This window comes from Drosophila serrata, unplaced genomic scaffold (assembly GCF_035046125.1).
Source record: "Drosophila serrata isolate PLE 108 unplaced genomic scaffold, ASM3504612v1 contig_245, whole genome shotgun sequence".
Classification (NCBI taxonomy): domain Eukaryota; kingdom Metazoa; phylum Arthropoda; class Insecta; order Diptera; family Drosophilidae; genus Drosophila; species Drosophila serrata.
The window spans coordinates 2,307,083-2,595,440 of record NW_028257143.1 but is presented as its reverse complement, the minus strand read 5'-3'; the positions used below and the strand labels follow the sequence as shown (position 1 = coordinate 2,595,440).

The window sequence follows — 288,358 nt, the reverse complement described above, 5'->3', positions numbered from 1 at the left end:
AACCCATCTCGGTGCCCGGCCTGCTCAAGCGGACGGTGAACAACTACGGCGACTATCCCGCCCTGCGGACCAAGAACGGCAAAAATGGCTACACCACGGTCACGTACAAGTGAGTAGCGCTAATCGAATCTCTGGCCAATTTGCCAAAGTCACTTATCACCAAAACCGATTATCTAATATCTAACCCATTCCCTCCCCTCGACCGCAGGCAGTACGAGGAGAAGGTGCATCAGGTGGCCAAGGCCTTCATCAAACTGGGCCTGGAGGAACACCACTCGGTGGGTGTGCTGGCCTTCAACTGTGCCGAGTGGTTCTACTCGGCCATGGGAGCCATCCATGCTCGTGGAATTATCGCCGGCATTTACACCACCAACTCAGCGGATGCAGTTTTCCACGTCCTGGAGAGCTCCCACGCCCAAATTGTGATCGTGGATGATGCCAAGCAGATGGACAAGATCCACTCCATCAGGGATAAGCTGCCCAAGCTTAAGGCAGCCATTCAGATCCAGGAACCATATGCTCCGTACCTCAAGAAGGAAGATGGTTACTACCGGGTGAGTTTAATATTTATTGTTAATCAATACCAGTTCTAACCTCATCCCGATTTGCAGTGGTCGGAGATCGAGTCCATGAATGTGAGCGACATGGAGGACCAGTTCAAGACCCGCCTGGAGAACATCGCCATCAATGAGTGCTGCTGCCTGGTGTACACCTCCGGCACAGTGGGCATGCCCAAGGGCGTGATGCTGTCCCATGACAATATAACCTTCGATGTGCGCGGCATTGTCAAGGCCATGGACCGGGTGGTGGCAGGGTCGGAGTCGATTGTCTCCTATCTGCCACTGTCTCACGTGGCCGCCCAAACGGTGGACATTTACACCTGCGCCTATGTGGCCGGTTGCATTTGGTTCGCCGACAAGGATGCCTTGAAGGGAACCCTGGTCAAGTCGCTGCAGGATGCTCGGCCCACACGCTTCATGGGCGTTCCTCGCGTCTATGAGAAGTTCCAGGAACGCATGGTGGCCGTGGCCAGCTCCAGCGGAAGCCTGAAGAAGATGCTTGCCAGCTGGGCCAAGGGCATCACGCTGAAGCACTACATGGTGAGTCAAGGGTAAGTATTCCCCCGATGGGCCCAACTTCACATACTTGAACTCCACCTCAATATATATGCGCATACATTATGCAAAAGGGATGCACGGTTAAAGTGGCTGCAATGACAGAACTCCGTTTTCTACTCTCCTCCGGCCTGCATTTTTCATGGCTCAGCCTGCCTTTGGGCCAGGAAACTAGCTCCCTGGGAAGCTTTAAGCCGTACACGGTTAAAAATGAAAGTTAAGAACTTACTCAAGTCTGTGTAACCATTAGTATGTCCAGGTAATCTTTTAAAGACTCTAAGACTAGGTAACTACAAGCCCCCAAAATCAAATATCCATTATAATATGAACTAATAGGTTTGTTAATATATTTCATTTTGTCTCTGTGTATTTTGCCTGCCGTGTTTTCGGTTCCCGCTAAATTATGCAAGCCAGGCAGGGCCTGCAGCGCTTCGTTGCTCTGGTTTAAGCGAAAATCAGTGACAACAACATTACTCATACGTCACGTGAAACATGCAGGCAGCCAGCTCTCGCAGCTCCTGCTGGTATTTACCAGCAAATACGAAGGACTCTGGCAGCCGGAGCAGAACCACGGACCAGGACTAAGGACGTGCCAAGCGAGAAGTCTTCTCAAGTAGGAGCTAAAGGCAGAGCGCAAGAAGAAGGACTTTTCATGTTAAACCGCTTGAGCAGTGATTGAAGCCCAGGCAAATCCATCAGACTCATCAAACTCGTTACAATTTAACAGGAAACTTTAAGTAAACCCGAAGAAAGTTTTCTATAAATTTAATTTAAAATGTAATCTAAGACGTTTACAGACTTTACAGTAGGTAATGAATCTGCCATGCATTTCAAGGACCTTAATTAATTTATAAACACTACACAGTTTTAGGATTTTGATAGTGCATTTTGGCCCAAAGTCATCCATATTTATTGAGGTGCAGCCAGAGCAACCTTCAACAAAACTCATCAGTCAACAAAGCTAATTAAACTTTTCACCTTTAACTTTTTTGCAGCAAGAGTTCGGGGGGATTCCGCTACAAGATAGCCAAGTCCCTCATCATGTCGAAGGTGAAGCAGGCCCTGGGCTTCGACCGGGTGCTGACCCTGGCCAGTGCCGCTGCTCCCATGTCGCCGGAGACGAAGAAGTACTTCCTCAGCCTGGACCTGAAGATAGTGGATGCCTTTGGCATGTCGGAGACAGCCGGATGCCACACCATCTGCCTGCCCGACTCGGTGGCCCTCAATTCCATTGGCAAGACCCTCCCCGGCTGCGAATCCAAGTTCATCAACAAGGATAGCAACGGTCATGGGGAGCTGTGCATCCGTGGACGCCATGTGTTCATGGGCTACATTGATAACAAGGAGAAGACCGAGGAGTCGCTGGACGACGACTGCTGGCTGCATTCCGGCGATCTGGGTTTCGTCGATGACAAAGGGTACGTCTCACTGACCGGGCGCTCCAAGGAGATCATCATTACCGCCGGCGGTGAGAATATTCCACCCGTTCACATTGAGAACATGATCAAGAAGGAGCTGGATGCCATCTCCAATGCCTTCCTGGTGGGTGAGCAGCGCAAGTATCTCACTGTGCTGATTACAATTAAGGTGAGTCAAAGATATATATAAATGTATTTGAATCAGATTTAAAAGCAAAGTATTCTTGACAGACCGAAATGGACAAAGACACTGGCGAACCCCTCGATGAGCTCAGTCACGAATCCTCGGTGTGGGTAAAGTCACTGGGAGTGGAGCACAAAACCATCTCCGAGATCCTTGCCGCCGGACCCTGCCCCAAGGTGTTTAAGTCCATCGAGGACGCCATCAAGCGCGCCAACAAGCACTCCATATCCAATGCCCAGAAGGTGCAAAAGTTCACCATCCTGCCGCACGACTTTTCCATTCCCACCGGCGAGCTGGGACCTACTCTGAAGGTCAAGCGTAATGTGGTTTCCAAGATGTATGCCGACGAGATCGAGAAGCTATATGCCTAGAGTGCTCCTCGACAGCAGAGAGTGACACCCGGAAGCGGAACTTGAGCTTTAATGTGAATTTTTTGAATTTAACGGACTTTCAAGCCAATTGAGTGGCCCTTTATATAGGTTATAGGCGGATGTTAACTGTTGGATATTATATTTAGAACCAAGGCCCCGCATCTTAGGACAATTGTGCCCATATGCCCATTTAGACCTTAACTTGCCCCGATCAGATCCAGAGATCTGTCGAAAGTAGTACCTAAGCCGTAATTCGTAAATAGTAATTGGTTGTACCAACTGAAACAAGAGAACCTTTTTTATTGTCTGAAGAGCAACAATAAACTGAAACATATAGACTTTTATCGATTGATGTGATCATTAAAGAGGAGAGAGTGCTTTTGATTCTTTAAAAGAAAACAAATATCTCTGACAAAAGAGTGAATAGAATTTAAATATGAAAACATATCAATTATTATAATTAGTGTAAATAATAACCTTGCTTTATTTGAGAGTTCGAATACAATGGTGATGATTCAGATTGGATTGGAAGCTGCCTAATCTGTCGCCTTATCGGTTTCCGCCTCGGGTGTCGCTTCCGCTTCCGGCTTGAGGCCCTTGGCCAGACGCTCGGCAACGCGCTGCATCAGCTCCTCCATGCTCATCTCGATCTGGACGCACGAGCGACGCCCGGGATCAAAGCGCTGCTCGTGGCCGCACTGCACCCGCTCGCAGCGCAATCCAAGGCTGAACCAGCTGCTGGCGTCCTTGAAACCGGGCCGGCACTCGCACTCGTTGTGGGCCACGCAGAGGCTGTGCTCCGGGCAGCCTCCCTGGCAGATCGGCCGGCAGGTGAGTCGATGGCTGTTGCTGTGCAGGTGCGAGGCCTCGTAGCCGCGCTGGCAGTGACAGCGGTCCGGCTCCGCGCAGAAGCTGTGCGCCGGACACGGCTCCTGGCAGACGGGCTCACAGAAGCCAAAGAGAATGGTGCGGTAGCCGGGGCAGCACACCTGGATGTTGTCCCAGCGCACGAGCTCCTCAAAGGCCATGTAGCTGGAGTTGCCCGAGTTGCCTGGAGATCTGGTCACCGGCACCTGGTACTTCACACTGATGTTCTTCTGGCAGTGTCCCGTGGTGATGGCCAGGCCGCTCACCTGTTGTGGCACTGCCGCCGCCGCCAAGATGAGGACGAGTCCCGCAACCGGAGGCACCACTTGGAGCAGCATCTTTAATGTTCTTTGATGCACGCTGAGCTGGATATCGTGTTTAAGTCGCCGCGAGTGCACTAAACGCAGACGCAGCCACAGATTAAAGTGAAAGCCGATCAGCTTCTTTTGCTTACTCTTCACTCAGAACAAAATCGAAGTTGTAATTCAAGTGCAAATGCACTTGGGAATTGCTTTAGCTTGGCAAATGTCCTGCTCAGTCTTCATTTCTTGCATGCTCAATACGATTTTTAACATAAATTGTAAATAAAGTTGTTGCATAGAGTTCACTAGTAATTCCCAAGTCGGAATTCTGCGACAAATCAAGTTAAAATGGTAGCTGATTTTACTGATGTCCTTTTGAGGAGTAATTTGAAACAGATTGTACAAAAAAAACTTACTTTACTTGTCTTCTACAAAAACAGATAAAACCAAAATATTTGAAAAACATCTTTATACTCTTAAAAATAACAATATGCTCTTAAAAGTTCAAATACAGCAAATTAAGCTCATTTCTAGATTAAGATTTTGGCTTTTAAATCCGATAATAGTTTCTATGAGATATTTACAATAAACTTCATTTTCTTTCAGTGCATATTATCTTACATACGCTTGGGAGCGTTTGCAGCTTCAATCGTCCGATAAGTGAGTCTGTCGGACTGTTATTATTATTTTTTATTTTGCATCGGCTGCTGTTCTTATCAACAGCATTGGAAATGTACCGAGACGAACTTTTGGAGAGCATCGAGTGCGGTTCGAACAAGTTTGGAGCAAAGAGGGATTGTCGTATCGTATTTAGGTTGCAGCCTTACAGTGTCGGCCGGAATCACTAGATCGCTTGCAACATGTTCGAAGAGCAACTGTTGAAGACTTTAAATACTTAGGTTTTTATTTTAAGTGTTTTAATTTAATTGTGGCCTTATAATTTGTTCTTGAAAAGAATATGTAAAGGTCATTAAAGGAAATTAAGTAATTTCAATTGTACTAACATGAAATTAATTTTTTAGTTTGATTCAATTTCCCAAGCTGCCTAAAAGCATGCTTTACAAAGCAGATAAAAAATGTTTAATGTGAAATTAATTGCATATTCTTAGACCAGAGCATATATTTACTAAAAACTATTTAGTTTTTAATAAATTTAAGTTATATTTAAGGTAATAATCATAAAAAGAATTCCTGAATTTTATTCTATTTGAACGTACTACAATAACAATCTATTACTATATACAGATATAGAAGTAAATATTGTAATACAATGAGAACTTGCAAATATGGTTGTATTTTACGTACTATAATAACAAGTTTAATAATAATTTTACTATAAAAAGTACTTTAAAAATTTAATTACTAACTAGAGCCGAACCTAATTAATCATTTTAAAGCATCGGAATTGGACAACCACTATAATTTTCTCAGCAATTCTTTTCCCATTACCTTTAAAATATATTTATATTTATCTATATTCTTATATAATAATAATATATATATTTGTAATTACTTATTGTCTCATTACTTGACATGAAGACATAGTCAGATATGTAAAATAATAGTTATGGTTATGTAGCTCATGTCAGTCTCAAATATATGTATACGTATACGTAATTTTTCCAAGTGGACGCCAGCATAGTATCACTCGACCCCAGCAGACACGTGCTATATCCAAGCTCTGACGGATGCGGATGCTTTGCTCTCCGGCGGGAGTGCGGGAGCACGGGAGTACGGAATACTGTTATACGGATGTTTTAGCCTCAATGGTAGCGTTGTATGTGCCTGGTGGGTTTTGCATATGAGCTTCGTGCGCCTGTGTTGCTCGATATATACAAATAAACATAAGCAGCCAGCAGGCGAGCAGAAATGATTAGCAGGCCGAAAGACCAGCAGAGGAGCGTGTGTGCTCTGTGTGTGGTGTGTGTGCAATGCTCCGATGTTGTGTTGTTTTTGCTGCGAGAGTATTGTGTAGACGGGTCTGTGCCGTGTGTGGTGAGCGGGGGGGCGGTTAATGTTACCCCATGAAAGCTAAAACGGTAACGGGCGACGTTCTCGCAAATTCGTAGGTATGTAATGTACACATGTTTACATACCCGTCCGTCTATCTAAAGCGCGTGCGAGTGTGTGTAATGAGCAACAGCAGGGCGGCAGCGCGAAAGCCGAAACCAGAAATGAAATGAAACTGAAATGTAATAGGTGGTGTCGAGGGGGGAGGTAGGGTATTCAAATATGCGGAGCAGCTGCAGACAGAGAAAACTGGACTAACCCCAATAGCAGGCATAAAAGGTATTAGAAAGATATTACAAAAATATATTAATTTATATGGTAAAAAAAATAAGTACACCTCGATAATTATAACAAGAATAACTATGTTAAGCTAAACTAATCTTAAGGTATTTGTTATCTGTATTGGAGATATTAATAATTAGTTAAAAGCTTTCAAATTCGCATTTGTTTTCTCTTCGTGTATGACCACTTGTTTGTGTATGTAGCATACATATGTACATATGTAACCATATATAAGCAGTGCGACCTGTTCACATCCCCAATCAGCTTTTTTGTTGTTGCATGCTGACAGCGATGACGTAGCAGCACCCATGGAAATTGCTCGACGGCACGCCAGCCTTCCCAGTGAGCATCGCAGCCAGCGTTGACGTCGCTGCCGAGCCACGACGGAGCAGCAGCAACTCAATTTGTTGTGATTATCGGCGGCAGCGGCTGTTAGTTAATCGGACACAGACGCTGCCAGAAATGCGGGACATGTCGGGCACAGACGTTGTCGGAAATGAAGGACGCATAACTGGAAAACTTTTTGACGAAATAAATACTTGCAAGAAGTTAAGAATTTCTTCAGCAAATCTTAAAAACTATGTTATATTTAAGGCAATTTATATATGTAGTTAGTGGTGCGATACTCCACTATATACACAGTATTTTGCAGGCGGGTTCCAATACGACTAATCTCCTTGAATTAGTACCTATTTAATAATACAGACTCGGGTTATTGTGCTCACAGAAACCTGGTTAAAGCCGGAGATTCTGAGCTCCGAAGTTTTTCCAGCTGTGTTCACGGTATATCGGCTAGATCGCCCTATCAGACGCGGGGGTGGAGTTCTTATAGCGGTGGACTCCTCACTCACATCAGAATTATTAACCTTCGAGGAATGCAACGATGTTGAATTCCTCTGTGTGAAGCTATCTATCAAAGGTAGCTCAATTTTTATTACCTGTTCCTACATACCTCCACTGTCGGAACTTCCTATTTATTGGAATCACCTTTCCGCTATTCAGATGGTTTCCAGTAGACTTTTGGATAGAGACCAGTTGGTAGTTCTAGGAGATTTTAATATCCCTGGTGCTATTTGGTGCTCGAATAATTCCACCAATACTCTCAATACACCTACACAACATGACTTTATCGCTGGCTTGTTTGACATTTCGCTGTCTCAAGTCAACCATGTTCGAAATTCCTTACAGCGCTTGCTCGATCTTTGCTTCGTCTCTGATCCTGCGAGAGTCAGTTTAGCAAGGGTGGCGCCTCTGACGCAACCCGAAGATCCTTATCATCCAACTTTCGATGTGACTCTTGATATTGGGTGTGACGTACAGCATATTTCTGACCGTCCAGCCAATAAAGTCCTATGTTTTCGCAAAACGGACTTTGAACGGCTGAATAATTTTATAAACGAGTTCAATTGGTCCGATCTATACATGTGCACTGACATGGCAGTTGCCGTTGATATTTTTTACAGTGCCATGAATTCATTTTTTACTGAATGTGTTCCGTTATATTATCCGCCAAACTCGAATAAACCGCCGTGGTTTACTAAAGAGTTGAGCCGACTTAAAAATAAAAAATCTAGACTGTATGCTAAATTTAAAATCACCGGTTCTCAATCTGCCCTTTCATCTTATTTATCAGCTCGGTCAAACTTTACCGTGCTGAACGCGCAGTGTTATAAAAACTATTTAACTCGTTGCAGGGCCCAGTTCTCACAGGACCCAAAACGTAAACCTAAAACAAATCCTTCCTCGCTTTCATTTGAAAATACTACCGCAAATAATGATCAGGCAATAGCCGATCTATTTTCGCAGTTTTTTCAAACAACCTATTCTAGCTCTTCGTATATATACCAGACTTATTCCTACGACATACCCAAATCGAACTTAATTTTCTGTCCTAGCCTAAACGAAAGCTCTCTCCTTTTAGATCTTCATCGTGTCAAGCCAGTTTATTCGCCAGGTCCCGACGGAATTCCTGGCTGTGTGCTCAGGTATTGTGCCGACGCCCTGTGCTATCCCCTTCTGAAATTGTTTACCTTGTCCTTAGCAACCTCCCACTTTCCCATTATTTGGAAGGAATCGTTTATTATTCCTCTCCACAAAAAAGGTAGCAAATTGGATGCCAGCAATTATAGAGGAATCTCTAAGTTGTCGGCCATCCCAAAATTATTTGAAAATATTATCACCCCTCATTTACAGCACTTTTGTAGATCGGTTATTTCTCCATGTCAACATGGTTTTATTAAGCGAAGATCAACAACAACAAATCTTTTGGAGCTCTCTTCCTATATTATAAAGGGCTTCCATAATAATTGTCAGACAGATGTAATCTATACTGATTTCAGTAAAGCATTTGACTCTGTTAATCATTCTCTCCTCGTTAGAAAACTCGATTCAATGGGTTTTCCAAGTGATCTTCTTAATTGGATCTCTAGTTATTTGAATGGCAGGACGCAAAAGGTCCTCTTTAAGAATAATTTATCCAATATTCTAAGGGTTACATCTGGTGTCCCGCAAGGAAGCCATTTGGGACCCTTATTGTTTACATTGTTCATAAATGACCTGCCCAAAGTCTTGACTAACTCCAGAGTACTTATGTACGCGGATGACGTCAAGCTTTGCGTGCAATACAATGACGTTGCCTGCCAGTCGGATTTACAAACAGATCTTAATAATTTTCAAACTTGGTGCCGTGTAAACTTATTAAACTTAAATGGCTCGAAATGCAAGCTAATGACATTCTCTCGTGTCGCTCCTAAGCTTGCTACTTACACGCTGAACGGCTGCTCTTTGGAAAGAATTAATACAGTTGACGATTTGGGCGTCCGCTTGGACCCAAAACTTGACTTTATTGATCATATTTCGTCTATGGTGAATAGGGCCAGGGGTGTGCTTGGATTTATTAAACGGTGGTCGAAGGAATTCAATGACCCCTATGTTACTAAATCCTTATATACTTCCTTAGTTCGTCCTATCCTAGAATATGGATGCTGCGTTTGGAGCCCTCAGTACGGCGTCCATAGTAAACGCATTGAGTCGGTTCAAAAGAACTTTTTACTTTTCGCTCTACGCGGTTTAAATTGGGATGCAAACCAAAGATTACCTTCCTACTCTAGTAGACTCCTATTAATAAACTTGCCGTCCTTAGCCAATCGTAGAACGATGCTAGGGATAACCTTTATTTTTAACCTTATCCATGGTGATGTGGAAAGTGCTGACTTGTTGGGTCAGCTTAATTTCCATGTACCATGTAGAACCACTAGATCCTATATCCCATTAGTGTTGCGCCACTGTAGGACCTCCTTTGAACTGCATGAACCTTTTAGAGTGTTATGTGCAAATTATAATGATTTGTACACACTAATCTCTAACGTAGATTCCCTTCCAAAATTAAAATCTTTGATATTAACATACTTAGTAAGCATGCAAGCTAACAATCTGGCAGCACGCCGGTAGTCAATTTTCCTCGTATTCTGTCCTATATTTTCCATCGCGCCTACTAACACCTAACCCAAACAGGCACGTGCCTGGTGTCATACGGGCCACTTGTATGTACTGACCTTAGTGCATCAACGTCCAAGAAAATTTCTGTACACGACATCCTTCCGACGAACCAAACAATACAAAATAAGAGGTCGATAAACTTTTTGAAAAGTGTTTGTTTTCCTAAAAATTTTAATATATACCTTGTTTTTTTGTATTAAACAAAAGATAACAAAGTCCTTTACAATACCTATTTCTTAATAGGTCAATGTTACTGTTAACAACACGACCAAGATAACCTCTTACCCGTAATTTCTGGCTTAATTCGGAAAATACATAAATATAAATACATTCTCAAGAATTACAATTGGTACACCGGCTTATGATCTGAAGGTATGTATATATTTTAAATTACTTTATTTTATTTTTAAATATTTATTAAAACTTGATTTTTGAAACAACAAACCATTAAATCTCCTTATATTCTTTTGATAAGACAAAATCAAATATACACACTGAGCATTTTTCGGGCATTTGCATTAAAACTGAGATTATTAAATATAATTAATATTATGCTTTGTAGTAATAATTCTTTACACCTTAAGCAATTTCTCTTCATGAATTTCCCACATTTCAATTAAGCTTGCTTCTCGACTTAAATTGACACTTTTTCTGGTATTGCTCAATATATTATATTAAGCTTTTCACTTTTGTATGGCAAAATGAAGTTCCGCTTCATTTGGGGAAATTGTAGCAGTCATTGGTCACTTGCAATGACCAAGCACATTTCGTGGTCTATCGCCATCCATACTGAGTAATACGACTTCAGAATTTTCCACTGATCAACAATGACGACAGAAAATCGAAGCATCATCGAGAACAACGCCTTGAAAATAGAGATAGACAGATTGTGTGAAAGGGAGGGAGGGTGTGACTCCAAATCGGTGCATCCACTGCTATCTCCGATGATAGTGACAGTGATGATGATTAGTCTATTATGGGGGCTGCTCAGATGCAATAACCGACCCGGTCGAGCTGATTAGCCCCGATGAGCTTATCAGGCAGAATGCACTTAAAATGAACTCGTGGCTCTGCTCTGACGACAGAAGCGAAAATAGGGCATTCGGTATAATTTTCTTTTAAGATTTAAGTGACTTCTGTCCTAGCTATCTTCATGAGTTCGATAAAGGGATTAGAGATAAATGAATTGTACGGGCAGTATGGTCAATGGGTTCCACTGTGCGTGGTTGAAATGAAAATGAATACACTGGAAGACTCTCTGACTAGGTTTCATATATTTTTGAATACGGGAAATTCTAGTATGCGATAGAGATGAATACATGAAATATCGCATAACTGCAAAACGTTAGTTTCTATAGAGTCAAGATGTTGTGGCTTGGTTCTTAACTAACTTTTGTTTTAAATACCGGTTACTATTACTATTTGTGTATGTATGTGCAAGTGTGACCAACTGGTCAGAGAGGCGGTCAAGAAAGAGAGGGGAGAGGGCTTGGGACTTGGATACCCCCCCCCCCTTTTCGAACACGACTGATATGTTTGTGTAGAAATGAGTTTGAATGACTTGCAAGACGTTGGTGGGGAGCAGGTTGGGATAGAGGGGTACTGCATACTTACGTATGTACATACATTCAACCGTACATCGCCCTAATGTACGTACATATGCACGGTTCGTACTGGTTCGTATGGTATGTACATATGTACGGTTGTCGCTCGGTCCGCTCGCTTGTTTGTCAATATGTACACATGTTATTTGATTTTCGTTTCGCTTTTTATGTCTGCGATGTGTTGTTGGTACATGAATATAAATGCTGTTTATCTCCACCCAACCCCCTCACCCACCGCCTCTTTCTAGTAGTTTCTTTTGTACTTGTGTGTGGGTTTCGCTCTTGTACGTATCTATGTACGTACATATGCCCGAGTGTGTTTCCTTATTGTTGTGTGTACTTGTTTGTTTGCCGCTAGTTGTTATTGTTGCTTTCGCTGCTGGCTGCTCTGCTCGCATGAACTTTTTGCTTTTGCTTTGCTTTGGCTCTGGCTTCGGCTTCGCCTCTTTCACGCCTGCTAATCAATGCTGTGCGCCGGGTGTTTTCGCTATATCTATATGTACACAAACAAATCTACAAAAGTCGCAGACATGCGGCCGGCCACCCCAAGTCCTCAGCCCCCTACCCCATCCCCCAGTCCATAGCCCATAGTACACACAGCCCGCACATTAGGTCACTCGATGTGCGTGTAAATATGTACTAAACACATCGTTACACATGCAGGGCCGCTAGATGGATGAATGGATGAATGGTTGGATGAGTATATGCACATATGGATAAGGGTCAGCAGCATGTCAGCATATCACGCTTCAGTCGCGGCATATCGGACTGCGGATCGATTGTCATTGCCAAGCAATAATGGGAATTGCTATCGAGTGAACCTCTTGGATTTAGCTTAAGTAAGCTGTACAGAGACAAAAACATCTCGAATAATAAATATGATAATGATCAATTTAAATATATAAAAACATTTATAAAATATATACAAATAATATTAAGAAATATATAAGAATAACAACTAAATATATAATAATAATAAATAAATTAATAATAGTATTAATTGATGGGGAGCTTTCAGCTTTTCAATATTTATAGTCTTAAGACTCCATCAAATTCGAAGGAATATATAATATGTATCTGTGAGCTGTTATAAGAACGTTGCCCATTGTAATATTAATGCTCGTTATAAGTTTCTTTAATTCTAAATTTGTAATATTATTATAAAACTATATTGTTGATATATTATATGGTATTAATTTGTATTGCTGTACAAAATCGCAATGTTAAAAAATGCCATGTGTGTAAATAGAAAACAAGAAATAAATCATAGAACCTTATGTATATAGTATTAACTATGAATATTTAACAAATCTTGTCCCGTTGCAGTATTCAAACTGTTATTTAATGTTCATCATGCTTAGTTATACCAAGTATTATTAAATTCAATGTCCCACTTTACTACTTGACATCAGTTGCTCATGTCGGATGGACTCTCCTATGTATCTTTGTAGGGTATACTGAATGTCAGCCCCGATTACAGCCATTATATCTTATTCTTTAACGATTATAAAAACTTGTTTTTAGCAATGTAATTCGTTGAATGGGTATACAAGTTAAATCAATTACAATGCCGTACAAACTATAAACAAAGAGGTCTAAATTCCTCTAAAAAAAAGAGTTCAATTTAACATTTTATTTATTCGATATACTAATAGGAGGACTTCTTTTTCTGCACCACCCTGTTTTATTTGATTGTTAGCTTTATTGCTAGGTCGCATTTGAGGTGAGCTTTCCCCCTGCCGCCTGACGACTGCCTTATGCCGCATTGTGGTTGCCCCAGGCCCCGGTCCTGGTCCCGTACATGCGATTACATCTGCTCGGGCAAGCCCCCCCCCTGAGCCCCTGCCCGCATATATATTCCGATTTTTATATTTTCTTGCACTAGTCGATACAAATCCCATGTACCGTCATAGCACATACCCCCTCACACTCGAAAATACATATAAATTTATATAGTTGCGAGTAGAGGAAAAAGAAACAAACAGGGAAAACAGAATATTGCAACTATTTGTGTTGTAGTTTTGATGCAATAACACCCCTGGCCACACCGCCCCTTGCCTTCGCAGACAATGGCCACACTTGTTGGCATTCATGAGCTGCTGTTCATTGGTAAATAATTTCATAATAATGTTGTTCTTGCCAGCATAACGGCAGATAAGCTTTGAATTGCAACAATTGCAATTGGGTTAATAATATATCCCTTGCCCAGTCACCACATGTGGCGTTCAGTGTATGTAAATCGCTCCACGCAGCGCAAATGCTGGCCACATTCGCTGCGAGGTGCTTCCGACATTTAGCAATAAAATAAATTAAACAATAAATTATAAATTTGTACAAAAAATGACTGTTGCTCGAACAGGCGCCCAGAAATCCCAGCACAGTGGAAAACCAACAACAGCACCAGCAGCAGCGTAGACGTCGACTTCAGCGGTGACTGCGACTGTGACGGAGACAGCGACAGCGACAATTGTTCTTGTTGTTGTTTTGCTGTCAGCTGGCCTGCTGCGAGAAAGTTTTTTTTCTCTCTCTCTTTACGTGACGAAGTGCGTGTGTACCCCCGTGTATGTGTGTGCGTGTGTTATGGCACTCTTCTAAGTGCCCGAGTGACCAAATGGCAGCACGGGTTCAGGGGAAATTTCACCGGGGACACCCTGTGAAACCCCCGCAAAAATTTCACTTTCCGAAGTACCTGGAATGGGTTCATTTAGTCCGTTAAAAATTCCCAAATATTCATCATACATAAGGATGGACCTGGGAGTCACTTGCTCTACCTGGACTCGATCACATTACTAGACTTTGTCTATAATGAGACAGTTGTAAATTAAATTTGCAATTCATAATAATTATATGATGTCTAGAGCAAATTAAAATTAAAATCATAAGTACATTGAAAAAAAAAACTAAATTAAGACATTTCAAAGGTTTGAAGTTAAGATAAAATCTATTGCCTTATATAAAAAGAATATTTATAGAAGCTAATGAATTATAGAGCAACTAATTTATCTCGTTCGTTTTAGTTTTAAATATTTGACCAATAGATTAATTTATTTTAAATTAAATGAATCATTTATTTTAAATTAAATGCATCTAATTCAGTCTTTTCCTTAAGCTTAATAGAAAATACCCATCTTAAATAAATACAACGCTTAAAGAAAATTGTTTAAAGTACTCCGAAAATTATAACTTAATTACTGTTTAATTAAATTTCATTTATTCACTTCAATAATATATATCTTCTTTTGAAATATTTTGTAGTAAGTAAAGGTTGAGTTTCTTTTTACTTTACTTATTTTATGGGAAGAAAAATAACTAATACACATGAAAAATAGATTAAAGAAATAAATACTAATATTAAACAGACATTTTTGGGAGTATCCATTGAATTCTTCTTTTAAAGTTTTATTTTGGGTATCTTTGCAATAAGCTGTGGGCTACCGTATGGGGATTGTTACAAAATAATTACAGTTTCAATTATCTTACTTAAATAGTACGAATATATGTAGGTCAGATTAATTGTAGTCGGAGACAGATAACTTTTATTTAGCCTAAACAAAACTATTTATTATAGTATATTATTTTTATATAGTATTTTATTGCTTCGGTGACACAGAATTCCCAAAAAGACTCAATTAATTAATTTCCATACTATAATATATAATCTCGTGGTACCACTGATCATTGATCCCATGAAATAAATATCACTTTTATTTAAATGTTTTAGCATTCGGAATCCTGTTACTATCGCACAACGACCGCCACAAAATTTGTGAGTTCACGACCCTTGGATTATCTTTAAAGGCATCCGTCTCAGGGGCTCCCTAGCAGGGAGAATTGAGAGGGAAGAGGCATGGCCTAACTTATGATTATGAAATATTATCAGTCAAAGCCCGAAAAAACACCGATGAACATAGCCGCACGTGCGTAAAGATCAGCAAATGTATTCCTAACGACAAACAAGAAGTCTTGACTAATCGGGGTCCGACCTGCGATTAATTGTCAAAGATCCAGGCACTGTGGATTTTATATTTTTTAACGGCACTTATGTCTCAAAAAGAATATTTCTTATAAAATAGGCTTAAATATTTATAATTTATTATATAATGTAAATCATTGTCTAAGAAATCAGTATTATTATATTATTATTATTCAAGCCTTTCGTGTTTTTTACCATACTTCTACGTCTCACAATTTTTAATGTTTTCAGAATTACAATTTTAATTTTATGAAAGGTATAAAAACCCCATTTTCACATATATAAAGTGCTTAGTCATTCGGTTTGATCTTTGTCATGCTGCTTACATTGGATAAAGTAATTTAAATATGTATTAAAAAGATCTGTATATATATATACACCTCCCGTCTACCTAATTCCATCGAATACTTCCGAGCATACTACAGATTCCCCTGGTCTAGGTCCAAAGGTTCCTTAGATTTGTGTGACTAGAGACGTGGCTGTGCCACAGTGCGTATCATGCATCAGACTCAACATCCCAGCCTGCTACATATTCCCACTTTGGTCTTATCAGCGTCTGGTGGCGATGGCATAAATACCCGTGCTCCGGACCTTGCCGGGTTTATTCGTCGCGATCGCCTTCAGAATGAACGAGCTCAAGCCAGCCACGCGCTACACCAGCACCTCTCTTCACGAGGCCGTCAAATTGCGCCTGGACGAGCCAGGATCCTTCTCGCAGGGCATCGTTCCACAGACCATTCCGCAATTCTTCGCGGAAGTGTGTGAAAAGCATCCTGACCTTCCTGCCTTGGTGTGGGAAACCCCAGGAGCCGGAGTCGATGGATGGACCACTTTGACATACCGCAAGTATCAGGAGCGAGTGGAGCAGGCAGCTCTGATGCTCCTCAGTGTTGGCCTCGAGGAGCGGAGTTCCGTGGGCATCCTGGCCTTCAATTGTCCAGAGTGGTTCTTTGCCGAGTTCGCAGCCTTGAGAGCTGGTGCAGTTGTGGCAGGAATCTATCCTAGCAACTCGGCAGAGGCCGTTTATCACGTCCTGGCCACCGGAGAGTCCACCGTGTGTATCGTGGATGATGCCCAGCAGATGGCCAAGCTGAGAGCGATCAAGGACCGCCTTCCTCGTCTACAGGCTGTGATCCAGCTGCACGGACCTTTCGAGAACTTTGTGGATCAGGAGCCCGGCTACTTTAGTTGGCAGAAGTTGCAGGAGAGAAACTATTCCAACGATCTCAAGGAGGAGCTGAAGGACCGCGAGAGTCGAGTCTATGCCAACGAGTGTGCCATGCTCATATTCACTTCGGGCACAGTGGGTCTGCCCAAGGCTGTGATGCTTACCCATGACAACATTATCTTTGACACCAAGTCCGCAGCGGCTTGTCTAAAGGATGTTCAACTCGGAAAAGAGAGTTTTGTCAGCTATCTGCCGTTGAGCCATGTAGCAGCCCAGATCTTTGATATTTTTTTGGGACTATCCCATGCCGGATGCGTGACATTTGCAGATAAGGACGCCCTTAAGGGCACCTTGATAAAGACCTTTCGTAAGGCGAGACCAACGAAGATGTTCGGAGTGCCACGAGTCTTCGAGAAGTTGCAGGAGCGACTGGTGGCCGCGGAGGCTAAGGCAAAGCCATTCTCCAGACTGCTCTTGGCCCAGGCTCGGGCTGCGGTGGCGGAACAGCAGACCACATTAATTGAGGGGTAAGTTGATAGAACCCAAAAAAGTGAAATGAGAAACAAGATTACACGATTATTTAGCTGTGATTTTTAAAGTTAGAACTATAAATCACAGTTGGGAATTACTGTACCTACGATTAAAAGTTTAACACTTTTACCCAGGACGGAATTTAAAAATCAGTATCATCACTGAAAAATCCAAAAACTAAAACTTACTAAGATAGAATTTGAGTATCAAACATTAGAAACAAGTCTTTCTTTACATTTAAACTTGAAGCCACTTCAAGAACGTGAATTAATTCGTACGTGATTTATAGAACCTTTAGAGTTCTTTTGTTATAATAGTTTCAAGAGCCCTTTTACTTATGAAATTATTATTTTTATTTGACCAAGACTATATAATTTTGATTTAAACATTTACATTTTTAAGATATTTCCCTTTTAAGTAATATCGATAGATTTGATATGAAATAGAAAATTAAAGAAAAACTAACTAATATATTTTATTTTCATTTTCAGCAAAAAACCTTCGATTTACGGAAGCACAAAATATTGGTTGGCCTCTCGTATTATAAAGCCCATTCGCGAGATGATTGGTCTGGACAATTGCCGTATTTTCTTGACTGGGGGAGCTCCCACCTCAGACGAGATGAAGCAGTTCTTCCTGGGCCTGGACATTGCTCTGGGCGAGTGCTATGGGATGTCGGAGAGCGGCGGTGCAATCACTCTGAACGTCAATATCACCAACTTGTACAGCTCGGGCACCTCGATCGAGGGACTGACTTTGAAGATCCATGAACCGGATAGCAATGGCCAAGGGGAGATTTTGATGCGGGGCCGTAGCATATTCATGGGTTACCTGGGACTGCAGGAGAAGACCGAAGAAGCAATCAAGGAGGATGGTTGGTTGCATTCTGGTGACTTGGGGTACATGGATCCCAAAGGAAATCTCGTAATCTCTGGTAGACTCAAGGAGCTCATCATTACCGCAGGAGGGGAAAATATCCCTCCGGTGCATATCGAGGAGTTGATAAAGAAGGAGCTGCCCTGCGTGAGCAATGTCCTTCTGATCGGTGACCATCGCAAGTATCTGACAGTGTTGTTATCCTTGAAGACAAAGTCTGATGCCAAGACGGGAACTCCTCTGGATGCACTGCGTGAAGAAACGGTAGAGTGGCTTCGAGATCTGGACATTCACGAGACCCGTCTCTCCAGTCTTCTCAATATTCCGGCTGACTTACAACTCACCAACGATTCTGCAGTTGTGTCGGCTGCCTTGGACATAACCGCCGAACCCAAACTCCTAGAAGCTCTCGAGGAAGGTATTAAGAGAGCTAACAAACATGCCATCTCCAATGCACAACGAGTGCAGAAGTTCGCCCTGATTCCCCACGAATTCTCCCTGGCCACCGGAGAATTGGGTCCCACGCTCAAAATCAGGAGGAATATTGTTCATACCAAATATGCCAAAGTCATAGATCGGCTTTACAGGTAAATCATCGATGAAATACCCCGCTTACACCGATAGTTCTTCGACTTGATTAGACTTACCTTGTAATCATCATTAGAATTTTAAGAAATTGTGACTCTAATATATTTTTGTATAAAATCATACATGGTTTATAATTATTTAGTTGGGGAATTCTATTAAATATATCTCATTAATATATTAACTTGAGGGTGCAATAAGAACTTTTAGTAGGAGTGAATAATATTTTCAGAAAATTTTTTAGGAAGGTAGGAAATCAATTTGCTTTATTAAAAGTGAATTCTTTGATTCTCTTTTTAAAACGGAATTTTTTCAGACACTTTGGCAGTCGGTCCTTCGAGGGTTTAAACTGAAACTCTGGGCCTAATTTATTTAAAAAGTTTTAAATTATCACATCGCAAATCACATTTTGAGACGCACGTTATATAACTCTGACTTTTTGTATCGCTAACACGCTGATCACCTAAAATCATTTTAAATTTGTAATGTTTATAATAAATTTATCTTAGCATTAGTTACAAAATTGTTAAACTACAATAAATTTAGATTTAGGTTAAAGAGTTGAAGTTGAAGTTTTTTTCAATCACGATCCCGAAGAAATGAAAGACTAAAGTCAAATACTATCTGATAGAATAACTACTCGATTTGATTCTCAGACAGCGACTGCAAAACATTGGCACATTGGACAGCCTATTAAAACAGTAGCATAAAAACTAAAAGTGTTCCCAACCTTTGCCACCTTGCCTTAAAATTGGGTATTATAGGAAAAAATTAAAAGTTGGGACGCCGAAGATTGTATACTCTTCGAGTTTGCAGTTGAAAAACAACAGAAAGTATACCATGAAAGGAAGCAACTAAACAAAATTGGTCATATCTCGAAAAATTCTTCGATCGTTTCTATTGCATTTACATAATATCTCTGGCTGGCTATCTGTAAAGATTTATTCAAACAGCTCGAAACTGAGACACAAATTTCAGAAAGACTAAAAGACAGGCTACTATGCTCTTGACATTGATAAAGTATATGTATGTAAGCCCTATAGGAAAGAAATTAGAATTACAAATTACAGGTGAGAATACTTTTCCGTGATAGTACCCGGTAAGAAGTTAATGGTTTTTATATTTGAAATTCATTTGCGCAGACTTACTCTGAAAATGTATATTAAACTTGAAGATAAAAACGAGAGTTATTATACAATAAAGCTCCTCGATCTCGTTCACCTTATAAAACTATAGTTATACGAGTTTCGAATAAGTACTTCTGTTTTGGACCTTGCCGGGTTTATTCGTCGCGATCGCCTTCAGAATGAACGAGCTCAAGCCAGCCACGCGCTACACCAGCACCTCTCTTCACGAGGCCGTCAAATTGCGCCTGGATGAGCAAGGATCCTTCTCGCAGGGAATCGTCCCGCAAACCATTCCTCAACTCTTCGCGGAAGTGTGTGAAAAACATCCGGGTCTGCCTGCATTGGTGTGGGAAACCCCAGGAGCCGGAGTCGATGGATGGACCACTTTGACATACCGCGAGTATCAGGAGCGAGTGGAGCAGGCAGCTCTGATGCTCCTAAGTGTTGGCCTCGAGGAGCGGAGTTCCGTCGGCATCCTGGCCTTTAATTGTCCAGAGTGGTTCTTTGCCGAGTTCGCAGCCTTGAGAGCTGGTGCAGTTGTGGCAGGAATCTATCCTAGCAACTCCGCAGAGGCCGTTTATCATGTTCTGGCCACTGCTGACTCCACCGTGTGTATCGTGGATGATGCCCAACAAATGGCCAAGTTGAGAGCGATCAAGGACCGCCTTCCACGTCTGAAGGCTGTGATCCAGTTGCACGGACCTTCCGAGAACTTTGTGGATCAGGAACCCGGCTACTTCAGTTGGCAGAAGTTGCAGGAGAGAAACTATTCCAACGATCTCAAGGGGGAGCTGAAGGACCGGGAGAGTCGAGTTTATCCCAATGAATGCGCCATGCTGATATTCACTTCGGGCACTGTGGGTCTTCCCAAGGCTGTGATGCTCAGTCACGACAACCTTATCTACGAAATAAAATCCACAACAGCTTTCCTGGGCAACTTTAACGTCGGTTCGGAGCGTTTTGTGTGCTATTTACCTCTAAGCCATGTGGCTGCTCAGATTCTTGATTTGTTTTCCGGTCTAATTTCCGCCGGATGCGTGACATTCGCTGATAAAAACGCTCTCAAGGGAACCTTGATCAAAACCTTCCGAAGGACGAGGCCAACAACGATGTTTGGAGTTCCACGAGTCTTCGAGAAGATCCAGGAGCAACTGGTGGTTGCGGAGGCGAAAGCTAACCCTGTCTCCAGGATGCTTTTGGTCCATGCTCGAGCTTCGGTAGCTGAATATAGGAACACATTGTTTAAGGGGTGAGTTGAGCGAAACGTAAATTTGAGCTAACAATTGTTTTTAAAATGTTCAAAAATATGATAGTGTAGTTTTTAGATACTTTTCCTCCTAACTTGTAATTGGAAATGTTTGGTCACTTACAAAGGACTAAGACTAGGCAATAGTGCTTAATAAGTTTTTGTTTATAATGTTCATAATGATATGTGTTAGTTTGTTTATGGCCTAATTTGTGACCCACTGTTCTTTGGTCTAAAATTATTTCAAATTTGTTGTTTCATGGTCAATCTGTACGTAATTTTTAAGTCATTGGAAAGGTTATTTTTTACAAATTTAATTACCTAAAGTTTCTTTTACTTAAGTTTTTCCTTATCCTTAGTTTTTAAGTGCTTAAGTTTGCTGAAACATTTCCTACTTTATATTGTGACTTTAACTTATTGACCTTATTATTTTTAGCAAAACCCCGTCTCTTGGTCAGAGTGTTAAATACTGGCTGGCGTCTCGACTGGTAAAACGCATTCGAGAGATAATTGGCTTGGACAAGAGTCGCTTTTTCCTGACAGGCGGAGCTCCCATCTCTGCCGAGATGAAGCAGTTCTTTCTGGGCCTGGATATGCCTCTGGGCGAGTGCTATGGGATGTCGGAGAGCGGCGGTATTATCACTTTGAATGTCAGTAATCGAATAACTAACTTATACAGTGCGGGTCCTCCCGTCAAGGGAATGGGAGTGATGATCCATGAACCGGATAGCAATGGCCAAGGGGAGATTTTGATGCGAGGTCGTAGTATATTTATGGGTTACCTAGGACTGCAGGAGAAGACCGAAGAAGCAATCAAGGAGGATGGTTGGTTGCATTCTGGTGACTTGGGGTACATGGATCCCAAAGGAAATCTCGTAATCTCTGGTAGACTCAAGGAGCTCATCATTACCGCAGGAGGGGAAAATATCCCTCCGGTGCATATCGAGGAGTTGATAAAGAAGGAGCTGCCCTGCGTGAGCAATGTCCTTCTGATCGGTGACCATCGCAAGTATCTGACAGTGTTGTTATCCTTGAAGACAAAGTCTGATGCCAAGACGGGAACTCCTCTGGATGCACTGCGTGAAGAAACGGTAGAGTGGCTTCGAGATCTGGACATTCACGAGACCCGTCTCTCCAGTCTTCTCAATATTCCGGCTGACTTGCAGCTCAACAACGATGCTGCAGTTGTATCGGCTGCCTTGGACATCACCGCCGAACCCAAACTCCTAGAAGCTCTCGAGGAAGGTATTAAGAGAGCTAACAAACATGCCATCTCCAATGCACAACGAGTGCAGAAGTTCGCCCTGATTCCCCACGAATTCTCCCTGGCCACCGGCGAACTGGGTCCGACGCTCAAGATCAGGAGAAATATTGTTCATACCAAATATGCCAAAGTCATAGAACGGCTTTACAGGTAACAATCTCATATGTAAACTGTTCGTTTTGGCTTGTATTCCGAGTTTTTTAATCTTTACACTTTTTATACCCTTGCAGGGTATTATAATTTCAGTCAGAAGTTTGCAACGCAGTGAAGGAGGCACCTCCGACTATATAAAGTATATATATTCTTGATCAGGATCAACAGCCGAGTCGATCTAGCCATGTCCGTCTGTCCGTCTGTCCGTCTGTCCGTCTGTCCTTCTGTCCGTCTGTCCGTCTGTCCGTTTCTACGCAAACTAGTCTCTCAGTTTTGAAGCTATCTGAATGAAACTTTGTAGTTAGCCTTCTATTTACTCTCACTCGTATATATGTCGGAACGGGCCGGATCGGACGACTATATCATATAGCTGCCATAGGAATGATCGGAAAATTTTTACAAAAAAATTTTTAACTTTTTCAGTTTTCAATAGAATTGGATCAAATTTGAGATACAGCCATTTTACTATACTCTACAATTTTGCATAAAATTTAATGAAAATCGGACTACTATATCATATAGCTCCCATAGGAACGATCGAGAAATTAATACAATTAAATTTATAACCTTTTCAGTTTTCAACTGATTTTCATCAAATTTTAGGTATAGGCATTTAATTTAAGTCTTAAATTTTGTGGTAAATTTCATTAAAATCGGACGACTATATCATATAGGTGCCATACAAACGATCGTTTGATGTGGAGGAAAAAGGCAAATCAGTGAATGTAAAACTGCAAATATAATATGTATAGGTGAATGAAATGAAAGCAGGTATTACTTGATTGTTTTTTAACATAAAGATATATAATTTGTATTGTATGGTTTTTTATTCATAGAAGTTCTATCTGCAAGGGTATATAAACTTCGGCGTGCCGAAGTTAGCTTCCTTTCTTGTTATTATTTAAAATTAATCACCAAAATATAATATAAATATATTCATAAAATATATATTGATATATTGTCGCATTTTTATGAGTTTTTTATGGGCTGCCATTCAACTTTGTAGATGTACTGAAATAAACAATTCACTTCTTGATAACGAATTAAGCCAAGCTATGTAATTATATAAAATATTTATATATTTTGTTTACTGTGTAATTTGTTTTAGTAGTTTTAATTCTTAATCTAAAAATATTTGTTTAAATATTAACTTCATAATATCGTTGGAGATTTTACTATATACTTTACTATACACTTTAAAAAGCATTTATAATCTGTTTGTGTGTAAAATCTTTTAGTATATTTGATTGAATATTTATAAATATTGAAGATAATTAGTTAGTTATATTATTTTGTATATAGTAAAAGTATTATATTTTTATTTTTCGGTTTCGAACAGCTCTGTAAACTCAATGACATATCGAGTGTCTTAGTTTTGTCTCACTGAAGTACATTTTGACTACCAAAGAAAGGTGTCAGGACTTGACCTGAAAAGTGCACAAATATTTAAATCCTTAAAAAACCATATTATTCAGCGCCTTCATCCCTCCTTTCCTGCTTTCATTTCGATCGACAAAACGTCGCAACCAACGAAGTCCTGCAAAAGCCAAGGCAATGGCCACCAACATCCAAATGATCACCGATCGTGAATCAAATCGATCCGTGGGTATCTTTGGCCAGGTAAGAGGAGGCGGCGAAGGATTCGTCTCGTCATAAGTTTGCTACAACCGAAATCCTATGAATTACCTATAATTTCTAAGCTTTTTGGCGATACTTACTTCGCATTCACATTTGCTGGTCTTGTACAGAGAAACCTCAGAGGCATTCAGTAATATAATCGAACGATTGGTTTCTCCTTCAGCGCAGTCCACTCCCTTGATGTTGTTAAAGTCATCCCTCCAACCATTCAGCACGGACCAAGGACGAGCAAAGTTCACGGAGCTGGGCAGCTCCCTCACCAAGTTTTCGATCAACCAGGCACAATTGAAGCTATTGTCCGCCAAATTCAAATATTTCAGCTGACGCAGAACTGGTCAGATCAATCGATCTCAGGCGATTTGAACTAAGATCCACATAGAGAGAGAGGCGGTTCAAGGATGCAGGCAGCCGTTGCAGGAAGACTGCATCATGAAGTGCATTTCCGGTAAACTGAATGTACCGCAAGTGACTTTGCCGGGCTAAGACGAGTGACGACAGATGTCCGATTAGGTTGTTACCAAACATAATCTCCTCCAGCTGAGTGTTGGCATTGAACAATGTCTCTGGGAGCGTTGTCAGTTGATTAAAGCTCACGTCTATTTGCAGAAGACTGACGAGCGCCTCCAGACTGTCTGTATCCACAACTTCTATAGAATTGTGGCTGATGTTAAGACGCTGTTACTCTAGTAACATACGAAAAAGAAAGTTTAGTTAAATAGGAAAAGGTATAAATTATATCATTTATTTATATATATATATATTATATCAAGCATATATATATTATTATATTATATCAGTTGGGAATGGTCTTTATAATACTTATAAGATAGATTGACAAGTATGCAAAGAAGATCTTTACAAGGTATAAGGAATATATATAAGCTTTTAAGTATAAAGCAAAGTATTGCAAGTAAGATTAAGCTATTGTAAAGTATTTGTAATTGGCGAATCTCACCTCCAATGAGTCCAGGCCCGATAAGGCTTCCTTTGTAAGATTTATCAATTGATTGTAGCTCAAGTCCAGGCTCTGGAGTTCAAAGTTCTTTGAAAATCCCTGTGGTTCCAAGCTCTTCACTTGGTTATTCGACAGATTCAGGTGAACGAGACGTGCCAGACCTCGCTGGCTGAGAAATAGAAGGCTTGTGAGAAGATTTTCATCCAGACGAAGGCTTCGCAGGTGTGTATTGGTCTCGAATGCGTCCATTTCTATGCTCTCTATTAGATTACGCTGAAGGGACAGACTTGCAAGGCGGTGTAGACCCAAAAAGAAGCTGCTGTCGATGGTCTGCAGTAGATTTCCATTCAAGTGCAGATGCTTCAAGTGGGATAAACCTTGAAAGGTCTCCTCATCTATCTGAGAGATCTCATTGGAGCCCAGGTCAAGGAGCTGCAGTTGGGGAAATAGCTCGAAACTTTGGGACCTTAGTCGCCTGAAAGCATTGTAACTCAGATCCAGAGAGGTAAGAGCCCCCAAGGGTTCACTAGACCAGGACCTTAGGGCGCTCAGATTGTTGTGGCTCAGAGAGAGGGACTGCAATCTGGCCAGTCCATTCAAAGAAAAGTCTCCCAGATCACTCAGTCCGCTATACTGCAACTCCAGCTTAAGAAGATGACCGAAACGCACAAAGAAGGCATTCTCCAGGTGCGAGAGGGTGCAGTTCCTCAGCGAAAGTGTGGTCAAGAGCTCCGTGTCCCGGAGCAGGGTCACCTCGGTGTGGTTGCAGTAGCTCATCTCCAGGCACTCGACCCTGAACAGCAGCAGGAGACTAACTAGCAGCCGATACATCGCGCGAAACACTTTGGCGTAGACTAACCCAACAGATCTGGGGTTTCTGTAACCAAAAGCCCTTATCTTATTGCAGCAGCTTGTAGTTCCAGCCGACAGCCCGTCAAGATAGGTAATCTCTTGATCAACTGGTCGCCGTTTATCCACCGACAATATTTGCTCACCTTTTAGTCCACGGCAAAGAAAAAGCTCGGCTACTGTTTCCCGAACTCGCAAAATGCATCGGTTAAAAACATTGGGAAAAACACTTTGGACTGCGACTAAATCTATATTGAGATTTGTATTATTTTTATTTTATTCTTTATTATTATTTTATTTAGATAATCTAAGCTGTTACCACTTGGTAGCTTATAGCTAAGTTGCAAGTTTATAATGTTTTCGCTCCCAAACCGGAGCAAAGACCTTTTAACAACTAGATCAGTTACGCCATGCTATTTTTTGTATTCAACATAGTTTTCAAATGGAGAGAAGAAAGTTTTCTTTATTAACCGAAAAGTTTCTTGGTTATTTAAAGTCTATTGTCGTTATGCATCTTGTTATTAAAGAATCCGTGTCAGAGTTAAACCACTATATTAGCTTCTTTCTTTTGCGCAAAACTATTTTATTATTATTTAAACTTGGAATATTCGGTTGAAATGTTCAGCAAAGCTTTGCGGTCTTAATTAAGATATTTAACAAATAACAAAGGCAGAATTAAAACAGCTAAAACATGTATAAAATATATTCCCAGTATTAATTTGTACTTCATTTATTTTTATAGTTAAACCAACCTGCACTTGTCGGATGTCAGATTTTACTGCAGTGACACTCTTACTTGTGAATTCATAGCAACGCATAATATGCTAAATCTATAAGAGAAATGTAAATATTACTAATGAATGCAAGCACAGCTGGAATGGAAATGGCGCAAAATCCTGTGCAACAAAAAGCACGGAAAAAAATATTTTCAAATTTAATTAAACACAATTAATGTCTGAACTGTTTAAGTAGATTATTTTTAGACCGAGTTGGTATATTCCAACATGTAATATATTATAATTCATATAATTAAACAATTTATTAAGGACAAAAAGTGATATTGAAATGTGATATTCTTGTTGTGTATTTTCATTTTATATTGATATTATTTCGGTTGGCTGCAACTATGAATATTTTAATTGAAATGTGCAATTCACACAATTGAAATATCTTTGCTTGGGCAACGCCCAGTTTGCTTATTTATGTATTTGGTTTTCGCCTGCATTTTAACCTTTGCATTATCCTGTTTGCAGGACTCGACATGTCGAAGGAAACTCGCCTGGCATGTGGAAGGAAGGAGTCTCGAAATAGAGAGAGATAACCAGAACACAATAGCCGCAATTGCAATACAAATTAAACCATGTAACACCATTATGACCATACAATTTGCTCCCATCCGCAATTGTTGCCGCATTTACTTATCAATTCGGAGGTGGTTGCCGTTGCAGTTCTCTTAGTCGGATCGCAAATTGATTTTGATATGTTTAAAGGTCCTGGGCTGGCGGATGTAAGAAGCTTAACACCTGTGCGAGAGTGCACTTCCGAAACAATGCCATCACATATTTGATTTGCGGCTGACCTGGTCGACCGGGGTAGTGAGTAAATCGATTGGATTTAAATGAAGTGGTAATGGGATAATTGAGAGAATTGAATTGTAAGGCAAAAATGAAATCTTGAAAGTTTTATAAAGTTTTTAAGTTCGTTTATTTCAAGTAAAGTTAAGAATTTGCCAAAGGAAGTACTGCAGTCCCACTATTGCTAAGAAATAAAATACATAGTTATAGAGAAATTATTCTATAATTATATTTGAGTTGCCAAAGAGCTGTTTAGAACTATTACGTATAATATATTGTATATTTAACTATCTCTAAGTACCATACACTAACAGTGATTGTTCTTAAGCTTTAAATATTTAAATGCGGGTCTTTATAAATAATTTGTTTGACAGAAAATCAAATAGTTCCCATTCTAACAATATTGCTTATGAACATTTAAAAAGTGCAACGATTAAAGTTTCCTCTGCTTTTCTTAAATGCTTTCTTCAACTTTCTTAAAAGCAATTTAAATTGATTTCCCAGCCGAAATGTGGTTTTAAATTTGCACTAGAACAACAATTCCATGAGACGGACGAACTTTGACTTGTAGGTCTTTGTAGATAAAAAAGGCGGTCCTTGCGCTAAAATGACAAATTTAATATGTACTCCTTGTCTGCCGCTTGTTTGTTTGCCTTTCCGACGCTTTAGCTGCATTTTCCTTTTCTTTTTTTTTTTTGGGCAATGCAATAAAAAGGAAGAAGAAATGACCAAGCCTTGGCCCAATGCCAGCCAAGGCACGCAGGACGAGGCTGAAAGGACGGCCAACACATTTGCCAGAAGCATTGCAGATGGTTGGGAGCAGGAGCAGGAGCAGGAGCAGGACGAAGAGCAGGAGCAGGGATATCTGCACACTTACCAACTTGTTTTTATTCGCAGGCAAGTATGGGATTCCCGGCTCTATTGCAAGGACTCTGAAACGCTCTGAGTGTATGTGTGTATTTCTGTGGTATTAAAATATTTTCGTACATATTTCAGCTGCCAAAATTATTTCAATTTAGTTCCGCAGAATAAATTGGTTTCCATTTTTGCTAGCTCTTGGCTTTCTGTGATTTCTTTTTTCGTTTCCTTAAAATGTTTCTCGAGTAATGAACATAAAAGTGCCAAATTATTTACTTACATGAATGATACTTATGTCAAATGAAGTCTCCGGATGAGATGCGGCTCAAGTTGCTTGGCAAAATAAATTTAATATTTAAGCTAGGGATAATCTAGCCAAAAGATGAATAACACAAAATGCTCTTTGGGTCAGTGAGGTTTATTTCAAGGTTAAATTAGGCAGTCAAGTCAAATTTGAAGAGAAAATTGTTAATAAAGAAATTGTTGGTACGAATGGTTGGTTGAAATAACTAACCATCTACTCAACAGATTTTGAGCTAAAAACGAGAGATTTATCTTCAGACTAAGCCATTGTTACATTTTCAGTGCCCAAGCGACTATTCAAACTTCACATTAATTTCCCTGGAAATCAAATCATTTCAAAGACCTCGGCACGCTTACTCTTTTCTATAAATATTTCAATAAGCGCATTGTCCTCTGAACACGAATAAGTCTTTCTTTTCTTTTTTGGCAAAACTCCCTCACAAAACTCATCCGGAATGCATATCCCTTCCTCTGCAACCTCACTGTTTCCTCAGCGTAACCCTTGGTTCATTGTAATTGTAATTCTGACCGTTGGCAAAGTCATAACACGGAGTGGAAAAAGTGTAGCTTAGCTCACTGAAAGGTTTATTAGCTGAATGCCTGCCATTTCACGTTTAAAAGAATTTTTTCTCATTTACTTGGAAGGAAAATGCAAGGAAACAGAAGACGAATTTCGTTAGCATTTTCATAGTTTCCTTAAGTCAATCATTGAGTTTTAAACGGGTATATTATATATGTCATTGTTTGTCAAGCTTTGATGGTAATAGAAATAATATAAAAAGATCTGTTGTGGGCCCTTTAAGGACTACTTCACTTTATTTAGCATAAAGTATTTAATTTAAATGACTTTAGAGATAACGAATTAAATTACTTTATTACAATGATTTTGTTGCGATCACTTCTTTGTATTACATATGCGTTTTGAAAACTTAGATCGATTATAGATGGCTTAATGAGGCTATATAAAGGTTATTTGGAAATAAATGAAATGTACTTTAGATGTTTAACAATTTAAGCTTACTTATTAATAGCTAATCCCTTATTGTCCCAATTAAAAGGATATAATTTCTTCGATGCCCTTAAATTTTGTACTCTTTTGTTACCCTTTGGCAGGCCCAACAAAAACATAGAGAAAAGTTCTAAAGTTTTCATTACCGGAAGCACATGACTGCATTTAGTTTGTGTTTCCTTGCTGCCTTTGCAGTTGCAACAATTTCCACTGGCAGTGCGAGGCTGTGTTTATTTATTTGGTGTGCTATTAAAATTTCGGCATGCCAACAATGAACGAATGAGAGCGAATTCGAGCCGGGACACGTATGGGCACACGGATAAGGACGGGGCTCTGAAGCTGACTGACTTGCAGGACTTTTCTGGCCGCATGTTATGTATTTTTACTTTTTCACTTCATTTCCTGCAGTCCCAGTACGAATCGCATCCATCCCAATTCCAATCCCAGTGCTGGACTTGTAAAAAAATTCCATTTGCGGTCTGGCCAACCAGTCCTGGCTCGAAACTGTTTTCGTTTTTCGCTTTCCTCGTTTTTGTTTCCCGCTGTGGAAAACTCCCAGTGTTTTCAATGAATTTTTTAGTGCACAGGAGTTGGAAAAACGTGATGTAGGCGGTGTTGTTTTAATTGCTGCTGACAACGAAAGTTTAAGCAAATCAGAGCCTGAGTCCATTCAATGTGTAATTGCTGGAATAAAAATTCCAGAATGAAAAATGATTGAATAATCGGTGTTCCTTTTATTTTGAGTGGTTTTTGTGGTTGTATTTAGACATAAACCAGAATAGGAGATAAGCATGTTAAATTTTAACTTTGATTAACATACTTTCAGGCAGTTGTTAAAATCGTAAGAAACTAAAGAAGGGAAGAGGGTTATAGTATTTGGCGTACTAAAAGATATACTAGACCGATTAGCTAGATTTTTTCACCATATCTTGGTTTTAGCTTATCCCTATTTACCATTCGATTCTTTTATACATATATCTATCCATCTTCCATCTATCTACGTATCTATCTATCTATCTATCTATCTATCTATCTATCATCTATCTATCTATCTATCTATCTATATATCTATCTATCAATCTATCAATATATCCATCTATCTATCTATCTATCTATCTATCTATCTATCTATCTATCTATCTATCTATTTATCTCTCTATTCTATTCTATATATTCTGTATAGTTTCGTTTATAACAAGATGAGTAACGCTATACAATTTTGGATAAAGATAGAGACCTTTCTGCACCTTATCACTCTCCAGCTTACATTTTAGATCTGTACGTACAAAAAAGCACCGTTTAGATCTATAGTTGATCTCACACATGAAAGTGCATTGTTTTCTTCAATTTTTAAGTTTTTAAAATTTAAAATTATGCTTTATAACGTTCCTTTTGTAGAGTCTTCATCTTCATTTAATTTTCAACGACTGCATCTCTCTCTCCCTCTTTCTCTGGGTGGATTTTCAGATGGATGCAGATGCAAATTTGTTGACAGTCGTGTGCAAAAGGCGAGCTGAGTGATATCTCAGCTTACCCGTCGGCAAGAGCCGTAATAAAGCTGCCCTTCCGCATCCGCCCCCGCGACGCCATCTTCGCATCAAAATGGCTGACTGCACACACATTTCCGGGGAAGGACGCCGTGTTGCATGCCAATAAATCATATGGCTCCGAGTGCGGACTGCACATGTATGTATGTATGTGTGTATGCACGTGACGCGGCAAAACGGAGAGGGATCCGCGGGAGGTGGGGCCGGTGCAATCGGCCATGTTATTATTGTTGCTCTTATTATTATTATTGCTCGCCATCGGCACGATTGAGTTCGTTTCGGTTGGTCCTTACGTTGTTGCCGATAACTGGCTGCTTGCCGTTGGATGGCTTGGCCAAGTTGACTTGTCATAAAAATTGAAATTGTTATCAACTCGTTCGTGCGTCCGACATTCAAGGATTATTGCATTATGGCAACCAGAACGCGACTGAGAGTACAAAGCGAGACGGAGAGTGGACGAGTAAGCCAATTATTTTTGGTGAAATGGGTCCTTCGATACCCTTACTGTTCAACGGCGCAAAAGGAAGCAATAAACAAAGATGCCAGAGAGATAAGTTAAGCTCATTGTTTCTTTTTTGTTTTAGTTTAATGGTATAACTGAGACACTACATTTACTTGCATATTTATATAACCAAATACTCACTCTATTCCTTTTTATTTTGAGAGTGAGGGCAGGGTATCCTTGGAAAAGGTATTAAGTGGAAAATGGTGGGGGGGGGATTGAAAAACTTAATGGAATACTCGCGTACAGGTGCCATGCCTCGAAAGTAGCTGCAGTCGGTTGAACATCCTGCTGCCTCAAAGGCCTTCATACGGATTAAAATTCCGATAGAGTCCTTTTCCCTGTTTGGTTTATTTTCCGCTGTTCATCTTTGCCGATAAGCCGCTCTGCAATGAAAATTCACCAGCAGCACCGGCCATCGAAGTGGCAATAAATTTCCCTCCTTTCGCATATCATTTATCATATTTGACTTGATTCGAAATGAGGAATGTGCAGCCAGCAAACGAATCGAAATGCCAAATGATTGTCGAACGTCAAGAGGCAAAGCAATTAAGGCAGTCGAGTTCTTTAATCTCAATAATGATAAGAATAAGGGAATATAAGATGAGCAACGGACCTAAAAGGAATCGAAAATGAAACGTTTACTGAAAGATTACGTTATCTTAAGCTATGTTCATATTTATAAGCGAGTAATTAAGGAAACAAATGCATTATTTAAAATGTTTTAACATTTAACTAGAACTAAAACAATACCAATTTTAAATTCAATTTAAATCTGAAATCCATTCGACGGTTAAGGATATTAAAAAATCCTGAACCCCAAGGCTAACACCTTTTAATCCATTTTAAATTCCAATGTCCTCGACACAGTTTTCGGCAAAGGAGCTAAAAGCGGAGTGGGGAAGTTGAACTCGGAGTCAATTCATTTGACAGCCACAAAATCAATCGGAAAAGTGAGAAGCGAAATCAGGCTGCATAAATTATAGAGAAATCGGGAAAGCAAATTGAAACAATTGAGCGTCACGGAGAGCTCTCAGGAACTGTCAATTTGGGCGAGCCTCAAAATGCAGTTGCCGTGTGGCTCTATCCAAGAGCCGTGAACGTGAAATTGCCGCGCTTGCTTTTCGCGGTTGTTGGGCAAGAAATGCATCCAATTTTCACTTGGAGTCTGGCCAGGAGCTCCTGAAACCAACAAGATGTTTAACCTTAAATAGGAAATGCTAGACAGGTTTAAACTTTACAAAAATAAATATTCTCTAATAGTGTCTGGGATAATAAAGTTTGTCTCTTCGCTTTCGCTGTTTTTGCTGGCTGAAATTCACTCCATTTGTGGCTTGTAGATTTATTACACAATTCGGTTTACAAGTCTGCTTAAATTTCATTACACAAACCCAAAACGAGAGGGAAGAACTGGGCCAAGGGAAAAGAGGTTTGCGGGAGTGAGCCGCAGCAATGGATTGAAAATGAATGCCAAAACCTTGATATGAATTAATATTTGAGCAGGGCTGCCAAGTGGAGCAGACATCTAAAGGGACTGGAGGGGCAAAAGGACATGGAATGGACATTGGTTAAATGGGTCAATTCGGAGCGATTGATTGGCACGTTGGCTCTGTGCAAATATTAAACTTTTTCCTTAGCGGGAAAATGTATTTAAGAAACTTTTCCATACCTATTTGCCCATTCGTGTTGGCGCAATTGTGATATCTTCATTATTCACCTCGAATCACTTTTAAAGTGTAATAATATTCCGAAAGAAATTGTTCAGCCAAGGCGGTGGCAAAGGTTAAGACAACTGGAAATCAGCAATCCACAAAGGCAACAAACAATAAACTGAGTGGGGGGAGGGGAGGGGAAAAGCCCAAAACGCCAGCGAAAACACGAAGCATGAAAAATCAAAACAAATAAGCAAACAGGCAGGCAAACAAAGTGCCAAGCAAATTAAATAAAATCCGCACAAACAAAGAACTGTGGACTGGCCCCGAAAAGAGGAAGCGGCAAGGAGATACGTACAAGGATACACATGCACAAGGATACTGGCGCAGGCCACTTAGATGCGGTTGACACAGCCACAGGATGCGAGAGTGTGTGTGTGTCTCTCTGTTTTTGTTTGTGATAAAAATGAAGCAATTGAAAGAGCCGCGACAAATGCCAACAACAATGGGTGAAAGCAACCGACGAGGGGGACGGGGCGAAATGAGACCAGAATAGAGAGCGGGAAAATTAATTAGACTTCCTCTTGGCTTCAACTCTTGTGGGCCCCTTTCATTCAATTAAAGTGTGCAAACTAATAATAGAAACAGTCAGTTGGCTCAGTCCCATATTATCTTTGCAGAAAGGTTTAAGCCCCAAGTTCACTTCAAATCAGTTTTCGTTTAAATATATTAAAGATGGATTTTGAATGGCAAAAAAGAACTCCATTTACAAATAAAATTAATAATTATATATTTGTTATAATACATTAACTTTACTCCCCCCGATAAATATAAATCAAAAGTGCGCCCAACACTACGTATACGTAATTAAAGACGACTGACTTCTTTCTTCTTCCTGAGTAACCAATGATTATAATTCATGATGAAATTTTTCTCTGCAACAAGATCCCTGCCCCCTGGCCATTTGGGCGGGGCTGTTGTGGAAATTCAGGATATGCATGTCCTTCAGCGCTACCAGCCTGGGCAGTCTGCACTGCGCTGCATGCCAGGTGCGAATACTGGCAATATCGGCAGGATTCATTCATGGATACCAACCGATGGCAACGGCAGAGAAAAAAAGGTGAACGGGAAAAGCCGAGCAGGACTCCGACCTGCTCCGTGTTGTGTCCTTCGTTCACTTTGTCGTCGGGTGCGGGAGCCCGACGAGGTTTGGGAGCCACTGGAAGGACCCACAGGAATAGCTGCAATGGAAGGCTCCAAAGAGCTTAAAGCCCAGCAAAGTGAGAGCACCAGCGAGAGGTCCTTAAGAGACGGCGGCCCACAAGTGTCCAGGACCAAAGAGAGCTCAACTTTTGCAGCTTCCTTCTCCAGCTGTCTCTCTGCGGGCGCCCTGTAGTTTTGAGTTTGTGAAAGCCATTTTTCATTCATACGAACTTACTTTAAATTAATTTTTTTGTGGGGTCATAAATCATTTTTGGCTCTGGACCTACGCATGCTGCTTTTGTGTATGTAAGCTCGTCGTTATGTGTGTCGTGTGTCCGTGTATCCTTCCGCCCAAGTGAGGGTGTAAGCTTTTGTATCGTGAATTTGACCCTTTATGTATGAATGAATGTTTTCCAAAATATCTTCCAATCGAATTGGTCTTTGATACATTGAAGTTTTTCAGTTTTCTTTTAAAATAATAAAGTAATTCGTAATTTGTAAAGATATTTAACAACATCCTTTAGTAAATATTTTTAGGGTTTAAAGTACGAAGAGGTTTTATTTGAAGTAAATATACAATACTTTCTTTAATTGATTGCAAATTATTTATATTAATTATTTTAATTAATGTGATACCATTATATTTATCACACTTTCCATCACTAACAAGAGCCACAAATGTTGACAGGAACTTATAATCAATTTTAAAAGTCCATACACATTATGTATTAACTTTAAAATTAATATAAGTATGAATATATACACTTAACTTATGGCAATCAGTGGAATAAATTCCAAGTCTGATCATGCTCAGGGGTCCATGCTACTACGACAGGACCTCTCTGACTGTACACCCTGTATTTCCGGCACTGTCAAAGCTTCGGAAAGAGAAGCTGCGCACATTTTGGCGCTCTCTTACAGCCTCCGAGTTCGAGTCCGAGTCCGTGGCCGAGGCGAGCTTTCCGGGAAGGACTTTAAAGCTGCCTCCTAAGCCACACAGACAGACACACGTGCCACACGGCCTTCCAGGCGCTTTGGAGTCGCGGCGAGCGCGAGTCCTGACGACTGGCAAGGACTCGTGGCCCATCTTCCAGCCTGGGGGCTGTGGCATCGCAGGATGTCGGATGTCGTGTCTGCACAAGGATGTGTCGTGGGATGCTCGGGTGCGCTCGGGTACGCTCGTGCCTCGGCTCCTCCAGCGGACTCTGCAGTCACTTCCAGCGGCGCCTGGCTGCCAATGCTGCACAGGCATCGGGCTCAGTTGGTGTTCCGGTTTCGGGTTGTGCTGTCAGCTGCCTTTTGCCTCCAAGCACGGCCGAGAGATTGAGCGACTGAACTGAGCGATTGAACGATTGAGAGTGTGCCAAGCAGCAGAGCCGGAGAGTCGCGTCGCGTTGCTTGCGTTGCGTTGCGTTGTGTTGCGTTGCCGTTGCCCGTGGTCTGCGTCCGCATCCGCATCCTCCGAATCCTTGCCCGCCTTTGCCATCGCCTTCGCCTTCGCCTCCGTCTCCGCCACCGTGTCCGTGTCCGTGTCCGTGTGCTCCTCTCCTCTCCTCGCCTCGCTCCGTTTTGTGTGCGTGTGTGTGCCTGTTGTCTGTCGCTAACGGTGCGCGCGCGTATAGCTGTGTGAGTGTGCGAGTCAGTGCGTGGCCATGCCTGTGTGTGTGCCCAACAATTCTACATATACGTATATGTATATATACTAATACTAGTGTGCCCACACTCACACACACACACCGCGTGTACGCAAAAAAAGACTGCAAATAAAAAATAGAAATATGTACAACAATTCCAGCAGGTAAATTCATTGAACAAATCGAAAGAATCGGTAAAAATCAAGGGTGCCACAGAAATTGCTGTTTAAAATGTGCCCAAAAGTATGCAGTGATCCGCAAAAGTATTGCTAATTTGCTATTTTCATTGAGTGTAGCATACTTCTAGGCACCATATGAAACAAACTCCTTGTGGCACCCGTGAATATACATATATGTTAAATTCAGATATATCTGTGCGTGGAAATTAATATTCCTATTGCTATTCCTAAGAAGATGTTAAGAAAGAAAAGAAACGTTTTGCCTTCTCCCTCTGGCCCAGGGACTCGTGTGTGCGTGTGCTTCTCCGTGTGTGTGTGTGTGTGTGTGTACTTGTGCCTGTGAAAATTCCATCAGCATCATCATCATCATCGTTGGTTTTATCGTTACCATTTTTGCTCGTCCTTGCCTTATTGCTGTACACATATTTTCGCACATCCTTCCTGCATCTATTCCACACAGCTCTTCCACGGATATTTTGTTTCGATTTTTATTATTTTCGAATTCATCCCCTGGCAAATTGCTAATTGACCATCAAAGCAATCAAGATTCAAAATAGAAAGTATCCTTTTGATACATGTCAAGTGCAACTCTCTCTCTCTCTCTCATGTTCGCTCTCTGTCTCTGTGTGTGTCTGTGTGTGTACTCGTGTGTGTGTGTGTCTGTATAACAGGTGCCAAAAAATAAATGGCAATGGTTACTTTTATGTTCACATTGTGTGGGCGACTTTGGCAAAAAGGATATTCAGTGACATTGTCAACAAGTGAGAAATTCACAATGATTGCATATTGAATAATTTGTGATTAATTCAAATGTTTTATTATTTTCGCCTTTTGCAGCATCGACTCGCATGACACAAAAACAATGGATGTAAAAACTAAAACCAAATAAACCACTAAAAGTTTATATACAAAATTTAATGCTAAGCAATATCTAATTTTATTGAGTGAGAATCGGAAGCATAAAGCATAAAACTAAATTAGAAGTTCTTAATGTTCGGGAAACAACAAGCGCCAAGTAAAACTAAAATAATAATAAATAAAATCAATACATGAAATCGTGAAACTTTTAAAATCTAACTGTATAGATAACTTTTCAAAGCGAAATCCATTACCAAAACAATTTTGTAATTAAATCGAGCAATTGCTTACGAGAATAAAATTAACCATCAATTCCTTTTAATAATGTTGGAAAATGAAAACAAGGAGAATACTAATATAATACTAATAGCTACATAATAACATTTAAAAATATACCATAATGCAAAAAAAAAACCAGCGATGGCAAAACATTTTTAATATCTTTAACAAAAAAATAAACCAATAAAGAAGCTCAACGTGGAAAAGTCTCCTTAATTGGAAACTTATCTCGCCAAACTATTTTGAAATGCAGTAAAAGAAGAACTTCAAGTTCTGAACGAGAAACTGGAATACGCACAAGATTTATAAATATTATTAATAACAATAAGTTATAACTTAAGAACCAGCTAACGAAACCACAGTTCAATTGCAACCCCGTTAGGATCGGATATTCCATAAAAACACTTTGGATAAGCTGAAATTAAATGTTTCAAGTCGACTCGATACATTCATACGCATATATCAATATTCGCATCTAACTAAATAATAATCATTACCGAACTTAAATTAATTGCATTGACTTCACTACTTATCAGACAACACAAATTTTTGGAGACCGATTTGATAAAGAATTTGATATAATTATAATACTACGGAACAAGCCGAAAACAAGTTCAACACGCAATACAATAAATTAAATATTTATAAACTAAAACGAACGCTCAACCAGATCATCTGAACCCTAATATACTGATCAAATAGTCTTTTTGATTCTGAACCAATTGGGAAGGAATTCGAAGGTGAGTACGAAATTCAGAAGGATTTATCTGAATAAAGTCAAATAAATATATCATAACAATAAGAGTATATTTTAGAAATCTGTAAAAGAGTTTAAAGATATTCATAAGCTATTCTTGGGAGTATAGTTTGAGTATTAGTCTGACATCTCGTTTTAATTTTATAAATTGATTAATGGTCTTGAGAAATCAATAGAACTCGTTCTAAAATTATGGAATATAAGTGTTTAGGTACCAAACACAAGTCAAATTTATTTATTTTAAATTTTTAATACTTTTTATCATAATTTGTGACACATTTTAAAGGCGTCTAAACACCCTAGTGGGTTCTGTAGCTCTTCAGATATTCATATTCCGAATATGGATGTGCTTAATAAAATAAATTTAATATAATTATAATAAAATGAAAGAAAACAAGTGTTTCATAATAAAGCAACAAATTTGAAGCAGTGAAACTGATAGGTCTACGGGTTTTATATTATATTTTATATTTGTTCTTTTCACTGTTTTAAAACATATTCCTGTTGATATACGCCCTTAAAACTTGCAATAATCACAGAAAATGTGAAGGAACCCTCGCACAACAAGGTTCCATAACCGCAGGCATTATTTTCGTTTTTCCCTCAACCCACGAGGCTTCAGTGGACGTCCCTGTGAACATTGCTGGACTTGATTTCATTTTTTTGTTTTATTTCTCGGGCAAGCATTTTAAAATTGTTTCATTGACCTTTCGACGACCACACCGACACATTCAAATACACAGCTGGCGAGTGAGTGAGTGGGTGGCAGGTGGGTGGGATGAGGTGGACTGGTGGGTGGTGGGTGGTGGGTGGTCTGCCGGGAGGCTGGGGGCAAAAGTAATGCCCAAAAGCAAACAAGGCAGCACCCACTCGGAGGACAATAAAGGCAGCGCACAATTGCCAAATAAATAACTTGACGCTCGCTCTGTCGTCCTTATACATATATTTGCTCCAGTGCCGCGGCTACGGTTTCAGGCTTGGACTTGATTTTCATTTTCATTTTCATTTTCATTTTTGGGAAAACACTCACACACACACACACTCGGCCGCAGTAAAGTCTGTTGCATAGAGAAAGGACTGCGGCATCCTGTTTTGTTTTCATCATTTTGCACTCGCTGCTCATTTGGCCCGGGCTCTTTTTCATTAATAATATGACACAGTTCACGCTGCATTGTCCTGAGCCCGAGAGCTCCTTCGGCCCGCCACCTCCGTACGCTCCTTACGCTCATTATGCCCATTCGAGGCTTTGTCTTCCGTGACACAGCTCAGACCAAGAAGGAGCTCCCACCCTGAGCATCCTCAGCCATTTCTTTTCATCATTCATTCATGCAGACTTCAGCACAGACACACACACACACATCCGTGCTCATCAGCAAATACAAACGCAAACATCAAGCCAGCGAGGTGGCTAAAACAAGTGCAGCTGAGAGTGTGGTGTATCAAAAGGATATATCCTCTAAGAAAGACTAAAGACGGTTTCTGTTGATTTTAAACTGAAACATGGGATACTAGGTTTAATATCAACTTAAAGAATCAAACTGTAACTCGAATTATAAACTCCCTTTTAAGTCAGTTGTGTTCAGAACAATCAACTGACATAGGCATCCTGCAGGACCACGAATAGAGAGAGAGTATCGCCAAAAGTAATTCACTTCGCGGCGGTCTCATTGTTGCCTTCGCTTTGGCCGGCGATGTCCTTAATTATGTCCCAGCAGCCATGACTGACTGCCACACTGCCTCACTGCCACAGCTCAAAGGACACGCACACTGGCGAACAGCCTCCCGGCCTCCGCCCACCCATCCGCCGCCCACTCACCCAGTGGCATAGGCGTTGCCAGGATCTCGGCAACTGTTACGCGGCGCTCGTGTATGATGACGATGTGTCATGTTGGACTCCGAGTCTCGGGTTTCAGAGTCCTTGTTGCGCTTGTTTTTATCGCCCTTGTTTGGCCCGTTGTTGATGAGTGTCCTGGCTGCCGTTGCCGTTGCCGTTGCTGTTTGTTGCTGGCCATTTTTGGAGTATGCTCTTCTAGTGGGTGTCATGTCCGCTTAGTTGTTGCCGTTGCCAGAGCCTCAGCCTGTGCCTGTGCCTTTTGCCTCTGCAGTTCGCCGACGTACTTTGAGGCGACGCCGCTTTGCCTACTGCTTATTTATGTATGAAGGACCTTAAACTTTGCAGCAGAATGAAAATGGCCGCAGCCGAGAACTGAGGAGCCCCTGAACCAAATTATATACGTACTACAGTGGCATATATATGTGTGTGTATCTACAGCAAATAGCGTCGCTGCTTTTTAATCACAGCCGGCGACGCAGTTTTTTAGCTTTCAGTTTCACTTTTCCATTTGCAAAGTTTCTCACGTGTGTCCCCCGTCCTGCCCCGTCCTCCTCCTTGGTGTCCTTTTTTTATTTATTTTGTTGCTTTTTTTATTTTTGTTCTTAAGGTTTTTATTTTGTTGTAGTTGAGACAACTGGCAGCTGGCAGTCTAAAGCACAAAAGCTGAAACACAATGCTTAATTTTAGTTGGACGTTTCCCCTTAGATGGCTGCAGCTTATTCTATTAACCTTCGCGTCGCGAATGAAAAAGAGATTTAAGGTTAACTATTTTCAGTTTCAGTTTCAGTTTCTGCTTTTTTTCGTCGTTGGCGTCTTAATTTGCTTGAAACTAGGCCAGGCCTTGAGGTGGTAATAGATATACATTGAAACAAATACTTAAGAACTTGAAATCTTTTTTTTTCCACCTAATGTTTGATAAATTATAGGTTTTTTTTAAGAATTTCTTATATTATATCCTGATACATGAGAACTTCTATGCAACAGCCTTAAAGTCAAGCACATTTGATTATAGCTTACTTCCTTGATTTTTTCAATGCTTTTTATAGTGAGTTTTTCTTTCTATTTATTTCTGTATTATTTTAAATATTATTTAATAATTTCAATGGAAAAAAAGCTATACTATTTTTATTTATAACATTTAAAATGTCAATGATTAAGTCTTACCAACTTAATAGATACAATCGGCGATATAGACTTCATATAATATAAGAGTTACTTGCACAGAAAATACCTTCTTTTGCTTCCATAATTTAAGGAATTTTAGTGCTTATTTGAGGATTTGTCTGCTAATCTATAATTAAAATTATTGTCGTATCATTTGGGAGCAGCAAAGTTTCGTGCGACCAAAACTTTGACTCCTCTGGAGAGTCGCAGGAGGAGGAGGAGATGGACACTCTCAGGTGAGGAGAGAGGCTTAGCCATGAAATACCTTAACATGCTGCCAGTTAAACTGTCTGGGGCAGGGGCAGGAGGCAGAGTGCAGAGGAGAGTCCCGGTCCCATCAAGCCACCTTGGCTTAACCCGGACCCAAGCTGATTCCAGAGGCAGCTACGTGCCTGTGCATTTGAGCAGCAGATGTCACATGGGCAGGGGCCAAAGTTTTTTGGGGCCGCCGGCAGCAACTTAGATAAGTTAACAGTTGAACGAGAAAAGGGGAGCTTCAGGACGAAACAGGATGGGGGTTGGGGGCCAGGACTCGCTTGAATGCCTTGGCGGAGGTTTACCTACGTGAGATAATGCAAATTTATGGCCGGCAATTAGCGAGTCGCGAATCGCAGCCGAAGTCGGGGCAATAACTCAGGGCCCAGAACTTTGACTAGTCCCTGAGCCTAATTGCAGTTGCCGACGTGAGAAATCTCGGCCAGAAGCGAAAGGGGCTAGAACCACCTTGCAGACAATACCAACAACCGAAATCCAGTTAGATAAGCCCATCCAACCATTAATTATCTTATGCGGTGCTTCCCATATGTATTGTTAGCAACTGTTACACCTTAAGAAAAACGATACTACAGATATATAAACAGCCTTAAATCAGGAGATTGAAAAAGGATATATTTTTGTTGCTTTAAATATTGCACCTTGACACGAAAAGATAATAATATAATCTGATTTACGTAAAACCTTAAAAAGGTGTTTTTTTACGAGTGTATAGATACATATTTACGCCGCCGGCAGATACAGATACGAGCCGATACACAGATACGGGCCGACTGCCAGTGACACATGCCGGCGACGACAAGTTTGCCGTTTATCTGTTATCCAACAGTTACACTTTACACACACCCAGGACATTCAGCACACAATCGCAAGGACCCGCTCCGCCAAGTCGTGCCGTGCTTTGCCGTGCCGTATCTGTATCTGTATCTGTGAGATACACACAGGCAAAGCCAGGCATCAGTTGCAATCTGACTTCAATTCAATTATTTTAGATTAGAATGTGACTGTGTCACACACACTTTTGTCTCTATGTCAGCTGTCATTCATCCGTTCATATGTTCCATAAAGGCGGCCCTGCCGTCCCAGGAAGGGACGCCGGGGAGGGGCATCCTGCGGCCCAGGATACGTGCCCTATACGTCGCCTGTTCCTGCTCCTGCATTGACAGTTGCGTTGCCCACATACATACGAGCGGGTGCTCCTTTTTGGGTTCGCTGGGAATGTGAATGTGAATGTGAGTGCGAATGTGAATGTGAGTGTCAATGTGCCCAACAAAACGGCATCCCAGAGATCCCGACTTGAAACGAGCGTGACAAAAGTAACAAATGTGTAACTGTTCCAGCTCCGATGACGTCAGGGCATCCTGCGGGCTAGAATATATTCAAGTGGCTGAATCATTTATGTGTTTCATCCTACTAAATTGAATTGCGCCTACAAAGGCACAGACAGTCTGCTAATAAATGACCATATTTGGGGATTTGTGTTTCAATGAAGTTAATGGTTTAACGGAACAAGAAGGCAATCCAAATTAAGAACTTTACTTTTTAAAGTAGAAAATACTTCCAACGCAATATTAAAATTAGTTTGAAGTATTTGTTAAATTAAATATAGATATATTAAATGAGTTTAGATAGTTTAGATACAGATATGTAATATTTCACTTATATATATTTTATATACAAATTTATAATGGATGAATCATTCGTACAAGTATTTAATACGCATAAATGCTTATAATATTCCGAAATGTAGAAACCGTAGAAATTAAAGAAACTAATAAATTTGTCAGATATATCGAGATCAAAAAAGTGTCTAAGGTCAAGACGACCTGCCTCGCAGAGATCTAGGTTTTTACTTTCGGTAAGAATAAATTTAAGATTTGAAAAACAGGCAGGTAAAATTCCAAATGAGCAGGTAGCAAAGGCAAAACTCAGTTAAGAAAGTAAAAATATTTGAGGACCAACCTTAAAGATAACTAGTATTTAGTGGGAAATATATTTCCAATCATACGAACCGATAGATAGAGTTTACGAACTGATATATTAAACATAATTCGTTATTAGCATTAAATAAACATTATGAAGCAAAAATGCATACACTGCATGGCATTTGGTTCCGCTTTTTGTGAGTCATATCGAGACCGATTCTCAATGGAAAACAATTGCATCTTTATGTTGTTTCCGACCTTATCAGTGTCTTTATGCGGGCAACTTATAAAAGCGGGTATTTAGATAGTGGCATAGAGGGCACTGCGATAAACCGAGGGACCAAGCCGACATTGTCTCCTCAATCCGAGGGTGACCTTTGGCAGCAACACAGATATGGTAAAACTGTGAGATAAAATCACTGAGAAAATGCTGATGTATTAAAGAACGTTTAGCTTAAATTACATTTAATCTGTTTTGGAATATATAAGTTATGATAACATGCAACACAAAGTTGACTTATACTATGACTTCAGTCCCATAAATAGCCTGCATTTTCTCCCAGTGTACCGCGTAGCAGTGTTTATCTAGCGGATGTTGTTGTGACCTATCTGCCGCCTGCCTGCCTGCCTGCCTGCACTCTCCCCTCGAATCGTTCTCGGGTAGCTCTCAAGCCAGCTCTCTCTGCTGCCTGCATTCAGTCCTGTGTCGACATTGGTTGCGTTCACACAAGTCAAGATGAAAATAATTTGGACCCTTTTTCTCCTGCTGAGTCCAGTCCTGGCGGCTGGCCTGCGGGATAATTACTGTGAAAGGAACGAGACCGTACGCACCACTGTGCCCGTGACCAAGCAGCGGACCATTGTGAAGCCCCAATCCAAGTGGAGGATCTGGAAGAAGGCTGAGAAAACCACGGAGATCTACGATTCGGAGGAGGTTCAGGTCACCCACCGGCTGGTCAGGGAATGCTGCCCCGGCTATCAACAGGTGGAGTCTGGCCTTTGTGAGCCAATCTGCAGTCGTGCCTGCCCCGCCCATGCCAGCTGTGCCGCTCCCGATCGCTGCGAGTGCATCAATGGCTACGTCTCGGCCAGAAATCACCAGGACGGAGGACACTACTGTGAGCCCATCTGTCAGGATCCCTGTCACCCGGGTGCCCAGTGCGTGGCCCCCAACACCTGTGCCTGCCGGGAAGGTTACACCCAGCTTCAACCAACCGGGGATGGGGTGAGCGGCGACTGTGTGCCCACCTGCCAGGTGGGAGGAGGTTGTGCGAACGGCAAGTGCATCGGCGTGGAGCGCTGCTCATGCAACGCAGGATACCGCTGGGATAAAACAGAGGCGCGCTGTGCAGAGATAAGTGAGGAATCCCTCTCGGAAGAGGACTCGGAGGAGAGCACAGAGGTCCCGAGCACCAGTTCCACGGCGGCTTTCACTGCCCAAGAGTGCCCCGAAGGTTTCGTCCTGTTCCAAGGCGACTGTCGGGAGAAGCAGTTCGAGAGCAATGAGGGGTCCTGCACGAAGACCGGCTGCGGTCCACATCAGATCTGCTTGGAGTCCGGCATTTGCAACTGCTCCAGAGGATATGTTCCGGACGAGACCAGCGTGGAGGGTGGATATCTCAGCTGCCAGCGCACCTTGTTCGACCAAATACTGGGCTTGAACCAGGCCACCGATGACGAGGACGAGCTGAATCCCTGGACCATTCCCATCATCGGAGTGGCCAGTGGTTCCCTCTTTGTGCTCCTGATAGTGGGCTTCATCGGCGGAAAGCGGTACCGACGGGAACGGACAGCGGCTGCCAACAAGGAGATGGAGTGCCAGTATTCCCAGAAAACCGTCGATGTGGACGAGTGGGTGCCATAAGGTGGCTCCCAGGAGGTGGTTCCCTCTACCTATGGGCTGTGTTAGATCATCTTGGATTGTTAGTCTTAAGGTCTATGTATGTTTGAGTTTGAATAAATAATATAAACTTAAAAGGTGTCTTCTTAATATAATTCGGAAATCTATTTTTGTATTATATCGTAACATTCATCTGTAAGGTTAATATTATACTAAATTCGCTGAGAAATTTTAACAGTTTATGACACATTTCACTCCATTAGGTCGCGCTTTTGGCTTGGCGGTCCCTCAGCAGTAATATGCACTCATACCCCGATTACTCTCATTCATATATAATGAAAAATTCATTAAGTATCATTCGGGCGGGAACTCGGAGCCACAGAAAATGAGATAAATTTGAAATGCTTATGAAATGCCACACAATATAAGGTTTTATAAAGTATAAAGAGGAAAGTGAAACTTAAATGTTAATAATAATCATAAGAATATAATATGGTATATGATTCTATCCATGTATTCTCAAAATAAACCATATCTAAAGATGGATTAAAAGTAAACCCATGTTTATTGAGACTTGGTAAAATACCCAAATGTTAATCTATTTATTTATTCAGTTTGAATAAATGTTTGATGACCGACTAAGCAGATGAATTCAGCTCAAAGTAAAAGAAGGAACTATTGGAGGCTAATCTTTGATCCCATTGCAAAGAAGGACTGAAACCTTAAATTCGTATGTTGTCGGTGACTTTATTTTAAATAGACAAACGCCCTTTGTGTGTGTGTGTGTGTCTGTATCCTGTATCTGTGTTTGTTACTTTCCTGTGCGAGGTGTATCCCGAAGCGGACTATGGATCCGTTGGCCATAATCGCTGCACATTAATACGGGACTCGCACACAGGACTCCGGACACAGGACATCGAGCAGAGCTTTAAGGCAAACACTGAGAGCAGAGCCGGGAACTGAGACGTGAGAGCTAAGGACTCAGGAGTGCTCAGAGCTGGGAAATTTCAACACAGAGAAAGTGCGAGAGATGCGAAAGAGAGAGAGAACAAGAATGAGAAAGAGAGAGACAGAGAGAGCAGAGAAAGTGCGTGAGAGCGAATAATGGAGCGTTCCAATTTTATGGATAAAGGACGAGATGTGGCAAGCAGAAGAAGAAGCAGAGCGGCCAAACCAATAACCATTTTCCCTCTGCAACAGCAACAATAACAACACCAACACAAACACCAACACAAACACCAACAATAACAACAGAGGGAATACTTAAAGCTTCTTTAATTTTTATGTTGTTTTCTCCTCTCTCTCTCACTCTCTTCTTGAGTGTGTGTCTGTATCCCTCTATCTATGTGTTTGCCTCAGCCATTCTCTTTGATTGCTTTCGCGCATACTGTGTGTGTGTGTGCGTGTGCGTGTGCGATGGGGTAACCTTTGCTGGGCAACATCCTTGCGTGGGAAGTTGCCCAAGGACATGGCCTGGCTCAACTCAACTTGACTCAACTCGCCGGACTAGCCAGCAGCCTCCCGCTTTTCCTTCAGCCTTGTTTTCCGCTCCTCCCCCGTTCTCCACATTTTATTTCATTTTTCGCATAGTTGCTCTTTTGCTGCTAAGTTATTTATTTATTATTTGTTGCTTTGCTAAAGTTGTTTTAGCTCTGAAAATACAAAGCGCCTGCCAACAGTTGGGCCGCAAACCTTGATAAACTAGTTGGTGTAGAAGGAAAACTACCCGAAAAACTATAATAAATGAATTTTTAAAAATAGCTACCTCAAGTACTTCTCGCTGATGGCTTTTCCCATAGTTTTTAGTCAACCATTTCATGGGTCGTTCGCTGCCAGGATTAAAAGGCTGTGACACAATAACGCGACTGAAGGCGGGGGATCGGAAGTCGGAACTCAAGCCACTGGAGATGCTTTTTGTTTAATTTTGCCGAAACTGAGCTTGGGAAATGTGCATGTAGTAAACCATAACAGTCCTAATTTCAAGAATCTGGACATATAGTCTTATAAACCCTCTAAAAATCAGCAAGAAGTTTTCTTGTGCCTTAAGATTTTTATCTAAAATGTGTTGCTTTTACATATATTTTCTTTGGTTTAAAATGGTCTGAATAACTCTTCTTGATCAGCATTACAAGATGCGAGATCTAGTCTTAGATCTTGAGATACATGCATGCATATAAAGTTTTATCGTACAATTTAAGTTAAAAGTAACAAAAGTTAAGTAAGATCGGATAATAATCATAGGAGTTATTAGACAATAAATATGAACTTCTACAACTAAATTTGTTTTGACAGCATCATTGGGTGTTGCTCAACATGTTCCTAGCAACATTTTTGTTTCGTTAAATGTTGCGAATCATCTTCCTAGCAACATTTATCTTCCTTTGTTAGCATTCTGTTCTGCCTTTCGCCCTGTTTAATTGAACTTATTCATACATTTACAAATACTTAGGCAAAGTAAATTAGCCATGTTAATTTTAATTTCATTCACTATGTTTGGGTGTAATTTAATTGTAGGTTTAGTAAGTGTTTTAGCGTTATTAACTCGTGAACCTTTGACAATAAATACATATTAATTATCTTTGAGGTAGAAAACATTTAAATTAAATAAAGGATGTAAGGTTTCTAAAGGAGTAAGACAAATTAAGTGATATTTACATTAATGATCATTCTGAAATTATATTTAACGTTTAAAAAACAGTTTTAGGCCATACATTATTATTATTTATTAAAATAATTCCAGCTTTCTATAGTTTTTTAAAAGGAGGCACAGAAATGTGTATATTTTTTGTAATACTTCAACTGACGGGGACAACAAGGATTACTTCCTTATTCGATTTTCTTCATCTTTTTTCCCTGCGATATCGTTATATTTAAAATTATTTTCTTACTTTATTTCCTTGGCCCTTTTGTGATTTCACTTAAACCAGTTAAGATACTGCAGAGTGCAACATTTGGATCTGCTTGGGATGGAACACTAAGAATCGGTTTTATGTTTGCCACTTTCGATTTTTTTTATGGACAGTGGCACGCAGAAATAAAGTAGATTCAACAAGCCGGAGGAGCCCTCACTCTGCTCCCAGCTCCCAGCTCCTCCTAGCGGGCGGTCTGCAAATTATTCAGTGTGTACTTGTTGATGCAGCTCTCGAATAGCACTTTGCCCCCAAAATCCCAGCCCCTTGTCGCTCTGCAGCTTCTGCAATAATGCATTGTCGGAAAGTAGGTCGCTGCAGGTTAGCTCGGATGCAGTTGTTGCAGTGCCAGTGCCCGTGCACCGTGCATCGTGCCTCTGCCTCTGCTGCACGGGAAAAACGCAGGCAGCTGCCATCAAATATTAACCACTAGTTGATCCTGTGCAATTTATGTGTACAGATGTATGCCACGCCCACCTAATTGGGCGGGGGGGAGCGAGTGAAAAGTGTGCGAAGCTCGGCTGAATTTTAGGACTACACGTAGCAACCTTATGCTGAAAGGGTCCTTGGGGGAGTGGGGGGACTGGGAAGGACTTCCGAGGGAGCTCCGAGCGATGCGGGACGTGGGCGTGGCGAATGCAACTCCAGCTCGCCACTTTTGCCGTCACGCCCAGTTTAACGGCAGCAACAACACTGCTGACCTATTTTTCTCAATGGAACGCAGACTTTGAAATTATTTACAGCCCCAAAGAGCTAGAGAGAGAGAGAGAGAGAGAGAGGGAAAGAGAGGGACAGCCAGTGCGGTGCAGAGAAAGAGAGGGTGTTAAAGCCGCCGAAAGAGAGGGATGTATGTTAGCAGTGCGTGCCATATGTGCAATAATCACGAAACGCAGCTTTTCAGCTGCCTCGTCATTTTGCAAGCCCTGCTCCCAGCCCAGCTTAATTGTCGAATAGATATGGCAATCCATTCGGTGACACAATCAATACCAATATCTATAGTTGTCAAATTGTACGAAAATCTATTGTTTGTTATAGTGCAATGTTTATGCGAAGATGAATTTAGTTCCTAAACAGTTCATGTTATAGCCAACACAATGAAGTTGAATATTATCGTGTTTATGTGAGGTTTAATTGTGAGCTACAACTTCAAACGGAAGTTGATTATTACTGTTTGTATCATGTGAGATTTAATTGAGGAATAAAGATGGAAATTCATCTTTAGTGGTAAAACTTTACGAAAATCTATACTTTTATGTACGTCTTTGGCAGAGTTCATGAATTTACTTCACGAACTTGGAAAATAATATGTGTGCATAAATAGATTTCATGTAATCGCTAATACATTTCTTGTTTCAATTTTGAAAACAGATGTTAATTCATACGGCGATACAGTCAGTAGTGTCTGTACGAAGCATAACTCATAAATTGAGCTCTCAAATTGGTCAGAAAGTAAAGGCATAAACAGTAATTTTTGCAAGGTTTAATTTCTAAACAGAAATTGCATTTCGTTTCCAAACAGCATAAAAACTATAAATAGTTGTCCAATGATACTTAATTCTTTAGTGACATATAACATATCATAAATATGAGAAGCCTAATTCATGAATTTACTTCAGGATTTGAGAAAATATAAACACAATTATATGTATTCGAGAACCTATGGAAAATGTCTATTACTGCATTTAAGATTGGTTTAATTGACGGAAAGAGATGGCAATTCATTTGGAGTCACAGTTAATACTATGGCTACTTGTCAAAATATACGAAAATCTATAACCACATATACTATGTTTATACGAAGCATACTTCATGAATTTATTTCATAAATTGGAACCCATACCTAGGATCTAACAAGCATTTTGTAAATTGGCAAACATACAAAAGTGAAGACAATACATAAAATTGTTATTTTTACCAATTTTTCTCTGCTTAAATAAATAATTTAACTAATTTGGAAAGCCATAGATACTTATATGCAACGAAATAATACGGCTCTTACCTTATAATCTTCAAATTCTTTGAAATTCCTATCAATATAAATGCTTGGAGCTCAATTTTCTGCCATTTTGATATCACGTATTCAAGAACTCACGAAACTCATGGAAGGCATTGTCAAGTTGCGGCAAGGCCTCATTTCTTGTGGATGCCGCAATTAGAGGAAGCAGCAGCGGCACTCGCTCCTCTAATGCACATCCTGAAGTACGTTAATAAGTCGCGCATTGCCGAGCTGCGAACTTGTAAAGGAAATTCTCATAAACTGAACTGCACCATATATTTGCGAGCGGAGGAGCGTCGTCTGACTTTCATGAACTGAAGCCCCACACCTACATAAATTTTGTATTTGTTTGTGCACTCGTACTTTATGCTAAAATATTTCTGCGCTCGTGGCTGACCTAAAAAATCGTTAAATGTTTGAAAAAGCGGTTTTTACCCAGCTCCGCTGCTTCTCCTTGCCGCACTCCGCAATTTTCCTTCGCCTTCTCTGTATTTTATTTTAGTTTTGCCTTTCAGAAAGCAAAGTGCCCAGTCCGCAAAGCATTTAAGTTAATGCACATGGAATCACTTACACCGCGAGCCTGTGTGTGTGCTATATAGAGTTTAGATGCGTGCGACTACATATACTATATACACTATATATTAAGATATATACAGAAAGTCGGTGTGTATTCTGGTACTCTGGAAAATGCGGTTGATAGTTGCAAAAAGAGAGGGAGAGGTTGGTGGGGTCCAAAAAGGGGAGCGAACAAAGTAGTGGCATGACTCGAGTTCCCAAAACTTTTTGGCTAGCTTTAACTTTATAGAGCATTAAATATCATGAAATATTTAATTTAATAAAAACTTGCAACTACAATGAGATTCTGAACGGGAGACTCAATTATTGTCAACTAAATTAATTTAATAACATTATTATACAATATATGTCACTTGAATTAGTTTCTTTATTATATGTTAATAATGTCAAAGGGGATTACGTGAGCTATGAACTATTCTCCTCTCCTTTTATTACATATATTTCACATGATTTTACAGCAATTTCATAAGTTTTAAAAACATAATTTTGAATATTACTTCCATTAGCCATTATCTTCATACCGAGTTTATTGAATTTTGTAGCGTTTCCACCCTAATACAACTATTTGTTAATGGGCTGGTTAACACCTGACATAAAACTTGAAGGAAGCCCAGGTGTTACATGTAAACGGTGTTTCCCCTCGGCGGCTTCGTTTTTGACACTCTGCCTTCAACTATATAGTCATAACAAGATAAATATCCCAGCTGCTGAAAAGAAGGTTAACGAGTTGCCATATATAAAGTTCCACAGCCATATTTTGTGGCGTACATCCCAGTCCCAGGACCGAGGCCTGAGGCCCGAAGACTTGGCCAACAAGCCAGCGCCTTCTGGCCGGAATGGGCCGACTTGGCCAACAGCTGCGCTGCGAATAACTCAACTGCGGTGCGTCCGCAGCGAAGTTTCTGATTCAGTTTCTGGGGCCATGTAAATGCGCTTCCTGCGAAGCGGGTGCCAGATCCCTCGTAGCCTGGCTGCTTATTGGGGCAAAAATTAATTGAAAATGTTGGTCAATTACCTCGCGGCCAGCGATGGGCGACAGCACGCAATCTGCCTCGGTCCGCCCATCCTGCAAAGGATAATCATCAGCAAGGAGCAGCACCGCAGGTATTAGTATCACTTACTTTCTGCCTCCTGCAGCCAACACAGCTGCATCTCTTTAAGCACTGCATTACTAATCAGTGTTAATGGCTTATTAGGCTGATGGAAAGTAAGGGAATATTATGGAATACTAGACATGAATGGAGAACAAAATTTAAAATGCTCTTAAGCAAGTGCAATCATGGTTTGGTCCGAGTTCCGGATATGAATTCCATCTTATATTTATAGGGTTGAATGCAATATCAGGTGCGGAACAGGAAATCCTTGCTGTTTATACTTAAGCGAAGCTTAAAAAATAATAATTACCTACACAGAAAAGGATTACAAATCAAGATACATGTACCTAAGATAATTATGTATTTCATGAAAGTTACAGCTGTACTTCATTATCCATCTTAACGTAACTAACTTTAGACAACAACTTTTCAATTTCAATAAATATTAACATATATGTATTCAGGTTTAATAATAAGGAATATTCTAATTAATTCCTTTTAAAAGATCTGTTTTGTTTCTTACCATTTTTGTCTGAGAGTCCTAATAAAATTCAAATAAACCCGTACTAAGGAAAATTGTTTCTATATAAGGTTGTTCATGGTTTGATTTGGTAGTATCTTTATGGTTAAGGCATTCCAAAAGAATTGTATTGTAGAATTTAATGAGAATTTAACATTGAGTGTAAGCAAAATTTACCTTAATTTGAGGACAAATAAATCAATAAGAGAAATGTTCTAAATTCTGTTGAGAAGTTTACAATTATTCAAAACTACAAATAGTTACAAAAATCCTAAAATTTTAAATGTATTTACTTTCATTAAATTATAATTATCTTTGTGTATTTTTGAGAAATCAACATATTCTAAAAATGGCTATAACTGCTATTGTTACAACACAATACAATTTTGACAAATAATGTACGTTTTTTTTACCCTTTCAGGGTATTATAATTTTAGTCAGATGCTTATATGGATAAGTCATTTCCAACCCAAAAATAATTAATAAAAAAATAATAAAATAATAATATAATAAAATAATATATAATATATTAATATGTAACTATTTCAAATAGAGTAAACCGAGTTGTCCACCTAATCAAAATTCACATAGCAAAGCTTAATGAATTAAAATAAATATGTTTTTTGCCAGGTATATCGATCAATAAATATCGAATATTTGAAGCTTGCGATTTTCTCAATTCTCAACTCAATCTAATAATTCAATTTCAAACTCCTAGGGTATTTAAAACTCGGCGTGGCGGGTTTATCTTGCTTTCTTGATTTTAATGTTGAATTCGGGTTAGTTAAATATATAATATTTACCGTTTAACTAAACTATTCTTTTATTAAAAAACCCTTTATTTTTAAGGATCTATTTCTGCGTTAAATAATCAGCAGCAAAGGCGTATTAAAATCCTGCGGCAGCCAATCAACAAAGTGTAATTACAATTGCCACAAATTAAAGTTGGCTTGGATGTCCTGCTCCTGCTCTTCTTCCTCCTTCTCTTTCGCCTCCTCCTTGGATTTTTCCGCATTCTGAATGGCGACAGGCAGACATTATTGCATTACCAGCATTAATAACATGCAATATTCAGTGGCGGTATCTCTGGCATTCTATCTTAATGCATTTTGCGGGGACACAACTGCCACAGCAGTGGAAATCGTAACGAAATTGCGTGCAGTTGTGCTCCGGCTTTCACTGCCTCCTTGGGTTCCCTGCACACCCCCCGCCCACTCCATGGCATTGTATATGTAGGTACATATATATGTATATATCTGTCGATTTTTCCTATTTTTCTGCCAGCACGGGTCTGACATTAAAATGTCTATGCGTGCCTAAAAGACGGCAACAACATTTGGGAGGGCCCCAAGAAGGTGGAACTTCCAGCAGCATCCAGGGCTAAAATTTTAGCAAAAACGAGCTTTCACGCACGCACTTTCTCCACTCTTCACTCTTCACTCTCCACTCCCAGAGAGAGAGAGAGAGCCAGGCTGAAGAGAGAGCGAGGCTCTCTTCGCAGGGTGGGCGTGGGGCGTGGGGTTCCATGGAGCAGAATAGAACAGCAACGGTTAATTTGATTTTGCAACCGAGGCACCCTGTATACGCTCTTTAAGTGTTTGTTTATGCGTGGAAAAGTGGGACAGGGGCACGAGGGGGGGTGGCTGGAGGCTAGAAGGCACCGGCGGTGCTTGGAAAGTGGTGAAGAAGGGAGGAAAGCCAGCTCATCTGCCTAATAAAATTCATTTAAAAAAGCCAAGGCAACGCTGGGGCTCCAATGTTGCCATTGCCGTTGCCGTTGCCGTTGCCATTGCCGTTCCTGTTCTGTTGTGACATTAATTTTTACTTAATTTATTTTTGCGCCGTCGCAAAGCAGCATCTTTGCCCTCCCCCTGCCCCCTACCAAACTCACTCAGCCACCGCCACTGCCCGCAGTTCGGTTTTCGCTTTTGCGTTCGTTTTTCGTTACCAACATACCTCCGTGTACATACAGATTTATATAGATTTATGTGTACATATATATGTATATATATATATTTATTTAGCAGCATTCACCACCAACACTCCCCCTCTAACACCACCACCCCACCCTTGCCACCAGCTTCCAGCTCATTTGCCGCTTCGACGACAAAATTTCAGTTTTCAGTACGCTAATGTGCAGTGGGATAGGAACCGTTGGCCCTTTGGTCTGCAGGGGAATGGGGGGAGGGAGTTATTGGTTGTGGCTGGAAGGGGGGTCATCCGGTGTATGTGTGAGTGTGTGTGCTTCGAGTGGCGGTGAGCGTGTGTTGGTGGAGCGGTGCCAGCTCAATGGAAATATGGGTCAAGTTGCTGCCGTCTACGCTAAAAATTAAGTTGGCATGCCACAGCTGCAGTCGGCGTCGCAGTCGGCGTCATCCGCTTGGCAATAATTGCCATAGCACATTTAGGGTTAATCCCATATATACAAACATACATATATTGGATTGGCCGGGAGCCCCTGCCCCCGCCATCCTGCCCCCGAATGCTCCACAGCCACCATGCTTACCAAGTTAATCGCCCCGAAAACGATTCTTATTTATTGATGCAGCTCACTGGAATTTATCCTGAACGATGTGTAATAATGTGTATATGGGGGGGGGGAGAGTGTGTGTGTGTGTGCTTATTTATTGTAATTTAAGTTCATTGTTAATTTTGTTTGGTTGGACAATGTCGGATATACATATATTGGTAATAAATTAATATTCTCAGTTGAAAACTAGTTCGAGAGTTAAAGAAAATAAATTAAATTTTCTATATTCGTAAACTAAAAATATATGCTGCAATGGTTGTTCAGCTATTTAAGAAGAGAGAAAGCTAAGTTCGGTACGCCAAAGTTTGTATACCCTTGCAGATTGCAATTCGATCATTAAAAATAAATATAATATACAATAAAAATGTATTTATGTTAAAAATCAATGAAGTAATGCCCACTTTCATTACATTCACATATCACTATTTTATTTACAAATTATGTTCTGCGTTTTCGCCTACATTTATGGATCAATATAGTTTCCCGATTTTCATAAAAAGAAAACCGAAATTCTAAACAAATACAAAAAGGGGCCATTTCTTTCGGAAGAAGAAAAGACAACGAAGTTATTGTTTGTATTGTATTAATTAATGAGAGTAAATAGAATTGCAAAATTTTAATTCAGACAGCTTTTAAACTGAGATTCTAGTTTAATGAAAGACGGACGGACAAACGGACATGGTTAGATTGGCTCGTCTGGTGATGCTGAGCAAGAATACATTTTCAGTATATGATCGCAAATACCTTTTCACTTGCAAGGGTATTTAAATTTAAACTTAAAGCAAAACCTAAATAAGAGGTAATCAAACTTTTTTTCGATAAGTGTAGTATACATTACAGGGTGCGTTAATATGGCTTGTGGAAGCTACAAAGGAATAATAGTAAGATTTAAATTCATCAAATAAATATTAACTAGTTCTTTATTACCAACAAGCATATATTCACATCCGTAAGAAAGGGCCATCTCTACCGAAATCAGAGCTTACTTCCCCTAAACAAACGTATAAAAAGGAGGGAAATCCTTCTGTTGTTATACAACTGCCATTGTATCGACTATTAAGTATTGTTTTAGTCATATTTTATGTGATTTTGGTTTCGGCCAAACCCCATTCGGGCCTGCAGCAACACTAATTTGGTAAATCACGTTCTGGCCAAGTGTTGGCCCCGTACGAAAAAGGGGATGGAAAAATGGCGTTCATGAGCCCAGTGTGTATCTACGAAAATCGGACTGTTGGCCATAATGGGCATGTAATTTATTTTTGGTCCTGGACATTCTATATTTGGTCTTATGGGCCATGTTAAATGCCAAGCTGTGCCGTTGTTAACGCATCTCCTCCCATCCACCCCATTGGAACGGGCGTAGCCGCACCTTTTGCTGCTCTCTTCTTTTATTTTATTGTTAAAAAATCGCTTACTTTATGATATTTCGTTGGCCTTTCCATGCTCTCCGATTCCCATGGCTCAGAGGCCTCCGTGTGTGTGTGTGTGTTGGTCAGCAAAGTTTGGTTTTTATGATTTTTAGTTTCGGCCGAGATGCGTTGGTGCGTTGAAAGGGTTCGTAATGCCTGTGGTGTCTTTGGGGTCGGGTTCATATGGTCTGGCCCATTAAATTAGCCATATTTTTTGCTCATAAGCAGACGCTGAAATTGCATAGTTTATGTTTCGTTCTTGGATACCAAGGAGGGCGGGTTGCTGTGAGAAACCAAAAAGATTTGCTCAATGGGTTGTAAGCATATGGGTTTCAGCATGGGCTTTCCTTTCGGTGTTATCTATTTGATGGAAACCGAACCGAAACATAAGATAAAACTCTTTGGTTCGTGGGAATGCAAACTATACTATACTAAGACATCAGAGATAGTTTAACTTGTGCTCGAGGAGAGTTCTCTAAAGGATATTTAAGTCCTTGCCTGCATCTTCCTGCGCTTCCAATTCCGTTTCAATTTCCCCCTAAACGATGGAAAACTTAAAGTGATGAATTGCACTTGCATCCTTACTGGCCCAAGTCCGAGTCTATTGAACTTTGGCTTCGGTGAATGGTGTGTTTTCCAGATACTATGATAATGGCATCTCCGGTCCACAGCCCTTCTTCGACTCGGAGTGTAACCAGTAAGTGCATATAAATTATTTTCTGAACGGCAGAGGCAGAGGAAATATTTTACACTCGGGGCCGACAGTCCTGGTGCTGGGCGTGGCTGGGGTCCTTTACATATGCCCCGTTGTATCTCCCCAACAAGCTCGTGAATATTTCTGGTCTCCGATGCCGATGTCGATGGGCTGCTTGTCTGGGCCCTGTTTGTTTGTTTGTTGCCTGCTTGCTTGTTTGTTGGCCATGTTCGTGGCACTGCCGCCGCTTTTACGGCCATTGTTGTTTGCATATTTGTATTTAAAAACGGGCAAACACTTTTAACCAAACACATGTAGAGCGGTGTCTTTCTGTCGCTTTCAATGTGTCGCCTGTCGACAAATATAACCGAACATAAATCATCCGTAGCAGTCGCATAAATAATAAATACACACACACACACTGGTGTATGTGGCTGTGTGTTGGCTTTAATGGGTGTGTGCAAGTCGCATGTAGAGTCTAAATTTATTTTGATTTTCATCATTTAAGGCTTATAAATGTGATGGCAATGGCTTTTATTTTTAGAATTTAAATGTATTGAGACACTTTTGAGTGAGTAATGATAATAATAAGATGAGTAACGCCATTTCAAATGTATAGGCACTTTTCTCTGAAAGTGTTTAAAAACATAAAGCCTTAACGTCTTAAATCTTCTTAAATACAATACTAAAATAAACTACAATTCCTCTCGCCTCGCGAAAATTCTGAACCAAAGAATAAATACGAAAACTTGGCAATCGCCCGACTCCTTGGGTGAAATGGACACTAAATTCCCGTCACATGCAAAAGAAACAACTTGAGAACTCTCCTTCCTCATCCCTCCCAGAAATTCGCGCAGTTTGTCATCAACTTTTCGCGGTTTGCTGGCAGCTCAAAAAAAAAGGAAAAACAGATAAATACAGCTGGAAATCCACTTGAACAAATATTAATTTTCCAGCAGTGCGAAAACTGTCGTCAGAGCTCGCCGGCTCTAAAACAACAAGGCCGGGCATTGGCCAGAAGGGGGGAAGAAGGGAGAGTCTGGCTGGAACATGGCTAAGAACATTTCGGCACATAATTCTTTTCCCAGCCGCAAAATAAAAACTGGCCGGAGAAAAAAACAATTTCTCTGGCGAAGCGAATTCATAATTCATTGAGCCAGAGGGGCGAGTGGCAAGTGGCAAGTGGCAAGTGGTGGCGGACCGCACCAAGGGTTGGCTATCATTTACACCATGCATTTCGCCCATTTCCATCTCTAGCGGTCTCGGCCAGGCCCATGCAAAACCCATTTTTTTGTGCTCTGTGCGCTGAAAATTAATTTGCTCACGCGCCAAACGGAAAAACTGCCCGGAAAAGTCTCTCGAGTCCGAAAAAATGGTTTCATCTGCAATGCGACGCAAACAGTTGCCATTTTGCCCCATCCATTCCACAACCCCGCTCCGATCCGCTCCGCCGCCATTTGCCAGGACTCGTGTCCTGAGCTGGTCGTTCATTTTATGCGACGGCCATCGCATAAATTGTACAAAATTTCATACATCAATATGGCCGGGTGAGTGCGAGAAAATGGCGTTGTGCCACTTCGGCTGATTAGGCGGACCGCAAAGACCGCACGAATCCGCGAATATTTCACAGAGCTTGCAATAAAAGCGATACCTATGCAGTTTGGCCACGCGGCGTATGCGCAATATTTGCCACTGGGCAGGTGGCCAAGAAATAAAGTGCCTCGCGTTTTCCGAGCCACCAACTAAATATTTGAGTGGCGTCGTTGTTGTCGCGCCCGAGCCAAGTGACCCATAAAATGTCACCTCTGTTTGCCGCCGCCAACTGTTGCAAGGCAGATCCTTGCCCCGCGCCGCCGCCCGAACGTCATCGCTTTATGGACACCATTTGGTCGTCGTCCTTCCTTCCGCCGGAAAAGACAGGTTCAATTGCAGCTCAAATTCAGTATTTTCAGTGCCCCGTGGAATATTTTTGAAAGGAGATTTTATGCAGCGCTCACTTTTGGTTTGCCAGCTATTTTTCCTGGTCTCTGTGGCGGGTATTTTACTTTATTTAGCCAATTGAAGAAGCTAGTATGGCTTTATGTGGCTGATATTATGAAGTTCTTGTTTTGGAAGGAAGAAAATTCTTTCCACTGCACTTCAGAGTGGAAAATTGCTTGGCAGTACTTCCATTTCTCTCAATTCAAATTTTTTCAATTCCTCTGACAACTTCGAATGAGTGAGAGAGGCAAAAACAAGCTGCGACAGAGCCAGGATAAGAGGATGCAGGACTCTTTGTTGACGTTTCTATTCTATGCATTTATTGTTTGCCCCCTTGGGCAGCCAAGAGATTCGAATGCTGTCAAAAAAAGATGAGAAAAAAAAGAAAAGCCGTCACCATTTGAAGGGAAAAAATCCAATTGACATTCCGGGCTCCGTTCAGACCATTTGTGCCCGAGGTCTCTGGCCAGAGTAATTGCGTGCTCCCAGTTTGATTGTCTTTTCCTTATGCAAAACTTTCGGATGCAAACGGTTCAGAGTGCAACAACTTGCGACATAAATATGCATAAGCCCCATGCCGGGCTCTGGCGAATCCAGCTCTGATCTGCCCGAGTCCTGCCTAACAGGACATCCCGCAAATGCACCGCACACGTCCATCAAAGTCAATAGTAGGACCTACTGCTAAGGGATCCCGATGCGGCATTTGCGTATTGCATCCTGCAGCTGCTTCAATTCCTGCTCGGCCACTTGCCCGGATCCTTGTGCTTATCGTTTTGCATACGCATTATTTATTAAGGTGGTCCCTGCGGTTCGCCAGGAGTCCAGCGGGGGCAATGGAATCACTGCGGCCCAGGACTCTTCGTTGGGATTAAGTAGGCCTCTCGACCGTTCTAAAGCAGGAGCTGGAGTTAGAGTTTGAATTTGAGTTTGAGGAGTTGCAGCCACATCCTGGTTAGGCCGGCAGCTGCACAAATTCTGAAGAGTGATTAGCATGCAGTGGACTCTGTGTCTATTGTTTAAGCAAAACTAATTAGTTTGAGTAATTGAAACTCAAACTGGGGCCACTGCTCGGGGGACTGCCCTCGCTTCCATTGAATTTCCTGCCAGTTCACATATCCCAGTTGCCTTTGTGGTCAACTGCAGTTTCGTAAACGTCGAATTAAATTCCTTCTGATGACTGCCTGGGGCCTAATGGAAAATGAAAGGGGTCTGAGGGAGCGATGTCTCTGGATGCAGATAAATTGAAATGGCAAATGCCTCAGGGTTAATTACAAACGAAAGGTCAAAATCAAACGATAATGTCACTTGAGATTGCACTGCTAATGAAGATTAAGATTGGCCTTTCAACCGAACAATGTACTCAAATGATTCTTTGTTCTGTTTATCAATAATAGATGTAAGATATAAACACCTAAGTACCCAAGATTGTAGCTAATTAGACCTTCTATCTTCTTCTCTTTGCAGCCTACTCTTTTGAGCACAGCACATTAGAAGGCGACGAGTACATCAATAGATACATAATGCTACCAAGCACTGCCATATACAACTGCAATTGATTGCATAGTGAGATCTAACATTTGAATAGCTCCGCATTTTTACAAATCCATTCGAAGATATAGAATAATAATTGAAAGGGAGAACTTTACAAAACATCGGAGACCAAGAACAAAACTCGAGAAGGAGAAAAGCAACACAGGAACTGTAAAGCAAATTAAGAATTTGTATTTAGAGAGCATACAATAGAGTAGCAAAAGCTGCCGCCGGTTTTGCCAAAAGAAATTCATGAAAGAAGCACAAAATCGAGGAACGGAAGCTGAAGTGTAAACTTTTATTGTAAGAAATCGCAAAAACAGAATAGAAACACGCTCTTCGGGTTGTAAAGAAAACAAGAAGACAAAAGAAAAGCATAATAATGTTGCAAACAATAAAACATATACTTGCCATATTAATATAAAACGAAAACGTTGAAAGGCGGCGAAAATTTCATAAGATTAGGGAGTATTAAGGGCATCCCAGGTGGACACAACAAAAGGGAATTACACCCCATCCCCAGGAGGACAATGTAAACTGCAGCTGCTGGATAAGGCCGAAGAACCGAAGAACCGAAGAACCGACGAACCGCAGACCGAACCCAAACCCTAAGCGAACATAAATTATTATAATCTAGTAGAAGGCAGAGAACATATCCGCTGGCAACAACAGACACCGAAATAGACTATGAAAAATGCACAACTGAAACTGACTGAAGTTGACGATGATGAGCTGTGGCTGCCAGTAAGATTAGCTCACGGTAGCAGCAGCACCTGCAGCAGGAGCAACAGCGACAGCAAGGACAACAGCGACAGTAGGAGGAGCCACAACCAGCCACTTAGACAACTGAAACCAAGGAGCTTAAGTACAAAACACCAGGACAACAGAGCACACCAGGCACAGGGGCCGCCAGCGACTGACCAGCATGTAGCCTGCCACACGCGCAGCAATGACCAGCGGCAGCAGCAACAGCATCAGCTAGATAGCAGCAGCAGCAGCAACATGTTGTCCCCGCAGACAGCAGCATCAGTTGCAGTTGCAGCAACTCAAAAACCAACAAACATAAGACTGTGTGCACGCAAGCGAAACAGATTGCGACGACGACGCAAAAGAAAACCAGCCACACCAAGCGAGGCAGCCACATCGGCAACCACTAGCAATAGCAGCAGCAGCAGGAACAGCAGCAACACTAATCTGCATCCCACAGCCACCTACATGCAATGTCGCACCAGCGATGACAGCACCAGCAATCTGAGATCGAAGCACGACCCCTCGCCTGGCCTGCTGCAGGTGTTGCAGGTATTTCACGTGTTGCAGGTTGCCCTGCTGGCCCTGCGGCGACTCAGAGGGAGCGTTTTGAGCACCACCGCCTTCATTTGCCACTTGGGCCGGAGGAGTAGAGGAGGAGCTCAAAGCAGCGGCAGCAGCAGCACGAGGAGCGGCAGCACGCAAATAATTAACGGACTTAGTAAACACTCATGGATATTTTTATTGATATATTTGAATTTATCTGCTAAAGGTGAGTGCCATCAAAGTGAACTCCTTGTCCCCTCTCAGTTTATCTCGAGTGGCGACCCTTGAGTGCCGTCGCAACGACACTTGCAAGCAACAGTTGCCGCATCGCAGCTACCCCATAATGCACACCGGCAAGCCACTCGGCAATGGGAAACATTGCGGGCCCATTCTGATGTCATTGTTGTTTGTTAGTTGTGACGTTTACGACAGCAAAGTGAGGCAGCCTCAGTCTCAGTTCATACCAGGCCTTGCCACTTGAAGGCGTCTGCGCCTAAGGTTATTTTCTTTCTTTCTTTTTCCAGCGCCCCCACTTCACGAGTCCTTAGTCCTTGTTCGTGGCTAAGGCAGTGGAGGTGCTTCAAAGGTCGTAAGGGCATAAACGTCGTTGGATCAGAGATCAAGCTGAGTGGGAGCGTGGTGAATGACAGGCCCTTTAATTAACATTGCTCAGAACAAAATCGGGTTTTCCAATATGCAATGCATCTTCATATTACCGGAGACGCCTCCTGGCCAAAAGCACTGGTTAATTTAATCAAATTCCCAGCCCTTGTTGACCCAAATTTGCCAGCACAAAAACTATTTCCCAAAAACTAAGCAAAGTCATGTCGAACAATGTGTGGCTGTTGCTGCTGGGAAAAGTTGCAATGCCATAAATACTTTCACAAGCATTTGCTGCACAACAATTTCCCATCTCTTGTTGCTGCCTCCATGCAAGTGGTTGTGGCAAAGCCCTTTGGCTTGGAAAATCTTTTTAATGGTATTTTTTTGCTGTCCTCCCGCCTCCCACCTCTGCTGTTGTGCTGCACTAAAAGCTTAAAAATTCTTTGTCACGGCAACAATATTTTCAACCAGACAAGGACCAAGTTTGGCCAGCAGCTCAAATGCCAGCCATTCTATTAGCAGTCAGAAAAAGCCACCTGAAGACGCCGTGCGGGGAGATGGCTCTTCTGCCACTTACACATATTGGGGTTATTAATGGCTGCCCATATGAGGCAGAACAAGAAGCCCAGAATTCAAAGTGTTGCCAATGTTTCAGGTTCTCGCAGGCCAAGTCGCGTGTCGCTGTTAGCGTGCCAAGCTACGGAAGCGTAAATAAGTACACACTTTGAACAGTGGGGCCAATACATGGAGTACATTTATAAATTAAATCTATTAGTTTGAATTATTACTCTATATTGTCATTACCCTCTCTTAGTTCCCTCTGACATAATGCTTTGGGGGGAATGCTTTAAAAGTTCAACTAATATTGGTTTGATATATAATCTGATAGTCAAGATAGATAGCATTGGTTTGGTTGCAAGAAGATAAAGATATCATTAATTAAGACTTGACTATATAGAAAATCATCCTCAAATTATTCTTAGACTGGCATATTACAAAGTTTACACAAGTAGCTTAAATATTTGAATGTAAATAACACAAACTATTCAATGGATATCTACATTAAAGAAAGTTTTCAAAGTTAGCATTATAGCAATATTTAAAGACAAACCACTTCCAAGCCACTGTTCTTACGTGATCATAAATTCGAGCGTTGGCATACGCTGGGCCAATGTCTTTGTGTTTGCAGTCGAAGTCGTTCACTTGCCCCTCCTGCCTCGGATGTCTGTCGGCTTGGCTTTGGGTTCATGTTTCATGCAACACCGACAGCAGCAGCAGCAGTTTCGACAACAATTGCCGCCTGTCCACATGCGTGTGCATGTTTATGATTTTATGGCAGCACTTCCGTTTCCGCCGTGGCCATATTGTACGGCTGCCCGTCGCTCCTCCCCCCGCCCAGTGCGCCCAGCTGCCATCACTAATCAGATTTAAACTTTGCACTACGTTGCCAGCGTTGCTTACATCGGATGCGACTCTGGGTCTGTGTGTTACTGTTACAGCGCTTCAGTGTTGCCAAAAGTGGGGTTAAAAAGCAGGAAAAGATATACAAATATAATACATATATTTAATTATATCAAAATATGATATAGTTATCACTATTGCTTTAGAGATGAGTTTTATTTATTGGTAATTATTTGAATATTTTCAAAAGTATAAGAGTTTTATATCAGAGCTAAACAAATTTTGGCAAGCGATTTACTTGTAATTCCTTTGAAAAAATACAAATATATTATAAGACACTTGATTCTGCCTAACATTAAACAAAGGAAGATGAATATGTTTAGAAACAAGACCGAATGGCAACACTGCTGGTAATGCCACATACTTCATCGTTGTGCCGAGTCTGCGCTTGCCCTATGACATCGTTCATACGCCCCGTTGGCCAGCCAAGTGCCCGTTCCACTTGTCCGTAGTCATCTTCTCTAAGTATGACATTTATTGCCACGGAAAGGCTTTTGGCAGGCATCAAGACTTTAAGAATTCCCGTTCTTGAAAGAAAAGCCTTTTAACAGCACTTCATATTTTATTTACCTTCAAAAATGTTGTTACCATTTTTAAATTACTTGACAGTCAAGTTTTCAATGAAAGCTTTAAGATTTTATAACATTCTTAATTCAAATGGAATGTTACCCTAAGAAGTTCTTCTAGGAAAAATCTATAGATAAATATAGTATTAAACTATACCAATCCTATATTGGCCTATCCCACAGTATCATTTATTATTCCACCATTTTTTTTTTGGAAATGTCAACTCCTCTGGGCTCTCCACACTTGCATACACAAGACTGTCGGGTGAAATTCGATAAATGTCAAAGGAATCCTTCCATCATTAGCTAAAGGCTTCTACAAGAAAGGAAAACACAATGTCATCCCTGCCATTTGCATTATGAAACTCATCCGAACCCAGATGCTCGCACACATGGGTCTGAGACAGATGATGGGCCCATCAGCCAAATACAAATAATCCACGTCCCATCACCACTCCCGAGGAGTGTTTTACAAAGGATCTGACCTGCTGGAGTAGCTGACGAGTACTGGGGGCTCTGAAATGTGGGCTGGGCTGAAATCAATCATCAAATGTGATGGCATTCATAATTTTCAATAGTGGACACAAGGCATTTTGATTGATCGCCTTGTCAGAGTATTCTCCGAAATGACAGAATCCTAAGCACTGGGAATAATTTTGTACTAGCTTCTAACTAGACATTAACTAATTAAAAAGGAGAGTATTATTTATTTCATTTATATATAATATAAAATTTTAAATATATTGACCAAGTAAGTGCTGTCCTCGTTTCGAAGGTACTACCTTTGCTTTTCAAGTGCTTCCTTCCCTTCTATTCCCAGTTTATCTTTGTCGATAGCTGTCTATCGATTTGTTTCCATTTTTAAGCCTGCCTCTGTCTCAGGTTACACCAGCCTCCCCTTTTTGTGACCGAAAAGGGAAAACGGAAACAAGAAGTCATAAGCAATTAAATGTTTGCCCAGCCCCAAGCCCCATCCAATTAGAGGAAACTCAATGTGTGGGATGGAAGAGGAGCCTCGGAGCGGAGCCTTAGCGTTGGAATTTTTATTGCATAAATTAAGCTTTGAATGGTTAAGCGTCACCTTGGCGCTATTAAAATGCCTGCTTCTGGGTGCTCTTGTATCCTTATTTTTCCCTTTGCTCCATCGTTTCTCTGTGCTATCCGTGTTCTCTGTTGGGTAGCCCAGGACCCGCGGTTCCTAGCAGACACCCATTAAGATTCATCACTTTGGTCCCTTTCGCGAAGCGCCCTCTCCCCTTTCTGTATTGGTTGTGTGAGCCTAAGTGGTTTAGTCCTGCGACAGTTTTCCAGTTTTTACTAGTCGAAATATTTTTACTCTCTTCTGAGGATGTTCCACTCAAAGAATGTAACGGAGTACTACTTAATTGCTTTTAAATCACTTTCAACTTCGCTGAAGATTCATTTTAAAAATTTAAAATTCAGACGAAAAGCTATTCTCTTTTTTTTATAAACATTTTCGAAAACCAAATATTTATTTAAATCTCTGCAGTATAAATATTTCTTTTAAATATTCTTGTAAAGTGATCCGATTACTAAAAGTGATTATTGCTGGCTCTAAGTTCATAAAGGACATTCATTTGGCCCGAAAACCGATTTAAAGAGACCTTCTATATATATACTTTTTCGGCCATATTTCGGTTGCCCCTCGAGAGAGCGTTGGCCAATTTGCTCTCGTTATTATTGCTGTTGTTGTGGCGTGTGTTTTTGGTAGGCAGCTGCATTTTCTAACCAATTTTGCTTGCTTTTTTATTTTGCACATTAAATTGGCTCGCTCTACTGCGGTTCCCCGCAGCCCCTCTGTGGCGCCTCCGCCGCTCCTGAATGCCAACCCATCGCCAGCTGTTGCCGCCTGCCGCCTTGCGCGGCAACTCCCCTCTCTGTCTGGCTTGGCTTTGTGAAATAGCAATTACTTTTTCATGCTCCACTGCAATAAAATTGCAATTTTATGCGGCCTGCCGAAGGACAATAACAGCAACAACGTCAGCAGCTACAACAGGACAACAAAAACAGGGAAATAACGAAACGGAAGTGCAGCCATTGAAAAGGCATTTCGAAATGGCCGCAGCCTGTGTAAGGAAGAGGAAAGGATGGAAAGGGGAGAACTCGGCTAAAGTTGAAAGATGAGTCGACTATCCGAAAAGTTGGAAAAAAAAGTCACGAAAACCGAAAGCTAATGACTTTTGATGTACATATATATGTGCCAGTCGTTAGGAAACTCTTCAAGAGAGAATTTCATTAAACTCATTTATTTAGTAATAAATGGTTCTTAAGTTTTTCTAGATATTTCAATTATGAATTTCACTTCTTCTACTGTAATTTTGAGGACTAAATAGAGTAACAAAGAGTTTAGTTAGGAGCTATGTTCCTAAAGGAGTTACAATCTTAAAGGAGTAACAAAACATTTAATATTTCTTACAAATTTTAACACTCATTGTAGTAAATTCCTATGAATAAACTCAATTTTTGTATTTATTCAAAACACTGCAAGTTGCATTATTTAAAGCAATAATGATTTTGATTTTCTTCATAATATTTATGGCAATAAGAAGACATTCAGTATAGATCTAGTAATAAATCCTTTTGTGCTATAAACTTGTGTCACTGTTGAGTTAATTTAAGTTTCATGCGGAACATTTCTGGCCACATGGATCCTTTTTCTCGATTCTGTTGCATTTTTTGTAGTACTTACACTCTTTGTTTACGATGGTTAGACAACAAGAGTAAAATAGAAACAAAAGTCCCGTCTCAGGATGGCGTAGTCAAAAGTCGGCAAAAGTCGCCTTTGTGTCCAGTTACAATGGCCGCCCCGATACTCAGGATCTCTGGCAGGCTCTCATATTTGTTTTATTATCACATTCATTTTGACACTTCATCAGACGTTGGCCTCTTTTTTTACCCTGCTGTTTTTGTCCTTTTCCGAGACTCTGTGTTGCTTTGTCCTCACAGTCAGTCCTCGCTGGTGTCAATGCTTTGCCTTAAAGGCCTAACTAGTTGCCATGCCCACCCACAGCCACAGCAAGGATCTCCATCCCCATACCCATCCGCAGGACCAAGCCCCCCCAGCACTCGCACTCATTGTTGGCCTGTGCTCGTTAGCTGCAGTTTTTCTTCATCTGCTGTCGCCCTTTTGCATAGCCTGCAGGCTCGTCATTTTGTTTTAATATTAAATGAACAAGGAAGAGAGGGCCACGTGAAAAGCGAATGAAATGTGCAAAAACGGGGCTCCTTGGCGGTGAAAGTTGCGGAGAGAACTGGCCAGCGGAGGACTGAAGACAAATTAAAACTAAAAAATTCATGTGCATAATTTCTAAACGCTGTTCATTTCGTATGCAAATCTTTTGGCCTGGGCCGGCTAAGCTCCTAGAAAGTGAAAAGTTTTCTATGCAAAGCAGAATCTCACCATTCTGTGGCACAAAAAGAGATGCATAGCTTAATTTTTGAGTCTAAAAATACAATGCAATTCGCACTTCCCTTCAGGATCCTGTATTTATTCTATATTTGGATTTGCAATATCTGTTTTTCCATTATAAATTACAAACCGTATATTTTGCTGATTGTTGCAGTGGGTGAAAAATGGAAGGAAATATCTTAAGAAATTATCAAATTGAGAGGCAAAGAGCAGGAAGCAAGGAAGTTTGCCTGCTCCACAGAATCAAGCAACTTCATCTAGTTTCTTTTGTAGTTTCATCTGCTGCCCACATTCATGCATAAATAATTCCACGATAACGATGCGAATATGTCCGTCCGTGCATGTGTGTGTGGGGGCAATCTATTATCGCCGGGGAAAAACGTAACAAGAAAATTTGTATGTGAAAAACTTTTGCTCAATAAAAGTTTCCCTTTGTTATTCGCCTGCCGAAGAACAATAGTCGCTCTCACACAGCCAGCAAAGACATATGTGTGCTGGGAAGGGCGATGAGCAAAAAGGGCAAAAAGGATGCAAACTTTCTGCCACCATTCTTTCGAAGAACTCCTTCTTTCTGTTGCCTTTCCGAGCCAACGCTGCCCCAGTCCAAGGAGCGAGGCAAGCAGAGCTGCAGGAAGCCAGGACTCGTAAACTTTTGCATATCAATAAATTTTAGTTGCTCGCCTTTCTTCCCCTGCAAAACCAAAACCCATTTGCCGAATTATTGATGTTGATTTGCGGCGCTCCTGTGAAAGGGCAAACAATTACTGCAGTCCTTTTGCAACATTCCCACTGCCTCAGTCCCTGCCCCATTCGCAACTAAGTTGTGTCTACTAATGCGAATTTTATTTACTTGCAGTTTGCCTAGCAGGATATCATGAAAAGAGACTGTTACATGATCTTTTGGATCCTTATAATACACTAGAACGTCCCGTTCTCAACGAATCGGACCCGTTACAATTAAGCTTTGGTTTAACTTTAATGCAAATTATCGATGTGGTAAGTACTTAATGTTAAATAATACATTATTACGTCTTTAAGTGTTTATATTCCTAAGATAATAATATAAATTTTCTAATTGTTGGTAATTGTGTTTTGTAGAAACCAAATATGCAAAAGTATTATAAATAAAATCAAGTATAAAACTATTATTGATTATTCGATGTAAATGAAACAGATTTCTAATAGTTATAGAATCGACATAGTTCGAAGCCATTTAGACAAATAGAAGAAGTTTATTATTTTATTTATACCCAGTATGTATCCAAATTATCAGAGTACACCCGCACAAATGTATTTAATATATATTACTTTACTATTTTCAAATTAATAAAATTTTTACTGAGTTCAGCTGGACAAAATCATCATTCCAGCACTTAGCTCATCATATTCCAACACAACACAGATAGTTTCCTTCTGATTAAAACCCAAATAGACTGGATTTAAGAACATCCCTTTAATATCCAGCTTAATACAGCGACAGTTCTGTGCCTGCAAAAAGCACTTTCAGTTTCACACTTTTACTGTCCCCCTTTTTGAAGGCACCTTTAAGTTTGCAGCTGGAAAAAAGAATCCCTGATGACACAATTTGGTCCCTCACAAAAGTGAATTGCCAAGAAAGTGAAATTTTAATTATTTGCCGGAGAGGCATACACACACACTGGGACGGTGTGGGTCCTGTCTGCTGCCTGTTCCTTGAATGGCAGGATACCCGTCCTGCCGCTTCCATGGCCTATTTGCAGACAGGACACACGAATACACATTACACATTACACATTACACAGCCCCGTCCTGACTGGCAGTGTCGAGCAAATTACATGCAACGTCATGTGGCATGTGCGGCGGTTGGCTCATTTTCACCTTTCGTGTGGGCGAACTGCATTCATCAGTTGGAAAAACTTTTCTCTAACTCACAATTGCGTAGAGGGCAAGGCGGAAGCACAGAGGGGGAAGGAGGGAGTTAGGGAACCCGGAGCAAGGACTGGTGAACGAATAAGGTGCAGAACTGTCGGAAAAGTCGACGCGAGGCGTTTGCCTTTGTTAGTGAGACAACCTCGATTCATATTAGATTTGCATTGCATTTGTCCGTGAGTGTGGCTTGTTTGTTTGCCTATCCCGCACAAAGTTGGGATCCAGCAAAATGGAGCGCACAAACAAAAGGCACTCACACACGAGGCATGAAAGGCAGCGGCAGCGGCAACGGCAACGCAACGGCAACACAGCAGCGCCCGAAAGTTGCTGTTGGCATATAGGACATACATACAAGCGTGTTGCAGAGTCAGGAAGGAGCTGGGGAGCAGCAGAACAGTTGGTGGCAGGAATAAAAACGAAAACGATTCCAGACGCTAGAAAACTGCGCATTCAGTGACGCGCTAAAAGTCACACATACGCAAACAAATACACTTGAACCAACTGCAAACAGCAAAAAGCAATAAGAAATACACAGAGAGAATATTCAAGACCCAGCTGCATGAACCTCCTTTTTTTTGTAAGAAGTAAGGAAGTTATTGTTCAGTTATTATTAAATTCTCTCCTTTAAATATCATAAAACCACAGCCCAAGTTACGCCATACTTTTATATTATACTCGAATTTTCGGTGCTGAATCTACTTTATTAATCAGACTGTAATGATATTTTGTTTAAAACCTATAGAGAAACAGCAATATAGAGACAGTCGGTCTTTTCTACGCATTCTAGATCTATGCGCCCACAAACGCACTATCTTGATTACTCTCATAACTTGAAGCGAGCTAAGACAGTTTAAATATCCCTGCCAGCTGACATGAATTGTCGTTATGCATCTTATTATTAAAGAATCTCTACTTCAACCCTATCACGAGATGCACAATAATTGCACAAAAATGTCTAATAGATTCGTTAACCGATTGTTTTGGATTGCTATATAACCCTAAAATTCATTTAGCTTGCAACAGCACCTGAAGTCTACTAGGATCGCTTGGATTTATTTAATTGAATAATCGATTTAGACTATTATTTAAACATCCAGTTTTCCCTAAGATATATCAAGATTTCGGTCAGTGCATTTATAATAAAACACATACGTACACACTTGGCATGCAAATAAAATGAATAAATAAAATTTGCACATGTGCTTTTCACACCTTGTGCCAAAACATATAAACCCGAGGGCTCGCGGTGCTTCCAGGTGCTCCGTGAGGGAAAAGCAATGAAGTGCGAGTTGCTGATGTTGCTGCTGTTGCTGCTGCAAAATGAAGTTGAAAGAACGAAGCGAAACGAATGGGCACAATGCGCAGTGGCAGTCGTTGTTTGGTGGCAGTAAAAACTGCAGCACGCACACTCGAAACGCAGCCCAGCAATTACAGGTAGCTGGATACCTGAGTACAGGGTACAGGGAACTGGGAACATAAAAACCAAAATCGGGTCATTTCTTTAACATGAGGGGCGGGGAAACTGGGGATGCCAAACTAGGGTTTATGAGCCCTGCGGCGTACTCAGACTTTTATGGCCCACTGTAACTGGCCCGCTTAGATGTCACGGCAATCAAAAGTTGTTAATGACTGACGGGGAATCGTAATCGTAAGGAAATTAGTTGCATATGGTGCGATAATAAAGGATATTGCTCTCTTGCCGCCCCCTCCATCTTGGCTGGCATTTTCTTTTATTTTTGCCCCTATAAAGGAAACGATTTTCCGAGCATTGCAGGTCACCGATGCCATTAGTTGGCCATTGGGATTGGGAGTACCCAAGCGCTTAACACTGGTCATATTTTTGTAAGTTAAGAGCGAGTCCCTGCTGCATTTGCATGCAAGCACCGAGTTCAGGGAGTGTAATGAAAAAATTGATACATTGAAAGTAATGTCCACAGCTTCTTTGTACCTTGGATACATTTATTTGGAATTAATTTAAGACCCTTGTGTTAATCGGTATCACAATCATAATATCTGTACCATATGGTCCTCATCTGATCACATGAAAAATAAATTTAAGACCGCTTTCTGTTGCTGTTCTTTCCCACTTCCCTTGTGCCTTGATTTGGTTAAGTTTCCTGACTGGTTTTCCATTAGAGATCATTGATCACTATTCAAGATTCAGATAATAGATACTTCTGATGAAATAATCAAATAAAACTACTTCAGGACCTTTGGGTTAACTTAAACCTCAACCAAATAAACCTTGAGAAAGAGAGAAAAGCGGGGTCAAGTTAGATTAGCAAATATACTTTTAGGGGAAATCGTTTTCTTTAGCCAAATTAGCGACAATCAAGATGCAGTGGGAATTACCGAAAACTAAGCTGAAAAAAAATTAAGCCAAGCAAGAAAGGGAAAATAGGGAAATGGAAGTGGAAAAGCTCGCAGAAAGACAAGTCTTTCCCTTGGAGGAGACCAGGCGGGTCGAGGAGCGAATCCTTGGAAGCAAGGATGGCAATGGGGGGGAGATGAGAGTACGAATAAACAACTCCCAGGCGCATTAATTAAAAAGGAGCAGACAAAGCGAGGCGCAGATTAATTGCCATCAATGCGAGAAAGGCGGCAGGCAGAAGGAGGGCTCAGATAAAGGCCAAGACGCAAGGAGCCGCGCAAGGCTGTTGTGGAGGAAGTGATTAAGGAGGAGCGGCAGGACGACGGATTCCGGCGGTGGATATCAACGGATATCAGCGGAAAATGAGTAATGAAGAGATGGGGCAGGCCATTTTTTATGCATACAGGACAATGTGAAACTAGGCCTGGGCCTGTGTGCGATTGCGATTTGTGAGTGTGAGTGTGAGTGTGCGTGGAAATGAGCGCCGCGTTTTATGCTACAGTTTCAGTCTGCTCCCGAGTTGGCTTCCTTTTTGTTTAAATTCTACGAACGTTGTTGTTGGCTTGCCATGTCAATGAACTGGCCCCTCTGGTGTAGGTGTAGGTGTGTGTGTGCCCAGCGAAAATATGCTTTTTCGCCACACACACGTATGCAAATTCCCGCACTCGAACCCAAAAAACTTGTCTTTGGCTTCGGGAAAAAAAGAACGAGAGCGGCGAAATAAAAACTCCTGGGCTGTAATAATTTTGCCGTTTGCTTTTTCTGCTCATTTAAAATTCAACAACCGCCGCTCGCAGTCGCCTTTTATTTATATATATGCCTCCTTCGGCAGACACACTCACATAAGCGCAAATACATTCATACATACGAGCACTATTTGAATGCGAATAAGCCTCATTTAAACATGGCCTGTTCCTAGAATGTTTTTCAGCCGCAGTTGCACTAAGAAAAACAGTCAAAAAGCAGGTGGATCTTTTTAAGTAACAGTACGTGATAAAATAGTCTGGAAATGTTTAATAACATTAAAATTCTGTTTTATAAGACTAAACCTCTTTGTATGGTAGCAAACAATCAAATAACTTGAGTGTAAAAGCACTTGAATTAAAGCACTACCTCGGTTTTATATTTGTATTCCTTCTACCACATTTAACCTCTCCATCATTTTGCAATTAAATTTAATTATTTTTGCTCACAAGTTTCATGTTTATTTTTTGTGGTTGTTAGTTTCATAATTGTGTGTATTTCTTTTAATTTAAATAAACATGCAAGCTCAAAATTTCAATGGAATAGAGAACTGGAGGTGCAAAATAAAATAACATGCAGACGGGCAACGTTCTGTCAAAAGCTGGCAGTTGATTGTGAGGCGAGAGATTTATCAAATTAAAATTAAAGAGGATTTAAACAGGGTGGAAAATGCTTTAAATAAAACTTTCCGCGAACGTTCTGGTTGCTCTGTGGTGAACCCATCTGGCCTAACGAATTATGCGCACCAAAAACACACTTAATCCGTAGAACGCCCAAATTAGTGAGCGTCAACAAAAACTCAATTTGGAAAACGGATTTTATTAGGTCGCTCTCGACACTATTTCCGCCCAGGACTCTCCCCTCCCCGCATCGCGATGGCTGGATAAAATCCTGGCATACTTTTCACCGTCAACCATTTGTTTGTCTGCTGTGGTCGCCATTGCAAAGTGCACCGCAAAACATAAGTGTGTGTCCTGTGTGTATCCTGTGTGCTGGAGTGGGAGAACGAGAGGTACGGAATGGACTCCGCTGCAGTCAAGTGCAATAATGTAATGGCTATATTTAGCCAGGACACGTTCCATGTTTGCCTTTGCACTGCGATATGACCGCAATATTGCCGAGTCCTGCCACGTCGCTCCTTTGCAGCGTTATATTTGCCGCATGTTTCGATTTTGTTAGCGAACTCCCCGTAGATGGTACATTGAAGGGAGGTCCTCAATGATGTCTATCGCCTGCGGGCTCCATTTCACTTCCCGTGCATTCTTACCGAATATTTCGGGCCCATTTTGTGATTGCACTCGCACACTGACTAACGGAAATTGTTTGGTCAAAATATTTGTGCAATGCGAAGCCAGAGCTCATCCCGAATCCTTCGCTCCCGCTCCATTCCAATACTCCGTGCTCCTGGCTCCCTTTGTTAGTTAAGCGCCTGAGATTTGCTTTTTGGTATTCTTTTTTCAATTTTCCAAAGCGAGTTTTGTTTTTCCCATTTCATTCCTGCTCTTGTATGTTCACCGAGTGAGCCATGAATATTTAAGGCATTTAATTGTAAATTACACATACGTCCTGTGGGCCGCTGTTTAATTTTTTAAGCGCAACTCTCTGGTTTCACTTTGGTTATTGGCCTGCCTCCCCGGGCGAATCGGTTAGGCTGAATATCAAAAATTTAACTCACTTTAAAATTGGTCCTAAAAAATCCTAAAAAGAAGCTTATTCAAAGTTCTTGTATCGTAGACTTTAACAGAAACCAATAATATTATATAAATACATAAAGTAATAAAGCTATAAAAATACTTTTTTGTTTTATATTTACTTGTAATCCAATTTTAAAGAACTCTTTTTTTTTCAATTACAATGCTTGCTGGATGTGAGCCAACAAATTCCCCAGAAGCTGGCATCCGCTGCGGCAGGATATACTTTATAAAAAAAAACTCGTAACCAGCGCGAAATTTACAGTCAAACTTATATAAATATATATTGTGCTTTTTTATGCATGTTAATTATTAAAACCACGGAATGTGGATGTGTGTAATTAACTTCCTGTTGGACTTCCATTTGTTCTTTCCGCCGCAGGACGAGAAAAATCAATTGCTAGTCACGAATGTGTGGTTGAAACTGGAGTGGAACGACATGAATCTGCGCTGGAACACCTCCGACTACGGCGGAGTGAAGGATCTGCGCATACCGCCGCACCGCATCTGGAAGCCGGATGTCCTGATGTACAACAGTGCCGACGAGGGGTTCGATGGAACCTACCAGACGAACGTGGTGGTGCGGAACAACGGATCCTGCCTGTACGTGCCGCCGGGGATCTTCAAGTCGACGTGCAAGATCGACATCACGTGGTTCCCCTTCGACGACCAGCGCTGCGAGATGAAGTTCGGCAGCTGGACCTACGACGGATTCCAGGTTTGGTTCAGTCTCCCACCCAAGCAAGGCAACCAGGAAGTACTTACTTACCGAAAAGAACTCGTAGTTGTTATGCTTGACCGATTTATTCGAGTGTATTTTTACGACTTATGATTTCCTCGGTTTACTTTTTGCATTGATTCGATGCGAGTGAGATATTTACATTATTCTACCCCTCTCCCCGATACCGTATAAAAAGCTGGATTTACAATTACAAGATGAAACTGGCGGTGATATCAGCAGTTACGTGCTCAACGGCGAGTGGGAACTACTGGGTGAGTAAGCCAACGTCGTCCTGGGGCGACAGCCTTCCTCTACATACTTCGACATCCAAACCCAGACTCTGAGCAGGCGGTCTCCCGCTCTTCAGACAGATAAAAAATTGAGAAATTACCTCCCGCCTGGGTGTGTGTGTGTGGAAGTGGAAGTAGAAATGGAAATGGAAATGGAAATGTAAATGCAAATGCTAAAGCGAGGTAGAGCCAACACTGCTTCGCTCTTTTGGCGAAGAGACAATAAAGACTCGCTGCTCCTCCTTCGCGGAGTTTGCCGGCCTTGCGGCTGATTTATAGCATACTTTTGTGGGCCCACAGAGGGACACACGCACACACAGATATAAACATCTTCTCTCTATCACTTTCTCTCTCTCGCTCTATCTCTTACTTACTCTCTGTCACTCTCGAGCAGGGTTCAAGCTGCGAACTAAAGTTCCGAACTCGTTCCGTTCGAAACTCCGACTGTTTGCCCATCGATATGTGATTGAAATCAGGGTTGGCGGTCGGCCAACATTTCAATCATCTAGAGATGGAAGAGTTACGTCACTGCTATTTGATACTGTTCTCTATATACTATATGTACTCTCAATTTCATTCAATTTTCGAGGTCAATGAATACGGAATTAAGTAAGGCACTCAATGAACCCTGTTGTAATCCCACCCAATTACTCAAATACTTTCCTACTCCACCCGAAAATCACACGCTTATCCAGTGTTCTCCCACTCACTCAACTTTCAAAACAAGACAACCAAATCAAACGCAAAACTCCCTTGGGCGCTTTAACTTCTAAAGTCCGAAATAGCCGCGTAAACATAACGTTTACTCTCAGTAAGAGTCCTGCTTGGTGGAGCATACTGCCAAGTATGCTGCTCCAACCGCAGGCACCACTAAGTTATTATTTAAACCGATCAAGAGGTAAGGCCCGGCCCCATGTATGCAACTATTTTAGACTATTTTTCCGGTAACTTCGAACCGTTTTCCTAATCGAAGCTAAGGCATGTGGCTAGCAAGTAACATAAGTGAAAAGTGAATGCTCAATAGAAAATGCTTAAATGCTTAACCCGTATATAAAACATATCTCGGGATATATGTACAATATATAGAGATATTTTTTGCCTTTTGTCTATCTATCTATCTGTTTGTAAACAGTTTAAGGGAAGACTTAGCCTGATGTGTAATGTTAATTAAACTTGTCATGTTTTTGTTACCTTTTCTTGTTTTCTAATTGAGATATAGTTAGTAAATGAAACGATCAGGAAAATGTATGTATATAAGCTTAGGGAAAACACATTCGTAATTGTCTAAATTGCAGACTCCTCAAAGAAACTATACAACCGCAGAGAGTGCGTGCTGACTGAACAGAACGGGGAAAAATTAAATAGTTTTATCCTTTCAACGGACTTGGAAGCATGCAGCAAAACCAATTAAGAAATTAAAAGACAAATAGTACTTGCGCATCCCCACATCTAGTATAAATTAGAGCCCATGCAGACATAGAAAGTTTTCAACTCAACACTGGCCACAAAAGTGCAAAAGAAAAATTTGTTTTAGTTTCATTTGCGCAACTCCCTTAATTTTCCTCTTTCTGGTATTTTTTGTTTTTAGTTCTCTTCCTCTCCTATGTCTGGGCGTAGTTTTTAGTAAAACTTTCAAAGTTCCTCGCCGGATTTTTGTTTTCCTCATATATCCCTTGTGTTCTTTTTTTCAATGCGCATTTGCGGCTTCCCTTTCTCTGCCAGATTATGCAAATTATTTTGAGTTGGAAAGTGCTCCTTGAACGAGTAACTGCTTGTGGAAATTCGGGAGGTGTCCTTAAATGTAGCTGGGTCATTTTTAAATACGCAGCCAAGGCATTCTGCTCGCACTCTCCGCCTCTAGTAATTCGCCTGGTAATCCGGGAGTAAGTTGAGCAAATAATTTAGCTAGAAGTTTCGTTGTCCGCCAATCTCCGGGCCATGCTTTTTGCGCAAAAGTTTTTATTGCGAATATGTTCGCGAGGCAGTCGAGAAGGGACGAAAGGACGAGGGGAAGGGCAATTAGGAGGCTCCCGGCTAAGAGGACTCCATGTCCTTTGAAAGGATGCACTTTTAAATTGAAGATGACGCAGCTTAACAGGGACTCGAGAAAAGCTTTTATTGTTTGTTCTTCCCAAGATTTTAGTTAGTAAAAGTTTTTGTATGAGTAATTTAGGCGAACTAATATTTAATTTTGCCAAGATTCTAGCTAAGGACTATGCAATGAGTAAAATACTTAAGGCTTATGATCGAATCGTGATGGCTGTAGCACAGGTGACTTGAGATGTACAGCCCTGAGGCCCTGCTTACACCACTCCACCCTAAAACTACTCAACTTACCCTGATTTTTGTATATGTATATGCATACTTGAACAAACCGCAAGGAAATTTCTTATCTCTAAATAACTTTTCTACTACGTACTTACATTTGGAAGGCGAAGTGCATAAAAACTTCTCCGTAGTAAATTGCTCGGCTTGACTCTACTACTCTGCTCTGCTCTGCTCTTACTTAACTTTACTTACAATTAGTTGCCTAGACAAATAAAACTCTTTCCGAACTAAGTTTACACTCAACTAAACATTACCCAGGCATGCACACCCACACTGCACACCCTACACACACCTCCCCACATGCATACGGGCATTTCCCGCTCCCCAAAAAACCAATCCTTATTGGGAACTGTAAATGGCAATAATGCTTCAATTACACTCACAGCCACTCTAGTCTTGATCTGCTCTGCTCTGTTACTCTGAAACACGCTTTAACCAATCTATCTACCCCCTTACTTAATCTAACTCTTGTAATACGCTCTGACTCTGAAAAAGATGCCAAGTAACATACTAAGTAAAGACTGCCAGAGATACCATACATATCTATATATCTCACCGAAACAAAAATAATACCGACCTCGAGACTAACCCCATCCAGAATATCGCATAACCCCTCTCTGTGTTCAATTAAACCATCGCAGGTGTGCCTGGCAAGCGGAACGAGATCTATTACAACTGCTGCCCGGAACCCTATATAGACATCACCTTCGCCATCATCATCCGCCGCCGGACGCTGTACTATTTCTTCAACCTGATCATACCCTGTGTACTGATTGCCTCGATGGCCCTCCTCGGATTCACCCTGCCGCCGGATTCGGGTGAAAAATTATCGCTGGGTAAGTGAACGGGGCGATAGTGCCATGGGGATGTGGCTTCGAGTGAGCTACATTAATTTGAAACCACTTATGCAACACAAATACTCGTGCTCAAGGATCCAAAGGGATGGCGAGGGGCGCCCACACATGCCAACAGCTTAAGAGGCGCTTCGGAAAGTATTTTCCAAGTACTTTTTAAATAATGACAGGCTTCGTCGGCGTCGCTAACAGCGCATTTCACATTAGATGCCTTTCATAATAGTGTTGATGAGAATAAGCCCTTTGGGCTTTGAGTAGGAGCTCCTTGTCCGATCGACAGACATCACACATTCCCCCTAAGTGGCATCGTGAGCCCGATGCCTGATGCGTTCTGATGACGCTAGTAAACAAACTATTGAACTTTTAATGCCACCATGGCTGAGTAGTAAAAAGTATTTCCGACGATGCCTTTGGCATTTGCAAGGACTGGGCTCACATTACCGAAATATGTAGAAATAAATTACTAGCAAGTGGGTGCTGCAAAGTGCAAGGCTCCGACTTCTGATAGAGAGCTTAAAAGATATTAAGAGGAGTTTTATTGGTTTCAAATATGGCAAAGTCATTGTGTTGAACGCTACATATTAGAACTACGAAATTTGGATTTTCCATTGTTGTTGATCACGGTAGATCCAATGACACTATAAGGAAGAAGATGAGTAACTCGCATTCCTTTGATTGAGAGCATTCCTATTCTAAGGAGTTACGCATCTAGAAAAGTCGTTGTCTTTTGTAGGTTGTTGATTCGGGATTTGCTGCTGGAATCTATAAATGATAAGTCTCGTAACCGTATTATCTCCTTTCTTAATGGAGTCTTCCCATCTGATATCTAGGTGTTACCATCTTGCTCTCTCTGACCGTGTTCCTCAATATGGTTGCCGAGACAATGCCGGCCACATCCGATGCAGTGCCACTGTTGGGTAAGATCATTTTGTTTACCAGTAGTATTCGATGGTAGAGTTTGTTGTAACCGTGTTCCTATTCCTATTATATCATGTATTCGCTGTGTATACTTAATGCCCTTGAGTTCACGTTTTCACTTTAGTTGACGCATTCCATTAAATAATCATTTATCCTGTGGTACTCTCATACATACATATATCTATGTACTCGTTTATAAATATTTCTAACGTTGCAGTTGCAAATCCATTTAATATACCCATGCATTTCTAAAATGATTTTAAATCGAAATAAAATCCGATGATTTTATAATATTAAAACCTTGACACACAACTAAAAAACTCGAAAAACGAAATCAAATTGATTTAAGCAGCATTGGCGTTTAATACAATATTTCTTTGGCAGCAAAGTCAAATGTTGTTCAATAATATTTGGCTATGAAGCTTTAAGAGAAATACCAGCTGATGCAACAAAACTAATAAAAACCAAAATCCAATATTACGTAGAGAGTGATTAATAATAATTAATCATAACTAGAAGGGCATATAAATGTTGATATTAAATATATGATAAAAATATGATAAATATTCCTCTTATATATATGTGAACATAATCAGCGAAAAGTGCTCAATATTTATGTAAATTTAACACACGAGTTGGTTTGAAAAATGCACACTTATTTGACAACGAGTTTCTTGCACGTTATAAATATTCTTTATTTCGGTTGTCAAGATATGATACAATTTTATACTTATGGTAGGGCTGTTTTTGATGCATATATACATATAAAAAAAATAAATACATGCATAAATTACTTGCAAATACCAGAAACTTTCGAACTATTTACAAGTTAAGATAAAGTTTAAACTATGCAGGACAGATTTCAATTAATGATTTTTCCCTAAATTTTGTATGATAACATTTATATTTCTTTTTCTAACTCTTGTCGTTTAATTATGCTGCTAATAATCTAAAATAAAACTTTATTTATACTAATAATTATTAAGTTAAAAAAATTCTGATAAAACAGCAGAAGGAAACAGCTCCACCATAGAATCATATGATAATACGAATAATTGCGACAATCGATCAAAACGAATTTTTCAATCTCTGAATTGGTAATTTCTTTCTCAAAAAAGCGCTTACAAAATTAATAAATAATCTTGTTAAACTTATTACGTTCTTGGCGTACACTTTTCGGTGTTTAATTTCTATGTATATCTATCCTTTTTCTGAAACATACAAGTTAACGTTAAATTCGTGTGTGTGTGTGCTTTAAGAACGAAAATAAATCTATATGTTTTTTTTCCACTCGAAAATAACATTTGCTATGCCATTTTAAAACGAAAAATAACAACCTAACCGAAAAAAATCTCGCATTTAATGAACTAACTAAAATATTTTGTACATATTTCTTGCCTTTTTCTTTCTTTCAAACAAACTATGTACCTACCGCAATAATGATATGTGCTCTCAAAATGCATATAACTCAAAACCAAACCAAAACCGTACACTATGAATGAATTCCGAACTTTGAAATATGCGTAAACCCGAACGAACTAACACAACATCAAATACCAAATACCAAATACCAAATACCAATCCAACAATATGAAATGAAACAATAACCCGATCCACACGCACCACTTAACAAATACAATTTATTCACACACTCAACTTAATATATATACCTTCTATATATATATTGACAACACGCCCAACCAACCAACAGGTACATATTTCAATTGCATAATGTTTATGGTAGCTTCATCCGTTGTGTCAACGATTTTAATATTAAATTATCATCATCGAAATGCTGATACGCACGAAATGTCCGAATGGGTAAGTTGCAAATAGGTCAACCCAACAACCATCTCAAACAACTACAGCAACCAACAAAACTCTCTCTCTCCAACCAACCAACCAACCCAATATCAAAATATGAAACAACTGCAAAAGCGACCATCACTCATCCTTTATAGATTCAGCTAGTGCCCAGTGGTCGCAGGACTGCAGCTCCAGAGGAGCGTCCTGTTGTCCTTGCCCCGAAAGTTGGGTGGAAATCCATCCCAATCCATCTTTCCATCTCCATCTCCATTTCCCTCTGCTGCTGCACGTTTTGTGGCCATTGTCGCATTGAATTAGCATTTTTCATCCGATTTATCTCCGCAAGGAGAGAGTAAAATTCCAAAAAACTTTACCCGAGAATCATGCAAATATAACTTATGTGTTAGCTAGCGAAATGTTTTTGTGTCAGCTTTTTTCACATGGTTTAGTTACTTGTTGTAATTTGTGTTGTATTTGTTTATTGTAAAAAAAAGGATACTTAAAAACATGGAAAATAAATAATTACTTGTGATTATGCTATTAAAATGATGTTTTAGCCTAAAAACAAAAATAATAAACCAAATGGAACTTTGGAAGACCAAAGTGTGTATACCCTTGCAGTACAAAATTTACAAAAATTTATCGATTTTGTAATTATTGTTTTAATATCCAAATTGGTGGTGCATAGGACATTAATCATTATTAGAAATCATATTAAAGTTTTGAATTTTACTAGTCGTAGAACATCTACTAAGTGCTCTTTGCCATTTTGAGAGATAAACTTAGAGTAAACATTTTTCTATCGATAAAAATTGAAAAAAGGATCAATATACATTCAATATTAATCATTCAATTCAGAATGCATATTTTAAGACACATTTATAAAATGGCATGTGTTTTTTAATGCATTCTAGTAGTCGATAATGAGTCAAAATTACAAAAATTGTAATACCTTCTGCAAGGGAATAGCACAATAAATTGGCCTAATATCATAATTTTTTGAGATGAGCTTTAAACTTAAATATAATATTATTTCATAACCAATAAAGTTTCGATATATATATATTTGTCTGCTTCCCTAAATAATTACAAATTAGGCAGGATCAAATAGAATTTCTGCAACAACGTGATCATAAACAATCTATTCTATTCAAGTTTTCAAAGTCCGTTGATTAGAAATTAAGGTTTTTTCCTTTTCAAACATTAGTTTCCAATCAAATGGAAAATACAATCATATCGAATCAATAAACTCACCATTAGGCGTTCTTTATCATAACTTGCACCGTCAACGCGCCTATAAAACTCCATGAAACTATAAAAAACATTATTTAAAAACAACTGAAAATCGCATTGCAAATAGTTGCACAAATAAATGTTGTTTGTTATCCTTTCAATTGTTATTATTGTTGATGTTGTCGTGCATTTCTGTTTCATACACCAAAAACAACCGATTTATGTTGTCCGGTTTCCAATTGGTTTTGTATTAGTTGGCGATGCCTACTTAGAGGCACTTATGCAAGCTGCAATTTTATGTTTCCCCTTTGATTTCGTTAGAATGCATAACTGTATCTGCAATTTAGCTGAAAACCAAAAGCAAAGCCAAAAAGAGTAACTAAAAAATGAATTGCCAGTTGAGTTGAGTTCTACGTATTCCCCTGTGTGTGTGACCCCGAATCGTAAATCCAAATAACCAAAGAACGTAATGAAGCAAAGGCAAATGCGAAAGTGAAAGGAGGGGAATGCTGACCCGAAATGTGACTGACGGATGTACAGAGTACAAAATGAATGTTGTAACCACCAACATGTCTAGCTACTATACGTGTCTACTATAAAATAATTTATGTAATGAAAAATATCGTAATGTTGATGTTGGGCCCATAATTTGAACTTATGTGTATGCAAGCCACAACCTCGATCCCAGCAAGAATCACCCCACCCGAGGCCACCTCAACCACCCAACTACCCAGCAATCCACCCACCAGATCCCATCCCCTTTTTGCTCGTAGCTTTCTAACCAGTTGCACACACGCCTTTGAATTTGCATCCAATGTGGAAAGTCTTGAATAAGACCGAAGCAGGCAACATCAAGGGAGTTAGTTGTCTCCCACAATGTATTACGTAATATCAAATGCTGGTGATCTGTAAATGGTACTTCCGTGTCTATTTTCCTTGTCAGTCATTCTTTTCTCTTTAAGTAATAGTATTTTAAATCATTTAACTCTGTACATAGTCTCTATATTTGTGTGAAAATCTGCTATTGGATGTTGTATGTGTGTCTGATTGCAATTTGGTATTAAGTTTTAAGGGTATGAAGGGGACTTTTGAAGAGAATTATCTTGAGCTTAGGTGGAAGGTAAATGAATATGTATTTTTAGATCAAGCTAAAATTAATATTAAGAAGTTGATAGCGATAGTGTAAACCCTTCATGACAAGTTCACTTCGCGACTGTCAAGTGGAAAGCAATTTCTCAAAAGTATTGCAATCGCCTGCAAAAGTGCATAATGAAAAGTTTCACCAACAATATAGAGGAAAAATCAAGAATAAGGGCAGCCGAGTCAAAGTCGATTGGCTTTTAAGGAGCCGCCGCTCGCTTGGGAAGTTTCATATGGTTTTGTCGTAAGAATGTGAAGGCGCCACCCCAAAGGACCCTCCATATACTCGTACAATTGAATTTGGATCACGCGGTGTGGGAAAAGCCTGCAAAGAAATCGAGTACACACAAAGTAACCGGAAAGTTGGGGCCTCGACAGCTGCCCCAGTTCTGAGTTGTCCTGACACGGCCCCGAAAATTGAGCCAATTGGAGGGTGCAGGTGCATTAGAAATGTGCTTGCCCAAGAATACGGCATTCGAAGGAGTGGCTGCCACCGCTGAAAACTTAACCCGCCCACCCTGTGTGATAACAACACAATCAATTTGCACGAAATTTGCACAGAGAGGGAGGGCGCAGACCCATTGATATGGATAAGGCAAATGCCAGTTGCTCGATTGCAATGGTTAACTTTGCATTTGGCTTGCACACCACGTTCTGAAGCGCATTTCCATGTAAGCTTCTCGGTTGTTGACAAAAGGAATAGGAAAAAACCGCCAGCAGAGGAGGACAGCAGGACGAGGACAAGGACGAACGACAGGACTACATTTTCAGGCAAACTGCAAGCGTGGTTGTCAACTAAGAGCGTCGGTTTTTCAGCTCCGCAACTGCATCTATGCCGAGTCCTGGATAAGCAGCAGTAAGGGGAGCGGGACATGTCCTGACTATCGATTGGAGTGGTTTTTGGTGGAACATTTTTCGTGGCAAAGCTTGAATTCCGCTCGAGCAGACGACCAGTTAGCCAGTTAAATCACAGGAAAATGCAGAGCTGGAAATTAGATTGTTTTTAATTAAAACTGAGACGGGTAATGAAAATATTTTGAAAGGCCAATTAACAGCTTTTAAAAGTAAAAAAGAGAGAGATCAAAGGCGTAGGCTTAGGAATGTCCTTGCAATGATTTAAAACTTTCTGTCAAAGCTTCAGGATAGGCTTTTAGGCGACCCTGTTATTGCGGTTTTTTCTGTAGACTATTATTCAGGATGTAAATAACAGAATAAAGCAACCACAATAATTAGAGAGTTAAGGTTTTGGGAGATCTAAACTAGATACCATTATCTCGGCGATATTTGTTATTGTTATTTCTAGCGATATGTCTGTGTGTCTTGTGTTCGTTCTCTATATGTGCATTATGTGTTGTGTACCGTATTTGTATTGTAGATCATAAATTTTGCATGCACCGTAGCTATAAATAAGCAGGTCCTTGGCGAAATGCGAAACCCACTCCACCCACCACTGGCACACGATGCCAAAGATATCCTTACACCCACATAGCACACCCGTATACGTATACACATTATTATGGCCAAGTGTAATAACAAATCACCCAGCATACACTGACAACAAACACTCTGCGGAGGAGCACACCAACGTGTTGCTCCCTCTCCGGGACGCGGTCCGCACAGTGTTGCTTTAGTTGTAATCAAAATCGAATATAAATCATACTCGCGGCCATCTGTCTGTGTGCGGGGTCCGTTCATGCAAAATAGCCATAAATCGTGGGCGCCCAGCGAGATTTCCACAAGTTTGCGGTCTCCCACACCCAGACAGAGAGGCCCGACCTGAGATCATCAGCAACCAACACGAACTAGTAACACACGCAATTGGGGCATATATGTTATACATCAAATTTGATTTCTGATGGCTCGTTCTCCACTAAACGTTTCAATTTTGCCACCTGCCGTTAGATTCGCATCGTGTTTTTGTGCTGGCTGCCATGGATCCTGCGAATGAGTCGACCGGGGCGACCGTTGATCCTGGAATTTCCGACCACGCCCTGCTCGGATACGTCCTCCGAGCGGAAGCATCAGATCCTATCCGATGTTGAGCTGAAAGAGCGGTATTTAACAATCGATAAAAAATAAAATGTTAATATTTTTAAGGGGGAATTTTTACTTCTTTTTGGGTTAATCACATTAAAAGTTTAAATACTTTTGTCAAAAACAAGAGCAGTTTTCCAACATTACATTAGATATACATACATTCATAATTATTGAATAGCCCATTCGCTGTGTAACTGAAAAATAAAAAGTAGTTACTTTTATTGTGGTTTTCCCGTTTAAGAATTAAGAATTTAAAATAGATTTCTACATAACTATAAATATATTTTATTAGTCATTAATTTAGAAGTGATTTTTAAAAAGCTTTTGGGTAGACCATTCAATTTTTATATCTGAGAATACCAGCACTTAATAGTTATTAGAAAGGACTTCCAATAAAAATTTTCATTTGGAAAAATTAACTATTATTATTAATTAACTATTAATTAACTATGAAATTAAAATTTAAGGAAAGATCATAAAATTTCAACAAAATGGTAAATATTTTCGATTGCTCATCGATTATTGTATTGATTTATCGATAAAAAATACGATTTTATATATTTGAAAACAGTTGCACCTAACGGTGATGCTTAAAAAGATAAAAATAATTATAGGCTTTTAGTGTGATTTCCTCACAATCAATAATTTAAATTAGGGAACAGTATATTTCCGATTATTTATCGAATAGCTCAATTTTGTTGTTCTGCCCAAGTTATTTATGTTCTGGCTTTCTTTGAGTGTGAAAGCGAGAGCGGGAACTGTGAAAATTACCCGAAACGTATTCCGTATTGGTCCTGAGTGCACTAAAGCTGCTTTTTTCCTCCCCCTAAATCGAAGCTCGTCGAAATCACTGCTGGCAAATGTCCTGGACATCGACGATGACTTCCGTCACAACTGCCGCCCCATGACGCCCGGCGGAACACTGCCACACAATCCGGCTTTCTATCGCACGGTTTACGGGTAACGAATCGCAAATGGCCCCCGGGCCCCGTTGGGTTAACTGAATCTAGCCACTGACGAGCCTCTTTTTCCCCGCTTACGGCCCATTTGGCCAACTTACAGACAAGGCGACGATGGCAGCATTGGGCCAATTGGCAGCACCCGGATGCCGGATGCGGTCACTCATCACACGTGCATCAAATCGTCAACAGAATATGAACTAGGTTTAATCTTAAAGGAGATCCGCTTTATAACTGATCAGGTGAGTTGGTGGCACAAACAGTCTTTTCCTTTCAACAGTTAACGCTCGGAGGAAAGCCATGGTGTGTGTGTTACCTTTGTTCATTTATATTAACCATTATCTCGATAGATATTATATTGAATTCTATGAAGAGACATTCATCATCGTTCACATTGCATGCCCCATTAGCACTTAAAATCTAGTTAGCCACAAAATTTACTTAATTACTCCATCTTCTTCTCCCTCCCCCTATATAACTTACTCTGTATATCTGAATAATCGAATAAAAAATACTAAACAGCTACGTAAAGATGACGAGTGCAATGACATTGCCAATGATTGGAAATTTGCAGCTATGGTCGTTGACAGACTGTGCCTTATCATATTCACAATGTTCACAATATTAGCCACAATAGCTGTACTACTATCAGCACCACATATTATTGTCTCGTAGCCATATGGGCGAGGTGGTTATTGTTATTGGTTTTATTATAAAATCAATTTGTTAATTATTAAATTAATAACGAAACTTTTTAAGTAACTTAAACCAAAAGAAACATAAAAAATACAAAAAAATAGGAAAAAATACATGATTAAAAACCATTTACTAAATAATAAACAAAACAAAAACTCAAACTAAACCACAAAAAAAAAAACAAAAACAAAAACAAATAAATAAAAATCAACATTTGTCTCTAAACACACAATAATTTAAATAAAATCTCGTTTAAAAAGTCTTTCATTGAACTAACACTGAAAGAGACTAAAGAAAACATCATATACTAAAGCGTTAAAAACTAACTAATTCCAATTTTCCTAATTCTATACTAAAACAAAAATCTAAAAATGGTAAATCGAAAGACCCTTCCTTCTTCCCCGCAAGCCCCCCACAACCCCTTATCTATGTTTCTTCCATTAAATATATAGATATATATATATATATATTATATATATATACATATATGTTTGACAAGCAAGCAAAACGGGTATATTTTCTTTTAGATCTTATATTTTATAGAATAAGCGATACATTTTCATAAAAATAGTCACAAAGGTTTTTGAAACTTTTTATTTTTGTTTTTTGACCGACAGACTTCTAGAATACGTCAGTATTTCAAAGACAAAATCCGAAACCCGAATACCCAAGACCTTTTTGGAAGACTTCAATTTGAGAGCTTTATAGTAAAAATTGTAGAGAACAGCTTTTCAACATGCAAGTGAAATGAGAACCCAACGTTTTTGGATCAACAGAAGGAAAGCAAAATTTATAATCTTCTTCGACACTGAAGTCAGTCCAGCGGTTTGTTCCAAGCAACTTTTTGCTACCAATTAGTACCTAGGGCAGTTAAGACAAACACACAATTTCCCTTTTTAGATGAAACTGCATCTCCAAACCAGAACCAAACAACCCTACATATCTACACAGCTCCCTCTTCCAGTTCTGATTATCCCTTCGTAGCACCACGATAAATCCAAAACCCGAAACCAAATGCAAACACTAAAACTAAAAACTTCCCGACCCCTTAAACTTACCAAAACCAATAGAATAACCAATCTAAATTGGAATTACGAAAATTCGCTGGAATATAACAGAGTAAATGGAAATAATGAGAATGCAAGCGAAAGTAAATATATATAAATACGAACGGAACGGCAATAGAGAATGAGCCCAGATCGCGATCAGCAAGTGAAATGCATCCCACGGATTGCATTTCATATTTACTGACGCTGCGCGCGGATATGAACTTATCAAATTTGAATGGTTGCGAGCAATAATATCTGCGTGTTGATGAATTGCATGATGATTTTGGTGATGCAAATGATGATCGATCGAACTATTGCGCAACGTCCACGACAGAGGGCAAGAGTTCGCTCCTTCAGCACATTGAGAACAGCGAGCTATTAGCAGTTTAACTTTCGGTATTGATTTCACGCATCATTATCCCTTATTTATGCAAATACTAAAAGTTAAGAACACTGTACGACACCAGAAGGCAATTCACAATACACACCACAAACCGAACAAATTGGAAAGAAAGAATAATTAATAGAAAAGAAAAGAAAGACAAACGAAGATACAGTACTCGAGACATTCCAATAACAATGAAAATCACAGGACCCCAGAACACATAACATGCCGGTGCATGGCAATTGTGTGCTGGTTAGATATACTGCGCACAAGACATACTTGATCCCAAGTCACGACAACCGAAACATACATATAACCAAAGAGCTTTATACAGATTAATATGGATGGGGTCAATCTGGCCGCACTTTTCATATATTTGTACCACACAACATACACAGAACCCTCACTCACCACACAAGATTGTTCACTGACTCTCCTGTCCCAAGAGTTGAAGGTTCACAGTATGTTTCTGTCCGCTGACTGGCCAAGCACACAATTTCTATAGCGAAACAAGAAATACAAGAATCAAAATCTTAAAAATTAACACGGCCTGGGAGTTCAATGTGAATTAGAAGATGGAGGAACTTTTATATCCTGAGATCCTGAGGAGAGATCTCCCTAGAACACCCAGAGGCAGAGAGCCGACCCAGAGACTCCATTACTTGGTTCACTGAAAAGACACCCATGGCCAAGGATCGATGAAAAAGCAAACTGAAAACACTGACTTTTCTTTCCACACAAAAGCAAAGAAAACGTTCGAAATGGAATAAGCTTTTTAATTTTTAAGTTACAGTTATTCTGCTTCTAATTGTAAATCTTGTGCAATGTAAACAATCAGAATTTTTCTTTGAATATAAACAAAGTGAACACAGAAAAAGCAAAAGTAAACCATTATATACATACTTACATACATACATATATAGGTCACAGTAAAAAAAATGCAACAAAATTTCAAAACTAAATAAATAAAGTACGATTAGCAACTAAACGATGTCATTCAACTTAGACTAGGCACAAAAGGGAAATACTTACCGCATTAAGATTCTATCCAAAGAGCTAGGAAAATGTGAACTCAACAAATCTTGTTAGCAATAGATTTACACACAAGCAATTAATTGATTGCGCAGAACGAATAAATAGAGGAGAAAGCATAAACATTTATATGGAAACAATAGTTTTGTATGATTTCAAGCAAAATGTTTATACTGAGATTTTGTAAGCCAATCTATACAATCTTCCGATTAGGCGTACTTGATTTTGTTCGTTTTGATGGTTTTGGCTCCAATAAGTAAGAATAAGGTCTAGCTTTTGATAAACGATTCAAATTGTAAAATAATATGAGAACTTGTTATATTTTAATAAAAGGTGAAATTCTAATTATATTTCGTTGCCCACACGAGTAGCTCAAAAACCAATGAAATAGGGAAGGATCGGATTGTGGGTACTTTTCTTAATCCTTTTGATAAGAATATTTTTTTAATTTGTATGCTTTTCCAACGCGAATGTCAGTGAGAACAATTAACGATAGATTTCAAGGCTAACGTTTAAGAATATTAACAAATTATAATAGAGAACATAGCAACAAGCTGCCAGCATGAAAAATAAAAACAATAACTAATTTTAAATATTTTATACATTTCCATCAATTGTGCTTATTTGAAACACAACAAAAAACGAGAAGAAAAAATCAACAATGGAAACCCAACTGAAATAGCTGATGGCAGTTTTCAAATAGCAACCAATAACTGGATTATGTTCAACATTCAATTAGCTGAAGTTGAACCAAGTTTTCATATAAGCAATTTTTAATGAGAAATGTCACCAAGGTAAATAAATAAATATATAGCAAATAGAGAGGCTCTAAGGGCTGGATTAACTTAATGGACAACATTAGTCACAGCCACGATTGAGATTAATAATACAAGCAACGTTCTAGTGCATAATAAGACAGTATGAGAAATAGTTTTTCGTAATCCATCGCGAACACAATGTATGCATATATTTGTATATTTACGTGAATATATATGTGCATATATACATATACTTCTTTTACATGAGCAAGCAAGTATATATATATAAATATATATATTATGGGATGTAATAAATAAAACAAAATATTTGATGAAAATGACGAAACTTTTTCCTACAACTAGTTGCATTTAAATGAATTTTAAAAAATATACATAAAAAGTATATATTTCTTAAAAAAGAAAGAAAACAAAATGAAACCAAATCCTTTCTCTATTAAAAAACAAAACCAAAAACAAATGAAACACACAAAACTTTAAATTAATATTTAATTAGTCATTTAACAAGGGTTCAAAGAAAACCAAAATCAAGCGAAATGATTGCGTAACCTAGTAAATATTTAAATAAATTAATTTTAAAAATGTGGAAAAAGAAAAACAAACAAAAAAAGAAAAACAAAAACAAAAAACAGAGAAAATAAATGAAAGCGCTGATTTTTTATGTCGTTATTAGTATTTAAATTTAAATAATTGCATATAAAGAAACATACAGAATTATATAAAAATGAACACAAAGTATATGACATAAAAAATTAGAAGAAAATTTAAATTGGCCATTTTGACCAAAAATAGTAAATTATAGAAAACAGAATTAAAATAAAAATTGAAAGGAAACAATGAAAAAGGAGATGGAAGCCCAAGTAAAGGGATTGTAAAATTTTAATTATTATTCAATAATAAAAATACAAAAAGAAATGATTTGACAGAAATACCAAAAAAAAAAAAAAAAAAAAACAAATTAGGTTTTATTCTCATCAACGAATCCCACGTGAAAAATGGCTTCGATGGGGACGCTGCAGACGGAGACGAATCCAATATCCATATCAACATATATGGAAAGGTAAATTAAATAGCTTTACTTATAGAAGTAAAACGTTAGATGGGCGTATGGTATTATAATGGGAACCTATTTAAATTGTATATATTTTATATCAACGTACTCATACTCATTGCAAAAAACAACACCTCAAACACTGTAAAAATCAAATCTTAGATTATGTAGTAATGGCTGTCGGAGTCATTAGCCCAATGAATGAATATGCATCGTTTAATATTTATATTCAAAGTGGTAAAATTTCACATCTGATTTCCCAGAAATATAAACTTTTGCAAATTTTACTAAAAGAAAATTCTGATCCCTCGCGCAGTTTGTCAACAACCAGCTGAAATCCAAATTAAAATCCTCTCCCTTCTTTATAATATTCATATAACAGATAAAACGAATAAATCGAATAAATAATACATTCAGCTAGCCAATCATGAGATTTTAGCTACATAAAGCTAAAGGAATGCTGCGTGTATGTATGAAAAGTTATTGTATTTATTGGTCCCTTTTCGAAAATTTTCAAGTCAAAAAAATATACTCTCTATAATACTTCGGCATGATATCTTTAAATCCTTCTATTGATTTCTAATGTCCACTTAAAAAGCTTAATTTCTTACAAACGATTCATATATTTATATATTTAATATTCAAGATCTGCTTCTCTAGTATTTTTGCACACTTATTAAACATTTGCTTATGCATGCTGTACATTTCATATTAAAAATGATAAACTTTTCGACTAAAAAGTATTATTTTCTCTAACCATTTTCATAACTACGAGGAATATTGGGAGTGGCATTCAGTGAGTTATTTGAATACATCATTATAACAACATTTAATTGACAACTTTTTCTCTTCAGGCATAAAAGGACATCGGATAACAGGAAATAGACATCTTTCTTTTTCGTTTTCTTGATTGTTGTAAAACTTTAGTTCTTTTAATTATATTTAATGAATAATAAAGTTTATAATGTACCGTGAATTGAATGTGTTTTTTGAGTAAACAATAGTACGCATAAGAAATTCTTAAAAAAAATATAGTTTAAATTTATCCAACATCGGGATAGTCTGACCAGATGACTGTCTTGCAAGTTCTTGGCATTGTAATAGTTGGTTATTTTAATCAAATCTTTATACGGGATTAAACATAATATAATAATAATGTGGTTAATTTTTCAATATTTTTAAGCATAACACATTATATGATGATTCAAAACATTGATATGGAGCTTATGAAATTTGATTAATTGTGATTTATATTAGAAATCTTGTCAAACAAGTAAATTTAAGAGCTAGCATTGGTAGCATTCACCAGAACAACATTATTGCAGATCACTTGTTATGCTCCCTTAAAAACCTCCGGGGCTTTTGGGCTCTGTCATCAGGTCATGGATCCCTAAACCCTTAACACATCATATTCAAATTACAAAAATTAGATCGTGAATAAAAGATTTTTAAAAAGTTTAAACAAGCTACCGCTTTCCATTTTTGAGATTCACTTTGAAATTAACGTTAATGTATCGGCGCCAACAGCATAAGTAAGATTACTCCTTTCGGCGGAGGGATGAGCCTGTCACCGTTTCCCAGGACCTTAAGGAATTAGAGTAAAGTTGGCGAATCGTGGACTAAAAATATACTTATAAAATAGATACAAATTTTTATATACTCGGTGGTTAAATATATTATTAATCAGCATAGTTATTAGTCAGTTCACATTTGAAATGTAAACAAAGCCATTCACATGTCGCCGTATGTTATAAGAATCTCACAGTCGATATGTGACAATATGTTTCAATGAAATAACATTCGATTACTGTAACGCCATTTTATACAAAGATGTTCGTCAAATAAGTGTAGGTGAGTTAAAAAATTAAACACGAGGTTTTTTTTTTATTTCGTAAATAAACAACTAAGAAGTAGGTTAGGTTTTTTATCAAATTCCGTTCTGAAGAAAACCCCCGTTTTTCCATAGTTTTATTATGTCCGTCTGTTTGTACTTTTTACCCGAAATATTCCCAATACCTTCTAGAAACATCATTCTTTAATGAATTATAAGGATTTACAATATTCATTCAATAATCAAAAATCAAAAGTAACATAACACCGTGACAACTGATAAGAGAGATTTTTGCCTTGTATGAAAATGTTTTATTTTTCCTATTATTTTTCAACCATTAATTCATTATGCAGTTCGTGATCGATATTAGGCAACATTTGTTGCAAAGAAGCTTCCAAATCTGGCCAAGTATGCCTTTTCTGTACAAGTCCATTAAGAAGCTTAGAAATCATAAAATTGCATCTTTTTGTGTAACATACCCATCGAAATTCCATAAATCATATATAATTGAATGACTACTCTTGTTTAAAAACAGAACACCCAGAGAATAGCAGTAGATGTGCAAAACAGTTCCCACCTCAGATTCGTTTTAAAGGCGAAAATTTATTAAAAATACAACGCAGGTAATCTGGTGCCTTATGCTAAAGTCTTATGAGCACCCAAACCGACTGGAGCAGAGGTTACTGACCCGCAAGAGACATTTGCCCTTGGGAAAAAATCAAATAGATTTTGTGAACCGCTATTTGTAAAATCATTTTCCTGAATTGAATACACTCTGTAGCATAAGTTCCTGGAATTGCTAACAGAAAGCTACACAAGTAATACAATTTTTTCATATCATAAAAAAATCACTTTTTCTTGAATTAAATATCTACAAAAAATACCTGCGCATTAAATTATTATTTACCACAGCGGTTAGACCCCTGGGGCATCCAACACCCATTCATTGCATATTCATACAAGCCAAATAAAGCTACTTGTAACTAAATGTTTGGAAGAATCTAATCCTGCCGGCGCACTTAAATCCAATCCGAACTTTTAACCAAGCGTGTACAAATTTTTATTTATAACTAGCTGACCCGGCAGACTTCGTACTGCCTCATCGATAAATAAAAGACCTAATCTTTTGTATAAAATGATTTTAAAACAAACAAATCGAATCCGTATTTAATAAAAAAGCATTTATTGTATAAAGCATGAATTATTATATTATATTATTTTCGATACATCATGTTGCTTACTTACAAAACAGAGTTTTCCTGAAATACTGGCTATTTATAAGGTTTAAATTTGATATTCACAGACACACACTGTTAAAATACAGTCTGTTAATTAATTTAAAGCTTTCTCATAAACTATATTTTTTGTTTTGTTTTGTGGTGCGTAAATAAACAAAGAAGACGGTTTTCCGACGCGCGAACACGCGACGTATAATTGTCCATGCGCGAAACAGGGAAACTCCAAGTTGATTCCACAAACTTCTAACGACTGTCCTTGCGATTTATTTATGGTCATCGCAAAGGCCAGACGCACTGGAAATTGTAACCGTTTAAAATCGAATGGTAAGTCCGTTGGAATCATCGGTATCCGCGGGATCAAGACATCCTCTCCTTTGTATTTTCCTTTTATGATTGTCGCCTCAATGACGTTATTCATCAGTCTTTTCACATCCAGTCTTGTTCCATTGCATAGTCGAGGTTGATTAATGTTACGCAGCATGATGACAACTGATCCCACTTTTAACTGCAAATTGTGAGGTGGTAATCCAGGCAATTCCAGTGAATTTAAAAACTCAGTGGGATAGTTGACTACGTCATCCTGGTTCATTACGGTGTCGACTGATTTGAAGGAAACCAACTGTCCTGGAAGAAAATTCTGAATGGTCGCATTAAGATCCTCGACATCTTTATTTTTCGCTGCTAATATTGCTCGTTCACCCAGCCAATTATGGTTATTGAACTTTTGCGCTATATCTGGGAAAACTCGCTGAATAAGCTCCACTTTTGAGTCTGTGATGTGACAGAAATCTGTAGGTAATGTGATGAATCCGGTCGAGGTGTCCACTGCAACTTTATTATTTCCAATGTCTAACAACTGCTTCGCAAACACATTTGCAGTTTCATCTTGTTGCAAAAATACTCGCATGTTAGTTGTTAAGTGGAGTGTCTTTACGTACTGCCACAAATTTGATGATTTTAGGCATGCATTTAGTTCATCAGCAACAGTTGATCGGGGAATAACTGGAAGAGTCTGACGAAAATCACCTGACAACAGAATCATGGCCCCACCAAAAATATTTTGGTTGTCACGAAGATCTTTCAACGTTCTGTCCAGTGCCTCCAGTGACCTCTTATGGGCCATTGTGCATTCATCCCAAACAATCAATTTGCATACCTGTAGGATCTTGGCCATTGCGCTATTTTTGGCGATGTTGCAAATTGGTGTTTCGGTGATTTGCATGTTTAGTGGTAATTTCAAGGCAGAATGTGCAGTCCGCCCGCCTTCTAGCAGAGTTGCAGCTATTCCAGATGAAGCCAACGCTAGAGCAACATCATTTCGCGATCTGATCCTCGCCAAAAGCAATGAAATTAAAAACGTTTTTCCGGTTCCTCCGGGAGCATCAAGGAAATAAATTCCACCAGATCCACTGTTCACAGCTTCTATCAAAGTGTCGTACGCAATTCTTTGTTGTTGATTTAATTGTGGAACATTTGTACGAACTGTTTCGGCCAATGCTTCAATGTCGTACTGATGTTCTCTTTGCAACTCGTGGTTTAATGCATCGTGCATATGACGATTGGATGCTGTCATTCCCAAACACGACAATACTTTATTTGCCATCAATAAACACATATCTTCTATCATGATCAATGTGTCATTGTAAATTTCTTCAGTCATTTGTAGTGTATGATTCAAAGTTTGACGGCGCACACGATGCAAAACATCCTCAGACATGTCATCTCTATACTTAACCCACAAATCTTTTGGATTCGAGGGGAAACATGATATGATAATCGCAAACAATGTACGAATTTGATGCGGCGATGAAGATATTACGGAATCCTTGAGCGTATCATCCCAGTGCGAATCATTCTCAAGTAAATGTAATAGTTGACATGCCTCACGGTAAGTCGCACACAGCTGTCCATTAACTGTTCTCAGTTGTTGAAACGATGTCGGACCACGAACATTCACCAACAACAACCGCAAATAATAACATTCATCGTTATTTGGATGTACTGTGTAGATGCGACCCAGAGCATCTGAAGCAAATACATTTGGATGTCCATCAACTGGTGTTCCTTGTTTTCGACGCTGAAACGATTTCGATGATGCGTTCCATGTGTAATAGCGTGGCATGTCAGCATACAGCAAAGTGCGAGCAAAATCATCAGTTTGACAGACTGTGAAGAAACTTGTTAATGTTGTCGACGGTGGATGTGCCGCCCTGTCTGCCGCGTTAGATGCATTAAAATAAACTCGTTGACCATTTTCTAAATGGACTGCCAAATGGACTACTGTAGGGTGTCTTTCATGGATCGCAAATGAAAAGATTCGCCAAATAGCTTCATTGCTACTTACATAGCGACCCATCTGGTACTGTGATATTTCATCATTTGCATTGGTTACACCGAAGACAGCCATATCACTACCTTTATTAACATATTTACATATGTACTTTATCGACTTCACAGAATTACAATATTCCACATTGATGTGAGTCTCAAAAGCTTTGGACAATATTGGCGAGTATGGCACAATCCAACGATTGTCTACATCAACATTTTGTCCTCTTACCTTCACAACTACCGATCGCCCACTGTCCGCAACTGATCGCCGACGATACAATGGGTATCCATCATTTCCCGTTATGGTTTCAGCAAGCAGGTCTCTTGGGTATCGCTTGGAACACCTACCGTCGACCATACAGTGTGAATTGTAGTTGAAATGTCCGCAAGGTCCATGTATCATGTGTTTGGTAACTACTGCATGCAATTTTGGGTCAACTATTTCATCTGGAATTTCAGCTGAAATTATGGAATCAATCTCATCTGGCCTTATTTTGTTCACTAACCAGACTAAAATGTGCGCATGTGGCAATCCACGCTTTTGCCATTCTACAGAGTACATCCAACAACGGACTCGGCCATACACACAATGCTTTATTAAAAAATTCATGAGAGATTTTAATTTTTGTTTAAAAACTCTGGCGGTTATGTCATGTCTATCAACTGGTGTTTGGCTATGTAGCAATTCCTTCTTGATTTCGGACCATTTTGGGTTACATGTGAATGTAACAAATAAGTCTGGGCGGCCATAATGCCTAACATATGACATAGCATCCTGAGCATATTCATGCATGTGGCGTGGGCTTCCTATATAAGTAGCTTGCAAAATTCACATTGCCATCAGCATTTATAGCATCGCGGAGATGAATGTATTCCTCTGACCGTAGCCGTCATTGGTTCAAACGGATGTATGTCAATCGTTCAGTCTCAATTTTGACATACATATCAACTGCAAACTGATGAAAAAGTCGTTGACACATCAAAATATGATTTACTTCACCTTGACGGATCATGAGTCTGTATGAATAGAAATTCATAGCACTAACTTTTTTGTTGGTTTCAGCACCTGCAATCAAAAATGATAAATGTTTAAATTGTTACTTCGATGAATTGAATTTAAAAATATTATTTAATCTTGTTCAATTCATTTACCTGTTACTTGATTTACCATTTTGATATTAAAATGGTATCCATCTTCCCCCTGCCAGAAGATCAAAGGATATTGTAGTGCATCATAACTCCTGTGTGTTTCAGATACACGTTTTAAATCACTATTCCGACGATGAAGCACAATATCTCTAGATTGTAAATTTTCTCCCACAATGACAACAGCCACTTCATCAATGGTAGGTGAATTGAACCTCCTTGTGTGTTCACCGGCAGGTGTTTTGTCAGCTCGAATAATAATGTTATGGCTATCAGATGGCATCCGATCCAATGCTATTTTGAACATGTTTACTAAATTGTTATTCTGATGAAGAAACATTTGTAATTGTTGGACAATGGTTCTCTTCACTGTTGGATTGTGAGCACAACGATTATTAATTTCCGCATCTGAATTGCCCATAAAATAAATTTGTAAAAATTGATGATCTGCATCAGGTAGTGGTAACAGAGTTCCCAGTAAGTGATAAATTTGTCCTTGTATCTGTAATTTTTAAAAATTTGTCCATTAATTATTTCCGATATATATTTATTTTAGTACAAACTTGAATAATATAAAAAAATATTCTTATATAATACCTTGAAAGTGGGCATGAAATTGTCTTGTATAATATGTTTAGCACCAAATGATGTCATCTGGAAACAGTTGTTATATTTCTGAATGTTGGTCAAAAAGTGCTTAGAATCATTTCCAATCCCAGAAACTAAAGAGCGTAAAGGATCTGGTGGTGGGACCAATTGTGGCAATTTTACTTTGCCTTCAGCACAACATAATCCAGTAGATTCACCAGTGTATTTTAACGCCTTACAATATTTACAAATTGTTTTCATTTCCCCCAATTGTTACTGATTTGTCGGCACAATAATCAATTGCCGGATCATAGTGGAATGCAGCTCGTTCAAGAATCACAGGAGCACTGCGTCTGCGGATTCGCTCAATTTCATTATGTCTAGCTTGCTGTTGTTGTGTTTGATGTGCACGAACTCGTTGCATTCTAAGCCTATCTCCTACATTGTCACTCACTAAAGAACGCAATTCTGACATAGCAATACGACTATTTTCTTGATCTCTCGTGAGGTAGCTCTTCGCACATTTGATTGACTACGACGACCTACGTTAGGTCGTCTTCTCCTCGGCATCGTAAATTGTAATTGAGAAAATTTCCCGCTTATTTAGCAGTAAAGTGTCACTATCACAAAAAAGAGCACATTACTTGGAATGTCACTATCACAAAGGATCACCAAAGTAAAGAAAGTTCTCGCGCACGTAGCCACAAAGATAGAAGGATGCACTCATAGATATCGTAACTCGTAACACAATATAATATCGTAATACTTTTTTCCGTGCTCTGACTGAAAAGCGACAGACAGGATGGATTGACATATTAGTTGGTTGTCAAATCTAATATCAAATATTATGATTGCGTTCAGAAATTTAACTTAAGATTTATAATTTAACGTTTGTGACAAAACTTAAGATTTATCTTTCGATTTCTATATAGTCTTATTAAAAAAATAATCTGACAGATTAACAACTGAAGTTAGCTAAAATTAATTTTCTCGAAGCTATATGAAGCTGTGAGACTATGCAATTTTGTCGCGTTCGCGATTCACTTTCACTTTTTTTGAGTTTCGGAACGCGATATTAGATCCTCCAACGCGCATGCGAATTTGAACTTTATACAGCGGTAATAAATTACAAATTGACTCTCCATTTTATTTAGAAAACGTTTGTATGGGAAATAGAAAAATACTGTTTTGAGGATTTTCCCGGCAATTAATCGAATTTTTCTCACCTTTTAAACCTTCCCTAGACCTCCACGAATAATTCAAGACCAAGATAAGATAAATCCGTTCAGCCATTCTCGAGTTTTAGCGAGACTAACGAACAGCAATTCATTTTTATATATATAGAAGATATATAAAATAATATAAAATTAATAAAAAATTTCTCGGAGAATCGGTTCCAAGGCGCTCTCAACAAGCGGCCCGATTTCCTGATCCCCGGGAGACCGTCTATGTGGCACGAACTTCGTAGATGCGTCTTATGGTTCGCTTTCCTGTTCCGGGGATCACCCTGCGGGGCGAATATTCAAAGCAGAATTTAAAGAGCGTACGAAGAAAATATGCACAACAAAAATATTTTTAGAATTTTTTTTCCGGATTGAAAAATTTTTAATTTTGATTGACCATTTAAGTGTTGTGATAAAATAAGTAAGTTTCTGTTTTTTTTTAATTGTGTGTGTCTGGCTAGGAACTCCATTCGCATTTCACACACATTCGACACACACACTCTTCTACAGAGACTGTGACATTGCCAAGTCCGATTAAGATAAAAATCAAATATTGTCAGAGATTTAAACAAAAATTATTAAAATTTAATTATGGTTCCAATTTTCAGTTGCAAAACCAAATGAATTCGCAGTATTTTTTCATATTTGCATATGCTCAAGTCTAAGTGTTAATTCTTAGAAGAGGTAAATCAAAATTATATAATGTTCGAACCCCTGGGTGAAAATACACTGCTTTTCTTCATGCAGCACATACAGTTTGTTTGAAATTACTAGGGTTGTTCCGCCAAATACCAAAGTTGATTTGCCATGTCGGCTCCCCGGAGCATGTTCGCAAAAGTTATTTCTTTATCAGCGTACCGGCACCTCTCGAAATAGTTTATCTATTGACAGTTTGAAAACAACAATTTTGAAACAGTTAATGCCGGGGACCACTCCGCATCTTAAAGTGGAAGTTCCTTAAAAAACAAAACTAGATAGAATGTCCAGTCCCATCTGACGTTTCTCTCATAAATATGTCCACTTTACGTCCGAATAAAGAAGATATTGGAGTAATACTTTAGAAAAAGTTATGGGAAAAACTTGGTACGCAGTATGTCCATGCAAAAATGCCCAGTTATAGCTATATTACAGTGATAAATTAGAGTTCTGAATAGAGTTTCTTCTAGAACATAATCAGATGGAATGTTCTGCCCTCATAGCAAACAAAGACGAAAACTTAATAAAATCAAACTTTCATTAGGCTTAAAGAATGCGTCGGACATTTTCCGCATAATTGACTTTTTAGAAAAAGCACTTTTGAAACAGTTAATGCCGGGGACCACTCCGTACATTCTACAGGAAGTTAATTATAAAACAAAACTTGTTAAAGTGTCCCGCCTCATCAGGCGTATCTCTTATAAATATTTCCACTTTACGCCGGAATAAACAAAATATTGAAGAGATACTTTAGAAGTTAAGGCAGGGAAACACTTGGTGCTAAATACACCCTGGCGTATGTCTGCATGCAGCTGCAGCTATATTACAGTGATAAATTAGAGAATGGAATATTCCGCCTTCATAACAAACACAAAACCAAGTAACAAAAAAACTTTCATTTGGCTTCAGTCGCAAATCACGACACTAGGCATAAGGTGCAGGTTTCTCCGAGAAAGCGCCGCTCTTTTGTGTTTCCTTCCTGTCCTTTTCCTGGTCGCAATCCTCCATAACCCATATATATAATTGATAGTTTAGAACAAACACTTTTGAAACAGTTAATGCCGAGGACCACTCCGTATATTTTAGAGGAACTTCGTACTAAAACACATCCATGTTCCGCCTCATCTGGCGTATCTCTCATAAATATTTCCCCTTTACGCCGGAATAAACATAATATTGGAGTAATACTTTAGAAGAAGTTAAGGCAGGGAAACACTTGGTGCTAAATACACCCTGGCGTATGTCTGTATCCAGCTGCAGCTATATTACAGTGATAAATTAGAGAATGGAATGTTCTGCCCTCATAACGAACAAAAACAAAAACTAGTAAAAATCAAACTTGCATTAGGCTTAAAGAATGCGTTGGGCTTGTATGTGTTCTGCATCTCCGCTATGTTTAGGAGTCCAGCGGATTTTCCACATACATAATTGAATTTTCAGAAACAACACTTTTGAAACAGTTAATGCCGGGGACCACTCTGTATAGTTCGCTGCAGCTATATTACAGTGATAAATTAGAGTTCTGAATAGAGCTCATTCAAGAACAGAATCAGATGGAATGTTCTGCCCTCATAACGAACAAAGACGAAAACTTAATAAAATCAAACTTGCATTATGTTAGAGGTCCAGCGGATTTTTCGCATAATTGACTTTTTAGAAAAAGCACTTTTGAAACAGTTAATGCCGGGGACCACTTCGTATATTCTACAGGAAGTTAATTATAAAACAAAACCTGTTAAAATGTCCCGCCTCATCAGGCGTATCTCTTATAAATATTTCCACTTTACGCCAGAATAAACAAAACATTGAAGTGATACTTTAGAATAAGTTAAGGCAGGGAAACACTTAGTGCTAAATACACCCTGGCGTATGTCTGTATCCAGCTGCAGCTATATTACAGTGATAAATTAGAGAATGGAATGTCCTGCCCTCATAACGAACAAAAACAAAAACTAGTAAAAGTCAAACTTGCATTAGGCTTAAAGAATGCGTTGGACTTGTATGTGTTCTGCATCTCCGCTATGTTTAGGAGTCCAGCGGATTTTCCACATACATAATTGAATTTTCAGAAACAACACTTTTGAAACAGTTAATGCCGGGGACCACTCTGTATAGTTCGCTGCAGCTATATTACAGTGATAAATTAGAGAATGGAATGTCCCGCCCTCATAACAAACAAACACAAAACCAAGTAACAGGAAAACTTTCATTTGGCCTCAGTCGCAAATCACGAACAGGCATAAGACGCAGGTTTAATCAAAGAAACGCTGCTTTTTGTGTTTCCTTCCTGTCTTTTCCTGGTTGCAATCCCCCATAACCCTTATATAATTGACAGTTTAGAACAAACACTTTTGAAACAGTTAATGCCGAGGACCACTCCGTATATTCTAGAGGAACTTCGTACTAAAACAGATCCATGTCCCGCCTCATCTGGCGTATATCTCATAAATATTTCCACTTTACGCCGGAATAAACAAAACATTGAAGTGATACTTTAGAATAAGTTAAGGCAGGGAAACACTTAGTGCTAAATAAACCCTGGCGTATGTCTGCATGCAGCTGCAGCTATATTACAGTGATAAATTATAGTTCTGGATAGAGTTCATTCTAGAACAGAATTAAGTGGAATGTTCCTCCCTCATAACGAACAAAACCTAAATCTAGTAACAAAAAAACTAGCATTTGGCTTCAGTCGCAACTCTACCCTCAAGACATAAGATGCAATTTTGTGCAGGAACGAGTCGGGCTTTTGTGTTTCCTTAATTTTTCTTTTGTTGGTCTCCAGCGGATTATTTTGGTCGCAATTGCACAAAATCGATATACAGAAGTGACAGTTTAGAAACAATACTTTTGAAACAGTTAATGCGGGGAACCACTCTGTATATCACACCGCTCAATAAGTTCCCGGCCTAACAAGGAAAAACACTTTTTTTTTTGAAATTTTTGTTTTATTCATCAATATAGTTTCCATCTACGGCTATACACTCAGTCCAGCGCTTCTCCAACCTTTCTATGCCATTTTTGTAGAAAGATGAACTTTTACCCTCAAAATAGGTCTCAGTAGCGACAATCACCTCCTCATTGGATCGAAATCTCTTGCCTTGGAGGTGCTTTTTGAGATCTGAAAAAAGCCAGTAGTCACTGGGGTCCATATCTGGAGAATAAGGTGGGTGCGGCAGAAGTTCGAACCTCAATTCACTCAATTTCACCATTGTTGCCATAGACTTGTGGCAGGTATACGGAAACAGTGGTGTCTTCTTGGCCATATGTGGACGTTTTTCCTTGATAACGCGATCCAATCGATCCAGCAGTTTTATATAATATTCGCTGGTAGTCTATAAATAAAATCCCATGTGCATCCCAAAATACAGAAGCCATAACCTTACCCGCCGATATTTGTGTTTTGGGATGCTTCGGACGGCTTTCACCGGCTACCACCCACTCAGAAGACTGACGACTGGATTCTGGAGTGTAGTGGTTTATTAAGGCTTCATCCATGGTTACGTAACGGCGAAAAAAATCGGTCCTATTGCGCTTCAACATGCTTAAACACGTCTCGGAAGCATCGATGCGCTGTTGCTTTTGGTCCGGTGTTAGCAATCGCGGCACCCACTTCGAGCAGATCTTTCTCATGTCCAAATGTTCATGTAATATCGTAAACACACTGCCTTCCGATATCTTTGAGGCATCAGCTATCTCCTTTAATTTCAGTTTGCGATCGGCCAATACCATTTTTCGGATTTTTGCCACATTTTCTGGCGTAACTGTTTTTGGGCGACCACTGCGTTCAGCGTCTTTGGTGTCCACATGACCACGTTTAAATTCATTGTACCAATCTTTGATGGTTGATTTTCCCGGAGAAGAATCTGGGTAATGTTTATCAAGCCAAGCTTTTGCTTCTACTGTATTTTTTCCTATCAAAAAACAGTGCTTAATCAGGACACGAAACTCCTTTTTTTCCATATTGTAGAAAAACCCAAAGGTTGTATTACTTAAAAATTTTTAACTTAAAAGCACGTGGTCACAGAGTTGTGTAATTTTTACACAGAGAGATAATCGACACTTTCGATAAAAAATATCTATTTTTGCTTACTACTGCTCCTTATATGTCGGGCCGAACTAATTGACTAATTGAGCGATGTGATAGTTAGCTGTAGCTATATTACAGTGATGAATTAGAGTTCTGGATGGAGATTATTCTAGAAGAGAATTAAATGGAATGTTCCCCCTTCATAACGAAAACAAAACAATAAAAAAACTAGTAACAAAAAAACTTTTATTTGGCTTCAGTGGCAACTAGACATACGATGCAGGTATGTTTATTTATTTATAAAAATAAATATCAATATATTTGCAAGTATGTTACATATTATATATTATTCAAGTATACCCTTACCCTCTACACGACAAAAGGGAGTGTTTCTCTAGGAACGTGCCGGGCTTTTGGGGTTCCTCGCCCAAACCCTATATACATAGTTGAATCTTAAATCGTAAATAAACATTTTAAATTTTTTAATTGGAAAAAAAAATTGTAAAAACTTTTGTTAATTCTTAATTATAATATCTTAAAAATTCTTTTTATTATTTTTTTTATTCCCGGGACAAGATAGCGAACTAAAAGACGCCTCTCCAAAGTTTGTTCAACACAGGCGTTAGGCATAAGGACTCTTTGGGTGCTACGTGGATTGTTCCTTCAGAGGGAGACCGATGCATTATGATAGGTGCAGTCTTTTTGGGATTTGTCCATTAAATTTGTTGATCGAGTTCACATCCTGGTTACAGCTGCCCGTCAAATATGTATAAATTGGAAAATGTTGTAAATGAATAATACAATAAATACTATGTATTATTTACATAAAATGCAAGACTCGACTCAATAGCCATTCATTACAGGCATATCCTCTATGAAGGCAGTCGGGAAATGGGAAGAAGTCTTCAAACATTGCGTCATGTTCATCGTGCAGAGAATCGAAAAAATTGGATGCCAATCTCCGAATACATCTAGGAAATTTATGTATGTGGCAAGGATACAACTAGCTTGAAGACACTGCTAAAAAGTGGGCACCTATGACATGTAGGGGACTCCCTATAAATAACTGCTCCCATACCAACTTATACGATATTTTCACTCGTTTAGACGAATCCGTTGAAATCATCGACTGAATTCTCGAAAATTCAATGTGGCACAGCATCACTTTTGCCCATGTAAACAATTTCAAAACTATTGTAATTAACAGAAATACGACTTATTGTCAGAAAAATTTAACATTATAATGTAATATTTACAGAATATTGTTGGTCTGAGCGTTTGCAATTGAAAATGTCATAAAATACAGAATTCGGTATATTCGAAACAGAGCATAAATAAATTATTAAATATTAAATTAACTCATCCAAACCGTTTTCCAGTTTGTAAATAGATTCATCTTGGAACACGCATTGAGCTTTAATTTAATATAATTCATAAAAATATTTTCTTACATTACATGTAAAAAAAAGGAGCTCGGACATGCAATTAGTTATTAATAGCTCTAATATCTTAGTTTTCTTGCTTTTTTGTGTAATTTTCCGCAATAGTTTACATTTTCAAAAGGTTTATTCTTTTTAATTAAGTTGTTTTTTGTTTAGTTCGTTTACTATCCGGCTGAATATATCGGCTAAGTATCGCGATTCATCGCCAATGTTTTCAATCATTTAGTCGTTTTTTTTTTAAAAATGCTTTATTTAGTGAGCTGAATTTTATTATTGTACAATTACTGTAGTATAGCAACTTTTTTACAATAGTGAGGGGAGAAGTTCAATGGAAAATGGAAGGAAGGTCCGGGGGTGACCATGCTACTTACTACCGGGACTCGAACCCGGACCGGTAGTGCTACGGGTTCCAGTGTTTGTCGTCTCAACCCTTTGAGCTACCACCGGCGGCATCATTTAGTCGTAAAGGGAGTCCCCGAATGGTTTGTGTATCGGATTATGGTTTCCACAAAGCTGGAATGTTTTTCTGTAAAAATTATGGCATTAAGCCAAAACTGGTGCCAGAACTGGATAAATGTCGGTGGTTGCTTTGAGAGAAGCGTCCACGTCCTTCATCTGACATTGAAAAGTTTACTTCCGAGAATTTGCTGAATTTTTCGTGCGACTTATCAGTCGTTTCCCAGCCAGCGGACAAACGAGAGTGAAAGTGAGCCAAGCGGAAGTAAGCATGTCGAAGATTGGAATCAACGGATTTGGCCGCATCGGCCGCCTGGTGCTGCGCGCCGCCGTCGACAAGGGTGCCACCGTCGTGGCCGTCAACGATCCCTTCATCGATGTGAGCTACATGGTCTACCTGTTCAAGTTCGACTCCACCCACGGCCGCTTCAAGGGCACCGTGTCGGCGGAGGGCGGCTTCCTGGTGGTCAACGGCCAGAAGATCACCGTGTTCAGCGAGCGGGACCCGGCCAACATCAACTGGGCCAGCGCCGGCGCCGAGTACGTGGTGGAGTCCACTGGAGTGTTCACCACGACGGAGAAGGCCTCCGCTCACTTGAAGGGCGGTGCCAAGAAGGTGGTCATCTCGGCCCCCTCGGCCGATGCCCCTATGTTCGTGTGCGGCGTCAACCTGGAGGCCTACAGCCCCGACATGAAGGTGGTGTCCAATGCCTCGTGCACAACCAACTGCCTGGCCCCCCTGGCCAAGGTCATTGATGACAACTTCGAGATCGTGGAGGGCCTGATGACCACCGTTCATGCCACCACTGCCACACAGAAGACCGTCGATGGCCCCTCCGGCAAGCTGTGGCGCGACGGCCGTGGCGCCGCCCAGAACATCATTCCGGCCTCCACCGGCGCCGCCAAGGCCGTCGGCAAGGTCATCCCGGCCCTCAACGGCAAGCTGACCGGCATGGCCTTCCGCGTGCCCACCGCCAACGTGTCCGTCGTCGATTTGACCGTGCGCCTGGGCAAGGGCGCCACCTACGACGAGATCAAGGCCAAGGTCCAGGAGGCTGCCAATGGCCCCCTGCAGGGAATCCTCGGCTACACCGACGAGGAGGTCGTCTCCACCGACTTCCTCAGCGACACCCACTCGTCGGTGTTCGACGCCAAGGCTGGCATTTCGCTGAACGACAAGTTCGTCAAGCTGATCTCCTGGTACGACAACGAGTTCGGCTACTCCAACCGCGTCATCGACCTGATCAAGTACATGCAGAGCAAGGACTAAGCGCCGCAGCCGCAGGACCTGAGCCACATCGCCCAAGGCGGGGGGACACACACCACGCACAGTAGAGGTCACCGTTACGTAACTGAAAAGGCTCCTCCCCCGCCCGGGCGCAATATTTTTTTTTTTTTTTGTGTTTCCAAAAGCTACCAGCAACGTTGGGACAATATAAATGCATATTTCCATACATGTTTATTGTTGTTAAATGAAAAGCTTCTCACGTCGTTTGTATGTAGTTGAGCAAAAAGCCGAATTGTCTATCAATAAACCAAATGTTACTGCAAAATAAATATGGATTTTTTTAGGGGCATCGATTTTTTTATAGCTTGAAGAAATCTTTGATTTTTACATCATATAAGCATTTGAACATTGAATATTTAAAAGGCTAATAAAAGGTTAAGGTTGAGATTTTAGGACCTATTGAATTAAATTGAATAAATTTTTAAATTTTTACTAAAATATATGATTTTGTATGTATTAGTATTTATACAGAAGTAATCTTCCAAAAGCTTTCAAAGTATTTTAAGCGATATGCCGGGGGCGTGACAAATCTATATATAATGTTAACATAAATTCACAACCTTAGTATTACATGTTTAGTTTCATGTATTATTTTTAATTCAAGTTTTTCTTTCTTTAAAATATATATTTTTATTGCATAAAACCATATTATTTTAAAGTTGAATTGTATACCTAATTAGTTTTTAGTATTTTCTAGCTAATAAGTAAGAAATAAATAATAAATAGTGTGACCTGTTTAGCTTTATTATAGTTTTAAGTCGATGCTGCAACCTTTTGTCAGCAGTTTTCCATAAATCCTGCCATAAACTCTTGATCCTGCTGGTATTATACACAACAGATGGCGATAGAATAGTTTAGCAATTTCGTCCAGGTGGCGCTGTTGGATTTAGAAAAATAAAACTGAACTTTAATGACAAATCTTTAAAGGTTAACAAGAATATAAAAGAAATGTGAAGAATAAATAAACTCACAAAACTAAGTAAAGTAATTTTTATCCTTTTCCTAATCAAGTGTTGATAAACTGAAGAATTCCCATCCAGTGTTGACCAGTGACTGCGGAACGAAACGGAAATTCAAATTCAATTGCCCGCCTTAACTGCTATTTTGAAAAGAGTTTAGTTTTATTAAAACTAAGGAAAATTTGTAGTGTGAATGCTTGGGAATCCTGGTCTGAATCGAGTTAGCGGTTCATTACGAGCCACTGAGTGGCAGCATATGGGACTACTGCTCTTTGAAATATGTATCGAATATTTGTTTGCTTAAAGCCATTTGTTTCTCTTGCTGTATTTTTTCTGCCCTCGCAAATCAAACAAGTTCGTTTGAATGGATATATGTATAGATGTGTATATAAATATATGTGAGCATGCGGCAGTGCGAATTACCAAAGGCAACAACGAGCTCCTTTGTGGTTGTTGTCGCTGTTGAGCTGCTGTTGTGGCATGTTGCGCGGTGCAAAAAAATGCACGGTAAATACCCAGACCCCCCTCTTTGCCATATCATCATATTGACAGGGGTAGCTGCAACACCCCCGCAAATCAAACCCTTCTATGCCTATGGTAGCTGCATGTACAGCGAGGGGGGCTTCTTTTTTCTCGCGATATTACACACATTTTTGTGCGTGAAAAAAATAATTAAAATATACTCTTTTTTTCCACACTCGCTGTTAAACAAAGCGGTTTAAAAGCTTGTATATACAACTATGAAATATGTGTATATAGGTGGCTGTCGCTCTGTACATAGAGCGGGTGTCCACCTATTTACCCGCACACAATTTAACACTGCAGCAACAACAACAACAACAACAACACAGCAGCGACAATGCACTTTTGTTGTACATTAAAATTGCCGCCTGTATCTGTGTGAGGTGCTGGTGCGTGTGTGGTGGTGTCGTGTAAAGTATATAATTAACGGCCCAGCACATACATATGTATGTATGTATGTGCGAATGTGCGTGCATCGCTTTCGCGTACATAAGCCCCGTCAGCCCCCCTGCATTCCTCACTTACCTCATTACATGCGAAGAATACATAAAGTAAATGTCAAAAGCGACACACGATACTCGCACACGCACACATCAGCACGTACTTCGCGATGCTGGATGCAGCCGCTCCTGCTGTTGTTGTTGCCGCTGATTGAGTTTGAGTTGATGATGAGTGCAAGTTGCGACCCCTGGCCCCTCCGCCCTCCCTCCCCGCCGAATCCCCACCCCCTCCCCGCGACATCGGCGACCAATGCATCGGCCTACCTCAATATTAGCACAAACACACACAGAGATCGTACGCTGCATCGTCTTTACAGAGAGACAACAGAAAAGAAATTCGAAGAGAACTTGGGGTATACCTCAGGCTATGAATCTAAATTTATTATAGTGCTGTCTTAAGATTTAATTGATAATTTTCTTGTCCCATGTATTTCGCAAAACAAAATAAAAGTAATGTTGAGCTCTCATAGAGATCTCTATGTATTATTAATATATACTTATTTATTAAGAATACTTATTTAACATTGTTAAATGTTTTATAATTTTTTATTTAATTATTGTTCGATCGTTTTCAGGATTATAATGCAAGAGAGTTTGTACTTCTTATTTTAAAGGATTTCATCTAGCTAAAATTTTCAAAATTATTATTGTAATTAAATCCGAAATAATCGTATTTCGATTTCTTAATGAGCATATATTCAAGTAAATACTTTAAAATTATCAAGTCAATTTGAAGTTCGTTTGTAAGTAGCAATTAAACCTTTATCTTTGTTGTTTTTTACAACTGAAAGTCTCGTTTTTGGTATTAGTTTCGGATAAAGCAGCTTCAAGTACACCCTTTTTAAACATACTTTAAAATTACCATAATAAATATATCAATGCTTAAAATAATAAAATGAACTGCTTTCTAAGGAAAATTGTTTAAAAACTTTTGGACTGCTAACTAAATGTAATCTTTTAATTCTATTTCGATATACCGATCAATATATCTAATAATATAATAAGATAATTGTTAATTATTGTTCTTATATTTATTGTTAAAATTTGCAAAACTGAATTCAGGAAAAGTAAAATCTAATTGCAGTTTTACTTCTGCATTCTTAGCGAATAGATTTTAAATTGCGAATGATGATAGTAAGTCTAATTCTAGATGCTGATAGGTCATTTAGTTCATATTCATGTGCTGAAAATATTACTAGCATATTTGTGAGCTTTGTTAAAATACAAGAACGGAAAGATTATGAGTTTTTAAATAGTTATTTTTTTTTTTTACCAATATTTACTATATCCTTCACATATTTCAATGATTCATTTCTATGTATTTTTTCTAAGCTTTCTAAAATCTCCCCTTCGGTATAGATTGTTTATGAGAAATATATTTTCCGTGTACGAATACATGCTTAGGGGTGCAACGGCCACCGCTGACCGGTTCTTTTGTGACTTCGTGTGCATCTTGGCACAGTCTCCAGTCTCCAGTCTCAAGAGGACAGCACCCATTAACCCCACCGCTCTCCTGCCTGTCTTGGCCAACGGACTGCACAATAAGCACAAATTACGAGTACGCATTTCACCCAAGCGGGGGGAGGGAACAAGGAGGTGGGAATAGGAGGTTGTGGGCGGAAGTGCCGGTTACTTAGAAGTTTCAGGGGTTGTCATGGGGTCAGAGCCGTCGTTGTCCTTCTTGGGTGTCGTTTCTTATGGCAAAATTTATGTGCGATTTTAATTTATGCATTTGCCGTCACATTCTGGACACTGTGTGCTGAATTTAACGAGGTTTAAGATGAGTACCGCACAGGGGGTGGTGGTACTTGGTGCACGTGTGGCGTGTGACTGAGAGCAACGAGGGGGAAATGTCCTGTGACTTGCACTCCAATGCCGCATTTTGGGGCAGTTTCTTATGCATGTGCATCTCTGTTTCCGCACACAGGAGAATTGATTCTTATGATTCGAGAAAGGAAATGAGGAAAAGGCGGTACTTACATATATTCTTTTAAATAAATAAACATTATTTCTCTAAGATATAAAATATTTGATTTACTCACTTTCTAAATGGGAGTTAAGGTTAAGGTTTAATTAAGGACATAACCAAGGTGATTCACCCAAATCCTTCTTTTTTAATATTTAACAAGAAAACTATTTTCGGGAAGCGGACGTTATTTACCTTTGCAGTTTGCTATTAAATTATAGGATTAAAAAGAAAATCAATGATAACAAGGCTTAAAATATTCGCTTCTTTAAATCAATTTTGGTCAAGATTTTTTAATAATAATTTTTTTTTACAAATCAAAGTTAAAAAATCCATAACTATGCTAAAAAGTCAATACTGGTAATAAGTCTATATACTCAAAGAAAAAATATGAAATCTCAAAATATTAAATTTTTTTTTAATTTCAATGATGTAACAATTACCAAATTTGGCGAAAATTGGTTTTTTTTCTGCCGGGGATGATTAAATCGTCTCGGCTGTTGATGCTGATCAATAAAATATGATTTATAGGATCATGCCCATTTACAGCGTTACAAGCTTCAGACTAAAATGATAACACCCTGCAAGGGTAAAAAACACTGTATGTTATTTAAAGATTTACCAAAGGTACTTAGCATATTTTGAAAAAGGAAAACAAAACTGTTGTCTTCTAAAAATAAATTTTATTTACAAATCTAAATTGGTAAAAATAATTGAGCTTACAAATATTAGTTTTATAAATAAATATCGATTTAAAATAACAAAAACAAAAAAGGAAATTAACATCGGCACTGCGAAATTTGTATACCATTGCATTTTGCAATTCGATGACCAATTTTTAATACATTATTGATTGTATATACATATGTTATTTTACATTTACATTTACATTTACATTTATTATATTTACGGTTTCACAGTTTTGCATTTTTTTTCTAGATTTTACGATCGCTTCTATGAAATAGTAGTCCAATTTTGATAAAATTCTAGAATGAAAGAAAATGGCTATATTTAAAATTATATTATTTTAATGTTGCAAACTGAAAAAGTCATAATTTGGTTTTAAAATCGAATCATTGTTATCGTTATCTTCGGTTTCTATGTTTGAATTCACTGATAAATAATAATATATATAAAATTTACAAATTAACTTAATGGCAAATTTACATATATATAGTTTGAATTTACAATAAATTTAATTTTCATTTAAAATTTAAAATTTACTTTTAGTTTGTTTGATAAAATGTCATGGGAATGTCCTCCTTTTTTTGCTCATGAAGTGATCTCATGATTGATTTTAGAGTTCAATCAGCGTTTGCATAAAGATTTACTAAGATATTTTAAGTAGCGAAACATATAGTTTAAATGATTTAACAACGGCTCTTGGAATTTGGTTTATATGTGACTATAATAAATTAAGTTTGTAGCAATACATCTATAGCTTTGAAATACTTTCGATAGATTAAATGTTGCCAAAGAAGAACATAATACTAAAAAAAACCTAGAAGACAGGTAATAATGGGAAAATAGGAATAATAATAAGAATAAATTTTAGAGCACGAAAATTGTGCGTGTTTTCTAGCTAAGCCATTGAATTTATAAATTAGCTACATTGAGTTGATTGTTATTTGCTTTTGTTATCCTTCACTTCGGGATCCCAAACTCGGCATTATTTGTAGTGTCGCAGTGATATCTGAGCGCAGCTAAAAATCGAGTCTCTTTTTATTTAGAATACTTTGAAATTGTTAACTAAAAATCCATATTAGGATCGAAAGATTGGTAGACAGTCAGATAAAGATTTATCTACTTGATTTACGCGAACAATGCATTAAGTTTTCGAGAACAAGATATCGAAATGTATCCAAGTCTTTGGTGTATATATAAAACGATATTTAAATGTATCGCAGTTTGTATATTCTGCTACTTCCGGCATTAAAGAACACTAATTTTATAATGCAGAGACAGGTATTTTTGGGGGTGATACTTATAATCAAAAAAGCATTTGTAGGCATTTTCAACTAGCAGATGCCGATGCCCACAGCGATTGTTTTAATGCACTTGGACACACTCACACACACCACACACATAAAACGACTTATGTAATGCAAGGACTCTCCGGTACATAGAAAACTGTACCCTGGCACAAGGCACAACCTAATTATATACAGAACGCCAGAAGAAGAAACTTATGTGTGCCCTCTGGTGGGGCGAGTGGTGCGGTGAAAAACCAAATGAAAATGCATCCCACTTTCCTTCTTCCCCACCCACACTCACACCCACAGCCGCACGCACAACAAAAGGACACACGCACACATGGACTAGCACGAGTGTGAGTGTGAAAAGGCAAAGTCTAAGCATATGCAGTATATTTTCACAAAACACAAAGACAGTGGGGCGGATCGGGGGGCTGCAAGTAGGCTTAAGATTTTCTTCGAGTGGACAATACGAGATGCAAGGCAAACATAATGAAACATTTTTGGACAAGATGCAGCATCCCCTCAATGCCCAACCCCCCTCCTACACTCCCACACACACCCACACACACACACACATACACGTGGAAGGAAGCGTCTAGAGATGCAGCTGCATTGTGCACTTTTGCACTTGTGCAGCAGTGTGCGTGTTTGTGTTGGGTTTACTTTACTCATTTGCAATGTTTTTGGTAAAATGTAAAATTGAATTATTTAAAATTTAATAGAAAATCTTTGACTTGCTCAAAAATACACACACTCTTGCAGGAGCATATCTTTATATATGCTATGTGCATATATATACATATATATATATAAATATACAGCAGGATATTTACAGAGGCATATAAATATGCTCTCTGACATTTGATGGGTCAAGGTATGAAAACTTTCTTGAGCTGTTTGCCATTTGAAATGGGGTCAGAACGAGTCTATTTCTAGAGTAAAAAAAATCTGCGAATTTTAGAGAAAAACATTTTCAATTTTAAAATTAGTTTCAGGACTTTAACCATTTTGGTAGATACTCAAAACATCACAATACAATATGGTATTTAAAACAAAATGAACTTGGGTCAATAAGTTATTTAAATTTATCTCAAATTGGAACACAACAATATATTTAAAGTTTGTGGTAACTATATCTTAAACTTCATTCAGAATATTAGAACCATTAACTTATAGTCATGATTTTTTAAAATCGTAATTGAAGCTCCTTTAAAATTATATATGTTACAATATTTAATAAAATTCGAACATAACAGTTTGAAGCTTTGAAGTCAGACTACTTAAAATACTTTGGAATAAACCTGAAATAAGAACTTAGAGTCTTTTCTTGCTTTTCCTCAAACTACAGTTACTAACATTTTAAAATAGTAGGTAAAACTTTCTAAAATGTATTTATTTATTTTTCAATTCAAGTCAAATATATTCTGTAACTCTAAGATAACTTGAAAGTTACTCCTTTCGGGAAAGCGCTTAAACCTTTCCTCTATTTGTATTATTAGTACTTGTTCAAGGTATCTAAGAATCGTATACTTTATTTTTTCTACATAGGTATATATTAATATATATTTTGCGCTTCACTTCGTCCACACACACACGTGCATACGCACTCACACAGGCGTGCACACAAATAAAGCCTTAGCAACATCTTGAGCTTGAAAGGCAAAGACCAAGATGAAGGACTCCGTCCAGTGTCCTGCGTCTAATGTCCATCGAAGCCTTATACGCTTGTAGGCCTTGTTATCATTTCGGTAATTGCATTTTTGTGTTTGTCGTTGTTGCCGTTGCTGTGGCTGTTGTTGCCATTGCACTTTATGCAGTTTTTGCATCTTGTGCGTATTCTCTCGGGGGTTATTTTGGTAAGTTTTCTTAAGAAAACCCAAACCACAGCTGCAATGGGCCATAAATTCTTGGCTTGGCTTGGATTCGCTTGCGTTGATTTTCAAAGGCATACATTGCACTCTGCCTTCTGTTGTGTATCACTGTTTCTAATTTCGGATGAGAGAGAATGGCATTAATAAATATGCACAGCATGCATTATAAGGATATGGAGTGTCCAGCCGAAGCTTTGTAATTTATTTTAAGATAATAACTTTTTTGCGCTTAGATTTTCCTTAGCTGAAATTTTCGAGAGGTTTGCAGGACACAATACATCCAAACAAGCGTAATTGGACTGCTTTCCTGACGTTTGTACAGGTGTGCAGGAAGGCTATGGATATATAAGATTTTCCAAGTGCGAATTCAATGAAAACTTTGCTCTTTTCTTGGCTTGTCATTCGAATGTCCATCGTTTCAATGTGTTCTAAATGTGCAGCGCAGAGGCCAATAAATATTCCAATCATAAATTATAAATGATACTATTAACTTTAATACATGCTTATTTGTTGGTAAGTGATGCGAATTCGTGATGAAGAAGAATTAACCTTCCTGTGAAAGTCTTTATAAACAGTCATCATCATAAAATTATTCCACAGACAAAATTATACCCTTGCATGGTGAAGGAGTCATTTTCGGTCCTATAAAGCACATACATTCTTGATCAGCATCAACAGCCGAGTCGATCTAGCCATGTCCATCCATTCGTCTGTTTGTTTCTGTGCAAACTAACATAGTCTCTCAGTTCTGAAGGACTAGTACATCATATAGCTGCCATAGAAACGATCCGTAATTTTTTAAAACAAATATAACTTTTCCAGTTTTCAATACATTTTTATCTAATGTGAGATATTGCAATTTTGCATTATTTTTAAATTAGGTTTTTTAATTTTATGAAAATCGGACTACTAATTCATTTCGATCGAAAAATGAATATGAATAAAATATAATTTCGATGTTTTTCAAAATATGTTAATAAATTCAGAGAAGTATATTGTTTTAATATTTCAGAATTTAGTTTTAATTTTATGAAAATCGAAAGACTACATCATATAGCTGCCATAGAAACAATTGATTAGTGCAGGGAAATAAGTTTTTATACTTGTATATAGTATGTTTATTGATGTTTTTATTATAAATAATTTAATTGCATGCCGAAGTTAGCTTCATTTTAGGTTTTAAATTATTATTATTATTACATTATTATACATTACTCTTGTGCTTTTTAATCATAATTTACGAAACATTTAATCTCATTTTCTTACACCTTGGAATTTTTTATGGAGTGGCAAAGAAATTCTCCCAAACCAAACTCTTTTGCTGACATTTAGTAAAAGATTATAATTATTTATCTAAAGCTAAAAATTAGTTTCAAAATCAGTGCTAACTTAGGGTTGTGAGCCTTCAGCTTGTTGTAAAATATATTATATTGGAGTACAAAAGTTTTAAACAAATTTATGAACATCTTTAGATTCAGAGTCTTGATACTCTCATTACATTTGAATTCTATCTGAGGATAATAAAAAAATTTTTATATCAAGTTATCCCTCTTTATAATTTATTTTTGAATTTAATACAAATTAAAATAGATTTTTTAAACCTAAATCCTTTATTGCGTTCATTACTATTTCTCTTCTAAACGAATTGTTGAAGTTACTATACTTCAGTAACAAGTACAATTATAAATTGACTACAAATCAACCTTAAAAAACTAAGCTGCTATTAAAATATATTATTCAAAGTTTAAAATTGACAGATATTATAATTATTAAAAATTTTATATTGGGAATTTAAAGTTAATAGCATAGGAGTAAAGTCCTAAAATCGATTTGCTTAAATTAAACTATATTCCATAAGATGTCGAATATAATCAGAAGAAGTCAAATATATGGTTTTAAATTGGTGTAGAAATAACCTTAAATTGCTCAACAGAACCTATATAATCTTTCATTGTTATATCTTTCTCTGAAAAATTGCTTAATTCTACATTTATCTCACGGGACCATCTCCACAAAATCTCACGGGATTCAGCACTTAAAAGTGCATTGCTTGAAAAAATAGCAATATGTATTTTTTATGGCAATTCAACGGACTTCTTGTGTTTTCTTTTAGTTTTTAAATAACATTCTCTGGTTGTTGTATCTGGAATTGATCAAAACGCGTTTGAATTCATTTGGCTTTGTGTATTCGATGGGACGCCGTGGAGCTCTGCAGCTCGCTGTGCGTGGAAGCCTCTCGATAAATTTCAATTACTAACCCAATTAAAAAATGTTGTGCGCTTTTAGGCGAGCAAACAATAAAAAAGGCGAAACAAAAAATCAAATAAAATAATAAATATAGGCATAAAAAAAGGGAAATATTTTCAATATATATTTGCGAAGAGCTTAAAACAGAAACAACAATGGATGTGGAAAATGCTGCAGCAGCGGCCCAAACCATTTTTAATTTATTTTTTTTCTCTCTCCCGCTCCGTTGTTGTTGTTGTTGATGTTGTTGATGTCATTGTTGTTATTGTTGTTGTTGTCGCCCAACATTTACCGACGTCACACATACGCACCGTTGGCCCCAGCGTCTGTCCAGGGGTTTTTTATGGCCACCGCTGCTAGCGCTGCTGCTGCTGATGCTGCATCCCCAAGCTGCTGCTGCATCCCCATCCTGCCCGAGTCGATGGTGGCAATCAGTGCACCTATGTACCCTGATCCTGGGCACAGGACATTGCTGGCCCGTTTGCTTGCACGCGTTTTCGCATTTGGGCATCTCTCTTGCTTTTTGTTCATTTTTTGAGCGTTCGTTCGCCGCCGCCACCGAGGCCAATGGTGGCGTCGACGTGTTTGAGCGGTACCGTTATATATTTTTATATATTTTATTTTTCATTCGCGCACGCATGCAATAAAACTTGTAAAAAACGTTGCCGCTGCCCGGGAAAAAACGAACAAGAGGTAAATAATGTACAGCGACGAATATGCGAATAAGAGAGAGTGTGTGCGTGTGTGTGTGTGTGTGTGTGTGTGTGTGTGGAGGGGGGATGTTGGACGGTGGGCGGTGGGCGGTGGGGGACGAGGTGCAGGGACAGGCAGACAGATGGGCAGCCGATGCGTTGCATACTTTTAGTCGCATCGATGCATCCTTACAGGGGCTGTGGGGGTTACTTTTTGTGCAGCATTTGGGGCGTTGTCGGTTTTATTCGTTTTTTGTGCGTGCAACAGCAGCAGCGGCAGCAGCGGCGAACTGAAATAAAGCGCTGAGCCTGGCGCTTTTGACAACAACAACGACGATAATGATAACAACAACTATAACTCGAAAAGGTACAACAAATAATTGAAACGCTGGCTGCGCAGCAGGCATCGCACTCGTCCCGTGCAGTTCGGTTCGCTTTGTGCGCTTTTTAAATTCCAACTGAAATATGCGTTAATTTATGTTGCGTTGTTAAGCTTACACCCCACACCCCCAATGCTGCCTCCCACTCCACCCCCTGTACAACTGTTTTTTTGTGCGTAAAATTGCGCCTTTCCCTCGGAAAATCCCCTCCCGGCAGCCTCATTATCTGCCCGCCAGAGTCGACAACGAATCAGTTTTTCCAGCTGGCCCCCATGTCCCCAAACCCGGAAGCATCGAGCCTTTAGGTGGCACCAGGAGCACACCACACAGCCCCTCGTTTCCGTTTGTTTCCTCTTTTTAAATCTCTAGAATTCGCTGCAACAATTTAATAGTTGGCCAAACGTATCGTTTATCACAATATTGATTTTTATTAATTGAGTGAAAATTGTTGTTGTTGTTGTGGAGTTGGGTACGCATTCCACAATGGTTATGGTTTATCATGCAGGCTTAAAGTTATTAAATGAAAAACACAAATCTTTATAAAAACCTACTTTTTTTATAAGACTTTCTTGGATTTAACATAATATTTGCTGAATTTAATAGAATAAAAATATACTCTTAATATATATTTAGGATTCCAAAATAATAAGAGACAAACTTCATATACCTAATGACCATTTCGCAATTGAATTGTATATGTTACCCGCACCACTATTGAAGCTATCACCCATGTTTTCCCCTTTATCTCGGCAATTTTGAATAATTTTTTGAGTGGGAAACCTTAAGAATACACAAAATTCGTACACGGAAACAGGCCATTTGAAAGTACAACTGGTTTGATTCATTATCCTTCCTCATCTGTAGTGGCGGGATGTGTGGACTTTTTATTGGTGTCCTTTGGCTCAGCATCAGCAGCACGATCACTCCAAGACTGACGCAAATGGCAAGCAGTTCGGGGACAGACAATAAAGGGACCAAAACTGGACATTATCTTTGCCGAAAAGCGAAGGAAAGAGTCATGCGGGCCAAATCATCGGCAAACATCAGCATCGGAATCAACAGAGGCATCCGCTGGTGTAAACCAACCCTAGAGGAGACCAAGTGACCAGCGGAGGCTGAGCAGTGACCAGCGGCAAACTGGTTGCTCTCCAGATGGGAAGGGTTGATGCCGAGCTGGATGCTCATCTTGGCCGGGATGCGTGTCAAAGTTCAACGGCAGTTGAGATGCTGATGTCCAGTTTTTAAAACCGGCCGGGATCGGCCCCGTCTCGTTCTGGGTCCGAATCTGATGAAATTTTGATGTGAAAGTTCAGCAAAACGATGAAGGGAATTCCTATAAAAGTTCCGTGTCCTGCCACAGATGCCGGAGCTGATGCTGGGATCGAGCGTGGGAAAGTCTTGCTGCGGAACCAAACGTGTTTGCATCTTATGTCCTGTCGCAGATGCTGCACTCCTGACCCGCCGTCCCTCCTAGAACCAGTCGCTCCTTTGGATATCCAACTACTTAGTCGGCGAGTCGATTTATTCATGCTATTTGGCCAGTTGGCTAATGGCAGCCGTCCTGCCGGCCAAACATTAGCTCACCAAATGGCCAAAAGCCATCCATTGTTTGTCTATAAGTTGCCTCGGTAATTGTCCTCGAACGGAGTCACCATTTAGCTCCGACCTGGGTCGCTCCTCGTGGATGACGTGCTCGACCTTATTAGCTTAGATATTCCATTAGGCGCATTGATTACTCAGACATGCATTGATTTTTTCACAAGTGACTGCCAATTTCAATGCATAAGCGATGAGACCGTGGCCACTAATGAGCTGATGCTGACCAGTCCCTCATTTACCAAGAACTGGCCAAAATTAATCGTTTCCTGGCTACCTTTAGTAACAGAAATTAAATATCTTTTGGGGGGGTTTTCCAACTAAAGTTATTGTATTTATGTTGTACTATTAAAATTTGAAACTAATAAAAGAAATCTGTGTACTTGAAGCTAAGAATTTTAGTTTGCAAACATTAGTTGAGAATTGGTAATATTAAGGAATGTTATGAAAAAATATAAGATTCCCAATATCAAAAGTTACTGCATTCAACCTAAGTAAGTAATTAGTAGTGCGTAATTAGTATTACGATATGCCATATAATAATTATAAATCATAAATATATTTTTCATATTTATAACTTCACCTGAAATTCAAAATGTAGTTTCTTGATTCATTTTAAGGGGGAAAGTTTCAGTGACAACGATATAAAAAGAAAGTTACAGCATTGTATCCTAATAATTTTCAAGTTTATCAGCTAAGTATTTAAACTTATAATATACCAAATATATTAAAATATAAATAACTAAGAAATTATGATAAGTACTACATGAATAATTATATTACCGTATTACCACATGCATTAAGGGTAGTTAAGCAATCTAATTTCTTTCTTTTTGACATATCTTTTCTTTTTTCTTGAAATATCTCGAAGAATGGAAACTTAAATACATTTTTTTTAACTTCTGTAGTTTTGAAAAGATCGTTACAAAAGCCAGCTGACAGCATAATGCATAATTCAGACAAAATTCAAGTCCTAAAATCAACCAGTTTTCTATAGATTTCACTGTAATTTTCGGGCAGGGTCCAGTAATTAAGCGAAGCCTATGAGCCTTAGGATGCTGCGATGCAGACAGAAGTCACATCAAACGGGGCGGCACAGGAATGAAGCCGGTTCTGGGACAGTGCTGGCCAATAGGAAGACAAGATAATTTTGGGTTGGGTAGAGCAAAGAAATTCAAGAAAATCAGAACAATGACGGGGCACCCCTAAGAAATAACCACCACCTAGGAGCTATCCCAAGCTCGAATAAGATCGATCGCAGTTTTGATGTAGTTTGCTTTTCAGCACCATTTAGAATTATACCTAGGACCAATATTTTGGTTTAACTTTTTCCAACTTTACGTGCCAACAAATCATTGCATACTTCAAGGCGTTGTGGGGCGCAACAGGCGTCTAAATGACATCCTCTCGTCCTTGTTGAGCGCGAAAAATGGACGCAACAGTTAGCTCGCTCTTCCTTGCCACGTGGCAGCCGAAAAGTAGGCTAGAAAAAGTTTAGAGCATCCGCGGACTGGGCTAGGGGTGGATTCCACCACCATCCTTGGGTTGGCTCAGCTCGGCAACAAGAAGTTGGGCTACGCTGCTCGACATTCGCCGGATTTGCTGGCCGGCAATTGCGCAACTTATTGAGGTAGGCACCTCGGTGGTTGTCTCAGAGAGATACTGCTCAGGAGCTTGTTCCGAGGACTCTACCCCCTTGGCTTTTCTGCTGTCTGGCCTTCGGGGCAGTGGTTCAAAGTTCACAGATGCCCGGCCATGCAACCGGTTTGTATCTTGACCAGCCTGTCTTCGACCGGACCTCAGGACCATCTTCCGAGGCATCCAAGCATCCGAGAGACCTCCTCGAGACGTTCTCGGCGGGACGCAGATCAGTTTGTCAGTCAGTTGAGTTTGAACTTTCATTCGGTCGCGTCGCGTTCCCTGTTGTTCTTTTCTTTTTGGCCATTGGTTATTTGTTGTGCCGAAAAGAGCTTGATTTTCGTTAATGTGGGATTTCTGTTGACTTTATATTGTTACAAAATTACACTGTTTTCGTTAGCTTTTCTGTTATAACGTTTATTTAATAATTGTTTATTTGTTAAATCCACAATCGAGATTTACAACTGAGGTAAAGGAAAACCTAAATTAAAAGTGATAGTGCAAACTAAGTGAATTTCTAGAAGTGTTATAAAGTGCCGGATATTGAACTTCATAACTTTTGAAACATTAATTTCAGGATCCCTAAGAAATCCCACCAAACGAAGAATTGAGAAAGAGTTTCAGCTAATTATTCAGAATAATATCATCCATGTCTTCAGCCTTCGCTTGGATTTGGCTTTGATTTTTCGAGTGTATAAGTGTGTTTGAGTTGGTAACCAGAGCATCCACGTCATGGAGCAATCCAATGGCAGTCGCAAGCATAGCATGGACATGTCTGAGCCACTGCAGCCACAGTCCTCGGCGGCGATTCCCTCGTCGGAGACTTGGAGCAGTAAGAGGAAGCTCTATGCCATCGATGAGCGGGAGGAGAGCTCGCCGGTGACTGTGGGCAAGGTGGATGCGGATCTGGCCTACGATGCGGACGTGGATGAGCTGGAGCAGCCGGCAGGTGAGCGGGAAATCATCTACGAGCTCTTCCAGCCCTGGGCCCTCAGCACTTACGGCGATCAGGCCAAGACCAAGACGATAACGCTGCGCAAGAAGGCGCGAATCCTGAAGGCTCTCGAGGGCAAGGAGCACAGTCGCCCAGATAGCTCCAAGTTTCGATTCTGGGTGAAAACCAAGGGTAAGTGGGGATCGCAATGGGGACTCCAAAAGATACACATTTATTTCCGGCAAACCCTCCAATCTCTAGGTTTCACCACCAACCGTCCCGACGGCTTTGAAGAGGCTGCAGGCAGTCGGCGCTGCCTGAAGCCCCTGCCCACCTCGGCCATTCTCTCCGACAATCCCGGTGACGTGGACCTCTTTGCCGCATCCACCAGCAAAGGGTTCGGGCGTCGGATCTATCGCAAGGTGGCCTGCGTTGAGGAGTTCTTCGATATCATCTACAATGTACACATGGAGCTGGGCGGACGGAGTGGCATGCACGCGGGTCAGAAGCGCACCTATCGCATTGTGAGTGTAGTGTACAAATCTCAAAGTTACCTGTTTTCTTTTTTTTTCACAAGCAATTCAGCCTAACTATCCTTAAAATCCTGATAAACGTATTTTACAATATATATAATTAAGTATTTATCCAAGAGTGTTTTAAGCATTTTTATATGAGTGTCCTTTGAAATATTTTCATACAGACAGAAAAATAAATTTAAGTATTGGAAGTACATATATTTATTGACAACATCTAAAGCCGATTAGATCTAGCCATGTCCGTTTCTTCGTTTCTAACTAACTATATCCTTAGTTTCCCTGTTTTTTAGTAAACCTTTAATGATCGTTTTCTTTCAGTTTTTAATATAAGTCCGAGAAACTTGGGCAAAAGAGTATCATATAAATTACTTCATATATACTCAGTATAAAGGATTAATTAATGAAATGCATAGAAAAATAGGTTTTCGAAGTGAGCTTTCTTTACTGTCTTATTTTTGTCGTTCTTAAACTATATTTTCAATGAATGGTTCTGGTTTTGGTTATGATTACTTAACTTGTACAATGTATGTAGAGATTATAGTTTTTTACATAAATATATTATAGAACCTGGAAGTTGAATGGTTATTAATTTAAATATTATTTCTTTTCCCGGTATATTTTGTTGTTTATCCCCATCAGATCACCGAAACCTATGCGTTCCTGCCCCGCGAGGCGGTCACTCGCTTCCTGACCATCTGTCCTGAGTGCAAGAAGAACCTACGACCCTCCTCGCCCTCGGTGGGCGGCAAGGATGCCGACCTGGCCGGCAATGAGAGCTCCTCAGAAGTGGAGAACTACCTGAATTATTCATCGCACACGGAGAGCTCTCTGGAGGCGGGGCCCACGGCCAAGCGCCGCCGGCACTCGAGCGCCGAGCTCAAGGCCTCGCTGGCGGTGGCCAGTGGCCTGGCCGGGGGCGTAGGACTGGGTGGTGGTGCCAGCAGCTCTAGTGCCGCCCAGCAGGATGCTCCAGGGGCTGCACCACCACCCAGTCCCGGTCCCCGTCCCGGTCCCGGTCCCAGTCCCAATCCCAATCCCAAGCCAACGGTGACCGAGGCGACTGTTGAAACATCGCCGGTTAGCGTGCCCAAAATCCGGGTCAAGTCCCAGTTGCAGTGTCCGCCGAGTCCGCTGGACCGTGTCCAAGCCCCAGTAGAGGCAAGCCCCAATATGGCTTCACAGTCGCAGCAGGCCAGTGCCAGTTCCCAGGGCTTTGATTCCCATCTGTTGAAGTCGCGGGACAATCTCCTGCGATACTATGACTTCATGAGGCGCTTCTATGCCGGGGAACCGGTCTTAGCGCCGCCCCTCTACGGCAGCAGCCTGCTGCAGAGCCTGAGCTATCCAACCCCAGTTTCTGCCACGACAACCCCTACCCCTAACCCTAGCAGCACCACAGCCTCTCAAGGCAGGCCGCTAGACCTTCCCAAGGCCGCTTCTCCAGCTCCCAGTACCAATGCCAATCCCTCCCTGCTCAAGAGCTCTCCGGACAGCTCGGTGCAGGCACGCTCTCCGGTCGTCTCGACAGCCACGCCCACCGCCGCCACCAAAGACACAACCCCTCTCACTCCGATAAATCTAACGAAATCTCTGTTTTGCAGCTTGAAGAGCGGAAACCCGGCCTCGACATCGACGCCAGTGGCCGCCCATATGCCGCTCAAGCTGGAGCTGCCCAGTCCGCCCAAGCCGCTGTCGGAGATGCGTATTCCCCAGCTGCGTAACCTGCCGCCAGTGGAGCTATCCCTGCCACTGCCGCCGCTGGACCTGGAGCGACTGAAGCCCATCACCTCGACTTACTTGCAGCTGACACGCAGCATGGGCCTCAGCGACGAGGATGCCTTGCGCTTCGACAACTTGGTGAGTAAGGACTTCAAGTACTCGCTATAGACTTAGGGATACCTTATTGAAATCTCAAATTCGAATGGGAACTATTCGATCTCAAATGAGCAATCCAGAACTTATACATATATATCCCGATAACTGTTGACCAAACTTTTGGCCGTTTTTTGTTGCGCTAAAGAAAGATATGACAGACTGCAATGTATTTTTTTACCAATTCCATTTTATATACATATATATATATATTTTATATTAAATTTGCATATTGAATTTGAAAGCCCCCCTTGGGCGATTTATAAACTTTATTGAAATCTCTATAAAAAAAGAACAACAATTTATTACATTTATTATAAATGATTTACTAGCGAATTGACGCACGTAGTACATGTTGAAATATTTATGTCTTACTTAACGCATAGTTGATTTTAAATGCTTAATTATTAATAGATTCCCGCTTACCTAGATTTAAGAACCAAAGCTTATTACGATTTTCACACACTCGATCCGCCAACAAATTTTTACTAATCTAGTTTCTTTTTTCTATGACATGCTTGGCTTATAAATGTAACCCAACTAATGCAATGCCATCGAGCAAGAAGGGCAGTGGCAGACAGACAACCGCTATGGTGGCTGTGACACCACCCACACCCACAATAACCGGAAAACACCACCCACAGCATTTGCAGCATTTCCACCCACAAACGCTTTCGGCCACCAAATGCGTTCTGCGCTGAGCATCGCACAAAATTATGCAATAGTTCTTTCACGTATTTTTAATAATTTTTCTTTGAAATTCAAATTGAATCTCTCGTTTCGCTTCCCTTTGTGCTTTTTTATTATAGTTTTGATCTCTTAATGCTTGAATTATTTTTGGCTGCAATTTATGTATTGCATATATTATGTTGTTAATCTATTAATGTTATTATTTTAATTTCGTTTATGTTGATTTTTTATTATTGCCATTATATATTTATTTCTTTCGATTTTTTACAGCTCAGTTGTTAGCGAACGCCCGAAATATTGTTTGTAATAAATTAGACCTACGAAACCATTAACGCTTTTTAATTAATTTGGCCAGCGATCTGAAAATAAAAAATATTCATTTCCTAAAACGTAAATATGCGAGTAGCCTTTGAATAAGTCATAGCGCTTTGTAGTTGCTTATATACATATAAGTATATGTCCTTAACTTTGCAGGTAAGTTTACACTTGACATGAACTTTTCCCAATTGAGCCGGAAACATGTCTTGATTAAAACCCTCTTATCACCTTTTTTTAATGCGAAATTCCCGGTAAAAGATTGACTCAGTCCGTGGGTCGTTATCTCGGGGCTTAGCCCCGGGACTGATAAGTGCTTTTATAAATGAACTCAAAAACCGTATATATATTTTTTTTAAATTGTTTACTATAAGTATTATTCCACAATTTCTGAATTATATACTTGCTAGAGTGCAACAAATAAGAAAGGGACAATTTACTTGGTAGGCTCCTCCTTCTTGGGCTTCTCTGGGTCTCCTTTGACGGTGCTAAGCACAAATCTTACCGTCAGCACTCGTCCGTTCTTATCCACGATCGTCTTGACCAATTCCCCGTTCTTCTCCTCGATTTCCGCGACAGAGATGTTCACTCTGGCCAGGAAGTCGTCAATGGTGGAGTCTGTTCCAGCGCCACCAGCCGGAGGCAGTAGATCCACAGATCTCTGGGTGGTCGTCGGGTCTTGCACTGGAAACCAGGAGGGCTCTGTGTTATCCTTAGGGCTTAGACGGTGTATCGGACGCAGGGGGAATGGGGGAAGTTGGGGTCCAACGGACGGATGCGGTGACTGGGGTGTCCTTTCGGGATTAATGGGACCAGGTGCCCGGGAAATATCGGGAAATAGCGAGTCGAAGACACTGTTTCCGGGGGTTATACGACCGCTATAGGTGCTGGTGGTTGTCGTCACCTTTCGTCCCTGGTCGTCCACTTCCGTTTTGGTCTCGACTCGAGGTGTTACCCCCTCGGGAAGGCCCCAGCTGGGGAAGAGTGTTGAGTGGGGGAATCCACTGCCAAAGGGATTGCCAAAGTGATTTTCGGAGTTGCCAAAATTGAAATTGTGTTCAGGAAACCTGAAAGCTGGACGCTGGACGGGATTGGGCACGTACTCCCAGTCTTCTTGGGGCTTGGAGAGCGCGGTGGCGCCGGCCTCTATCCTAGCCGGTGACGACTTCTCCGTGAGCCTGTGCATGGACAGCGCTGTGCGATCGGGACTTAGCTCATAGGTCACCCTAGTCTGCTCTCCGGATTCACCGTGATTTGTGATCACCAATGGCTTTCCGGTTTGCCAAATTTCGTCCAGGCCAGCAGCATCCAAGCCCATGCCCCGGGCCATGGTGTAGAGGGACTCGCTGGGTCTACTAACGGTGGCTCTGGCTGCTCCCATCTAAAACCAAGGAAACGCTTTACTTAACGGGGAACTGGAGGTCAATTGCCTGACCTACCTCTAGTTGAAGGAGCAGCAAGCAGGCGCAGCTAGCCCAGAGATTAGCGTACTTCATTGTCGATCGTTCCGCGGTACTTGCAAACACTTTGATTGTCTGAATCTGACTGAGTTTGATTGTGGCGACTAGGTTGACTGATCACCATTTGATCAGACTCAAGACTCTTACGTGAATATGTGTAGGTGTCTCCCATTAGAACTCAAGAATCAAGCTCCACCCCGAAGGGTTATCGCTCTGAAACAGAGGTCTCCAAGGCGAGAATGGTTTTGGAAGCCAAGCGTATAATACCCTTAAATTTATTTCTTCTTTGTCATAAGCTTCTATAAAGCTTTCAATATATATATCATATAGATGGAGTGATTCTTTTCCTCTGCCTGAACTTTACTTTTTTGCTCAATCTGACTTTTATGTATTGATGCTGTGTTCACTGCTATTTACTTTACCAATTAAATTAATGTCACTGTTTCATACATATTTACAGATTCTTACTTCTGCTATATGAAATAGACGCATGATACACATATATGCAATTAAAACTAAAACTCTGAGATCATGAAAAAGTTGCATAAATAAATATGCTTGAAAATATGCAGAAGAAAAGAAGTCTAGTTTTATAAAAACAAAGCCAGGTACAAGTTTTTGTTTACCAGCAGTTGATATTGTTGTGGAAATACATCTTACATAGATTGTGAATCAACATCACCATCTCATTTTGAATGTAAATGATTCATTGTAATATCTCTTTATTAGCCGACATGTGAATTGGCACAAGTAGTTTATTTGACTTTGTTTATATTTTATTATGAACAGCTTCCATAAATTAAGGCTTTCACTTTAGCGTTTTATTCGAGTTCAGTTTAATATACAAGATAGGATTCTCTGAGCCTTGTAAATCAAACAAAAATAGAGTGTTTTGATACTTCAACAGCAAAGCAAAAATATTTTTTGCCACAGATAATCGAGCATGAGATTATGTAGTGGCGACCCAGAAATACTTTGCATACATGTTTATGCACAAACAATTTATAATTTCAAAAGCAATAAGGAATGAAATAAAGTGCTAGAGAAGACAAGAAAATATGAATTATATAATGTGTTGGAATCGCACTTTTAATCTCTGAGTTATTAACCTCAAATGGTTGGTCAATTCTTTTTTTTTAAGCATTTAAAAATTCCACTTTTATTGTAATGTATTGCCTTTTAGAGGAAAAGTAAGAATATAATTATTTTTTTTTAAGTTCTTTTTAGACTCTGAAAATAATAAAAAAACAAAAAACAGATAACTTTTAATAACAAACATGAGGCTACATTTCAGAAGCAATATTCATTTAAGAACTAATAGTATTTAATAATTTAGTTGGTGGGCTGATTGCCATCTTGGCTTTTGGTTTCGACAAGCTCAAATTTGGCTCTAAGAATTCTTCCATTTTTATCAACGATCGTCCTGACATATTCCCCATCGTCTTGCTTGATATCCGAGGTGGTGACATCCACCTTTGCCAGGAAATCATCGATGACAGTGTCAGCTCCCGGGTCATTTGAAGGGGCCAGTGTGGGCAGGGGAACTATCGGCGATTGGGTTGTATCATCTGGTACTGGAACCCACTGGGGATCATTTGAATTGGATTCATCAATATTTGGCGTGTAGATGGGACGCTCATTTGGGCTAATTCTCTTTGAAAAGCGATCAGTTGGAGTGCGATCACTTGGAATGCGATCACTTGGAATGCGATCACTTGGAATGCGATCACTTGGAATTCGATCACTTGGAATGCGATCATTTGGAATGAGATTTGATGGTGGAAGGGGCGAATTATTCGGATTATGGTGACCATTAAATCCTTGGCAGCAAGGTAGAAACGGGTTTACGCCTTTTGAAAATATTCTCGTCCAGTTTTCGAAGAATGTCTGCGGAAACCCACTTCCAAACGGATTCAGGAACGGATTGAGAAAGAACTCGGGATTGGGTTGACCCCAATTTTCTTGAAATCGAAAAGAGGTGTGAAACTTATTTTGCTCTGTTCTGATTACTGTGCTTCTGTTGGGACCTAGATTGAAGGTTATCGTGGACTCTTCATTCGGCCCCATCTCATTCCTGATAATCAATGGCTTTCCGGTACGCCATATCTCATCCAAACCGGCAGCATCCAATCCCAGGCCCCGGGCTGTGGCGTAAAGTGACTGGCTGGGTCCACTGTCGGTGGCTCTGGCTGCTCCCATCTAAAGGTGCAGAATACCTTTACTTAGTGGGGGATTTGGTGGCAAATTGCACGACCTACCTCAAGGTGAAGGAGCAGCAAGCAGGCGCAGCTAAGCAGAAGATTGGTGTACCTCATCTTCATCGATTTTTCGACTTTTCGCGTGGCACGTGTTAACACTACAAATCCCGGAATCGAACTGAACTTGGCTGATGATCGCGGGAGATAATTCTGACTGAGCTTGCCAAGCGTCAGCTAATCGAGCTCAGTTGTACATAAATATTGCTATTTACAGGTTATCTCTCCGCTGAGAGGGTTTTTTCTCACTCTTCTGGGAAATATGCATATTTTACATAGAGTTGGGAGTATTGCATATAATTATAAGCCGAGTGTTACTCATTTTAGTTGGGATTATGCATTGATTTTAAAACTTAAGGGGTAAATCCAACTATTTACAGCGACTCTTGTCGACTAAGCCTCGTCTTTAAACTCAAAAGTAATTCGTTATGAATGAAGTGTGCATATAGCTCGTTCGCCTGTATATATTCAATCCGCCAACAAAAAGACCGGTTTTCTACAATACAAATAACATATGTTTGCAACGAAAACTAGTCAGGCAGCTTTTGACTTGCGAATACTCATCAGAATGTTTAAAACCAAATATTTATAAAAATATATTGTTTGATTTCTTACACCGGGTTCCTCTAGGTGATCATTCAAAAATATTATCTTCTCATTATCAAAGCTTAAATTTACAACGTATATATTGCATATACTTTAGACCTTAGTAGCGGGATAAATTGAAATTAAAAGGCAAATTTTTTATTGTTCAATTAATATGAATTTTTCCTGCTTTATACTTTTGCGATGTTGTCAATGGAGATCGTGAGACTAGCTTAGAAAATTTGTAACAAAGAAAATGTGTTGATGTAAAAAGAACATATTTACTAAAGTCTCAATATCCGCCAACAAAGTTTCATTGATTTTTTAAATGGTCTAATTAAGTAAACAACTTTATGAAGTGTAAAATCATGAAGAAATATTTATTTATCGTTCCAAAATTTAAAGAAATCAAAATCTTCTTTGTAATAGATGTAAATACACAGAAACTGCCATGGAGCCAGTAGCTCTTTACACTTCCGATTGAGTTTTTTGGGGAGTCGGTGGGTGGAGGCTGTGAAGATGGGGCATTAGGTTGAGTTAGGGTTGCGGAACGAAGGGTGGCCCCAAAGGGTGCAGCAGCAGGAAGACCGGACTCCGGGTGTGGCCATGCAGGATTTACGCTAAAAAGACGCCATAAACCTTGAATGCCAACGGTGCGGAGGGAAAAAAAGGGACCGAAATTGGAATTTGATAGACGCCCGAGCTGAGCTCAGGTCCTTGTTCTGGTCTGTTCCCAAACCGAGTCCTTTGCCGGGTTCAGGGGCCGTTGCACGTCTCCCCCAAAACCCTTTCGCAGCAGGGCGAGTATTGACGACTTTTTAAAAGGGTCGAAACGAAAGTCGGGGCTGTCAGGCCAGGCATAAGAGGTATGGATGGGAGTTAGAGCCCAACCAGGCAAGGCTTAGGGGGCAAAGGGAGCAAGGACCAAGGACCAAGGGCTGCGTTGGCGCGTGCTATAAACCAACCGATTTCAACGCTCTGCAGGTGAGGCTTGTCTGCGCTCGAGAGGGGGTGGTGATTGGGCCATTGGGTGGGGGCTGCCGGTAACCGGCCAAAGTTATAAAACTTTACAGTTAACTAGGCTTGGCAATCAAGCTAAAAGCAAAGGCGTCGTCCTCGTCCATGTCCATGTCCGTGTCGGTGTCCGTGTCCGTGTCCGTGTCCGCCTTTCGCTGCTGCTCGGCTCCTGTTCGGCGCCATCTAGCGACAGTTTGCCGCAGTCGAAAAAAAAAAAACCCAACTGCGGACGAGTCCGTGCACCTCTAAATGCGGACGGGTCAACACCCACTTGACCATGTGTGTGTGAGTGGGGTGTCCCGTTCCAGATGGGTGAGTCACCCCCCAAAGTCCACAAATCCACAATCCTCAACTCACCCGAAGGGCTTGGCTTGCCCAATGCTCCGTGTGGCCGTCGAAATCGCTTTTCCATTGTCTTTCTCTCCTGGTTTTTTGGCGGACCCCTTGGCCATAGTCTAATTTCAGATATTTTCATAGGGTCTGTGACATTTTTTAACTGATTTTCGCCTCTAGGTGGAAAGAGTTAGTCTCATGTGTGTGGGTGCTGTTTCAAGTGGGTTTATATTGGCCCTGCCCAAAGTTGTAATTTGTTTTTAAAATAATCCTTCTAAAAATTAGCAATTACAAATTTTTATAAAATTTCTGCGATGTATCACGAATTTATATTTACAATTTTAACTAATCACATAAATGAGTTGTTCTTTTTTATCACACTTCTTTTTTATATTATTAAAGAATTTGTTTTGTATATAAATGCTTAACTCGATTTTCAATAAGTTATTTCTTTTTTTACCTGTTCATCCCTCAAAATTTCATATCTCCTTTAAAGTTTTAATTAAGAGAAATTGCAATTATTTAAATTCAAGCATAAATAAATTCAAACTGAGAGACAACCAGGCTTAATCCCGCTTTAGAGTTAGGGTAAGTCAAAAAAAAAACTGGACACCAGCAGATATGGGCACGCACCCCCAAGAGGCGGTCGTAGCCACGGTTCCCGACCCACCACATCCACAGCCAGAGCCAAGTCCAAAGTCCCAGGATTCAGGACCCAGGACCCAGGACCCAGGTCCCAGAACCCACACCCCAATGAACCAGGGGACCAAACCGTCAGTCTGCCTGTCGGTGGATGGGCGGTGGACGGAGTTTTAGTGCCTTTGGAACATGGGTCGGGCACTTCTTCATTAATTTTCATGGCGGCACAAGAACAATGCCCCGCCCATCCCGTTCTCCTCCCCCTTTCGTTCGTCCTTCGATGCGAAGGAAACAGAAATGTTGGAGCGGCGAAAGCGAAAAAAAGTTTCTCCAGCTCGGACCCAAGTTGTGGGTGTGTTTTGTGCAAATGAGTGAAGGTGGAGACGCGCCGTTCCTTGTCCTGTCTCTGTAGATATGTATATCTGTGAAACAGTGTATATATATAGAAGTATGTATAAATGTATGTGTGGGTTGATTACTTTCTGTTTAGGTGCCCGTCCAAGTCGCTCCCCATCCCACCCCATCGTCCGCCCTTCAAAAAGGGACTTCTGAAGGCAAAAACGCATTTTTATGTTTGCTCGTCCGCCCGTCTAGCTGTCCTTCAGGCCCTCGTCCCCTTTCCTGTGCCGTAAGCAGGACGCGAAGCCCTTTTTTTCAAACCGAAGTTGGGGCCGGAGGATGTCTGCCAGGCAGGGACAATTGTCCCAGCCCCAACCCCGTCGAAGTCTAGTCCTGGAAAAATTGCAATTTTCGCTGAGGAAAAAAGCCAAGACATCGTCTTGGAGCCGCTTTGACATGGCCAGGGGACCAGTTACCCCGCTGCTCTAATGAATTTCCGTCCAGGCAACTGGGCAGCATCCCTGGCAAAGGGAAACCGAGAGCTAAGAGCAGAGAGAGAGAAAAAACAATTAAGGAGGGATTTGGGTGGGGACGCACCCATAATCATAATTGCGCGCCCGAAACTTGTCGATTCCTCGGCCATCCCTCTAATTGTCAGTCACCCTTCTTTTGCTTAATTGTCCACTGGGTTTCAGTCTGATATCCTTTCGGAGCTCTCCTCCTGCCTGGTCTCCCTTTTAATTTGTCAATTTCGGTTCGAGTTCTTCCTTGCCGTACTTTTTCGATTTTTTCTCCTTCTTTTTATACCCTTGCAGGGTATTATAATTTCAGTCAGAAGTTTGCAACGCAGTGAAGGAGGCACCTCCGACTATATAAAGTATATATATTCTTGATCAGGATCAACAGCCGAGTCGATCTAGCCATGTCCGTCTGTCCGTCTGTCCGTCTGTCCGTCTGTCCGTCTGTCCGTCTGTCCGTCTGTCCGTCTGTCCGTCTGTCCGTTTCTACGCAAACTAGTCTCTCAGTTTTGAAGCTATCTGAATGAAACTTTGTAGTTAGCCTTCTATATACTCTCACTCGTATATATGTCGGAACGGGCCGGATCGGACGACTATATCATATAGCTGCCATAGGAATGATCGGAAAATTTTTCCAAAAAAAATTTTAACTTTTTCAGTTCTCTATAGAATTGGATCAAATTTGAGATATAGCCATTAAATATTATTCTACAATTTTGCGTAAAATTTTATGAAAATCGGACTACTATATCATATAGCTCCCATAGGAACGATCGAGAAATTAATTCAATTAAAAAGTATAACATTTTCAGTTTTCAACAGATTTTCATCAAATTTGAGATATAGCCGTTTCATATTATTCTACAATTTTTGTGTAAAATTTTATGAAAATCGGACTAATATATCATATAGCTCCCATAGGAACGATCGAGAAATTTGAGAGGAATGAGAATGGCGGTGGCTGTTGTCGGAAGACTGACAATCGCGGTGGCGATAACATTTTTAGTTTTCAACAGAATTTAATCAAATTTGAGATATAGCCATTTCATATTATTCTAAAATTTTGTGTAAAATTTTATGAAAATCAAACGACTATATCATATAGGTGCCATACAAACGATCGTTCGATGTAGAAGAAAAATACAAATCTGTGAATATAAAGCTGCAAATATAATATGTATAGGTGAATGAAATAAAAGCAGGTATTACTTCATTGTTTTTAAAAACACATATATATATAATTTATATGGTATGGATTTCTAGTCATAGAATTTCTATCTGCAAGGGTATTTAAACTTCGGCGGGCCGAAGTTAGCTTCCTTTCTTGTTTATTTTGGTATTTTTTTTCATGGTCTATGTTCCAGGTTTACTGACGACTTGTCGTACAAGGTGGCAATTACTTATTTGGGTTTGCGCCTTGCGTTTTAATTATTTGTACGATTTGAATGAGAGCGGCAGGGATTTCTTTAAAAATACATATTTTCTTTGAAAGATATAAGATCCTTTATCCTTACACACAAAGAAACTTAAGTAGCCAATGCAAGTCATAAGGGAAATGCAAATAACTTACAGTACAAGCTTAAATTACTTCGAGTTGTTTAGAAAATCTGTTATAATTACAATATTTACTAGTAAAAGAAAAGTTTTATAAGATACAGATGATATAAAGCTCGAAATTCTAATAAAAATGAAAGGTCTTTGGAGACAAACAATCATAAAAAACCTGCTCAATCAACTTGGCATCCAACTCAATAAGCAATTTGACTTCAATTACCGAAACACACACACTTCCACATCCAGAGAAAGTGGAAGGTGGGGTCATCCATTCTCTAAAAAGGATTTCATGGCTACCGATTGAACTTCCGATGCAGCAGCGACAAAGCGACAAGACGGCACAGACACGGAACGGTGACGTTGATGATGGCAAATAAACAAAAGATTAAGCCCAGACAATAGTAAACAAACCTCATGAAAGAGACCAAAAAGGACGAACCGGAGAGCTGAAAAAAAGAAATATAAACATGGAGAGAACAATCAAATAATGAATTCCTTTGGCAAACGACAAATTGATAAATTAAACGCCACTTATGGCAAAATGTGACTGTGTGTGTGTTTGTGCAAACCGGAAGAAAGTGAAAAAAAAGAAATCAAAATAATGGCAAGGACACGCAGCACCAAAGCAACAACAGCAACAAGAGCAGACGCAAAGTGCACGCAAATTGAGGTGGCAATGAAAAAACAACATAAACAAGGCAGCGCCAGAAAATAAAAGCAAAAATAAAAGTCAAAGGACTCACGCACACATAGACCTGCAAACATGCCTTCCCTCTCGCACATGCATACAAACATACATACGGGCCAGACGAAAAAAAATAGAAGCAAAACAATTAACGTCCTTGACGTAATTGTATTTTTTACTTCATTTTATTTTTTGCCGCCATCGAAAAAAGCTAAAAAGAACAAGTTGAAAAGTTGAGCCGTGTGCGGCATAATAAGAGCACAAAAAACCGGGCGACCAAGAAAATTATCCTTCGCAGACCCCGACCCCGGCACACTGCCCCCAATCTGCCCCAAAGGACAACAGAAACAGGAAAAACGCAAAGTGGAGGCAAAATAAACAAATAAGCAAACGGCTCGAGAGCGAGACGCCGCTCGACAATGCGAGAGAATGCAAAAAAGAGAAGATGATGAGCATGTCCTGGAGGCTACACACACAGGCACACATACACTCGAGCCCGGCACGCACTCGCACACTCACACGTGGCGAGCGGAAAAGAAATGCGAAGGCAAAAGTGTTTGGGAGCCGACGAAAAAACAAGCAAGACAAACTAGAAAGCGGGCAACAACAGAAAAAAGTCCTCAATGACAATGCCAGAGGAAGGCAGAGAAGCAACAGACACAACCACCTGTGGAGTCCTCGCGCGCGCACATACAGGCACACACAAGCATACGCAAGCACAAACATGCCCACTCGGGCTCGGGGAGAGTGGAGAGTGGAGAGCGGAGAGAGCAGCTCTGCAGCTCAAGCGGAAATGCAAATAAACAAACACGAGGCGAGAAACGAGGACGAAAGGCAGCAAAGAGAAACTCGCGACGACGAAAAGGACGATGAGCGGCTATACCATTGTATTGGTGACCCGCTCTCTCCCTTTCTCGCACACACATGGCTTTGAATATTATTATGGAGGATCCTGACTTTCAACGCCTTTTTTCTCCATTTTCCTTGGCCGTAAAAACGGCAACAAACAGCCAAGCGCGGCGGCATGCAACAAAATAAAGCATGAAAACAATTCCAAAACAAACATCGAAGCCGGGCAAAAGGATGCAGAATTCAACGAGCGAAAGTTGCAAAAGGAATTTACGACTTTCGGCGAAATCAATTCAAAAGTGGAGCACAACCGGCGGACAGACACAAAAGGATTCAAATAAAACCAAAACCAGACAAAAGGGGTCCTGCTGCTGGTTAAGATATTTGTGCTCTATTTGCATATTCGGGGATTTCCCCTTTTATATGTACTTATTTTGCAAGTACAATTTTTTGATTTATCACTCGAGTCTGGGCTACGGTTCGCATTGAAGTTAGTTTTTTATATTTTTTGGCATTGGTATGACCGATTGATTGGCTTGTAATTGGTTTTTATTGGATTCAAATACCAAAAGAAGCGGGGGTTTGAGATTTGTAAAGTTATGATATGCTTTTGACTTGTCCTGTCATAATAATTTTGCGAATAATGCGATCTATCAGCTATGGGAAATTATACATATTAATAGAAATATTATTATTAAAATAATATATATGTGAAAGCAGTTCTTTTTTGGTTTAGTTAAGGCTGTACAAAAAAGTATTTGGAATAGAGAATTTGCTACTATTATTTTAATTTCAATTTATTTAATCATCCCAATTCAAAATAAGATATGTAATTTATATGTATTTACTTAATAGTTTGTAAAAACATTATTTATATTTAGACACAAAGCTTTCTTATGGACTTATAGAACCATTTTGCAAAACTAAAATAGCTGAGGACTTCAGTCATTTTTTTAAATATGGTATCAGAAATACTTTATACAAATTAAAATATAATCAGATGGCAAGTAAAGATTGGTTACCAGAAGTTTCAGTATTTCTTAACCAAACACATCTGTTTTTTCGCAATCGTTTGATTATTAAAAGACCTAATGAATCTTTGTTTTATTTATATACTATTTATAGCTATTACAATTACATATCTCATTATCAGATTTACTTTCTTTACTTACTTGGTACTTGCCTTTCAATAATCACCATCAGTCTTGTGGTTGTGCATTAGCCTAAAAGAAATTCCACACAGATATAACATAAATTATATTTTGCAACTAATTTATAAACTGTACGCATCTTCTGACCCCCCTCCAAAACGCAGCATCCCCCTCAGAGATTCTCGGGCGTAGACATTTTGAAGAAAATGCATTGATTATGCATGCGTAAAGCCCAAAACTCAACTGTGGATGAACCCCAGTCCGATCCTGGTCCTTGTGAAGTTTGTTCCAGGAGGTGAGGTGGCTTTCAAGTAAAAAGATAAGACAGCACAACACTATGCACTCTCTCTCTCTCTCTCTCTCAGCTCCTCTCTTTTTACCCCATTACGCACACCCACACACTCCCCTCATGTAGCTGGCCAAATGTCGTAAGACTTACCCATTCCAAGGAATACCGGGTTCTCCACTGCCGGTAGAAGCAACTTCCGAAAAGCAAGTTGTTCTGCTGGATTTTCTTCAAAATTTTGCACTCCTTTTGTGTGTGCGTACTGTGCAAATTAAAAGCATTTATATATACTTGTGTTTGTGGGCTACCTCCTGGGAGAAATTACTCACCACCCCACACCACACCCCCGGGAAGGACCTCCTCTGTCCGCCCCCAACTCATACACACGAACGAATTATGCACAAACGACGTTCGTCCACCGCTGCGTATACGTAACACACTGCAGTGCCCTGCGTCTGTGTGGGTGTCTCTGAGTGTAAGTGTGTGTGTGTGTGTGTTTGATTAGATTTTCTTGCAAGAAAACTGACCAAAGAGTTTCCCATACATCAGCTGACCACACACATCCTTACATATACAAACAGAGCTGTATGTGGAGAGAGCGAGAGCGACTTGCACTCTTGCCTTGTAAGAATTTCGGGACTCGGCATTTCGTATGCTTGTATTTTAAGAAGCTAACCACACACGACCTCCCCTAACCCCCCCCCCCAAAGTTGCATATGCCACACACACCCACACACAGAGAGACGTGCTGACCGCATGCAGCTGCAACAGCTTCCGTTCCAGCTTCTCGGCCCCTTCGATGTCGCCCCAAAAAGTTTTCGTTTTGCTTCTTGGACTTTGCCTAATGCACATTTTTGCATTTTGCATTTTCCGTAGACAGAGTCGGCATGCGAGCTGCCAGAGCGAGAGGGCCTAATTCGGAAATTTCTTATTAGTGAGCAAGTGAGAGGGCAAGTGACTGTGTGTGTGTTGTGTTGGCGGTAGTTAGAGCGAGCCAGCTATAGGAACGAAGAAAGTGCACTAAAGTTTGTGGCTGCCACATTTTGGGGGGCCGCAGGAATAATGATTGAGCCCCTGGTTTGGGGTCCAGGATATTCCCTAACTGCTGCTGCTGACTTGGCACAACAAAATCACATTTTTCGCCTCGTCCTGATTTAATGTCAGCCGTAATTACAGCGACCCTGGAGACGTAACAATACTTGGGTTTCTTCCAATATCGATAATGAAACTGATAAGTCCGATGACTCCGATAACTCTGTTTGCAGAGTTCCTTCCCAAGGACCTCTCTGATTAGGATGGAAAGTGCCAGCTATCAAAAAACAAAGTAAATTGCCTATTTATGTATAAGGGATGCCACACCCCAATTGCAAAATGGGAGTTGCATTCATTTTCGTTGCAGTTTTCCAAGCAAATGCAGTTTCTTAAGACATTCGAGAGGGCCCAACATCTGATACGCACACCTCATGCTACCCACACACACACCCAAAGTCCTGAATCAAAAAGGCAGGAGGTGATATATAGAAAGCGAGCGAGAGAGCAACACAGAGGCTGAGCGAGACGAAAGAGTCGCACACACACACGTGTGTCGGTCGAAAATTTTAATCAAAATTCATCTTAAGAAAAATGGATTTCCCTCGAATGGGAGGGACTCCTTTTTGTGTGCGTGCGAGAGAGCGAGATGGCGGCTGAAGCAACAAGGCCTCAAATCGATAACATTGCATGCTTTTAGGCTCTAATGCCTGGTTTTTCGAAAGGAAATTATTATGGAATAATTAGAAGAAGCTGTCGACGGGATTTATTTCTCAAAGGCTCAATGCGATTGGGGGTTCTCCTATTTCCCCGAGAGGACACTTTCTTAAGGCCGTTCCTTGTGGCTACCCAACCGCTTTCTTCCCCTAATCGCATCGATTGTCTGATTGGGACAGTTGGGCTGGGGGGAGGATTCCCCTTACCCTATTCACACACACCCTGTTCCCTGAATAGTGTGCCACTCACACCTGCCCCAAAAAGGGTTGTCCTGAAACGGGGGCTCGGCCTGTGTTGGGCCGGGGCTAAGGTCCTGGCTCTTGTTCTGAATATGGTTATGGTCATGGGTCTGGTTCTGGTTCTGTGCGTGTCGCCTTTGTTCTGCGATGATGCATCGTCGTCATTATGATTTTCTATATATTGTGTGTGTGTGTGCGTTGTGCGGGGCATATTGGGCTGGGGGCAGGTGGGGCGTGGAGCGTAGGGCGCGAGGGCGTGGGTGTTTGTGTTTGTATATAATTTTCCACATATAAATATGCACATGGGCCTCTGTCTCCTCCACGCATCGACAGGACATCCGCCCGTCGCCCTCTCCGGCCACCCGCTGTTCGTGTGCGGAGGTGTGTCCCTGTGTGTGTAAGCAATTATGTGTGCTTTATGTTTGTGTACTCGATTCAATTTTTTTCTCTTTTTTCGCTTAATGTTTTTATTGCATTTCTGTGTACAGGTTTTTAGCGCTGGGCCCCTGACAGCACATATGCTTATATGGCTATTCAATTAAACGCATTAACTTGATTTTCAATTAACTTTCAATACGACCGCAACAAGAGATTTTTCATGCTCGGCTCCTAGAAATAAACGCGGCAAGATGATGCCGAAATATGGCTGGTAACCTTTTTGAATTATTATTATCGTCTGATACGCCCCTGATAAGATTAATGATGTGTGAAATGGTGAGTCAAATAGATCAGAGGCCCCAAAAAGCCTTGTTTGAATAAGGCTTAACACGGGGATTGCACACTTTGATTATTTCAACTAATAACATTTTTCTGGTTACAAATAATACAATATAGGCTGTACATGAATATTAATATATTTTACAGGAATACTATTCCAGAAATGAAATTCTTTTACAAATAAAGGATGAAACTAGTTCTTCTGTAAAAGATATTTATATTACTTAAAACCAGAATTATGAAACTATAAGAGATGGTTTTGCAATTTATAAATTTAATCAATTAAGATATTTCACTATTCCAATTAATAGCACACCCCCGTGTTACCTCCCTCCCCCACTAAGCTTTTAGCTGCTTTCCTATTCACATTAGCATAAGATTCACAAATGACTTGGCACAAACTACTTCCGTATATATACGTGTGTATATGTACTTATATCAAAGAAGTTCGCAGAGAAACTTCCCTTCAGCTCAACCCTTTTCACTTGCCACCCTCATGAATTTTCCAACCACCGAATCTAGAAATTTCACCGCTTTTCCGGCATTATTTTCATCAAATAGTCGAATGTTTTACTCAGAAGCAAAACACAATTAACTGAAATTAAACTAGGCACAATCTCAGACACAACAACCCTTGCCGTTCTTACCACAGTTCCACTTTTTCCCTCTGCTCCCGTTCTCATCCCTTCTTCATCCTTGAGGGTTTCACCTGCATCTTGGGCTCTCCAAAGCCGAATTTTCTCCCTTTTCCACACTTTTTAATCACTTTGTCACCCCTTAACCAGGGCATGACGAACCCTTTTCGGGTCTGCTTTTCTGCTAACCAAATGCAAATCAGATACATTTTCAAACAACAAAAAAGCAGATAAATTCCAAGCCTATTGCTAGTGAATTTTAATGAAATATGTATTCGAATGTTAAAAGTGAACTTAATATCCAATAAGAATGATTATTTGTCAAATTTAACCAGTTTTTGCAGAACTTTTAATAACTTTGACTTTAGGCAAGATCCTTCTTTAAAGTGTATCGTTATATTTACAATTTAACTAACTTTGGCCAAAGGTTTTTGAAAAACATTTTTAATATCCTTTGTTATATTATATGAATCTACAATTATGTAAGAATGAAAATATGAATATTTTGTTTTTAAATCACAAATAATCAGATATTAAAACTAAGCGTCTTGCTTTTTAATTTTGTGAAGCTTATAAATCTTTCTCTGCACGAGTGCTCACCTATGAAAAATTCTTTGCCAACAGCTTTGTTCGTTTACTTCATTCAATTTGAAGAGTAACATCGTTTAGCTGTGCACCTTCCCAAAGGTTCTACCTCCCAACGATGCCAATCGGCTTTATAGGATATAACAATAAGTATTTAATGACTAATATAGGAATTTTTTTAATCAGTATTGTTTTATATTGCTTTTTTAAATACCCCGAAAACCCCAAAGACCCCAAGAAGTTATAGAATATAATACACCTTTTCTCCTTGCTCGTTTCATATTCTTTGCTGCACTGCAAACATGAGTCTTTACTTTAATTGCGAGTACTCCTCCAAATACATCTTGGCTAAAAAAGCAAATGAAATGCTGCTCAGATCAGTGGGTCCACCCATAATAGGCCGCATCTATCGTTAAACTTCTCCATGGAAGATAGCTAGCACTAAGTCGCACCCACCTCCCGAGCGGAAATCTCTCCCGCAAGCCAGAGCCTCTACCCCTAAGTTGGGTCTAAAGATTCAGTGCCTTGTTGTCATGACAGTGAAGACAGTCACCTCCACCAGGCAGCACCACCATCGCCACCATCACCACCACCACCACCACCCCAGACACCATCATCATCAGGCAGTGCCATGTGCCGTAAGCCTCCACGCTAAGCGTAAACTGAGCCCGCGTCACCAGAATCGTTAGCGCCGCCAGAAGGGAGGATGTCTTTGTATTATTTTCAGCATTTAATTTGTTGCCTGCGACGACGAGGATGCGAGTGGGCAGGGGCCAAAGGACAGCAGAACGGGCGCTGGGAACGACGTCACCACTTGGCCCGTCTCTGTAACTTTGTTTCACATTTTTTGTGCCCAAAAATAAAATAAAAATGGGCAGAGACGGAATCGGGCTGTGCCCAGGATCCACCCCTCCTTCCTTCCATGGGTATATGTGTGTGTGTGTTTTTGCGAGGGTTCCCAATTTTGGACGCTCGTTTGCGCTTATGTAATAACCTCGAATCTAATTACTTTTTGACAATATCGAGGGAGAGAGGTCTCCCATCCGTACCCATACCATCCACTTTTATCGACTGGACAGTTGGGGGACTCTCTAAGGAGCATAATTGAAGGACTCTGCATGCAGGAACTGAAATAATATTGCTTTTGACATTGGATTCAGTGGACCAGCTTAGGTCGGATATCGGAGGAGGTGTGGGTACGTGGTCAGGGAGTAGGTTTGGTTTTCACTTTCATATTCGAAACAATGTTGAAGGCTGGATAAGGACTTCGCTGATGACAATCATTCTCTAGCTAAGCTCCTTCATCTATCTCTGTGCTCTGAACCCCAGCATTTTATCCTTACCTTGCTCACATTTTCACTGTCTTTTGAGGCATCGTTTGGGCCTCTTTCTTGTCAGTTTTCCTACCTCTCCAAGGTGGTCCCAGTTTTTTCACTCATTTTTCTACCCCATTCGAACTCTTTTCCTTTTCGTCCTGAGAACCCTCGCATTATGCAAAGCAGTTGGCGAAAAAAAAGGAACCCGGGGGGCGGGTTGGGAAAAAATGGAAAGAAATAACGAAACCCAAAATCCGCATGAAAAACGGGTGAACGAAAGGAGGGCTCTGGCTTCAACCCGCTTTTTAGGCCTAAAAGCAAAAACTTTTTTTTTTTTCGTTCGAGCAGGGAAAAGTTATGAAATTTATATAAAAAAAAAGTTGAAGAAATAGGCTGGGATCTGGAATTGGGTGCTTAGAGGTGAGCCATGCGGCATATCCTTCATTAAATCGAAGAACAAACGAGCAGACAAGCACAGCTGGAGCTGGGGCTCCCATGCACCCGGGTCCAATAACCCCTCTCCAACACTGTGAGAAAAACTAAATGCTTTATATTTCAGAGTGAGATATAACCAATATATTCTGTATTGAATGACTCTGTTATTTTGGAAGACTTTACTTTAAAGCAAACCATTTGCATTAGAGCAATGTTTAGTTATTCCTTGGGATTAACCATTGTTTTTCTTGCTGTGCACTTGGTTCCTGTCCCTGGATTTCTTTCATTTTAGTTTCCCATTTCTTTGCTCACCCCTGCCTCAAACTCAAACTCCGGCGATGTGTGCGACCCTCTTCAAATGTGTTGCCTTTGCTTTGGCCAGCCATGTGGCGCTGCTCCTGCTCCTGCTCCTGCTCGAGCACTGGCTCGAGGACGAGGACGAGGACGTCGGCGAGGACGAGAACGAGTGCGAGGATATAAGCGAAGACGAGAGGGCTCTGAGGACGAGGACTGACCCCCTCGCAGACCGATATACACCCACCCCAGTGGCTGCAACAACGTTTCAAATTCAACGACAATGATGATGAGGACGAAGTCGGGCGGCTGGCGGTTGGGGAGCGATGTCGAAAAAACTTTTTCTTGGCATTTGTTGAGCAGGAAACGAGCTCGGAATGGGTAAGGGGGTGGACTGGGGCGGGGGTAAAAGCAGTGGTTGGGGCAAGGGAAAGGAGAAGGGGATTTTCTGGAAAAAAATAAAAACGCTTCTCTGATGTGGGCTGGGCCCTGGCCTCGCCCCTTCGAGTGGAAAGGGAAAGGTAAAGGGACCTTGCTGACTGACGAGCGCGCGTTTTCATTTCGCCCTTGCGAGTGTGTGTGTGTTCCTGCACTGAGCAAAAAGCGAGGTGTTTTTGTTTCATATAATTCGGGTGCTCTCAGGACTAATCAGAAATCAGAACTAAAAAGCTTGAATTATTTAAAGGAATTAATAAATAATAAAGGATGTTTGGGACATCATTTTAAAAACTTTAAGTTGAAGTTTATTGGTTTATTTAATTGCTTTTCGATTATTATTTTTTATTATTTCAAATTCTATATTGTCTGAACTATGTTTTAATATTTGATATATTAAATATATTTATTTAATAGTGGAAAATGATATACAAAATGAAAAAGGACCAAGTATTTAGTCTTATCTAAGAGATGGGCGGTAATAGACACTATCAAGACTATATTAAACTTATTTGATAGTTTATAATGGGTAAGAAGGCATACAATTACATTTCTGCCGTCTCCGATCTGAAGATCTTAAAAATATAGATTTAATAGTTAAAGAAATACTTCCCTTTTAGACCTCTTTTAATACTTTTCCTTAAAGAGTAACTCTTCGCATACAAGTAATAGTTTCTGGTAACTCAAAGGACTTACATTTAGTCTCAAATGTTTTCTCTGAGTGCTCTTCCTTTTTCTATTTTTTCTTGTTGTATTTTTTGTTCACTCGATGCGGTATAGAGGCGTGGGGATTGGGGGTTTTATTTGGGCAAGGCCGCAAGGATCTGCCAGGGGACCCGGGCCACAGAGTGTTACTTGGAGGCGAGTCGAGACCCTCTGGCAGCTCGGAGCGTTCGCTGGGGGTTCGCTGCGGTAACCATGTCGCCTGATAAGACACAATGGACATATCAAATTGTGGCTTAACCCGTGTGAGGGGTGGAGACCGACTTTGGGGCGCGGCAGTCAGCTGGAATATAAATGGAATATATGTGTGGGTCCCCGGATATCCCCAGATCCTGCCGCCCGGCAGCACCCCCGCCGAATGGAGCTTTAAAAAAGCTTGTACCGATTTCAAATGTATTTTATGTATATCAAATACAACTTTGACCAAGGTCCTCCATAGATGGGAGGTGGCGCCCCTCCAATCCGTCAACTGTCAGTTTGTGGACGCGAAATGCCGTGGAAAGCATAATGCGCGTTACATGAAATGAGTTTTGATGTGCGGCGCGGATCCGAGGGGCTCATAGCCGTCGGCTCAACCTAACATAGTTATCCTTTGCGTGTGTGAGAGGGTCCTGTGTGTCCTCTGTGTGTGTGTGTGCAGCGAGGGACAATTTAATGGCCTCGGGTTATTTGGGAATAGGTTGAAAACAAAGCCCTGGTCAAACAGTGCAACTGGGAGGGCGCTGGGCTAGGGGACTCGCCCGGCGGGATGTGCTCCAAAAACTAGGCGCCCAGCTCTAAAATTTCCAGGATCCAAAAAGCGGAGTTGGTTGGAAAAAAAAGAAATATAGCAAACGGAACAGGGAGAAATATACGCTGCAGCACAAAGAGCAAATGGTAAAAATTAATGCAACACAGGGAATGGAAAATGGTAGGGACTTTGGCCAGAAGCCAAGGCGCGGATGGTAGGGGAATCAATAGGGACTACGAGTTGTCCGTGGTGGTGAAGCTTCGCTTTTTCCTATTCCATGAGAGTAAGAAGAGACCTCTCGGAGAGGAAAGGAAAATTTCTATGTGTACCGTCCTCTCTTACCTCCAACGAGTGACTACTGTGGAAAATCTTAAATCCAATGCTGAAACTTGGAGTCGTATAATTTAATCAACTGACAACTGATAGTTATTAATTGCTGCGGAATAAGTTTAGCTGATCGTAACTTATCATATGTAGATGAGGAACAAATAAATACAGCTCATTTAAATGATCTCATGTATATAAAGTTTAGATCAAACTGGTCTGGAACTGAACCAAGTTTATATTACCTAGAAGAAACTTCAATTTCCATTACACATTTATAAGATGAGCAGGCAATTAGAGCCTGAAAAGAGGTTATTTATTTATTTAACCTACTCAGTTCTTGGCAGATTAGTATAATAAATACATAGAATCAAATCATATGATATATCTTCTATCAAAGTTGTTTAAAAGTTGATCAATATATGTTTTCTACTTATAGATCATATTCTTATATTCAATATTATTCTATTTTCTTTTTATCTTTATCTTATCTACCTTATCGAAACTATAAATGGATAATATTTCCTATACTTAGATTAACAGTCCGCGAATGCCAAGGACTCCACTGTGCCATCATGGTAACCATCCACCCACTTGGTACACTCCTGGGTACACCCATCTCGCCCAGTCACCCTCTTATGACGATTATTTTTATACCATTTATACCCCCAATCCCCCCTCTGAAAGGACTTGTCAGCTTGGGCTGCCCCTCGGCCCCGAAACTTTTCCTGCTGCCGAAATTTCAGTGACTGCTTTCGTCCTTCCCCCACCCTCAGCATCATCCCACCCTTCAAACATTTCCAAGCTTAGCGCAATGGAAAGGATTTTGGTCTTTTATTGCACGTCAGACTTTTTGGACCGCTCGCAGGACTTCTTCTTGTGCTGTCCGGGAGTGCGGAGTCCGATGCCCTTCCCTTTTCCCATTATGCTGCAGAAGCAAGAAAAAATTTAACGTTTATTGCTTGCGCCAATGAGCTGGCTCTCCTTTCCACCGTCTCCTTGATTCCATCTCCCATCTTCCATGTCCCGTGTCCTGTGTCCCGTGTCCCGTGTCCCGACTCCCGGCATCCACTTCTATTTCAGCTTAGTCCTTGGCGTTTGGGGCGCCAAGCTCGCCCCTTTCGTCTCTGGCGCGACCATGGCGATTTCCCCAGCCCTTGGCTTCCGTTTTCCGTTTTTCCCCCCCGTCAGCCTTGAATTCGTCTGGGTAACCCCCAGCTCTTGGCCCCATTCCCCCTCTGGTTTCTGAACCGACTGCTTTTGGGGTTTTTCTTTGGCTGCCTTTTCGTCCTCTGGCTGGGAGCCGCCATCTTGTTGTTTTGCTGAAATGCGAAGGACATTTGATGTAATGATGCCTGGAGGCAGCCACCACTGTGTGTGTGGCGGAGGGATCAGCTCGGTGAGTCCTGCGTCTTTTTCTCCAGGAGCACCCCGAGTCGCCAGCTCGCTTTGTTTGAGTTCACTTAAGTTCAACGCTTGGGTCCGGGCCCTTGGATCCCACCATCCCGCCATTCAGCCTTCTCGGGTCCACCTAACCTAACCCCCCTTCTATGGCAAAGTTCTGCCGCTCCTTTCATTATCCTTTTGCTGTATCCTCGCCCTGACTCATGTGGGCGTCTTGAGATGCCGTCGCCAAGGCGAATGGAAAAAAAGGTCACAAAAGTGGGCAAAAGGGGAAAAGAAAGCCAGCAAAAAGCTGGCACAGGAGGGAAAAGGACGCTGAGCTGTGGAGGGAAAAAATAAGATGAATTACTTCTTTTGGCCGCAGCGCCAATGACCAAACCGAATCCGGCAAACACCCCGCCACCTTAGTCCCTTCCCATTCCCATTTCCACTCCCATCCCGAGTGCCATTGCCCATTCCCGCGACCCAAAGGCAGAACGACCAGCAGACCCTGGCCGGTCATCAATTTTCGTTCTGGCCGCAGGAGGAGCCGGAGGAGGGGCATGGAGCATTCCAAGAAAGCTGTCCGCTTAGTTTTTCGAATGCTCAGCAAAGGTCTGGTCGGAAAACGGAGGGAGAAGGTCGGAATCCTAAGCAACCAATGTCCAGTGTCCGAAGTCTGAAGTCCGGGTAGCATCAGCAGCTACGCTACGAGATTAGATTTGATGGGTTTCGGGGTGCCCCGGCATGGCCAGCGCATGTGTCCCATCCCGGCACAGCTCGTTCTGTCCCCACATCCAGTTCCAGTTCCTGTTCCTTTTTTCGGTCCCCAGGTCTCCATCGCATCGCCTTGACTGGCTGTGAGATTTTCTGGGGATATGTCTTGCGCCATTATGTGCTGCTTTTTTCTTTCTGTTACGTTGCTGAGTCGCCCTTGCCGCTGGCACTGCGCACGCAATTTATACTTGTATTTCATTTCGGTCACTTTTTTCCAAGTTCCTTGGCTAGAGCCCCAAAGCTAGCAAAAGATGTGGGGAATACTTGGATACAGCTAGTGGCAAGGAAAGCCCTATAACAGCGGGCTTTATCAAGGGGGAAATACTAGCTTGAATTGTGGATGAATGAACAGAATTCGGAACTATAGTTGATAACTTTGTTTCAGCTGGAAAGTCATTAAACATGCTTTTGTTTAAAGTAGTTCTCAAGATAACTCTTTGAAAATATTTTGATATTTAACAAACTATATCGTGTTCTAATCTATACCCTTAGAATACAAGAGTATTAGTACTAAGTGGCAATTACAGATTTCTGTAAAATGCGAGATGATCTAATTTCTTAAAATAAATAAATATGACGGAAAGGGTCTAGGGCGGACCTGTTCGTTCAGAACAATTAAATTGTGTAAACAACTTCAAACAAAATAAAGCAATAGAAATTGTAATTTAAGGAAATGTTTAAAGCACAGCAAATATAGTATTTAAATCAGACTGGACATATATCGACCATTTGCTATTGATTTAAGTTTTAATTTTTATTAATTAAAATTAAATTTATAAGATAGTCATGCATATTACAGACCACAAATAAAGCTATATTCGGAAAGCTAGAGTTTGTATACACTTTCAGTTTGCAATTTAAACCTACCGCTCCTGTAAGAGCTATAGAAAATAGTCAATTTAGAGAAGTAAAACATTAGTTGATGAACTAGGCATCCAATGATAAAAAATTCAACTTTATTTCGAATAACTATACCCCAATTAACATAATATTATATGTAAAAAAAATAAAGTTATTCATAAAAAAAGTTTCAATAATTTCCATAACAGCTTCATGATATAGTCATTCAAGCTATATTTTGATAATTCATTAATCAAAAAGAAGAAAAGAAGTACCTGGATTCGTTGAAATACTCCCCATATAATTGCGAGTTCGTTCAACTTTCAGACTTAAATATTAATTTGTAATTTTCAGTACTCTGGACATTTGCCGAAATATTTCTGTCTAATGTGCATGAATGAGCATACAATAACCCCAAAGAAGACGGGCAGATCTTTTTACTGCTCATCGGCAGTTGCAAATTTAATGCTGCCCCCAGTTTATCGCACACTCGGAGGCTTGTATACAGAAAATACTTTGCACAATCAATGGCCAACCAATCAAAAGTTGAACGCAATTAGTCTAAATGCTTTTTGCAGGGAGAGGCGAGGCCTGCTTAAGAGTGGAGCTTTAATAAACATATATTAAAATTTTAGTTATTTATGTAAATCTCAAGCGGGTTGACAAAGCAAGGAAAATTTCATTGCAAATTGCAAAATATATTTCTCCACATTATGTACTGGTGATATCTCAAGAAAGTCCTATCCCCGATCCCCTCCTCGCACTCGGTCTCGTCTACGAAAATTAAATGGCAGGCACATAGGCCCGAGCCCGAACCTTTTGCAATTATTCACATATTTGAACAAAATTTTAAGAAAATGAAGCAGCAACAAATTTTCCAATCCCAGGAAGACGCTGCAAATGCCTGCCAGCCTGTGGGTGCGAGTGAGAAGGGCTGGGCTTCCTGGCCCGTGCGAGCAGTGCGGCAAGCTTCAGCAGGATCTTAAGAAATTGCACAAGAAATTCGAAGATGCAGTTGCAGTTTGCTGTTGCTGTTGCTGTTGCCTGCTGCTGATGCAGATGCAGCTGCAGTCGAAGTCGTTGTCGTTGTCGTTGCACTTGCACTTGCACTTGCAAAAACAACAGCAACAGCAACAGCAATAGCAACACTGGGGGCCTGCCGGCCAACCGTGCGTATGCGTAATGTGTTGGAAGGCGCCTAAAACTATGCAAAAGTCGGCCTCTTGCTGCGCCAGTGTGGGTGCACCCCTAGTGTTGAGTGTCGGGTGTGTGTGTGTGTGCGTTATGGCCGAAGCAAGCAGCCGAAAATGCAGTCGAGGCGGGTGTGGGGTGTGTTCTGTTTACTTGACATTAAGTGCATGGAAAACTTATTATTGCAGGCTCTGACAAGTAAGAGAGGCAACAACAAGTGCAGGCAGCCGCATATGTATGCGTGTACATAAAAAGATTGGCCTGCAAGTAGGCCCAAGGATTTGGTTGCCAGGAGTTGTTCCAGAGTGTGGCCTCTCTCTCTCTTTCTAGCACTAGGATTCATTAAATTTTAAGACAACTTGCCTTTTTTGTTGTACATAGGTATTGGCCATGTATTGGCCGAAAAGGCCCAAGAAAACCCACACTCGGTCACATAAATTTGCAAAGAGTCGGGGGCCTGGGTGGAAAATCACCGAGCATGCGGTGCTCAACGGGTTGGGGGAGCCGAATGCAGTGAGCCCTTGTGGGAGGGAGGTGGCTCTTGGCAGTTGTCCGCCCCCCCGACAGTCGACGCAGCTGCTGTCGTTGTCCTGTTCCCGTGTCCGTGTCCTGGAGCCCTGATGCCACCCGCCTGTCGTACCTAATGCATTATTTTGTGTGGCAACACTCAGCGGTAATAACCCCAAGATAAACCCACACCTGCCCCAGTTGGCGGAGGAAGAGTGCATAAGATGCCACGTCGGGGACATTGTCCTTGTCTTGGTATTTTCGGACTCTGTCTCTTTCTGCGTGTGCATCCTGCGACTGGACTTGATTAAAATTGATTGAAGCAAATAAATGGAATTGGATTTTTTTTCTGTATAATCGCTGATGGTTCGCAAGTGTTGCGACTTTCACCGAAATTTAACTTGAATCCCTTTTGGTGAGCGATTTTTAATTACTTGTAGTAAGGATATTCTTTACCATTATGCGTGGGTTATATACCTTATACCTTATACCTTACATTTAAGAATGCTTAAAGAGATATTTCTATAAGTTCGCAATTTAAACTGATAATAGTAATTACTTCCAAATACTATTCACAAAAGTAGTTTCAAATAAATTACAGATCCACAATTCTTTAAACATTTTAAAAACCGTTGCGCTCGGCTTCAATAAGAGCCGGCCTACAGATTTTAGACCACACCCATAAATGGGATTTATAACTGATTAACCAAACATTTGTGTGCGCCAACAGTCCATAGTTCCATAGTTTCGAATACATGCCGCTCTCAGCTGCTTAGCCTACCTCAATGCAGCAGGGAACCCACGCAAAACAAACAGCAGACCAGCCAATGGAACTCGAGCGGGTCATCACACCACAATCATAACCATAACCGTGGTCGTGGTCTAAACGAGGACCCTCTCCTCATCCCCATCCCGTTCCTAGCCTTGAGCCCCTTGCCGCCCAACCCCCTCGCCGAACAAAGCCCATTGGCAATTTTTGGTCGACGCGTCAAAGCAGAAAAAACATCGGTGGGCACAATAAAAGTTTTGAGGGAGCCTACATAGGGGGATCGCCGGGGAAGGGGGAATGGGGCAAAGGGGGCTTGGGGCCGGCGCTTGACTTTTTTCTACGGTCTTACCGCCTGGATGGCGCAAAATATTTCGATCAGGCGTAAAATGTGCGCAAAATTCAAACAGCATTTACGCTTTTTTCGTCGGCCTACAGACCCCAGCCCCAATCCCAGTCCCCTCTTCCAGCCAAGTTACCCCATTTTTTGTGGCAGTGTGCGTGCCTGTATTTTATTATTTATTATGACCACACGGACACACACTCGCGCTGCACGTATCGTTGCAGTTTAGTCCCCTCTCCCCCAAAAAAAATATAAACAAAATGCATTCAGTCCCCCCTTCAGAACCCTTCCACCTGCAGGTCGACTGCGGCACAAAAAAACACTAAAAATAAATTCAAATAAAATTTTGTGCTATATACAAAATTGCGACCGTGTGCAGGCTCGGTTGTCTGTTTTGTGAGTGAGAGTTGGGTTTTAGTTTGATGCTCTGTTGGAGCTTTTGAAAAGGGATACGATCTCTATTTTGAATAAGCCAGTCAGTCACAAATATATTTCCATCAAGATCGTATGTTTTCACAGGATCAAATGGAATTGATTTTGAGCATTGACATACTTTTAAAGCAACACCCGGTTGGGATTAACACTTGAAGAAGTATTAGAGGTCCTTACAGAAGAAGAAATATTTATATTTGTAGTATGACATCCATGAAAACATGTTAAAACATTGTTCTAATCCTTCGCCGCCTCTGAATTTCGGGGTCCTGTCAAATGCAACTATGCATTCCTGGTCAGGCCACCTTGTTTCCTCTTTCCAGCAGCTTAAGTGGCAGATTTTTAATTGAATTGGCTGCAGTTGCTGCTGCATTGAAACCCACCCAAAAAGTTGACAACCAAACCCCCCACGGTTTCACATTTTTTTACCATATTACTAACCATTTGTTTTTTGCATTAGTTTTTTGTCAGCTGCATTCGTGACAGGGCGGGGGAGGGAAAAAGGTAGCAAACAAACAAATCATTTGACATTTTATATATATATATATATATGTATATATATATATTCCATTATATATCCGCAGATGCATATATGCATACACACGGGGACCCCTAGGCCTCCTTCCACGCCCCCTCAATAGAAAAATAGAGGCGACTGCGCATTTTGCACTTTACGCTGATTTTATTTTTTATGCAGAGGTGCGCATTTTGCAATTTATATAAATATTTTATACATTATTTATTTTACATATAACATCTACTCTTTTTTTTCTTGTTTTGCCTTTGCCGCTTTCATTTTGTGCACTATATAAATATTTCATTAATTCGACTTTTTCTATTTTCGATTCTCTTATTTTTCCCGCCTCGTTTTTATTATTATTTTATGCATTTTTGATGAAATAGTTTTTGGATTTTGTGCAACTAATTTTATGGCATTTTTTGTATCCTTCTTATTGTTTTATTCAGCAGAGCGAGGGGGATACATGAGCAGGGGCACATGCCGCTTCAATTTATGCGGTAGCCAGGTACCTGGAAATTTTTAAGAGATTTACGGCATTTACAAAGCGATTCTGGCCATGGGTTTATTATTTTATAAATGCATTTTGATTTGTCTGTTTTCCCCCTTTAATTGATATAATACATCGAATAAATTTGACAGTGGCGCTTTTGAATTATATTAGAGATTTTTTCTCTTTGTGTTTATAAGAACTTTTGGTCACTATCAATATATCGTTAGACTTTTTAAAAATTAAAAGAGATATTTAATTGACTCGTAATTAATAAAGTTGCAATATTTTAAAATAGTAAAGTGACGCAAAATGTTAAATAGATGGCTGGTCATGCTGAGTCCACGTTAAGACCTGTAATAAAGGTAGTTTACAGAGCCACAATTTTCTTCAATTCCTGATATGGTACCAAGGTTTTAAGGCTCCGAGCCAGACCATTGACAGATCAGAACGATCATTTTTACTACTAATACTTTAATATTTACGGATTTCAAGTCAAATTTATAAAATTTTTTAGCGACTTCACTAAAGTTTTAGAATCAGCCATTAAGTTGCTGTTAATCCACATTATGTTTTTTTAAATTTTAAATGTTAATATATATGCCCTAAAATTATTCCCACAAAAATTCTTCAATCCTGCTGCTACTGAATAAAGTGCTTTTTTGTTTATTGATCAGGAGATAAGAGTAGATCCATAAAACTTTATTAATCCTGGTCTTATATAAGTAATTACTCCATTGGAAAAAGAGAAAAAAAAGATACAGTCGACTGTTTTTGGCTGTGACATATCTAGTACTTATTGTTCACATCAAATTAACAGACAAATCCGTCATTAAGAGACACGCCAAAAGGCTTTAAGTTCGCATTGATTCAAGACTCTTTTGAAAGCTCTTCAAAGATTTATACGCCAAGACATAAAAAACACAAAACTTCCCCCTTATGGATTTTTTAAATTTACACAGCTAAAAATATACAAATCCTGAAGTCTGGATTCTTGGACACTATTATTTAAATAAAGCATCAAAGTATTGATTTTATAAAAATATCTATATCGTTTCTAACGCCCTGGAAAAAACTCTCTATGTGATCTTGGCATAAAGCCGAGCCTCGAATTACATGTATGAAATTAACTTTATTGTATAATAATTCGCAAGTTTATTATTCAATTTAACTTAAGGTTCCATATGGCCAGATTGAATTGTACATTTGCGATCTTAAAGCAACATATATTATCCCCAGCTCTTATGGTCTCTAAGTTTTTTGTCAGATCAAAAATACATATGTTCATCTGCGTGATATAGGCATTCTCGATTCGAAATCACTATCTAGATGGTACTGTGCATAAACAGAACTTTATCGTATTGCTTTGGTTCAAGATCTCATCGACTTGATTGACTATAAGAATTCTTTTGATTTCATAATGGTGTCATATAAATGAATTAAACGTTGATTTATTTTAGCATTCGACCAGCGATAGTCTAAGGAATTTAGTAGCTATGAAAAGCTTCTTTGACTTTTGCTAGTGCACCCAACAAATCAATTCTGTAATAGTATATTATTGTACAGGAACAGTTTACGGTACACATATCTGTATACATTTAGAACTAAACCTATTGAGTCCTTCTCTATTTTGAGCATCGAAAACATCTCCATCATTAGAATCACAATTTTCATGAAAAGGCTCGATATAAAAACCAAATAATTTTAAAAAGAAACAAGCAACATCATTTCATTTGAGAACGGTTTATATTTTAATTTATCTTTTTCTTAAATGATGATAGATCTTTTCACATCGAATGAGAAAAAGAATTTGGATTTTTTTTGTAATAAAGAGTAATGCAGAGTACTAATGCCGAAACTCTGAATCTAAACAAGTGGCAATGCCCGATAATAGACTTTAAGGTTTGAGTTTTGTTCATATTTGACATTATTGGCTTCATGATCATCATCACAAGCCCAATTAATTTAGCAATGTATATTTGTACTTTTTGCTCTTCCGTGTAAAACACAGACCTCAGAGAGCATAAAACTAGCGCTACCAAAATAGGTTATACATTTAGATCTGTTCTACAAAGATCAAGTTGCTTTTCAATTTTGATCTTTTTCACTTTCGCTTCCATTGTGAAAAACCGAAACAAAGATATATTCGAATGGCATTTGGCTTAAAGTAAATTGATATAAAATGAAGAAACCTGTGTGGAGCAAGAAATATTTGGTAATAAATACGGTAGTTAATTAACCACATTGTTTATGTGCATGTTCCCCAACATTTGTGTTTGCAGCACAATGCATTGAGTGTTTATCAACATGTTCCTTGCATCATTTTTCTTTTATTGAGTGTTGCGCAACATGGCCCTAGAAACATTTGATACCATCTGTCAAAATTTTTTTCTTTTTTCCGCCCCAGATATTTCATTTAAGTTTTTAACTAACTCGAGCATAATTGGGCAAAATGAGTTATCCATATAAATCCAACTAAAATGCTTTATGTACTGGATATATCATAGTCGATCATACTCAACTATAGCTATTTTACTTGACTTGTTTTAAAATAAAGAACCAAAATGTTTGTCAGAGCTAGTAAATTAAAAAATAATAATTTTTTTTCATTAAACTCTGTAACTGCTTAAAAATTTTCTTTAATAGAATTTCTTTATAGTTAAAACATCTAAAACTCCTTTGGAATTAATTTTTTTTAATGTTGACATTAGCTTAATTAATTTTAAATGTCCATTCTCTTAATGCCTTTCTGAGTCGTCGATGGGAAATCCGTCAAGTTTTATGATCGCTCCACGGAAAACCAAGAATAAAGCGATGAAATAGCGACGGCAATGGCGTCGAAAGGCAAATTTTGACTCCGGCGACGGATCCTTTTTGCCCCTTCCCATCCCTCTCCTTTTTCTGCTCAAACAACCCCTCCAGACCCCCCCCCCCCTCTCGCAAGGTGGTCGTGGTCCTCGCTCTTGACCCTTTTCGCACCCAAACCCACGAGTACCAAAAACAGTCCCCCGTCGCTTTTTTCTTCTTTATTCTTTTCAAAAACTTTACGCCCATGGCCACCCGGCGCCCCCTCTGCCATCACCATCACCTCCACCCACACCCCCTCCCTCCGTTGCCATTCAGGCAGACAAGCGACAACAACGTTGTCCACTTTCGCACCCCCCCACAGCCGCCGCCTGCCTCTACGCCGGAGAGAAAGCGAGACAGAGAGAGGGAGCCACATAGAGAGAGCGAGGGAGCAAGGGAAGCCGTTGCGGAATTCGTGCTGTCCATGCCAACAGCAACAACGTAGCCGGCTCATATATTTTTCTCATTTATTTTTCCCGGACCCACTCCCCGTATTTTTTGTGCGTTTTTCATATCCGAAACGCCGACACCACCTTCCCGTGCCCACTTCCCACTTTCCACCATCCCTTTTCCCGCCTCTGGCTGCCCCCCCCCCCATCGGCTGCCCATGCTGGCTCTCCCCTCTCGTTCCCACCCCTGGCGACGATCCAGCCGGCCTTTTTTCTTGCCATGCCATGCCGGCAAAAGACAAAAGCAACAACGAAAGCCAACCCACCAAGTCCTCCCGCCCCCTCCGCAGAATGTTGACTGGGGCGAAAAAAAGAGGAGAAAAAAGCAACAAAAATAATTGCTCCCTCTCCGAATCGCTCTCCCGTGCACTCACTCTCCCGCATGGGCTCTCCCCGACCCCACTCTCGAGCACCCATCCCATTCACAAAACCGTCGGCACTCAGCTGTTTGTCAACTCATCTGCCGCGCCGCCATCCGGCTGATTCCGACTCCCGCTCCCCGCCGCCCCCCTTGGCAGCCCATCGGGCGCCCCTGGACAGCGTGGACAGCGTGGTTCGTTGACGCCGAGCGTCGCGTTATCGGCGTTTCTCTGTTTTTGTACTCATATCCCTCTACTCGTACTCTCTCTCCCCACAGAGAGAGAGAGAGAGAGAGAGAGAAAGAGAGAAAGCCGGAGGGGAGGGAGCAGGGGCGTAGTGAGTGAGTGGGCGAGGGGTGCGGGTCCAGGTCCGGGTCCGGGTCCGCGTGTGTTGCACACTTTTCGGCATTTCGCCTGCACACGCACATTCTGCTTTTGGCGGCGTCCCACATTCACCGTTCGTCCTTTCTGCGCAGGCGCTGCCACCTAAGGTCCTCGCACTCTCACTCGCACTCTCTCTCTCGTGCTGCTGCCGACGTCGACGCAGGTCCTGGCGTCTCAGCTCAAAACCCACTTGGCCGTCTCTGTTTTGGTCAGTCAGCAGTTGGCTTTCGTCGTGTTTGGTTCGTCCCTGGAGCCAAAGCCCACATCCAGATCCTTGAGCCAGGACCAAAACTCAAAACCAAAACAAACCAAAACAAGAGTTAGCGGAAAAGCATAAATTGCGGAAGGAGTACGAGTGCGACTGGCGTGGAACAGTGATTTCAAAGTGTGTCAAGGAACGTGAATAACTGTGAATAACTGTGCACCCCTGTGACCTGTGACCTGTGAGCGCAAAAGAAAAAAAACCCGCCAAAAGTCCGCCTGACAAGTGCCAGTCCGAACTCGATCCGAACAAGTGTTACAAGTGTGTTTAGTGCCAACGATACCAGCCAGCCGGGTTGCATCCTAAGCTGCAACTTTGATATCGTCGCATTTTGGCAGCGCCTGGTCCAGTTCAACTGTCTGGTCTTTGGGCGCCAAGGAGCTACTCTACCCACGCAGGCACTCAGAAAAACTGTCAAGATTCCGAAGAATCCGAGGAAAACCCCAAAAACATCGACACGTACCGCATCGGCAACCGGTGGCGGTGGCGGAGGTGCTGGCGGAGGCGCCACCACCAGCACGAAGATGGCATCTAAAAGAAAAGCCTCGGTGTTGCTGCACAAGGTGAGTCAGGGTCCCTAGCTCCTCTAAAGCCTGGATATTGAGAAACTTTCCACGAAAGTGGACTCAGTAACCCATTAAAGTCCTGACAACAGGAACCTCAATTGAACTCTTTTGTTTTGGGTATAGGGTACAATAAAAAATGGTTCCGGCAATATATTCTATAAAACGACTCCATACCCAGGAAGTTTGATAAACTTTTATATTTTAATACACTTTTAGTTTATTTAACAATACTAGCTCCATTCCACTCCATTTAAATTTAGATATATATCAGTAAAGTTGGGAAAACATTAAGGATATACAATGTATATTGAAATGTCATCACATAACTCTCCAATCATATTTATGATATTGAATAGATTCCTTATACAAAATAATTGCAAAAGTCCTGGATGATTCTTAACCTGATGGGAAAACCCAGTAACTTCGGGATATCTGAATGTATCTTCATAATATATTACCTTTAACTTATATGCAGCTACTAAACTTTAAGCTTAGGTGGCTCCCTTAATCATGAACAGACTTACTCGGATGTTTCAAACCCTTCAAAACCTTCTTCTTTATGCCCGTCCTTAGCTACTACTAGACTGATATCGAATCAATTTGGCCCCAAACTCGGTTTCTTTATACCCATTCCCGAGACTCACCGCAGACCAGACACATTTACCCAGCCGCAGAGTAAACAGTTCGAAAAAATATCTTTGAAGAGTGCGAGGAGCACAAAAAAAGCAACGGAAGAAACGTAGACAGTTGCAAAAATATTGCTAATCCTGCTCATAATGCCTTTTTGGATAAAAAAGGCGCCTAGATGGGTTCGCCGGGGGGATGTACCATTGAGCGGAGGGAAGGCACTCTAATGATATACGACGCTGGGCTGCCGGTGGCCAAGTGTGTGTGTGTGGGTGTGTGAGTGTGTTTGCTCCTTGGTACATATACATCTATATATATATATATATATAAAGGAGCGCGAAACGCGACTAGGACGAGGGGGTGTACCGTGTGCGTGTGTCTGTCAACGCGGGGGAGGAAGGGGTGCTCGTGTAATAGCATTGGGGTGTCTGGCTTAAGGGTGTGGGCCATGGCCGGAGGGGCTAGCCTCCGAAAACGAAACGAGGCACACACACATGCACATGCCTCAAAGCACCCAAACCCCCAGTGCCACCCACATACACATCCCACACCCATTCCCACACTCACACCCTCAGCCACAGCCACAGCCACAGCTCTGCACCCCTCAAGAGCACCGCACCCCTCGCACATTTGCCCTGCACGGTAATTCATCAAACGACGAAGGCGAAGACGCAGACGAAGAGGGAAATGGGTGAGGGGTTTCGGGTTGCGGGTTGCGGGTTCCTTGGCGCGCCACAAAAGAAGTTGCTTCTTGGGTCTTACTCCTTGCCAGCACACACTGGCAGACACACGGACAGCGAGTCCTGCGAGTCCTGTAAGTCCAGCGAGTGACCAGCCCTCCGGTGAACTTTCTTTGCCTTTGTGCGGGGGCTGGGAAATCCTCATGCCCGAAGCAGGGGTATCCTGCATTAGGTATAAGGGTTGTGAAAAAAACTGACAGCATTACAGGATATTCGATTCAGGAAGATACGATTTGATGATTCATTTGATTGTAGATTATATACTACGTGTTTATAGTTCTTTTCTTGATATTATATTCTCCGAAAAGGAGAGTTAACATAACATAGTAGGGTGTTCAAGGTTATTATTAATATGGTTAAAAACTTATAATAAATTGTTACAATATAGATAACAAATATTTATTTTCAAAAGAACTGATATGTAGGCTATCAAAGAAATTAATTCCCTTTAATAAATAAAAATGTTATGTCGCTTGACCCTAAATAAATCCCCATTGGTTGCTTATTGCTGGTTCAGTACCCCTTTCCCTGAAGTCATGACCAGATCTATAGCCTGGACCCGTAAACGCGCCCGGTCCCCAAGCCGTCGGTCAAAGACACAAAAGCATTGACTTTTGTATATAGCCAGCGACATTTGTATATAAATAGTTGAATAACCATGTATGTGCTTGTGTTTGTCAAAGGAAACCCCCCTCCATCCGACCCACTCCTGTCCACACCCAAGTCCGTGCCCATCAACCCTTTGTGGGCGGGCGGGTCAAGATTTCGGACTAAGCGCACATAAGCCGCCGCAGGACAGCGTGTGTGTCCAAGGGAAGAGGACGAACGTCTCCTTGTTTAATTTGAGTCTCACAAAATTTGCAGGGGAAACTTAAAGACTTTGAAAAAGTTTGAGGTCGCCCGCTCCCAGGGAACAACTTGTTATGCTGCTCAGCTGTAATCAAACATGATTTGGTACAGTCAGAATGGGAGTCAGTCATCAGCCCATCATCGAACTTTCCGTATCGAAGAGTACGGGCTCGGGACTGTGTCCTGGTTCTGGTCCTGGTCCTGGTCCTGATCCTGATTGTGTTTTGGCTGTGCCACCGTTACACATCTCAGAATTAGTGTCTCTTGCAGACAACGTGCCAAGCGAATCGAAGCAGACGCCAAGGTTGGGTGCGAGATCCGGTGGCGAATCTGTACGAAAACCAGTCAATGTCGTCAACAACAGTCTGGGGAGCGGAGATGATGCCGTAGATGGAGCAGGACCTGCAAAAAGGAGCAAACCGGGGATGGTGATGCAGATGGAGCAGCATCTTTTAAGACGTCTGTCGACTGCCTTGACTGGCTCCAGTTCCAGCTCCGGCTTCGGCTCTGGCTCTGGCTCTGGCTCTGGGTCTCCACCTCGGTTAGATGTTACGGAAAATTGCTTACGCTTTTTTGCACCCACCCACACAGACACACATGTACAGGGTAGCACACACATGAACAGAGAATGGATGGCATTGGGATTGGGATTGGGATTGGGTTTGGGTTGGGTTGGGTTTGGCTGGGGGTGTGTGATATGCCATCATACAAACAGACAAGTTAGACAGCCCAAGACCCTCATCTGCTCAGCCATTGCTCGAAAATAGAAATAGATGACAAGAACACCAAAGACGACAAGGCAAGGGACCGGGATGGGGTACGGGTTGGAGTGGTAATGTTGGAGAGGGCGGGGACAGGAGACTCGATTGCGACAACGACTTTGGCTAAGGGCAACGACGAGCTCGACGGGCTTATGTTGGTTTCAGGGATAAAACACTGAGAACGAAAACTAGGCGAAATATCTACAATATTGAAATCCCGAAAGGATCCAAAAATAGTGTCAATATGAAAAGAAATATCGCAATCTTTAGGGTTTTGTAGATGCTAACAACATTTGGCTTCAGTTTTAATTAAAATTAATTCCTAAATAACAGCTTAGAAGTGTATAAAAATTCATTAAAAATATTTATAGAGCCTAGTAAGACCTCGAGATATTGGTAATCGATAAACACCCGATAGCCGCATTTCTCTCAGTGGCACTTCCACGCCCACAAATGTAGGAACCGTCAGCTTTGGGCCACCTCAGAGCCCACTCCTCCTCACCTCAGAACCCTCCTTCCTCATGGCAAAGCGGAGCCGAATAAAAAGGAGAAAAAAAAAAGAACTCGCCACCCACCCGAAGCACAACAGACAAGCCCAGGAACCTTTACGCGCAGAGCCACCCAAGACCATCCAGGCAAACCCCCCGCTCCATCCAGACACACACAAGCTCAGGACTAGAACGAGTCGCACAAGCAATCTGCCAACTCAACTCCATCTTGGCCAAAAAAGAGGAGCTGAAAGGAAGGAGGAAAAGGAGCAGGAGAAGGAAATGAAGAAGGCAACGATGTATTTCAGCTTCAGCCACAATCAAAGTTGCTTCACAGGCTTGGAAGGGGATGATGGGCATGGAGGAGGATTGGAGAATTGGGGGACGGAGGAAAAGGAGCAGGGACCAGGGACCGATGCCAGACTTGGCTCATCCCCAGCTGCAGATAGAGACAGAGAGCGAGAAAGAGAAACGATTCCTGCATCCCTCGCCCAATCTACCCACACACTCACAATGGCACAAAAACAATGCCAAAAGTTTCTACACAAGCGCCTCGACCTCACCTTCACTCCTGGCCGTCCCTCAATGTTGCCAAGCCAAAGTCTTTGCCTTGGCATGCATGAAGCCCCCCGCTCCGATCCCGGCCAACTCGCCTTCTTCCTGCCCCAAATTGTGTGCTACACTTTTCGTAGGCACAAAACCCCCCCCCCCCGTACCGCCCATAGCCCATGTGTGTTTGCGTCTTCGACTTTGGCTTAGTATTTTTGGTTAATTTTCTTGCAGTTTTAGGTTACGTTTTTGGCTTTTACCACTGATGCCAGCTCCTTTTATGCCCGCCCCACCCCCATCCACAGCCCTTATCCGGAGAGCCACCCCTCGGGCCTTTCACTTGTGAAAGACGTTTGCTTAAAAGCCACCGCACACACACACCCCCGCACAAGGCGCTTCCTTTCCTTCACCCCTACCACCCACACTCCGCACTCGTGTTTAGTTAGTTTGTGATGGTTTTTAGTGCCGGTGACTCGAGACCCGAGACATCTTAAAGGGGTGCCGGCACACACATATACACACGTGCTGGAAGGGGGTGGAGTCGACCCCAGAGCCTGCCCCTTCCAGCCTGTCGCCGGCAGGCAGCATACAAATGAAACCCACGTCATGTCGTAGCCGAGTCCCGCTCCGAATTCCCTGCTCCGAGTCACTACTACTCCTTGCTTACCCTTCATTATTTTCCATTTTGCTCCTGCTCCACCGATGCTGTGGCTGCTGATGAGCTAAGCCAGCATCTACAAATTTTTCTGCCCTTCTTGCTCCGTCTCGGTCTCCGTCTTTGTGCAGTGTTTCATCAGCCACATTTTACATTTATTACTCGGGACAAAACCCCCAACTGGCACACCCATTCCGAGGGGTTTCTGGCTTAATGAAAACGAGAGGGGACCAAGCTCCTTGGTCCGGCAGAGGTCTCACGATTGATGTGCAGATGGAGCACACACACACACACTCAGGACATGAAGACCCACCACCATCACCAAATAGGCAATAACCTTTGGCCAAGTCCTGGCCAGGACTTCGCCCACTTGAGTGCTCAAAACGCCAACACGAAACGATTCATCTTCGCTTGCTTTCGGGCGACACCCAGTCCAAAGTCCAGGCCCACCGGGGAGGCGACCCTCCGGTTAGCTCGTCCTTGCTGTATTTTCTTTTTAGCGACTTGGGCCTTCCACTTTTTGCCGAACAAGATTTTGGGCTGCCGTGGAGGCGGAGCTGGCAGGCAACGAAAAGGATCTGCTCCTTGCTTGTGCCAACGGTCCGGTCTCAGTCTCCACTTTCAGTCCCCAGGCAAAAGAGGATGCAGAAGAGCGAGAGGGAAAAAAAAGGTTTCCGGTTGCGCCAATGTTCCTTACTTCCTTCGGACAGAGATGAAACTCAAACACAAATTAGAGAACTCGGGGCCGGACTCGTGGGGAAAAGTTTTGAGGAACAAGATATTGGAAAAAATTTATGCACAGTCCCCCAACGTAATGAATGAATGAGGAAACGGCGAATGGAAGAAAAACGAAGAAATTAAGGAGGAGGACGGCAGAATATACTGGGTGTAGTGAAGCCAACTTTAAAGTCTTCTCCCTTTCCAGGACTATCTTCTAGGACCTACCTAATCATATCAGGCCCCAGTCTAGCCAGCTGAAATACACAATTAAGAGGGAGTCACACCTACAACTATGTGTGTATATGTGCCTACAGCGAAAGAGCTACTCATGCCAGGAGCCCAGCTCCTTGATAACACAACTGCTAATGAAATGCGCCACATAGCGCTGGCTGGCAACTTTCTCCCCAGATGGGGGCTGGGGCAAGGACCGCGCCCCTCCTGCCGTGCCGCCTTATCGAATTACTCAAGTCCCTGAGTCGGACCCAACTAGTGCCAGTCAGCAACATTTCAGCTCCTCAACCGAGAGCGCTGCCTTGTACCCTTTCAACGCTCTCATATCACACCCTTGCCACTCCTTCTATTCCTGCGTCTTTGCCTGCTTCCGCCTCGTTTCCAAGACCAGGACACCCCGAAAAAAAAGCAAAAAAAAAAATTGAAACGATGAGGGGGAAAGACTATCCTGCAGGGGCTTTTATGAGAACGTGCGCTTCGTTTTCCAAGAGAGATGGAGAGCTCTATGTTGGACACAAACCTTAGGATGGGCACATCCTTAAGCACCACTGTCGTGCACAGTGGAACTCATTGAGTTCTAATAGTTTCTTTCATAAATATTACATTAAAAATATGTGATGCTTAAATATTTCCATATTCGATTTCTTTAATTGAGCAATACAAAATTAATAATAATTTGTATATGCCATAAGCTTGAGGGCATTCTTGTGACTTTATGATTTCAAAATCTTTTATTTGGTATTTCAATAAATGGAATCATAGATGACAGTGGGATACTTCGCTTAGAGAAATCATCGCGTTCTTTTGGCACCGCCTGACCCTGTCTTCGGAGACCGATGCTGACGCAGAGTTTTTATCCCCCACTCGGCTACGCCTCCTTCAGTCAGGACTATCTCTCTGGCACCCCTGCCAGTGAGCGTGGTCCCTGGTCCCACACGAACACCAGCGAATTGGGATTACAGGCAGACAACCACGGACTAACCCTTTGCTCGGTCCGCACCCTCCACAAGGCATTTCTTCACCCCCCCAGCAGCAGGAGGGCACTCCCTTCGCCTGCCCCAGGACGTCTGCCGTTTGCTTACTTTGCCAGCGCAATTTTTATACAAAAATTTCTTGCCCATTTCCTAGTCCTTCCTGGTACTTACCCCAGCCCCCGACCCAGACTTTTGCCTTCTGCCTTGTGCCTTGTGCCTGCTATGTACGACATTTGGGGTGTGGACCGGAACCCTCAGCCGGAGTCTCCTGGCAGCGGAAGCAGCGTCCTCGTTCATCAGGCTGCTGCTCCTTCAGCCCCACCACCCCAAGTTCGGTGCTTTGCCCCGCCCGCCACACCGCCCATCGCCTTCCCACGTTTGTCCATTTTAAGTTCGAGCTCTGCCCGTGGCACTCATCCAGCGCAGAGTCCTTCAGCCAGCACTCCTCTCCCTCCCCTTCCCCTTGCCAGGCTCGGGGCCTGGCCCTCATTTATTTTGTACCCACGCTGGCAGGAAAGTTTGTCTTGCGTTCCGTTTGGGTTTCCATTTTTTAGATTATTCCTTGCCGCTTGCTGTCCAATGCTCCTTCCTTCTATTTTTTTTCCCCCATTTTTTTTTTTGCGCCCGCCCCCCTGCCATCCACGATTTCTCTAGCTGGGACTAACGAGCATGTTACTCCTTGCCCGGCCAACGTTCCCCGGCTCCTGCGCTCCGTTCGCTTTTATTATTATGCTTTGGCGTGCATTCCGGGAGGGGTGAAAAAATAGAGAGGAAAATGGTAGCAGCACTCCACCCCATCCAACGGATCCAGCTCCAATCCTACCCCTGCCACAGCTCCTGTGGAACATTTCGTTCGTTGCCAGGGCTACCAGCTCAGCTCGTTCGGGATGGACGCAGTGGCGATGGCTCGGGAAAAGTTGCAGTTGTCCGAGTCGCAGGGCTCTGGCCATATAAAATAATAACAACTAACTAAAAATCCGTTCGCTTTAGCTGCAAAATCCTTTTGTTTTCCACGCACCCCCCACCCAACCCCTCATCACTGGGCAACAAAAAAAACAAAATGAAACCCCCGAAAAAACTACTGTGAAAAAAACGTAAAAATAGAGAACTTGTTTGCCCCGCTCAAATTCAATGCAAAACTTTTGCATCGCCGTCGAGCTGCCCACATAAATTTTGACCCCACTTTGCCAAACCCTCCTATTCCCGAAATCCCGCCCGTAAACCCCCTACAACACCACCCCTCATGCCTCATCCTGGGAGGGGGGCGAAGGACACCCCTCGCCTTTTGGCGTCTGGTTTTTCTTTTTTTTTTGGGGCCCGGTCGAAAGTTTATCAGCGCGTTTGTCTGCTGCCATCGTATGCCAGTTCCAGTTTTGGCCCCCCAAAAAAGAAAAAAAAGAAATCCACAACTCGACCGACCGCTTGTTTGTCTTACTTTTGACCTCTATAAGTGAGGAGCCAGCAGGGAGGAGGTGAAGGAGTAAGACTAAGGACTATGGAGACTATGGACCAACCGATAATGATGGATTCTGTGATTTCTAGAGGGAGGATTAATGGAAAAATAAGGGTTTATAGATCTGCATGGAAAAAGAAAATATTTAAGGTGACAAAAATGATTGGAAAAATTATCAAAGCTATCAGGAAGATGTGTGATTGTTGATCAATGAAAGCCTAATTTAAATATAATAGATCGGTTTAAATATAATGAAAATTATTTATCTTTTAAATAATGTTGCTTACTTGACTATGACTTTAAGTTAATTAATTATAATTAATTTTTAATATATTTTCAACAATATTAAGAAAGTGTCAACAGTATTAGATAGTTATTATAATATAATATAATAGTATCAGTAGCCTTACTAAACTTGAGTTGATGAAGTAAATCAAAAACTTAGAGAAAGACTTCACTTTTTTAAAAACTAAACTATCTAAATTCTGAATAAATTCTTTAGATTGACTACAATTTGTTCGATATATCATTAATGATATCTAAATTTTGAACTTGGTATTTAGAATATATGTATTTAATCAGTATAAAACTATTACAACAATTGAAGCTATTTGAAGTTTGTAATCTCAGAGTTCTTGAAGTATTCAGTATTTCCTAAAACTAAAACATTTAATAAGTAGTATTATGTATCCATTTTTAACTGAAACAAATATCCCTATACTGAATTTTAAAACCCTCTCTTCCTTCTTCTCATTTTAGGTAAGCAAATGCGAGACGTTTTCTTGTGCCCGAAAATAGTTGAAATTGTGTTGTCTATTTGTAAGTACATTGCAATGTGAAACAAGTCCATTGTCCGTGCCAGTTTTGATAAGCCCAAAATGGAACCTCCTGCCCTGTCCTGGCATACCATTTCGATCGGTGCAACAGTTGCAACTTCTCCGTTTTGGGGTGCTCCATGGAACTCCCTGTAATGCAAGTCCTCCTAGCCACGCGCTGCACAAAATGAAAATGAAAATGAAAAATGTTCTCTACCTTAAGCAGCTTAAAATTAATTTACATGGGCAGAGAGAGCTCTCTGAAAGTGCTACCGAGACTAGGGGCAGGATGGGGCGGGACGCAAAAAAACTTCAGTGCAGTGGCATAGAATTATACATTTGCCAGCGGAAGTTGAAAGTGGCGGCTGTGTGGCACCCACACTCGGTCTCAAAGGGTGGAGGGTGGAGGACGGAGGGTGCAGGGTGCAGGGTGCACCCGCACCCCTCCAAGCACTTAATAATACGGTTTATTAGCGACATAAGCACATCCGACGCTGCCTCGTCCGCTGCCATTGCAGACATTTTAATTGGTAGGCGAGTGCACGGGTAACATAAAAATTATAGTCCTGCGGTGGCAACTGGGGTTGGGCCGGCGATGGAAAAGCGGTTTGGGGGTTGTGCCCGGCAAACACAGTGACAGACAAGTTGGCAGCTGCGTGGGGCTTGGGGTGGCAGCCTCCAAGGCTGGGGGCAATTGAAAAGTAGGATATACACTTCAATCATTGGCTGGCTTTGTCTCTGCCAAAGGATTGGCAAGTGGAGCGGGTTAAGAGAGAGCGCGAGCGAGGGGCACGCGGTTCTGCGGCGAGGGCTCAGCGTTGCCACAAATTAAAAACGGCAGCGTTTTTTTATCAAAGCAGCATTAGAAAAAGCAGCCGCGACTACTACTACTATGTATAGTGAGGGGACCAGCCACATAAGCTCCCCCAGTTTCACAGTCTGCGCGCTGGAAAGGAAAACAAGCACAAAGGTTTAACTCGAGTTCAGTAAACCAAGAAGTCAGCTAAGACTTGTATTAAAATACGTGAAAAATTATAAAGTTTCTTCCATTGATCTATTCTTTATTATTTTCCTCTCAAGTCCACTTCAATATAAATGGACTCTGGCTGGTTGTCGGGGATTTAAATGCAACCAAAAATGTTGGCATAATGGATGCTGCAGCTTTTCCTTTCCCCCTGGTGTGCTGGAGGGAGAACCCTTTTTCCCCGTCATGGAATGGAGGAAATGGGGTGCCAGACGTACGAGTTTTCCACATCCCTAAATCGCTAATCTGCTACGCATTTTTGCCTTGCCACACTCTGCGTACTCTTCTTCCACTCCCCCCAACTTTGTAATAATTTCGTGCTCGTCGGGCGGATTTTTCTGTTTTCTGCTTCTATTTTCCTGTTTTTTTTTTTTTTTTTTTGCGACCCAACTGTAGTCGGTAACTTTGAGAGGGTTTTGGGTCTGGACTTGGGTCTGCCTCGTCTCCGGGCCAGACCTCCGCACATATGTGCGCGGGTGCGATAAGGCGGCAAGCGAAATTGAAATTGTAACCATTTTGCGAAGGTTGCCGCTGCTAGACGTCACGGCTAGGTGTGTTAAATAGCCAGCGGGAAGGGGGCGACGAAATGGAAGAGTCCAGGGAGTCCGGAAGGACGGGAGCTCGGAGCTGGGAGCTGGGAGCTGGGAGCTGGAAGCAGCCAGGAGTCGGAGGACACGCGAAGGTTGTAAAACCGCCAAAGCCGTTGCTGCTTGAAATTTTGTGTTGCCAACTTTCAGGCGCTCGGGCTCCCAACTCAAGTGCGCTTCGGGGATTGTGTGAACGATGGAGGAGCAGGGAGGGAGCAGAGTGGTGGCTCAAGGGGGTTCCTCGTCTGGAGAATGGGGAGGTTTTGGAGGCGTCGTTGGTTATGATGGCGCCGGCCATCGAGCGTCGCCTGGAGAGACGAAGTTTGGCGGGGCGTGGCTTATCCTTAGCTCCTGCAGACAGCCAGCACTCAGGACTCTAAAGCTAGGGGCTGCTGATTAAAAGGCAGACAGAAGGTTGTTTGAAAACTTCTCAATGTTCAAGTCGGAGTCACTGAATATATTTGAAATCTATCCAAAGGATATGAAGCTGGGAACTACACAGAATAACATATCTTCAAAAATACCTATTTGAAAAATAACGCTTAAAACCTATAGAGATGTCGAATTTAAATTGGGAGAAAGAGAAAATAATTTAGATGATCCAAATATGATGTTTTTAAAGTTTAGTTAAAATATTAAAGATTAATAGGAGTGTTTCAGAATTCACTAAAGCCCTAAAAAATATATGTTAATATTATAGAATTCAACCTACAATTTTGCAGTCTAATATTTTACAAATTTTCAGAGTTTTTTTTTTAACTCTACTGATTTCTGTAAAGCCAGGCTACAGATGTTAGGACTTGTATGTTATTTTAAATTAACTTTTTCAAACTCTTTGAGTGGTTTTGCTGCCACTTTTGGTACATTTTTTTGGTTTTATTTTCTGAACTCTACCCCATCCCCTGAAGCCGCTTTAACAAACACGCTCATATGCCACCAAATAAACCTTTTTAGTAAATGAATTCCCATTTCGAAAGTAACCCTTTCCGGACATCTAGCTGCGATCTAGCAACCATCTCCACCTCCAGACCCAAAACTCTCTTTCAAATCAAGTCTCAGACCCAACCCCGCCAACCCTTGTGCTGCTACACCCCTAGGCTGCCATCGATGGTTGGGGGGGCAGCAAATAAAAACTCTTTTTGCCCGAATGTTGCCCGTATTATCTTCCGCCCAAGGGGCGAACGGGGCTTGGGAACTGCCCATAAAGGACGCCCATTTTTACGAAAAATATCACCAGAAAAAAAGAAGGAAATACAGCGGGCCCAAGGGGTGCCCATGTAAGCTCATGCCAGCAAAGCGCTTGCCGCATCTTTTGGGATTTCTTGCCTCGTTTAAAAATCATTCAAGCAGCAGACACCACCGAAACCCAATCCAACGGCCACGGCATCCCATCTCCGGCCGAGCTCAGACAGTGGCACAAATTGTGTCAAAAAGCGTTTGGTTCGAACTTAAGGTGGGGGGGGAGGTTGGGCCAAGGACCTACTACGGGTCCCACCTTCCGTGAAGCGTTTGTTTGGGCTGCGCATTCATTTTTATGTGTTTTTTTCCCCGCCATCCAAACCGAAGCCCAGACCAGGTCCTTTCCATTCCCCTGCCGTAGCATCGCCCGTTTCCGGCCACACTCCCTCCCTCCCCCCATCATCATCCGGAGAAACTTTGACGCCTAACGAAAGAGGCAGCAAATAATTCATCATTTTGCCTTCAGACTTCAGAGTATTTCCTCTGCCAAAATCCTGAGCCGTGGAGTTAGGAATGCCACGCAGCTTTTTGGCAAGAACTTTTCAACCCTCCCCCAGGCCACCCCCATAGCCTCAAAGAAGAAGAAAATATTATTTGGAATGGTTTATCATCAATTTTATGTGCGATTTTCTTCTTTCTTTCTTCTTTTTTTTTTGTTTGCGCTTTTCTCTCTCCGCTTGGCATTTTCTGTACTGCCAACTTTTGCAGCTTCTGGCTGGTTCTCCTGGAAATGAGTCCCCGTGCCGGGCTTTAGTTTAGGGAACAGGCCACTGAGCCAGTGAGCCACTGCGACGACTGTCTGTGCGAGTGAAAATCAACTGAAATTCGATTTGATTATGATTTGTTTCGATCGAAGGCGATGGTCGATGGAGTCGCGACAGAGGAAGGTGCTCCACATCCGCCTCCAATGGGAATCGTGATGACTGACTGCCACCGGAGGTTGGATATAATTTTCCCAATGCCTGAGTGCTCGATGGAATACATCGGAATGGAGGGGGAAGGGGTCTCAGCTCTTTAATAGCTTTCTCTAGCAGGGTTTTCATATGGCAAAGGCACGTCTGGATTTTCTCCTAAAAAGGTAAATTTAAGGTTTAATTTAGAAACCTATGTGCATATGCCTGCCCTTTAAAATTGTATCCGAATACATATGTATATGTACCAATATTGGTATGCAAAAAACACAGTTGCTTTTTCATCACAATGCATATTGTTTTTCCCAATCTACAGCATATATTTTTTGGCATTATTAAGGTGTGTTCTATTCTTTAGTTTTTATAAATATATTTATGGCTGTATGGCTGACAAAAAATGTCAAAGGCAGCGAACCGCATCAATCAGCGTCGGTGGCACCGGAAAATATTTTCTATATATTTATCCACATACATATATATATGTATACACAATTCTCTATTTGTATGTTTTAGGTCTTTGGCATTTTTGTTTAATTTGGCATTTGGGTTGTTATGATTTTTTAGCTGTTCATTCTTTTAGTTCGCTTTAATATTTCATTCGTTTAATATTTAATAGAGCTGCACTGAGCTATTCCATTGTACAGTTGGTTACATAAGTCGGCGTACATAAAAATGCCACTTGGTGCAAATACAGCAACACAATTAAACTGGCACGATTGGGGAAAAAATATTAAATGCTTGCCCAAGCGATTCCTTCTCGGGCATTTGCATATTCAAATATTATTTCATAAATATATGTACACCGAGCAAAAATTTGTATAAACGAAATCGATCTGGAAACAGATATGTTATATAAACAATTTAAAATTAGGGTTAGTATTTAACGAATTTGAACTTACATTTAGTTCAGTCTTTGGTAGGTGCTTATAGACCAAGCAATAACAATCGAAATACCCTTCGACTTCATGCCCTTGCATTATTGTAATAAGCGCAAGGTGGGCCGTGTTACGCAGTTCACCTTCATTGTCTTAGACCACCCTCGCATTCAGGTTAAGTGCAGTCGATCGCCTCCCCTCTTCTGTGCCTCGGGTTGGGGCTTTCCCCACCTGCTGCCGCTTGGCTTTCCCTCTCACCTAAAGTGACAAAGTCTCGCCATCTCGTATGCCCAAAACGATGCTATTGGCCTGCCGCACACACGGCGTATACGTAATGTGCGTGAGGTGTGGAGGCGGCAGGCCATAGATTTCACTTAACTGCAACGCACTGCCGACTTGCAGATGTCGTCAGCAGCACCATCTTCATCGGCATCATGATGCGGATTCATATGCAAATCAGCATCGGAACTTGGCTCCCATCAGCAGCACTGTGGGTGCTACATCAGCCAGGACTCAAAGAATCGTTTCGGAGACGACTTAGGACTAGAGACTTAGGGACAGGCCTGCTTGGCAAATCTTGGCAAATAATAAGCGCCAATTAATGCACTTATGCGCCGATATAAAGCAAAGCGATTCGAAATACGAAACGGAAGCGTTTCAAGAGAATTGAGCAACATATTGAAATCCATTAACTTTATTCTGGTAATGGAAAGATTTCAATCAAATGCGAAAGCTAATAGAAAATTAACGAATATCAATAACAATATGTAGTGTTATTCTTTACACTAAAGATTTCATCCTTGTAACGAAATAGATACCAAACGTTTCACCCCATTTACAAACGGCTAAATGCCAAGAATGATGTTATTCTTTTAATTTTTTTTTAAACCTGCTGCATTATCTTCTTCAATTTTATTCTTAACACATCTATAGACCTATCAAGTTTGTTTTTATTATCATTATAATAAAGATATTAATGTTAACAAAGTGTAGATCATTTTAATTTTTGTTTATAAAATAACTACAATAGACTTTTGCTTAAGAAGTAAGGGAAACAATTAACAACACTAATTAAGTAAATGATAGATTTCTATAATTACATTAGGTAGGTTTTGTTTTGATGAAAAGGGTTTGTTTGATGAAAAATGATTACATGGGTGAATTAATTAGTAGTTATTAAAAGTAAGATGAGGTTATATATTGGTACGCAGGGTGTATTAAATATAATTCCAAAGGTTACATTTTCTATTATTTATTATTGTAGAAATAATATATATAATAGTTTCTTTTTGTGTTTAGTATTTCTTCTAGAATATTTTGGATAAGTTTGTTTTGTATTCAGCATAAAGAGAACATATTAAGAGGGATTTGTTCTTTCTTTATTTTGCCTTATAAAAAATGAAGTTATTATTATTATTTGAATATTGTTTTGGTACCTTGTTGTGACAACTTACATCTAATCGGTATAATATTTTATTTAACAATGGGTTTTTTATAAAGAATTGTTATGATTTCATAATTTGTATTAGTTAACTTCTCATATCTCATATGTTAAGTGAAAATCCCTTCTGGAAGGTCATAAAGTAAAGTCATTGTAGTCTTCTTCTAAACAGGATCGCTAGATTCTGTCTGTTCGAATGATAATTTACTCGATCTAAGTATTTGTTTTTTAAATGACTAAAGTTTGCCGCCGAGTTTGTTGTAACCTTAAGGTCACCTTCTATTTCGCCGCAGAAATCCTTCTCAAAGGAGTGGCATTTTCCCCCGATTCTGGCCAAAACTCTTGTCAACATTTTAGGCGATCCACACACGCATCATTTCCGGTTGTCCCCAAACACACACCTCGCTTGCACCCTTCCTAATGCATTGACTAACGGGCACATCATGCGTGCAGTTAAGGTGCGTGGGCGGGGGGTTGTGATTTGTAGGGGTAGGAAAAAAAGGAAAATGGAAAAAAGGACTGGAATGCGTACGCCACGAGGCGCAAAAACCAAAAATAAAATGCAATTTTTGTTTGCTGCCCGAAATGGGGTGTAGAAATTACTGCTAGCGGAGGGAGGGGGAGGCTACGCTGCCGTGTGGGGCAGAGGGGGTGGCGGTGGCAGTGGCAGTGGCAGTGGGCCTCGGTGGGTGGCATTAACTGGGCAACAACCCTGCGAACCTACAGCCCGGCCAGTGTGCGTGCATTTGCGTGGTGCGCATTAATTGTGATGTCTGGCCTGGTCAGGCTGAGTCCGGCAGATGAGTAAGTAGATTTCCTTGTATGTGGGCCTGCGTTTTTTCCGCCACCCCCCACAGCAGTGGGGAGGGGGTGTCTCCTCATTGATAATAATGCCCCCAGATGCATGCTCCTGTTTTTTTGTGCTGCTGCACTCGCTGCAACGCAGCATCGCGGCATCGCGTCATCTCTTCATCGCTCCATCGCTCGGCGGTCGTCGGGTGGTCCTCTTTTTTTCTCCATTTATATGTGTATATATTTTTGTGTGCGTAATATTTTTACACGCCGACACGGACACGGACACAGACACCGATGCAGTGGAGCCTACCGCCGCCGCCGCCGCTGCTGTCCAGTGAGAGCCGAGTGCGTGCGTGTGTGTGAGCAGGGCGGATGCAGCGAAAAAAGGACCAAAAAAGCTCCGCCTTTAAAAATGTGTGCGCACCAATTGCCATTTGTGACTCTGTACTCTCCTCCCTTTTGCTCTCACGCATCACGCACGCAGCCTGCAATCACTGATAAGCAGCGCCAGGATGCAGGATGTGCAGCCCCCTTCCCCCCCTCCCCAATCTCGACGCCTTATTGTTGTTGTAAATGGGAATAAAAATAAGGGAAAAAGTTGGGAAGGCCGTTTCACAAATGTGCAAGTGCAAAAAGCGTTAAAAAACTCACCCGGGCGGCCGAAGAAGCAGCCTCTCGTTCGGTTAACTGGTCCATATGGGGCATCCCCGACCATATGCGGGGTATTCTTTACATACTTGTAGGCGTTCTTTTTTGTATTTTATTTACGCACCTCTGCGGCAGATCGGGATCGGAATGGGGGTACAGTGGGGCGGATGGGTCTGGTGGCAATGTGGGAAAATAGGCAGGGCCGCTGTGGTTAAGTGGCGGGTGAAAGAGATGAAAGACTCAGCCAGAGAGAGAGCGAATGAGAGGAGTATGTGCGGTTGCGGTCGCCGAAGGAAACGGGCATCAATGTCTGACAATATTATGTTTCAATTTCGGAACACGAGGTGGCGGTGGGGGGAGGGGAGCGTATAAAAAACGATATATATACATATATATAAATATATATATATAGAGAGGTGGGACAAATTACAAATGATGCGTTGCAAAGGGACTCCAAAGGGGGAGAGTGTCAAATTTGACTTTATTATTGAAGAATAAAAGGACTCGGCGCAAAAGACAGTACAATAAACACACGGGCATTAAGGAAACCCAATGATTAATCTCTTTCCTTCTCTGAAGTTTCTTGTTTTTGTTTAATCAAAAACACTGACATCTTTAGTTCAATTCAGAACTATTTAGCTAAACAGAATGGTACATGTAAAGGATACAAGGGTATTTTAGTAGAGTGCCAACTGAGAGTGTCTTTAATTCGTAAAAATAAATAAAGTCTTAATCAGAAAAAGTCGAGTCGATTTGAGTTAGAACTTATAAATAATGGGAGTTATTAGACAATAAAATGTTGCAACATCTACATTTGTGATAGCAACATCAATGGGTAATGCTCAGCATGTTCCTAACAATTGTCAACATTTATCAGCATTTCCTTCTGCCTTCCGACCTGTTTAATTTAAAATTATCATGAATTTCGACATAATAAGAAAAAATGAGTTTGATTTCACCGAGAATATTGCTTCCATGTTTGTTTTTTAATGAATTAAACTGTTAAATATTATTTATTGTTCTTAAAAAAGCCATTTGGAGCAAGTGACTCCTGCTAAGTGATAGTATCCAAATAATTTGTACAATTTATAAGGAAAATAGGTGGTCAAACTGTTATACCCTTGAATATGTCATTGGTAACTCGCTCTCTCACGTGTCATATTTCGGTCTGGTAACCCGCTGTCTCGTCCTGACCACATCGTAAACTAATCAGACCGGACAGGGAGGAGGTATGCCCATTCCCAGATCAAACCCTTCCCACCTTCCTGGTTTTAAGCGCCTAGCTCCGAAGTGGTCAACCCAATGCTGCATACTTTATGCCGCCGGACAAATAATATTCGCGTGCGGCATAAAAAGCCTTGTTGTTTTGCGTTTGAGTGGCATGTACCGTTAGTTACAGTGCCCCCCAAAAATATATACATATGTATGTGTGTATGTAACATGCTCAGCGATTACACGACCTCCCCCGAAAGCGAGCAGCAAAAAGCGATCCGATGTGAGTAACATTGCCCCGTTTTGTGGCCAGCAGCGGAAAACTCGAAAAAGAAAGCAAATCAAGTGCACAGAGGAACGCGATTCTCGATTTTTTTTTTCAGTTTTTCTTATTTGACAAATAACTTTGCCTACCGATGGGTGGGAAATGGAAAAGCAAAACATCATCAATGCAGTCAAACATGGTCGGGGGGGAAGGGGAATTTGCGGAAGGCGCGGCAGCCAGAGGCTGGGCTTAGGGGCAGCATTCACGAAACCTCCCTTGCTCGTTGCACAATGCGATTTACGATGCTCTTATGTGTGGCATCACTGCTGGGTTCAAATTCTATTGATGATTAGAAAAGATTTCCCGCTTTTCTGGAATCAAAAAGCACAGCAAGCAAATCCGCACTTACTTTTGTTAATAGGATAAAGTAGAAGATGCATTTTGGTTTCGTCTCAGATTGAACTGAATATTCTATTAGTCGGATATGGTTAAGATACGCATTGATTAAATGCAGAAATTAAAATTTTTATATTCTGATTATGAAGCTTTGCTATTAACTGAAACAATATTGAGTGAGGGGGATATCAAATTTGAAAACAAGGTAATAATGTTTGTATTTACTATATAGAGAACTTCGGTCTTGACTAGCACAAAATCTATCCCTTTCTGCAACTACACTTTTTACTGGCAACTGTTGTTTGTTTGTTTATTTCCCGCTGGAAGTGCAAAGCATTAAAATATGTATAATCCCACCAACGGCAGTGGCACTCATACCACTTTCCACTTTCCACTTTCCACCTGCAGCTGCAGTCGCTTTTTAGCAGCATGAGCAGCATAACAGTTTCACCTCGCTTTAGCTCCGCCCTGCACCTCCCTCCCCTTGCTTTTGTGCGTGTGGCAGAATAAAAAAAAATAAATAACAAAAATAAAATAAAATAGAATTTCCAACGGAAACGCAAAATTTTATAATGGCGCCCACGGAGCGTATGAGAGCTATGAGTTGCCATGCCGACATTCAGATGCAGATGATTCGAGAACAATAGACTAGGGGGATATTTCTGACATTATAATACTAATGAATGAGGGTCAGTTCATGGGAGCATTAATGGTATTAAGTAGAGGGAGCTCTGAATGGAGGATCATTCAGTTGTCAAAGATCATTCATCACCGGAAGTCTGCGCATCAAAATAGAGGGACTAATAGCTGTCAACTGACTTTTAATTATCCTTTGACGCTTTTAAAATCCAGGCACAGCTTAGCCTGCCATAATCCCCAGTTTTGGACTATCAGACTAAGCCGGTTATTACCTGATACATCACACGCCCCTTGTCACCTCTTTGGGCCTCGAACAAATAAATAACTTTGCCGCTCTACACAAACATCAGAGTCACATGCCACCTATGTAAACGCATACATATCACTTATGTATATCGCTTTCAATATTTCATATATACGAGCCGCGGCACCCTCTCCGCCCGACTAAACCGTGACTGGTAACTAATTTGAAAGTGGCCCATCGTACCCGTACTCTAACCACCTCCTGATTTTTTCTATATTCCCGACATATATTTTTTATTGGTGCAGTGACCCTCCTCCCATCACGTAAACTGCAGTTTCCATGTTGTGCGTCGCTCTTTTTTTGTAATTGCCTTGACCAGCGTAGATATTATTTTATTGTACAAGTTTTTTGTTTTTTTTTTCTGGCTTATATATATATATCTATATATTTGTATATACATAGAGGGATATACTATGGCTGTACATGAATTTAATGCATTCGAGGGTTGCAGTTGAATTTTTAACCCAAATGCAGTGTCCCTAGGCGGGAAGGCTGGAATAGGTTCATTCTATTGGAAGTCACGTGTATTAGAGTATTACTTCTATTCAAAGAAGAATCTTTCTTCAGTTCCTTAACTGTCAAGAAATATTCCTAATCAAAAAGAGATGCCATTTCTCCTCAGGTGTCTTTCAATTTCTTTTGCCAATCGAGTCGAAAAGGGTCCCCCACTTAGCAGTATCTGTTGCTATTGAAGGACCAGCCACAAGAAGAAAACATACAAATTTTCCATTAATTAAAACGAAACAGAAAAGCAAGGGAAGTAACTGGACTTTGACCATGACTTGGGGACCGGGAAGTTGCAACATTTTTCGGAGTCCAAGGCTGAGACGGTAAAGGAACAAGTCCGTCGGGAGTCCTCATGTACTCATGGCTTTGGCTAAGGGGCTCATCCCAGGCAACCTTGACTTAGCCGACAGCCGAATGCCAAAGATGAGGGGCCATCCCTGCCTGGCAAGTAATTTGTTTTGGGGCCTGACAGCAGCCCACCAGGCGTATGAGTAACACCTGCCAGCCAGAGAAGCAAACCCATACGCACACGCACTGTGGAAATTCGGAGGAGGGCTATAAATCCAAGCATTTATTTCCATTTCTCGTCTCGTCTGCGAGCTGGGGAAAGTTGCTTTTGAAGTCTCACACAAATTTGTAACCCTTTTTTGGGCTGGAGGAAAGCAGGAAGCTCCTCGGAATATCAGAAATATGCGGGTTTTTGGCATCTTACGAGCAAAGTCCTTTGCCGTAAGCCAGTGGCAGGAGGCGGTGTGTGCTCGCAGTTCGATGCAGGAGGCAGCTCCCAAAACTAACAGCCCGGCGAGGTGACAGGGTGGAGGATAAACATGTGCTCCAGCCTGCCAGCCTAAAAGCAGACTTTGACTTCGCCCCGCCCCTGTCGGTGTCGGTGTCGGTGGCTGTGTGCGTGTGCGAGTGTGTCTGTGCTCTGTGTGGAGCACACCACTACCACTACAATGCCGGCAACCTCTAAGCACACGCATAATGAATTACCGCCCAGCCAGGAAGCTGCCTGGCCCTGCGATCCTTCCCCCTACCGCCGCCAACTGCCGATGACATATTTCTCCAGACGAAGGCAGGAGCTGCGCCTAGAAGGCAGCTAAGAAAATTTGCGTTTAGCTCATAAGTGCGTGAAAGGGTTGCCAGGTCCTGGGCCCTAGTCCCAGTCCCAGAACATCCCTGCCAAGGGGTTGCCTCTGTGCACTGTCAAGGAAATTGTAGTTTAAATGAAATGGAAGTTGCTTTTATCAACGACGAAGGCGGCGGGCTGGGGCTTGGGATTCGGAGTGCGACTAGTGTGGGGCTTTCTTAGAAGTTCCTCTCCTCGAGTGTGTGTGTGTGTCGTATATAAATTAAAATGCCTAAACATATGCATTAGTTTTTGTCTCAGTCCCACACCCCCTTTTAGCTCCCCCAGAGCTCCTGTGTGTGTGTGTGTGCCGGGGCTTGGGGTAGCTCCAAAGTTTTTGTGGTTACGACATCGGTTTTCGGGGGAGGTGCGAGTGGATGCTTGAGACGGGCTCGTCCAGGACGACCGAGGGGAGCGGGGCGGTCTGTCAGTCTCGAGTCGGTCTCGAGCTGTGGCCTGACAACTTAGTCTAATGAGAATTCAAATTCGAAACCCAACTACGCAATCGTGCTGAAGAAATTAAAAGAAATTGCACATGATGTGTTTGAGTGGGAGGCGCTTGTGGGTATCGAACGGAATGATATACATGTATATGTATGTGTACGGGGAATGTGGGCGGAGTGTTGGAGGCTGTAAGCAATAAAGCAAATATTTGTTTCACTTTCTGGCAATAGACTCGAAAATATTTGTACAAACTCCACAGAGGAGACGAAAAGGGAAATGAAGTTTACTTGGGGCCTATGTAAAAAATGTCCCATCGTAATTAACTTATGAATAAAGCAGGTACAGCCTGCTTTACAGACCAGGATACACATGTAGCAGCAGTCACAGCTCCATGTTGCTCCTCGAAGCACGTCAGAAATCATTCCCTGGAGTTATCCAAACCATGTGTCCCAGAGATCCAGCAAATTAATGTTAATTAAGACTTCAAGTCCTTCCACGTTTAAAGGGAAAAATGGGGAAGACTCAATCTCGATAGCCATCCACACGGAACACAGCTTTATTTGTGCTGCCAGCACCAGTTCCAGCCCCCCACTTTTAGAACCCACTCCATCCCACCTCGGGAGTGTCCTTCAACCACAAAACCAAAGGAGAGCTGAGGAAAAAAGCTTGTGTGCCGGACGCCCAACGTCTTGGGTGAAATGTTTCATTAGAGCCATGTTGGCCGCAAATGGCAGGAGGGGAACCGAGCCACCAAGTGACCCGACCACCGCCACCCAAGTAGACTAATTTCCAGTGCACAAAAGGCGGACTGTGAAAAAAGGCAACCCCAAGAATGGACAGCAGAGAAAAAGGAGCAGATTGAGGGTGGACTGGACCTAGTCTGGCCTGAAGATGAAAGTCGGGAAAACTTTCCCCTTGAATCTCTGGACGGGGAAGCTCGGGAAGCTTTCTTTGACGTTGCCTCTTTTTGCATTCTTTTGAATGGTCTAACGAACTTCCACCAACTGATTCTACTACTTCTAATCATTGGGATTTGGCATATCGAACAGAGTCCTGAAACTTTTTGCGGTCTCCAGCTAGCTCTCTTTTGGACACCCTAAAAAATGGAAGAGGGGAAATACCATAAACGTACATCGTAAGAATGCTTAATGCCACGGTATACCTAAGTCTTCTTCTGTTAAAATAAAAACTATTCATAAATTATACAATTTATTCCGATGACAAAATGGTTGACTAATCCTGCCATTTGCTTCACAGGAAACTATTCCGGCAACACCGGTCGTGAGCACCGACACCTCCACCGGCCTGGTCGGTGTAGGCGCGGTCGGCGGCGCAGGAGGAGGAGGCGGTTCTGGCACAGGAGGCAGCGGTGGCGGCGTTTCCGGCGCAGGGGGTCTTCTGGGCGAAGTGGTCAGCGGTCTGGGCGGCGGCGGAGCCAGCGAGTCGGAGGCCTACGCCGGCCTGATGAAGGACGCCGACAAGCTGAAGCTGATGCTGCTGGCCTGGAACTACCAGAACTCGACGGCGGTGCGGAATGGGACCGAGGGTCCGGACCTGAGCGTGGTGGGCGGCCTGTGGGCGCAGTACCAGAACGCTCTGGCCCAGAACGCAGCGGCAGCAGCGGCGGCCAGCGTCAAAATGGACAGCTCGCTGTCGCCGGTGCCGCGGCAGGACACCCACTCGCCGATGGAGACGCAGGACGAGACGAACTCGTCAGGCCAGAAGGAGGAGGACGAGGTATCCGAGGACGACTCCGATGACAAACTGGACGAGAAGTTGGCCACCACCCACGATCCCGAGCGGCTCAAGGCCTTCAATGTGAGTAAAGCGTGAGCTGTGAGTGAGCGGCGAATGTAAAGCCAAGCGTTGCCAAAGATTCGCCAGAGATCCTGGTCACGGTTGGGAGTCGGGTCACTAACCCTCTATTCCATTCCTTTCAGATGTTCGTGCGGCTGTTCGTCGACGAGAACCTGGACCGCATCATTCCCATCTCGAAGCAGCCCAAGGAGAAGATCCAGGCCATCATCGACTCGTGCGCCCGGCAGTTCCCCGAGTTCAGTGACCGATCCCGCAAACGTATCCGCACCTATCTCAAGTCATGCAGGCGCAATAAGAAGACCCGCGATGGATGGGAGAATACGGTGAGTGAAGGGTCTAAGTACAAGGAAATCCTTGCCATATCTATGCAACTTTAATTCCATTAACTCACTTTCACAACTGTCTTGTTTCTCTGCAGACCCGACCCACGCCCGCCCACCTGACGTCCGTGCAGGCAGAGCAAATCCTGGCCATTGCCTGCGAGAACGAGTCGATGAATGCCAAGCGGATGCGCATTGGCCTGGAACCCATCACCCATGCAGTTCCGGCGCCGGGTAGCGCCGTGGCAGCAGCTGCAGCGGCAGCGGCAGCCGCCGCCGTTGTGGCAGCCACCAGCTCCGGGGCCGGCGGCACCAGCACCACCTCCGCCGGCAATGCCACAGTCACCTGTGGCGGAGTGGGTGGAGCGGCGGATGCCGCCGGCCTGACCAGCGTGGCGGCCGCAGCCCTGCCGTTCGTCAGTGCCGTCGGCTTTGCCCGATCCACACCCAACTCGGAGCATGCGGACGGACTGCCCTTCGGAGCGGTGGGCACTGTGGGCGGCATCGGCAGCGGGGGCGGCGGCAGCACCAGCGGTGGTGTTGCCGGTGGTGGCGGAGGTGGCATGAGTTCGGCACGCAGCTCACCACTGGCCCTCAGCTCGAATGCCAGCGTGAGCGGCGGCGCCAGTGTCACCGGCCTGACCCTGGCCAACGGGGCCGGGGCCTCGAACGGAGCCGGATTGCCGGCCAGCAGTCCCTACACCACGGACTTTAGCTCACCGTCGACGGCCTCGCCCTTTGTGGCGGCAGCAGCGGCAGCGGCGGCGGCAGTTTCTGCAGGCCGGGCTCCCAGCTATCCCGGCTATTTTCCGGGTGTGGCAGGCCTGGGAAATGGTAAGTGGCTCAAAGTCTCTTATATAATCCGTGAGTAATCGTTATGGAATCCTTTCAGTTACGCCCACCGATCTCTCGATGAAGCCGACTAGCCTGGCCAGCGGTCTCGGCGGCAACCTGGTCAGCAACAACAGCAACAACTCCGCGGCAGGCAACATCAACTCGCAGCTGAGCGCCGCCAACTTGGCCAGCCTGAGCAGCGTGAACAATAACAACGCCCTGGTGACCGCCACCCAGCAGCTGCAGCAGCTCCAGCAGCAGCAACAGCAGCAGCAGCAGCAACAGCAGCAGCAACAGCAGCAACAGCAGCAGCAGCAGCAGTTGCTCGTGGGCACCGGGGGCGGTGGACTGGATGCCCAGGCCAACCGGGTGCCGCCCATCCTGCCGCACAAGCTGAGCGCCAACGAGGTGACCGCGGCCCGGCAGGTGATATCTGCGTACCGCGAGAGCGCCGCCTTCTTGCTGCGAACCGCCGACCAGGTGGAGCAGCTGCTCGTCCAGCAGCAGTAGGCAATGGCGGCGGACGTGGCCCCTAGGTTCGAGACCCAAGCGGTGCCAGGCGCGCGCGGGTTGTTCCTATTTTAAATGAAATTTAAAATGAATTACACACTCCGACACACAAGCCAAACTAAGCGAAAATAGTCAAACCGTAGAGCCAAACGAAGGAAGAGCCATCCGGCGGATAGTCAAACGAAGCTCGTTCAAACGAAACATTTTAAGTGTTTTTTCCTCCACTACGTACAGCATACTTAAAATAGAATTTAACGATAAACAAAAACCAAAAGAAATATTGCAAATATCACAACAGTAAAGATATTAGAGCTGCCGTTGACTTGCTGACTTGTTTCTGAACTGAATTTCTCCGACCGGCTTTAACTTAACCCTGTTTTGTAACTCCCAGAATCGGGTAACAAGAAAATACTTGACTAATTAAAATTGCAACACGAGAGAGTACTGAAATCAGATTACTTTAGCGTCAATAAGGCCATAGCATTATCCTCAAACTACATATTTCTTCGTAAATTATCGATATTAGATACAAATCAGATGGCAAAGCAGCTCTAATAGTAATAAAACCAAGCAACAGTTCAACGTACTACAGTGTCTACTAAAAGTAAACCTACAATAGCCATACACAAACACTCGCATCGATTTTGTTTGGACCTTTCATTTTTACGCATTTTTTAGGCTCTCGCTCCTCGGAGAGCCGACGATTCCGGGCCCGTTTTCAAAGTGCGCGATTTGTTGAAAAAGGTTAAAACTAATAACTAATAAATAAGTTGAAGTATTGTTGTAAATTTTAAGCAAATTGATACAAAAACTTTTAAGAAAAACAAAAACAAAAGAAAAAAAAAACGTAAAACTATGAGAAAACACAGGGTGATACTTTGAAAAATTATTACAATGCATAAGCTAAAAATTAATAAGTGGGAAAAAAGAAAACGAAAAAAACAAAACAAAAAAATGGATCTGAAGTATGGCATAGATGTTGGTAAATGTGTATTTAACGTTTAGAAATTACATTTGTATACTGTTTCCAGGATCATTGTTTCCATTTAATATCCATTGTGTTTTGTCCGACCTCCTTTATTTCAGGTGTATATACTTTAAGGGACTTATTCAGAGACATTTTAAGTTTGACTGTTGCTTTTTACTCACATTCGATTATTGAATAGATACCGAATAAATATTTAAATACAAAATAGCCACTCATGTTTTTTGCAAATATAAATGTGCATAAGATAAGAAAAACAAAACACTGACACGAACACGTAACAACACTTACAACATCGGTTATGTATGAGTGTGAATTGGAACCGAGCAGAGCGATGCAAGGCAAATTATAGAATTTAATTATATAAATAAATTGCTAAAATTATTTAACCAACAAATAATTATTGACTAAACCCAAATAAATACTCGAAAGGAGCTCGATAATTGCTTGGAGGGCAGAAGAAATATTTATACGGAATACTTAAACATAAAATAATGTGTGGCATTTGCATAGAAGAGTAAACTAATTAAACCAAACGAAGGCGACACAAAAGAAACAAGACATTTTAAAAATCGAATTAATAAAGAATTTATGAGAATTATATGTACATTAACTTGACAAGACTATTTATTTATCTTTCGCAATGGGTTTAAACATCTTCATATGGGATAACTCTTATCGACTTTAAAAACAAAAGCTCTCAAAAACATTCGGACGGGTTAAATCGAATCGGCTGGTGATGGTGGTTCAAAAAAGTAAAACATGCCACCTTATGGGCTTCGAAATTAAGATATTTTTCGTTGATGATAAGTTAGAATCCTCTTGTCCTCTTGGGACTTAAAGAATTCTGTTAATTAAAAATGGGAATATATAATATATGACATTTATCAAGAAGTCCGTTAATTTCAGTTCATGTATTACTTTTTACCTTAAAAAATCTCTGTTTAGGGAATATAACATTGCCAAATTTATAATTGAGTTTTAAAGCATTCAATTATTAAACAATTTATAAAACTATTTAGCTTGTAGAAATTATACATCCATTTTTACACTGGTGTATTCATTGGCGCCCCCTAGCGGAATAATTGCGCTTAGGTACACTTACATAATCCACCACTGGTGGCGCAACTTACTCAAATTAATTGTAGAAATTATTCTTTAATATATTATGATTTTTGATAAAAACCTATTTAATTATCAGTCGTAATGCCTTAAAATAAAATAAATATTCCACTGCCAATCCTAACATGTGTAGGTCCTTGATACTTTGTGGTCTGTTTAGACTACTTAAGATTTATTTCAAAATCCGTCAGCTCAAAGTTCAACTGGTTAATGAAATTTGACTCTTTCGCTACCACAAAACTCCTTTTAGAAAGCCTTTTAAGCGTGGCTTGTGCGTCCCAGGCCTAAAATTAAATCATTATCTAGGTACCAATAGATGTGTGTCGGCAGGAAAGATTTATAAAACTCCAGAAATAGTTTGCTTAGGATTCCTTACTTCGCCTTAAGTTTGCCGATTAAACAGTCGGGTTTCGGCTACTGGTGCATCGTTCGATGAGTTCTGGCGTAATTTTCTTAACAATCTTATCACTTGAACTTTTTTTGTTCGAATTTCGATTTAAAAGCTTATTTTGAAGGGTATTCTAAGTCAAACTGCTTTATTATTTAATTTAATATTGCAAGACAGGAAATCCTTCCGTGCTGCTGTAAGAAAACCATCAAAATAAAAAATTAAAGCTACAAATTTTGAAAGGTAATAAGTTTAAATAGATTTTTTCTTTTTTACATTACTTTAAAAAACGGTTTGAAAGGAGATGACTTTAAAATAAAATATCCTTTGAATATTCTGACACATCTTAAGAGAAATACATAAATACATATGATTGATTAATTTTTAAAGAGAGGGTTTTTGCTTATTCGCGCTCGGCTTGATTTCAATCCACATTACTTCAGACTAAGCCTAGAGTCACCAAAACACACATGTGATTAGAAAGTATTATTTCCCAAAGAGGTTTCCAAAAGGTATATGTGGTAAATGAGGTCTCGCAGGGTGGGAATTGTGATGTATCGGTCTTGCTGGAAGCAAAGGAGGTGCAGGTAAAGGTAGCAGACCTATCACAGCGGATTCAGCTTCTGGCAACGGTCCTGGAAACGGAAATTGCGGTAACGGCGGTGGAAACGGAATAATAGGTGCTCCAATAATCTCATGGTAGTGATGATGATGATGATGCCCATGATTCGGCTGGGTATTGGTTCCCTGAGTTGTAGTAGAAGCGTCAGTAGTCGAAGTTACTTCTTCGGTAGTCGTAGGAGCCATTGTAGTTGTTGTTACTTCATCGGTCGTTGTAGGAGCAAGAGTGGTGGTCGTTACTTCTTCGGTCGTTGTTGGAGTTACAGTGGTTGTAGTTACTTCTTCAGTTGTAGTTGGTGAGGCAGTGGTTGTCGTAACTTCTTCAATTGTAGTAGGAGCGACAGTAGTTGTCGTTACTACTTCGGTCGTCGTAGGAGCATCAGTGGATGTCGTTACTTCTTCGGTCGTTGTTGGAGTGACAGAGGTTGTAGTTACTTCTTCAGTTGTAGTTGGTGAGGCAGTGGTTGTCGTAACTTCTTCAGTTGTAGTAGGAGCAACAGTAGTTGTCGTTACTACTTCGGTCGTCGTAGGAGCATCAGTGGATGTCGTTACTTCTTCGGTCGTTGTTGGAGTTACAGTTGTTGTAGTTACTTCTTCAGTTGTAGTTGGTGAGGCAGTGGTTGTCGTAACTTCTTCAGTTGTAGTAGGAGCGACAGTAGTTGTCGTTACTTCTTCGGTAGTCGTAGGAGCAACTGTGGTTGTCGTTACTTCTTCGGTTGTAGTTGGAGCACCAGTAGTTGTCGTTACTTCTTCGGTTGTAGTTGGGGCAATTGTAGTTGTCGTTACTTCTTCGGTTGTAGTTGGAGCAACAGTAGTTGTAGTTAGTTCTTCGGTTGTAGTTGGGGCAATTGTAGTTGTGGTTACTTCTTCGGTTGTAGTCGGAGCACCAGTAGTTGTCGTTACTTCTTCGGTTGTAGTTGGAGCAACAGTAGTTGTTATTACTTCTTCGGTTGTAGTTGGAGCAACAGTAGTTGTCGTTACTTCTTCGGTCGTCGTAGGAGCTACAGTGGTAGTCGTTACTTCTTCTGTTGTTGTTGGAGCAACAGTAGTTGTTGTAACTTCTTCGGTTGTAGTTGGAGCAACAGTAGTTGTTGTTACTTCTTCTGTTGTAGTTGGAGCAACAGTAGTTGTCGTTACTTCTTCGGTTGTAGTTGGAGCAACAGTAGTTGTCGTTACTTCTTCGGTCGTCGTTGGAGCGACAGTAGTTGTCGTTATTTCTTCGGTCGTCGTTGGAGCTACAGTGGTTGTCGTTACTTCTTCTGTTGTAGTTGGAGCAACAGTAGTTGTTGTTACTTCTTCGGTTGTAGTTGATGCGACTGTAGTCGTTGTTGAACAAAACGGCAATTGCGGAAATAGTCTGCACAACATATCTTCAATGGATTCAGTCGTACCTATAGACGTTGTCGTTACTTCTGCGGTCGTCGTTGGAGCGAGAGTAGTTGTCGTTACTTCTTCGGTCGTCGTTGGAGCGACAGTAGTTGTCGTTATTTCTTCGGTCGTCGTTGGAGCTACAGTGGTTGTCGTTACTTCTTCTGTTGTAGTTGGAGCAACAGTAGTTGTTGTTACTTCTTCGGTTGTAGTTGATGTGACTGTAGTCGTTGTTGAACAAAACGGCAATTGCGGAAATAGTCGGCACAACATATCTTCAATGGATTCAGTCGTACCTATAGACGTTGTCGTTACTTCTGCGGTCGTCGTTGGAGCGAGAGTAGTTGTCATTACTTCTTCGGTCGTCGTTGGAGCGACAGTAGTTGTCGTTATTTCTTCGGTCGTCGTTGGAGCAACAGTGGTTGTCGTTACTTCTTCCGTTGTAGTTGGAGCGACAGTAGTTGTTGTCACTTCTTCAGTTGTTGTTGATGCGACAGTAGTCGTTGTTGAACAAAACGGCAATTGCGGAAATAGTCTGCACAACATATCTTCAATGGATTCAGTTGTAGCTATAGACGTTGTCGTTACTTCTTCGGTCGTCGTTGGAGCGACAGTAGTTGTCGTCACTTCTTCGGTAGTAGTTGGGGCGACAGTAGTTGTCGTTACTTCTTCGGTTGTAGTTGGAGCGACTGTAGTTGTTGTCACTTCTTCAGTTGTAGTTGATGCGACAGTAGTCGTCGTCGCTTGAGTGGTGGTTGTTGAACAAAACGGCAATTGCGGAAATAGTCGGCACAACATATCTTCAATGGATTCAGTCGTACCTATAGACGTTGTCGTTACTTCTTCGGTAGTCGTAGGAGCAACTGTGGTTGTCGTTACTTCTTCGGTTGTAGTTGGAGCAACGGTAGTTGTAGTTACTTCTTCGGTAGTCGTAGGAGCAACTGTGGTTGTCGTTACTTCTTCGGTTGTAATTGGAGCACCAGTAGTTGTCGTTACTTCTTCGGTTGTAGTTGGGGCAATTGTAGTTGTCGTTACTTCTTCGGTTGTAGTTGGAGCAACAGTAGTTGTAGTTAGTTCTTCGGTTGTAGTTGGGGCAATTGTAGTTGTCGTTACTTCTTCGGTTGTAGTTGGAGCTACAGTGGTTGTCGTTACTTCTTCGGTTGTAGTTGGAGCACCAGTAGTTGTCGTTACTTCTTCGGTTGTAGTTGGAGCAACAGTAGTTGTTGTTACTTCTTCGGTTGTAGTTGGAGCAACAGTAGTTGTCGTTACTTCTTCGGTCGTCGTAGGAGCTACAGTGGTAGTCGTTACTTCTTCGGTTGTTGTTGGAGCAACAGTAGTTGTTGTAACTTCTTCGGTTGTAGTTGGAGCAACAGTAGTTGTTGTTACTTCTTCGGTTGTAGTTGGAGCAACAGTAGTTGTCGTTACTTCTTCGGTTGTAGTTGGAGCAACAGTAGTTGTAGTTAGTTCTTCGGTCGTCGTTGGTACTACAGTGGTTGTCGTTACTTCTTCGGTTGTAGTTGGAGCTACAGTGGTTGTCGTAACATCTTCGGTTGTAGTTGGAGCAACAGTAGTTGTCGTCACTTCTTCGGTCGTCGTAGGAGCTTCAGTAGTTGTCGTTACTTCTTCGGTTGAAGTTGGGGCGACAGTAGTTGTAGTTACTTCTTCGTTCGTCGTTGGAGCTACAGTGGTTGTCGTTTCTTCTTCGGTTGTAGTTGGAGCTACAGTGGTTGTCGTTACTTCTTCGGTCGTCGTTGGAGCAACAGTGGTTGTCGTTACTTCTTCAGTTGTAGTAGGGGCGATGGTAGTTGTCGTTACTTCTTCGGTTGTCGTTGGAGCAACAGTGGTTGTAGTTACTTCTTCTGTTGTAGTTGGTGCGGCAGTAGTTGTAGTTACTTCTTCGGTTGTAGTTGGAGCTTCAGTGGTTGTTGTTACTTCTTCGGTTGTAGTTGGGGCGGTAGTAGTTGTCGTTACTTCTTCTGTCGTCGTTGGAGCATCAGTGGTTGTCGTTATTTCTTCAGTTGTAGTTGGGGCGACAGTAGTTGTCGTTACTTCTTCGGTCGTCGTAGGTTCCACAGTTGTAGTCGTCGCTTGAGAAGTGGTTGATGAACAAATAGGCAATTGCGGAAATAATCTGCATAATACGGATTCAAGGGATTCAGTTGTGGCTAAGGATGTTGTCGTTACTGCTGCATTAGTCGTAGGAGCGACTGTGGTTGTTGGCGCTTGCGTGGTCGTTGTTAAGCACAAAGTTGGAAATATTATGCATAAAAGGGACTCAGTTGTTGTTGAGCCTGCTGATGTGGTTTGACTTGAGCAATTGGATATTGCTAGTGCAGCGCACAGCAAAAGAAGCAACCGAGAGCGCATAGTCTAGAATAGTAAATTTATCAAATGAACTTTCAAAGCAGCATAGCTCTTACCATCGTGATTTCAATATCCGCACTGAAATTGTGAAGTTAGGAAAAACTATTTATATATAAAAGGCTCCACAGGTTTCTTTGTTCTGTGATAGATAAACTAATGACTCTCGTCCATTACAATTGAACAATAAATTGGTCGCCGCTCTGAAGCTTCTAAGATAACATTACCTACTTGATAAATATGTTTGGGTTTCCAAGAATGGAATTTAAAGTACATTTGTAAAGTTATTTTAAGAAGCGAAATATGGCAGATTTATAATTTTTATTTATTTATATTTTTTTAAACTTTCCCGACTTAAAATAAGCAATAAGATTCCATCCTCTAAATTTTAGAATTGAATGTAAACAATAATATCTAATATATTCTAACGTTTTTAGATTTTTATTGGAATTTGTCTATCACTTTTATGGCAGCTAGAAGATATAGTAATACGACTTATATATTTAATTGATTTAAACTTAAAACTTTAATTTTAATATCTTTTGGAATGGAATAATAACAAAAGACAACAAAATTCTATAATTTTATATTTTATTTTGATCTGTGCATTGCTAATTTGAAACAGAAACGTTTCGATCATGTAGCAATAAAAAATTGTAGGTAAAAACTTGCTTTCGAACTTTTCGATTCTTATAAAACGCAAACCGTACTTGAACACGGACTGAAGTTATATATAAATTAAGCCTTAATCCTACTACTTTCATATTAAACAAGAAAGGAAGCTAACTTCGGTACGCCGAAGTTTATATACCCTTGCAGATAGAACTTCTATGACTAGGAATCCATACAATATAAATTATATATATTTGTGTTAAGGGGTTACATACAGTTAGGTGGCCAAAAAGAAGTGAATTTTTCAGAGTGTTTTCTGAAGAAACTTTTTAACTTATTGATCCCAAAATTTTTACACTCATTAAAGTATCTTTTAACTGTATTTTAAGATTTAGAACTAGTAAAAATATTTTTTAAATAGTTACACCTGATCTCCGGGAGCTCCTCTTAAAAAAGACCTTTTTGCGGTGACCACTATATGTCGGAACTGGATCATCTGAATTTAAAAAACCAAACTCATTTCGTTAGAGTAATGTCAAATCTAGTGATTAATCGAAGGAATAAGCAATATATTATTATTTTTACAAAATGGCAGTTTCGCAAAAAAATAGATTTTTCGCCGAAATTTCCGCCCTAAATTGTTAATAAAAAATAAAATTTTTATTGGAAAGAAAAAATCTTCGATTAATTTCTAGAAAATATATTTAAGAAGGTCGTGTTAAAATTCGAGACTAATCGGGCTAGCCGTTTTCGAGAAATGTTGGTCACCGACTTTGAAAACACCATTTTGAGAAAAACACGTTTAAAGTTTGGAATGCGCTTTAGATAGCAGCAATTTACATAGAGCACTCTGAAATGTCTTTTCAAATTTACTTATAAATCAGGAAATATTTACCGGAACTAAATGAAACTTTCTGTGTATATCCTTAAATATATTTATATTAAGAAAATCAAATTTAAAAAAATCTTTTTTTTTTAATTCTAACTGTATGTAACCCCTTAGAAAACAATGAAGTTAAATGAAACCTGCTTTCATTTCATACACCTATACTATTATATTTTCAGTTTTACATTCACAGATTTACATTTTTCCTCTACATCAAACGATCGTTTGTATGGCACCTATATGATATAGTCGTCCGATTTTCATGAAATTTGACACAAAATTTAAAACTAATATAAAATGGCTATAGCTCAAATTTGATGAAAATCAGTTGAAAACTGAAAATGTTATTTGTAATAATTTCTCGATCGTTCCTATGGGAGCTATATGATATAGCAGTCCGATTTTCGTAAAATTTTACACAAAATTGTAGAATAATATGAAATGGCTATATCTTAAATATCGGGGGATGTCGGGGGATGATGATTAAATTCTGTTGAAAACTAAAAATGTTATAATTTTTTTTTTTTAATTTTCCGATCATTCCTATTGCAGCTACTTGAATTAGTCGTCCGATCCGGCCCGTTCCGACATATTAACGAGTGAGAGTATATAGAAGGCTAACTACAAAGTTTCGTTCAGATAATAAAAATGTGAGATTCAACCTTCGTAATCTCTTAAAAATTATTTCTGCTGTTCTATTAATACAAACTAAAAAATATGCTGTCTTTTTTTCAATTAAGTAAATTTTTCCTTTACAGAAACGTAAATTTCCTTGATTTCGCTATAAAAAAAAAAAATAAATCATATGAAGCAAGTCAAAGACGCCACGCTAAAAGTTTATAAAAGTATAACTTAAATGTTAAAATTTAGGTTTGAAACCAACTTTAAATTGATTAATTAAATAATTTCAAACATTTTCAGTATATATTTAAAAAAATGGAAATATCTTAAAAAACGCAAATATATAGTTTTATTCCGTCTATTTTCCGATAATTTCTATACAACCATAAAATAAGCTGATGAGGCCCTTTTCGAAATATGACTACCTGCAATTGAAGGAAAACGATCTACAAAGTTGTATTCAGATAGCTATAAAATTAGGAGACTATATACAAATACCAAGTCCCCGAAATAATATAACGAATAAAAATTGATACTTAAGTATATTTTATTAAGTTTACAGAATTTTGTAAATTATATAATTTGCACTTGATTTAAGGCCAAAAATAAATTAGATATGAACTTAACTTAGATCCCGGTCAGATTCCATTTCTTGTAGGCTTTTTTACACACTTCAGCTTCTTCCTTAAATTGAACTATTTTTAATGACTGTTTTGTGAAGGCGAAAGAGAGAAATACAGAAAAGTTCGTGGAAGCACCAATTGTTTGTATGATTCTCTTAAGCTCGATCGATTCGCACCAGGTTTATACAAGATTGCAATTTCTTAAGCCCAGCCAAGGACTTTGGCAAGATTTCACTAACAATTTTCGATGTGGTTGATGAAGACTCCTCCTAGCTTAGCCTAAACCTTACGGGCTAAACAAAAACTTTGCAACAGAGTGCATCTGTTCACGCCAGGACTCCATCCAGAGCGTGGATCACTCCATTGGTGGCTGGAATATTCGACGTGACCATCTGGGCATCGTTCACCTTGATCTTGCCAGCCGATGTCTTCTGCAGGATCACGGTCTTGCCTGTGAATAGCGAGTCCTTGACCTGGTAGAACCGCATTCCGGCAGAGAAGAGAGCCCCCGGCACGATGTGCTTCATTGCGAACTGCTCTGCGGCCTCCTTGTCATTGTAGAGCTTCTCCAGTGTGTCCGAGTCCAGCTCGCTGAAACTCTTGTCCACGGGGGCGAAGACTGTATAAGTCTTTACACCTGCATTGTCGGATCAATGATTAGATTCAAAACTATTCTCAGAGTTGTAGCGGTTCTTACCCTTGCTCTGCAACTTCTCAGACAGTCCAGAGGTGTACAGAATCTTAAGGAAATTGCTGAAGCGGCCCTCGCGATCAGACTGCAGGGTTTGCAGTAAGTCTCCGACGGGCAAGGGGAACATGACGCGATCGACAGCGTGGGCCACACCCTGTGGGATCTTGATGTCCTTTTTATTCAACACAACCATGGCTCCGTTGATGGTGGTGAGCTGAAAGTAAAGTTATTCTGTTAACACTTTGACAAAGGAATATGGCAAAAGACTAGCGTACAGTAACATCGTTCCACTCCTGGTCGTGCATGTTGTACTGATTAACTCGCAGTTGAGTTCCAGCCAGGGACACACCGGTCATCTCGTCCTGCAAGGTGGCGATTTCAAAAGCTCCCGGAATCACATGATGGAGCAGCAGCTAAAAATTAAACACAAAATATTCATAAAATTAATTTAGTACGGAAAATATATATATATACTCAGACTTACCCCACTTAATAGCCTGGGATTGGACTGGAACTTCTCCTCGGCCCGTTCTGGTCCGCCCAACTGAACCAACAGGTTCTTAAAGGCCTTGTCTGTGGGCACAAAGATGGTGTAAGGTCCGGTCTCGTTGAGTATGCTGTCCAGTCCCGACTGGCGCAGGTACTTGGCCATGGCAAACAGGCCGTTCGACTTCAGAATCTGGAGTAGATCCTCGCTGGGGTTGGACAGCACAGAGCTGGCCACAGGACTGGCTTGCGCCGCCTTCTCGGTATTCTCCGTCTCCTGGACGAGGGCATCGGCGTATTGGGGCACGGGTTGCAGTATGTCGGGGCTATTGACGATGTCGGACAGCCGCTCTGTGACCACTGGCAAGTGGGTCGAGGCACCTCCCAGATACGGGGAACCCGTCACCGTGGAACCACTGTACACGGGAGCTGGAGTGGTGCGAATCAGGCTGGCAGCATTGGGAGTGCTGCTCTCGAACACCAGATTGATGCGAGCTGTGGTTGGGGCGGAAGTTGTGGTTGTGGTCGAAGTCCTCGATGGATGGTATTGCCGGTGGTTGCTGGGCGTTCCCCGGGAAACGAAGGGCGTTGGAGTGGTGGTGGTTGTCGTGGTTGTGGTGGTGCTAGTGGAGGTTGTGACTGGAGCCCGCGTAGTCTGGATGATCTTGCCGCTCTTAATCTCCACGAGTTCGTCATTAGGCAAAGTCAGACGCGAAACGGAAGGCGGCAGCTTGATCTCTCCGCTCCTGATGCGTTCTAGAATGCTCTCCACCTCGCTACCCGTTTGCTTGGTTTCCTTCTCGCCATTGGCCTTAACTCCCTGAATCTTGAAGCTGCCATCGGCCTGCTCCTCAAGGTACACATAGGTGGCCTTCTTCTTAGGCGGTAGAGTGGGTGGGGCAGGGGTTGCTGGCGCCTGCGACTTAGAGCTGAGGCCCTCGATCTCGTAACCATCGGGGATGAGACCACGCTTGGCCAGCTCTTCCAGGGAGGGTGGATCATCCGAGTCCGAGGTAATCACTGCTGAGCTGGCAATGCTGTTCGCCCCACTGCTGATACCCTGGATGTCACCTGCTCCGCCGCCATAGAGAGCAGCCAAGCTGGAGAGGTCCACGCCACCAGGAAGGCCACCTGCAGGCAGCGTGTCGGACTCCTGAGGATCGGGGGATCGCAGTATCTGCACCTTACCACCACCTGGCAGCTCAAGGTCCTTGCTCTTGCTAGGGGCCACATCGCTCAGACTGAGCTTAGCATCACCACCCAAAGCCTGCTGGGCGAGAAGGGTCTGCAGCTGCTCCTGGGAGTAGGCCTTCTGGCCCTGCACCAGGTTCGGATCTGTGGTACGGATAACCTGAACCCTCTGGCCGTTGGGCAACACCAGGTCCATTTCATCATAGGTCTTGTTGCCAGTCAGCGGCTGCTGTGGAGCCTCGGACAGGGCAGCCTTTAGCTGTTTGAGTAGATCCTCGCGTGCAATGGTCTTTACCGGCTTCTTGCTCTTCTGACTGGGATACTTGCCCAGTTCCGACTTCACCTGAGCGTAAATATTCTTCTTTGGAGTGGTGGTTGCCTCTGTTGTCGTGGTCGTGGTGGTTGTGGTCGTTGTCGTCGTCGGGTGCTCCTTGTAGTACTGCTGCAGGGCGCTATTAAACTGGTTGTATTCGGTGGGATGGGCCACAGGCCTTCCACGAGCCGGTGCTCCCACATAGGGTGAGTGCTGATAGTTGCCATTGTGCTGCGTGATGATCGTGGGCAGGATGTGCTGCTTGATCTGATGCTGCTTAACCAGGAACTCCTCGTGCTGCTGGCGCACCTTGTGCTGCTGCTTCTCATACTGCTTGGCAACGAACTGCTCGTGCTTCTGGATCAGCTTCTGCTTATACTCCTGGTCGGAGGGCTGGCTCTGAGTCTGGACTGGTGCCTGGGCGTTCACGAATTGGTGCTGGAACTGGGGCTGCTGCTGAGGCTGCTGCTGAGGCTTTGTGGCTGAAGGTTCCTCGGGTGGGCTCTGGGAAGGGAGTTGCCTGCAGGTTGCTAAAGATCTGGGGCACGGGCAATCCCAGCTGGGGAGTCAGCTGATACTGCTGTGGCTGCTGCTGCGTGGCCTGCTGCTGATAGTTGAACTGCCCCTGCTGCTGCTGTGGCTGGGAAATGGTCTGGAAGGTGGGCACTGGTGCCTGGCTGGGCAGCTTCTGGGTGGTCTGGGGCAGCACTTGGGGTCCAAATGGCTGCGTCTGCTGGTAGGCAAACTGCTGCTGATGCTGCTGCTGCTGTTGGTAAGTTTCCAGCGAGGGTTGGGGCGGAAAAGCAGTGGACTGCAGACGGGAATCTAGGGGGGAGATTATGACTTGTGTCAGAGGTTAAAGATCGAAAGGAAGATCAACAGTTGCACTCACCGAATTGCTTGTGACGCTGCTGCTGCTGCTGCTGCTGTTGCGGATGCTGCTGCTGGGAACCAGCAAAGTTGCGCAAGTCCAAGAAGTTCTGATGATGCAGATCAATGCCTCCGACTGGTGGGGACAACTGCTGCTGCTGGTGCTGCTGCTGCTGGGGGAACTGTGGAGCAGTCTGCAGTTGGTTTTGGGTCGAGCGCTGGAACTGCTGATTGCTGTGGGGCTGCTGATGCTGCTGCTGATGCTGCTGCTGTGGCTGGTGTGGGAACTGCCCAAAGCGGTGTTGCTGCTGCGGGGCCTGGTGGTGAAGGTGTGTGTGCTGTTGCTGCGGACGGTGGGGAATGGGCAGCTCCACACCCGCCTGGACAAAGTTTTGCTGGTTGTACTGCTGCAGATTCAGCTGGCGGCGTTGCGAGTTATGAAAGGGCGGCTGCAAAGAGAAGGAGACGGAGCGGAGTGAGTTACAAGCTCTGCAAGTGCACATTGCCGTTACATAATCTAGGCTGGTGCAGAAAACCAGCTTCGTTTGGCCCCAGATCTTTCTTCAGCTCACACAGATAAGTCAGCGCTGAGCAATCCCCCCAAAGCGCTCCCAAAATAGACATGAACCAGTTTCAGTTTCAACGGTTGCAATAGCAATCTCTGCTCCATTTTGGCCAGACTAACCTGTGCGTCTGGCTCCGCTGTGGGGTCCTTTTGAGCGGGCACTCGGTCAAGTTGAAGTCCATAAAAATGGCAAACTTGTTTGGCATAATCGCACCTTATGTAGCGAAAATGTTGCGGAAGAAGAAAGTTGACTGAGTGCTGGTTATGGATGAATTTCTATCCATCCTCGTAATTCCATAGATTAAATGATGGTAATCTCAGTCAAAGATAAGCGCAAATTGTGAATAATCTGTCTGAGTAATGACAGTTCCATGCCCTTGCCCAATTGAAGTGCGCTCTATTCACTCGGTAACCCACTTTTATTGTTTCCCATCTGCAGTTGTCATTAGTGTGTCTCTCCCTACAATCTTGTGGCCAAGCTGCCCGTCCCACTCTGCGTATTCGTACTGCCAATCGAGAGGCCAGCCAGTGGTCACACATCGGGCAATTGTTTAACAACAGTTATCCAACATCATTTGCAAAGCGGCCCCAGGAGGAGCTAAGCCTCTCTACAGGCCCAGGTACTGTTTGCCTTTAGTGTTTTGTTTTCTTTGGCTTATGGCTAAACTGCTGTATGTATAATTTAATTGCCTCGGCAATAAATCTTCTTTTTTTGCGGCACTCTGCCGATGCCAGATTGAGCCGTTATCAGGCTGCTTGGGAGCCCCGACTCTTTCTTTTCGCATGGTAATTATGTTGTTGCCGCTAATGCTGCGCCTCATCATGATGCTGCCTCATCATGTTGCCCGATGATGCCGCCAAGAGTTGGCTCTGGATTATGCAACCTAATCACAGTGCCACGAATAACCAGGAGAAAAGTACAAGATGTTCGAGCAGGTGAAGGAATGAGCTTTTGTAATCGAATAGTAACTCATTCCACAGTCATTGCCAGTATTAATTCAATCTTAAAAATCCGTTGCCCTGTCATGCATCTTCATCTCCAATTTGAGTTTTCCACCAGCCACAATTTTCTTTCTCCACGAACGGCAGAGATGACTTTTCCCTACGCCTTGCCCGGCTGGCTGGTGAAAACGTCAATCAATCATCAATCAAGTGCCAAAGCAATCAGTGTTCCAGGCCCAAGAGCCACTGAACCCAGTCTTCAGAGGGCCCTGTATGCCTCCCCGCCTGTCGATACCCGACATGTGTTCAACGTGTCAATTTCTCGGCTTAGTGTATTCATTCAATATTTTTCACGGCGCCTGTATGCAAAACGCTTTCGTTTTCAAGCACCGCGGTGGAGAGAGCCCCCAATCAATAGTCGCGCATGCGCCGTAACCCATTAATGCAGGTGAAGTCCGTGGTCGTTGCTGTCACCAATTGCCACCGCACCGCAGACGAGTGACATCCAAAGAGTGTCAGATAATGGACAAATGTGGATTAGCTGCTGAGTAAATCAAGTGTCACGGTTCGAAAGAAGGTGACAGAAATATTGGAAATGCCTATTGGTGGTTATTTGCGACATATATGTATAATGGGTTGTTTGGTAAAGCTCACACAAAACATTTAATAACCTTAAGTTGTTATAATGTTTGATTTCTAAACCTCTACAAAACACTAACTCTTCCCATTATATTAGGGTTTTCAAATACCACACAAAAAACTTCCTTTATTACACACAATATTTCAAGACCTAATCGAGTTTTTTCTTTTGTAAAACTTTGTTAACAAATGAAATATTTTCTTGTATAAACAAAGAAAGTTCCATTAAAGCAACAAATGGGGCTGGACTGCGACAACAAACTCCATTTCGTTACGTAAACTTTTCCATTCGAGGGCTGTCAAATCAAATGAGCATTATGCTAATCGGGGAAGATACACCAAGAGATAGCCGGCAACAGGTAGAAGTTGCTGCATTCCACCAGCTGGAAACCAGTTCGCATCCACATTTTTCACATGCTCACATGGGGCGTTGTGATCCATGATGTATCTGTCAGTTACATGACTCGAACTGCCGGCAAATTTGTTAATAATTCATAATTGATTTCCCATCACACATCGGATCGGGACGGGTATTACGAGAGCTAGCTTCGGCTGAGATGAGATACAAAATGAAAGCGAAATTTCGGAAATTTCTTTTCGTTTTCGGGCTCAGTTTCATTTCGCAGTGAAAGTGATTTGCCAGGCATTTAGTAGGCACTTAGGCAGCTTATGTTAATTAGAATTTAATAGATCAAGGCCCAAGATATATTCGGGCCCCAAGATATGGTTCGCTTAATTAAAAGTTACCAAAAACCAGAGGCCGTAAATTCTGCGAGTTGCACAACAGCCTCTGGCATCTGACAGATTCTTCTCTCGAGTCGCACAATTTACTACCTTTTTTTTGTTGGCTTAGATCATGTCAATGGCCAATGGCACCAAAGCTGGCCTCATTTCCTTCGATTGCCTTTCGGATTTCCTGTCTGCCCCACAGCCAACTAAGAAAAACTAAATGCATCTGGCCTCCAGCCTGCACTGGATCTCTGTGTATTCTTTGTTTTGGATTTTCAAGATGCATTTGCTACTGACTTCTTTTTATTCGACTTGAGGTTGTTTTTGGCAATTCGTGTAGTCCCAAGGCTGCCCCAAACTCTACTGAATGCCTTAGAGACTAGAGGATCTTTTTTTGTGGGAAGTTGTGCAATTTGTGCTATACCCATAAAAAGGGATGTTCATGCAAGATGTCATCACTGTGTTCTTTAAATTAAAACAAGGTCTGTTAGCAGAGTTTTATGCAATTATTTTGATTGATTTTTTAATGATATCGGAAACTAGGGCACTTAACTAAAATGATTTGTTATTTGACAGTCAACACTAAACGCCTCATTAAATTGTTTGTCTTGTTTATCATCGCAGCCTCAGCTAGATCTTTGAAATCGTGCTCACATCATTTCGACATCTCATCGATGGCATCTGAATAAAGTCCAGAACGGAGTTCGAAATCGCAGTGACTGCCAGAACTGGTTAAATCGAAGACAACCTCCTTCGGCGCTCCCCTGTTGACAGTTTCCCAATGGCAGCAAATGTGCATAATAAGCTTTTTTGATGTCAGTTGATGGCTTAGTTTTGGATCCGTGGCTGTGGCGACTCGGCGACTCGCAGCATTGGTCAATCCGAGGATTTGGCAATTCCCTTTCACTTTTCCGGCTATCGACAAATGACTGCTGCCGTTTGCAAAGAGATGCCCCGAAAAACTAAGCGAACAAAATATTTTTGAGTGGATTTCCTAAAGGCATTTTAATTGCCAGCAAAATAGCTAGCTGGCTAAGCAAATAAGTAATTAATTTGCGGGCGCACAGAAGAATGCTCGGCGAACAATAGTAGCACCAGCACCAGCTCCAGTAACAGCAAAAAGTGAAATTTACATAAAATTGTGTAATTACCTGAGGTAAATAAGAAATTGCCTCGAGCGGGGCTTTAGCCAACACCTACACCTTCCCCAAAAAGGGGCCGCTGGCTACATGAAAGCGAAAGAAGCCACCGGCCAGCGGTAACAAACAAACAACAGTAGTGCAACAATGAAAAGGTTCCAGCTGTAACAAAAAGCAGCCCAAACAGAAACAAAAACCAAAAGTTATTTAACCATCGCTTTAAGCCCCAAAAAGTGCGGCAAAAAGAAACCCGACCAGCTCGGTTACTGTTCGCGTACTAATCTCTAGATATTATCACCGGACAGACGAGGAGAGTGCTGCTAAAAACACTTTTACAAATTAGGACAATTTAACTGACAGACCCAAACCAATGAGATCTGTATGATTATCTAAATAATTACTGTGGCCATAAATGGTTATAAATTCCAGTTATGCGATTGTACATATGTTTGTCCATTTGAATAAATGAAGATACAGTATTTTGTTATAATTTGAAACTTAAAATAACAAAATGCTTTTGTAATTTATTACCTGGAAATATATATTTTTTCTCAATACATGCGCCAAAGAATTTAATTAATGTTTTTAGTTCCTATTTTGAATGCGTGGTACTATAGGAATTCGATTTTGTTTGATTTTATTTGGTCATTAGTTAAACTTCAACCGAGGACAGCCTAAGATATAAGATGCGCAACGCAAGCGCAATTTGTTTTTGAGATTTTTACGCACTTGAGAAAGGGAAGAACTAATTGGTAACTGAAAATTTCCATCAAACTGCTTCTCTTAGTTAATTGCCAGCTTTGTTGCATCCACAAAGCTCTGAAAATATTGCATAACTTGGGGTAAAGTGTTAAGGTAATGTAATCGCAATTATCTAGAGTGGCATACAAATTTAATTTAATTGAATTGAATTGAAGATGCAGCAAATGGTTTTGCGCATCAGGCAAAATGCTAATCGCAAGAGTTGTTCAAAATCGTTTCCTGGCACATCGTCACCCACGCAGCCCACACAGGTAGCTCCAACTCCGACTCCGAGTTGGCTTCCTAATCCAAATTCAAGTTACAATCCAGCAAGTGCATCCGACGACACTCGACTTAGTCTGCTCATATGCTTAATTTGACACACTCTGACACTTTTTACGATCTGCAAGATTTATTATATCATTAGCATTGCCAGGGGCAGCATCTGCGGATTGCAAGGCGCCGCCGCTGCCGCTGCAAACTAAGGCAAGAAAATGTAATTTAAATAAACCCACTTCTTTGTGATTTGCTCTTGGATTTGGGCATGAGAAAATGTAGGTTTATGGGCCATCTGTTTTTGGGTAATTAACATGTTCATATGGCTAATTGCGTAGAGTTGGTTTTTTAAAGCGCCAGAAAGATAGTTTTGCCTTAATGGCAACTTAACTGAAAGTGAGCAGTCACCGAGTCTCTAGAAACCTAAAATGAATTAAATACGAAATTAAATTTGTGATCTATCAATATCAAAGCTCAGGATCTTACCAGACAAACCCCTCAATTTTCCCGCTCAACACACCTCCAATTTCGAAACCACAACATCAGACGAATAACATAATAATAACACAATTATTATTTGGCAGACAATCGCTGGCAAGATCCTCATAATTATCAATGGCAAATTGCGTGCCAGGCTAACATAAAACACAAACCTCTAAAAATTATATTATTGTTGGAAATAAATTTAAATACGTTGCAATTTTTACTTTCCAATTCAATAAATTTGGCGCACGCAGCCGCGCAAATTGCGTGCCATATATCTATCTCAGTATCTCGGCCGCGGACAAGCCACACTTTAGGAGTAGGAGTTGGAGACGGGATTGTTGGCGCCAAAGATTTATTCACTCAGTTTAGCTGATGGACAGTAGCGAACAATCAAGGGAACCGCCGAAAATATTACAATTTCGGTTTTGTGGAAAGGCGTGTACTTGGGGATTTGCATTCGTCAGATTTCGTTATGAAACTCTGCTGTGAAATTTCATTGACAGAGCCGCAAAACGCCCAAAAACCTTTCCACGCTCATCATCTGTCCGAATCGGAGGAGCCTTTGTTACCTATACTCGTCGTCATCTTGTAGTAATCTTTATGCAATTCTCCTCTCTTTTTCGGCTGTCACGGGGGACTTGAATGGCGCCAATATTCCAAATTGTACAAAGGCCTTAAAAGCGCGTATTTGTGGCAACACTCGTATTTACTTTAGTGACTTCAGAGCCATCGAGAGGGGATTGTTTGTCTACTCGTTTCCATGGGCTGTCACTTGAACTGAAGCGCCTCGATTCCAATTGATGGGAAGTCTAAAGGTTTTGTCGCGTTCGTCTATCGCATGTATATGGGCCATGTTTTGTTAGACGACTCCGGGCAAAGTCTTTATTTATACGGATTTTGACCTTGGCCAACAAATTTGGCTTTGCGAATTGTGGGAAAGTGTGAAGGCATAAGGTCGAAGCGTTGGCGATCTTTATATCTTAATGGATTTTACAGTACTAGGTCTCCCATCCCATTGCTACTTTCTCATGTCATGGCGCCTTAGATTTTTCTTGAGATCCGATTTAACGCTTGTCTAATGCCTTAATTACGTATTAGCATTGCCTCAGATTCCCAGACATGCGATGCCACCGTGCACCAGCACCAGACTCCCCGCCATATCATTTGTCAAATGGGACGCCATTGTTTCTGCAGTGGAAGGGCTTGGAGTGGCATGAAAAACTTTTGATTTTCTGATTTCCTCAGCTGCTGCTGCTTTTTGCCATTTCGTGTTCAGTGGAATCCATAATTTATGGGTTAGCAGTGCTGCGCCAGCGCCGAATGCCGACTGCCGAATGCTTTGGATTCGAAAGCAAAGTTCTTATAATTTTAATTACATTTACTCGCTGGAGGAACCAATTAAGTCATTTCGAGATGGTATCGGAGCCACCTCGTTGCTCCCGACTCGCCAAATGCTCACATTGCTGACTTTCTGCAGGTCTCGTGCCCGCCTCTGGTCACGCAAGCTCTGGAACCGAGGCTCTGGGAAGCGGGGAAGAGCTCGGAGCTCGGTGGGGGTCTGCACATGCAAATTGCGGAGGGTCGCTCACAAGGTCGGGGGTCCCGGGGTCTGGCAAATGTTTCGAATTGCCACCGACTCCGCCGGAGTCAGTAAACTGTGTTCGCTGCAGTTCGTGACAGTTTTTAGCAATTACCCCCGGATGGGACGCGACAAGTTGGGGACCCAGCTGACCATTGTTTAGCGGTTAGTAACCCGGCCTGAAGTTGGCAGTTGATTGGCCAGCGGTCTTTGGACGGTTTTGAAAGATTTAAAACAGGACTGACCATAAAGTATTCCCTAAGAGAAAGACCTGCGAGTAATGATCGAGTATCATGTGTCCCAGTCTTCACATTAATATGAGACATTCTGTCTGAATGTAGTGATCACATTGCAATTTGTAAAACGATTAGAATGTCTCCGGACTTTCCCTTAATGCTAATGCATTTAAAGGGAGTCTTCGTCCCTCTGTTTCCCCAGAGATTTCCCCAGTTGACTCAGTCAGTCGATATCCATTCCAAAAGATTTCTTCACACCGGCCAGACTCATTTGGGCCTTAATATTGTTGTTTTTTTTGTTTTTGAAGAAGAAATCGAAAGCGTTGTGCATTTCGCCTTGCATGCTCAGCTGATGCACTCAAATGCGCAGGCGCAGCCGCAGCCGCAGCGGAATGAGAAGGAAAAGTACCTAAAACCGCTGAGCAAATTAAAATTTATTATTTGCAACAAAACGAAGCACTTTTGGGTGCCGAAGAAGCGAATGGAAAATGCAACTGAAATGCCAGCCATGGAACTTCTGCGGTGCAGAAAATCACCGAGGCTTGCGAAAAGTGTTTTCTTTCCCCTGCCACTCTCGTTCGGACGCAGGCAACGGAAAGTGGCAGCAGAGGCTGCGGCAGGGGCCCGGCCCACTGGGCTATTCGGTCGGTCGCTGGCGATAATGTGGCATGCAGCAGCCGCTGCCAGCGGCAGCACTCTAGTGTGAAGAGTGGGCTGCAGCAGCGCAAGTTGGGGGCGTATCGCACCTGACAGGTACTAACCAGGGTATATTATCCCTCGCTGCGAGTACTTTGACTTTCCGAAAAGGGAAACCTTCAAGGCGTTGCATCAGACTCGAGTAAATATGATGGCAGTGAGTGGATACATGGAGCTTTGAAAAAGATCCTAAGTCACATTGTTATTCTTGAGATGGAAATAGTTGAGTTCCTTCAAAGTAGTTTTAGTTTAAGCAATATTTTATAACATTGCTTTCACCTTTAAACACTTTTTCTAAGATCCTTTAAATCTGACAATTGAATGCATTTTCTTTCTATATCCAACTACCTCTGTCCTTCTCCTTACATTAATTGCCATAGCAAATCTTTTAACATGGAATTTAAACTACAATTTTTGCAATGCTTTCATTTGAATTAAATTTTCCCACAACCCCTAACCTTTGATGGCCCAACCCCATGGATTTGTTGCATGGAAAACCGGGTAATGGCAAGATGGTTATCCACCACTTTTCCATTACACATTGCCAAAAACCGCAAAAATGTCATTAAATAATTTCGCTGCGCATTTTCTTCACCTCCAGGCTGAAATGAAACGCAAATCGATGGACAAGTTTTTAGTTTTTACTGCTGTTAGGCATGGCGGGCGGCTGAGAGTTTCAACTCCCACCTCGGCAGGCAAAAGGAAAACACACACAGGTTATGCAACTCTTTTAGCGGCTTGCAACATCCCCAGACCAGGCAGACCAGGCCAGACCCGGCCAGACCAGACCCATCCCGACCCGTCCGCCAATTGCAGATGCCATTGCTGCAGTAGCAGTGGCTTGTTTCAAATCTTGTTTTGGAACTGTGTGGCAGCAACAAACGCTTCTTCATTTTCGCGCAATAAACTTTCCGCCCAGACACAAAGGCCCAAAGCCACAATACAAATGCAATGGCGAAAACGAAAGTGCAACGGCGACGGCGGCGGCGGGCCATAACTGGTTGCCCAGTTTGAACCGCTGCGGCGTTGGGCTTGGCTATTGCATTACGTTAGCGATCCGAGGATCGTTTGACTTTTTGGCCATATTTGCCCTGAGTTATGGCGAGAAAGAAGATGCAGCTGAGGAACCCGTTGCTGGTGCCGCTGCCGCACCACACGGCGTATGAGTAACGCGGAAGTTGACACTTGCTGCACTTGGTGCTGGGTACGGCGTCGGCGGGTGAAAATCTCCCTGATATATTTACTGCACATACCTTCACTAAGTGCGGCATTCGTCAAGTAGCGGCAGCATGCAATGTGCAACGTGCAACTTGCAATTAGGCAACGGAGAGCCATGACAAAACCCATTTGCTTTTCTGCATCCCCCGATATGTGGCCAATCCAAGCGACTTTTAATGACCTGGAAGAAGTGAGGCCATCCGGCGGCCTGTCAATAACCAGCAGCAGCGATGAATTATGTCGCCGAGCCCTTTTACTTTCTTTTCCCAGCTCGGACGTCATTTTAACGATCATCGTTTTGCCCGGTAATATATTTTTTATTTGTTGTTTTCAACAAGCTAATTTCTGGCGATCGTTTCCATAATGTAATGCGGAACAAAGTCACAGCGGTTCACTAACTATGTTAATGGCTTAATAATTGAGAAGATCGAGGGGGTAATGGGAAGCCATAGAAAGCGGAAGATGCCTTGAACCCCTACGAGTTCGACAGCGGGCGATCCGCAATTCTCGGAAGAGATTTGAATTCAACTTTTACCCAACCCACGTTCTACCAGGCAGCCAAAGTGGGTCATGATATGATTTGGAGAAACCAAAGAGCTTATAATAGCAAGATTTTTGCACTCAAAATTACTTGCATATGATAATTCTTGTTATTATTAGACCCATAAACCAATTGGGGAACTGTACCCCAACAGATTTCATAATGTACGTTATATCACCGATGAAATTACCGATCTTTTCCAGCTGAATTTCCTGTCCAACCCTGCGGTCTCCTCTGCCCAATCGGGCATGACACCTCGGTTTTCATTCACTTTTCGTCAGACAATTTTCCTCTCATTCAAAAACGAAATTGATTTAATTCTCAATCGAAGTGAAAAAACGGTTGGCTGCACAGCAAAGCAAATTAATCCGAAGAAAGGAAAGAAAGAGCCTCGCTGTCCCGCTGATTAGCGTTCAATTATTTTATTTGTTTGTGGTTAGCAGCTGAATGGCGATCTCTATGGGCTTTATTTTGATGCGATTCGATTTAAAGTGGCGCCCGGCTAATGGCAGCTCGTTACTTTGTTGAAGTGGGAAAACTCGAGGGGTCCAATCAAAGGCGATTGAGGTGCGATGATTGATCCGAGCACTGAGCCTGATTAGACCTCTCGAGCCCTGGCAAGTGCCATCGTTTCTGTTTCTCTCTCCCTCAGCCATCACAAAAACAACTTTCATTTTTAAGCTAGATCCATTAACAGTTTGTCACCTCTCCGCCCAGAAACTGAAATATCTTTCAGATAAATATGCAACCGAGCAGCGATATATTTATAAAGATCTCTCGATTGACCCACTTTCCACTTGCCTTCAAAACGAGCAGAACGCAGCTCGCCGCTCGCAAAAAGAAATTACAATGAAATGCGGCTTCTTGTTATGGTTTTTTGTTGGTATTTCGATACAACACAAAGCCGCACCGAAAGTGAACAGGTTGTAGGGCCCTGTCAGCTGTACAAAATTATTGGCAACCCGTTTCAATGGACTCGCAACGTAAATCAATTTCTGATCTGTCTTTCGTACTAAAAAGAAGAAAAGACTCCGCCCCAGGAAAGCTCGAAAAATATATGTAACATTGAGGAGAGAGTGAGTGCTTCCCAAGACTCGTAATAAAACTCGACTTTTCACATAACTTGACTCGTACTAATAGTTTAACAAGCTTAGCTTATGGATACGTTAAAAGCAAATAATGGTTTGTGATAAGTAAGCTGAAGTAAGCGAAGAACAATGAACTTGTATTCAAAACTGTCATCACAATATAACTATAAAAGATAAGGGTAAGACCAAGTGGAAGCTGAAACAGTTGATCAGAGAATCATGTTATTTATAATGTATTTAAATCTAAATTTCTGTTATAGTTTAATTTAAAATAAAATTAACTTGCTATACCATTCGACTTCCTGATGTGGTATTTCTTGTTCAAGATTCTTAGTAAACCTCCAAAGAAAGTGAAAGTCGAGCACGGAAAACAAACATAAATGTGTTAAGTAAATGCTAAATATAAATATACAAAACAAAACAAGTCGGCAATTTGGCAGGCCCAGGAAAAAAACATGTTCGAAGATTGCAAATTGTTGTTTCTGTCGGATTGGGGATTTGCTGGATTTCTGTTCGTAAGTGGAACTGCAACTGTGGCGCCTGCGCAGTGAACTGGGAACTGCAAAACCGGGAACTGGGAGCTGGGAGCTGGGAGCTGGGGATCTACGGATGGACACCAGATGTTTCTGAGCTGCCGGCTGCCAAGTTTACACGACAAGACACAATTGCGAACGCTACGTGAGGCAATATATACAAAATAATAAAAGTTAAAATTAGGCAATGGCAAAAACAAAGCCCAGGCGCATAAAAGAAATTGCGCAGCCGCCACCGAATGAATCGATGCCGAATCCTACAAACGAAAAACCTCTTAAGACAACCAGTTCCTGTTCGAAGCTGTTGCCAGACAAAAGGAAGATGATGATACTTTTTCCATTCCGCGTGATTGCTTGTTTTACCAAAATAAAGAGAAAAAGGCTAAGATGCAATCGCAGGCCGAAGCCAACTTATGTCAATGGTGAGAGATGATGTTGGCAGAAATGTGGTCCGGGACAAGTTTTTCTTACGTTATGGGAAAAATTGTGCAAGTTGCGCGAAAAGGAAATCGCCAAGTCGACAGATGCACGGAAAGGTTAAGGACAATGCCACGGACGAGGATGACGACCGACGAAGAGCTTTTGGATCGAAAAAGAAAGTACTTTAAGGGACTCGGAGCTGTCATCTTTTGTTTGCCAACTGCCTGCACTGGCATTCTGCAAGAGTCCACGGTGATCAGGGCCTTTTCATCTGTCCCTCCATTCAGCCATAAAACCCGTATCAAAATATTGCCTGCAGCTTGAACAACATCGAAATAAATCTCTTTACGTAATCCAAGCCTCAATTATAGGCATTAGTTCATCTCAAAAGCAAAGTTTAAGCAGCGGAAAAAATGGGAGACAACAAAGCTGTTGATTTCACATCATAAATTGTTGTGGTTTTTGGCCAAATCTTTTTGTGGGGCTTAGCCACGAAAGTGAAAACTGTAACATCGGATGCCCCACATGATCGGGTTACATCAACACGGGAAAATCAATGGATCTGGCTTATTTTGGGGCCATCAATTATCTAACATCAACTGGACAGAATCCCCCCGAGAATTCTCAAGATCCCACATGACTTGGCGGTTTATCCGGTGCTGAAAGATTGGTTTTCTTTTCGAATTCGGTTTCTGACCACTCCAAGCGAACAGGTTTTGGCCTTAAACGATGTCTCATGGCTTTACGGCTCGTCTCTTACTCTTCCTTTGCATCTTCATTTAATCGAATCCCCCACACTCCACCGAGAGCGGGAGATAAAAATATATACATATTTGTGAAAAGGGAAAGTTCATTGAGGCGTTGAAAATCGTTTTCGTTTTCAGTTGCGGCCATAAATGTTTCAACAATTAATATTGAGATTCGAAAACAAATATTTAAATAATTGAATTTACAAATGAGCAGCTTGGGAACTGCGATCAGATCGGTTTCTTGTTGGTAGAAAGTCTTATGCAAGGCTGTGGAATTTTTGAGATTCGGCCAACATATTGGAAGTTCGAAAAATGTATGCTGTTTGACATATTATTTATGCGAGTACTACTCAAGGCACGGCAACTTTCTTCTCGGCCGAAACTCGAAAAGATCTAAAAACTGTGTCAATTTGGTCGGGACAAGCGGAGGGCCCACAAAGAGCAGACTTAACAATGGATATTTGCATATGATTCAATAGAAATGCAAATCGAGTGATAAATATTTTACTTTTCTAATGATTATTTGGCACATATTTGAAGTGGCGCTAGTGTGTGCCTGGGAATGTGGGACATCGAGGCATGTTCTTTGTTTATTTCCCAACTAAGTTTAAGGACTTACCCCATTGTGGGGCCCAACATTGGGCGGTGGAATAAATCCTTGAGCATTTGCTGCGACCACCCACAGGCACAAAGTGCCCCAAACTGCCAATGAAACACGCATGATTCACTCGGTAATTCCGGATACAATGTTTGTTCAATCAAGTGTTATTATTAATATTATTGCTTTTCCAGTCAATTCAATTCAATGTCGATGCACTATTTTCCGTAAGTATAAAACACGTCTCTGGGGAAATAATCCCAGAAATGGTAGCGCGAAAAAATGTCAGAAATGCGACATGAACAACACACAATCCGAATCAACTTTTGTCGTATTTTCGTTACGTTTTCTATTTGCTTTATGCAAATGATGCAGTTTCTGTTTTCTTCTCTTTCCCTCGACTTTAAATTCCGTTAACGTTTGAGCCGCGTTGGGGACTTTTCAGGTGGCCAGGCCAATGGAGCTAGCCGTGGACACGACCTGACTGGTAAAAGTTCGTAGACTAACTGAAGATCATTAAACGTTTGGTAACCATTTAAGCCAAGCTCGCGACGAAGATGCCAAAAAGCCGCAACAGTCGCGTTGCCAGCAACAAGCGTCCGCCGGCCAGCAACATGTTGCGGAGCACCAACCGAAGAGCGAGCTAACCCACCAGCAGCATGGCTTAAAGAGAAAGCCAAGAGAGCGACGCGCTCGGCGAAAGAGAAAGTGTTGCTGGCAACATGAGGAAATGCCAGCGGAGAGATGAAGATGCATCTGCTTCGCATGAATCACCCGCTTATCGAACCCAGAAATGGCAAATCCGACACCAAAGCGCCCAGATAGTGGCCCGAACTCGTTCTGGCCCAATCACGTAGTATCTCGGAAGTGGCGATAAGCCCCCGGCTTGGGGGCGTCTGGGAATTTGAGGCCAATGCAAGTCTTCTTCTCGTTAACCATTTAGCGCCGCAGTCATGTAATTGCCAGAAATTGCGAGAAAATTAACAAAAATCAATTCATTTGAGCTGTGGAAGTGGTTAAAAATCTTAACTTAATATCAAACTGTCATGAACAGCAATGCAAAGCAAATAATACATATTATCTCTTAAGAAATGAAGATACTCATATATTTCTAAATCGAAAATGGATTAATTTAATTACAATTAAATTGCAATAAATTGAAGTGTTAGATTATACGATTAATTTAAGAATAAATTTCTACAATATATATAAGATATAGCTTGTAAGAAAATAAACAAATATGTATCATTTTACCTAAGAATAATAATAAGAAGAAGAATTTAATTTCTGAAGAACTCTGTAAATTGTCTTGACTATTAGATTTGCGAATATACCCTAAATCGATCATTTACTTATTTATTAATTTACAAATTGTAAGGTCAAGTTCTACCAAAGAATGTCTTAGATTAAACTAGATAAGTATGGTAGAATTTGCTACTTAAACTCACACAATTTGTATAACCTAAATGCCTAAAAATGGCTAGATCCACTTGGCTGTTGATGCTGATCAAGAATATATGCACATACATATGTATATATGTATATATGTAAATATTTTGAGATGTAAATATCTCCTTCGCTGCGTTGCTAACTTCTGACTTAAAAATATTACCCTGCAAGGTTATAATTTATAATTCATAGTTATATTTTCGTTTATTAGCTAAAATCTCACCAAGGTCTGGTATCTTCCTTCCCTTGCCTGATAAAGTTTTGGATATGAAAATTCGGTTCGTGTTCGTGTACTTGTGAGACCTATCACTGGTAGCGACTGTTAAGTAGGTGGTCCGACTCCCTGGCAAATGATTTCCGGCTCGGAACAAGAATATAAGATTTCGTATAACCGATAAAGTTTCTGACATTTTCGAAATTTTAATTTCTTTACACACGATTAAACACAATTATAAGCTTCAATGCATTGTTTATAAAAATTTTATTTAGCAGTTCAACTAATAGCGTTTTGTTATTCTTTTGTGTTTATATGTATACACTTTGAGGACAGTAGAAAATCGATTTGTTTTACATTAAGTATATCTGGAAGCTACCTTTATAGGTCGGTCAGATAGCTAAGTGTTACTTTGTCATTGAAGGAAGACAACGTTTATAAATGGTACAATTGGGACGACATTCCTGCATCTTGATTGATTTTTGTATCTTTGTTCCTAAGTTGCTGGTGCAATAAATAAAAGCGAACAATTTTATACTTAAAAGCATAGATAATTTTTTAAGTATTGTAGTTTAGTAGTTGTTCCTTGCAGTAAATTTCACTTCAGAAATATAATTTATGGTACCGCATTTAATCCTACTTTTACGAATGAATAACGCACATTCATGAGCGAATTCATGAGTTTATGATTTGAACATGATTAATGCTGGGCTTCGACTCAGTTGAGTAATGCGGCCCGAAGTTTGGCGATTCCCGCTGCGACCGCATAAGACGATCTACCGAGCAGCACCTTACACCTTACATCACAGTTGTTTGGCAGTGAATTAGCATATTATGCTCGATTTGATAACTTAATGGAGTCTCGGCGGGAATCAGTCACAGATATTACCGAGTTGGTGCACTCCAGTGATCGGTGGGAAGCCGCAGACTTTAATTTTGTAAATATGTTAGATGTTGTTAAATAGTACTTACCTTCAGAGGTGATGAGGAGTTCATTTTACTGCAGTTTTCTTAATAGTTTTCAATTCAAAAGAATTCAAAATATTAGAAATATCTTACTAAAAGATATTTAAGATCAATGAATGTATGAGTAACATTTATTTCTGAAGATTTTATCTCTCATCAACTTTCCAAAGATTTCCAACTTAGCCACAGATATAAAACATTTGATTCAGAAATTCATTTCCTCTTGTATAAGCAGTCCGTGAAAAGAAAAACGCACTTTATATCAGAGAACCAGCTAGACCGATCAACAAATAATTGCATTTCCAGCTTTGCCACCAATTATTTCCGAGTTGCCATGCAATTCAGTGGCTACTAATCAACTCATCCATCAATCAACTCCAAAAATAGACACTTCATCGCCGGTTTTTCAGAAATAACTTTTCACTTTCGGAACGAACGCCCCAAAAATAGAGTGTAATTCCAAGGCCAATTACTTCTAAGGGACAGACCTGAGGTCCCTTTAAGTGGCGGTTGCATAAGTGGCAAGCGCCAGGGAGCTTATCATCAGGTTGGGCTTCTTTGTTCCATTCACGGACCGTGATAATGACCGATGATGATACCGAGTCATTGACTGCAGCCAACTCTCCGCAGGTCTTTTGTGCTCTTACATTTTATTTGATGGCTTTCTTTGTCGATCGGCCATACAATCGCCGGACTGTGAGAAAATCCGCTTTGCAATCCCATTTCAGAAATCTGAAGAAAATATTTTCACCTGTTTGGTGTTTGATTGAATTGTTTGCATAATCCAAAGAAGATCTTGACAGGAAGTCGGCACCCTGTCAAATCAATTTTTAAATAAGCGGTTTTAAATGATTGATTTGATTTAATATTTCGATCTCTACCAGTGTCTCGGTAATTACTTCCCACACACGTCGAAAGAGACGAGTTTTTTAATATCCAATTTCGCAGATTTCCTAATCGATCGCCATTATAACTTGAGTCCAGGGTCAAAAACAGGGCAATTCCAGCAAAAATGTAAAGAAATAAACAGTGGCAGTTGGTGTCTTGTATTCGATCAATTACAGATGACTCCGATTGATTAATTTCTTATTATAGCAGCTTTCGAAACCCACAACAACCAAGGGTGTGTTTTATTAATAAAGCCTAGCCTTGCCTTTACTTTATCCCAAACAACTCGGCTGACCTCTGAGAAAGACATTTACGACTTGTCGCAATTCATTTTAATGCAGGGGAAACATATTTTATTTTTACAACCATTCCCCCTTTCATGGAAAAGTGTAGAGTTTCATGAATCATACTTATGTACTTGAGCTAACAACTTAGAATTTCAAGATCGGAGCCACAGAAACATGTATTTAAGGTCTTGATGAATGGGTAACCAATGGACAGTCCGAGATTAACAACAAAAAACAAAAGCCATTTCCAGACAGACGGTCAACAAAAACTGAAACACCGAAAAAAGATTAAATGCTTTACAAATAGCAACAACAAAACGCTCGAGGGGAAAGACTTTCACCTTGCGACGAAAGAAGGAAAGAAAGAAATATATATTGTGTATATAGAAAAAGCGAAACAAAGAGAGGTAAACTGGAGGCAGAAGCGGCCTTCGAGACAGAGAGCGAGATGCCATGGACCCGAAACCGAAACCCAACCTGGCAACAACAAGTGGCCAGCCCGGTGATCATCATCATGATCACCTCTGGACGGCAGAAGAGGCATCCGTACGTCAATAAACCTTTGGCTCAATGACGCTTACAGCCCGGTGCTTATCACTCCAGGCCCAGCATCAGAAGAGGTTGTGGTTTCTGGTGTGAACGATCGATCGGCGGATCGTGAGGTGGCAACTTTTACTTTCCATTCAAGAATGGGCCGGGATTAAGTCACACGGCAGGTTCACGCAGGCGTGTACTTAGAATTCTGCTCTTACTTTCCCCGAAATCTTCAGCCTCTCAGCCTCGTTAACCCCCACGCAGGCACTTGGGTATCTCAGAGGTGAAAACGAACCGCAAAGCATTCAAAGCTGTCAAAAACTGTCTTTGGTCCAAACCCCAATAGTAGTTTAGGATAATCGTCGACTCGGATTCCACCAACCCTGCACTAATGGCTTAAACAGATACAGTTATTAGTTAGGGCCACGGTTAAGTGCCACCTTATGCCAATCTAAAAAATACACAAATGTGATCACAACATCAAATTGGCAATTTTTGTTTTCTTTTTGTTTAAGACTTGTCGGAAATTGCATAATCAATGCGAATGCCTGAGACGAGCATCCGATGAATTAATAACAAAAACTAAATGAACCAACGTGGAGCCCTCCCGGCAATCTCAAATGGTGTCACGTGGACTCATTATGCTTATGGCCAACACCAAATATTGTGAAAGACGTAGAGATACTAAGCTGTCAAAATTATGCCAAATATTAAGTCAATAATTTCTGGTAACCCATAACCGTTTCCGTCCGTGATCATGGATAAGGCAGATGAAAATTTTACAAGATATATACTTTTAACTAGATAATAAGAAATTATATACGGATAGTATTTTTTACATATAGGGTTATCTAAGCTTGCTACATGATAATATGTATGTTTTTATGGGGTAAGCTCTGGAACTTTTAGTACCAAGTTACTACAGCTTAAGCCTGGCCCAAAAATATTGTACGATAAATTTTGGACTATTTACTCAGGCCTCTGGGTAGGTCGTCCATTAAACTTCGAGCTAGATTAATCAAGTAGTACATAATTTAAAAAAAGAAAATTAGTAAACAAAACTCGAAACTCTCATTTCTATTAAAACTACCATTCTAAAAATTACAATTAAATTATAATGACATACGAATTACGTATTTTTAAAAATGAATGAAAATGCTAATTATATATTTGTTTCTGCCACGTTATATTTTGTATATAATTAAAATAAAATAAATACAAAGACCTTGTAACTTTCCTCCTAGAAACAACGATTTATTGCCGTTTTTATTAAAATAAAAATATTTATATTTTTTGTATATAACAGTATTAAGAATAATAAAAACAGTGAATAAAAAAAATAAATAGCTCAAGTAAGTTCAAACACTTTGCAATAGTAAATTTAAAGTTGTACGTATAAAAACAATAAAATATTTAAACAATTGCTTACCTTATTCAATGAAAAACCACGAATAAAATACCATATTTGAGCTCAAAAAAAATATCATAGGCTGGAAAGGTGCTATTATATTGTCGAAAAGATGTACTTTTTATGGATACTTCTAGTTCGTTTCAATTATCTCTATTGTACTTAACTTACTTACATTTTTCAAAGGCACCTCCTGAAAGTATACTACATCAAACAACTTAACGTCCATTTTAACCCTTAGATGGCCACCCAATATGGAAAACACTAGTTTAGTTGAGTATATAATTTCTTGTTTTTTTTTTGTAATTGTTTTAATTGTAATTGATTACATGTGGTTTTCTTGATCTATACAATTAATATGCATCATTAATTTAAAATTGATATATATATTATATACGTATATTTTGTAATTATAGGTAAAATTATCATTTTTTATTTGTTTCATTGTATTTAAGTTAATACTAAACGTTAAATTCGAACACACTTTGTAAAACAAGATTTGCAATTGGATTTGTTGTTGTTTTTTCAAAGCTCGTAATAAAACACATAATGAAAGTATCCGAGACATAATTACGAAGAGTGGCAGAAGAAACATTTATAAATAATACGAAAGAAGCTCCAAAGGATCGCAGCCATGTGTATATTTATGTATAGGCTTAGGTATGGTAGTCCTATGTAATAAATATCATGAGCAAAAATTGCAATTTGTGTACATTGTTATCTAAACTTACAGGATTACAGGTTATACAAACTTCGTTCAAATGACAGTCTAGCTTCGGTGAGGTGTTCCCACCGAGCTCAAGTTCCTACTACACACACACAGTTTGTCTGTTGTGTTGCCTTTTGCCATACACAAACATTAATTTGAATAAAACACTATTTTTCTGTTTTGCCACCAGTAATACGGATTACATACATACATAGTTGTGGGGCACTACAGTAATTGCTGCAGTTATTGGGTTGCTTTAACTCTGTCCTGTTGTGATATTGGCCGTAGTTTATTTCTTCGTATCGCTCTCTCTAGGTCTAATAGAATTATATAGTTCATTAAACATATGTGATTTCATTAAATTATGACATGTATTCCGTGTGGCGGGGGTTGATGTAGTTGCATTATCTTCACATAATTACGAACTTCACTTGCATTGGCAGACTAAAAAGTTGAGTGGGCGCTGGGGCTTAGCATATTTCAGTGTGATGTCTGACGTTGGCAATCGAATCTCCAATAGCTTAAACTACGAATACAATTACAATTAAGATGTAGATACATTTCGCCTTCACATATGTAACTAATAACAGCCGTGATACTGTTGCAAAAGACATGGAAGATGTATGAAATTGTTACAGATTTGAGTCGTTAGCCTATGTATATGATGGGTCTCTGAGGGTGAGTGGGATGCGTTGGGTGAGTCGCGTTACAAAGGTTCTCTACAACTATGTTCAGTGTGTATGCCTTCATATCTAATAACTATATCTAGGGTTTCTTGTTCCTTTGAGCTGGCTTCTGTTTATGTTTGATTTCCCTACTCTCGAAGGCTGGTTGTTCACATTTGAATACAAGGACAAGGTGCAGAAGGACACCCTACTGGTAACTGGAGGGAGAAGAATACTTTTCGGGGTGGGGTTTGGGGGTTCAGGGTTCAGGGTTTGAATACGATTGCAAAATACCTTTAGCTATGGCAGTAGCGAAATAAATTGTGGGGGGCGGTTCGGGGAACTGAGAATACTGCAAAGTGCTGCAGGGGAAGGAAGGAGTCGCCGTTGCCAGACGCGACTACTTCAAGTGGGGATCACCATGGATCACCAGGAGCAATGGGGATGCAACAGCAATGCGCTCGCATTCAGTACAATACACACAACACACATGTCTATATAATTACTATATAGCTTATATAACAATAACTACAAATCGGCGAGAGGAGGTCGAGGAGTAGCCTTCTAGCCTTCTAGTCCTTCTTTTTCTTCTCCTCCTTTTCGTCCTCTCGCTCCCTAACATCAGCGCAGTGCTGTGGACGCCACTTCTAGCTCCAGAAGTCCATCATGTTGACCAGCTTGCACTTCTTCAGCTCCAGCTTGGTGGGCCTGGCCCGGAGTCAAGCCCGCCCGAAGATGGCCCTGTCGGAGACATCGCCGGTGGACTGAGAGTGTGACATGGCCATGGTGGCGCCACCGCCTGAAGACTGTTGCTGCTGCTGGCCACTCACTCCGTGATGATGGTGGTGGTGTGTAGTCGTGGCAATCGTGGCCGTCGATGCATTGTGGTGCGTCACATTGTGGTGGTTGTGCGCCAGTGTCGAGCTGCCATACTTCGAGGACACCCCGCCGACGCCACCGACATTGCCACTGCCGGTCAGGTGCTTCCTGGTGGCCGCCGACGAGACGTGGTGGGTGCTGCCGCTGCCCACGCCGCCGTAGATGCGATGCAGCGAGTACTGCTGCACCGACTCCAGGTCGGACACGCTGGAGGCGATCTTCGAGCGCACCGCCACCTTCTGCATGCTGTTGTACTTGTCGCTGGCACTCAGCTTGATGTCCGGCAGGTGTCCGTTCGACTGGGCGTGTCCATGGTGGCCGTGACTCGGTGGCTGCTGCTGGCGTGACTTGGCGGTGGTGGTTGTGGCCATGGCCGCGCTGTGCACCGCCGTGGTGTTGGTGATCGAGGCCACCACCGGACCGTTGCTGCCCGGCGAAACCTCTGCGAAACTGTAGCAGGAGGACTTCTGGGAGACGCTGTTCAGCCCCGAGCTGGACGAGCTGCTGGACATGCGGCAGCTGCGGTGGCGACTGGAGGAGAAGGGCTGCAGGAAATCGTGGTGGGCCGCCTCGTCGGGCGTCATCCGTTCCGCGGGGTCCCATTCCAGGCAGCGCTGCAGGAAGTCAATGAAATAGCGGTCCTGACAGTGCAGGATCTGGGCCAGCGACTTGCTGCCCGGCGTCCGCTTGCGTCCCTTGGTGTTCGTTATGCAGCGCGGGGCATCGCGGGAGTCGAAGAAGAGGCGCCGCCGCCTGGCCACCGAGATGAGCACCTTGGGCGGCAGGCCCAGCACCTCCATGATGCAGGCCAGCTGCTCCACCTCGTTCTCGCCGGGGAAGAGTGGGAAGCCCGTGTACAGCTCGGCAAGGATGCAGCCTGAAAAAATGAAGAGAAAGGTTGACAACAAATTGTTATTGATTTTCAACTGGGTTCAGGGGCTATTTCTATAAACTATATATATCTGCAAACTGTATTCGTATCTGTAACTATCTATCTTCCGCAGTAATTTCGGGCGGTCGTACAAGCGCATTGACCTTGACTTTGTGCCGGACACGTGTCTGCTGTGCTCGAGCTTATTTATTTCCTGCTGCACTCTCTAATGGACTCGGACTCGGACTCGGACTTGGATGTAGTGCCTTTGGCCAGAGGGATGTCACAGCAGGATTGCAGGCTCAATGCCTTTGACTGAGCTTCGACCTCTGACCATTCATCTCAATTTTTCAGTTGCTGCAGTAATTGACAGACAAATGCTTTCCCCCCTCAGAACATGACTAAGCTTGGTAGTTATTTTCTATATACAAATAATATAGATATCTTAAAGGCTTTAAGAGATGCATTGCTACCCAGCTGTAAAGTGATTTCCAACCTCCCCAATCAATTTCAGGTACTAAAACCAAGAACCCTTTTAGCTGCACCACCTGTATTTGAAGCTTAACCCTTCCTCAGTGCGACCTCATTTACCTAATGAAGCTTCTAGCTATCAAACTAACACGTATGTACCACATGTGGCAGTGGCAGGAGGACTGGCTAAGAGCTCACATCATTCAACACGTAACCCATTTCCATTGCCTGTGCTCAGTGCACAGTAACTCAAATAAGTGAGAGCCCACACACGTGAAGCAGGCCAAGACAGTGGATAAAAATAAACTGGGCTGTCTTTTATTAGGATCCCGGGCAGAGCCCCCGTGCTCAGCTGACCTCACGTCCGTGCGCACATTTAATGAGTCCTTTGTTGCCCAAGGAGCCCAAGTTGCTCACGGTGCTTTCCCGCTACTGCCTCCGCTGACCGGACGTGGCTGTGGTCGGAAATGGCCGCTAAAAGGATGTGTTCAGTGGCAACGGAGGGCAGGACGAAGTGAAAGCCCGGTCAGGGCTTGGCAAAATTATTATATACATAAACTTCGAGAAGGGCTGGGGCACTTGTTGAGTGCCCGCCCTCCACCTCCGGCCCCTTCATCGATATCTCATTGTTCGGACGGATGGAGGAGGAGGAGGTCCTTTTCCGCCGCCTTTTGCCTGTTGCTGTTACTAATTGGCCAAGTGCGTGTTCTAACACTTTGCTGAGCTTTTCAGTGTTTGGGCCAGGTCAATTGTTCGGCTAAAGTGGCTGAGAACCTACAGGGGAAAATAACACTTAAATGGTTTCTCATTAATTGCCATTAATTTTGAAAAACAAAAAATGAAACGGAGATTTGTTTGCTGCTTTTCTATACTATGTCCCTTTATATAACCTACAAACACAAAAGTCGGCCACGTGCAGTGCATGCCACAAAACTGGTTAATATTTAATCCTTCCCCCCGATTGCCAGGTAGATATTTATAGGGCCAACGTGAGTGGGCAATAAACTTGCCTGCCAAATGCAGGGCGAGCCTTTTAAATTGCACTACATATATGTACACGTTTTTCAGTCCACTTGGGGACTCTCTCGGTAGGATGTTTTTAATTAAAAGTGGACACTTACCCAGGCTCCACATGTCGATGGCAGTGCCGTACTGCAGGCCGAGAATCACCTCCGGGGAGCGGTAGAACCTCGATTGGATGTACGTGTAGACTTTACGATCCACGTAGCACGAGCTGCCAAAGTCGATGACTTTGATGGAGCTGCTGCCACGCTGTTTGAGCAAGATGTTTTCCTGTTTCCAAAACGGATAGATTAGAGCAAGGTTGGAACGATTTATACTATATACTTACCGGCTTGAGATCACAGTGAATAATGTTTTCCTTGTAGAGCAGACGCAGACACTTCACAATCGAGTTGCAGAAGCGTCTTATGAGGCTCATGCTGAATCCGTTGTAGTTGTTCTTCTTTATCAGCTCGTACAGGTTCAGGCTGCAAGGACGAAAAGCAGGACATACGGGACGTTAGTAGTGAGGGCCCATTCAAGTGTGACTCGAACATGAGTCAGCGCAGAAGCCCCCCGAAATCGTTTACCGAAACAAGGAAACACTCGCGACAGGAGAACAAAACTAGGAACGGCCGCCTTAAGTCCGTGTTGCAGTACGGGTAACATGCATTGAATTAATTCCCATTGCATGTCGGGCTCAAATTTGGGCGCCCAGTGCGATAACGTTCTAAGTCGGCGGCAATATTGACAATGCCACCAGTCATGAGCAGTCAGTCAGAAGCAGGAATGGTGGCAAAGTCAGGCCAAAAAAGCAGCCCCCAAATGCTGGAAACAGTGGGGCAAAGGCAGTACTCTTTACTCTTTTTCTTAAAGATCGAGCTGTAGAAATTCAAACTAAGAAGGTTCATTAATGAATACTTCAAATTTAGCATTGTGTATGAAATAAAGTAATATTTTGGTTCTAAAAACTGTGCGAAAGATGTCCTATTGTACAGTAAGGAAATGGAAAGTATCAAGTGCCTAAAATGCAGACATTATTCCAATTAGAAAATATTGTTCGCTGTACTTAGTTTCTGCTCGAGATCTAGTCGGCTTAATTGACTAAAACCCAATCGAGATTCGACAATAGGGCAAAACACACACATATCCTTTTTAATCTTTGGATCGGCTTTGTTCTCTATTAAAACTCATCAGATATCAGTGGAACCAATCAGACTTTGCAGGTATATTAAAGTTCTCTATTTAACAAAATGCATAACGATCATACATTTGAATTGACAATAATCATAGTTTAGCGTTACTCATCTTCTTTATTTATTTTCCACAACTCTTTACGATTATCATCAACTGCACAACACTGTAAGTCCTTCTCTTCCTCCTTAGTAGACATAATACTCCTTTTTGTCAACCCGTTGATGGCTGTTTTGTTTACATTGCCATTTCTGTACCGTGTTTTGCATTCGCAGTTATGCGATTGCGACCGATTAATTAACTGATAACAAACAGTTTCCTGTTCCTCAATGTCAATGTAACCACAAAAGAGACAACCATTCAAGATAACCGTCTGGGGGTTGAAATATATACTCATTCTATAGTTTATCGAGACGAAAAAGTTTTGTCAATTCTGGATGTCTCTGTATGAAAGACGATGATTGATGGTTTCTTATTTTATTTTTTTGGGCGATGGCCAGGAGTCAGGATATTACTCCCATCTTTTCAGAGATTTTCTTCCGCTCATGGAACTCGCCTTCATATCCGTTGACTCCCAGGATTTTTTCTTTTACGAGTATATTGCCATCAATAACTTTATTGCCTGCTCATGAGAGCTGCTCTGACATGTTTGACCTACATAAGGGACGAGCAATATTCGATTGCCAAAGGTAATAACTGTTCCTGGCATGAAAAGGAGCCAGGATATGTGTGGTTACAGCCTGGAAAATATATATTTAGTGCGATTTGAACACATGTTAATCGCTTGCTAAGGCTTTGAGCCATGTTCTACAGCTCTCTAGTGTCGTAATCCAATTTAAATTTATGTCAAACCCCAGTGCACGAGTTGCTAAGAGCGCCTAAATGCGCGCTAAGTTGATTGAGCCAACGCAGAGTGTCAAGGCCAAGCTTTTCCCCCTTTTAAGCCACATAATGGCATGGATGACTGTCAAATCGCTGAGTGGATGGAAGAGGAACAGCCTGCCCCAACGAACGACGGCCACAAAGGTCACGCGGCGGCTTTTAATTTGAAAACTTTTACATTGCAATGGCGCCGAAAATAGCGGACTTTAAAATGCTGGCCTTTAAAGGCGATGAAAGAGCGGCATTGGAATCGATTTTATTTACGGCCACGACACCCAAAAATAGATGGGAGGCAGCCGTGCTTTTGGCAAACAGACGAGTCTATAACAAACCAATAAGAAAATCATCAAAATGTCATAATTTCAATCGGCGAGCCCGGCTCCTACATCTGTATGCTTGGCAGTCTGCTGCATATTATAACTGCATTATGACATGCCACACAGAGAGGCAGAAGTCCACGGAAGGGTCTGCCGTGAACTTGAAAACAGCCTGGGAGCGTCTTTCCCGGCATTTCCGCGCCTTTTTCCGGCACTCCGGCAGAATTCCGTTTTCGTTTCCGTCTCCGCTTCCGTGCCGAAATTCCGGCTCGTAATTTGATTGATTTGCCAATGCGCCGCGCCGTTGCAACAACAGTAACTGCAACATGCAATTGTAACGAGCCACTAATGCCTGCATTTAGCACACCGAAAATGGAGCAGAAGAATGCCAAATGCGGCCGAGAGTAAAAGTTTTGGATAAACAATGACGGTTGACGCCCCCAAGTAAACAAATAAATACATATAGATGAGACCGACTGAAGGTCTTCCTTGGGAAGGACACTATTTTCGTCTCTTATCTCAGACTGAATCGAATGGATGTCAATGTTATTATCATCCTTTTGTTCGTTGACAATTCAAAATCCTTGAGCTTGAGCTTCGTTAACTATGTGCATCCGAGTGAAAATCTGTGTTTTATTGCATATCTTGAGGCTGTCAATTGGCCAAACTCTGGAAAACAAACTTCTCTGTGAGTCGAAAATTGTGTCACCTTTTTTGGGTGTTGGTCGCAGAGCTAACTTTGTCGCTGCTTTCAAAGTTTTAGCATAAATTTGCTGGTTGAAAAAGCAAAAGGAAATGCCAAGTAGTTGATTGACAACTGGCTTTTGGCTGTCCTGTCTGCATTTGCATGGCGAAATGGAGGTCCGAATATTGATTCCATTGGGAAAGTTCATAAAATATGAATCAAGTTATTTCAGGCCCTCTTTGCCTGGTTAATTTTCCCTTAAATATCCATAAATATTCAAAGTTAGGCCGCTTAACCGAAACACTGGCAGAAAGCCGCCTTTTGAATTAATGATGCTGTCCCCGGCTGGGACGCCAGTGACCTTGGCTTTCGGGCCAGGCTCATCGGCTCAAGGACGAACAAATATCCTACCGAGGCAGTCGCTGTGCGGCATTTTAATTAGTCCGCGGCTCTGTGTGACGTTAGCCTAAATAATCACAGAAATGCAAAAAGTATTCTGCCAGGCGATATACCTTTTAGCAGATGATAAATGACTTGGCCTTGGCCAGGCTAACTGGCTGCTATCTTCCACTCTGACGTCCTGACGGGGCGTGCAGGCAAACAAACTTAGTGCTCGGGAAATGTCAATTAGCAGTAATTACTGTGCCATGGCACGGCATAATAATAACCTACATCAACATCAACATCAACAGAGCAACAGCAGCTGACACCGCTTTTCCCCCGGCTCATGGAATGCCTATTCTCCTGGTAACTCAATCCGCGGGCACGGACAGTCGTCCTTGCCGCCCCTTTGGCTCTACTCTCCCCTAATTGCAATTTACACGCTCCGAGTGCAAAAATTAATTTAAAAAACAAACTTGCAGGACTCGGAATTGCTCATTTGCATGCCACGCCCAGTGCTCACGCAGACTGAGGCAGCGCCGGGTATCAACCGCATGTTGCATTTTAATTAAAAATCATTTCTTTCAGTCCTCACATGGAGAAGGACATCCTGCCAGATGTCTATGTCACTCCCACGTTGTCGGCGTTCATGTCAGGAATAGTCAATTACACGACTGATGACAGCCGGTCGCACGGCCACATCTGTTTGACATTGATGGGCCTTGAAGTGGATTATAGTGCCAGTCCCATAACTTTCCCAAATAATTAAAGTAGAGCTTGAGGAGTACATATAAATGTATTAATTTATACTCGCTTAACAAATTACTGATAAAAAAAGCAAATTAATTTAAAATAAAGAGATTGTAACGCCTATGTATATAATAATTTCCAAAAAAAAAGAGGATATGTGTGCATCCTGTTGGTTTTACTAAATTATCTACTACCCATAATGTTTAAATACTCTATTATCGGAATATTCAAATAATATAGAAATAATATAGATAATATTCTATCTTTATCTTTAAGCTCTAACCCGCCTTATAATTATCAGTGTTTAAATACAGGCAATAAAGTATCACTTCCATAATCGATTGCCATCATTAAAAGCACAAATTTGCTTTGTATCCAGAACCATGTTTATAGCATTCAATTTCCTTTTTATCTATTCAAACTCTTATAATTAATTCCCAGGCGATTATCACCAGTCGGGATCTCGTGATGAGCCATAAAAATTGAAATTAAATCTTTACTTATTGCATATCTACCAGGCGTTGATGTCTGGGAGGCACATACGATGACATTGGAGTCCAAAGAAAGGAGGATCCAAGGAGTCGAGGGAACGGGGTTCATGGTCTGTCGGTCGTGTTTTCCTCCCGGGCAGCATTAAGCTGAAATTTATGTGCTTGACACACACACACTCCCTCACTGGCTGGCAGAAGGACTTGGCCTAGAATGGAGGAGCCTCATCGGGACAATATGCTGCATAGTTATGGGGGCAAGAGTGTGGCGTTCTGCTGGCTGTCTTTGGCACTTTGGCAGCTCTCATTTTATAGCTGTCGCCGTAAATTATGTGGCCCATAATGCCAGAACAAGACCGAAATGGCCGACAGAAAATCCCACCTGCCAGGGACCAATGTGGGAAATCATCCCAAAATAATATGTGTGTGCTGTGTATGTGCGAAATGTGTCACTTGGCGTCAATTTAGTTCCCTCCCATCCCGTGCTACTGGTGGCACTGTCCTTTTTTCAAAATGAAGTCCTTGAATGTGGAGGTGTAATAAGTGTGTCACTTTAGGGACATGGTTTTGGGTTTCATATTTGCAGATCCCCCTCAAAGGAGGGGCCGGAGGTCAGTTGGCTAATTAGCTAATCAGCTTGTGAGAGCTTCCTTCTCTAGCTTTTCCCATTTAATAATTATATTGGAACTAATTATTTCTTAACAAGAATTACTAACCTTGAACACCGCTATCCCCCTGGTGAATAATACAATTTCTATAATCTTGGTCCGACTAATCCTATCTGGTGGTTCCAATCTTCCTCAAACCTTCGCCAAGAGAAATTAAATTGCGTGCACGTAAATTTAATTACGTAAAACTTTTGGTACAATTTGTTTACTCGTTCAAAACAAACTTTAAAACTTGCCGAGTTGTCAATGCGGTTCCCTTGTCTTGCCCCTGGTCACTTCCAGGCACTAACTTTAGCCGCTGCAGGAAAACTTCCTTTGGGGGGAAGACACAGAAGAAAAGAGCTCCAAGTGCGCACTTCAAGCCACAAAGAAAACTAAGAACAATTTTGCGGCTAATTAGTCGCAGAGCAAATAATTAATTAGCTTTTGTGTGACTGTCTGGAAATGAGGGGGGAAAACCGGATTCAAGACGTCCCCCTCCATCGATCTGCAGATTTGATGGCGTGCAACGAACCCATTTGAAATTTTGAAACCACAAATCAGTGCTCAAAAATGTCAGCTTGCTGAAATTTTGAACTGCTTTTTGGGCTTGCAATTAAGACAAATTAGTCATTCGTCGGCTTACGGAAATGTCAGGCTCGATGGGTGCCTAAAATTTTCCGGGGAGTTACACAAAAGGAAACAAGTACACGACCACCGCCGACCTTCAGCGCTTGTTTTTTCTAAGGAGAAACTTTGACAACTTTTGCTTTTGCATCGCGTGCCGCCTTCGTACTTTCCTCGGGATTTATTTTTACCATATTTGCGTTGCCTTCTGTCTAAACTTTGACATATGCAGGCAATTCGCCTGCCTCCACCGGCAGTCCCCCCTTTTGCGGAAAATCAACACCCAGAACACCTGATTTATTTTGTTTGCCTCCTGCCAATCAATTAGATTTCTGCACAAAGTGCCGGCTAAAACAACAGGTTTTCCCGGGGTGTGCACACACATGCGGGTGCATACACACTCCAGCACAACAGCGCCTGCAGGGAGGACACACAACATTCAACATTTAAATTGAAATTGATGGCCGAGCGGCGCTTGCGGTCCGTGGTTGTTGATTTCGATTGTGTCTGCGTTTTGCGGCATGTAAAGCACACAGGAGCCCGGAAATTAAATAGAGAATTATATTGTTTGTACCACGGAAGGGAGGAAAAGATGGAGGAATGCACACTCAAAGGCAGCTTTAAGCGAGGCCATCCTATACTGTTGCTCTCTGGCCCCCACACCTATCAATAAATGAATTGCAAACAATCGTAAAAGAATTATGAAACGCACTCAAGAGCATTTATGACGCAGCCAGGATTTATGGCCTTATGGAATCGAAAACCGAAGCCACTCTCTAATACACACACAGGACAATAAAACTTAACCGGTGGAAAAGGCTCATATGTCTGTCGCAATGCGTGCTAGGTACTTGGAGCATGGAAATTAATAATAGACGAAATTTTATGGTCACCAAACACGCAACGAAAGTTAGATGGAAATAATTGGCAGAATGTTAATAGAAATGCGAGTTATACGCGCTTTTAATTGAAGCCGGTAACAGTCAAGTTGACTCGCAAATTAAATGCGACTGCATTGACGTCAGAAGGAATCTAATCCTGTGGCAGGATGAGAAGGAGACCCAGTTGGATACATACCTCATGAGCTCAAAGGTAATGCACAAATGCTTTCGGAAATAGGTGTAGTCGAGCATGTGTATGACATTGTGAGATCCATCTGCATCCTTCTCCCGCAGCTCATCGAGTATGTTGAGCTCGACGACGGCCTGGTTGAGGAATCGCTTCTTATTCCTTATAATCTTAATGGCCACATGGGTGTTGGTCTTATGGTCCAGGGCTCTGATCACCTGACCAAAGCTGCCCTTGCCAATAACCTCCAGAATCTCGTAGCGAAAGGCTATGTGATCGTGTTCGATCTGCAATGTCAAGAAAGTTTAGTTATAAACAATACCCAAATTTTGAGATTTAGAATAATATCCTTACGATCTTGTAGTTGCCATTATCATCGTCATAGCCCAAATTGGTGGTGTTGGCTGTGGGGGCGGGCTTGTTGTAATTCTTGCTGGCATGCTGGCCAAAATAATAGACCTCCTTGTACACCTTGAGCTCCTCGAACTCCAGATCGGTTAGGTAGTTGCGAAACTTTTTCACCAGCTCTGTAATGCAAATAGCAGATAATTCCTAAATTAGTCAGCTTTAATTATTATTTTAATTTTTCATGCGTTCGCTTCTCTTTCAGCAAAATAAAAGTGTTGCTTCTAAGTGTGGTGGTAATCGAGAAATTCCCCATGTGGGAACTGCCACTCTAAAAACCCATTGACCCTGACCTCAATGCCATTTATTTTCCCACCAGAATGTTATATAAAATTAATTAGAGAGCAGAGGAATGATGGAGTGCGGCTACCAAATGCCTGAAGGGCGTTCTCAACTAATTGGCATTGGGCTGCAGCGAGGCAGAGAGCAAACGCACAAAGCCTGGCCAGAATCAGCCTGAATTTAGCTGTTCCTGCCATGCAATCTGTGGATGAATGTTGTTGGAATATATTTCTATAGAACCCAAAAAATACTTCTACAAGACCGATATTCCTACTTTGGATAGAAAATAGTATAAGAAAACTTCCTCCTTACCGGATGGCGTCATGGGCGTGTTGCACTTGGGCTCGGCGCTTCCAGTGCTGCTGGCCGAGTTGCCGGAGCTGCCACTGCCGCTGCTGCTGTTGGACTTGGTGGAGGAGCCGCGCTCATTGCCGCCGTTGCTGCTGTTGGTGGTCGATGAGGACACTGGCGAACCGATGTTGTTGCCATTGCCGCTGCCATTTCCGTTGCTGTTGCTAATACCATTGCCATTGGATGCTGCGGTGGCTGTGGCGGCATCGCCCCCTGCCACATGGTTGTTTTGTGCATCCAGGCGCTGTGACCCGTTGCAGAGCTGTGGCAGGTCCAGTCGGGAGCCCGACAGGCGAGCGTCCCGTCGCAGCTTCATGTTGTCCAGTTGAATCTGCAAGAGAAGAAGGAACCCCATATGAGAATGACACCAAATTGAGAGTTTTCATCTGCAGAGGGTAGCCTACTTTCGGGCAGCTAACTATATTCGACCGCAACAACTCGTAAAGGCAGAATTTGATGCGCGGAAAGGTGCATACTTTCCGGCAAAGGTTCTTATCCACAATTCGCTTGGATATCCTTTTCAATTTCATTTTGAATCCTTTTTTGCACATATTATATTCTCTATTTTTTATTTTAAATGCTGCTTGCAGGACATTCAATATGTTTTTCACTAACAGATAGGTCTGAATGTGTAATGAAACATAGAAAACAAGGCCAACTTTGTGAAGCCAAATAAATCTAATTTCTGGGAACGAAATATATATTCCTTAAAGCCATGGAAACATCTGAATAAACTAATAATTTACAACAAAATTATAGATAGATAAGAAAAACAAATAATTTATATAGCAATGATTTTTAAGGATATTTTTAAATGTATCAGATTCCTTAGTTTAGTTGTAAATTTCAAGTTAAAATCTCAACAGCAGCAATCGCTTAAAACATAATACTTTCTGAGCTCTATTTTTCCTTTATTAAGAATATATACTTCTAAATTCTGTAAGCGAATGGGATGCTGAAAGTTCTTCAAGGACCTTAAACTTATATTATTAGTTCTGTTACAATTTACAATATTCTTCCCCCTGATAATCATCAAACATTGACTTACCGGCATTTCGCATCGATCCAACATTGTGTATCGCCTTCGCTGTGTTGTCGATTTTATCCAAAAGAAGGAACGCTTCCCCAAAAAGAAGTGAAGCCCGGTGGTGCCTATGTGTTGTCACCCTGAGCCCGGTGCTTAACTGGTTGAGTTGTATCTCCTCTTCCGGCGAAATATTATTGATAACTTTCGGGGTAATATGTCTGTGGGGCGCACATTTGCATTTGTTTTCGTTGTTGGGGCCAACTGCAAAGAGGTAAAGAGGTGGAAATCCGTGAGCACAAATACGACAAATGGAAAAGTCTTTAAACCATTGACTTTTAACCCTTTTTTCTGGTAACTAACGTCACCAAAATGGAAGTCAACCAGATATGATATGAAATAAATAGCGACCAATGCGCATTCCAAGTGCACATCGTAAATAAAACGCTAAATGGTAAACAGAAACTCTCTCTTCCCCCCTCAATATCAATGACATGTCGGAGCACAACCCATAACTATAACTAACACAAAAAGCCGGTAGAAAGAACCCTCAGTTAGCCGCTACCAGTTAGCAGTTAGCAGTTTTCATTGTCAAGGCGGGCGACGACAAGCGGCCTCATCAAAAGGCCCGAAAACTTTATTCATATTTTCTCCGCAAGGGTCGTAAAGACCCCCGAAAAAAATGAACCCAACCCAGTTAAGACCGAAACCTGGCCCACTCCACATTTTCCCCCCATTCCTTCATGTTGCAGCTGAACTGACAGGCATAAAAACTTGGAAACCAAAGTCATGGCCAATTATTAGCCTTTTTCTCTTTCGTTGTGTTGGGTTCGCTGTGCATTTGACAGTTGGGACGAGTGTAAGGGGAAACCCAAACCCAAACTCGAACTCGCACTCAATATGCATAATAATCCTAACCCTTTTTCAGTGGACTAAAGTCACCCTCATCGGGGAATAAGTGCAGCGGGAAGTTGAGTTTGTTTGGTAAGTTTCCTTATGAATAGAGCCATAATGAAAGCAGTTATACGGTGGTAGTGCACTGTAGTTTATCTAAAATTAAAATACAAACCAACAATAGTATGAAAAATATACAAATTCCAAGATATCCAAGCAAATATTTTTCAGTGCATGGCTTGAAAACTTTCCGTACTTTCTTGTAGAGTTCCTATTTTACCCGAATACTGTTTTCCTATTACCTGTCTGACTTCGCCTGGCATGCTCAGTTAAATTTATTGGCTTTAAAAACTCTTCTGTCATAAAATGATAATTTACAGCATTCGGTTTCTTCATCAAACTGACAGTTGCTGGGAGTTGCTGTGTGGCGTTGAGGTCGAGGCTTTTCCTGAGCCTTCCTATACATACATATATCAGGAGGTATTTCGGCATTGTCCGCTGGTTAAGTCGTTAGCTCTACTTGTTTTCCATCCCTACCGACGAGGCTTGTACAGTCATTCGGGTTGTCTGTCATTAAATGCAATTTTTGGTTGCCATTTTCCGTCCATTTCGGTTTCGCAATTCGCGAAGAAAGCGAAGAGCTCTTTAAAGACCAAAAGTCAGGCCGGGTTTCAGACTATGCGCCTGGGTGTAGCTTGATAAGCGAAAGTTTTTTGAACCCACCTCGAACCTAAGCTGTTGCAAGGTTGGACAATTATGAGCGCACTTGGGCCATTGAAAAGGTGTCACTGCTGACGGTCACGAGTCCGCTTTTGTTCCCAGATTCAAATGACAAATCAATTGAGGCGACTGCCGTCAATTGTAAGTAATTCCAACAATTACACGCCCCGGCAACCGGACCATTTATCGACACTTTCTGACGCCGCCTTTATCGTTTTTCTATCATTGGTCTCGAGATTTCGCATTGATTTCAACTGAGAAACGTCAAGATCACCGGGGATCGTTTGTCATTGCTATGACACCCACCCGATGTCTGCAATTTCTATTAATGACACTGAATTCAAATGTCAGACTCAATGCTGTATTTTGACTCAAGTTTGCGAAGATGTCTTTGGACAAGCTCCGTTTTGGTTGATTTGGCATTGAAGCAATCGAGCTTTACTATGAGTAAATCGAATCCCAGGTTCGAATTGAGAGACCTCCAAACGACAGATTGATATCAGAGCACTGATTTATTATTAAATGCTCCACAAAACTTGTGATTCAATTGCGGATTAAGTTGGTAGAAGAGGTGAAAGGTAACCCAACTGGAAAGACTACAATTAATTGCAAAATCCGTTTAAAGTTCGCTCAAATAATTTCACCCTTGGTGCTGGTCCGCTGACCCAATGCATTAAGGCGTAATATTAAGCCATTAATTTGAAATTTCTTCGCCAAGTGTCGGCGGGAGCCATCAAGACGAAGAAAATTGGCCACTCAAAGTAATTGAGTTGCAGCAAGCCAAAATTTTGTTGCTTGTCTCCGAAAATTAACAATCTCGAAGAAGCAATAAAAACGTCAGGAAATTTATGGGAATAATTTGTCAATTTATGGCACAGACTCTTGTTTTGACTGCAGCGGGAAAATCTTTTCAATCTGAATCGGTACACCTCCTAACTGTGGATGCACTGATCATCGAGTGCACTTTGCTTTTTGACAAACGAACGACCGTCGGGGTTATAATATTGGAAGATTTTTTGGTTCGTCTTTAATAAATGTCAATTGCTCACCGAGGCGGCGAATTCGCTTTGTGCTTCTCTTTTCGACAGCGATGCAAACATTGAAGAGCAGCAAAAATAAATAAAGACAAAACAGCAAAACGTGACATTTGGTTGTTGACTTTTGACACTTGCAATAATTTTGGGCAGACCCGAAGCGAGATTTATATGCAAAACCAAACGGTTGAATCGGCATATCTTCATGTAAAGTAAGTGCTTCTTTTTCATTTAATTTTTCTCTTTGATTTTCGGCAGGAACCAGCTTTTGATAGTGGCTGCAAAATGTCAAACTTTGTGCCATTTGGAGGCTTCGAATTCGGTCTTCTCCCGCCTGGAATTTCGTTCCACTCCAAACTCTCAGCTTTTGAATTTCGATGGCCTCAGCGTGTCAATAAGCTGTCAGAAATTGTGCTGGGCACTCGGCTCATTGTCTGCCTTGATTTATTGAAATGTTTTCTTTAGATTTCTTGACGCCCCATGTCCCTGTCCATGTGCATATAAAACAGAAACTTTACATTCAATCTTTTTTTCATACAAAATATTTCTCGTTTGCGAACGAAACACGTACGTAATGAGACTTGAAGAGACATCATGTCTAAGGTTTTTATTTTATAGAATCCATTGTTCGATTGAATTTTATTGATTTGTTTGTCTGTGGCCCAAAAAGGCCAAAGCATTTTTGACACTTTGAAGTTTTGGGGGTAAAAAACACATCAAAGAGCTTTGATCTCTTGGCTTTTCCATACGATGCGATGGGAATTCGAATTATGAATATTAAAACAAACAAAAGGCTTTTAATAACAAAAATCGGATGATCAAGAACTGCTGATATTATTCTACTATATCATTACATTAATGATAATATTTTCAGTAATACTCAATCCTCCCTATAACGTGCAACAATTGTGCACAAATTTTGTAAGGCTTAAAGATAAACTTGCATGTTTAGATGACATTTTTCTAAGGAGGGCTTGTTGCAGGGGTTTCAACATTAAAGAACTTTGAATTTGCGGAATATTTTGGCACACGTGACCCAAATGGGCTTGACTCCATTTAATTATACGGAACACCGAGAAACGAGCAAATAAAGCATCATTTGTCAACCAGAAAAAGAAAAAAATCGGCTAACTATTACCTCGCGTGGCCCAGAAAAGTGGCAGCCCACGAAAATAGAAAATAAATAAATTCAAAATGAGCGCCGGCCCCGGCCAGGCGACATGCTACAAGCATTTTGCTCATTTAATTTCGCGCAGACATGAAACATAAGTGAAATTCATTTAGTTTTCATTATTACGATTATTTTCGTATGCCGAAAGCAGGCCACAAATTGCATGCCACCTAATTCGGTTAGGGCCCGGTAAAGCAGGCCGGGCATTAACCAACCAGCCGCAGCCCAGGCGCCTCAAAATGTGACCCCATAAACCATTGACCCACTAACCCCGGCCCTAAGTAACGACCCGGGCGCGAAATGTCAGCGGATCCCATATAGATTCCCCAGTTGAAGGGTGTCCAAGTGGGAGCGGAAGTGCTTTGGGTCGCCGAAGGGGAACCACTCTCCATGGTGGTCAGTCCAGGTCGATGGCTTTCAATTGAAAAAGAGGTAAAGCTGTGTAGTAATATACAAATTTAAATATAAGCTTAATATAAAGGTAATTATTAGAATTTAGGAGAGAATAGGGAATGACATTTGCTTTCAAGTTAGGTTTTATTACATTAACAAAGGCTCTTTGGTCGCAGGTTTCAACCCATACAAAAACAAGAGCACCTTTTTCCAAAGCAGCAACAGATGTCACATATGGCGAGGTGTGCGCCTGACATATAAACCCTAATACCGACCACTGACAACACTGCGTATGGGTAATGTTTAGATTGGAAATGCTCCCCAGCCGTAACCCCCAAAGGTTGGGAGATAGTTACAAACAATAACCATTTTAATAACTTCCGTTCTAGAAACACTTTTCACTGGCCATCGGCTGCACAAAGACAATGGTAGCGAAATGGTTGGCTTTTGGGCCGAAAGCAAGTGCAGCAGGCCCCTGTCTGGTGTCCAAAGGGGAGCATTATGCTTTATTGGACCCAATTGTAGTGCTCCAACCAAAAGGGGCTGGTAATCGTGAAATCGCTAAAAGTGACAACTGCCCGCTTTTCAAGTGGAGCGAGAGTGGAGTGAAGTGAAGTTGTCGCTTTTGTTGTCGGAAAATGACAATTAGCCGTGTGCTTTTCCCTCCCCTTGCAACCCGCTCATTTGACAGTTGACTGCATTTCTCTTTACCAACAAACACACACACACAAACAAATGAAAGCCAAATGCAAATGGAAATGGTGGAAAACAAATGAAAAGGCAAAACACAAACATAGATGCATTCAATGTTGATTTTCGTAGCTCGTCGCGGAAGTCTTCGAGTCCGATTCCAGATTGAGTAATAAACATCCAAGTATCTTTTGCATCTGTGTACAACAGCTGCAAGCGCATTGCAGATTTTTGGTTAATGGGTCTGTCGACGTTGGACGGCAAATGCAGGAAGCGAAATGAAACTGTTACACTCTGAATTGAAATTAGCCACGGGGAAGGGGCTTTAAGTTTACAAAATAGAGTTAACAATGATTGGGATCGGAGGGTAAAAGGGTGGAGATGCCAACGAAATAGATGATCATGGATAATGTCTTTAACTTCAATCCTCTTGAATAGTTTTCTGTCTTAGCTGAGTAAATATTTCCCTACAAAACGATAGAAATATTTAATATTATCAGTGTTGAAAGAACCATTTATACTTTAAGCATCTAGAGTGCCACTTAATCAACCTTTTTCATGACGTAGCCCCTATAATTACTTGAGACAATTTGCCACACATATGTTATTTACGACACCCAAAAAAGAATAATCAGAATCTTTGCCACTTATTCAATTCTCTGTTAATGGTCTGCTCAACCTTGGTATTCATTAACCCAGAAGACCGCCTCAAGTTCAATCACAAAAGCCAAAAACAGAAACAACAAAATATCATACATAAAAACTAATCAAAATGTCACACTTTCCACGCAGAAAACGGAGAAAAAATCTGCTGACAGCTGACAAACCGAAACCAAAACCAAAACCAAAGCCCAGAGAAGAGAGCCAAAAGCCACTCACTATGAACTATGGGTGGGTGTGTGTGCTGTGTGTGTGTTGTGTGTGTGCTTTTTGGGGGCGGGAAACGGGCGTTGGTACTTTACAATGAGCCATGGAACCGAGCCGAGCAATCGTTGCCACTCAGCCACCGTGCTCGGATTACAGAAGACGGAGGGCAGAGAAACTCTGAGCGACGTTGACGACTGGCGACAATTGCCTTAACTTTGGCGTTAATGAACATGAGCACACTTTGCCAAAGCGAGATGAGGCGAGACAAGACTTTTCCGTGGCTCAGGACGGACGGACGGACGGACGGACCCCTTTCCTCTACCCCCTCTGTTTTTTTCCGTACCAACAGACATCACACTTCAAGCCCGATTCCAAGACAGCGTAATGAATTGATGTGGCTACTGCCATGGCAATGATTATGATGAGATCGCGACGAGATGCCAACAGCGAATGAAGGAAGCTCTCCTCCACTCGACCATAAATTGTGAAAGAAGCGAACAAAAAGCATTTTAACATTTAATAATATGAAAATAATTGAAGCAATTATTAAAAGAGACACACAGACAGTCCGAGAGACAGCCAGCACACAATTAACCATAATATAGTTTCTTCATGAGCGAGATACTGCTTCTGCGACAATTGTTATATAAAGATCGAGAGAGATCTTAAGCTTTTCCAACTTGAGAGATGGAGTGATCTTGTAGATATCTATACTATTATATAAAGAGGTAATGTAAGTTTGTTTGTATGATTTGAATAGGCTCCGAAAGTACTTGGCAGATTTGAAAAATTCTTTCACTGTTGGAAAGCTACATCATTCCTGAGTGTCATAGGCTATATTTCATTTAAAAAAAAAATAGGTTTCCTTACTAAAATTAAGATAACGTAATCCAAGGTGTTAAAAAAAAAAACAAAAAACTACCTTACATCTACCGCCCTCTACAGGCAGCCAAAGCATTTCCTGTCAAACATTCAAAACATATTGAAATAAGGAATTGGAGATAAAAATTTTATTTTTTTGTTCAGGTTCAGTAAGAAACGAAGTCCTGCCACCCAAGAAGTAGAGTTTGGGTCGTCGTAATCGTAATACAGAAGCAAAAAGACGTAAGATTACGAATATAACTGACGAAGAACGGGCCTCCATCCGAGAGACTGAGCGGCTGAGAGCAATGCAGATGCACAAGGAAGAATCAGCAGAAAGACGAGCAGATAGGCTTGAGAGAAAACGATTAAGAGTTAGACAGTCGCGTTCTGCAGCAATCGATTTGATTCACTCTCAAAATAATGAACGCGACAGGGCAAGGGTAGCTGAAGCGCGTTTACAGCTTGCAGAAGATCAGATATAATCCAACTATTGATTACAGCTCGAATCGAATGTCGTTATTGGCCGGATGAATCAGGTCTGTCAGGCCTCTTAGATTGAATCAGACGAAACTTCGGTCCGAGGAATATATCCATTTGCGGGATGCTGTGATGAATGCTGCAACTCTCTTGAAGGATGGCAAAACTGCTCATTCTACTTTTAAACTTCCACTATCAGTCAATCTTGAACAACAATCTACATGTTCAATCCGCAAAAATGGACCAATTGGTAAATTACTACAAGACGCCTCATTGATTATGTGGGACGAATGCACGATGAGCCATAGAGCACATATAGAGGCCGTGAACAGAACCTTACAGGATCTAAGGAACTCCTCTGCAGTCATGGGCGGGATTACTTTTGTATTTGCTGAAGATTTTCGACAGACTCTACCCGTTATTAACAGAGGCACGCGAGCAGAAATCATCAAGGCATGCTTGAAATCGTCTCCCATATGGACTACGATTGAAACGTTAAAATTAAGGACAAATATGAGGGCTCATCTTTCATGGAATCACTGATAGCGATTTCCCACAGCAACTGCTAAAACTTGGGGAAGGAATTTTTCCAACTCCAAATTTAAGCGGTCAATGTGACATTCTTCTGGATGAGTCTCTAGGCCAAATACTCGATAATTTGGAAAATTTAATAGATTCTGTATACCCTGATATCGAGAATTTGCACGAAAGAGACTTCCATTGGCTGTGTTCTCGGGCTATAGTATCACCTAAGAATGATACTGTCAATGAAATAAATAATCTGATTGTTCAAAAAGTCCCCGGCCAAACAAAAACATACAAATCAATCGACACTGTAACGAATATTGAAGATGCAGTCCATTATCCACAGGAATTTTTAAATTCGTTGAACCCTTCTGGACTGCCACCCCATGAATTGACGTTAAAAATCGGAATCCCAATCATGCTTTTAAGAAATTTAAACCCTCCGAGCATGTGTAATGGGACGAGGCTGCTTATTAAGGAGTTAAAGGACAATTTAATAGTAGCAAATATTATCACTGGCCCAGCAAGTGGTCAACTAGCTCATATACCGAGGATACCGATGATCCCAACTGATCTGCCAATCCCATTTAAACGGCTTCAATTTCCGGTAAAAACATCTTTCGCATTAACAATTAACAAGTCCCAAGGCCAAACCTTCGAATTAGTAGGGATCGATCTGCGAAATAAATGTTTTACTCATGGTCAACTGTATGTTGGTCTATCGCGAGTCGGAGCCCCTGAAAATCAATTTATTTTGCTGCCACAAAATAAAACAACATCAAATATTGTTTACAGAGAAGCACTATCTAAATAAATGTAATGAACTCAATAATTGAAAAAAAGGGATGAATATGTGTCATATTATTATTATTATTATGAATGTGTTAAAATTGACTAATCTAAATGTAATGTTTAATTCCCGTGCGAAGCAGGGACGGGCCGGCTAGTATTTTAATAAATTATAAATAATACGAAGTGACTAGGGCAACCGAGGAATCCATCTCTTCTTTATTCTATACATAAATCATAATACTCTTGTTCCAAAAACGAATTATACGATCTGTTTTTGAGAGTATTTAATATATAAAATAATAACAAGTTCTTCGATCTTACTCTTCATCCTCTTTTTTATAAATTGTGACTCTACCTTTTTGTGCTCGATTAGTTTTCCATCTCGACTTACAAGCCTATAAAGCTCGTTCTTTCCGTTCAACTTGGCCGAAAAGGCGAATAACCAAACAAAACGAGAAAAGAAAAAACCAAACCACAGACAGAAACAATTGACATTTGATTGACTGACAGTTGTTTGTCAGTTTTTTGACAATTAGGCGTCAAAGTGAAATTGCTTTCGATTTCGATATGAGACCCCTCCTCGAATGTCCCAAAATTGCCTTGAAAATTGATTGGGAAATGGTGGGACTAGCCCCGATTGCCATGAGACTATTTTTAACACAAAAACGGTTCCGTTTATACTATTTTTGCCAGTCCAACGACGTAGAAATTCATCAGAAGGCGAAATTTCTACTGAATTGGGTCACAATTCTCCTACTTGACATGTGAAATAAAAGATGAAGACTTGAATATAACACTAATTAGGGGGGTTGAGCAAAGTCTTCTAATAAAATTATCAAGTGGTCGGCGATCTTCCAACAGAAACATCATGATTGCCATCATCGTCATCGCCCATGATGTATGAGAATGGAAGCTCTTTTCGAGAGCTCAGCTGGAAGTTCAGCCCAGTTTATACACAAATTTATACAGAGATATCTGTAGCATTGAACCAGTTTCTTGGACAGCAGATAAACACATCAATTGGCCAAGCTTTATAGGGTTTATTTGGTTTTTGTATTTTTATTGCTAATTTTCACAGCTTGCGCTTTGCTTTATTACATTTTTTTTTGGGAGAAATAAGACAAATATTTGTGCGATGACAGACAATAACTTTGTGTGTTTTTGCGGCTTTGTTTATAATACCAAATTTAGAGGTTCACCGAACTCAACCTCTCTTGCTGAGAAAAATTAAAAGGAATAATTATCGACGACATCTGTGCTCTGAATTCGATCGAACTCAAGTCTAAGATCCAGCTAAGAGCTTGAGAAAAATAAATGAGACACATCAAGTTTGGCTGCAAATGCATCGATTACGTGCCGAGAATATCTAAGGAAGCCACAAATTGCACCGACTTCTGCTCTAAACCCATTTACTGCACACTGAGACCGGCTAAAGTGGTTGGAAACACATCCTCTCAAGTGCTGCATCTGAGCCAAATCCCACAAGAAAAGCCATTTGGATGTGAGTTTTGTAACACCCGGTAAACTCAAATATTCAGGGACAAAATAAAAATGCTTTTAGGGGAAAGGACTTTACCCCCAAATCCATTGTTTGGCATCAGATTGCTTTCGTTATTTTTTGTATTTTGTGTACATGCTGGCAGCCATTAAAATGCGCCTTTACGGTTACGGGTTTACGGCTAAATTTTATTTAAATCTGAACCATTTCGAGAGTTTTCGTTGAGGCTGGGCAAGGTTTTTATGCAGCAGCCAGAGAACAAGCGAATTTATTTGTTTACCTGTCGTGTGCGAGAGGAGAATCATTAAAAACTTGACCCAGTTTGAGTCTGTTGAGTCAAGCCCGTGCCGATTTCTTGAACTTTGCCACGGTGCTCCACAGCTATTGGGCATTGCATAACTCGCACCTGGCATGCACCGAACACCGAGCAAGCGGTGACGATAACGATTGCCATTCCGATTACCATTCCGATTCCGATGACCAACCTCCAGCTCTGAGCCTTAATCTCCCCCCCGTTGGCCTGCCTTTGTTTCTCTCAGCCAAGGCTGTAACAAATCCATTCACTCGCTGGCTTTGCAGTTCCAGTTGCAGTTTGCTTTGGTTTCTCTCCTTCATCTTAAATCTTTCGAACAATGAAAAATTGGCAATCGTCATGAAACCGAAAAACTGGTAAAAACCGACAACCGACAACCGAAAATCCGTGAAGCGCAAAGCAATTAGACATGCAATTCTTGAAAGTACAAGTAATGTCAAAGTTGTAATTAAAACACGTCCGCCGGGCTGATCATATTTCAAACACCAAAGTGTGGCAACATCATCATCGGAAGAATCCACTAAATGAATAGTTTAAATCCAATTGCTACAGCCTCTCAACTTCGTTATACAACAACTTCCCAAAGTGACATATTATGCATGCAAACTACTCGTATTTATTCCGTTTAGGGTAAAGTCAACCCATATATCACTCTGAGCGTTGAGCCACTCAACAGTTGCTGCAAACCGACAAAGTAAGCTCTCTCACACACAAAGAAATCTGGGAAAACTCGTAAATAAGAAATGTCACAAACAAAATTTCCATATGAAAGGCTTTCTTTCGGAGATACACAAAATGGAAAAATAAAAAGTATACGAGAGCAAAATATCCCATTCAAAAAGACTAAAGTCAAGGTCTGTCAACTATATACCAAATGGAACATTTAAAGCGGAATAAATAAATTATGTGGCAATTGGAAAAGTTAAACGAAAATGGAAAGTAAATGAAAACGAATTTCCACAATCAAACCAACGGAAAGTGCAAGTTAAAGGTCTTAATGAGAGTCTATAAATCGATAGATGATTGTACGTGAAAATCTATTATGATGTGATGTCAATCAGTAGAAAGAAACCCTTTGCCAAGTGTTTCAAGTCAAACAAAGTTGCACTAATTGTACTCAGAGAGTCTGGCTAAAGTCCCTAACAAGTTGCAGATTCAACTCCTACTGGCCGAAACTTGCTAAACTGGCTTTCGTGGCTCTTTCACATGGCCAGCACTGCAGCACTGGCACTCTTCGATTGCAGGTTTTTGAAGATCATGGTCCAGCGAGCTAACAACTTGTTGTTTCTACCGCTCTTGTTGTTGTTGTTTTTTTGTCGCCAAACGCATGGCTCGTTGGTGTTGTTGGTGTGTTGTTGTATTGTATTGGTGTTGGTATTGGTGTTGGTGTTGGCGATGCACTTAAGTGGCTAAAGATTTTTAAGGTTAATGCACTTGAGTTCGTTGTCGCTTCTTTGCTGACCAAACTTGGATGCCTTTGGCAATGGATGTTGCATGGAGTTGGTGCAACACAGCTCCTATCCGTGATCTTGTCGCAATTTACATTTTCATGCACCAATAAATGCGTGAATAATAATTATCCGTTAGGTCCATGCACATAAATTGCCATCAATTTGCTTGGCGGTTTTCTCTTCTCTGCATCTCTTATTTTTCGAGAGATTTGATTTTGACAAATATTACGCATACGCAACGTTGCGATGCGATGCGATGCGAGCGATGCGACATGTGCAGCATGCAATTCGGCACTTTCACTGGCTCACGTCGTGCGGTTAATTTAGGAGACATATTATTTAACTGACTAATGCGTTGTGGCTTTTGGGGTAAAAGACGTAAATATGGGAGAAATGTTGTCAAGTCGACGAGGAGTTTATTGACTTAAATTTCCATTTATTTTGCATCAATTTAGGTGGCTTATCAATAATATAAGCAAACTAAAGGCTACCGAACGTGAATGTATATATGAATACAAAATTATTTCTCCTTGCTTTTTGGCCCAAATGGGTCAGTGCTGTCGGGCTTTATTTGATTTGGGTCAAGTGTGCCCACAGAATACTAAGCAAAGTCGAAAAAGAAGCAACGAAAAATTTTTATTAATAATTATTATTACCATTCGCATGGCAATAAAAACCGAAAAACACAAGAGATGGTAGAAAACCCGATTCGAGAGAGGAAGTTGTTAATTAATCCCGAAGACAAGAGAGGTGGAAAAACTTCTGGGGAGATCCGTTGTTCGGCTCTGCAGAGTCTGGTTTTGTTTTTTAATTGAAAACTGGAAGCGGTTGGTTCTACGGTTTTATGAGTGGCCACAATTCTTTATTTTTTTATGCACGGGTAATTTGGTTACATTTGAGCTACTTTACCGAGGGTCATCGTGTGGATGTTATTGCAAAGAAATAATGAAGCAAGACTATGTACTACTGTGGGTTAAGTAAATCTTACTTACTACTTTCATCCTTAATTAACACATGACTTGCATGACTTGCTTACCTGCAATGATAAGAGAAAGAAATTGCATAAGTAAAAAACAATTGCATTTATTTATGAATTAATGAAAACTAAGCTCATTTCTACCTGCCTGTGTAAGTTGTTCTCTTCACATCACTTTAAAGAAAGACAATTTTTTTTTAGATTTTTTTGGGTTCCGTTCTATTGATAAACCTGATCAGAGACGACCAACTTCCGCCCATTTTCAGGTCGGTGGCATTTTTCTGCTTCTTGGAATCAACCCCTGGCTTGTCTGGCCGCATAACTCAAACCTTCGGCAAAACATCCGAGGAGCTAACCAGAGCGTGCTGCCGGCATTTTAAGGGCAGCCAGGGTCGTATTGGCTATTTATAAGAACCTGTGAGTATTTCTTTTTATTCTTTGTTATGTTTTTTTTAGTTGTATATATGTTTTTTGGCCACTTGCAAAGAAACGCGCCGACAGCTGTCAGTGTCTGTAGCGCGTCGTCGAAAGTATCTCAAAGATACTCGCAGTCAGAGCTGAGAGATTCGCATTCGAAGCACTAAAGCGCTGATGAATTGATTTCCCTGAAACTCACAACGTATCCGCCACACAAAAAACTAACTCCATTTCACTTTCCAGTGATTGCGACAAATGTTTTCACTTTTCATTTCCAAACAAACGAGAAACGCATTTGACAGCCACGCCTATTTCCTTGGCGAGGCGACTGCCTGATTGATTGATGCATTGCATTGGTGCGAGCTAATCAATTAAATATAGAGTGCCATTGTCAATCAGCCGGGCTTACATCACACTGGGACTGACGGGCAGGCGGAGTTGCATTAATTACCAAGACGAGCCGTGACTTTAATCAAGCTCCAGCTGCAAGTCAATGAACCAATCCCGCTCGAACCCAATTTCCTACCACTCGCTGGCTGCAGTTTCGTTGTTTTTCTGTTGTTGTTGTTGTCATAATAACAAAAGCAGCTCTTTAAATATATAACAGGCAAGATGGAGTTGAAACAACAAAACAAGATTACAACAGCAACAAAAAATTGAAAAAGTGGAAGCATTTGATTTAACAACTGCCTGCAGCCACAACCATGGCCAATCAATTTTTATGTTTTTTCTCTCCTGTTGCTGCTGCTGCTGCTGCTGCTGACCATTGACCAGCACCACGACATCATCGGCCCGGAGCTGGTGCCTAATCACAGTGGAGCAGAGCCAAGAGCCAAGACCAAGACCAAGACAAAGGAGTTAGCTTTTGTTTTGCCAGCATTGGTTTCTCTTGGCAATTTCTAAGTCCGAATCCCCTTTTCCCCGAAATCCTTCTCCGGCAATCTGCAAGACTATCTATTGATTTGACTCACTGCCTCTGACCTCCGACTTATTATACTCTAACAACTTTCGTAAAATTCAATGCAAGTATCTTTTGAGCTGAATATAGTCTAATAATAGTCCTAATATATAAGCAAATTAATAAAAATATGATTGCTTAATTGAGAGATCAATGATAGTATAGCCTTATAACTCAACTCCTATACCTACTTACTTCTTGGTTTTCCAGAATAAGTTTTCCTCCCCTGTACTCGAATCAACAATTTCCCATCCCAATTGCATGGCTTTTGAAACCACCAGCAATTAGCCCACTTAGCCACCGACAACCTGTTAACCGCAGGCAAATATTTCTCAATAATCACAATAAATTTATGACAGAAGCATCTGCATTGACTAAGAGCCGCGGTATTTAAATGGGCATTAATAGAAACAAATCAGAAGCAGAAGCAGCTAGAAATGAGGTGGAAAGAGGCGGTGCTGATGGACCCGGGGTTACCTGATGTCTAAGTAAATAAACATGAAGCAGCAGGGAGGAGTTCGGAGGTTCGGATCGTGCGGATTGGATTGGCCTCCAATAGATCGATGCTCTCTAGACGCCATCTAGACCGACCCAGTGACCAAGTTGTGCTAGTCTGGAGCGGATGGGATGGGGCGGGAAAACGAGGTGGAGAAAGGAATTCGCATTTCCCGCAGTGGTTGGAATTTATGAGAATTTTCGTTTGTGCCCGAACACGTAACACACAGTCATAATGAACGATCGCCGTTCATAATCACTGCTTCTCGGGGGGAAGCTTTGAGCCAGAAAGAACGAGATTAATGGGAACAGTGGCCAGGGTGCCACAGGCTTGTGGCGCCTCCCCCTGTCGACGAAATTGTCATTGCATTGAAAATGAAAAGCGCGAACGAGTTTGGGATTTTCCACAGCCGCCGCCGGTTTTTGCTTTCCTATTTTCGCAGTGAAATCGATACCGATGCCATCGAATGTGTGTGTTTTGTGCACGTTTTATAATTTTCCCAGTGAAATTTTTCTGACTGCAAAAGATGTATCTTGGAACTCTGCTTTTTGTTGTCTGCTTTTGTTTATGTTCGTTAATTAGCGCTTCTTTCTGTCCGTTTGAACTGCTTTCGAATTGAATTTTATTTTTTCATCAAACGAAACAATTTTCACGCGCCAATTCCTGGCATTGTTTTCTTTTTGCGCTTGCTTTGTTTTAATCGGCACGTAAGTAAAGAGTGTTTTATTTTTAGAAATGAAATGCAAACAGAAATGCTTAATACTCTAGGGGAGTTTGCTGGTTAAAGATTACTCTCAGTCCGTTGAATATTAAATTCTATACAAATATTGAACACACAGTTAGTTTAAAAGAAACCTAGATAAAGCTACTGTGATAAAATAAAATAATACAGGAAGCGGGAAAAACCTATACATTTCCTCTGCAGGAAATTACACTGGTTCTTAAAATTAAAACGTTGCATAGTTCCAGTCCAACCATCTGGCTTCCAGAATTGCCCGACAATTTGGGCAACACTTCCATCCATCGGCAGTAGACGAGAAGTTGTAAATTTTCAACAAATTTGTCAAAAAGGCCATTAAATTGTTTAAGGGGCCCGAACACATTTGCATTTGAAAGCGACTTTAACGACATGTGGGTCAGAGAGAAAATCGGAGGGGCCACACACAGCAGCAGAAATCATAAACAAAACACTGACAAAAAAGATTTTTGAATGCGGAGGGAACCCCTCAAAGTAATTGCATTTCCTGTCGACTTTGCGGGAGGGGACTTGCACAAAACGCATAAATTAACAACAAGCGCAACTTCCGATAAACAATAGAACAAATAACATGAAATAAAATGGAACAAATGAAGCAGAATGGGAATAACAATGAAATAGGGGAGAACAACTCGAAAATTCCATTCATCGAGCGAGTTCTATTGGGAACAAATTCCAAAACAGTCAGTTCTGGGGGAGTTGTTAAAGCGTGACGAACGGAGTTTTGACTGCACTTTTCTCGGACCCATCAGCAGCGAACGGAAAATGAGGGCCAAACAGTGGTTGGATTCGAGGAAAATATGCGGTTTTACTTCAAGAATGCTAATTTAATGTATTCGGAAAGTGGCTATAATTATATTCACTTTATGAGGTATTTTCCTCTTGGTTTTAGTATTGTTTTTTCCGGGCTATTTTTGCTATTTTCGGTCTTTTAACATGCTAATAAAACTTATTTATAATATACAGATCCCCTATGAAATATGGGAAAACTTATAACTTATACTATGTAAGAATTCAATGGAACAAGTCCCCAATCTTTACTCAAATTGCTATTAAGAAAGTACAAACAACCTTCTGCGCTTGTTTTCTGTGTATTATAACATATAAACATAGTTTTAATTTGTGTATATAATTTAGAAAGGCGACTAGACCTTTTCATGACTTAAAGATCATAAAACATTATTTAATATCCTAGTTACAAGTTTTACAAATTTAAGTTTAGCCTGCATATCAATTTTTAATAACTCTAACTCTAAATAATTAAAAGAACAGAAGACATTTATGATAAAGTTGGAAAAAAATTAAGTTAAAAGTATAATGATCTTAACGCCTTTGGGCTTACTAATAATTCAGCATTTTAAGCATGTATTTTCCTAAGTTAGTATAAAACGTTAGATGCATTCAGCATCACTTTTCTTGGGCAACTTAATGAGTACTCCTCAAATAATAATAATTAACATCCATAATTTGAAAGCAAAAACAAGTACTTATTCATTTATGTATTCACTTTTCAAGTAAGTTTGAAAAAGAAAAAGCCTTGACCACATGCCAGTAAAGACCTTCGAATGCAATTGCAACGTCATTTTTGCAGCTATTAGCTAACATTGCCAGTTGCCTTCGGTGTGTACATAAGGTTTGCATCTTGGTGTATTTATAGGTTGTGCCACCGCCTTATCTAACCCACCGAGTGACGCGAGCCTCGTCTGTTCTATATAGAATTACGCGTGGCACATTCACAGCATCGCTCAGTGGATTTCGTAATCTTCAGACAAAAGTGGGTTGACTCGGGGGGTTTGCTTAGTGTGTCAGTCTAAATATATATATTCGCCGTTCATTGTTTCGCTGCATTTCAATTGTGCATTTCATTCGAGCAGCACTGAGATCTCAAGAGATCTATGCCAATTGATCAACCGCCGGAGGAGAAGGAGGAGCAGACGGGACGCTTTGTGGGAGCCAGAGACAAATGTCGAATTATTTCGAAATGCCTTCTTATCGCTCTAGATCGTCCCATGTGGCTTTGAAGGGAGAGAAGCGGATATAAATGCTATCGAGTAAAAAATAATACAATTAAACATGCGTATAATACATTGATTTATGTTCATTTAAAACATTTAAACTGGGGGATTTCCGGTCGGAACTGTGAACGCCTTGTGATCGCACCAAATCAACGTTCAAAATGTGGTCTTGCATGCACTCTTTCTTTCTCAATATGTATATTATAGATTCCTCTCTTTTAACCTTATGTTCAAATTGCACATAAGTAGTAGTAATATACGATTATTCCAATAAAAATATCTCAAAAAATTATATTGTTCTCCTTTATATTGTTCCTACGGGTTAAAGCCGCTCTCCTCATATTGGTCCTTCGAGCCGGATAACTTCGCACAGAACACGTTCTAGGTCTTTGTCATTACTATATACTTTGTAACTTACCCCTTTTAACTAACAAAACTGAGAGTTAACTGATATGCCAAGACTTGAGAGCATTATATTCACTGACAATGTGATATCTTTAGCTTAATTGTTGCTACGTGTATTTTGAGTAAATGTTTGTTGTCTTGGGATAATTGTTGCTTATTTGCCTGCCTGCATGCTTGCCTGCCAGCCTGTTGATCGTTTGACCGATCCGCTGCGCTTGCCTGTTGTATAATGTCAATTACTTGTGATTTACGACAGTTTAATGATAGACGGCGGTGCTCATGGGCCGAGAGAGTCATGTATGCGTCGAGGGCCGATAGGAGAAGGACGAGGGGGCCGAGTCGCATCGCATTCACATAATAGTGGCTACATGATGCGAGTTTAGCATGTGATGGATGTGATATTTCAGTGCCTCGATAGTGGGTTCTTGTGCCCAGTGTTGCATGTAATTGGCTCATAAAACTTTGCCTAGCAAAAAAAAATAATAGGAGAAAATAGCAACCTAAACTAAGCTCTGAAAGGGCAAATCGATTATGGGCCAAGCTCACTTACAGAGATGTCAACAACTTTTCTCATCAGCCAAGTGTCAAAGAGTGTGTGTGTGTGTGTGACGTAATAAAGTTGGATGAACCTGAACTGATTTTGATCATGCATCTTCGTTTGATTATTCATGAGTCAGGCCACAAACATCAGGTGTTGGAGGCACTAAATAACAATTAACTATATAAGGGAATTTCTTTCTTTTTTCTTCTGTTTCGCTCTTAAAGTTAAGTTGCCTATTTGGGTAACGAGTTTTTATAGAGAAGCCACCAAAATTTTCACTGTAAAAATAAATGGACACAACACTGCAGTGCACTGTAGGAAAAATACTGGAACTTCTTTTTTAAATGTTTATTGGTATAAGAATAATGAATCGTTTCTAATCAAAACTCATTTACGAATATGGAATCTAAATCTCTACAAATATAATTTAATATAATAATACTAATATTTCTTAAGGCATCTTATGATTATCTATGTAAGACTGCTTATTATCTTTCAGCCATTCTAAATTTCTTTAAAGTCCTCTTTAATAATTTCCTATTAATCGAATACGGAAACCATGAAATGGTTTATTATACTTTAAACACAGCTTACAAGTGTTGCTTAATTTCACCCCTTGTTCGCTTTAAACCTATTTCTTCTGAAATGGCAAAATCATGAGTAAGCCAACAGGTTCTGTTTTAAATGTCTGCATGATGTTTTATATTTTTTGTTTCGTTTTTCAGAAACCATGTATATTTTTTTTCTGGTTCTAAGCTCGACACCGATCTGAGCCGACTACCGAAAGGGAAACGAACTCATTGAAATTCTTGACGGGTTAGGCGCGCGAATTGTGTGGAATAACAAAAGAAACACATCAAGCCCATATCTAGCCAGGGGAGGGACACAGAGATACATGGGTTGAGATACAGCCAGAGAAGGGGGAAATATGTACGTCAGGTCTCGTCTGTTTTGGAAGTGCCTTGGCGGAGGACCACATGTGGTGAGTCTCGCCCGAGCCTCCCACTTTTCCCACCTTGTCGCCGACAAAGCTTTCCATCATTTCCGTTTAAGGCGGCGCCAAGTGGAAAAATTCACTAAACCAAATAAGCCAAACGAAATGTGGGTTTCCAGCTGGCTCAATAGAAAAGTTTTAATTATAAAAAATACCTAGCATTGTGGAAAAGTTCACTCCAAGGGCTTAACTCCAACAGCGGGAGAGAGGGTTTAGGCCAAGGACCTAGAACAAAAGGACTCAGGATTCAATGGAAGCAGCACCAGCAAGTAAGTATCTCTCTCAGTAAAGTTGACACATATTGGATACCATTCATTGTTTATCGCACACACAGGAAGCAGGGAACTCTTCCCGGGGTTATTACACTCCCGACTGGAAGCTTCTGTACTGTTAGTACTCTCATTTGTAATTGTTTTCGTTGGCCTACTCATTTGCCTTCTATCTGCGATTTGTTTATCAGGCCGCAGCAGTTGCTGGCTGATTAGAGAGTCGCCTCGGAAGTGGGTCACCGATTCATTGACTCAAACAGACGGCGGCGGCGTCGCACAAAGTATCTAAAGTTGATAACTCCCTTGGTCCGTTGCACTTTCAGTTGCATTGCACATAAGTCTTTTATTAGGGTTTTATTTTTTAGAAAGCTTTACTATGTTCATTTCGTATCAATCAAAGGCTTTGCTACTAGTAGGTTAGTAGAGCGCACTGATAAGATTCATTTCGATTGAGGCTAATGAGAGATTACTGACCCCGAGTGGAGGATTTCGAAACGCGGACTTGCGCAAGAACTTTTTGGACACTTGATACGCCCCAAAACAAGACTCGATTAATTATTTGTGTATTCCCTGTCGGGCAACATGACACTCCACTCGGACTGCCAAAGTTCAACTCACCTTGTCCCAAGCAGAAATGTTTATAATTGCGCAATTTCTTAAGACGTCTGCAAAAAGAAACACAACAAGAAAAAGCACAGACAATGGTTAGATAAATGCCAGACAGAATTACCAATCAAATAATAATAATAATTATTAATTACAGTCATCGAGACAACTTGTTCTAGCAGGGCTATTAAAATTAATCAAAGTCGTTAAGTAACAACCCATTGCCATGTAGGAGAGATAATAAATTGTGTTACTTATTCCACCCGAACCACATAAACAAACCCGAGAACACCACCAAACGCCCACCAAGCAAAACTTGTCAACTGTAACACAAGACAATAAACGGAAAACTGCATAAATTAATAAGGAGAAAGAAAGGAAAAACTGGTAAATAATGCTCTGTAATGATATCGAGTACGATGACGGGGCTATGTAACTACTCCAGTAAAACCCACAAACTGCAAATTGTCATGACAGTCGAGTTTAGTCAAGGGAGTTTATACATGCGTTGTGGTATAGGATACTTCTGTCTGTAGCTAATTTCATGCTCAGTGGCGCAGTTCTTTTGTAATTGATAGAGTCTGGGCCAGGGTAATGAAACCAACTAACCAAATTGTTATAGGATACCACAACAATCTTCTAGCAGACTCATTTTGACAGAGCTTTCAAACTTGGAACCAGTCAAGGAAAGAGGGAGTAAATGTTAATCTGACCTTGAAGTACATACTACTATATTAACTATGGTATTATACTTATTTTATATTTTAATAAAGTCCTCTTCAATTCTTGATAAACTACTTTTGATTTGTGATAACTAAATTTCTGACAGTAATATAGTACCAATATCACGCTTTACAAATTCGCAAACCAAGCACCCACAAATAACCTCATATAGATTTATCTATCTTATAGACTTCATAACAATTTCCTTCGCATTATCGCTTCTCTGACGCACTCGGTTCTCCATTATTCCTTCCATCTGCCTATAGCTGTGACCTCAAGTTCGTTAGCACCCATAGAACCCCCTCCTATTAACCTAAACTCGGGTAGTTACTTACTACAACAAATTGGCAATCAACAGTCAGTGATTGTCGTTGTAGTTGGCGTTGTCCTCGTCGCCATCGTTGTCGTTGTCGTTCGTTGGCCCCAAATATCCACGCCCACAGTCAATCCTCCCCTGCCTCCCCCCGGTGTAACAGCTGATGACACGCACTTTGCGTGTTTATTTAATAAATAAAAATTTGCATAAATTTGCCAATGTGAGCGAACGAATTGCAGAGGCGATGTTGACATTTCTCCCCTCGCTGGCACTTTCATTCGCGAAGCGTTGAATAGAAATGCAAACAAATTTATTCAGCCAAAGGATTCATTGTGCTGGAAAATCAAAATATACATTTTCTAAAGTACTTACAATAAGTCATAAATGCATAATGGACAATAAAGTAAAATTGTTATTCTTGAGTTCAATATTTATGAGCTGCTATTCATTTGAACTTTGCTCGTCGAGATGCGTAATTGTTTTGATTATCTTCTCAAATTACAAAGAGTATGTATTAATAGTTAAGCAAAGCGATAAGAGTTAATCCGCATACATTTGCATAATCTTGGCATTAATTAATCGCAGCTTAGTGGGCGATTTCATACAATCAATTTAATGTTCTGAAGAGGTATTTGAGACAGCCTTGAACCCGGCCAAGCCCCATCTCATGTCAGCTTAGGTTACTCTTCAAGTCAGCCCCTCATCATGTAAGCGATCAATCACCGACTGCTTTTGCATCATAACTTAGACGAACTACATAATAACCCGCCATCAGAGAATTCTGGGCGCTTCGCTAAAGTGTAACTAATATGGGATCTTTGAAGCTGCCAGACTATAGTGCCTTTTGATTAATGGATGCCGCTACTGTGGAGATTTACAAAAGCATAGAAATTTATGCGCGTTTTGATTCGAAACGCACGACGAGCCAGAGGCGCCAAGTGCAAAATTATAGAAGAGTTTGAGTTTGAGATCGAGATCGAGTTCTTCCCTCTTGATCTCATTCCAGATCTCGTTTTGCTGTGGGCTTTCTTTCATTGGGCCACCGAGTTAATCGACCCTAAGTGATTGGTTTGCGTGCCTTAAAAGGCTGATTGGCCACAATGTTAAGCATATCATTTATCTTCCCCTCGGTGGCTAAAGTTAGAACTTGGCTAGGTTTCCTTTCCTTTCGCTCAATTAGCGACAATCATTTTTTATTTGTCAGCAATCAGATACGAGACTCGCACACGGGTAACTTGAATCATAACTAGAGACGCCAGCGTGATTAGAGTACTCAAAGAATAGGAACCTATTATAAAAGTTATAGTAATAAATTAATGGATATTTGCTCTTTACAGAAGTCGTGAAGCCTCACGAAGGCAGTCACGCACACATCTCTAACGTGAAGTGCAACTGGTTATCTGGTTATTATCTCAGCTTCAATGTCAACTCAAGCTGAACCGAACAACTTCTAAAGTCTCTGTCCTTTTTTTATTTGGTTTTACTTTATTCGCTGTGCAATTTTGTATCTTTAAGATACAAAGTTGGGCTCTGCAGTCTTGTGAAACATTTGTCATTTTATAACGGGTTTTTGGCTCTATTGTTTCTCGCTGCTCACTTCGGCATAATTATGCCAAATATTCAAATAAATTATCAACTAGAACAATTGGCTGGGTGGAACCAGCTGAACAGCTGCACAGTAGCTGCGATTTGCCAGCTTTTGTTGTTCGGATTGTTGCACAAAAGTTTTACATGATAATAAATCTGAGTATGCGGGCGAGCGATAGAGGTGGAGCGGGTGGGTATCTGTGTCATTCGAGTAGCTATTCAACCCTCTTTGAGTCAAGTGAATACGCAGTAGTTTTGACTTCAAAAAAATAAAATAAAATAGATGCTGATTGGAGCTTAAAATTCAGAATGCTTGCACTTATGAAGACAATATAAGTTGATAAGATGCATCAAACAATAAAGTTCAAAAAAGGGAAATACTAAAGAAAGTTATAAAACTTACAATTAAAGTTTAACCAAACAAATATTAGGGTTTTTGTTCAGTTAGATATATGTACATAATCTTAAGTCTGAACCAACAACAGATTATATACTTCCAACTAGTTTTCAAACGCACAAATTAAGCATAGAATAATATACATATCTATATATTTTATATTATATTCTATTCCCCAATCAAATTGTGGTTTAATTACCTAGTATTACATAGGAAACACTAGTATTTTTCTCATGCGTAACGAAGGCAAAAGAAAAAAAAAACCTTTACAATGATGATTAGGCCATATACTCGTTTCCGGACAATATACTTTGCATATTGAAAAGCCTTCGAGACGCGGCATTAGCTTGGATAATTATTCATATTCATTATGGCCATTAGCCATACTGCTGATGAATGGAATAGTTTACACTCGCACCGCTTTGTTTTACCTTGTCTTGTCTTGTCTTGTTTTGTCTTGGCTTGTCTTTTCTTGTCTTTCCCGCAATTTCCCCATTTAAGTCTTGGCATTTTCCCGTCCAAAAGAAAATGCAACGCGCTCAAATGCAAATGCCAAGCGGAATGCCAAGCAGTCGCCTTGGGATCTGAGGTGTTTTCTTGGCTCTCGATTAAAATGCAGCGTATGCAGAGACAAACCATAAGTGCGATTCATAAGACTAACACTGGCACTTGCGTTTAATATTAATCCGGGAATTTGCGGAAGTCTCACTTTACTCAGTTTGCGAGAGAAGGTGCGGTCTGTCTGTGGAGAACTCTGTCAGATCTGGTGAGGTATCTATTTCGTTTGTGGTGTACCGAACCTAATATTTAATTATGGCATGTTTTACCTTAAAATTTATTCTTTGCAGTATAGTATATAGTATATTTTTTGCTTTTATGAGTGCTTCTCGTGTGCAATAACCTTGCTTGGCAAACCTGACATGGAAGCCTTTCTACACAAAACACAGTCTCAGAAAAAAGGAACATTTATACATAAAAGCAAAGCGCTCGATCTAAGATAAGTTCAAATTGGCGTTACTTTTTATGTATTTTGCTTTTATTTTATTTTTTGTGTTTTTAGCCAAACTTGTTGGCCGCGGCAAGCATGAAAAGTGGCTCATTGAACGCTCTTGTTTAGCTTGATTTTGTTTTACCTCACATAACATATATACTCATTTTACGATGTTTACATTTCACTCCGACTGTTTGTTTGCTGCGATTTATTTCGCTTCCTAGCCACACAAGGCTGAGGTTGACTTTCACGCATCATGAAAACGTCCGTATCGTGTTGAATTCCATTTTTATTGCCTCCATTTACAGTTCTGTATTATTTTGTAATTCGAAATCGATTTCGTATCGCAATTTCTGAGGAAACTGAATGTGCAACAAGGTTGTGTTTTTTTACTCATCGAGAATGTCTTTGTAGCTTAACGGTTTCGGTTTACAAAATATCTTATCGCGTAAAATAACCTAACGATAAAACAAAGTGCCTTGATACAAAGTCAGTGTACTGACAGCAAGTATAACATAGAGATTTCTTTAAATTAAGTTAATCATTTAATTCGATTGATATACCTTAAACTTCATTCCATTCTGCCATTTAATCTCATAAACACCATGTGTTGTTCTATCCAGACTTTCATTGCAAACAGATTTCCGTCTGATTCGACTGCAATTAATTGGATTTGTGCCTTATCAGAACAGCTCGTTTCCAGCTGGTTTCGAAGCTTACTGTGAAATATGCGAGAAGTGTTATCGAGAAATGGACGGCAAGCCCATAAACAAAGCTGTGATTCAATTATATTATCCGAGAGCGAACTGCGACGCCAGGAAAGTCATAGAAATGCGTCTTTAATTCAATTTCTGTAGGAATTCTGTTTGAAAACAAACTGCAATTACTTATTCATGCATTTTTGAAGCTTCGCCAAGATTTAGGAATATGAGAATAATCAGAACGTATTCACTTATTATTCGCTGCACAGCAGTTTGAATATCATTATGGCTTAAGTAAGCTTGCTCTTGAAAAAGCAGTTTCTTGTGCGACAGTTTATTTACATAAAACCCAAATGGAGAGATATGGAATATAAAAATATGGTACACTAAAGACTGGAATCTTACCGGAAATTACATATGATCCCCTTGACAAGTTTCTCCCAATATGCTCTTAACAAACATAAAGATATCTGCAAAGAAAAACGAAATATGTGTTTAGTAACTATGAATTCATCAATAAAATTCATATAAAAGTTTCATTAATCCTCGTGTCACCCAATTTTTGACCCATTTATGTCACTTTGTGGCACAATTCCCATGTGAAAGTCTCTTATCTTATCTTTACTTTACACCGTTTACAATCCCAAAATAAATAATTGTTAACAAGAAAGGAAGCTAACTTCGGCACGCCGAAGTTTATATACCCTTGCAGATAGAACTTCGATGACTTCCTGGATTCCTTCCATACAATATAAAATATTTATATTAATGTTAAAAAAAACAATAAAGTAATACCTGCTCTCATTTCATTCACCTATACATATTATATTTTCAGTTTTACATTCACAGATTTGCATTTTTGCTCCACATCTAACGATCGTTTGTATGGCACCTATGTGATATAGTCGATTTTCATAAAATTTGCAACAAAATTCAAGACTGATATAAAACGCTATATTTCAAATTTAATGAAAATCTGCTGAAAACTGCAAACGTTATAATTTTTAATTGTATTCATTTTTTGATCGTTCGTTATATAGTAGTCCGGTTTTTTTTATAACTTTACACAAAATTTTGATTAAAATAAAATGATATTTTATGAAAATCTGGTGAAAACTGAAGAAGTTATAATCTTTAATTTTATTAACTTCTTTTATTTCTTATAAAATGGCTATGTATCAAATTTGATAAAAATCTGTTGAAAACTGAAAATGTTATACATTTTAATTGAATTAATTTCTCGATCGTTCCTATAGGAGCTATATGATATAGTCGTCCAATTTTCGTAAAATTTTACACAAAATTGTTGAATAATATGAAATGGCTATATCTCAAATTTGATTAAATTCTGTTGAAAACTAAAAATGTTATCGCCACCGCTATTGTCAGTCTTCCGACAACAGCCACCGCCATTCTCATTCCTCTCAAATTTCTCGATCGTTCCTATGGGAGCTATATGATATAGTCGTCCGATTTTCATAAAATTTTACACAAAATTGTAGAATAATATAAAACGGCTATATCTCAAATTTGATGAAAATCTTTTGAAAACTGAAAATGTTATACTTTTTAATTGAATTAATTTCTCGATTGTTCCTATGGGAGCTATATGATATAGTCGTCCGATTTTCATAAAATTTTACACAAAATTGTAGAATAATATAAAACGGCTATATCTCAAATTTGATGAAAATCTGTTGAGAACTGAAAATGTTATACTTTTTAATTGAATTAATTTCTCGATCGTTCCTATGGGAGCTATATGATATAGTCGTCCGATTTTCATAAAATTTTACACAAAATTGTAGAATAATATGAAATGGCTATATCTCAAATTTGATCCAATTCTATTGAAAACTGAAAAAGTTAAAATTTTTTTTGTAAAAATTTTCCGATCATTCCTATGGCAGCTATATGATATAGTCGTCCGATCCGGCCCGTTCCGACATATATACGAGTGAGAGTATATAGAAGACTAACTGCAAAGTTTCATTCAGATAGCTTCAAAACTGAGAGACTAGTTTGCGTAGAAACGGACAGACGGACAGACGGACAGACGGACAGACGGACAGACGGACAGACGGACAGACGGACAGACGGACATGGCTAGATCGACTCGGCTGTTGGTCCTGATCAAGAATATATATACTTTATATAGTCGGAGGTGCCTCCTTCACTGCGTTGCAAACTTCTGACTGAAATTATAATACCCTGCAAGGGTATAAAAATACCTCTCTCACATTCAAATTAGACAAATAAAATCAGCCACTTTATTTCGTTCCACCTTATCGCGGTGCATAAATATTTAACTGATAAGCAAGGTGAAATCAAAATGTGGAATACCAAGCTTACCTAATCAGTAATTGGGGGGCGTTTGTGAGTCAGTGATATCAAGTGGGAATCCAACTATTTATTTATCAGACACATTACACTGAGCAGAAAACAATTAAAGGTCTTGTAGTTCCATTAAATGAGCAAAACTAAAATATTATGTATCAGCTTAACTGCGGAAACCTTTTCTCCTCTTTTAAGAGGAAAACATCTAAAGTTTTGACAATGAAATATATATCTACCAAGCTAATGAATCTCACAAATCGAATGGGATCGTGTTGGGTCTGTTGTTCATTTGCCGTGGCGTGAATCGCCGCAAAGATTCAATAAATGTATATTTTTTTGCTTTGTTGCTCTTTATAATTTGCAGTCTTGGGCAATTTTTCATTTTATATATTTACTAAGCTTCCTTGGTTTTCTCTGTTTGCTTTTATTTTAGATGCATACTCACAGAGGAGCTGACCAAGCCCAGAAAAAAAGCCTGAGTCAGAAACCTAAAACGCCTCTCCATTTAATTGATGATATCCCGGTATTACTTTTAATATGAATGAATTATGAACAACAAAAAATTATATATATTTCTTATTGCATAAAGCAACCAAGGCAAATAAATATTTTCATTTTTTCATGCGCCGACAGAGTCAACAAATGCGGACTAATAAAAAATCTCAGAAAAATGGCAAGTGAAAGCGCCACCGCTAAAAAAATCAAATAAATGGTGAATACAAATACATATCGAGCAGCTGTTTCAGTTTATTTTGATTTTGAATCTATTTTATGGTCTTTCGAATGGATCTCTGTCGATTTGAGTGAGCGCATAAAGTAAGGCACGCAAATAAATTCAATTTGAGAGACACTCCGATTGCTGGTCATAAAAATAATAATAATAAATCATTGCCATCAATCGCAGACGTAATCAACAGTGCTCTTTATGGCCTACAAATCATTAAATTAATATTATTATTGTGACTTTAAATTAGGTGACGACGCTATCACATACGCACAGTGCGCCGTGAACGTGAAATATGTGTTATGAAATGGTTCTCAAATCCAATTGACACTTTGGACAATGCCAAGAGAGCGCAAACCAAAAGCAAACGTGAAACGTGAAAAATGTTTGCCTAGACGGAAAATCCAATTAGGAAAATCACATAGAGTCAGCAGGGCGCGTTGAAACCAAAAGACCCCAATGGAAAACATTCCCCAAGGGCAGAGAGAAATCCAAGAAACAAAGCAGGAAAATACCACCGAAAGCTTAGCCTTTCTGAGCTCACTAAAAATATCCTGAAACTTAAAAATACGGTTTTTTTCTGTTGAACACAGCTGCTAATTTAACAACAGACAGACGGGTAGAAATATGATTACCCGCAGAGTAACGAGGCAGGCAGTGAAAGATACAAAATGGGTGTTGCAACCGGCAATCCAAGTGTGCAACTGTCAGATACAAGCCAAGCTAAAGCCAAGTTTGTTGGTCGAGTGCTGTGGCCATTGCATGATATTCCACTCATAATGAAACCGAAAGCAGACAACGACTCTAGCGAATATCTACTCAACAGTACTCTGGGCGTAAATTAACGTAAAATACTCAAAAACAGTTTGGCCAAGACACCAGACACATTGCACATTGCCCCCATGGAGAGTGAAGTGTGGATTGGAGCTTGGCTAAGCCCAAGCACACCTTGATTTTTTATTTTTATTATTTACCTGCGCACACAGTAGTCATTCTCCATCTCCATGTTCATATCCCGCTCAATCTCTGGCTACCTATCCCCCAAATCCAGCGAACACGATCATTATGAGAAGTGAACAACATCTAAACGATTATGGCTTGAAGGCGGCATAAATGGCCAACAACTGCGGTGGATATAGTTTAATTTGCAACTGGCCTATCTAAGATCTTTAGGTAAAGATATCCCCAAAGGTGTTTCAAGCACGTGCGAGGTGGTAAGTAAATGTCTTTGACTTGCCAAAGGATCCATAAACTGAAGATCCATATGCATAATCATGAATATCTATTCTCCTTCTTGCTCTATTTCACTTTAAACTACTTAGTTCCTGAGTAATAAATACAGTAATGAGGCTTAGATTTTTTATGGGTATAAATTATTGCAATCACTAAAGCTTAATCACAAGGTATTTAATTCCTCATTACCGGCAGCCAACCAAATCAAACAGAAATTGCCCAAATAGGCACAAAAATATGGTAAAGAAATTGTTTAATGAAAATAACCATTATGCTGGCCTAAAGCTTTAGTAATGTAGTATAGTTTTAATTTAGTGTTTTTACGTCACTTGTTATGTGGTCAAAATAATACCACATAGGTAAGGGATTTTTTGGGGTAAAACATATTGCATGTTCTCCAGTGGCATGCATCGTTGATCGCTTCTGCATTTGTGGAATCAGTCGGTTGTAACTTGGCCAAAAGTTTGATTGAATTAATCTCACTTTGTGTCTGTGTTTCGGCTTCAGTAGCGCACTCATAGATACAACATTTCACCTACGGATACTCTGGTGGCTTATCTGTGGGCGTTTAAGCCATTTTCTGCACTCGTCGATGAGTGTCAAGAACTTGTCTTGGCCATAAAGAGGAGTCGCCAGAAATGTGCACCAAATGCAACAGTCAAACTATTTTGATTTTAGTTTTTTCTTTTAGTTTTGTTGCGGCAAAAACTTTAACCAGTTTCCCCACCCCAGTTGACAGTTGGCAATTGAAGTCTTTTTATGGCAACTTGCAGAATGAGGAATACGTTAACTGGCTGACAGCCAAATGAAAGAGTAGGCCGCTGCTCAGCTAAAGGTTGCGATCATGGACCAGAAATACTTCAGGGGTAGCCAGACATTTGGACAACATGGCTCCCAAACAGATACACCACAAGGCCAATAAACTTTATATTGTGGCTTACCATCCCACAATCGAAACACAGAGCACACCGAACAAGCTAAAGCTGATTCTCCATCAAGATATTCAGGTGATAACCCCCGCAATATCAACTGCAAAATAACAATTCTTAAGCCAAAAACAAAAACTAGAAGTGCAGCAGTAAATGAGAGAGATATATATGTATATGTATATATACTAGACAAAAGCTATAGCTTTCAAACAAAGCATCGCCTATGAACCTGGCAACCGGTTCTCCGGCTCCTCCATATAGACAACAAACAAATAGTGTAAAAAACTCAGCTTGAGGGGCCATAAACCAAACGAGTCGCAAAGGGCAGTCGCCGGAGCACCGAACGAACAGAACTGGGATCGAGACTTGAGCCAGACTCGAGATACTCGCACTTTTGGGATAGATACAAAATCTGGTTTCTCCGGCTCCGAGGAAGTCCAGGAGCCTTTTGGTCAATGACTGTCGCTGCGGAGAGCTAACCACTCTGGCTGGTGCTGGTGCTGGTGCTGTTGCTGGTTCTCTGTTGCTTTTGGCCCCTCGCAAAACAGTTGACTTGACCATCATGGCCATCATTCATTTTTCATGGCTGAGTGCCTGGCAGGCAGTTAGCTCTGATTGTTTACAGCTGCCGTAGTACCAGTTGAGGCCCAAACTGGTTCCCCGACCAGCTGTTCACCTGGGTCCGTCCAGAAACTCAATATGCCCAGCACAGGATGCGGACGGACAAGAGGCTCGAGTGAGACCCGGTGAGCCAAGGATCGCGAGCGGGTGCGGTTTGACCCAAAACAGTCGCTTCTTCTTCTCCAAGACAGCACTTTAAAGAGAATGATGAAATTCTTCCAGGGATCCCAAAAGACTGCCTTTGTTCTGCTCTTTTTTTTGGTGTAGCTGTTGCTGCAACTCATTATTTTGCGGTAAGAAGAACCAACTTTTGTTGTTGCGGCGTTCAAGTGCATAAACATCTTCCCTCTTTGCCTTTTTAAACGGTAAATGATATATGTACGCCGATGTTGTTGTCGTGGCATAATCTCGGAGGCATTAATACAAGTCCGCCGCCTTAGTCAGAGATCTCCAGCGAGATGAAAGCTGCTGCTGCCTGGTCTGAGGTTCTTGTGGGTGATGAAATGTGATGATTGCATTTGCGGTCACCGGATCGAGTGGAGTGAGTGGGGGCAATAAAAAACGAAGCTAACGGAACACTCGTCTTTTACGGTTTACGGCCAAGTTAGTACGCAAAAACAAAAACAGCAGAGAAAAGGTACAAAGTGTTTCAAGCTGAAAATGTAGGTTACAAGCATTTCAATAAATTTAAGAAGGAATCGCATAAGCAACTTACTATAAAATATTGTATAATTAATTACTAAATCTTCTTGACAATTTATAAAGTTTCATGTCCGAAAAAGTTTATTTATTTCTCAGCTTCATTTAAGATTCTCATTAATTGAAGTTTCTGTTTAATTTTCGTTTCTCTCGCCATTACCATTTCTGTCAGTCATAATTAAAATTAATTTACCAACAAATAAAGGCAATCAAAAATGAAATGAATTATGATTAAAGTACACTATGAAGAATGGATTTAATCAAAAAATTAAATCTCTACGCTGAGTCATGTGTTTAGACGTTTTTTTTTTTTTTCTTTTTGGAAAATGTAGCTTTAATTTCATAAACCATTTTTGGTAAGCAAATCTACATTAGTCCCTAGTAAATCAATGTTATCGCAAACCCACTAACTTGGCTTAAGGAATGTAATTTTTATACGCATTATCTATATCACTACAAGGGTATAATAACTTTCATTTTAATTCACTTTAAAACGTTGGAAATATAAAAGTTATTTCGAATAAAATGTTCTGAAAGAAAATCTTCTTCTTTGACTGCAGTATTTGAACTTGTTTTATTTAATGCACTTTACCGGGTACCTCATAGTCTAGCACACTCTACTCTCATTCTCATACTTGTTTCAATTAGCTCTGATTTTCATATTCTTTGAGTAATTTACATTGCATAAACAGGGCCAGAGTCGACTTGAGCAAAACTTAATAAGGCGTCGCACTCTGGGTTTGCTAGTGGGCAGAATTCATCTCACCTGTGCCACCCTACCTGGCTTTGCTCCATCGATAACGCCTCGTCGGGTGCAGTTGAGCAGGTTGTGTAATCTTTGGAGTCAAGCTAAAAAAATATGTCTGCCTGGGTCTGACACTGCACTTTGATGCAGATTGTAATTTGATACAACAAAAAAATTAAGTAAGAAAACTAAAATCGAGTGTGCACGACTATGAGATGCCCGGAACCCAAAGCATTGTGTCTTTAGTTAAGCAGGTCAACTTTAGTATTAATTTAATGACAAAATTAAGGAATTAGTATTTGATTGAATTTTAGAGTGGAATATAAAACCCAAGTAGAAGTATTCATACAGACCAAATAGAAAACATAAATACTAATGAGGTAAATATTACCATCCACTTTTTTACAACTTTCAGCTAACGATTTTAATGATTTTATAAAAAGTTTCACCCAACTAATGACATATGTATTCCTCGCCCTGTCTAGACAAAAATCAATGCCAATCAGCATTATTACTTACCAAGGTGTTAACATTAGAAAAAATACAAATAAATACATTTATAATTAAGCTGCAAGTACGACATCTTATCGTCTTACAGGAGGGAAATGCAAATCACAAGAAAAAAAACTTTGACTAATTGCTTAGAATCTAACAACAAAAAAAGTGTGAGTGATAATTAGAAAGAGGGAGACATGCAGGTGGCAGCTAACAAAGCGTCGATGATTAAGAGTTAATTACAACTATGGAAAAAACATTTTGCGATTTCACTTTTTCTAATGCGAGAAAACACAAAAAAACACAGAGGTTGCCTTCCAATTTAGACTTGACCCACATATTGGCACACTGAGAGTGTACTGAGAATCGCGAAATTGAAAATGAAAATATTTAAAGTACTTGCTCCTAAAGTGCGTTACGCCCTCGTGCGTGTCTCTCTCACGACCAAGACCCAATTTGTCGATGACAAAAGGAAAATGACTTCGCATTGAGCCGGCATATTGAATGTCTCTTTGCGTGGTGGTCTCGATTACAAAGGCAGAAGCTAAATCTAGCAAAAGATCTTGGCGACAATTAAAATATTATACGGATACGTATATATACACACATGTTTCTCTAATTGTCTTGGCCCCAAACACGCAAATCTTGTTGTCTCTGCCCACTGTTCGGTGCACTTGAAGTAGTTCATCACCATCGACCAGACCACCTACGAAAATACTTCCAAGTTGGAAAGTCCACCGAAGGTCTCCATTCCCTAGCATTGCGGGAAATTCCCAGAAATCTCTATGAAAATATCCATTTAGCATTGAGATTTAGACACTTGACTGTATTAAATCATAATTGGTTGCCAAGACTTTGGTTTTGTAGGCTTTTCTTAATTAAATAAGTGCGTGGATGATGTCGTTTTCATAATCAATTTCAATTGAAGGTGTCAGGCTAGGCCCAACTGAAATAGAAACTGACGTAGGCACACTTAATTGTCTGCCGGTTGGATATATTCATGGAGAAGGTTAAAAATCAAATTAGATTTTAATAAACAAAACAAAAATGTAAGTAAAGCTTACCCAGCTTGTAAGAAATTGGACTTTAGAATCTTAGTTTGACTCACCGAAACTGCAAATAGAAGGGAAAAACGAAATTAAGATCTTGCTCATAGAAAATGTGATTAATTGTTTCAACAAACTAATAAATTACAAAAGGAAATGCCATTTCTAGTATTTATCTGTTACCTTTTGTTGAAAATAAAATGCATTTACTGTGTGTGTGTGGAATGTAAACAAACCGCTCTTGATTATTCCGATCTATGTTTTTATCTACCTCATTTATCTATCTGAACATGATAAAATTCTCTATGCAAATTTGGAGGTTCATTTACATAGACCGGCTTTGGTTTTATTTTTGTGCGAACATTTTAGTTTTTTAAAAAAGATTCGATCTTTCTAACGACACATGCTACTAGCAATTAACAGAAATTTACTGTAAATATTATCGCCGTCCAGTGAAGTGATAAAGAAAACTATCAGCTGATAAGTATTGATCGTGATAAGAAAATGACTATGGAACATGAGAGAGACATTCAGTGAGATCTGTGGAAGTAATACTTCCTCTAACGTTTGTAAACAATCAGCTATAAATAATTAATACGATTAGGATAGATCAAGAAACCCTATAAATAATAGCAAATAGCAAGCACACAAACATAATGTATAATGTTTACTATATAGCGACTAAAATTCTCAGAGATCTGTGACGCAATTGGTGTCTCTCCGTGATCAATGCTAAATTTAACAATGAAAAACTTGGCACGGGGAGAGCAAAAAATAATAATTTTGCATGAGTTTTTGTTCAATAATCATCAGCTGAGCGGCAAGTTTCTCAAAAGACACCTGTTTTTGCTGCTGCTGCTGCTGTCTTATTGAATTTTAATGGGTATTTCTCGTTTGTAGTATTTCGCCGGATTCATCTCGCACTTCAGCGGAATCAAAATATTCGTCACCAAGTTTAAGCGGAAGTTCATAAAAATTGACAACCGCTTTCTTTGTTGAGTTTATTTTGTTTTGATAACAGACGTGATTTCTCATCAATGACGTCGAAATCATCATTAATCGTAATCGGGGGTTTTGCGAACTTGTCTGATAAAGCATATATACATATACATATATTCCATTCCAATCTTTCTTGGTCGACATGTGTATTTCGTTAGAGATATCGTTTTCTGTTTGTTAGTTTCAGTAGTCTATCAAATTGCCGTCAATAATAAATACATATACAGTTTATTGTAGACAGAACTTTGGCACTTAGGTTCAGCCATGGCTTTCCGACATTTTCTGATAATTTTAAGGGTGTGAGTGTTTAGTCACTGAGTGCTAAAATTGAACAGTATGCTCTTGAATTTCAAGTATCTAAGGACGGAATATTTTTTGTTTATTTTATTTCAAGTACCTTTTCCAAAGACAGAAGAGTTCCCTGGACAAAGGCAACGACCCGAAAAAGAAACATTCTTTGGGTAGGTCTGTTTAGGTTTTAATGCGTTAACTATAAACAAAGTCTTGTACTAAATATAATCTTGTAAATATCTAATCAGGGCTGGCTGCTACATAAAAATGCTTATTAATGTTTTGAAGAAGAAGAATCTTTAATTTTGAAACGAATATTCTTCTCCTACACACATCTCATCGAGTATGCTTCACTTATTCCTCGTTCTTTGCAGCCACTCAGCATTTTCACTTTGATTGTTTTTGCTTTTCTTTATTGCCACATTTCATGCAAATTGGTTTGGCCCTCGAGGGTTGGCTGGGGTCACCTAACGGCTCTTTCATCGCTTTTTAGTTGCCCAGACCCGACCCGAAACTTACTCGACTCCTCTTGAGACGAGGCCGCAAAAAACTTTTGCGCACTTCATAAAAAATTGCGCAAAGCTGAGTAAACAATGAAGAAAACTACAAAATAAATACTTATAATAATAACATTTTAGGGTCCGTTAGGAAACCCCTTGTGGCCCAATGTGGGTTACTTTTTATGACACTTCACCCGCCCGGTGGTGATGTATGTATGTTTATTATATTTGAAGATCCGTATGCAAATTGGAGGCCGGGATAGGAACAACCGAATCACACCTGAGGGCATCGCATAATTGTGTCACTGTGAGTGAATTTCATTAGAATTTCTGAGCAGGCTTTCATCGCAACGAGAAGCCAGACCTAAAAAAATTCATTTAATTTTCTTTCATGAATTTGCATAAGCTGATGGGATTTTCTAGCTAACAGACTTGTGCTTCCTTTTATTTAGTAAATATCTAAGACAGACAGACTGATTATCCAAGTTTAACAATGGGCAAGGCTGAAGATCAACTAATTAAATTCTATAAATTCAATTTCTCTTTAGAAACAAAAAATTAGAAGCTGTAGATACCATGTTAGCTTAATATTTATGTGGAAGTGAGATAATTAATTGCATTTCTCGAATCCAATTAACACCCAAAGTAAACTTTCGAATGCCTAAATGTAAAGATCACTCTCGATAACCTTCTCATGGAAATGAAAGATGATTTCAAAGTCCAAAAGTTTATAAATATTGGACGAGCTGCGGGCGAGGACAGAACAAACACTTGGGTGAAATGGAAAGCTAAAAGCACGGCAGAAAAACATATACAAAACGTGTTGCAAATTGTATGCAGGCCAGGAAAAAAACACTCTGAAAATGATTAACAAATCCGAAAAGATTAATAACAATGGCTGGGAGACCCCTGAGACAACCACGCGTTGATTAGCCGGCCCTAGGGCAACAAACAAGAACAACAACAAAAAAACCGAGGAAAGTATTTAAAAGATATGGGTGAGTGTGTGGCGAGAGATTTCACTGCAACATGAATTTTCAGCTTGGTATCTCAATCTGCGCTCAAGAGCAACAAGACCTTTGGTTAGGTTTTATGTGAAACAGCAGATTTTTATCTTAATTTAACCACAGATGGCTATCGAACTGAATCTGAGTGGCTTTGTCTTATAAATTAGCCTGGTTTGCCTTTTCGTTTTTTATTTCGCTTATTGGCTTGTGTTGCTCTCTATTTTGTTCTCTTATTGAATGTTCTTGAAATATGTTTGACTTTGAAAAACAGAAGCAAAAAAACAAAATTAGAACACGAAATCCGTTTATATCTATCCTCCACGAGGCATTATTGAGTAGGTTCTCAGGGAAGAGGGTCATAAAATCGATTTCTAGCCACAAATATACATTTAATGGAATTTTTGAGCATTTTAAAAATATTCTTTTGTATTTAGAAATCTGCGGGGACACCTTTTATTATAATGCACGCTTTTCTTAATCACCAACAAAATAATCTGATCTGCCGGCTTGTTGTTAAAATGTTGTTTATAAACAGACAGATTAGATGAATTTTAATTTGTAAAACAATTTAGCGAATAGTGAGATATACATAATACTAATTATACAAATGTAAATTACTGAGAGCGATAATGTACATATATTAAATGTGTCATTGCCCTAACGAATATATATTTCTAAAGCTTTGTTTTATAATTAAATAATCAGCATCAGCTGAGATCTTTGATTAAGTGATACAGTTTGCGAAGTGACTGTATCGCTGTATAATAAAAAACGCGGGATTTTATTGTTATTATTATTTCAGTAGAGGAATATTTTTATTACAGTAGTTCAATATAACTAAAGAGTGTTAGAGGATGGTTTTTATTTAACTTTATTGACATATTCTTTATGATTTGTTCACAGACTCTGATTTATCAATCTAATATATTCCTAAACAACTCAAATATTTTAAATTAAAGCCTACTTCAAGCATATTCATAGTTTTTATGTACCTAATTTCTTTCTATCCACTTTCCTCTTTGATTTACTCCACTTTACCCTTTGGTACCTAGATCTCAATGGTTTTTTTTAATGCCGCTCTCAACATATTTTTATTGCGAAGGACATTATTGCAAAAGTTCTGCACACATACACACAAATACAGACATCTCTCACTTATCCTTGTGGGATGCTGCACAACTCTCTCAATCGCTCTGCACTGGCTCGCTCTCTCTCTTTCACTTTCTGGCTCTCATCCGAGATGAAACTTTATTTTGGGAGTTTGTACGTTTGTACGCCAACTCCGTGAATGTGTATACCTTTATGACGGGACCAAAATTTGAACGTATTTCGTACCTTCTTTTGACAAGTGACTCCGCCGAATCTCCTCTGTTTTGGTCTCTGGTTTTCTCAACTTTTTTTTATTGCACACCAAAAATCAACGACTTTGCTGTGGTTGATGGGATTTAACTGTTAAACACTGTAGTATCTGCTCTTCGCAATACTAATATTTTGTATTATTTTGGGGGACGGGGACTTGGTTTGAATACAATAATTTGCAATTGGATTTGATTAATTTAGCGTGATTGGGGTTTTGTCGCTATTCCATCCATTCATTCAACAAAAATTACTTTGCGCGTCGTCGTCGTCGCGTCGCGTTGCGTTGCGTTTACTTTACCGTTGGCGCTGGTGGCTTGACGAATTTCACTTTCGACTCTAGAGCGCGGATTCGGATTCGGATACTTTAGTGCAATAGTGCCGCCTCAGATTCTCAAATTCGGATTCCGATTTTCGAACGCCTGCAGTTCTCTACCCGAACACAGAATATTGAACCTCCGCCGACAGTGTGAAAGGAAATCGCTTCGCTTTTCCGCTTTTTCCAACTCGTCTGCTCCGCACAACCGCACAAGCGCGAGAATTTGAACCGAATGAACACAACGGAACGAAATAAACCGAATGGAGCAGCTGCAGGCGCACAAAAAAAAACACAAGAAGAGCGCTTTGGTCGATTGGGTCGACCTGCAACTTACCCATTAAACCATTTATTCTTGCTATGTATCAGGCATAAAAACCAGTTAAAAGGGAAGAAATAAGGGACGTTAAGAGCCAGACAGCGAACGACCATCATATGCGCTGAAAACATAACGGAAAGTGCAACGGCTGCATATATGTATGCAGAGCTACTGCGTGCTTATCGAGGGTTTAATATGTTGACCAATGTAGTCAGTCAATATCAATTAATATCAATTCTAAAGTAGTTAACATGGCCTGAGCTCTGCTACACTAAGTCGCTATAACACTACTTTCAATATAATATACCCTCCAAGTAATAGGTACCAAAACCAGAAAGCAAACGCACCCCAACAACAACAAAAGGCTGCGTGGCAAACACAAAGAGAGCGGGAGAGAGCCAGAGAGCGCCAAGCACGGAAGAAGAGAACAAGCAAAGTAAATACAGTGGAGCAGGCAAATTAAATGTTGTGAGAGGGGAGCCGCGCCATCTCAGTGGGAGAGTATGTGTGTGCGTGCTTCTTGTTGTTGCCTTTGCTTATGGCAGACTTACTATTGTTGCAATCGCTGCGGCTTTGGCCCCAAAGCACAGTGGGCCTAAAAGGGAAATTAAGCTTTGTAAATGAATCATTGAAATTAAACTGATATAATTATAATTAAAATCTGTTTATTAAAATAAGGGATATAATGATTATTATAACAAAGTACCATGATTAATACTATTATACAATGTTTAAGTCGAAAATAATAAGTTACTAGCATTAACATCCCCACATCATTCGACAGTCAGAAGTTCTTACCAACTTCCCCGTTGGAGTGCCGCCACCCCTGCACTTATCCACTCTCGAAACCACAACAAACATTACCCAGCCCACATTAAATATAGGCACATTATGGTACAGATCGATCATGTTGCATGCTTCAAGCGAACGAATGAAACCACCCCTATGGGCGCTCGTAATGACAAACTCATTACTTGCATATCGAGAAATGTGAAACACGAAACACTTCAAACGTGATACCCGCATTCGACCGTTGGCCATTGAAAATACATTATTACGAGATTGATTGGCCTTCCCACAAGGAACTATCAAATTCCACCCCCGGGTGTTGACAATTTTCCAATTTCCAAGGCTGCAGCGATCTCATATGATGAAGAATTCAACGGGTTCGACCGTCTGGTAACGCCAAAGTCAAAGCCAAACAAAGGCAAACACAACTTCTTTGGCAACTCACGTGCCAGAGAGCAAAGACAATGGTAAACACAAAAAGTAAAAGCAAACAAACAAACCGTTTCTCTCGACCTAGCCCTCTCTCGCTCTCGCTCTCCTGCTGTTAACAGCGCTGCGGGAGGTTGGCCTTAACATGGCACTGTTATCTTCAAAGACACTGTAATGCTAGAGACAATTGTGAACCATGTGTTCAATTTTAAACACATTACAATAAAAACACATCTCAATAATAACAATAATAATAATTAATGACTGAAGTTGATACAAAGCCGGAATTGCTATGGCTTGACATTTAGCAAGCGCTGATAATGCGGCAGCAAGGCAAAACAAAGACCCGCGGTCTCGCAATCTTCTGCGGCATCCATCCACTCTTATCAGCAAAAAAAAAAAAAAAAAAAAAAAAAAGAAGGCAAGAGCTGCAAAACAACAACAAAAAGAATTTGTTTATTTAAATTACAAAATGTGAGCACAGCTGAACCTAAAAACCAAAAGAAAAACGGACAAAAGAAAGAAAAATAAAGGCCAGACCCAAGAAATCACAACAAGATCAGGAACTTTACAAAAAGGAAAAGGGAATATCGGCGGAAAAGTTATTGGAAATGGATCTGCCTTGAATGTTTATCATGAGAAATCGATGATAAAACGCGATTTTGACCGACTTAAGAACGGTGCCTAAAATACAGAGAAACTAAAGAAAAGAAATATTCAGAAAACATTTAAAGAGTTTTCAAAATTCAATATATTCTTATTTTCTGATCAATTATACTTCGAATATTTTAAAAATGTAAAGGTTTAGTTTGTCAAAATATGGTATTTGTAAATGTTTTCACTCACATCTTTCTCTTACTAAATTATTAACATTACCATCAACATTAGTACTACTATTACTTAATATTTATTAATAAAACCCTTAAAATACTTTGATCTTTCTGTTCTTTGTCACAACCTGGAATCTTTTCTTACAATAACAATGTTAGTTCTAATGACACATTTTCCACACATTACATCCAGAACTCTCTCCCACAATTCATATTGTGGCTGTCAGAGGCTTAAATCTTTGCAAATCTACAGAATCAGTTGTGGGCCAAAAACGCATCATGAATTATAAGTCAAATGAGCAAAAAATGAACAAGAAAATGGCCACAAAACTACCATTAGGGGACACAGGGCTGAAACGCTTTTGGACGTATCTTTTGCTTACAACATTTACGACAGGAAGAAATCCATCAACACGATTCTTGTGGCCTAGGCCTGCCTTAGGGCCAAAAGACTTTCCACCACAAAAAAAGAGAATCCAAGAGAGATAAAGAGAGGGGAAAACATGAAATAAAAGTTGCATTCAACACTCGCTTTCTTTGCGAGTCATGTTGTAATGGTCGCCGGAGGGCCTACTGACGAATGGTCGCTCGGCCCTTTAGTATTAGTTAAATCCTGCACTCGAAAAAACTTCAGCTATGCTTTGAAAAATATACAAATATATAATAGAGGTATTCATTATAAAAAAATAGGACAATTTAAACTTTATTCGAGCCAGAAAAAAGTATTACTAATGAGATATCTTTGTAACCGCATATTAATATTAAAAGCCTGATGGATACTCTTAGATCTATTAAATAGGAATTGAAATTGGCAAAATGAAAACTAAAAAATCACTCAAATCATCTCATTGTAGATTATAATGCTAAGTATAAGCGATGGTTTAGTTTTAAGGATAACCTTAGTATCTAAAACTAATTACTTTATAGACTTTTCTAAGTATTACGTCAGTATTACCAGCATATATTTTACTTACTAGATAACTTTTTAAATTAATCCATCTAAATAGCATAAAACCAAAGAGTGCTAAAAGATTAGGCTTTATGTAGTTACTTCAGTTCTTAAATTTTTGTCTATGTATTAAATGGATTATCTATAAATTTATACCATCAATTTACTAGCTAATTTCTTTAGGTGTACCTCCTAAAACACATTTTACACTGTCACGGGAAATTGTTTGTTTAACATGCGCGTCGCGTTTAAAATTACATGATGAGCAGCATTTATCAAAAAAACATAAAGTAATCAAAACAACCGAAAGGCTGTGAGGAAGCAATGGTGCAGCTGCATTGTCTGCAGAAGATTTCGCGGATCCTACGCAACTCTCTGCCTCCACTTTATTTTTTCTTTATTACAAGTATATTTAGTTGGCCGTCTGAGTTCGTCGTCGGGGTCTTGATTCAATCGAACGAATGGCGAGACAACGACCCCCTTCCCTGCGGACAGACCCCCTTTGCAGACCCTACGCCCATGGGCAATCATTGGCGCTGAGCCCCCAGTCTTGTCTGGCGACCTATGCTGATTTCTCGGAAAGACATTATGATATTTCTTTGCGGTCACTCGATGATGAGTTGCCGTTGTCTCATGGGTTCTGGAAAAACGAAGAAAATAATTTCTGGCTTCTGTGGATTCTTTTTTTATTTTTTTATCACAGATACATCCTCCACCCTCTCACAATTTATGGCAGTCATCTTTCTGATTACTTAATTGAAGCGATCTGAAAAATAATTATAATTCAAGCGGACTGAAATGCAGCTTTAAATCTTTTACGGTGGGGAAGGTAAGTATTTCGGATTATTATTTAAGAACTTAACATAAAATATAATAAATTGGTACTTTAAAGTTAATGAAATTATCGTTTGGTAGTGAAATCAATACTTTTGTATTGGTATTTCATTAAATATACATTCCTCTATATACTTTTCATTTGAACAAATTGCGATACAATATATTTATATTAACCTATAGTAAGTTTTTTTAAAAATTAAATTATATAGTGTATTCCCCATAAAACAGATTCCTTTTCGCTGTGTCAGTCCAAGACATTCGTATTTAAATGGTATAATTAAAGCTCATTATACTCAGCAAATGAGAAGAAATATACTTTGGCAAAGGAGTTCCTCCCAGACTGAATTCCACTTCCTTGACTCTGCCTCCATAAATATCCAAGTCGTCGGCGTTACTGGACGTAAATCTTCATTTAGTCTGGATTGTTCCGAACTTTCCCTTTTCCCCCGTCCATTTTCCGACTCCCCCAAGTCAAAAGTTACGCCCTGTGTGGATGGATAGTTGCTTAAGCCAAGCCACATTGCAAATGTTGACAATTAATCACAAAGATCCGGGGTATGGGAATGTCTCCATATATCCATACAGTGCGTTGCAAAGTGATAAAGCTGATTTTAATCAGAGAATATAAAGTGATGATCGATTTCTGGAAACCTTGTCTGTGTCAGGACAAATATAAACTTGGAAATAGGTAGAGAAATTCTTACCTCGAAGAGACCCTATCGCTTTGTTTATGAAACGCACTGTACATGTGTAGGGTCCAGTCCATAATTACAAGTTTAGAGTGGCTGATACTCATAAACTTCCACTGTCCATTTCCAAATCCCCCATCGGGTATCTCGCCTTTTGCCTTTTTCTCTGACACACCCGAGCTCAGTCCGCACTTGAAGACTTGAACTTAATCGGCTCTGAAAGACGAGATAAGACCGGGCAGTTCCCCACCGATTCTCCGCCTTTGGTACTCATTATCAAGTAACGGTTAATGCACGCATAAATTAATTATTTTACAGGCAATCAACGACGAATCTGATTCGAGACTCGAACGCCATCAGAATGTTAATTACGAGATCCAGAACCAAAACAGAAATAGGCAGGGAAATGGAAAGAGTAGCTCTGCGAAGAAATGTGTTGGTTATGTAAACTACAGATCAAAGTGCAGGCGATAAGATTCTCTCCCATTTTCGATTCTCCAGTCTGTGTGTGCTTCATGTTTCAAAAAGAATCTCAAGTACCGAAAACCGGTTCGGTTGGAAGTTCATGACAGCAACGCATCAAACACTCCAGACTTGGGTCAAAGTCCCAGCAATGGAAATTAGTCAAATAAATCAAAAGGGGGGAAAATGGTATTTAAAATGAAATATGGAAAAGTTCTCTGGGGTAATGAGTGTGTGAGGTCATCGCTCAAATTTGGTGGGACCAACCGCCTCAAACTGGGTCAATTTTGACTCCAACTGCTCGTCAAACAAACTGCAACAAGTAATTTGATACGGAATTTATTACAAGTCCCTTAACAGAAATGTAGGAACAAAGAACTATATTTTTTTTGTCTATATACAAGCTGAATTACAAGCTACTTATATGGAATGAAAAGCGATTGAATATTGAACCAGTTCAGTAGGAAAATTCTTGTTATTCTTTCTAAGCTAGAAGGAAAGAAGGAATCTCAAGTCACAATGAGCTTAGAGAATGAATACAGTTTTTTACAACAACTCAAGCACTTTACCTTTTGGTCCTTCGAGCCGGATAACCTAATACTTATAAGATACGATTTTTTGGTGTTGTACAAAACTAATCTAGAGTTTTATCTTTAATTAGTTTAAGAAAATTGAATATTTAAACACTTTTAAATTAGTCAAATTGTTGTACATTTCAAATATACATTTCTATCCTTTGAAAGTCTCCTGATCTTGACTATCGAGATATATACAAATCGAAATATACACACATGTATCAATGCAAAATAGTCTTTACCACTTGACCTACTCTCCGGGCAATTGGCGTAATTAAAACCTTCAAATAGAGGTCTCCGCACTGACGTAGTTTACAGTCCAGAAGGCACGAACAACGAGACCCAGACCCAGACATAGACCTTACACAATCGCCAGGGAGATCAGCCAAGCGATCCCCAGCTCCGACCCACATACCATTAAAAGGCCGAAAATATGAAAATAGGGAAATTACTACATTTTCTCGGTACGAAACAGCTTAATCGCGAAATAAGTGAAAATTTCCATATGTTTGCGTCACTCAAAGGTCGCTTTCTGAACAACCTAATGGGTTAATTACGGCACAAAGGTTACAAAGGTTGGCAAAGGTTTTTTTAGCTTGGCTGCTAGTTTTATTTGCCTTTCTGCCGGCTGAAAACTAAATAGAACGCATCATAAAGTATTCCCACTTTTAGCTTGCATTCTTTTGCTCCAGAACAGCGTGAAATTTGCCTAAATAAAAGAGCACAGAGAGGTCTCTACACCCACGGTTCGTTCACTCAACAACTTTGAAACTATAAAATGCACGCGTTGCAGTTCACAAAAATAAAAGATTTTCCACAAGCCAGTGGATTGCAAACGGCGAAAGCAAAATCATTTTTAAGGCACGCACTCGTCGGAGCCAGATGGTTTGTTTTTCCCCCAGGCGGGAAAAGTGTGAAAATTAGGACTAGATATTATGATAGAAGCAGAACATGGAAGAGGGGGCTAAATAAACATAAAGCACCATATTTTGGAAATTATTACATTAAATTACATATTCCAATTTTAGATAGAAATGTTTGTTAAATAAATAAATAAGTAGTTCTGCCTTGGTAAAAATAATTTTAGTTAACATTAATGGATTGTTTTATAAATACACTTGCAAAATTGGATAACAAATTGTTCTTTTTGAAGTAAGGAATACAGTGCAAAAATAAACTCGATATTCTGGGTATTTTATGGCTTTTCTTATCATAAATATTTATGATATCAGATACAGAGAAAAATGCTGTTGCCTGGAAGTAAAATTCTAGTAAGAAAACTAAAGTCGAGCGTGCTCGAATGTGAAATATCCATTGGTCAATATATTACAAATAAAATTAAAAGATCTTATCGTTTTTTAGTTAAACATTTAGCTCACATTGCTTTGGTAATTTTGTTTCAGAATATCAACTTTATGACGTCAGAGATGCCAAAATTATAATACTCTTGTATCCCAGGGGTATCGTGTATAAAAATATTCCTCTGATTTAGATCCGACTGGGGAGAAGAAGGCCGGCAAGAAATTCCAAATCCAAGCCAACTGTTGACCCATTTAATTTATGCGCATTTTGCGAGTCTTGTATATCAATTGCTGAATTGGAAATTTAAATGTGCATTTCACTCCAGGCATTTCGCAAAAGCTAACGACTCGGAGAAAATTCTTGCAAAATATGTATTTACAAGTTTATCCACACACTCAGTTGTGTTGCCTTGAAATCCAAACTCGAACTGACCCCCGAGATCCCTCCTACTAATGTATACCCATTAATTTGTATGCTCCCTCTCTTTGGAGGCGGGACGGTGGAATTAATGAGTTGCTACTGATGCATCATCATCAGTGGCTCTGGGAGGAGGAGGAGCCAGCTCCTCCATCTCACACAATATCCATCTTACGCCTTTCGGCTTAGCTCCCTGTTTTCTGTCCCGCTGTCCCTTGGAGTCTGCAAATGTCAGACACTCAATCACGTACAGATTTCCAGGATGCGACAGACTAAATGTAGGCAAATTGAAGACTAGACCAGAACAGGACAAGGCCAGGCAGTCTCTTCCTTTGAGCTCCTCCTGTCAGTGGCAGGCTCCAAAGGGAAATGTGCCAAGATAGGCCAAAGTAGCTAATGATTGATGTCGGCGAATCGGATATAACTAAAGACCACTGAAAGTGTCATTCCACAATATCTTGAGATATTTTTAATCCCATCTTCTTGCGTATTTATATTCCTTTTCATGTTGAGATTTTATAAATTTTCATTTTAATTTAATTTACTGAAAGTGGACAATAATTTTTCGGGGAATTTCTTTTAAAAGTCTCTTAATTGAATCACTTCTGGCAAAGTAATTCTTGGAATGCGTTATACACCTGACAAATTGTGAAAGAGAAATACTCAGAACACAAATATATGTGCCAAATAAAAATCCCAATGAGATAAATGCTTTCTTTTGTTTACTCAATATTATACGGAAGCCGCTTTCTGGTGAAAATAGCCTCGGTATAGATATTTTTTGGCATTATATATTTCACATTACTCAATTATTGTGGGCCGAGAACAAAGCACAAGGAAATGGGAAAGCTGCGGTTAGGTCAGCAACCCGAACCCGGGTCGGGATTTCGCTTTAACCTATTAATCAAATAGTCACAGTGTCCACCAGACAGGCGTGGCTTACATTATGAATCGACGGCTTTGTGAGCAATTTGATGTATACTATATATAGTATATGTATTTCTATCCAGCTCCCATGAGGTCTCCCGAGTCACGCAAAAGTTGTGTCCAACCCCGGGAGTCATTGAACGTACAAGGCAGGAAATGCAGTGAGACTGGTAGAAAAAAAAAATATATAATAAAAACGGAAGTCTTATTGTAAAGGATAGCTGGTAAATGTATCCGTATCTTATGGACAGATTGCATGCTGTGAAAAATGCCCTCTCCAGGAGTGAGAAATGGGGATTGGCGATCGCTTGATGGCGCCACAAGCTTTGCGTGTTTCATTTTCACAGCCAAATTAAATTATTAAAGAGACTGAAAGGAGGAATGAAAAAACAAATGTTTAATCGATCTTCACGCACCGAAGCAGAAATACTCTCTTTCTGGTAACTTGAGCCCCGTAATTATAGTAGGTGTTTTCACTTTATTTGTACATCATTAAGAGAGGTAAATAGTTTACAATAAAATACATACTTTATTATTCTGTTGCTATATGTTTATAATATTTATTAAAATAGTTATATACACTACTTTTCAACTGGGAATTTCCCCTCGTTAAGTCATCATAACTAACTGTAATTAACTAACGTCGTCCGGCTGCCAAAAAATATAATTGTTAAGAGTTTACCAAAGTTATTAGAGTGCGTCAATATCATATAGAGAGCAGTTGATGTTTGGCTCTCGTTGCCCAAATGTGATCATTGACCGTCACGCCTGACGCCCAAAAAACGCTTTCCAAAATCGTGTGGCACAAGGCGGGGGCGGAGGAACATAGATTCAGACTGAGATTTAACCATTAAAGATTTGAATTTCTATTGGCATAACAAAATACATACGATACTTGTTACACGGATACAAAATATTGCCGCGATGGGAGAGCGCCATGGAAAATTAAATTATAATCAAAAAAATAAGAGGGAAGAGCGCCAGCGAAATGTGAATAAACTTTTGCTTTGAATTGAAGGCGGCACATGGGGCGTATGAGTGACGCTGCTGGCAGATTCGGATTCAGAGAGAGCCAGTGTGTGTGTCTCGGTGTGTTTAGATTAAAACTAATTGATTGAGGCACCCGGGAGCGGGGGGAGGTGGGACATGGTTGCCATGTGCGGATTTATAGCCACGCTAATAGTTCACACACACAAATTATATCGGCGATTTCAGTGCGACGACTCGGTGTGAAGTGTAACAGATTAAGATAAATTACAAAATCACATTCGTGAGGGTTCATTTATTGGTGTCAGATAATTAAGATTTGATAATGGCATTAGCTTAATCGACTACAGAAGTTTATTTAAGAGATAAGTACTTAATCGTTAAGCTTGTCAACTTGCCAACTCTTTAAATAAATACGTTTTGTGGTCAATACACAAATGCTCAATGCAATATCTTAGTGCTTATGGCTTTTGAATATTATTATTGGTGTGTATCTTTGACGTTATAGTTAACCATCAAGATAATAAAATCAAATGTATGTACTACAAAGTTTAGTTAACCATATACTGCTTATTTAAATGATTAAACTCCATGCTAAATTACCCAATGTTTACCGATGAGTCTCCCTAACAGCCATCAACAGTCTCTTTTTTTGGCCAAAGGCAACCCAGGAAGTTAGACCGAATAAAAAGAAAATAAACAAAATACGTATGTATACAGAAATTTCCGTGTACATTATATATCACTTTCTCCCGTTTCAAAAGAAATATATGTATGTATGTATAAGGGGAAGACCGGGAGTAAGGACCTGGCAAAAAGCCTACGTCAACAGCATCCAGACTACGCACCCCAAAAGTCCTGGCAGACAGCTGTATGAGTCATCATCTCTTTTCGCCACCGACATAGGATACACAGCATCCAGACAAGACAGCGCTTCGCATATTTTTCTGGGTACAACGTTTTAGCCTAATTAAGCGGAAACTTGGCAACACTTTCAGCTTCTACAGAAAAAGCTGGAAATGCTGAAATCATTTCTATGTTTTTTGGTTAGAACCTCCACTGCGTTTCCCCCTCGTTCGGTTTCTGTTGCCCTTCGATTTTCTCGCTTTTCCGGTGACCATCTCTTCCCCCTTTGTCTGAGGACCCCATTTTTGGCATCCTCTGTTGAATGTAGCCTTTTAATTTTATCGATTTGTATCTACCACAATGTTGTTTCTACCACCGACCATGAGGAGTCCGTTTTTGGCTGCTTTTTCGGCTATGAGTTGGGTGAGGTTTGGGAAATATCTGGGAGCAGAAGGGTGGCTCGATTACGACTATTGGACTATGCAATGTGCTTTTTATTGGCCATGGATAGCCTTGAGTAAGCAGAAGGACCTGCAGATACTTTGCTTTCTTGTTTGGAATGGGAAAGTGGTAAAGGGGACATATTGTTTTGAAATCATTAATTTTAAGAACTTAATTTAAAGAAGAACGTATTCTTCTTGTTGTTTAAAAGGAAATGAAACTAAAAATGTGAATAAGGATCTCAGTGAATCAACAGAAAAGTAGTTCCACGTGCGTTTTTATGACCTTTAGCGGACTTTTAAATAATTAATAAGTTCAGGGAATACAAATCTCGGATGGTCAGCTGGCGGAACTATCCCTCTTCTGATGTACACACCAGGATACTTTCGGGGGAGGCATCAATGCCCCAGGCATGCGATGGCTATGCAGCTATCTCTCTCTCCGATGGCCTCGCCAAATGTTGAGTTCAAGGAGACGTCATGGATGAAGTTGTCCTGCCAGCAGCCGCAGCATCCACAGCTGTTGGGCCAGACCCGAAGGACACTCAGTGCGTATGCGCAATATGTTTGAGAGGGCAGCCTCTCTCTCTCCCTCTCTCTCTCGTTCTCTCTCACAAAGTTGCATTGCATTTTCGGCGCTCAACAGTTATGCAATGTTAGCAACATTTTTTGGATTATATCAAGTCTGTTGCTGACATTAACATTCCTCTCACTCGCTGTCCCCATCGATGACGTCAAATCTGTACCCAATGAGGAGTCTGTTACAACCGAGTTGAGTTTCTGGCGCCGACACTTACTCAACACCGTGACGTCAATGTGGCAGAAGGGAAACTCAAACTCCATTTTCTCGAAGCTTGGAACTTGGTTCAGCAAATATTCATAGCGGATTAACAGCTTTTCACGTTATTTAATTAAGTATTTAAGATTGGTATTTGTATATTTTTTCTTGAGTACAATCATTAGATGAACATTTAATTGAATTTCTCTATTTTCAATAATATATTCTATAAACGCTTTCCTCTTTTATAATTATGTTTTTATGAACAAAAGTGCAAATGTTTAAATACTATGTCTGGTTTCTTGACAGAATTGAATGAATTTAGACAAAACACTCTGAAAGTGATATTTAAAGTATCAGTTTTCAAATTCTTATGAAGCGAACATGTGTATATAATCCAAATACTGATTTTTATTATATCAGCTTCGAGTATAGCTATTACTACACAGAAAATATCTGTTTCCCACAATATTCCAGACTTTTTTTTGTATATTTATCTAAAATTTTATTATGAATAATGAAAGAAGTAAGTAGTGCTAGAACTGACTCTGTTTATAGATATATATATATATGTATATATATATATATATTTATATATTGATATAGCTTTTACTAAACAGGAATTATTCATTACAAAGAGATTTCCAGACTTTTCTTTATATTTTTAAAATTTATTTGAATGAAAAAACTTTTCAAAATAAACAAAATGATTGCAATGAGAGATTGTTAGATTTTAAATTCTTAACCTTAAGCTTACTTAAACCTTCTATATCATCGAAAAACAATAGTTTTCACTTTCCGCTAAGCAAGGCAGCAAAATAATAAATAAATACATTTTTCACCTTGGCTAATATTGAGGAAAATTGATTTTCCCTAAAAGAGGAAACCGATGAGGCAAGCGCAACATGAAATCAGTTATTGAGTTGCCACTCTTGATCTCGTTGAGGTATAATCTACAACAACAATGAGTTCAGTCATTGACTGTCAACAACAACAACAAAGGCAGCAGAAACAACACAGCAACAATAACAACAACTAGAGATAATAACAATAACAAAAGGCCGCAATTGTAAACAAAACGCACGCGCCAACGCCAGCAAAAAAAAAAAAAGAGGTACGAGAAAATTATAAATTTTCGCTTCTGCTTCTTCGGAGATGGAAACGTAAAATTTCACTGACGTTGCCTCATATGGAAAATTTCACTTGCACGCTTGAAAAAGTGCAGTCTGGTTGTTGGTGAGGGAGGGGGTGGTGTGTGTGGGGTGAGGGGGTGGTGTGGTGTTCCCACAGCTGCTGCTACCGTTGAGTGCCGTAATCAGAGACTTTCATGGGCGGGGGACACGTGTGGGGGGCACGATTCGGGGAGATTCGACTGCAGTGCGTTTTGTTTATTGTTGTGTCTCTGGCTGGTTTTCAATGCACTTGGAGAAATTAGTGGTAGCTTCCTAGGTATTCAATATAATATAAAAATTAATTTAATCGAAGTTTTAAGAACAGTAAAGTTCTAGCATCAGAATAAGAAGAATAGTTATTTATACATAGATCAAGTTAAAATTGAATTTTATTGAGTCAGGAATAAAAAAAGAAGCTAAAGTTATTTTTTTAGTGATGGAAAAATAAATACTAAACTGTAAAAATTTCTCTATATATCCCTAAAATTACAATTTTACCTTATTCTAGCCGGAAATTTTGTGCATATTTTATAACTGCCAGAAGAGGACGGAAAGAGGATTTTTTACCAGCGAGTCAGTGTATTACTAAGTTAAGTATTATATGATTTTTTATTTAAACTTGTTGCTTGTTTATTATATCTGTATTATTACTGCTTGAAATATTCAACAAAGGTTATTCTGTATGGTATAGGTAGTAAGTATGTTAGCTATATTTTTTATTTCCAATAGATGTTATTTTAAATGATTTTTTTTTTTATTTATATATTTATTTGGTTGTTATCCTAGTGCTACAAGGGTAACTTTATATTTATTGCAATAGTCAATATGAATATAAGAAGAACTGTAAAAAATTAAAATTTTTACTCATTATTATTATTATTCTGATTTTATATATTGCTTGTTTGTAAATTATGTATATTATTTTATGTTTAATTTTCATTGTATCATATTATCTATTTTTGTTTAATTTAATAAGTTCTTGAACATTATAATGATAAATTTAATTTTAAATATTTATGCAAGTCTGAAAACACATGAGTTGAAGTATACATTGATAGTACAGATCCTTTTAAATTACAGAGTACTTCTCATTTAATTGATTAGTTATATTTAAATCTAATGAATTATTCCCAGTGCATCTGACTCTTCTGCTTGCGTTTTGGCACTTTCACTCTCTGACACCCCACAGACTTTAGTTCGGTTCGTTTAGTTTCGTTTAAATATTACGTTGCTTTTTTGGTTTTCATGTTTTTTTTTGGGTTGTCAGATAAGCGCAATTCCGAAGTCGGTTTTATTTTAGCTTGATGTTCGTTCCGTTTTCTTGTTTTTTGTAAACATAAACAAGATATGCAGGCAACAGATGGAAATAGAGTTGAATTTGAAGTTGATTTTTGGAAAAGAGTTTAGTCGGAGACTAGTTGAATCGGTTGCATAGTGGCCAAGGTTCACGCCTCGCATTAATATTAATAAAATCAAGTTAGAGTGGAATAAGAGGAAGAAGTGGGCGACTTCAGATTGCATATTGGTTTGATTAAAGTTATGTAAGGATTAATTTAAAGTATTGAGTGATACTGAAATGAAGTTCAAGCTGAGAGCGAAATATCTTATCAGATTTTGATTAACAAAGTGGGAAATTTAAATAATTACAAGCGTGGGTTAAGGTTAAATGATTGCAATTTAGGAAATTGCTAAACTATGAATATATCCAGTTATTATCTGTACTAAATTATAATCTTATCTTGTACATTTTTTTAAATTTCAATTTTAATTCTCATGTCAAGATTACTTTTAGGTTCGTGGCCCATTGCTACCGCATGGATTACCTTTACCTTCCGATAAATTTCCTTAGTTTTATCTTGCATTACCTTCAGCACGTTTCCCTTGACTATTTAATATGGAACTTAATGTTCTTTCTGCCTTCTTGAAAATGGAAATATCTCACGAGAGTAAGCGTGCAACACGTAGCAAATTGGAGGTCTTACACCAACACCCGCATCCGACCAAGGTGAGGTGCAGCCACATAAATATCGAGCAATTTCCCATGGACTTACATTAAGGTTAATTCTGTTTATTGCCATATCGGTTGCAGAACAATAAACAGCCAGCAAAGGAATCTTTAAGAAAGCCTTGCAACGCTGATATAAATTGCACAAGGCAATGCTTTTCCTTCCTCAGAGGAGGATGGAGGATGGAGGATGTGCCTGGAGCGAGGTTGAGCATCTGGGCGCCATATGGCGCTACCTTGTCCCCCACTGAAGTCCGGGGTAATTCTTCAATTGATTTTCCCGCCTCTCGCTTCTGATTATAGAATAGATGCAGAAACTTGTCAAATATTTCTCAATACGAAATATATATTTCGAAATGCAAGTGCAACCTCACCACAGAGACGCACATTTAAAGTGTTTCTGTCAGACGAACCTGACTAATGGCCACTTCTCATTTTGGGGGCTAACGATTTATGTGGGGGCGTGGCCCCTGTCAAACGGCAGCGTGTGAAAATTGTTAACAAATTGCGGTGTCGAAAAGTCTTAGAAAAAAAGTTTTCATCGGCGATATATTTAGAAAATATTTATAAATATTTGTGGGTTTCGGGAAAAATGCATTGGGTCGGTGCACTCAGAAGTGAAATGTGTGAAAAATGGATGTTAATTTATCTTAAATTTTATGGTTTGAACATCGTTTGGTCTCTATTTCCTTTTATTGCTATGTGTGGGTGGAAAATTTGGCATTAATTGACACCAGTCTATGCTGAGTTTGAGTAATGGGATGGGCCTAGATGGAAATTTTTCCTAATAACTTACCCTGTAAAAAGATTTAATATTCTTGTATGGTTTTAAGGGGTGTTAAAGTCTTAATTATAATATAATTTTGTGTAGATTTTCCTCTTTTATTTGATACATAATTCCTTAGGTATTTAACGATTATTATTAATAAACTCAATCACACATTTATAAAAATCGTTAAAGTAATTTAGATGTTGTTGTGCCTCTTTTATAATATATTAATATCATTTTTTCAAAGGTATTAAACATTGAATAAAACCTAAGCACACATGTACAAAAATCATTAAACAATTCCAAGGGACCTTAACCTATAATTGCAATAAATTGTTCTTGTAAATATTGTCATTATATAAACACTTGCAGACCTTTCAGTCTTATTCAGACCAAGTACTTATTTGCTGTTCTATGACAATAAGAAATTTCTTATTTATTTTCGAGTTTCATTTGCTTAATGCTTTATCACCATCAATATATATATACATATAGGCAATTATTGGCAGATCAACAAATAAGCGAATACAACACACATCATTTCAGTTCACTGGGCAGCAATTTGGGTTAACTCAAGCTAAATTGATAACAATTTACACCTCAATATGGAACACATTTTGTGCAATTAACCCACTTTTGAAGACCGATTTGGGAACTGTCAGTGGAGATCCTCCATTTGCGAGCTGCGGTAATTTGTGAAAATTACGACTTCCCATCTGTCGGGGCATTTTATTGTCTTTTGTTTTTAATATAACATTTAAGTCACGACATGCATTACTTTCGCTTTGCTACACCCTTAAATATACAACAGAAATAAACGACTTTATTGCAGCCATTTATATTATAATAACTATAATAAAATGTTTGATTTCCTTTGTAAAATGGTATATATCAAAGCTACCTTAAAGATTGTGTTCTTTTTATGATAAAGTTCCCTCAAGACTTCTGTGGCATTGAAGGGTGTTTAGGGTTCGTTCAGAAGTAAAAGTTTTTGCTGTGTTTTGATTTTTGTTTCGTTTCAGGTTTAATTTGTACTTTACCTTCTTCGCATTCTACTCACACGCACTTTCTTTCTGCAAAGGCGAGCAACTCGAAGGCAACTTCAAGTGCAGAAACCAGACGGTCTTCTGGCACTTTCCCGCTGACAGTTTGTGTCGTAATTTCGAAAGATTTTGTAATTTGCTCGCATGCGTCAGGGGTAACCCGTTTTTACCGTTTTGAAGCTTAAATCACTTGCTAAATTCAAAAATAAATATATAACAAATGTGCGCGCGCACACAATTTGCGTAAAGCATCCAATGAGTAATGAGCATCTGATTCATTCGGCCACCGTCGCTTGTCAATTTTGACAGCTCGGCCCATTGTGCGGCGATCCAAAGTCCCCGCACCCCCTCTCAATGCCTTTGTGGCGCTTTTTTTGGGGCAAGGACGTAAAAGCCACCGATTTGGCCAGACCTTGTATTTCCTGCTTTCACCCGCCCCCACGCGCGCAAGTCGCCCATTTTTGGCTTGGGGCCGACTCGATCGCCTGAAGAGAGCCTCATTAAAATAAATCACCTCTTTTATATGCCCGAAAGGTGTGTGCGCCTGAGGAGGAGCTGGTAATGTCAAAATTAATTCACATTGAAATGACTCTGATCAAAGACTCTTAAATTACAAGATGCATAATGATCATACAGGGAAATTAACATATGCAAGCAAGTTTGTTAGTTGTGAAAATGTAAAATGTTGAGAGCGTAAAATTTAAATAAATAGAATGAGAATATACACAGATTAAGCAAGTGCGTATGTGAACGCACAGATCTAGAATAGGTACAAGACAGCAACTGGCTCTGTCTCTCTCTCTCTGTCGATGTCTCTCTCTCTCACTCTCTTTCTCTCTCTCTGTCTCTCTCTCTATCTATCTCTCTCCCTGAACAAAATTTCAGTAGACCTTGTATCCAACTATGAAGATCACTCAACAAATTGAAGTGCAAGAAGAATCCTATGGCGTTACTCATCTTGTTATTAAAAATTCGTTTGTTTTAACCTTTTATACTAAAGCTTCTTCACCCCAATTTTTTAAAGCGATATTTAAACTATAGAATGTAAATTTCCATTGCAATGAACTGTATTCTAAAATACCATTTAAACTAGCAAACAAACCATGAAACTAGATTTCATTCTTACTAGATCAAAATAATACAACATTATATTATAATGGATACAACAATTCGCCTTTCCTAATTGGCTTCACTTGAAGGTTTTTATTTAGAGGCTACTCTTTATCAGCATCAAACACTATTGAAACTAAAAATAAAAAACCATTCTCACCTTTCCGGCAATTAGATATGAACCTTCTCGAGTACAATACCCTATCGATTTTCTCAATGCGACAACATCGGCGACAACAACATCCAGACAAAGGAGACTCTGGGTCCGGGGTTCAGCTTGCAAAATCAAACTAATCCGCTTAAGAGCCTCGCTTTCCAGGCAGAAGCAGAAGCTGAAACCGAACCAGAACCAGACAACGAAAACTTGAACGCCGCGTCGCACTCTGGTCATTTGCAATTGAGGCGAGCACTAAGCTCCCGGCCGTGTGGGATTTGAACGGATATTGATTTCCAGCTGTGCAAATAAATGACAAGAGACTTGGCCAAGAAAGATGAGGTGGTGCATGGGGTTCACATGTGGTTGCCGGGGGACACGTGACACGGCAGGTGCCAGACAGGTTAACCCATTATACATTTCCCATTAAGGCTAGAAAACTATTTTAAAATTAGAATCCACTCTTACCATTTGAAACAAAGAAATGCAAAAATAAGAACCCTTAAAATCCAAAAGGCTGTCAAAGAAAGCACAATGTCGCAATGCATATCGTTTTCCATATTCTTTTTTCCTAAGTCTCCCTGTCTATTATTCGATTATGGGGTTAACGTGTCTATTTTTATACAGGCAGCTGCAACTGGGCTCGGGGATAATACGTCGGCTAATCGAGACCACAGCCAAACCTGAAGCCAAAGCCAAAGCCAAAGCCAACACCCAAGCCAGGTGACCCACTTGAGCATGCATCGCTCGTGACATTCGACTGGGAAACGTGCAGAAGCAACTGAAAATCGACAAAAGCAAAACAAAGCTGCAACAAAGCAGCAACAAAAGCGGCTGCAAAGACAATCAAATAAGGCGAAACGTGCAGAACGTCACTTTCGGACCGACTTTACAGATGATGCGTCACACTGAAAAGTGTTGAGAAGAAAATGCGCACAAATAGCGCGGTAAATCAGGAAATGTAAGCAAGTGCAAGTGAGAAATGCGAATCGCATTACACGGCAAGGTAACTGGCAACACACTTGCGAGACAGCAACAAAAGCGGCAGCATCATCAGCAGCAACCAAATAAAGTTAAACAGGAAAAAGAGTGCTCTAAGCGAGCTAAGACTATGAGATACTCACTATCCAAGCATATCCTTGGAAATGTTTGATGAAAACAAGTATTAAAATTCAAGGTTCAAAGGAAATCGTAGGAGATCTGAAGACAACAAAAATATTTGTTCTTTTAAGTAATATGTAAAAATAATATGATTGTGACTGCTACTGAAATCTCTTTAATAAATTAATGCTTAAAGCTTTAACATTACAAAAAGCAAACTTATGCTAAATTTGTTACCTAATAAATTGGCATTATGCAATGCCATAGATAGATACACTTTAGGGCTTTCTAAAACTCTTAGTAATTTCTGCAACACCAAAGATAGTATTGTTAAACTCCTAAGAACAAGGAGAAATTTTCAATTTGCTTGTATTTAGCATAACATATTGCATTTTGATTTAACATCCCAAATTCCCATTTATCTATGTATCTACATATCTATCTAACCCAGTAATGGCATAAAATATTGACGTACAGATACTGTATACATACATTTAAATATTCTAAAGTTGCGATCATTTGATACTCTATTTGAAACATTTCAATCATTTCATTGTTTCAAGTAAGTAAAATGTAGTTATTAAGAATTTAAGTAATTTATATTTCGATATGTCAAACTTTAAGGTTTGTTCAATATCAAATAAAGTTCGATAAAATATTGAATAATAATAATATTGGATCTTTTCTCTCGATATACATATATCTCTAATATAATCAAAATCAAAATTGTTTTAGGACTATCGACTACATATTCGCACAAATACAATATGCCCTTTTAATCTCCGCATACCGGGTATTACATCAGCAGAGACACCGACAATGTTGACAATTGTTGGAACTGACAGTTTGACGTTTTAACTCACGCGCCAAACGTCAAACGGCAGCAGCAGCAGCAGCAACACAATGGCAGCAGCAGCAACAAAAGCAGCAACAAAAGCAGCAACATCAGCAACATGTTCAGCAGTCATCTAGGCAAATCCATAGCCACGGCAGCAAGAATAGACAACTCAATGAGACATTTTGATGGACACCTCTGGCGACAGCAACACGGCGAATGAATAATATTTGACAATTATATATATACTTGATATTTGCAGCATTAACGAATCTATTGCTAGAATTATTGTTGATCTGTCAATTCGAATCAAAAATTAAGAAATTATTATTTGCTTTTCAGGGTTAACTTGGATAATGACAGATTTGTTTTTACATCCTGGCTGCGATAATGTTTCAGGAAGACGAAAAAAAGGTCATTTACGATGTTATTTATTTATGGAGGAAATATTTTATAAGCTTATAAGGTGCTAAGTAAGTTTTTGTAATATTCAATATTAAGTATCGAAAATGAGTTATCTCAAATGAATTTTTACCCGATCTGTAAGATATATATATACCATAGATACAATTGCAAAGAATTTTTGATGCATTTAAAGTGCAACTTTGCCCCAAAATGACCCCATCCGTGATGACCAAAGACAGAACCAATGACCAGGAATGGGAATACATATATGTAAATATATTTTATTCAAGGAATGTGACATATGTCGCGTGCGATTCGTCTCGCTGATATTGCTATTGTTGTTCGTCGTTTACTATCTTCTTGTTATAGTATAATTGACACTCTCCGACCAGGGCTCATAAATTAATAGCAATTGGCGCAATGTGCAGCTGTAAATTGTCGGCTGACCAGCGGAGAAAGAAAGAAAGATGCAGCGACCCGATCGGAGAGCTTTGTGTGGGTTGTCTACTTACAACTATAGGAATGCCACCAAGTTGCATACTTTCAGGCAGCAAGGAAAATTTGCATGCGTCAACAGAATATAATTTGATTTATTTTGCGTACGGAAAAGTTACTTTCTGCC

At 40.6% G+C, this 288,358-nt stretch overlaps 16 protein-coding genes, 1 long non-coding RNA gene and 1 pseudogene across 21 annotated transcripts in view; 9 read left to right on the top strand and 9 right to left on the bottom strand.

Annotated features, from left to right (window-relative positions):
* bgm (acyl-CoA synthetase bubblegum family member 1) overlaps positions 1-3,432 on the top strand; it is a 5,620-nt gene extending 2,188 nt beyond the window's left edge. Inside the window, exons 2-6 of the mRNA XM_020955169.2 lie at positions 1-109; positions 209-554; positions 612-1,111; positions 2,111-2,702; positions 2,765-3,432. The exon at positions 1-109 is cut by the window's left edge and continues 139 nt beyond it. Coding sequence (XP_020810828.2) covers positions 1-109; positions 209-554; positions 612-1,111; positions 2,111-2,702; positions 2,765-3,088 — 1,871 coding nt within the window. The 3' untranslated portion in view covers positions 3,089-3,432. The remainder of the gene's footprint in view (positions 110-208; positions 555-611; positions 1,112-2,110; positions 2,703-2,764) is intronic.
* Positions 3,433-3,542: 110 nt separating this feature from the next.
* Positions 3,543-5,911, bottom strand: NimC3 (Nimrod C3). The gene has a single exon (XM_086832089.1). The coding sequence runs from the start codon at positions 4,291-4,293 to the stop codon at positions 3,625-3,627; it is 669 nt and encodes a 222-aa protein (XP_086688215.1). The 5' UTR covers positions 4,294-5,911; the 3' UTR covers positions 3,543-3,624.
* Positions 5,912-16,220: 10,309 nt separating this feature from the next.
* On the top strand, positions 16,221-18,909 carry LOC110186118 (long-chain-fatty-acid--CoA ligase heimdall). Its single transcript, XM_020955167.2, has 2 exons — positions 16,221-17,319; positions 17,815-18,909. The coding sequence occupies exons 1-2, from the start codon at positions 16,250-16,252 to the stop codon at positions 18,788-18,790; spliced, it is 2,046 nt and encodes a 681-aa protein (XP_020810826.2). The 5' UTR covers positions 16,221-16,249; the 3' UTR covers positions 18,791-18,909.
* A 1,181-nt stretch (positions 18,910-20,090) lies between these two features.
* Positions 20,091-22,575, top strand: LOC110186120 (long-chain-fatty-acid--CoA ligase heimdall). Its single transcript, XM_020955170.2, has 2 exons — positions 20,091-21,160; positions 21,594-22,575. The coding sequence occupies exons 1-2, from the start codon at positions 20,091-20,093 to the stop codon at positions 22,573-22,575; spliced, it is 2,052 nt and encodes a 683-aa protein (XP_020810829.2).
* Positions 22,576-23,632: 1,057 nt separating this feature from the next.
* LOC110186125 (uncharacterized) lies at positions 23,633-26,015 on the bottom strand. The gene is given in 4 exon segments (XM_020955175.2): positions 23,633-24,235; positions 24,293-24,541; positions 24,543-24,887; positions 25,168-26,015. Coding segments are annotated over 4 exon segments (1,632 nt in total). The 5' UTR covers positions 25,999-26,015; the 3' UTR covers positions 23,633-24,028.
* Positions 26,016-35,729: 9,714 nt separating this feature from the next.
* On the top strand, positions 35,730-91,894 carry nAChRalpha5 (nicotinic Acetylcholine Receptor alpha5). Of its 2 annotated transcripts, none has more exons than XM_086832085.1 (13): positions 35,730-36,462; positions 37,315-38,354; positions 60,580-62,164; positions 68,855-68,994; positions 75,095-75,430; positions 75,630-75,705; positions 78,693-78,887; positions 79,736-79,822; positions 81,535-81,644; positions 85,905-86,056; positions 86,877-86,999; positions 87,102-87,240; positions 87,521-91,894. In XM_086832085.1, the coding sequence occupies exons 3-13, from the start codon at positions 61,333-61,335 to the stop codon at positions 87,671-87,673; spliced, it is 2,343 nt and encodes a 780-aa protein (XP_086688211.1). In that variant the 5' UTR covers positions 35,730-36,462; positions 37,315-38,354; positions 60,580-61,332; the 3' UTR covers positions 87,674-91,894. The 2 variants fall into 2 exon arrangements, with proteins under 2 accessions (XP_086688211.1, XP_086688212.1); XM_086832086.1 differs by having other exon boundaries at positions 35,901-36,462; positions 38,151-38,354.
* NimC4 (Nimrod C4) lies at positions 39,622-45,544 on the top strand. Its single transcript, XM_086832087.1, has one exon. The coding sequence runs from the start codon at positions 44,304-44,306 to the stop codon at positions 45,429-45,431; it is 1,128 nt and encodes a 375-aa protein (XP_086688213.1). The 5' UTR covers positions 39,622-44,303; the 3' UTR covers positions 45,432-45,544.
* Positions 91,895-94,515: 2,621 nt separating the features above from the next.
* LOC147643722 (uncharacterized) lies at positions 94,516-98,928 on the bottom strand. Its single transcript, XM_086832084.1, is given in 3 exon segments — positions 94,516-98,214; positions 98,216-98,453; positions 98,540-98,928. Coding segments are annotated over 3 exon segments (3,636 nt in total). The 5' UTR covers positions 98,874-98,928; the 3' UTR covers positions 94,516-95,150.
* Positions 98,929-99,085: 157 nt separating this feature from the next.
* On the bottom strand, positions 99,086-104,772 carry LOC147643721 (uncharacterized; annotated as a pseudogene).
* Positions 104,773-106,982: 2,210 nt separating this feature from the next.
* Positions 106,983-108,525, top strand: LOC110185826 (glyceraldehyde-3-phosphate dehydrogenase 2-like). Its single transcript, XM_020954833.2, has one exon. The coding sequence runs from the start codon at positions 107,240-107,242 to the stop codon at positions 108,236-108,238; it is 999 nt and encodes a 332-aa protein (XP_020810492.1). The 5' UTR covers positions 106,983-107,239; the 3' UTR covers positions 108,239-108,525.
* A 14,810-nt stretch (positions 108,526-123,335) lies between these two features.
* Positions 123,336-125,960, top strand: LOC147643720 (uncharacterized). Its single transcript, XM_086832083.1, has 3 exons — positions 123,336-123,729; positions 123,799-124,061; positions 124,713-125,960. The coding sequence occupies exons 1-3, from the start codon at positions 123,336-123,338 to the stop codon at positions 125,958-125,960; spliced, it is 1,905 nt and encodes a 634-aa protein (XP_086688209.1).
* A 1,337-nt stretch (positions 125,961-127,297) lies between these two features.
* LOC110185916 (uncharacterized) lies at positions 127,298-130,544 on the bottom strand. The gene is made up of 2 exons (XM_020954928.2): positions 128,390-130,544; positions 127,298-128,331 (listed from the first exon to the last, which is right to left on the bottom strand). Exons 1-2 carry the CDS (start codon positions 128,444-128,446, stop codon positions 127,387-127,389), a joined length of 1,002 nt encoding a protein of 333 aa, XP_020810587.2. The 5' UTR covers positions 128,447-130,544; the 3' UTR covers positions 127,298-127,386.
* Positions 129,540-131,127, bottom strand: LOC110185917 (uncharacterized). Its single transcript, XM_020954930.2, has 2 exons — positions 130,669-131,127; positions 129,540-130,609 (listed from the first exon to the last, which is right to left on the bottom strand). The coding sequence occupies exons 1-2, from the start codon at positions 130,729-130,731 to the stop codon at positions 129,743-129,745; spliced, it is 930 nt and encodes a 309-aa protein (XP_020810589.2). The 5' UTR covers positions 130,732-131,127; the 3' UTR covers positions 129,540-129,742.
* A 27,160-nt stretch (positions 131,128-158,287) lies between these two features.
* On the top strand, positions 158,288-185,271 carry LOC110185938 (uncharacterized). Its single transcript, XM_086832082.1, has 5 exons — positions 158,288-158,910; positions 181,449-182,009; positions 182,132-182,332; positions 182,428-183,163; positions 183,222-185,271. Exons 1-5 carry the CDS (start codon positions 158,872-158,874, stop codon positions 183,671-183,673), a joined length of 1,989 nt encoding a protein of 662 aa, XP_086688208.1. The 5' UTR covers positions 158,288-158,871; the 3' UTR covers positions 183,674-185,271.
* A 1,383-nt stretch (positions 185,272-186,654) lies between these two features.
* On the bottom strand, positions 186,655-190,524 carry LOC147643719 (uncharacterized). The gene has a single exon (XM_086832206.1). It carries the CDS (start codon positions 190,522-190,524, stop codon positions 186,655-186,657), a length of 3,870 nt encoding a protein of 1,289 aa, XP_086688332.1.
* Positions 190,525-193,165: 2,641 nt separating this feature from the next.
* LOC110185759 (uncharacterized) lies at positions 193,166-210,461 on the bottom strand. Its single transcript, XM_020954761.2, is given in 7 exon segments — positions 193,166-193,897; positions 193,958-194,165; positions 194,227-194,364; positions 194,436-196,424; positions 196,426-196,766; positions 196,834-197,260; positions 210,008-210,461. Coding segments are annotated over 7 exon segments (3,516 nt in total). The 5' UTR covers positions 210,110-210,461; the 3' UTR covers positions 193,166-193,586.
* Positions 210,462-216,005: 5,544 nt separating this feature from the next.
* On the bottom strand, positions 216,006-267,831 carry Dyrk2 (Dual-specificity tyrosine phosphorylation-regulated kinase 2). 3 transcript variants are annotated; one of them, XM_020954720.2, is made up of 10 exons: positions 267,230-267,831; positions 254,674-254,738; positions 249,566-249,612; positions 229,455-229,694; positions 228,368-228,737; positions 227,723-227,895; positions 227,378-227,655; positions 220,679-220,817; positions 220,449-220,620; positions 216,006-218,862 (listed from the first exon to the last, which is right to left on the bottom strand). In XM_020954720.2, exons 4-10 carry the CDS (start codon positions 229,476-229,478, stop codon positions 217,826-217,828), a joined length of 2,193 nt encoding a protein of 730 aa, XP_020810379.2. In that variant the 5' UTR covers positions 229,479-229,694; positions 249,566-249,612; positions 254,674-254,738; positions 267,230-267,831; the 3' UTR covers positions 216,006-217,825. The 3 variants fall into 3 exon arrangements, with proteins under 3 accessions (XP_020810379.2, XP_086688207.1, XP_020810377.2); XM_086832081.1 differs by lacking the exon at positions 249,566-249,612; XM_020954718.2 differs by lacking the exons at positions 229,455-229,694; positions 249,566-249,612; positions 254,674-254,738; positions 267,230-267,831 and adding an exon at positions 228,811-229,077.
* On the top strand, positions 230,262-287,947 carry LOC147643718 (uncharacterized). Of its 2 annotated transcripts, XR_015271487.1 has the most exons (4): positions 264,327-264,395; positions 264,505-264,557; positions 285,417-285,798; positions 286,023-287,947. It is a non-coding gene; the product is annotated as an uncharacterized LOC147643718 (long non-coding RNA). The 2 variants fall into 2 exon arrangements; XR_015271488.1 differs by lacking the exons at positions 264,327-264,395; positions 264,505-264,557; positions 285,417-285,798; positions 286,023-287,947 and adding exons at positions 230,262-230,414; positions 242,362-247,956.
* The last annotated feature ends 411 nt before the right edge of the window (positions 287,948-288,358 follow it).

Bases quoted from the DNA above. Each gene is read 5' to 3' on its own strand.
- LOC147643719 (XM_086832206.1), bottom strand. From the start codon at position 190,524: ATGCGCTCTCGGTTGCTTCTTTTGCTGTGCGCTGCACTAGCAATATCC.
- LOC110185938 (XM_086832082.1), top strand. From the start codon at position 158,872: ATGGCATCTAAAAGAAAAGCCTCGGTGTTGCTGCACAAG. The intron at 158,911-181,448 runs GTGAGTCAGGGT...TTTGCTTCACAG, and splicing joins CCTCGGTGTTGCTGCACAAG to GAAACTATTCCGGCAACACC. The intron at 183,164-183,221 runs GTAAGTGGCTCA...GAATCCTTTCAG, and splicing joins TGTGGCAGGCCTGGGAAATG to TTACGCCCACCGATCTCTCG.
- LOC110186118 (XM_020955167.2), top strand. From the start codon at position 16,250: ATGAACGAGCTCAAGCCAGCCACGCGCTACACCAGCACCTCTCTTCAC. The intron at 17,320-17,814 runs GTAAGTTGATAG...TTTCATTTTCAG, and splicing joins CAGACCACATTAATTGAGGG to CAAAAAACCTTCGATTTACG.
- Dyrk2 (XM_020954718.2), bottom strand. From the start codon at position 228,957: ATGTGCAAAAAAGGATTCAAAATGAAATTGAAAAGGATATCCAAGCGA. The intron at 227,656-227,722 runs GTAAGGATATTA...TTGACATTGCAG, and splicing joins ATAATGGCAACTACAAGATC to ATCGAACACGATCACATAGC. The intron at 218,863-220,448 runs GTAAGTGTCCAC...TCATTTTTTCAG, and splicing joins CATCGACATGTGGAGCCTGG to GCTGCATCCTTGCCGAGCTG.
- LOC110186120 (XM_020955170.2), top strand. From the start codon at position 20,091: ATGAACGAGCTCAAGCCAGCCACGCGCTACACCAGCACCTCTCTTCAC. The intron at 21,161-21,593 runs GTGAGTTGAGCG...TATTATTTTTAG, and splicing joins AGGAACACATTGTTTAAGGG to CAAAACCCCGTCTCTTGGTC.
- NimC4 (XM_086832087.1), top strand. From the start codon at position 44,304: ATGAAAATAATTTGGACCCTTTTTCTCCTGCTGAGTCCAGTCCTGGCG.
- nAChRalpha5 (XM_086832085.1), top strand. From the start codon at position 61,333: ATGAAAAATGCACAACTGAAACTGACTGAAGTTGACGATGATGAGCTG. The intron at 62,165-68,854 runs GTGAGTGCCATC...ATTTACTTGCAG, and splicing joins TTTGAATTTATCTGCTAAAG to TTTGCCTAGCAGGATATCAT. The intron at 78,888-79,735 runs GTAAGTGAACGG...TCTGATATCTAG, and splicing joins GGGTGAAAAATTATCGCTGG to GTGTTACCATCTTGCTCTCT.
- LOC110185917 (XM_020954930.2), bottom strand. From the start codon at position 130,731: ATGAAGATGAGGTACACCAATCTTCTGCTTAGCTGCGCCTGCTTGCTG. The intron at 130,610-130,668 runs GTAGGTCGTGCA...CTGCACCTTTAG, and splicing joins TGCTGCTCCTTCACCTTGAG to ATGGGAGCAGCCAGAGCCAC.
- LOC110185826 (XM_020954833.2), top strand. From the start codon at position 107,240: ATGTCGAAGATTGGAATCAACGGATTTGGCCGCATCGGCCGCCTGGTG.
- NimC3 (XM_086832089.1), bottom strand. From the start codon at position 4,293: ATGCTGCTCCAAGTGGTGCCTCCGGTTGCGGGACTCGTCCTCATCTTG.
- LOC110185916 (XM_020954928.2), bottom strand. From the start codon at position 128,446: ATGAAGTACGCTAATCTCTGGGCTAGCTGCGCCTGCTTGCTGCTCCTT. The intron at 128,332-128,389 runs GTAGGTCAGGCA...CCTTGGTTTTAG, and splicing joins TGCTGCTCCTTCAACTAGAG to ATGGGAGCAGCCAGAGCCAC.
- LOC147643720 (XM_086832083.1), top strand. From the start codon at position 123,336: ATGGAGCAATCCAATGGCAGTCGCAAGCATAGCATGGACATGTCTGAG. The intron at 123,730-123,798 runs GTAAGTGGGGAT...TCCAATCTCTAG, and splicing joins ATTCTGGGTGAAAACCAAGG to GTTTCACCACCAACCGTCCC. The intron at 124,062-124,712 runs GTGAGTGTAGTG...TATCCCCATCAG, and splicing joins AGAAGCGCACCTATCGCATT to ATCACCGAAACCTATGCGTT.